This window comes from Semicossyphus pulcher, unplaced genomic scaffold, assembly GCF_022749685.1.
Source record: "Semicossyphus pulcher isolate SPU_LCO1_2020_fin unplaced genomic scaffold, fSemPul1.0.p SCAF_18, whole genome shotgun sequence".
NCBI lineage: Eukaryota > Metazoa > Chordata > Actinopteri > Labriformes > Labridae > Semicossyphus > Semicossyphus pulcher.
Genome location: NW_027211691.1, coordinates 21,207,256 through 21,489,570, shown reverse-complemented (window position 1 = coordinate 21,489,570; position 282,315 = coordinate 21,207,256). Strand labels below are relative to the sequence as shown.

At 42.3% G+C, this 282,315-nt stretch overlaps 8 protein-coding genes across 14 annotated transcripts; 3 read left to right on the top strand and 5 right to left on the bottom strand.

The window, feature by feature from the left end:
- Window positions 1-8,257: 8,257 nt before the first annotated feature.
- On the top strand, window positions 8,258-25,101 carry tfr1b (transferrin receptor 1b). The gene is made up of 19 exons (XM_069667565.1): window positions 8,258-8,277; window positions 10,703-10,763; window positions 10,934-11,138; window positions 13,306-13,525; window positions 15,327-15,464; window positions 15,584-15,668; window positions 16,200-16,322; window positions 16,430-16,525; window positions 16,644-16,783; window positions 17,262-17,431; window positions 17,535-17,654; window positions 18,904-18,989; window positions 19,064-19,127; window positions 19,207-19,274; window positions 19,354-19,421; window positions 19,818-19,908; window positions 20,277-20,504; window positions 20,611-20,760; window positions 21,803-25,101. Exons 2-19 carry the CDS (start codon window positions 10,719-10,721, stop codon window positions 22,013-22,015), a joined length of 2,310 nt encoding a protein of 769 aa, XP_069523666.1. The 5' UTR covers window positions 8,258-8,277; window positions 10,703-10,718; the 3' UTR covers window positions 22,016-25,101.
- A 631-nt stretch (window positions 25,102-25,732) lies between these two features.
- Window positions 25,733-45,997, top strand: tnk2a (tyrosine kinase, non-receptor, 2a). Of its 4 annotated transcripts, none has more exons than XM_069667433.1 (22): window positions 25,733-25,873; window positions 26,946-27,052; window positions 29,084-29,691; window positions 31,731-31,893; window positions 32,124-32,194; window positions 32,303-32,509; window positions 33,011-33,160; window positions 33,282-33,377; window positions 33,488-33,669; window positions 33,782-33,908; window positions 34,002-34,148; window positions 35,763-35,857; window positions 36,223-36,417; window positions 37,098-37,189; window positions 37,725-37,769; window positions 37,859-38,094; window positions 38,216-38,383; window positions 38,485-39,134; window positions 40,796-40,931; window positions 43,155-43,250; window positions 43,534-43,661; window positions 44,739-45,997. In XM_069667433.1, the coding sequence occupies exons 3-22, from the start codon at window positions 29,575-29,577 to the stop codon at window positions 44,743-44,745; spliced, it is 3,108 nt and encodes a 1,035-aa protein (XP_069523534.1). In that variant the 5' UTR covers window positions 25,733-25,873; window positions 26,946-27,052; window positions 29,084-29,574; the 3' UTR covers window positions 44,746-45,997. The 4 variants fall into 4 exon arrangements, with proteins under 4 accessions (XP_069523534.1, XP_069523532.1, XP_069523535.1 ...); XM_069667431.1 differs by having other exon boundaries at window positions 38,180-38,383; XM_069667434.1 differs by lacking the exon at window positions 29,084-29,691 and having other exon boundaries at window positions 38,180-38,383.
- A 38,583-nt stretch (window positions 45,998-84,580) lies between these two features.
- tmtopsb (teleost multiple tissue opsin b) lies at window positions 84,581-124,666 on the top strand. Its single transcript, XM_069667376.1, has 4 exons — window positions 84,581-84,962; window positions 97,813-98,141; window positions 113,838-114,071; window positions 123,465-124,666. The coding sequence occupies exons 1-4, from the start codon at window positions 84,581-84,583 to the stop codon at window positions 123,762-123,764; spliced, it is 1,245 nt and encodes a 414-aa protein (XP_069523477.1). The 3' UTR covers window positions 123,765-124,666.
- A 28,598-nt stretch (window positions 124,667-153,264) lies between these two features.
- and1 (actinodin1) lies at window positions 153,265-158,798 on the bottom strand. Its single transcript, XM_069667064.1, has 6 exons — window positions 158,726-158,798; window positions 156,873-156,917; window positions 155,461-155,612; window positions 154,778-155,191; window positions 154,377-154,625; window positions 153,265-154,263 (listed from the first exon to the last, which is right to left on the bottom strand). The coding sequence occupies exons 1-6, from the start codon at window positions 158,796-158,798 to the stop codon at window positions 153,265-153,267; spliced, it is 1,932 nt and encodes a 643-aa protein (XP_069523165.1).
- Window positions 158,799-162,254: 3,456 nt separating this feature from the next.
- Window positions 162,255-167,420, bottom strand: cops9 (COP9 signalosome subunit 9). Its single transcript, XM_069667726.1, has 3 exons — window positions 167,268-167,420; window positions 166,479-166,551; window positions 162,255-162,397 (listed from the first exon to the last, which is right to left on the bottom strand). Exons 1-3 carry the CDS (start codon window positions 167,328-167,330, stop codon window positions 162,360-162,362), a joined length of 174 nt encoding a protein of 57 aa, XP_069523827.1. The 5' UTR covers window positions 167,331-167,420; the 3' UTR covers window positions 162,255-162,359.
- A 505-nt stretch (window positions 167,421-167,925) lies between these two features.
- otos (otospiralin) lies at window positions 167,926-169,231 on the bottom strand. Its single transcript, XM_069667826.1, has 4 exons — window positions 169,179-169,231; window positions 168,977-169,043; window positions 168,455-168,478; window positions 167,926-168,360 (listed from the first exon to the last, which is right to left on the bottom strand). The coding sequence occupies exons 2-4, from the start codon at window positions 169,032-169,034 to the stop codon at window positions 168,173-168,175; spliced, it is 270 nt and encodes an 89-aa protein (XP_069523927.1). The 5' UTR covers window positions 169,035-169,043; window positions 169,179-169,231; the 3' UTR covers window positions 167,926-168,172.
- A 1,761-nt stretch (window positions 169,232-170,992) lies between these two features.
- apodb (apolipoprotein Db) lies at window positions 170,993-173,360 on the bottom strand. The gene is made up of 4 exons (XM_069666859.1): window positions 173,250-173,360; window positions 173,044-173,165; window positions 172,412-172,497; window positions 170,993-171,227 (listed from the first exon to the last, which is right to left on the bottom strand). Exons 1-4 carry the CDS (start codon window positions 173,358-173,360, stop codon window positions 170,995-170,997), a joined length of 552 nt encoding a protein of 183 aa, XP_069522960.1. The 3' UTR covers window positions 170,993-170,994.
- A 3,143-nt stretch (window positions 173,361-176,503) lies between these two features.
- On the bottom strand, window positions 176,504-273,800 carry arhgap21a (Rho GTPase activating protein 21a). 4 transcript variants are annotated; one of them, XM_069666855.1, is made up of 25 exons: window positions 228,565-228,751; window positions 223,510-223,698; window positions 218,866-218,887; window positions 205,532-205,624; window positions 203,956-204,034; window positions 203,526-203,580; window positions 200,469-200,492; window positions 197,057-199,046; window positions 191,488-191,634; window positions 191,294-191,396; window positions 191,169-191,205; window positions 190,481-190,600; window positions 189,863-190,162; window positions 188,348-188,412; window positions 188,068-188,219; window positions 186,828-186,970; window positions 186,588-186,746; window positions 186,191-186,269; window positions 185,992-186,065; window positions 185,576-185,665; window positions 185,376-185,501; window positions 185,250-185,291; window positions 184,813-184,918; window positions 181,769-181,800; window positions 176,504-179,151 (listed from the first exon to the last, which is right to left on the bottom strand). In XM_069666855.1, the coding sequence occupies exons 2-25, from the start codon at window positions 223,654-223,656 to the stop codon at window positions 177,484-177,486; spliced, it is 5,853 nt and encodes a 1,950-aa protein (XP_069522956.1). In that variant the 5' UTR covers window positions 223,657-223,698; window positions 228,565-228,751; the 3' UTR covers window positions 176,504-177,483. The 4 variants fall into 4 exon arrangements, with proteins under 4 accessions (XP_069522956.1, XP_069522957.1, XP_069522958.1 ...); XM_069666856.1 differs by lacking the exons at window positions 200,469-200,492; window positions 228,565-228,751 and adding an exon at window positions 273,585-273,800; XM_069666857.1 differs by lacking the exons at window positions 200,469-200,492; window positions 203,526-203,580; window positions 203,956-204,034; ... (2 more) ...; window positions 223,510-223,698; window positions 228,565-228,751 and adding an exon at window positions 200,890-201,067.
- Window positions 273,801-282,315: the final 8,515 nt, after the last annotated feature.

Genomic DNA, 282,315 nt, shown 5'->3' with positions numbered 1-282,315 from the left:
TAGTTCCTCTTAAATAAACAGACTGTTTTCATTTTCAGGGGAAAGGAAAACAGCAAAACTTTTTATGTCTGCCTTTTGGTTTGGTCTCTACTCTACTCTACTAACCCTACTCTTCATTACTCGCACATGTTCTCAATAATGTCCATGATCGCTAACTACAACTTCAAAAGCTGGGTCTATTGTCCCAGTCTAGTAGAAACTTGTATTTAATCTTATAAAAAGATGGACTACATGACAGCTCCCTTAAAGTGAAGCCAAACCCTCTCTATCGCCCCCTGCTGACTGTCTGCAGTAAAGCTCATAAAGCCCGCCTCCTCCATGTTAACAGATGGGACATGAGTCAAAAATCAAAAAACGCGTCAAATACATTTTTCCTCAAACATGGTTTCTTTCATTATAGTTAGTTCTTATCATGCTGATTTACATACAAGTGTTCATTTATCTGACAAGTTTATTTTTAATTAGTTATTTGATGCTGTCAAAATGATGATTGACAGCTCTGTTGACAAATACGGCTCCTGCAGCCGCTCTGTTCTGGATTAGCAGAGTAGAGGAACGAACGGCGAGAGGAGACGTAACTAAAACAATCACTACAGTCAGTGAAGTTTTACATAACTGTGAACGTTAACCTCAGACCAACACAAGAAGCTGTTCTGCTGTTAAACATGCCAGCGTGCGGGATCTTTGCCGTTTTTTTCCCCGGTAATTTAAGTGTGTGTTCAAATAAGAGCCAAGTTTTCATATTCAAGAAGCTGAAACAAAAAGAAAATTATAAATATAAGCTTTGGAAGGTTTTAAAAATTGTTAAACTATTTATCATTATTAACTTCTAGCACATGTTGCTTAGAGAATCTCACATTTCCTACGGCCTTTGAATGCAGCAACTCTAAGCTAAAAGCTTCGCACCTGTGTAACCTAAATCTCGCGATAACTATGTCAATTTATATCTTAACATTGAGCTGCTCTTAGGATGAACTCAAACTGACTACCTGGCGCTTTGACTGTGGAACGAGTGTGTGATCTAGTGGCCTAATTGTTTTATATAAACCTCATTAAAAATACTGTAGTATTACACAGCATTCAGAGGGCTACACACAGCTTACTCTCTCACACACACACACACACAAACGTTGCTAAGCCCTGCAGTGTTGTTGCTCCCTCTGGATCAAACTCCATGCAGGGGAGAATGTGCTGGCAGCAGCAGAAAGAGGGCGATGAAATGATGCAGCGGTAGCACAGAGAAAGAAAGAGATGAGGAATTTAGATTTCATTTCTCACAATCAGCTGTTACTTGGGTGGAGTACAGTGACATATAAGAAGCTGCCTTGCAGACAGTAAAGATGATCTGATGTGATAAAATACAGCACAGTTGAGGAACGACATTCATATGACCGGAGATAGTCAGTCAGTATTTGTCGATGCATCTCAGGTATCCCTGACGCAAGAGGGATGAAACTTGTCAGACCTTGACTTGAATGTGTAAATGATTTTGTGGACAGGACTGCAAGCTGTAGCCTATTTCTACCTATCATACTCTCCTGTTGCCCTCAAATAAAACTGTATTCACTCAAAGCAACAGTTAGCAAAGTTGTGTCCACAGAATGAAGTCACATAACAACAGACTTCACACAGGGCAACGAATTAAACTGACAATCTGGGTTTAATATTTGATACTACGTCATAATAAATGTAAAGCTAAAGCTAGCACTTTGCTTGGATCAAATACTGGACATAGGGCAGTAGGCTAACAGTTAGCCTAGCTAACTCTGTAAAGCTACACTTCTTGTTACACTTCATATTGCATTTGTCTTCCATGGCCAGTGGGATATATGTTTTTTTAAACCTTTGAAAAGAGCCAGGCTAGCTTAAACATCCAGTCTTTATGCTAGGCTAAGCTAACCTTCTCTTGGTTCAAAGCTTCATATTTAACAAACTCTCGGCAATGGAGCAACAACACATATATTACAACAGTTAAACTACATTAAATCACAACCATCTCACACTGTGAATTCTAACAAGTTAAGTTTACTTAAAAAGAATTAGGAAACCGATTACTTTGGGAAAAGTAAGTAAAAGTGTGTTAAATCATGTGGAGTGATTATGTGTTTAAAATGAACACGCGTTATTTGAGTAAGTTGTACTTTTTTAAAGATGTGAGCTCTTAATGTCTCCAAGTACACAGTAAAACCTGATGAGTTAGTTCAACTCAAACAATTTGAGAGTTTTTTTATTTACTGTTAAAGTAACTTAAATAAATTAAGTGAACAGTACTCATTCCATTCAGTGTGTTGAACTTAAAATAAGTAGTTTGAACTTATCAATTAAGTAAGATGAACTGAAACTCTCCTGTGTCGACTCATTTTAATTAAGGAAACCGATTACCTTAAACCTTTTAAGTTGCAGTAACACAAAACAAATACTTTAAAATTCAGTGTATAAGACGCACTTTTAATTCATTTTTTTTTCATCTATTTATAGAAAAAATGTATAGTTTTTTTTCAATAGCTTCCATGTGACCCAGTGTCCTCAAATCAATGTCAGATGTTAATAATCACTTAGACAAATAAGACACACCTCATTACATCGGATTTAGTCGCTGCTAAGATTTTATATTAATATTTTAATGTAATATTTTATGGGTTTTTTTCAATTTTTTCAACGGACATGCAACGTCATGATCGCCATTGCAGCCGCGACCCTTACAAAAATCAACGTCAACATAGGCTGCAAGCTACCGCTAGCTACCGCACTGCTTAGACTAAATAAGTTAATGTAACTAACTGTAATCAATTGCTTCAACTTAAAGTGCTGAAAAAATAGTATCACACAAAATGAGCGTATACATACCACATTAAGCGTTTTTTAGTTACTGCTAATTTATTGGGATGAGTTACGTCGAATTTCTTTGAGGACTGAGTTAACTTACTTCTTATGTTAAGATAGACTTATTTAGTTTTCAATTCAATACAGTCGGGGGGCTTGTCACTTCTCTTTCCTTGTCTGAACAGAGCGGTAGCTTATGTTAGCTAACTCAATGTAACTGCACTTATTTAATTGACTTCATATCTCTTCTCCACTTGCCACTGTGGGAGTACATTTTAGTTAGCTTTAGTTAGCATTTAGCATTATCAAATATATTTTCAGTTGTAGTCACTGGTTAGCAAAAGTTACAGTGTTATGCTACTCTACATCTCACACACGTTTGTCATATTGTGTGACTTATTTAAGCTTCGTGGGCAATTTAGTTGAAATGAATACGTTTCAAGTTCTCTTTTAAGTACAGTTCAGTTACGGGAAACAGATGCACAGTTCCCGTCTAATCACACAAATATTCTCCCACATGGATGCCATCTTTGCTGCTGCATGCACAGTGTGCCTTCAGAGACACAAATTGTTTCCTCTTCCAGAGATGGAGGTTAATTCTCTCCAGAGATGAGAGGTAATTTTAACACACAGCGCTAAGGTGACACCATCTGGGACAGTGTTGCTATTGCATGATGTGCTCAGCCCCAATTAAATTTTGCCACCTGCTGTTCACATGGGAAGACACAACCACACACACACTCACACAGTGAGAAGTCTCAGTAGAGCAGATACACTATTTCTAGCACATCCATCCTCTTCCCACATCTGTTGTTTGACGGCATCTGCAGGGCTGCATTTATGTCCTTTTTAGATGCTGTATGAAAACATTTGTGGATGGGAAGCTGATAGAATCTTATATCTGACTTTTTTTAAATAATATTTTTGCTTCACCCATAAGTGGGACAGACTGGGTTTTGCAGAAATCCATTAAATTAAAGGCTAAGTCTTTATGATATGTTTTAGTTTGCTGTAGTTTCGTTCAAGTGGTGGGAAATGGCGCCCCACCCTGAGAAATCTTTTTAAAATTCCTTCTAAGTAGTGTTTAGGCCTTTAAAATATCAAATTAAATGCAATTTAATCCTTATTTAACGGCCACACTGCTAAGTACTAAAGCAAGATGGAAGACAAAACTATATAAACTGAAATTATTGTATTATTATTGGATTTTTTTCAGCAGTTACTGGCAGTATGCATCAGTAATTCCTGATTCCTTAACTTGACTTGGGCTCAAAAGAGTACCAGAAAAAGGATGGCTGGATTAGCTTTCAGAAAATGTTTGATAAATTTAAAAAAAAATCCAAAAATGACACATATTCAGGGCTGGACATTTTAGGGCCTTTTTTGAAGGGAAAAAACTCATCACTTTCTAAGCGTTTTCATGACCGGAGGATACCCTGCATCAAGGTTAAAGTCTACTGTTTCCCACAGCTGACATATTGGTCCTACAGCTAGCGGCAATAAAGCTCTAAAATAGACCTTTGTGATCATTGTGGCACGCAAAAGACATCCGTTTACAGCGTGGATTCGGTCTTTTTTTCCCCAGTAAATCTTACAATGAAAGGATTAAATAATAGAAATCTGGGGCATGAAGAGATTTAATAACCCTCTCTTTCTTTTCCATAAAACAGACCCCTCCTAATAACTTTCACTCAGTCCCTTAGTTACAGTAGCAGACAAACACGTCTACAGTAAAAGCCCTAATTACCCACAGTTTTAAATGCTACGCGGAAGTCCTGCTCAGCAGTTTGCACAGACGGATGACGGGTAAGAAACCATATGTGATGCCGCTGAGGAATGAGATCATGTTACTGTAAATCTCTTCCCCTGCAGGATGTGGTAACACGTGCATCAGTCCCTATAAGGGGATTATTGTCAGGAAACAGATGCAGTGTCCCCTTCACCGTCTGTTATTATTTTAGAAAATCTTGAGACTGTCCCATTTGAATGGACATGATTCAGAGTACAGGTAAAATGCAATATCACACAGACTGTAACATAGATGTGGATGTAGTCTACAGGTCTGAAATGTGAAGTCAATAGGGAAGTGCCTTAAACCTGCAATATTTCTCATGACCAGCAGGGGGCGACCATGAGGTTGCTAAAAGAAGTTGTATTGTAGAAAAGGTCTAAGAGAAAAAAATCCTACTTCCTAATGACTTTACGACTCTATTGCTTGTTTAAAATCTTCAATACAGCATGCTTAGAGAAAAAGGAGGGTAATAAAGTGCCTACCTCGCCTCCATGGCCTCCTCTTAGTTAGGATAAAGATGTGACAATACATATCAACCTTCTGCTCCAAATATGGTCACTTCAGGGTCCAAAGAAACCAGGATACCAACTGGCAAAATGCAATGCGTTCAGTCTGAAAGAAACTAAAGATAAAATGAAAAATACAACAAAAATAATACTTCAAAAACGTTTCAATCTTAGAAAAACTTAGAGTCTAAGTCTAAGTCTAAGTCTAAGTCCAATCGACAACCTTCAAGCTAGGCTAGGCTAGGCTAGGCTAGGATTGACACAAGCTTCCAGCAATTCTGCACCTGAACTTTTCCTCAACAATAGACTCCGCCTTTTTATTAAAACAGGAAGCTCTTACTACAAACAAACCTAAGTTAATTCATACCCAACTAAGACAATCAAATACCACTTTAATGTTAAAACAGTAAAGGAAACACCATTCTAAGCGTCCTAATGTAGAAAAATTAACAATAGAAGTTTAAAAGGAGACTATTAAAAAGCAATCAATCCCCCTCTGTATCCCCTCTGTAAAATGGTACAGTCCTGGTTCCCTCTGCTATAAAGCCGATTGGAAGCTCTCACTTCCTGTTTGGCAGTTTGAACCAATGACCAGCAAATAATATGAAGGGAAACTTACAAACAAACATATTGGTAAATTGACGCTACATACTGTGTAATTAATCAATGAAGTTAAATGAAATGCTTGGAGAAAGGAATGGATTATTCCATTGGCTTCTGTTAGCAGGTTAGCATGCTACCCACATGCACTACATATGCTACACATCTCAGCCTAGGCTGCACAACAAGGATCTATTTTGCCAGCAGGAAGAAATAAATATTTTAAGTGCATAAGCTAAAATATGCCCCTTCCGTGTGTTACCTACTCTTATAGGTCATGGATTAGCGCTGTGACAGGTATGTAAGCAAAACAGGATTAAACACGGTGTACCAACCATTCAAAGTCAGCCTACCTTGAGGAATTAGGAAGGGCAGAGGCACCCACAGATCAAATTTATTTTCCTCCAACTCCACCAACCTGCCGAGGGAACTGAAGTTTTGAGTTTCTAAGGAGCACAGTAGAACACGGCCTCAGGGTTGCAAAGTTTGTTGGAGCTTTCTGAGGACAATATGTAACATTTGTGAAAGGGTGTAACATGGGTGTAGTTTTTTTTTTATTTCTTGGAGATATAATTGGTATAATTGGAAATCTATTATGGTTCTGGCCGCATTTATATTTTGTATTCATGTTGATATAGAAAGCATAATCATGTGCAATACTTCTGCTTATTTATAAGTACCATGTGCAGTATCAGGAGCAATATAATATTTTCATTGTGTACAATTACATTCTATATCATGCACAATCTGTAAACATAAACTTGTGCAATAGAAGTTCTCACTGAGTAATACCTGTCAATACCACTGACAACTTAACTGCCACCATTACTTCCTGCCTACTTCTGTAAAAAACTATTGTAATATTGTTTTTATATCAGGCACTGTCTCTTGCATGAACCCATACACTTTATATTTTCACTTCTATTTGAGTTGGGGTTTTTTTGGCACTATAATTTCCTTCCCGATTAATAAAGTTCTATCTTATCTTATGATGTAAAGTCAGTCACAAACATGTTTGTCTATTAAAATCAAAGTTTCTGTTTGTTTAGTTTTCATACTTTTAAAATATGCAGTGTTGCTTTTGCTGCTGCGGGTTTAATTTCCTGGTTGTACTTAATCCCTTGTTCAGCCTGTTCAGAGTCAGCAGACAATGTCCTGCAAAGCAAATGTTCTAAAATTAAGATAAGATGTAAAATATACTTTTCAAATTGCAGTAAGGGTATTTTTGTTATACAACATAAATTATCACTATTTCCTTTCTTAATCTAGTGGAGAAACGTATAGTACTAGAGCAGTGGTTCTCAAACTTTTTATGTCAAGCCCCCCCTTGGAGAAAAAAAAATGTCCAGGCCCCCCCTCGAGCCCCCCCTGTCAAACTTTTATTGACAGAAAGTCAAGATCGTGACCGTTCTTTTCACTTTTGTCTGAGTAATTTGCTGTGCAAAAAAACCCAACTATTTCAATTGCTTAATCAGACTTTTTCAAATAGAAATATAATAAATGTGCAATAACTTTTTCAGAACAATAACAATAAAGTTCAATCAGTACTTAAAAAAAACAGTGTTTCCGCTACATACATTTTGCTGTGGCGGCCCTGAAACAGTGACAGGAGTCACAGGACATCAATCACACGTGAAGTCGTGGCAACCAAATAAACAACAGCGGGACCAGTTTACTCCTCACAGTGTTCTAACGGGTAAAAGAGGGTCCGACATCGGACGCTCTGTCCGCACACAATCAGTTCTGTTACGCAATCTTATCTAAACAATCATATTGTGTATCTCCGTACGTCCCTACTGTAAATGCATTGATTGTCGCTGTTTATAAAGCTTATAAAAAGGTGCAGATGTCATTTGGTAACAATCGATCGCTCATTTGATCGCTACGTCATTAATAACGTCCTTCGTGCACACGCGGCTCACGTGCTGTTTTGAATTGCGAGAGCAAATATTTAACTTTTGTAACTTAATTAAACAGACGACTGATGAGGGCAGTCAACAAAGCAGACAGAGAGACAGATAGAGGGGGGCGGGGCAAGCAGCTGTGCAGAGAGCAGAGGTACAGGTGTGTTGGGGGAGTGAAGCAAAGCAAAGTGATCAGATTAAAGTAGATTGTGAATTAAAACTTAATACAGTGAAGAAAAGAGAACAATTAGAGTGTGGAAGTCTACATGTGATGTGCTTCTGACAGAAATCATTGAGATATGCGAGGGCAACGTGTTTGTGTACTGTGCCACCCGAAAATGAGTCCGGGTTGTCCAACGACAAAACAGTTCCGCCTGCTACATTTTCCAAACGTTGGCGCGCCCCCCCTGTCATTCCACCGCGCCCCACAGGGGGGGCGCGCCCCACAGTTTGAGAATCACTGTACTAGAGTAAGTCTCAAAGAACACTGCTGTCACACTGTCCACCTCTGCTGGTGGGCGTTCCCTTTAAGGAATGTGTACGTGCCTGTTAGCAGAATGACGTAGGCGGAAGTGCTATAACCCCTATTAGGACAGGACACCGCCAAACTCGTTTACTACCAGGAGCCACGGGGTATTGGAGCGGCAAAAAGGTGAGATGACTGACATTGTCGAGCCCTGTATTCATTTGTAGCAAATTAATTCTAGTGAAGCTAGTTGTTGAGCTTTATCGCTTTAAGTGCAGTTATTCCCTCAGCAAATGAGACATGGGGAACACTTAACCTGAAGCTAACTAGCTTGCACACATATGATGCTGCAAATGTTACCTGTCCTCTGCTTGTAACATATGCGTCCGCCATTCGTGTCATTGTTAATCCATATTGCCGAAGCCTTTAATGAACGAAATATTTGTTTTTAAAGGGAAATAATATTTTATATCTAGTCTCGTTAAAGAAGTATTCTTTCCTCCAAAAAACAGTAATTTCCCCCTGCAAAGCAGAAAATAACACCTTTTAGACATCTCCAATAATGCTCGTGGAGAAAATGTTCTATCTTTTATAATCAGGAAGTGTTTGCTCTAGAGCCTTGCCATTACATGCAACCTTACAAACTGTAACCACACCTTAACGATTTCTCTCCAGTCTTATTCACCAATGACACTGTTAAAATCATTTATCAATAAAACTAGCATTGATAAGAAAACAAAGGGGTTTGCAGTTGGTACAGCTTTTTACCATCAATTTGTGACAGATGTTTTTCACTCTATTCTGACATTTTATAAATAGCACAGTTGACAGACTTATTGTAAAAATAACTGGCAGACAAATAGGTTCAGAAAACAATGCTGATTTTGAGTTTTATATCATTTTAACCAGTTAACTGGTTGATCATTTTAAGTATCAATATTAAAAGTAGATCTTTATTGCATAGCCTACTTTTAAAGATTAATCTGCAGATTGTGTTCTTGTTTAAATAAGATTTTTTCCACCTCCTAACTTGAGAATTGTGTCATTTTCTCAATATTTATTTTGTAGATTTTTTTGCCTGTTGCTCAGACAAAGTTTGAAGGCTTTTTCACTCTCAGAGATTGTTCTAAATCAGAATCAGGTTTATTGGCCAAGTATATGGGCACACACAAGGAACTTGACTCTGTTTTTTCTTATCTCTCAATGTATAGACACGCAAATTGACATACTACACTTAAAACAAGGGCAGGTTCGACAAGGTAACACAGACACTTGAAAACTAAAAGCTAAAACTACTACAGGCCTATGGATTCAAATGTATATTACATAGTATTAATATCTATATATAAATACATATAAACATTATTTAAAAAATCACAACAACGCAGGAGACAATAGACAATAGTGCAATGACCGGTGCAGAGATAAATATTGTTGAATCATGTTGTTATATTCAAGTGCTTATATATTCTGTGCAGTTTGCATCGTTTTTTGCCATTATAATCACCTTTTTATTTATAATTATATGTAGATTTTTTGCAGCCCAAAAACCAAAAAGCTTATCTTTTGTCCTTTTGAAAGGCGAGACTGAGCTGTTTTAAACTGAACTATACGGTTAAAAGCTATTTTTGTTTTGAAACTGAATGCTGATAACGTGTTATGCGTTGAGATAGAATCAGTAGCTCTTTCTTTCCGTCATGAGGAAGTGGTTTGCACAATTAGTTTAGTTCCTGCTTATGAGGAAGAAGCCCTGAAAGAACAGGAGGGAACTTGATTGTTGTAGACCGGTATAGACACCTCTGTGTGCTCCGTGTCTAACATGTTTTCATCTGACACAAAGCTGAAAACAGAAGGAAGCGCCGTCTGTATGATGTGGAAACAAAACCTGAGGGTTACGTTTTTCTGTGTATAATCCTTCTCGTGTTTTGTGATGTAAAGGTCAAACCGGTTCTTGAATGTCATTTGAGGCGGTAGAAATGTTGCGTTGGGACAGGAATGACAATGAATATAGCATCCAACACAGATTAGCTATGTTTTTACAGTACTTACTTGTTCAATGAAGACAATGCAAGGCAGCTTTGTTTAACTTGCACAGTTCAGACACTTTATAATTGATAATGAAGCCCCTTTCCCACTGGTCAAAAAACCCGCTAACACCCGGCCTTTTTGCTCAGTGGGAAAGGTTACACTTGGCATTCAGACTCTGTAGTAGACCCGGGTAATTATCGCCTCGGCTCCGATCGGCATTGATGGGAACACAAACCCGTGTCGACATGCTAATCTCCTCCCCCTTTCCAGCGCGATTCGATGCGACTCCTTGTCATCATCCCCGTCTCCGTCCGAGCAGCGCTCGAACTTCATTCCAAATTTGTCGGCGGTGAGTTTTTGAACCGACTGAATGAGTAATAGATACAAGAGACCTAACCACGTAACATCTTCACCGTTTACTAACCCTGTCTCCGGCGCGACTCAGTTGGAGACATGAGTCAGCACACGGCCTTCCCCTCCTCCCCCTCCTCCCCCTTCTACCACATTCTGTTTCCTTTGATCTTTCATCTCTGCTCTTGATTTGCTTTCTTAATTTGCATCTTCTCCAACTCTCTTTCTTTAGAATACTAACCACAAAGATGGATCGAATAAGGTCTGCGTTTCACTCTGCGTTTCACAGCGTGGTGAGTGTTTGTTGCTCATATTTGTTTTATACTTTTTTGTATCTTCTGTAACAGGTTAACTGGATGATAATATGATGTGCTTTATTTTGCAGCTGTTGTTAATAATCAGACCTTTGTAACAACAGCTGTAGGATGACATTTTTCACGCTCTCATCTCTCTCTCCCTCCAGATTCAAAGCGAGCGGTACAGCAGGTTCACTCTGCAGCCGGCTGAAGATAGAGAAAGACACGTTGAGGTGAAGCTGTCCGATGACGGCACGGAGGCCGAAGGCGAGCAAGAAGGAGGCTCTCCGAGCTTCAGGCCAGCACCTCCTCATCGAAGCCGGCGTTCCATTTGCTACCTGGTCCTGGGAACCCTGCTGATCTTTATCGCTGGTAGGCTCATTTATTTTCTTTCAGTCATTATGCTCCTAATCTCTATTTACACATTCTACATGGCAAGTGTTCGAATATTGACCAATCAAGTATCAGCAGGCTGCGGCGTATCCATGTGGAGAGCAAAAGCAGGCAGAACGTAATGCACTGTAATGACATCCTGGCTCCCATCAGCGGTCATCTGATGATGATTTACCTTCTTATTAATCTCTCTAAACAGACATCTGCAGCAAGTTCAGTTAACAATCTGTTCTAGATTAAAAATTCAACTTGAGATAAATTCCCATGATGCTGTGTCACGGAAGCCGTTGAGCGTTCAGATTTCCCGACACTCTCGAATGCATCAGAAATGAACGATCCGACCTCCGTTCAACAAAAGAGCAATTTTAAAGTAGTTTTCTTCTCGTTGTTACATGTGGCCAAATAGCAGTACCCTGTGTGTGGGTGTGTGTGTGTGTCTCCGCCCTGCTCTGCCTGAGCTCAGGTGCTGGCAATCACCTGAGCAGGTTAAAAGGAGACAGCAGCGGGGCGTCTCTCTCTCTCTCTCTCTCTCTCTCATTTGCAGGTGTGGTGCCGGAGGGGGAAGGTGGCGCTGGCCGCGCAGTCTTTTGTGGTTTTCCCTAATTTGCATTTGAAGTCAGTTCCCCGGCCTGTTAGAGCGTCCAGGCTTTGTTATTTTCATTTGGGTTTGAGTTCCTGGTAGTCCTGTTTTCGTGTCCTTATTGTTTTCTCTTTATAGATTAGTTTTGGGTTAGGTAGCTTAGTCGGGAGGAACCCCGGATGCGACGGTCGTGGCAGGCTGGTCTGGGGTCTCTTCTCTCCTTTTGTTCATTTTGGCCAGGAACTCCTGCCTCTTTTGTTTTGTTCTGGGTTGCTTAATTATCGGGGTTTGGTTGTGTTTGGCTTCGTTCGTTTTGTTTGCATCAAATAAATACTCCTTTGTTATTGACTGTGCTGAGTCGGCGTCCTTTAATATGTTACTGGCCTTGTTGTGTTCGAGTCTTTGCTTTTGTTTACGTTAGGGCCGTAACACTCGTCTTGAGGACAGACGTGACGAAGCTTCATTTTGACTTTTTACTGATCTGCATCATGATGTTAAAATTTCGGAAGTCTTGACTGAAAGTCGTTAATCGCTAACTGCTCGCTTCACGCCCGACATGTTCACCGTTGTCCCCTGAGGCTATATCGTCGTCAGACTACAGCTGATGGGATCAGAGATTGTTATGCTCCTATACAAAAATATATGAAATTATATTGAAACTAGTTAACAAATATACGTAACAATCAGTCCAAAGACATAAATATTTACTTTATTATTGCAGAAAATTATGAAAAACAGCAAATTCTTTACATTTGAGAAGCTGGTACTTGTTACGTATTTCCTTTTTTAGCTTTAACACGACGAGGTCAAAACCTAGTATGTGGCTGACCGCATCAGGTCAATGTGCGCTTTTGTGGGCAATGTGTTAAGGACTGTCCTTATGAGACTGAGGACAACGTGTTTAAAAGCAGGTGCGAGTTGCGGACATAGGTGACAGCGGACGAGCAGCGGAGGAGCAGCCCCGCCTACTCCCCGAACAAAGTATCCAGAGCCGTATAGACAGAGAGTCGTGTCAGTGGAGGTCCAATATGCTCCATGATCCATCATTGCGATGTCGCAACTCTCTCTCTCTACGGCTCTGAAAGTACCGTCACTCACTCACTCACTCAGTCAGTCAGTCACATACAGACCTGTGCAAGGGCGGTCAGCCAGAAATCATTTATTGACTGTAACTGTAATTTAAGGAAAAAAGTTTCTTTATTAAGCTTCTCATCGCTTCACTTTCAGCAAGGCAAAACACCTTAGAACAACAAGGCAGTTCACTGTGCTTGACAGAAGATATAAAAAGCCATTAAGGCTGTAAAGATATCAAGAATAAAAAAAGTGGTGTATAAAAGCAACAAACAGGATTCAAAAAGGTCAAATTGTTGATGAAAACATCATGATCAGAGACTGTAGATTCTCAGGTTTCAAACACAGCAGCAGTCCAGATGTCTCTGAATCATTCAGCGCTTTATAAACCAACTGTGAATAAATTTGTCAACACGAAGGAAACCAATGTAAAGGTCAGATCAAGAGTGATACGTTTTAAAACCAGTTGTGCTCTCTCTATTGTTTGTCTTCCAGGTTACCTGGTTGGTTTCATCAGTCACCGTAAACCTCAGGCTGCGACGGGGAACTGTGAGACACGACTGGCAACGGAAAATCAGACGGGAAAGACGCCAACCATTGTCGCTCCAGCTCCGGCTTATGTTCCAGCAATTTCAGATGCTCAGATGGACTGGGCGGTCGTCACTAGACTCCTCACGCAGAAACTCACCGGCCAGGCCTTTGACAAAACTCTGAGGTACGCGGATCCTGTGCACACCCTTAACACACTTCACCATCAAACACAAGCGAACTCACTGTGAGTTAATTAATAAGTAAATAATCCCTCTTTCTAAAGTAAACCTTATGTTGGTCGACGAGTTCTTCCAGATAGGCTCATTGTCCTGTAAGAGAGAGCGTCATAATAATCTGAGTTTACTGGATGAGCGGGATCAGAGAGCATTTTATTTTTACACGGCACAGTCAGAGAGTACAGAAGAGGCAGGGGAAGGTTACAGCGAGTGTGATTATGTAAGGGAGATAATACCACACAAGTGTCATGACTGTAATGGATGGCGCTGACCCAAAGAAATACCCAGAGGTCTTTTCAGTTCATTAATGTTCCTAAAAACCAACAGGCCACCAGCTGCTGCTGATGTTTGATATTAAATGTGTCATTATGACTCAGCATTTTAAAGAAAGTGGTTTGATGTAGTCAAAAAAGTTTAATCTCGTTTCTTTTGAGGAAAATTCATGATTTTTGTTTCTTTTTTGAGATTATTTTTTGGGCTTTTTATGCCTTTATTGAGAGAGAGGACGGTGGATAGTGTCGGAAACGTGGGGACGAGAGAGTTGAGGACAGAAGATATTGGAAAAAAGGGTTGTCACGATACCAGAATTTTAAACTGCGATAAAATACACGATACCTGTTACCACGGCAACAAAAAAAAGGAACTCTTAGGTACCAAAAATTGTGTGATCTTCTTGTTGTTAAAGTTTTTCTGCTAATGTTTTTAAAACTAAGAGACCAGGTGACAGCGCCGTCGCTCTCCTCCGCTCTCTGTCCGACGCTTACGTAACTCTTTATTAGACGGCAAAAGGACTTTACAAAACGTCGGTATGTGCCGACCTGTGAGTGTGAGCAAAATAAGAGCTGCGGGTGACGGAGGGCGGAGCAGACAGGTCAGCGGGATGAAGCGTGACTTCAGCTGCAGACGATCAAAGTCCTGTACCTTCCTGGGGGGGTTATACGGAGGTGTGAGCGAATTAGTGTGTTGTTAAAGAGTGTAACCGCTGTGAAACAATCGGAAATTACGTCTTTTTTTTTCATTTCGCTGCTTTGTTGTCAGTAATGGCGCTCTTCCTGTCTACGTCACTCTTCCTCTCGTGCTCGCGGCAGATTTGGGGTGAAACTGACCCTAAATGTGTGTTTGTTCTCTTTCAAAGTTTCGGTAACTTTCGGTACGATCGAATGTAAAAATAACATCGTATCGTGGTAACGAAAACTGTAGCCTCTGTATATGGGTTATGCCTCAGCTAAAGCGGCGCCCCAAGGCCATGACATGATTAATACGACACATTTTCAGATACCTGAATGCCTGAGTTGCCTATACGAGTAACGATCTGACGCCAGTGCAATAGTCTTAACAAATAACACCTCTTTGCTTCTCACCTTGTATGGATGTGATATGATTACCGTCAGCTCTATTTCCTGGTTCAGATTAAACCCTGTAAAAGATGAACAAACATTCAGAGAACGAATGACTTTGCACTTTTATAAGACCACTTTCAGGGCAGACGTGACATAAACATAACAAGAACAATTAGGTTCTTTCCTCATCGTTGAGGGACTTTCATTGCAAAGATTCATTGCGTGTCATTCGAAAGAGTGACCTTTTAATTTGAAAAACAAGGTTGGCATTTCAAAATACAGCCAGACATGAAGACATGAGTCATTTAAGGTCCTTTTTTACTCACAAGTGTTTGAACTGTTCGTTAAGGAGTCATTTCAGAAGAACAAACTGAGACAAAGCTGCAAATGTGATCTTGTTTCTCCACAGTGACTTTGATATGCAGGAGCGTTCAGCAGGAAGTGAGGGAGACATGAGTACGGCAAACCGCTTGTTCACCCAATTCAAGGCACTGGAGATGGATCCCTGGACCGACATCCACTACGTTCAGCTGCAAAAGCCCAACAGGTTAATACTGAAGCTAATTTAACTTTACTTGTTTATTTAAATTACTTTTTAAGATTTTAATTGCTATGAAATTACAGAAGTGAATGATATGTAACCATCTTTTGTCCTCTTATTGGCAGCACTCGTCCAAACCGAGTCCTGTTTGGTTCGGATATCTTCGAGCCTGCGGGGTACCTGGCCTACAGTGAAACTGGGAAAGTGGAGGTGAGTTACGTCCACGTTTGGCTCCGGTTGTAACTCTTAATTTTCCTGGCTGACGGTCGCTTTCCTTTTCAGACTGTTTGCTTCATCTGAGCGTCGAGTTTGTTTCTTTTTCTTTGGATTTTCACTTATTGTTGAAGTTGTATCTGTAGTCATCCATCTTTTCTTTGTTTGTTCAGCCATAGTAGATTACTGTTTACTCGCAACACTTGCAGAGAGCGGAAAAGCAGCCGCTTAGCTCCGCCTACCCTCTCTGGCAGACCAACCACTGCTGGCTGATGGGAAACGCGTCACTAACTCGGCGCTGCTTGTGATTTTTGCCACAAATGTCACCCAGTCTGTAATACTGCAAAGGCTTTCATCAGTGGGCCATAGGCTCAATCAGCATTGTGTTACCTCATTCAGTGATAGATAGTGGCTTAACAGACATTTATTTACATGAAAATCTTCAAGATTATCACTTTAAAGCCCTAAAGCAGTGTAATTTTTAAAATGTATGGCCTGTCTGACCGATGCGTGTGTTTGTGTTTGCAGGGGAAGCTGGTGTACGGCAACTACGGCCGTCAGAAGGACCTGGATGTTCTGCAGGAGAAGAACGTCGAGCTGAAAGGCAGCGTGTTGCTGCTGCGAGCTGGCAACATCGCTTTCGCAGAGCAGGTATCGTTGGCTTATTTCACACCCTTCAAATCCCTCACAGTTATGTTTGAAAAAGTTTCTCAGAAACTTGACTAAAAGCTTATTTTTGTGTTTCTAATTGTCTTCAGGTTGATAATGCTGCCACAAAGGGAGCCTCCGCTGTTCTAATCTACCCCGACATTCAAGATTTAAAATATGTAGCAGACACGGCGCTCTATGGACACGTGAGTTTGCACGTATAACCCCATTCTAAGTTTGTACCATGTTATAAGAGTAGCTGGTAGAGACTCGGTTTAAAACCAGTTGGTACAGCATGTATTGATTTATTGTGTCTTCTTTCAGGTCCATCTGGGTTCAGGAGACCCCTACACCCCTGGATTCCCCTCCTTCAACCACACCCAGTTCCCGCCGACTCAGTCGTCCGGCCTCCCCAAAATCCCAGCCCAGACTATCACCGCCAACATGGCTAAAACTCTCCTAAAGTAAGCCCGCCTACACATCGACTGGAATAAGCACTTTCAGTGTATTCACTGGAAGCGGCCACGTTTGTAAAGCTGTGTTTGTAAACCAAACAGTTTTTAGTTCTAGGCTGTTAATATGTTTATTTTTGGCTGAGCGCCGGGGTCAGCCCTACACACGGGTCTGTATGCCTCAAGTGGCCGCTCCAGGAACTGCAGTTTTATGCTCCTCAAAATCTAGGAATTCAAATTTAAAACATTTCACCAGCTGAAGAGGAATCATTTTCTGTTGATCTTCACATAATTTTAAAGGTTTTCCTTCTTATCTTTCCTTTTAAAGACTCAACTTTTACCCAGGCAATCATTATTTAGTTTTTACACTGGCTTAAAATGACTCTGTTTGGATACGTTTGCTAAACTGGCTGAATAGATGTGGGAAGCTGTCCACAAAGGGTTAACTCACCAGTTCCTCGTCCTGCCTCCCCCCTCCTACCCTCTGTAGGAAAATCGGCGGCCCTGCAGCAGATGCAAGCAGTGGTTTCAGAGGCGGCTTTGATCAGGTGACGTACACGCTGGGAGGCAGCGAGAACATCACCGTGGAGGTGAACAACGTCCTCGTCAACACTGAGATCCACAATGTGTTTGGAGTCATCAAGGGATTCACTGATCCAGGTAAAGCTAGTGTTTCCTCCCCTTTTAACTCCTACAGCAGAGATGATTTGTTTCTACTGTATACATCTGAGTGTTTGCTGTGTTTTGGCGTCTTTATCTGCAGATCGCTACGTTGTGCTGGGAGCTCAGAGAGACGCCTGGGGTCGAGGTTACGCCAGAGCTGCAGTCGGCACCTCCGTGCTGTTAGAGCTTGCCAAGGCTGTGCATGAGATGGTGGAGAAAGGTAACAAATAAAGTAACTTTCATGCTATCAGCAAGAAACAAAGGGTTACGAGTGAGTCAGAGGATTGTATTTATTATCAGGGAATGTTTTTTTTATTTATGCACTGTATTTATATTGAAGTTTTTACAAGCCACTTTTGCACTCTGGGTATTTTTACTACATTTTTAGTTCTTAGTGTCTCATTTGTAAGTTTTCGTCCGGTTTAGAAACTTATGTTAGTGTGCCTACATGTTTTTATGTTCAGTGTGAGATGTGACGTCTTGACTGTTATTGAAGGCAAGTTTATTTATGGAGCATATTTCAGCAACAAGACAATTCAAAGTGCTTTACACAAGACAACAAAATCAAAGACATGCAAATTAAAACAAGACATTAAAAAGCAAAATGAAAACAGAAAAAAAAAACCAAAATATATTAACGTGTAAGTTCAGGTCCGGTCAGAACACTACAACAGTTTATGCTTCGGGTTCCTAGAACGACCTTTTCTCCTGTGAGAGTTCCAAACCCTTGGAGATGTTACAATCACGCAATTTTTGAAAGCAAATAATTGTTTTTATTTAACCTTTTGTGTTCATTTTGGTTTTAACGGTACTTTTAAATTTAAATCTACCTTTTTCTTTCTGAAGCTTCTGTGCGATTTCCTGTAAAGGATTCATAAAGTATCTGTCGAACTATCGAAACAAGACTTTGCATACATCCAGTCAGGAACAAAGAAAAAAAGAATTATCTCTGATTTCAGGTTATAGACTCAGCACACTCGAAGTAGTTGCCTTTAAAGGGAGCTATCATAGTGAAACTAAAACATGTACACACATGAACAGAATTGTGTTACTGTTTCACTCCAGAAGTAGTTTAAGTTTCCACATTTAGATTAGTTTGCGATCAATATGTTTTATCACAGAATCGCAAAATGTGATGAAAAAACATGTCCGATTTTTTTATTTAAGTTTTATATCAATTTTAATACTTTCATCATTATTAGGACCTATTGGCTCCCATAAGCTTTTAGCTGCGTCTGTAACAGGATAGGAAAACAGGCCGAGACATAACATTACAATAAGAAAGATACCAGCGTATGCCGTGGTGGCGTTTGAGAATTTTCTTATATTAAATTCTTGCAGTGTGATTTTTAATTAATTCTTTAAGTCTTCTTGTTATTTCTATTATAAATTAATCAATGTTTTATGGCCGGTATAAGGAGGAACCATCAGACAAACACAGTACATGTGACTGTGACTCTTTCTAACAGATGGATTCAGGCCGAGAAGGAGCATTGTGTTTGCAAGCTGGAGTGCTGGAGAGTACGGAAGTGTTGGCGCCACCGAGTGGTTGGAGGTAAGAAGTGAACAAATACTTTCGTCTGACTGTAAAGAAAAAAAATGTTCTTAAACTGTTTGTTTGTTTTTTAGGGTTATTTGTCCTCTATCGACAAAAAAGTCCTCGCCTACATTAACCTGGACGGAGTGGTCATGGGTCAGTACAACAAACCTTCTCGCTGTTCTCAGCTGTTTTTTCTGTGACTGTAAGTTGACTGAGTTTCTCTCCTCACAAGGTCGCGGGAGCTTTATAGCCTCAGCAAGTCCGCTGCTCTACAGCCTCCTGGAGAGCACCATGAAGGAGGTAAAGACGCCTTCCTTAACGCCAATCCAGTCCCGTTAAAAGCTGCCATGTTTGGATTAACTTTGCCTCGTCCATACAGGTGAAAAGTCCTCTTGGCGCTGGCACGGTGTACGACCTGGTGGGGAAAAGTAACTGGCAGGCCACTGCGTAAGTACAAAACCAGAAGGTAAAGCAGATTTTCTGCTGGAGTTTCAAGCAAACTTTATCAGGACAGTTTTGATGAAGGGCTGGGGATTATGTAGAATGCAGATAAGATGCTTCTGTTCCTAATACTATAACCTTAAAGCTGGCGTGTACGGTGTCCTGGAGGAGGCAAAAATAACCACTAGAATAAAACAGCTCTCTTCCTGCTGCGCTCCCCTCTCTGTACGCCCGTCGTACACCAGGAGAGCACACTGGCGTATGCGCACTTTTCATACAAACATGGTTGAATGTAACGCTTCACCTTGCAATCAACCCAACTTCTGCTGCAGAAAGAAGGAGTTATTGGTCTTTCTGTTGCTAATAGCCACGTTCAATAACATCCCATTCTGATGTGTGCAGGCTGAGGCCGATGTCCATGGACGACCCTTCTTATCCTTTCCTGGCTTCCTCTGGAATTCCCTCCCTCTCCTTCCACTTCATCTCCCCCAACGTGAGTCTTGATGCAAAACAAAACAGACTGTGTTTACTGATAATATTCTCTGTTTACGCTCACCCAACACAAGTAGAAGTCTTAGAAGCCTTTTTCAGAGACAACGACGCAGCAATATACCCAAAGATCAGATAGATAAAGAGAGCAATCTCCAACCTGTTCCCCTTTAAAGACTCTTTTAATTCTCTGTTTGTTAAAAAGATGTAGTTGATGTGTGTGTATAATCCTCCTTAACAAGAAGCTAAATCAAAAGTTATAGAGAGAAATGCACAAATACTTAATAATGAAGCGTTTTCCTGACATACAGGTGATTCTGGTTCTATATTTGTTATTCTAATTCTAATCTCCTCGTGCGTTTGTCTCTGAAGACCGAGACCTACACTTACTACGGCACCAACCTGGACAACCAGGACCACCTCAACTACAAAACCAGCCATCGCACTGGTGAGATCGTGGCGCTGGCTGCGCAGTTCGCCGGCCGCATGGCGCTGCGTCTCGTCCACGACCACCTGGTCAGACTGAACGTGAGCCAGTACAGCAAAATCCTCTTCCAGGCTGTGCTCCGGGTCTACAACCGCGTCAACCAGCTCACAAAGGTTGGTCTCTTGATCCTCCTTGCATTTTTTTATTGCTCTCCTGTTTGACTCCTTCCTTTTTGTTACTATAAATCTGTTGATGTTTATTGGACTTTTCTTCCTGCAGTCCGGTCAGCTGAAGGGAGTGAGCCCCTCCTGGTTAAACCAAGCACGTGGCTCCTTCCAACGAGCCGCTGAAGGCATCAATACCGCCATCATTAACACGGACTTGAGGGACAAGGAGGCCTGTCGCATCCTCAACGACAGGATCATGAGGGTAAGATGCATCCTGGGACACCTCTGCTGGTTTCTCGCATCATGTTTAAAATGTTAATACTTAAAATCGGGGTTAATAGAAGCGCCACTTCCCTTGTGGATTTATTTAATTTAATTCAAAAGATTACTATAATATTGTTTGTCCCAAACCTGGAATTTTGTGCTTTTTATTTTGTTATAAGGGTGTTTAAATTCAGTCCGCGACTCTTTCCTTTTCCTCTCTAACATTTGGAGTTTAAAGGTTTTTGCTAATCTGACATCTTTTCCTCGCTCAGGACTAATTTCGATGTCTTTTTCCTTGTGTGTTAAAAACTTGCAGTGCTTTGAGCTCTCAAGGCCACCGTACAAGTGTACCAGAGGGTGTAGTCCCTTCACAATCTCTGACAATTAGCAGAGTTGTATCATTTAGGGCCTGTGTCCACTAAGGGTGTTTTTTTTTTTGCATTGGCTGCGCCCCGACCTCAATTTCAGAGGGCTTTTCACTGGTGCTTACTGTTGCTAGGTTACGAAAGTTGTCTGCCGGCTTTTCCGCTTCCCCCGGTAGCGACCGTTAAAGGAGCAATTCGCCCAGGGCCCAGGGTTTTCCAGGGCCCATCGGAGAAGTGGATAGCGTCCTCCAAAGGCACAGAGCGAAACTGCATTTTTTTCCTACCATAATGGCATCAGTTCCCCATGATAGCATGATAGGACTGAAGTTAAAAATAAGCAAAATGGCCCTTTAAGTAAGTAGCAGCCCCTCTACACACGTGCCCTCAAAAAAACAAAAGGATTTGCTTCTCCACCATTGTTGTTGTCAAAGTTGATATATGAAGCCCCGCCCCTTCTTGATTTTGATTGGTCGGTGAGGGAAAAACGACATTGACGAGCCTCTTTTTACGCTGAGGACGCTGAGCTGCATTGATTTAAAAAAAAAAGAGGAGCTGCCAGCGCAATAAACGCTTAGTGGACACAGGCCCTAACTAGAATTGTACTATTATATATAACAGTTAAAGATGTCCCTCTCCTCACAGACGTAATAACAGTCTTTTTTTAAACCGTTCCAGGTTGAGCACACCCTCCTCTCTCCCTACGTGACCCCCACTGACACCCCCTATCGCCACATCCTCCTGGGTCGGGGCCCCCACACCCTGGCTTCCATCGCAGAGACCACCGACATGGAGCAGCTCCACACCCAGCTGGCTCTGGCCACCTGGAGCCTGCAGGGATGTGCCGACGCCATGGTGGGAAACATCTGGGACATCGACAATGAAATCTAAAAACGGGGAGACGGGGAGTGTGTGTGGGAGTAGGTGTAAGTAGATGGTGTTTGAGGTGAGATGAAGAGCAGAGAGGAGCTCCAATATTAGCACTTAAGCACAAGCTGTCAATCAGAGGTCTAAGCCCCGCCCTTTAAAAAACGACTCAAAATCAGTTTTTTAGGGTCTTAATCCCAGAAAAGATCCGGAGGAGGCAGAAACTGTGAGAAATACTTGAAGCAATTTAAAGCTACTGACACATCTGCCTCAGCTTCTTACACAGTTAAAGATTTAGCTGTGACCTCTTACCACCAAATCACTGAGAAACCTTATTTATACTTAAGTTATTTTATCAGTGGCAGTGTCCACTATAAAAGTGTTGTTTTGTCTTTTTATACGACGTTATCGGAAGCAGTGCCTTCCATAATTATGACGGTTATACTGTCTCATCCTACGGCAGCATCTGCTACAGAAATGACTCCTCAACTGTTGCTGACAAAATGGAGCCCCTGATGAAGTTGGATATTTATTTGTTACAGCCTTCATTTCTTCCCTTTTTATGCACAGATTGAATCCAGATGAACTTATTTATCGAAAAAAATCACTTTATGAGAAAGAAGTAGGACAGAGAGATTAATTTAATTGTAATTTAATTTCAGATTAAAAGAGCTCTTGTTTTGTCTTGTGTAATATATCGAGCAAATCAAAACTTTTCAGTGTTTCGCTTTGTCCCCTTTATTCACTTCATTTATTCAGGAAGACAGCAGACAGAAACTTAAGCATACCATTGTAAAACAAGGGTTAAGGGGCTTAAGCAATGACTGTATATATAGATGGACAACGTATCTCTAACTGCTCTCATTGGAAGAAATTGAAGCCAAAATACTCCTGTGACGGGCCATCTGCCATCTTGCGATGGTGACGTCATTTGGAGCCAGAGTTGCGCAGTACAGATCAGCGGGTGGAGCCACCGTAGCCACTTCCGCTAACAAAAACACACACTTAACTTAGCTAAAAAACAGCAAGGATCCCGCACGTTGGCGTGTTTAACAGCAAAACAACCTCTTGTGTTGGTCTGAGGTTAACGCTCACAGATGTGGAAACTTCAATGACTGTAGTGATTGTGTTAGTTACGCCTCCTCTCGCCGTTCCTCCTCTACTCTGCTAATCCGGAACAGATCGGCTGCAGGAGCCGGATTTGACAACAGAGCTGTCAATCATGCTTTTTACAGCATCAAATAACTTATTCAAAGTAAACTTGTCAGAAAAACAAACACTTGGACGTAAATCAGCATGATAAGAACTAACTACAATGACAGAAACCATGTTTGAGAAAAAAAACTTTGGCGTGTATTTTGATTTTATAGTTTGACTCATGTCCCATCTGTTAACATGGAGGAGGCGGGCTTTATGAGCTATACTGCAGCCAGTCAGCAGGGGGCGATAGAGAGGGTTTGGCTTCACTTTTAGGGCGCTTTTATGTCGTCCATCTTTTTTGTACAGTCTATGGTCTTGAGTAACTCGGCTAACTGCAAGTCCTGCTTCATAGTCCAGGCCTCTGTTAATGTCACTACAAGCATTTCCTGTTTGCTGTCTACGGCCTGCCTGAATCCAGTGAATGCAACATCACTCTCGGCATGTCTGCTGCTCGATAAGTTCATCTAGAGATTAAGTAGAGTGAAATAATCCTGATCTCAATATTGATCTTTATGATTTTTTTTCTCATAATCAAGCAGCTCTAGAAAGTGTCGGCTGCGAATCGCTCATCAAAACCGTTTTTAACAAGCATTCAAAGGGAGAAATGAAGGTTAGAAAAGTTTCCTGATCCATTGTCAGAAAGAATTCAAATACGTGTGTCAAAAAATATCTATTTATAGACCTCAAGCCCAGAGATAAATTTGAATTTAGTCTGTTCTTTATGGAAGAATTATTTAAAAAAGAAGCTCTAAAATAAAAGCCATTCAGAAACAAATACAACCCTATTTAAACCCTCTTCTTTAGAGCACAACAACAAAGCTAATTTGTCCCATAATTTACAAGAAAGCCATTTATTTTGCACAGTCTACTATGGAGCAGTTACGGGAGTTATCGGGAGCAGCGCCTTCCATAATTTAAAACCCCATTATCGGGAGCAGTGCCTTCCATAATGACAAGCAGTGATGGTAGTTTTTGCCTACCAGTGTGTGCGTGTGTGCGTGTGTGTGTTTTGAGTGCGTGTATTTATCGGGAGCAGTGTCTCTCATATTTCACTTGAAGGGTGGAACAACTTATCGGGGACAGTGTTTCCCAGAGTTTTATACTTGATGTTTATATTTGTTTTCTTTATTTTTTGCATTATGCGTGTGTGTAATCAGTCCTACAGCTCAGATGTCTCTGTGATACGCAGCAGAAATCTGTTAGATATCTGTCAGGTGTGTTTCCTCCAAACCTCTGTCTGTGATTAACTACCTGCATATGACTCGACTCCACCCACCACAATAACTCTCTTTGCATGTTTCACTGACAAGTTTACTCTTCACTTCGTGTTTCTGCGTTGCTTTAGCGAGCGTAGCTCAACAGACTTTGACTAGATTACAAAAGTGCAAAATACAGGTCAACATTTGTTTTGTTTTGTTCTGACAAAAAAAATATTTGTTGGAAAATGATGATTTCTTCCCTTAAAAGTTAGTCGAAGATTCAGCAGAATATTGTAAGGCCTTTCAAGCAGAATTACTTATAAAGTAGAAAATATAACATTGAAGATAATTGTCTCAAAAAGGTAATGAACATGTAAAAAAAACCTCCAACAAAATCAGTCAGTCAAATCTCTTTCTTTTATTTTAACATTAACACAAGAGCAAACCAAATGTCATTTTTCCATACTTCAGATTATGACTTGTTTTCTAGCATCAGTTCTGTCTGTTAAAGCCTGTGTTTACCCAATGTGTTGCAACAGTTTGTGGTGAAACTGTGTGGTTAGGAAATAGCTTTTCCTCTCACTGTGCAACTAAAATACCGTTTATGCTGAAATGCTGTCTTCAAAAACTCTTAAGTATGAGTTCTGTACTTGAAAAGTAAGTTTTGTTTCTGTGATCTCCAACTTCAGCAGAAAAGTCTAATAAACCCTTTTGGCTTTAGCATCAAATAAATCTGTGTTTGATCTTTCTTTTAGTTATGTTTTTAAAAAAAAAACAGTATGCTGGTTGTTTAGACAGTTTCGCTGTGAAGTGGCACTGTTGTTTTTTAATTTATTTTATCTTATAGCAAATGTCCAAACTTAACGCCTTTTTTATTTTAAAATGGTGAGTTTTTAAAATGTATTTTATTTGATATAATGTGAAAAATTACAAAGGAAAATTAGATTATTATTATTATTCCATAATATATTAATGCCATAATATATTCATATTAAGAGATTTTTAAAAAGTGTTTAGCATGCGATATGATCATATGAATGTATGCATTTTGTGACTTGTCATCTCATAGTGATTTTTATTGTAATATTTCTATCAATAATTCGATTTTATTCCCTCCTTTTTTTCTGGCGGAAATGGGCGTCCATGCTTTTATTTTCAATCGCTTTCAGCCTGCGCTTTTATTTTGAAACCAAAACCTCCAAACAGGAAGTGCGATTATTTCGGCCGTTCCGGGCCATTCAAGCTAACTGGAGCGCTCTATCTGCGCGTGGACCTACGCACGGTGACGCTCATACATCACGGCATGCGCTCTGGGTAACGTCCCGGAATAACGGACGAGATAGAGCGAGAGAGGGAACGATAACGGATCCGCTGAATTTAACCGATTCCTGATAAAAACAGCTTCTTCTGGTGCGGTTATAAGAGCGGCAGACGGAGCTCCGTGTGACCGGAGGAAGAGGACTGGAAGCGGCCGTCTTCACAGGTCAGTATGCCGGATATTTTGATTATCCAGGAGCTCCTTCTGTATCTGGAAGATGCGACATGTTGCACCAAAGCAAAATTCAATAAATTAGTAAAAAAATACAAGACAGACAGTAGTGTGTGTGTACAAGAGTGAAGCTGTAATGGTGTCATGTTTACTAACGGACAGTCAGCTGGGAACTTAATGTGACTGAGGCTAATCAGCTTTGTGAGCTGATCAATTAACATCTATCCTGCTCTCTTCATTTAAGGGATGGATAGATATATTCTGCCTCTTCCGCTATATCCGTCTGTTTCTCTCTCTCTCTTTTGTTTTTTTATTACTAATTATATATGCAAGTGCAATTCTGTTTTACCTTGTTTATATTTCCTACCATTCATCGCTTTACATATCTCTGTAGACACAGACTGCACTCCTACAATGCTCATTACTTTGTATTGATTATTATGCATTCAATATATATGTGTAAAGAAAATGTTTGTGTCACTAACAGAAAAAAACAAAACAAATACAATGTAATGTAATATAAAATGCTTTAATTAGGCTACGTTTTTAATTTTCATTTACACAACAAGTGTGGAGCAGTCCTAAGCAATTAAATGATCATTGAATGGTGAACCAGGATAAAAGCATAGGTGAAGTACTATTATGAATCGTGTAAGTATTGTGGTCAAATTATTATCAGAGTCAGAGTCAAGTTTGTTGTTTTATTGCCAAGAAAGTTTGCACAAACAAGGTTTTTGTTTTGGTTTAGCATTTAGATTTTGTTACACAACTTCTACTCACTGAAAATACTAAATCCTAATATTAATATGTCCTAAACGCTTATTTCTCTTCTTCTTTTCTTAGCAGAGAACACAAATTAAAATCTGTGAGGACTTTCGGGGCTCTAAAGAATCCTTGTATTTGTTTGTTGTTCACCCAAAAGTGGTTAAATCTGAAATATGTTGAGTCTACAGTTGTCATCTTCTACCCAAGTTAGGTTCTTCTGACATTTAAACACCGCTATTAATTCTTTATTTTATTCACATGTTTCTGGAAATCAATCTTTCATTCTTTATTGTGTGTGTAGATGAGAGCTGTCCCTCCATCCATGGCCTCCTCCAGGTGACCTCTGGTGACCTCCGTCCCTCCTGAATGCAGCTTTAAACTGCTGAACCACCAGAAGACGTCTGCAGGGTGAGACACAGTTACACACTCAAACTGTATGAGGCTGCGTGTTCTGCCCTTCACTACAGTGCCTTTTGCTATTCACTCTAATGTCTTAATTTACAGAAATAGCAGCCTCCTAATGAGGATATTAATAAATCAGTATAAATCTTAACCGTCCTGATTGAATGTCAGGTGTGTGATGCTGAGATGAGAGCAGACTAAAGCAGCTCCGTTCACGTCATGTCAGTGAACTAAGCTAAATTTAGCTTCCCTATATTTAGAGCATCGCCCTCGATAAAACTCGTGCACACAGGAAGATGAAAGCTGATTTTGTGCTCATTTAGGCCACTCACACACGCACAGAAACACACATGTGACATGTATGGTCATATATTAAATATACTGCTGCGGCTATAGCACAAGTTATTATCTTTTATCCTTATAAAATGTGTCTCTGAATGCTCCACAGAAGCTTAAAATGAAGCCTCACACTTTTAAAACAAGCAACCTTTACATTCGCTCTAACTGAGCTTTGAGCTTATTTTATTAAGACGGAGGCGACCAGGATCAGGCAGGTTGGAGCCATTTAGCTTTTATCTGAATTCATGGTGTAATATTTTTTCTTTACAATCTGTTATTCAATATGTGATTTGGATTGTTTAAACAAGCTGTTTGATTTCAATAAAGAGAAAATGATTCAGTCTTCTGTACTGTAGCAGATATTAGCTAAAAACTAACGGTTTTAGTAGCCTAATACTGAGTGTCCCCAGCTGGAACGCACCAACCATAGACATGTTTAACAAGCTCACAACTAAACCCTTTAAGATTTTGAATGCATATTTAAAAAAAGAAATAAAAATGCTGAATTATATTCAGTCAGTCAGCTTTTTCCATTTTTCCACTTCCATACATTGTGATCAACATGTTTCAACACCATTTTTTACCAGCATGTTATGTATTTCTAAAGGAGAAAATTAAGAACCTTTTGTTTTTAGATTTATAAATTTTTTGACTAAAACAGTCAGGATGTTTTATCCCCAAAAATATCGTATTAGTAATAATAATAATACATTTTATTTATATAGCGCTTTTCATGATACTCAAAGGCACTTTACATTTTAAAACAATGAAAGAAATATAAAGTTTATTATTAATATTAGCTTTATTTATTTATTATGTGTGTAATCCTCTATAAAATCCTCTTCATGTCATTAGTCCCCTAATATCTTAATATTACACTGGCCTCTGTTTCCCCAATGATAGCTACAGCCTTACTGATCTTACAGCCATGCACCTTTCTGAGGCTGTAATGAGGCGCAGCAGTACTTTAAGCTAAATGCTAACAGCAGCATGCTAACAGGCTCACCCTGACAATGCTTACATGCTTATGTTAGGCTGGTATAGTGTTGCAATGTTCAGTGATTCTACAAAGTGTTAATAAAATACAATGCAAAGGATTAAATATGGTGTGAATAATGTAACTTTATATTATTGTTACAGTGCTCTGTAGCGCCCACCAGAGGGGAGAAGTTGTAACAGTTTGTGCTGAAGGAGCAGCACCAGTTTAACATTTCTTCTTGATGAATGTTAAAAAAATTAATCTAAGTTTTGAAATAATAATTAGTTTCACTATCGACTTGTGTGTCAGTTTTTTTTAAACTAGTGTTTAACTGGTTAATCTGTAAATAAAATATATAATGGGAAATGTATCGTGATTTACCATTGGCTGTAATTGTGTCTTAATTCTGCTTGTTTTGTCGAACCAACAGCCCTGAACCCAAACAATACTCTGTTTACAACAATATGAAATGTTTTAAATCTATAAATGACTTCAGTAAACAATATTTATATCACTGAATGCAGCTTTAAAGAGACTTTACCACTTTATATTTCCATCCTTTATGAATGTTCTGCCCGTTTGGGTTGATGTCAAGCTGAGCTGCTGTACCATCTGCATGTCTCTCAGATGCATGCTGGGAACTGTCTCCCTGTTATTTCTCTTTGGCCTGACCGTTCATCCATTTACCCATCCATCTGTCCACCTATTTGTATCTACAGTTTCTCCCCTCCTGCCTCCAAGATCTCCCTCTCCCTCTCATCCCTCCCTCCCCGCTTCCCTCTCGTCCTCTTGTTAGAGCTGCTGAATTATTAAACATCAGACAGTGGGCTCGGCCGCCGAGCCAGAAGATAGATGGAGAGCTAGCGAGATGAAAAAGATGGAGAGAGAAAGAGGGAATCGTGGAGATGTCTGACGCTGCAGGAAGCCGTGAGTCAGCAGGGAGAGAGAGCACCGGTGGGAGGGAAGACGGAGAGAGTTTATAGATAGGTGATACGGCCGGAGAGAGCGGCGTCAAATGCCTCCCGGTGCGTTTGAGTACGTGTGTGTGCATGCGCCTATCGATTGAAGAGAGAAGGTCACAGAGCCGAGAGGAGATTAGCGGACTAGACTCGCGGAGCTAACGCCTCCTCTGAATAGCAGCTAGACAGCAAGAGGAGAGACAAAAGAGGGGGAGAGAGACGAAGAGAAGGACGAGAGGAGCCGCGACAGTATGGGGGAGAGCTACATGTACCAGCGACTCCCCTACGCCAGAGGACAGGAGGAGGGGGAGGAGGACGAGGAAGAGGAGAGAGACAGGAGGATCAGAGAGAGTGTCGGGGGACCAATGGTAAAGTTGTGGGTGGACATGCAGTGATTCTTCTTCTCTCTGTTATAACAGTATGTGTGTGCGTGTGCAGGATGTTTTTGTTTGTAAGGATGCAAATGTGTATGTTGTTTGTGTGTGTGTGTTGTAGGGCTGCAACTACAGAGCATTCAGTGTGATTTTAATTGAAGCAATCCAGTGGTTCCCAACACAGGCCCGCTAAAGTGGCTTAGACAAGTTAGTCTTTCATCAGGATCAAATAATCCTGTTCATTCTTATCAAGCTGATTTGGTTCTTTGAACTCTGTTTGAGGATTGATTTGTTAATCCTGCATCAATTAAATGCCATATGTTCTGCCTCCATGGGGCTTTTTCCGTGCAGACAATGACACCTGGGTTTGAGCACTGATCAGATACTAGAGTTTAAATGATGAGCTGTATCCTCATTGTGTGGAAGAGATTTAGATCATTCTGTCATGTGTAAAACAACATCAGCGTTGACTTAAACATTGCTTCCCTAATTTTTAAGTGTAACAAATAAAACCACAAATATACAGGAGCTATAATTCAAAGGGCCTCGCAGCTAGAAGGCTCCTGGTTCTAACCCCGGTTCAGACGTAGTGGGCCTTTCTGTGTGGAGTTTGCATGTTCTCCCCGTGCATGCATGGGTTCCTTCCCGGTACTCCGGCTTCCTCCCACAGTCCAAAGATATGCTCGTTAGCTTCATTGTTGATTCTAAATTTCCCCGTAAACGTGAGCGTGAAAGGTTGCCTGTCTCTGTGTGTCAGCCCTGTGATTGGCAGACAACCTGTCCAGGGTGTACCCGCCTCTCGCCCAATGAGAGCTGGGATAGGCTCCCTTACACTGAACACAATAAGCGGTATAGATAATGGATGAATGGAGAATTCAATCCTTTGAATTGTAAAAAAAAAAAATGTAAAATTTATATCAAACTTAAAGGAGGAATTCTCCCCTGGAAGAAGCCACTGTCAGTCAAAGCTGGTGTTCTCTGTAATCGAAAGGAGTATTAATATCTGAAATTGGCGCCACAGTTGTGGAGAAAGTTGTACAACCAGCTTGTAGGTTCGCCCCTTCTACATTCCTACAACACCCAGCATGCATTGCGCCCCTCCCTCTGAAAGGAACGGCCCAGCGAGAGACGCTGGAGTGACATACTAACGTATCACTGCAGGCAACGGCTCAGAGCGGTACAGAATCTGAAATACGACGAGAATATACCGGTGGATTGTCTAAAAAAATCTTCAGGTCTGCAGTCTACATTTCAAACCTGACGATTATGAACGAGACGTGACATCGGAGGCGGACGTCCTAGGTTGAGGAAGTTTAGCGAGCTCCCTGGCCAGACTACGTAAAACGCGTCATCTGGCGGTGGTTTTCCGGGGCCCATGGGATAAGCGGATAGTGTCCTCCAAAGGAACAGAGCGAAATTAAATTTTTTTCCTACCATAATGACATTAGCTCCCTATGATAGCATGATAGGACTGAGGTTGAGAATCAGCGAACTGGCCCTTTAAGACACAAACTGCTGCAAACAAACTTGATGAATGAAAAAACTCTAACAGTAAAAACATTCAACATAAAGAGGATTAAAAATTATTTTTAAATGTTCAGTGTTAATATCAATCAATCAAATTGTATTTGTATAGCGCCAAATTATAACCAAGGTGACATCGTACAAGTACGTAAACATTAACATAGAATTGAATTGAATAGATCAACCTGATACAGCCATTTGAGTCATAGAGCACTATGTGTGATTAAATCAACACGTCCAGGTCTATTCAAAGGAGAGCAAGAAAAAGAAACATAAAGAACTGTAAAATATAGAGTGCCGTTTCTAATCTTTTCTTGCATTCTTATCATGTTCATCATGTCAAGGCTAAATGTGGCCTAATTAGCGAGAAAACATGATAAAGTGCCTCCAGTGGGCCATATTAGCGGAGAAAACATGATGCAGTGTATCTTGTAGTATGCATTAGAGTATGTGATGATGACTAATGATGTAATGATTTGCTAACGTATTTGGTAAATGTGTGTGCGCAGATGCAGTCTGAGGAGGGGACAGATTGGCTGCTGGAGCTGCTGACAGATGTGCAGCTGCAGCAGTACTTCCTGCGGATCCGCGATGACCTCAACGTCACGCGAATCTCCCACTTCGACTACGTCAAGAATGAAGACCTGGAGAAGATCGGCATGGGACGCCCAGGTACGTCGCTTTTTTCGTGGGTTACTCCTGATGCTGTTCTCAAAGGAATATCAAGTGCAGATTGCAGTTTTGCACGTATTCAAAACTGTGATAAATGACTCAAGTATTTATCTCATCTCCAATTCAAGTAATAAACTCATTGCACACTTGACAAATTCAATTTAATTTAAGTCCTCAGTGTGAATTTGCTAAAATCTAAGTATAACATGTTTGTGATTGTGTCTGATCAGGTCAGAGGAGGCTTTGGGAGGCCGTCAAGAGGAGGAGAGCCCTTTATAAACGCAAGTCCTGGATGAGCAAGGTCCAGCAACACTCTGTTAACAAAAACATTCAGGATGTCTGCGTATGTATTTTAACTGTGAGGAAAAGGAGAGGAAAACCTATCATCAGCTTCTCCTACTTCCTGCAGGTGTTTCCAGTTAAAAGACCCGACGCTGACCCCCAGCAGCCCCTTCCTCAGGGCGCATCGTCCAGCACTCCCCCAGCTGCTGCTGAGTCTGCAGCCTCGCTCACCTGCCTGATCAGAGAGTCTGAGCTGCAGCTGTTCGAACGGCTCGGGGACGGGACGTTTGGGGTGGTGCGGAGAGGAGAGTGGACCGGACCCAACGGCAGAGTGGTGAGACACAAAGAAACATTAGAAGGTGTAGGAAGGTGTATGAAGTAATAATAATAAATGTATTCATTAAGAACTTTTGAAACAAAGTTGCAAAGTGATTTACAATGCTGCAAGTGTAAGTAACTAATGTAAAAAAGAGGGGACTCAGAATAGAGCCCTGGGGGACACCACAAAAAAAAACAAAGGAGAGTAGGAGGCATCTCCAAGCATACAATAAAAGGACTGATAAGAAATGATCCACGTCACTGGTGCCTGCACAGTTTTAAAGATGGCTAAATAAGACATTGTGGCCAAAAGCTGTTCTTAGGTCAAGACAAAGTATATTAAGGAGGCCTGCTGCAAGCGATGGGTTATAGCAAAAACTTCAGTATGTGTTTAGTTGGAATGAGTTGCCGGAACTTTTCTCTCAAATTAAACTTTAAAACTGTCGCATGTAAAACTCAGAGGGAGAGAGTCTTCTATTTATTCTTAATCTGATGTCATCACTTCATTTCTGTTTAGTTGACTGTGGCAGTTAAGTGTCTGAAGGCGGGCGTGTTGGACTCGGACGGTCTGGACGATTTCATCAGAGAAGTGAACGCCATGCATTCGCTGAGCCACCAGAACCTCATCCGCCTGTACGGCATCGTCCTCACACAGCCCATGAAGATGGTACAACACACACACACACTCATTCTGATACATGTTAATGCAAATATACAAGCAGACCAGAAGAAGTAGAAACAAGTTAAATATGAATACGTAATATTCTATTCTCTGTGTTTGTGTTTAGGTGGCTGAGCTGGCCCCGCTTGGTTCCCTGTTGGACCGTCTGAGAAAGCGTCAGGGTCACATCCTCATTTTCTCTCTGTGTAACTACGCCGTGCAGGTTCGTTAATACCAACCAGATTAAACACACAAGGCTGAGATGTTGTGGAGTAGAAATATAACTTTGCACAAACAGCACAATATATGTGACTCTTAAGTGTGTGTGTTTAGGTGGCTTGCGGGATGGCCTACCTGGAGCAGAGGCGTTTCCTCCATCGGGACCTTGCAGCCCGAAATGTTCTGCTGTCCACCAATGAAACTGTAAAGATCGGAGACTTTGGCCTGATGAGGGCGCTGCCAACACACACCGACCAATACATCATGGAGGAGGGCCACAAAATCCCTTTCCCATGGTGAGAAGAGCGTCCAAGTCGCACAGAAATGGTGTTCTCCTCAGTTTTTCTCAGACATTTTCTCTGTTTCTCTTTTCTATCTGTGTCTGTCCTCGTCATCGCCTCTCTCCAGGTGTGCTCCAGAGTCATTGAAGTCTCGTTCTTTCTCTCATGCCTCTGATACCTGGATGTTTGGGGTCACTTTGTGGGAGATGTTCACTCACGGACAGGAGCCGTGGCTGGGCCTTAATGGAAGCCAGGTAAAATCATACCCACAGGGAGGAAGAAATCCTGGTTAAAAGCCATGTGAAAGACATTCCTCAATGTTCTGCTATTCATGTGTGTGTTCTCAGATCCTCCACAAGGTGGACGTTGAGGCTGAGAGGCTGAGTAAACCGGACGACTGTCCTCAGGATATCTACAACGTCATGCTGCAGTGCTGGAGCCCCAAACCTGAAGACAGGCCCACCTTCATCGCCCTCAGAGACTTCCTGCTGGAGGTAGCACAGGAGTAAACTAAACTGAGTGAAGGCTTGTAGTCATGATGTTAAATCAGATATACATCAGCCCTTTGCAGGAACAGATAATGTAAGAGGCACAGCATTGATGTTGGTGCAGAGATGTCTGAACTCTTTGCTGTGTATGACACCAACAATCATTTCAAACTACAGAGGTGAAGTTAGTTTTCAGTTGGATACTCGACAGAATTCACTCTGGAGCCAGCAACGCTTTCTCACTCGGCTTCCCCCAGAGTTGGTCGAAAGAGGACGGTTAGTTGAACTCCGAGCCCTCACTGACAGACAGGGCCTGACTTAGGGAGTGTCAATAAATTACTGTTAAATGGACACAAAACTGATGTTTTATAATACATCCATGACTTACCCTAATAAGAATTAGAGCAAGGATTTAAGGATTAAAAAATACAACTAAATTGGGTACATGTTGACGACTTATTTTGTGTTTTTCATTTATTTTCTATAAATGCTTTTATAAAGAATAAGGGCTTTTTTTGACAATAGCTGCAAGGTCATGTGACCCAATGGCTCAAAATTGATAAGAGAAAATACTAAATAAGAACACTAGGACACAACTCTCTATGTTGGATTTTTAATTTGTATTTTTTTTTTCTCCTAATATTTTCAATAGCTTCCAGGTCATGTGACCTAGTGTCCTTAAATCAATATCAGATGTTAATACTGACTTGGACAAATGAGACACACATAAAATTTCCCATAAAAATATTACTAGATAATAGAAAAAGCAACACAATCCAATATAATGAGGTGTGTCTCATTTGTCCATGTGAGTATTAACATCAAACATTGATTTCAGGACACTGGCACACATGACATGGAAGCTACTGAAAAATAACATTATCTTTTATTAGAAAATATTAATATAAAATAGAAAAAGCAATAAAATCCAACAGAGAGTTGTGTTCAACTTAGTATTCATTTTTCTTATTAATTTGAGCTCTTAGGTCACATGACCTCGAAGCTATTGGCAAAAACAACCCTTATTCTTTATAAAAAGATTTATAGAAAATAAATAAAAGAAACACTTAAGCACTTTAAAATTGGTGGTCAACATGTTCCCAATTTAGTTGTATTTTTAAATGTTCATTTATATACACGCAAGTCATGGACATATTATAAAAACATCAGTTTTGTGTCCATTTAACAGTAATTTATTGACGCTCCCTAAGTCAGGCCCTGTCTGTTAGGTGCGAGGGCGAGAGTTCAGCTAACCGTCCTAGTGAGCTAGCTCCCGAGTGAATGTCTGTTGAATATCCAACTTACCTCACAGCGGTTTACATAGCGTAGTTGTAGCTAACTAGCTGTAATTGCTAGCTAGTAGGGGGGCGATTTCTGTGTTGAGTTTTGGCTGGACTAAGATAAATGTTTGAACTGTTTTATGAAATTTAAAGGTCATTTGGAAAGCTCATGGAGGGTCTGCTGCTTGCCCGAATGAAGCTGACTTGATTTTACCTACATTTCTGCGACAGATAAAGGGCTAAGCCAGGACACAGTTATAAGAACAGTGTTATGACAGTTATGATTAATCAGACTTATGTAGCACTTTGCTCCAACTGTAAGCGTCTGTGTGTTGTGCAGACCATGCCTACAGATATGAGAGCGCTGCAGGACTTCGAGGAGGAAGACAAGCTGGAGATTAAAATGAACGACGTCATCACGATCATAGAGGGAAGGTCAGTGTGCTACAGGAGCAAATCATTACATTAATGCTCAATAAGCAGGATTTTAACGAAATTACTGATGCTGAAAGTAACTTTTGTGTGTCCTCGTGCAGAAAGAAAGCCAAGAAAACGAATGCATCTTTTGTTGACATTAGATTCTTTGCATTCTGGAAAATTACTGTAATTACTGTCCTGCTACTGGCTAATTGTAGTAATACTGTGGCTTCTGGTGAGGACACAAACAAACATCTGTTTAGCTTTCATTCATATAATTGTATTCATGTGGCAGGGACAGTTAATCGCACTCAGGAAAGTCCCCTTATTTTTGAATCGTAGTAGAATAAGGGAGAATCTTATGTCCGTGTCTGTGTTCTCAGGGCGGAGCACTACTGGTGGCGAGGTCAGAACAGGCGGACGCTGCGTGTCGCTCAGTTTCCTCGGCACGTGGTGACATCGGTCGCCGGTCTGTCCGCCCACGACATCAGCCGACCGCTCAAACACTCGTTCATCCACACCGGGCACGGAGACACAGACCCTCACAGGAGCTGGGGACATGCAGATCGCATAGACAGGTCTATAAGTCCCACTGATTGCCTTAAGTTTCTTTTATGTGATGTGAATTTAATCAGTAAATTTAGGGTTAATTTAATTGCCTTAGAATGATACACATGTATTGATCTTTGGCAGGGAAATTCAGGTGTTGAGACAGCACAAGCAGAGAAATGAAATAAAGATAACAATAGACTAGACACTTACTAATCTCTATCAAGTGAAGTGTATTTCTTTCTACAAATATTTAAGTATATTTTGACGCCAATTCTTAAGATTGTAAATGCAGGACTTACGCTGTTGAAAGAGTATTTCTACACCGTGGTATTGCCACTTTTACATCAGAGCTTCTTCCACAGTTGGCCACTGGAGTGCAGCAGTGCATCACTTCTAGTTCACCAGCAGATGTTGAACATGTTGAGCTTTTTCAGAACACGCTTACAACTGCTGCAAGAAAAGACGAAGCCTGAAAGCCCAGATTCATTAGTTGTATTTAATCTCAAGGGACCTTCTGAAAACATGAAGGTTAAATGATAAATAAATAATGTTTACAAGTAGTAATTCTATCAACAAGGAATCAATAGGATCAGCTGCTAATTAAGCCATTTTGTAACCGATGTATAATCCTGTTCTTCATCTTCATGTTGTTCCATAACAACGTTATCCAATTAAACCCTCTTTACCTTCTTTATGTGCCTCTCAGTCTGTATTTGGGGAACCCCATGGACCCTCCTGATGTCCTTGGGATGGAACCAGGAACCGCGAGGCCGACCAAACTCCCCAACCGTGCCAAGAGTAAACACATCCAAATATTTAAGACATTTGTCATTGCTTTACTTCTCCTCAAGGTCACAACGATTATCATGGAGAAAACTGGGCTCATTCTTTACTTAAAGTAATCAACTTGAAGATTTTCATTTAAATAAATGTCTGTAAAGTCACTATCTCTTGCCTCAGTTGCAGAATTACAGACTGGGTGTCTGTGGCGACATCCACAGAAAAAATCACAAGCGGCGCCCAGTTAGTGACGCATTTTCATCAGCCAGCAGTGGTTCAAAAATAAGTGAAAATCCAAAGAAAAATAAAACAAATTCGACGCCCACAAGAAGGCAAACAGTTTAAGAAGGAAAGCGACCATCAGCGAGGAAAATCAAGAGTTACAACCTTAAGAAAGGGAGCACACAATGGACGTCTGGTTATCTGGGAAGTGTGCTCCCGCAATTACTGTTTATCGCCACAAGGTGCCGCCAAATAGAACGAAACCTTCAAGATTATTACTTTAAAGTCACTTATTAAATGTGACCTAATTGCTTAAACTTTCTCCTATCAGAGCAACCTCCTCCTCGTCCTCCTCAACCTGCCGTTCTGCTTAAGAGTAAGTTTTTCTCTTCTTTCTGTAGTCTACATATCACCTTTAAATATTAACTGTTATATCCTGACTTTGGTGTGCGTGTGTGTATCCAGAGCCGTTCTATGACTTGGTAATGGACGACTACGATGACGATGAAGACGCCAGCGCTTCGTCCGGGCTGAAGAGGCTGGGAGTGTCCCTGGGGTTGAAGCTCCGACCGTGGGAGGGCGCCGGTGTGCGCTCGGCAAAAAGCGAGGTGTCGCTCATCGACTTCACTGACGACAGCTTCAGCTCGACCACGCCCTCGCCGCTCACGGAGACACGGCAGCCGGATGAGGACACACTTAAGGTAGGGTTGAGCAGAAACTGTTCGACTGAAATATATCCATCTTATTGTGAGAACTGTTTTCTCTCTCTTTCACTCTCTTCCTCAGGACACTCCGTCCATCCTGGACTGGCCGCTCCCTCAGCCAGCCTACGATGAGGTTACTACGGACCTCGAGGACCAATCAGAGGACCAGGAGGTGCGGTCCATCAACAAGGGATTGACCGATGAGACCACAGCCTCGGGTAGCAGCACTATTGCGGGCAGGAGCGAGTCGCAGTCGGCTGATCTTTTCCAAGAACTACAGAGAGAGGTTTGAAAATGTTACATGTAGTTTTCATTTATAGATGTATCATAATCACGCCTGTGTGGAAAAAGAAACAACATGACGCTAATGTTTCTCTGTGTTTGTAGGTGATGGTGAAGCTGCAGGTTCCCATGTCAACAGGCCGCTCCCTCCCCTCCTCCCCCCTCCCTTTGCCCCTGGCGCCTGTCGGCCCACATCGTCAAATCTACCTGCCTCCTTCCTCCCCTTCCTCCAACTCCACCATCTCCTTCACCTCCTGCTTTGAGGACCGGCCAGTGCTGCCCCCTCGCAGCCCCGTCCCCCCCATGCGTCCCTCCAAACACAACCTCTCCACCCGCCCCTCCCACCCGCAGTCCCGCTCCAGCACCATCTCCCTGGGCGACCCCGAGGACACGCCTCCTCAGATCCCGCCCAGAGACCACGCCTTCTCTCAGCCGGGCTCCCGCTCCTCTTCTCCCCTCCCTCTGGTTCCGCCGATATCTTCCTCCCCTGTTGCCCTGCCTCCTCCTCCGCTCTCCGTCTCCCCACGCCGGGCGTCCGGACTCCTCGGCCCCCTCCTGTCCAACTCGTCCACCTCGTCCCTGCCTCAAGTTACATCACAGTCCTCTCGGCTCGCACCCCGTGGATCCTCCTACTCGTCCAGCTCCTTACTGGAGCCTCTCACTTATCGTGAGGGGCGGGGCCTGTCCTCTCTGATGGACAGCTCCCAGAGCTCTGTTCCCGCCCCGCTGCCAGATCGACCTGCTTATATGGAAAGGTGAGTGACTGATGTATTTTTACACCTAAACAAACATTTTTTTTATCAAGTTCTGATGATCTTGTTGATTTCTTTTGTACTTTTTTTTATTGTATAACTGTATTTATGTATTTTGAATAGTTTAGTTTTCTTTTCATCTTTTTCCTGTAGTGTCAATTATCCATCCACCCATTGATTAGCTCTTCCGCTATACCTTTGAGGGCGCCACAAACGTGTGTGAAGTTTCATATCTGTAGGTAAAATTATGTTGGAGTAATCCCCAGCTAAAAAATTCTCAGTCTGCAGGCTGCTGTGAACGCTTACTTTCAGACAGAGTTCCTCCACTTGTTGTTTTATAGAAGCTTGACGAAGCGAGCAGCAAACTTGTCAACAAAGAAGTGTCTGACTTTATGACTCCTCCCGACTGCAATCGGCTGCTCTCGCCTGTTGTCGAGGTGAGCCGGCAGTCATCTCGAACGAGCCTTCAGTACCCGATGCATCCCGGCTGTCCGATCCGTTCTGCGCATTCGCATACTTATTTCTGCCCGATTTGTACCTCATGTGTGAACGTTTGACAACTTTGAAGTCTTTTTTTTAATAACTTTATTAACAACACAATATTAGACAAATACACTACACTGCAATACAAATAACAGTACGTGGCTGTTATTAGCCAAAATAAAAGCACAGAAAGGTTGCACAACTGCTTGTTTTATTAACATAAGATTGTTAAAAGAACTCTGTATCATACATACTAATACTAGCTAATTTGCTAAAACTAGCTAATTTGACAGCCAACCCAATGACACAACTCTCTAATCTAATGTTACACGCCAAGTCGACCGCCAGCACACGAACACAACTCTCTCGAGTCGAGCGATGCATGCGTGGAACAGATCGGGCAATGTCGTAAAACAGATCGGGCAGCCGGGACGGATCGGGTACTGACACACTCCACCACTCTGCTCAGCGGCTCTGCTCGTTAAGCTGGCCAATCAGAAGAAAGTGGGCTTGTAGGGGCGGGGTTTCTTAAAGGGACAGAGCTGACTGAGTGTTTCAGGCAGAGGCTATCCGAGGGCCTGCACAGAGCACCAGTGTGAGAAACATGAGGAGTTTTTTAACTGTAAATTGTGCTAAGTTACTCCACAGGTGTCACAGAGTGAAATATGAACTTACTTTCACTTTATGTTAGTCAACCCTTAACTTTCTTTGTTCTACTGTCCACCTGAGAAAAACAATATAAGTCTTGTAAATTAGTTAACTTAACAGATAAAACACTTCTACGAGCATTACTCAGTTGTTGTCCTTCATGTTGTACTAAAAACTTTCCCAGCTCATTCTGATTGTTGCTTTAAGACTAGAAATACTAAAATATCCTGATGTATTGCCAAAGCTTCAAAGCTCACGTAACACCAGGAGAGCTTCATCACTCAATACACAGTGAGCGCCTTTTGGCTGACCTGGATTCGTCTCCTCGGGAGGTGTTGTTCACTCAGGCGAACAACCTTCTCTCTTTACACAGCTTCAACCCTGTTCCATTACTTCTTTTTCTCCACAGTGTGACGGCAGCTGTTCGTTATTACTCATGTATATCATATTGTCTACAAAGCTCTTTATTTAGACGACTACAAAGTACATTCATCCGTACTGACTCTATTGTGCGTCTGTGGTTTTCTAATCAGATACGGAGCAGCCAATATGGCGGCAGTCAAACCTATGATACAACAGCCTGGGGGAGCCAAACCAAACTCCTCCTATAACAACAACAACGGGCGACATGCAGCTCCCAGCATGCACCAGGAGCAGAGCATCACGCAGGTAATGAAAATGAAATGCACAACATTTTCCTCCATTATTTAAACATCCTCACTTTGTTTTTCTTTTCGATAACAATCGAACAATTAAAAGAGCACAAAAAAAAGAGGCAGACAAATTAAAGTCGTCCATTAAACGAACTTTTTAATAACATTTAAAGGTCCCTGATTGGCCTCTTCAATTAAACCAGCATCCCTGTATTAAAATAACTTAAATTGTCTGCATTTTATGATGACAGAGCAGCTTTTTCTAATCATATTGAAGCTTTATCTCTTGTTCCTCCGCTGTCTGGATGGATGATTGTTTTAATTTAGGATTAACATAAATAAAATCCGTAAATGTATTATTAGTTTCCTCACAGTTTTTGGGAGTGTGTATGTGGCTGTGTATTCGACGGGTCGGGGGAAAACTTCAAAGTGCTTTTGGATAATTTAAAAATCTGTTGAATCACACTTTGATTCTTCGCACAAGTGAATGAGCAAATTAAAACTGTACATCTGCTTCTTTTGTGACTCGATGGTCTCTACAGAGAACCGTAAAACTATTCAAACTTATCTGAATTTTTACAAATTATGACTTTAATTATGTCAGGAAAACTCCAAGGCACTCTCCTTCTAAATAATTTAAATGTCTCTATCGTCAAAACTTGATCATGTTAGACTTTAAAACTACTTTGTTTCAAAGAGCGCATCCAACAAATTAAAAAAATGTGAGTCCTGTACAAAACATTGAGAGCAAAACACATAAGCAAACCCCAAAGGATGTTTTGCTCTTCTATCATCAACAAATATCTAGAATTAAGTTGCGTGATTTTAGCATTGCGATTTAAAAGTACCGACCTAACAAATACAAACATATATTTAGAAGTATATTTTCTGCCACTAGACGTACCTCTAGGGGACAAGAGCAGGTTACAATGGATCATTAAAGTTGCCAGTAAGATCACTGGCATAAAATTACCTGATCTGTCCCACACCTTCTCCGAGAGAGCAACATCTAAGGCATCTTTCTGTGTCCTCGACATCCTCTCCACGGTGAATTTGAGCTCTAGGAGATTTAGGGCCCAATCAGACAGAGCGCCTGTTGTTAAGGCAACAACTAAATCATTAGCTGTCAATCTAACCGTTACTGTTCCCATTTATTTTGGCTAGCTGAAATACTTTGTTTAATAGATCAGTTATCTCTCTGTAAAAAAACAGGCAGAGAGCACTTGTTCTGGCTTTGATGGAGGGTGAGAGGCTGTTCCCAAATACATTAAACACAGGGAAACAGAGATACGTGTGCGTTCATGAGACCCTCAGAAAGAGGAAAGTTCACGGCGAGCACACAATGTCATCACCCCCACAGAAGGCCCGCCTCTCCTTTCATCCGATTGGACAATAGGAAAAACGTCAATGGTGTCGGCCGCTTTTCTGCGTTGAGTTGACGTTTTTTCAACACCAGGCGCACAGAGCGAACGTGAGGCGCTCAGCAACGCAAAAGCAGCACGCAAAAAGCTTCCCTCTCACTGAAAACAAGTACAAAAAAGCTGCCAAAGCGTGCTCTGTCTGATCGGGACCTTAGACTGCCAATGGCAAAGTCCAACAGGATGAGAAATTCTTTTACCACTCAGGCCATAAAATTACTAAATTCACTTCCAGTAACTATTTATGTTTTTTTAATTTTTGTTTTAATGGTGTTTTTAATGATGGTTTTGCTCGTTTGTCATTTAATGTATTCTTTATTATCAATGTGTCTGTGTTTTCTAAATGTTTTATGTCTCACTGCAAAACAACTTTCCCCTCGGGGACAATAAAGTTGAAGTTAACTGAGAGTCAATTCAAACCCGCCCCATTAAAGCCACTTTCAGCCACCCTAAACAAGAGGATGAGCGCACTGCGTCACAAAATCACCTGTTGGCGGCTCATTTTGTTTGAATTAGCTTAGACACAGATAGCGCCACAGAATGCCATCATCCTCTTGTCCACAGTGGCTGTTGAATCTTCTTGGTGTGTTTACATTGACTCATAGTGCCACCTGCTTTTGTGGAGTTTGTGTTTGTTTGTGAATTGTGTGGCATTTGTAAAACATGTTCTGTCTAAGTAACGGGAGGAAATGATCTTCATGATTTTGCGTTTGATCTTCTGTCTGTATTCCTGCTCTTATCAGTGCAACCCACAGGTCCAGTCATGTTTCTTTTACCTTCCTTTCCTCTATTCATTATAACTTTCATGGTATGAATAACAGGTCCAAGGAGCAGTACACGGTGTCACGCTGGAGGAGTGTCAGGCAGCTCTGCAGAGTCACAACTGGAGCATCCCTCAGGCTGTAAATCATTTGAAGGTACGCTTGTTAGCCTTGAAAGGCAATCTGTTGTGTCCTTGAGAAGATGTTGTCACCATGTGCCAAAGAAATAACGATTGCTACAAAGTAAGCTGAAGTGTCTCCTGTGATTTTAATATAATCTTTTTATGTAAATAAAGCTGTTAAAACTGTGTTGTTGTGTAAGGTAGATATTTAAATGGTTCTTATATTATTTTTTCCCCGAGTAAATACCAGCATCTCAAGTTCCCATCTTCGAACACACTCCATGCCTACAATGCCTCTTCTCCCGTCTGTATCGTAGGTGGAGCAGTTGTTTCGTCTGGGCCTGCGGTCGAGAGCCGAGTGTGAGGAGCTTCTGCAGCGCTGCGACTGGAACCTGGAGGAGTCCAGCACAGTCATGCTGGACTCATACGGACCACATCGAAACATGTGAGTCAAACTAAACTGGTAAAGCTGAATAAAAAAGAAAAAATCTAATGGCTACTGGAGACACAAGAACAATTGGGACCAGTGGTGTGCCTCAGAAGTGGTCCTAACACTGAACCCTGTTATATTTATGTGTGCCATTTGTGGATCAAACCCACTTCAGGAATGGCATCTATGGTATTCTAATGACACTCCTCCTCAGTTTTTATAACTTGAATTTTCATTGTATTTCTTTTTGCCTACTGGGTTTTGTTTGTTCGTTATTATTTACATTTGGTCGAACTTCAAGTCTAACTAATCTCTTCCAAAAGCTCCTCTCTCCTCGCTTCTCGTCTCCTGAAGGTGCATTTAAGGGATCGGAATTATCAACATCATGGCAGAGGAGAGAGAATGCGAAGAAGTCTAATTTAGAATAATTCATTACTGTATAATTCGGTGTATAAGATGCACTTTGAATACCTTATTTTTTTAATCTAAAAAGTGGGCTGCGTCCTTTATACTGGTGCACCCAATATACCAATATAAAATGCAGAACGACGATGGCGCTATAATCTAGCTAAAGCTCCGTCCTAGACATGCACCGCTATAATCGTCAGTGCAGCCGCCACCCTCACAACAATCAATCAATGCGTTTCAAATTAAAGTAAGTTGAAATAGTGTTGAAATAACATTTTATTAATAACTAGTTATAGAAAACCTTTTTTCCCTCTGCGATACCACCAAAAAACAATTATTTTTTTATTCCGGTGCAATTTATATCCCGGATTTTACGGTAATTGTTTTTTGCTATGAACAGCTGCAACTGGAAACAACTTTGTGAACATAAAACTTTAAATACTAAAAAAGCTCTGTAGAGCTGCAGGAAACTGCCTAGTTGTGGGATAATTTTCTGTTGACGTGTGTCTTACTAAAAAAGTCATTATTGTAGCTTCAAAACTCTTTTTCAGAATCCTAAATTTTGATGGAAAACAAATCTGAAGTTCCTCTTTTCCCGTAATGTGTCAGAAGATTTGGAGTTAAATCACAGTTTTATTTTCTTGCACTTATACTTTCTTCTCCCCGTCTCTGTCCGTCTCACAGGAAGTGACAGCAGGAGGATAAACTGAGCCGTAATCCGCCGCTGACGATCTCCTGATGTCACCTGGATCCATACGCCAACACTGACCTGATTGGATGACTCATGGGTCGGAGGACTCGGGACACGGTGAAGCTTTTTAATGAATGGAGGAACATTAAGCAGTATACTGTATGTGCCTCACATTATGTACTGTGAATACCTGCTATTACCTGTGTCATACACACGCATGCTCATTGTTAGCTAACGGAGCGGCTTGTCGAATGAGTCACACCATTTACTTGAACAGTTGCTATTTATGTTTTTGTTTGTATCATCGCATTAATAAGGAGAGTTTATGTTTTCTGCTGCAGACTTTTAATGGGTGTGAATTGTGCTGTGAATGCGTGCATGTTCAGGCGTGTGCAGATAAAGGCTTACATTTATATTAACTGTAAATACTCATGCCTTCTTGCTGTATATATAAAATCAGGGAAATGTCAGCTTATGTTCAAGTTGTATGTTTGTATGAATATGTTTGGATAGGATGCTGTGTTGTTTATAGCACTTTACTGAGGACAAACTAACTGCTGGTCAGAAGATAATAAACCGGTTATCCAGTTAGGGAACAAATAAAGCTTTGATGCTTCGAATATGTGAATTATGAGAGGAGTCAGTTTGGTCTTATTTAAGGCATTAATGTGAAAACAAATGTGAAGATATCTACCGTCTTATGAATACAGGGTATTAGCCTTTTAGTTTACCCCCCACAAATCAAATATTTAATATATATCGATGTATAATTTTCTTTCTGTAAGAATTACTGCTGCATGATAATCATATACAGATGCTGAAGTGCTTACCTGTCAAAGAGGACTGTTACGTGTGAGAGCGTGCGTTTGTGCTTGTGTAGAAATGCAGAACTATCTGTGCATATGTTGGCGCAAATATTGATCCTAACTGTGATCACTTACTGTATTGTAGCTTAACAGAAATCTAAATAGATAACACATTGTCTATTGTTGCAGCTGCTTTGCATGGTAGGGCCCAGCAGTAACAGGTTGCTCTCTAGAAATGTTGGATTTCTGACATCGTGAAAGAGGGCAGAAATGTTTGTCTTAGTGAGCGTGCGTGTGCGGCAGCTTCTTCTCCTCTTCTGTAGTCACGCTGCTGTACTGTATGTGACGCTGACTGCATTATACTGTAACGTTAGAGCAGCTTATTGATGAAAAGTGCAAACATGGCCTCCGTTGTTTTATAATAAAGTGAAATTTGAGTCGTTCTCTTTTCAAAACTGTTGGTTTTCTGTTTTTATTTCACAAATGTCTCGATCATACACAGACCATAAGCTTCCTCTTAACACCAGAGTATAGTTGAGTAGAGAAGAAACAACTCGACAGGTGGCCAAAGATAAAAAGTGCTTTGTGCTTAAACTTTAAAAGAACAACACTATTTATGTAAATGGAAAAGTAAAGCTGACAATTAAATAAACAAAATAAAAAGACACGTTTGAGGTTTTGCTTGGTGGCCTTTAGTTGGGTTTTTTTTTAGCGGAAAATAAATAAAGTCACGCTGTTATTTACATGCTATATTTAAGGTTTAATTAGTACAGCAGGTCATATTAATAAATACAGTACCACGAACTCAATTTCAGAGGGCTTCTCACCGGACTTCACTGTTGCTAGGTTACGAAAGTTGTCTTGCCGGCACTTCGCTTCCCTCGGTAAGTCTGTGTGCTTAATATTTGCTTTTATTCAACGAAATCTTACACAGAAAACGTTAAAACAACGGAAAGAAATTGTGTCGTGACATTAGCAGCAGCTCGAGAGAAGGAAATTATACCCTCGGGAAAAAAAAGGATTGGCTTCTCCTCCGCCATTGTTGTTGACAAAGATGATAGCTGCCCCTTCTTGATTTTGATTGGTTGGTGAGGTGACATTGATGAGCGCAGCTTTGTTCCAAAAGTTGAACTGTTTTCTACGAGTGGCCATAGAATGGGAAAAAAAATAAAACGAGGCCACGATTTACTACCTCGCGCGCACGAAATGTTATTTCGATAGGACGAGGTAGAATTAACAATTCGTTCCCTCGTTTTGATTAGTTCTCATAGATTATTGTGGCTGCAGCTGCGCTCTCGACCTGACGGAGCTCTATCCTGTCACATACAGGTGACGAGCTGGATTGGGGAGTGGGCACTGCTCACCAGGTTGTTGTCAAGTCAGACAGACATTACTATTATTGTTAATACCAGGGATTAAATCAGTACGGGCAGGTACACTTTCACCACAAGACGGTCTGGACACATGACGCCTGACGCGGATGAGAATGTCTGTTTGACGAGCTGTTCTTGCTAACTCATGCGCTCGAAATAGCATTTCTAGCATTTCGTTTTCATTCTATGACCACTCGGGGCTTCGTAATTTTCAACCGAGAGCGCTTTGAGCACAGGTACAAAATAGAGGTGACGCTGAGGGCGTTTTGTGCTGAGGACTCTGAGCGATGAAAAAACTAAACTGCATTGGTTTTGTATAGAAAATAGGCGCTGCCAGCAGATTTCAGGTCTATGTAGTATTTCTAAAACTTTGTTATTTGAATTTATCCATATCATTAAATGTAAATTCATAATATAGATCTTAATTTTCAGATTATTTGATGCAGTCACTACTTTAGTGTTATCCTCTTATGTTACTACTGTTTGTTATTCTCTTGATAAGTCACTTTTTGAGTCCTTAATAAACTTTTAAGAGCAGAAACATTTACACAACTGCATTTTTTCTTTGTTGACTTGATTACAAATTTATTCTTCATTGTTTCTTCAAATGTCACTCTGAAGGTTTCCACCTGTATTTTATACCTACCACAGGGAATACCAGAGTTCACGTTTAAACATGTCTGACTAAAACTTGCTTTTGGTCACCAAACATCTCCGAGCAGAGCGACAGGGTTCATACGGTGCAGAAGTCCAGTCTCTAATGGAAGGCTTGTTTCTGCTTCCTCGGGGATCAAACCTGTGACACACAAACACACACACACACACGATCTCAGCATTCACAGTACCTCCTAAATTGATTTCAGCTGCAGTGCATTGTGGTCTGACTTCTCAGTGGGATCCCTGGACAGTACGGTTCAGCAGCCTAACACTTGCTCTGCACTTCTCTGCTACAACAGTAAGCACTCTGTGTGTGTGTGTGTGTGTGTGCGGCATCAGTGAATGAGACACACATTTATACACTCCGACACATGCTCCTTTTTGTGTCTCACTAAAGGAAGTCTGTTTTTAGGCTCATGTAGCCACAGGGTGTCACTATGTTCACGTTGAAGAGTAAGAGTGCACGTTGTGTTTTTTGGTTGTGTTTGTTTTGGTTGCAACAGAACTCAAAAAAGTTTGCGAGGATATCACACCAAGTACTTTTCAAGGTTCACTTCACGTTATTATCATATCACAAACTTGATTGAAATTTGTATAAGTAAGCTCACTTAAGTCTAACCGAAAGTAAAGATTTCCTTACATTTCATGACATAAGATAAGATAAAAGATATTGGTAATACATAAATACAAGAAGAGTTTGTTCAAGAGAAGAGCTTCTTTCATCAAAACAGAGCAAGTCTGGAGGATACCACCCTCTTCCAGCTGAGATGGAGAGGTGTTTTCGTGGTTGCCGTGCTGATGCAGAGGTGAAGGCTTGGAAATGGAAATGTAAGCCCTTTCTGCCATCAGTCATCATGGGAGGTGTTGAGTCTCTGTCCAACAAAGAAGTTGAGCTGGAGATGTTGGTGAAGCCTCGGAAAGTGTACCGTGAGTGCAGTTTTCTGTGTTTTGCTGAAACCTGGTTGAATGAAAACATCTCAGACTCCAGCGTGGATCTACCTGGCTTCACTCTCATACCGTCAGACAGAGATGCTAAAGCTAGTGGCAAGAGAGAAGGAGGGGGTCTGGCTTTGTTTGTGAACCAGAGATGGTGTGATCCTGCTCCTGTTGCTGTCAAGGAGAAGATGTGTTGTCCAGATGTTGGGTTGTTGGCGTTTGGTATTCGACCATACCGTGTACCTAGAGAATTCAGTCATATCACAACAATACTGGTGTACATCCCACCCAAGGCAACTGCTGAAGTTCATTGTGAAGTTCTCCATTGAATAGTTGCCAGGATACGGACTAAACATCCTGAGGAACTTTTAATAATATCAGGAGACTTCAATCATGTGAAGAAGGTTTAGGCCATTCTAAACAACACGGATCCTACACTTCATAACACCTCGATGGACCAAAGAAACAACGGTGGTGGACGGAGAGACGTAGAAGATCTTTTGTACCCACAGCCATCAGACTTTTTAATTCTTCAGTAAGTGGTAGATGAGATGCCAGACAAGTTCCCTTTGGGGATCAATAAAGTTATTGTTATTGTTATAAGATGTAATGCGTAGGATTTCCCACCAGAAGTGTACATTGGTGTCTGCAAGTGTGAAAACACAGGAAGTGTGGCATCGGCTGCTTACAAACAAAATCCAGCACCTCCCTGCAGAGCTGTGAGGAGTGGTAAGGGTGTTCAATTGTTCTTTAAGACATGACAGCTGTTGAACAATCGGATCACCATTTGATTTCTCGGATTCGTCTCATTGTTCTCTGGTTTCCCTTTAGTCTTTTTCTGCCTGAATTCTGGACACATGTGCCCACTTACCTGATACCTATTCGCATATCTACCACTACCTTTCCTGTAAGCTTTCAAATACACCACAAAATGCACAAGTCTTCCTGCTACCATCTGTCCTATCTTCCTGCCTGCACTACCAGTCATCACAAATTAACATACAAATAGGAAAAGTAAAGGCAGTTCTCCTACTGTCAAGAAACCTAAACAGAATAGAGAATACAAATGAAAGAATACTGTATCAAATTTTGAAGCAAAACCCACGACTGTGCTGCGTTCAACAGCATAACAACCTTCTATTGGTCGGAAAATACAAGAAGCAGTAAACGTTCTGTGATCCTCTGCAATTTTAATCCGCTCGATTCTTTTTTCAATACTGATGGGAGGATTTCTGTTAGAGATGTTGTGTGCTTCAGCAATCAATGAGGAAAAACTAACACATGAAAACCGGAATGGTGACAACCTCTTGTTTTGGTTTGGTCACCGAAGGAGCATCTGTAAAAACATTAAGCTCAAAACCGCCTCGCCTCGCCCGGACCTTCCGTAATGAGATTTCCATTCGACAAAAGCAAAATGAAACTATAATTTATCCCACTTATCTCCCTTTTAAAAGAAGGTTTATTCAAATATTTGTATTGACGGTTGCTGTGAAATGATTTCCCTTGAAGCCTTTAAGACATTCATTTCTGCTCCAGACTCAGCTGGAGGCCGGGCCTTTGATTTATGGAGATTGACCAACCGGGACCTACCTGCCCCTGTTCCACCAGGCACAGCGATCTAAAGCATTGCGCTTCGATACATCAGTCAATATTATGGATTGACTAATTGGACAATTGACCCATTGATAACTCTCGCTGTCCCCTTTACAGCCCAGCTGGGCGGCTGTAGCTCCGCGCAAACGCTTCTGACAAAAGAATCAATTCAAGGGACCAGTCCTTTCACCGCTGCTCACCGCTGCCTGAGCGCTCCGCTTCATGAATGGTGTTCCTCGACTCTCTTTTGTGCGCTTCAGTGCTTCACATGTGACCTTGAACGATTCAAAATAACCTCATACTGATTCAAAAAATTATTGGCAAGTCTGTCGATAACATTTCATCACACACGGACGAGCGCCTTGGGAACATTACATCCAAGCTTTTTTTGGTTATATTCAATCATTTTTAGAGACAATTTCTGGACAAATTTTCCTCCTCTGATTAATATTATCTGACTGTGTGTTTGAAATGGAGAGAATTGGCAAAAAAGGAGGATAAAATATCACTTTTATTAATGACAACTCATGTTTCCTTCTGTCGCACCTAAATGACAGCTCTGCCTTATATGTATCAGCCCCTGTGATTGCTTATTGACAGCTATGTATTAACTCAAGACAGATTTCTATTCTGAGACACTGTTGGGTTAAATTACAGAACAAGGGTAATGGATTTCCAATGGGCCCCATCTGAAACTAATGGAACATGAATCAGTATGTACTTAAAAATCCTCCAGGCATGCGTGTGTGACTGTGTCAGTGCGGCCATTAAGCTAAGCTGGTTATATGGAAGTCAAAGGGTGTTGAGATTTCTTGGACTCGATTTGTTGTAAAGTTTTTGACTTGGTTGTTTCAACGGCATTCAAGCTCTTTGAGCTAAAAGTCACCTAATCAATACGTACTACAAAAAAAGAGCTTCTCCCGGTTCGGAGAATATGGTTTCTATGAAATATGGTCCTTTCTAAGCAGTGTTATCGACATGTTTGCCTTCTTTTCTTAGGGAAATTTTGTTTTGGAGTTGGGTTGTTGCTTTGACTACAGTCCAAAAGACTCTGATCTTCCCAGTGTTATTGCTGTCTGTAGCTCTTTAGAAGAGTTCGTGCCACCTGGTAAAATGAAGGCTGGCTTCATTGCCCATTATAAAAGCGCTGCCAATGTCCATAGATTAGAGGTCTGCAGATGCCAGGGATGTCGAGGAAATTGGCGACTTTTATGTTCTCCAATTAATTAATTAACGAGATTGATGATGATGATGCTTGGACTTGGAGAGGTCACACTTCTTGCGGTCAACGTTTTGGGGAAGCTTACGTGGGGATCCGCCGTAGCACACAGGCACGACGAATCCTCTCTACGGACCGGAGGACAGGAAGAAACAGAGAAACAGAGGAGGAATGGGTTAGGTTTGTTTTCATGGGAATGCCAGAAGAGGCGTGGTTGAAGTGTGGTTCAGTCTGTCTTTAGCAAGCACTTCTGAGTTCCAAGGAATTCATGCTACCTGCTATGCTGGGATGGATGGTTTATTGCCGCCACAAGCCTTGAAGATGATGCCGATGAGAACCCTTTAAAAAGAGTGAATTTAAACCTAGTGTGTTGCATTGATGAGATTTGCAAAGAGCACCGGACATGAACCCAAAATAAACACATTTTGTATAAAGTTTGGTCACTGATTCATCTGGACCCTTTTGGAACAAACTTCCTGTCACTGCTTCCCTGAGTGTCCCCAGGCACCATGACAAATGGACCTCCTCCACCCAAGTTGGCAAAACCTACAGCCAGCCTCATGTCATCCAAGTTCCCAGCAGAAATGATGTCTTTGGGTTTCGGTCAACAAATTCTTGGGCGTCCAGTTCTTCCCCTGGTCCAGTGACGCTTGGTCGAGCCTTTTACATCGATTCTGTTCCAACAGTCTGACGCACAAACTCTCTTGTGTCCCAGAACTCTGGCTTCTCTTTATCCGGACTCGCTCAGTCATGTCTTTTTGAGGCACTCTACTCCTGTTCCAACTAACTCTGTTCTGTCCCAATGGTCAACCTCTATTGTAGCTTGAATTCGCCTCAGTAGTCAAGGCCTCTTACGTTCTTGCGAGTCCATTTCCTGTGGTTCCAAGCCCAGTCACGCTGTCCAGTCTTGGTTGCCTCCCCATCAATCTCTCCGGTTCTTTGGCATCTAGTTTGTCTGTGATGACCCCACCCCCCAACATCCCCTCTATTAGATCTTGTTGTGTGTCCCTGATTGTCCCGCAGATCTCTATCGTATTTCAGCCGAATTATGTTTTGCGAGTTGATTCACTAATCATCGCGTTATTATCCACTGTATTTGGTAGAGTTTGCCGTCTATTTTCTTGCTCCTTGGCTTAGGGAACCATTCATTTCTCTTGACATAAGAACAAAGATAACTGTTACACATCCATTTTTGTTGTCAGACTTCTTGGCGATGTTCTTAAACTACTATAAGACAGAGGATGTTACGTAGATGAAGGTCCCATTTGTAGGCAACTTTAGTTCCCAATATCACTTTGCTCGATTGTCTCGTTTGTTTCTGTGAATTGTGCGTTTCTGACTGGTTCATCATCAGTTGTAGAAAGACAAAAGTATCCTGATTTATCTGCAGCACGTAGGTTTGAATTAATTTAATGGCTGGATAAAGTTATTGTGTTGGTTTCCTCGGGGTATCACAAATGGAAATGTTGCCATTGCCCTTGGCCTCAGACCCATCTGAACCATTTTCAAGCAAATTCAAGTTCTGATTCAGAGGACGAATATTCTCAGTCTGAAGCCATTTGATTGTGTACTTTAGCTTTAGTTCTTCAGAGCCTCTATAGTCCTGTTCTGACATCCTTCTCCCTCTGTCTGCCGTCTCTTATCTGCTCCTGGGTCCAGTCCAGTTAATCAGACTTTAAGAGAGAAACAAACCCAGGCCAGAACTCATTATACTGAAATCATCAGCTTCAATGACGCAGAATTTGGCCTGAATACATGTCATCCTCTCATTGTTTTTGGGCTGTTTGTTGTTGTTTTTGAACCGTGACTTCGAGGGCAGACAACTTGGAGATAAACAGAGCTGCGAGTCTGTTTGTGCTCCTGCCCGAGCTGACCAAACACAGTCTGGCAACCATGCCTGAGCGGGACTCTAATGAATGTTCTTGAAAGGGTCAACATCCAAGAGACAATATACCAGACACAAACCACACACAGGCCATAAAAAGGTCAATTATTATTATGTAATAGCAAAATATGTCAGTCATCTGCACAAAGAGATAGACTGAACCAGAGAACAATAAGAACTCCCACAGGAATCACAAATTTAGGTTCAGGATGAGATGTCCTCTGTTGGCCTGATCGTCCATTTGGATTCATGTTTAAAAGTAACAATCATCAATTTCCAAACTTTTTAAATTACTTTGTGTTAATACTAAATATGTTCCAGTCAGTCATTTAAGCTCTGCAAAGACACGGTGTTATTGATCACTTTCCTCCCAAATCAAACAAACTGATTAGTTCATCCAACATTCTGGCAGGAGAGGAAGGTTTCAAATGAATAAGTTTAAAGGTATAATAAGTAGGATTTTCCTGGAAAAATAAAATACAGACTTTTACAAATATAATATATTATAAATCATCACTTATGGGCCTCTATACATGTGGTTGGTGAGTGTGTGCAGACCCTTGTGAGACCCTTCCCTCTGCATCTATTCTGTTGTTTTGATTTGCACGGGACGTTTTCAGGAGGGGCGCTGTTGTGGTTCCCTGAGCCAATCACAGCGTACAGGTGAGTGTGGGAGTGGTTCAAATTAGCAACTGGGCCCCATTCAGACCGGCGAACATGGCCAAAGAGCGAGAGGAGAGTTTCTTTCTGTTGGACAGGTAGGTGCCTCAAACCGGGTAGGACAAGCTAGCCGGCGGTTGGCATGATAGCGCAAAGGTAACCGTGATGCTGTTGGTGTTAGCTCGGCGGGGTGGGCGTGTTCTCACACGAGAGAGCGAGAGTGAGCTTCTGGTGGATGTGTTGTTGACAAAATGCAAGGAAAAATCCTACTTATTATACCTTTAAGGAAAAAAAGAGTCAACATTATGCCCAAACAAATATCATAGAAGGTAAGGCGAACTTTTCTAATGACATCCCTGCATGTTTGCTTTCATCAAGTCTACAAGCCTGGAAAGAAACGTTCCAGCCTTATACGTAAGTCCTCTTGCACAACCCTGTCAAGTACATAAACAGGCGTGTGAGCTGTCCACTTCAGACCAACCACAAAAACCAGCAAATCTCTTCAGCTAAAAGGGAGTTACATGTCGACCATCACAATGTAAGAACACAATGGAGTGTCGACACACGGCCGCACTGACGCACTGACGCATCATGCTTGTGCCACGAATCAATCGATATGTTTTTGTGTGCACTTTCAAATTGCACATAATTGCATTTCATGCTTGGCTGAGGTACAAAATTATCAATAACAGCAAGAAGGCAACATAGTGGGGCAAAGTGGAGCCAAACTTAGAGAGTGAATTATGAGCTGTGTCCCAATTCAGGGGCTGCATCCTTTAAAGGACGTATTTGAAGGCCGATTACGTCACAGCAGCGCGTCGAAGGCTGTCACAGTTCAAAGGCTCCATCAGATGCGGCCAACAAATGCATCCTCATTTACCCAGGCCATGAAAGATCCATGGGGTGCATCCGTCGTGGCCCAACGTATCCCGAGATTCTTCACGCACCAATTCCAACGAGAGGGCGGACTGTCAAAGAGCCGAGGAATACACTTTTAAATGTAGAAATTTCAACTCAATTGAATAGCAAGAGATACACGAAAGGGGCCTTAAAACCTAAAACTATCTTTGAATTAATAATTACTTGACATATGTTATGCTAGCTAGTTAGCCTACTAGCTACCTGTTGCTAGGCGCGGAAGCAGCTCTGCGTGACACAAGGGTAAGGGCGGGAACATCTGGTGATGCAAACAGGAATTCCTCTGTCGACCAGATCATCTGATTTCAGTTCTGCATTAGCGGTTTATGCAGGCCATGAATAACACATCCTTCATAACTAGGGTGAGCATATTTTCAAACCTCCAAATAGGGACACTTTGATTTTACCGCAAACCCACATGTATGAGCTCATGGCACAATTGGATTTTTCATCAGTGCACCTTCAACACCATGGAAAGTGCCTCAGAACATGAGAGATCCTGTCTCCCAAAATCAACCGAAACTTTAGGCCTATTTGAAAAATGTGATTATATAACACCAGTAAACACAAAACACAAGGATTGCATTGGTGTTGTAGAACATATTCATTTATTTATTACCAGATTGGTGATGTCTGTTTACTATTGGCAGGGACGTGGATTTTAGAGACAGCAAGTAGAGTGCTTGTAGTCCGAGTACTACTGACCAATCAGGTATCAGCAGGCTGCAGCGTATGTGGAGAGCAAAAGCAGGCGAATCCCATCAGCAGTCACCTGACAACGATTTACTTTCTCATTAATCTCTATAAACAGACATCTGCAGCAAGTTCAGCTAACAATCTGCTCTAGATCTAAAATTTAACTTGAGATACATTTTGACGCTGTGCCTCGAAAGACGTTCAGTACTCACATTTCCCGACTTCCACAAATGCATCAGAAATGATGGATCCGACCTCCGTTCAACAAACGAACATTTTAAAAGGAGTTTTCTTCTACTGTTGAAGACAGACCTGACAAAGCTTTTTACTAATCTGCATCATGATGTTGAAATTTCAGCAAAGGTAAGACCCGTTTATTAAAGTAAACAATGCAGCACACGGAAAAGGAAATCTTGTCTGGAAGTCGTTTTAACAAAAACAAGGTAGGCCTGGAAATATCTTGAGGCCGAACAAATCAGTATTGAACTTTGACCAGCGGTGCATTAGTGGTGTTTTTCTATTGGTTAAAACGGCAACAGCCTTGGCAACAACATCAGTGTTGCAAGCATGGTGCATTGTTTTATTATTTCAATTGGTCAAAACCGGGACATATTAGTCTTTTATAGATATTTGTCGGGACTCGGGACAGCTTGACCCTCCCTATTCATAACCTGCATCCTACGAAGGATGCAGCCCCTGAAGCATGTGACTTAAACCTTCACAGCAGCTTCTGCTTCATAGATGAGAACAACTTCAGATCCGCTTCATAAAAAACAAACATAAATGCCGTATTTCCAACCTCTTCGTCTGCAGTGGTATAATTACACCGCCTCCTATTACCTCAGCGAACCAACTTCTAATTTTCACACAACAGCACTGGATGGAAACATGCAGGCATTAGCTTTTTCTTCTGGGGATTTTCCTCAAATTTGCATCACATTTGGATGGAAAACTGCCTCTGTGCAGGAGCTGCAGGGTTGACATTGCGAAAGCATCTCTACAAGGACAGGAACTTTGTGTCCTGGACGAGGGGTATTTCCTCTTTATCTCTAAAGTCTGAGGATAGAGGATGCTGTGTGCACGGATTGTAAAACCCTGTTGGAAAAAAAAAATAGGACTTTGTGCAGCATAAATACATTCACAAACAGAAGGTTTCAGAGCTGATTTCACTGTGAGATAAAAGCAGGGAAGAAGAGCTTTTATAAGCCAGGAAATAGAGGTACACAGTGGGTGCATATCCTGGTGGACCAGACTCTCTCCTCCTTTCTGCCACCTGTTCCTCTTCAGTCAATCTAATTAGCAACATAATGTTAACAGCTTCGATCCTGTCATTTTAATTTGCCTCATGTGCATGTCTCCTTTTCTTTAGCACCAGCCCTGACTGTGTAGGACACAGGCTTTGTGCGCTTGATTTAATTTGATCTGATTGGATTGATTAAAGGAAGGAAGTAATTGGATATTTATATAAATATTTACACACACACACACACACACACACACACACACACACACAGAGGGAAAGAGAGAGAGAAAGCGAGAGATGGGCGAGGCAGACAGGGTGAAAATGACTCATCCTTGAACTGGGTTGAAATTGATTGTGTCAAACCGAGAGGAAAATGTGTTCTCCCTCAGGAGAGGAGAAGGACGAGAGGAGGCAGGAGGGTCAAGAAGAATAAAGTGGAAAGGTTCTCCCATGAACAAAACAAAAAGCACACAAATGTGCTCAACAGTTCAAACACACAGAAACACACTCACACCAACATGTGTGTGTGTATGCGTGTGAGCACAGAGGTCACACCCTTAACCTCCCGGGGTAAAATGCTGAGACATGACTTCATGTTTGGCTTTCAGAGAGCAACAACTCTTCCTCGCCTCCTTTCGCTTCAGATGCTTGTTATCTTTAGCTGTCTTATTTTAGTTCTTTCTCGACTCTTTCCTCAGATCATCTCGAAGATATCTGACTGAAAGAAACAAGCGTCTCATTCAGAGGTTTGCTCAATGTCCTCACAACGCCTTTAACGTGCAATCTCCATCAAACTGTGACGGCTCAAGACTGAACCGCTGTGAAATCAGCAGCTGCTCGAGCGCTTTCACAGATTTATTTTAGCCCGTTCGCACACTTTCGGTTAGATTGCAATTAGGCGAACTTTGCTTGAGGGAATCTGTGGAGCTCTGAGGTTGAAATCAGGAATGTTTAAACAGCTGGAAAGAACAATATGAGCAGGAGTTTCTGCACATCGAGTACAAAATAAGTTCCTACATTATTGCAAACCTGTGAGCGGCCTCTTAATGCTCACACCACACAAGATCTGCAACAGGTGCACACCTCTAATGTTCTCATGACAGCCAATGATCGATTACTTTTTTCAGCAGTTAGCTGTAAATACTAATAAATGATAAAATTGAGTCATGTGTTTCAACATGTTGCATGTGTGCATAACCAACCCGTTCTTACGCCCATGTTTTAAAGAAGGGCAGCTTGGTCAGTGACCCAACTCGTCAAAATATGTCACTGCAGCATCCTCTCTCGACATTATTTACATTAGACGAATTTAAAACCAGACCGTGATCTTTTTCCTCAAAGTAACCGAGTAAATTTGGTGCATAAACAGCGACCGATTCACAACATTAACCAGGATTGTAGCTCGTCCAAAAGTCTTTTAATGTCAGTGAGATTATTATGCTTTATTTTGAAAATCTAATCAGATATTCCTTATTAATTAATGCCAACTTAAAGAGGGGGTGTTATGCTGTTTCACATTTTAAGACGTATATACATTGTTGGATGTCCAGACTAAACGTGGGTGAAGTTTCAAATCTGTAGGTGAAAGTATGTTGGAGTAATCCCCTGCTAAAAAAGTCTCAGTCCGCAGGCTGCTGTGAACGCTTGCTTTCAGACAGAGTTCCTCCACTTTGTGACATCACCACTATTTGGGCATCTGCCCGAGACACAGCAGAGCTTCCCGCCTCTGGCACAGTTCAAGGACACGTCCACCCAGCAGCTCAGTCTTCCTCAGAAATGTTTATAGGCTTGTTCGAGATGAGCGAGGCCTGCACAGAATCGATAGCTGCCTTGCCAAGCATATTGCATGATGGTTAGATTGTTGTCCCACGTGCTCTGAAAACCGCTGTGAACGCCAGGTTTCACACAGCTTTTTCTACAGCAGGCTTCAGAGAGCTGGCCAATCAGAAGAAAGTGGGCTTGTAGGGGGCGGGGTTTCTTAAAGGGACAGAGCTGACTGAGTCGTTTCAGGCAGAGGCTGTATGAGGGCCTGCACAGAGCACCAGTGTGAGAAACATGAGTTTTTTTAACTGTAAGTTATGCTAAGCTACTCCACATATATGTACTCCACAATATGAAGCTTGACATTAGCATAATAGCCCCCCTTTTAACTTCTTTAATTTGAAATTCTAACCTCATGTTGAATATTAATATTGCTTACTTAACACAGAGCTCTGCGAGCAATCACACCGTCCCAGAGCCTTCAGACGTCTTGTTTTGTACGACCAACAGTCCCAAATCCCAAATATTCCCTTTAAAAGAAGAAGAAATGTGGCCTTATCAGTCATATAATAATAAGGAAAGCAATCAGAATAGGTGTAGCTTAATTCCAGGACGATCAGCTCTCAGACGGAGGCAACACCACCCTCACATGGCTCCGATTTTCCGCTCTGTCACATATTTCCCGTCCGTCCTGATGATGCCTGCTTTCAAACATCCGCCTGCCTTCTCCCTCTAACTTAGTTTCCCTTATCTTTCTGCACATCCCCTGTCTTGTGTCCATATAAAAAGTGCATTACCACGCTTTACTGCTTCCTGCTGGGCTGGTTTTGAACTGTTGTCATTTTCTTCTCTCTTTTTTTCTCTCCTGCAGATTGCTCCTGCCGTGATGCATATGTGTAGGTTAACTCTGCTACAAGGACTTTAACAGCCCTCATTAACTCAAGGTGAGACCTACAGCCTGGAACACAACTATTTATGGAAACACTTTAGGTGTTACAGAGGTCGAACCTTGACCTTTCACATATGGAGCGCTGTCTCTGGACGCTGCCTCCTGATGCAGTAAACTCAGAGTGCGGCAGTGGCATGTAAAAGGGAATAACTCTGGGCTCGGGGTTATTGATTAGCAGAGCGAGAATCTGACTCCTGCTGTTTGTCAGGTTCTGCTCGTTCCTTCAGGAGGAGAGCGTCGATGACTTCATTTGTCCCCTCAAAATCCCTAATATGACGCTCCTCTTTGTTTGCTTATCCTATTCTTTAATGAGGAGCAGGAGTGTCGATAAAATACGCCCACAGTTAAGACACATTGACAGGACAGAGGAGGCGCAGGCCTTATGCAGTAATGATCCTCCTTTAACTCATACAGAAGTCAGGTAAAGAGAAATCTCAGTTAACGCTCAGTTCCTCTCACTGTCCCCCCGGGTGTTAATGTGGTTAATAATGTGGGCTCATGTCTGCTGTCACTCTGATCCAAGACGGTCATATTCAGAGGGGAGAGTTTGGCTCTTCGACGGTAGGAAAATATGAAGTCATCTAATCTCAAGCTTATTGTTTTAATGTGGCCTGAACTCTGAGGGCTGATTCACACCAGCCTCGTTTACTCCGATTGCACCGAACCCTGGTGCGTTTGTCCCCTTGGTTGCGGTTCAGGGTCCCATGGTCCGCTAGAAAAACCGGGTCTCGGTCCGTTTCCAAACGAACCACAGTCCAGTTTGATTCAGGTGTAAACATAAAGTAGGACCAAATACGGAAAGCAAACCAAAACGCTGTGCACTGTGGGTTGTTAACGGCTGCTGACACTCGCAGAGACAGGGCCCGATCAGACAGAGCGCGGTTTGCAGGCTGTAAAATCAATCAGAAAATCTGAAAAAGCTCCAATGACTTTTTGAGTTGAAGTTTTTTCAACTCGAGGTGCTCAGAGCGTTTCCTCAAAAACGTGAGGCACACATAGTGGAAAAATGCAAGGCACTCTGGAACGCAAAAGCATGTTGAAAGCATTGATAACAATGACAAAAAAGCCGCCCCCAGCTGCTCAAACGTGTCCTGTCTGATCGGGCCCACAGGCAGCGAGATGAGAGGACAGACGTGGGGGAGCGACAAGGAAATAGAAATATGGGCTGACCGAACAATTTCACAAATAGTTGTTGAAACGCACAAAAACACGAAGGTGTTCAAAGTGTCTAAAGGAGAATGGAACTGATCGATCTGTGGAACAATGTCGGTTAAAAGTGGGAAAAAAAAGGTGGAAATTCTGACCAATCAATGTTTGTTTCCTTGCGCATAAAAACTTTTGGTCCTCTGGTTAAAGCTGCCGTGTGAACACAAACCAAACCCGAGGCAAAATGCAACTTTGTAACAATTTGGTGTTTGATTTGGACCAAACAAGCGGACTTTAGGTGTGAATGCGCCCTAAGTGGTATAAATGAAGTAGCATCGGGCTGGCGGTTGAGGGCGATAGATAGTTCAAACAAACACAGGACTGAACTTCTATTCCAGTCAGACAACTCACATCTGTAATAGTTTGAAATGTTTATTGCAGCAGCAAAACATAGTTTGTGTTTGGCGTCACGGCTCAGACCTCATCACTCCGCGCCTTCCGATTGAGAGACGACCGACTCCACCACTGAGCCACAGCCTCATGTCTCGAGTTGCCCGCCTGAACTAGCTTGCAGGCGTCGCTCCATAATCAGGGTTTGATTATTGAAATGTTTACTCCTTTTTTGGCTTCTTTGTACAGTAAGTTGAACAAATGTTATAAAACATACATTAGCACTTATTTTAACCCAAACAAAAATCTTTTTCTAAACTTAAATAAGAAGTTTTTGTGCCTAGAAATAACCAAACTGCAACAATTTCACAACCTTAACCACGTGTTAATGATGGATCAGTCTTTGTTTATTTTTAAAGTCTAACTTGACACTTCATATTTATTATTGCTAACGTAATCGAGGAGACCTGCACGTGCCAAAGTGATGCTAGAGTGGCACCTACATCGTCATGTTCTGAAGCTTAAGACCACAAACCAGGCTAAACGTTGGTTAACTAAATGATGCGTCAACCTTTGTTTCAAATTCAACAACTAGAATCTCAAAAGTAAGAAATAAACAACATGAATCCCAAATTAATAATGGATGTGAATGAATCAATTGAAGTAATATAAAACAATAAAGTTTGTACCTGAGCTCAAGCTCAGGGATGTGAAAGGGAAGACAACGTTACAGGCAGAATGGAAAAGTGCATCCAGTTACCTGCAGGTATCTCCCACCAAAATAAAACAAAACAGCTCTAAATCCAAGTGGCACTTTTAGATCAGACCCTCCCGTGATCTGCCAACCTCTTGATTTCGCACGGCAGACGTTTCATCAGGCTAGACCAGACAGTGGGGCTGCGTGCAAATCCTTCTGACAGCAGCCAGACTGAGCCAAGTCACCAATGTTCCCCGGACAGCAACGAGGGGAGACAAGTTTGACCAACTTGAAAAAAATACTCAAACTGGCAACACACAAATGATTTTCCAAACTGTGTTGATCTGCTTTGTTAATTTGGATTGAAAAAACGAATTGGTGCAAATTAAAGTTCTTGTTTTTTTAAAGTTGATTAGCAATTCTCTTTTTCCAGGGCATCACAACAGCATAAAAAGTGTTGAGGGGATGAGGGCAAACGTAATAACAGAAAGGGCTCATTCGGATGTTACTTCCTAAAACGGGTGGAAAAGTACGGAAGCCTTAAGCGGACATGCATCCAAACATTTTATTTACTGTTTTCTGGACATAACGCGTTAATTTCAGTTGTTTTATTGAGATCTCAACTTATTTTTCCTCGTGATAACGAACAGAACAACAGGCTGTCACTCAGATATTACAGACCAGGACGTGCCATGCTGCCATTGCCCGCACTAATGAGGTAAGTTAAGCCTGTTTGTTTTGTGCTTTTGCAGCTCTGGGGATACGAGTTATGATGATCTGGTGCAGCGTTGTTATCTCAAGAAAAGATAAATAAGTCTAGGGAAAACAGAGTAAATAAAATGTATGGATGTCCGCTTCGGGCTTCCGTAGAAAAGGCCTTCCGTATTGCTTTCATCCTTACATCCAAGGTGCTTGGGAGGTAGTGCTTCTGTCCCACCTGCCATTAGTAAGCAACCAAAACCTTCTCACAGCAATGACAAAAGTTTTTAGGACAAGAAATACAACAATTTTTCCAAATCCCAAATGGTTGCGGCCATTTCATGCAGAAAAGTTGCAGGAACTGTTTACTGGAAGCTCTTCACAGGGTGTGCAACACCTGGTCCCCTGAACGTGTCTGATCAGCTGCTATTATATCCTTATTTCGGCTGACCTTTCAACCCAGTGTTTAATTGTTCTTGGACGAAAAGGTGTTAAGCAAGTCTTAGAGGGAGAGGTTATTGTTAAGGTGCCACTAATTACCCCCACACACCAGTAAACACTTCCCCACTGATCGGCAGATCCACATTCTCACCTTATCTACACAAAATCAATCCCCCTTTACATACTGTAACTTAATGAGTGCTATTGTCAGAAATGTAATGATAAATAAACGTTATTAACAGGAAAAGAGTGAAATAATTAATACATTGATTGGCCAATCCCAAAATAAATTACAGTATTAACTAAAATTCCCGAACCTCCCACCTATAAACCACTTTGCTCAGTAGGTGTACACGTGTGTGGGGGTGTGCGTGTGTGTGTGTAAGTGTTAGACAGACAGGGCTCCCTTCACAATGTGCCTCCTACTTCTGAATCCCCAGACGCCACAAACACTTTAGTTTCTGCTTCAACTGATTCATACACCAGATTAAAAAGTAACAAGACTGGGTCAAAAACCTAGCATGTGGCTGACCGCATCAGGTCAGCGTGCGCTTTTGTGTTAGCAATGTCCTTATGAGGCCGATGGCAACGTGTTTGAAGGCAGGTGTGCGCTGCGGACGTAGGTGAGGACAGTGGACGAGCTGCGGAGGACAGACAGAGAGTCGCGTCAGTGGAGGTCCAACATGCTCCATGATCCGCCATTGTGTCACGACCGTCACTCACTCACTCGCTCAGCCACATACAGACCTGTGTGTAGGGCTCTTGAATTTATTTCTGCCACTAGCAGCAGGGAGTTATGCTGCAATAATACTGAGGTAATAAATAAGGCTTATGATGCTAATCTTTACCCTGACATTGTGTGTTTTTAGGATTTTGTTGATTAGGGATACGTTTGTTGATATTTTTAATACTTGCTCTTATTTCTAATGCCAAAAAGACAGCTCTAATTGGAAATAAAGTATTTTCAGCACTCCTCTTGTAAAGATTTTAAAGTCGAGGTGAAATGAAAAATGTCATTTTAATCCTTTTAGATCACATCCCCGGTAATATTGTGCATCTATTTGACAATATAGGCCCAAAAAAATACCGAAAATCTATTTCTTCGTATTCTTATTTCAAAATCCGATCATTTTTTCTTCCGGTAAAACTAAATTTCACGCGTGCTTGTGTAAGTTAGCACCAAACAATTTCAACCAATCAATCTGCAACATTTAGCCGCAGAGCACCAAGAACGCTCGGTCAGTTAGCTAGCTACGGAGCTGAGGAGAACGTCTGTCTACGCCCACTTCTCCACGATCAAATCAAATCCCTCTAATGATATGTCCCGCCTGCACGTCCTGTTTCACTCGGAAATATGTCACGATACACAAGCTAGATACTCTCGAAATGCCGTTTCAGCTCGACTTAAATGTCCTGTGTTTTAATATCGAGGCATTGTGTGATGGTCCTGAATCGGGCCTAGCTACTGAAATGAAAAGCAGCTGTACATCCATCAGCAAAATGTCCTGTTTTTATGTAAATGTGTGGATCACATGACACATTTAGACGCCCTAAGTGTTGTTGAGTGTTCCGCAGTGCAGTAAGACCAGGCTCCAAATGGGTTTGAAGAACAAGGGTGGACAATAGTGAGCATGAGAGAGAGCACTTATTGGGTGGGTGTCGACATTGTTTGATATGAAGCTGCTGGTTATGAATGAATCCGACCTATTTCACAAGGTCACATGGAGACAGAGTGTGTACATGGTGACCAAACAATACTAGACAATGTGAGAGTGTTTCACTGAGCCTGATTTGCATGTCTTTGGAAGATACATGCGACCTCATACAACCTCCAAAGGAAGTATCATGATAAAATGTCTAACATGCAAATTTACCGACCTTACACAAATGTTCTAACTCTCTCACTCTGTCGGGGCGTGTTTCTCCACAGAGCTCTAATTTCTCCATTTCCCTCGCCAAAAATGTTGGAAAGACTTCCCCAAGTCTCCCCTCCGACGGCCCACTGGGGAGCGGACGTCACAGTCATGTCTGGGTTTAGAAAAAGAAACTTGAAGGGAAGAAAAGTGTTTTCATGCCTCGTTATTAACTTCAGCATCTGGGGGCAAAAAATGCCCCGAGCCCTTATTAATCTCTGACCCCAGATTTTAACCCCTCCTAAAATTTAATTGACTGGGAGGTGAAGTGCCTGCAGACTCTACTCCAAGAAGTTAAAGTGGTTTCAAATTGATAACCATTTATAGAATAAGACACAAATAATGTCTCGCTGCATCTAAACTTCTTAACGTATCACGTATGAAGGCGTCAGTCACAGCGTGGTGCTAGCGTGAGGTTTAACCTCCGTCGACAAATTGATCGATAGTGATTACAAATAATGAAAAGTTGAGATACCATAAAGAAGGGTTGGACCAAAATAATAAGGTAAGTTAAATAGTGCACTATCAAAGAAACGTGATTCATGACAGTCTAGAGCAGCTGTAGGAAAGAGATGAACTAGAAAGTTCGCTAAAGTCGGTGTCTAGTCTTCTATCATTGGAAAATCTGCGAGTACAACCGCCTTATATGTCTGGATGTATATCAGAAACTTTAGGAATTAAAGAGTCTTCAACATTACTGATGTTTGTGAGTCTGGTCTGCTATTAGTTGCTGGTTCTGTCACGAATCAAGGCTGAACCCAGATGCAGACTGACAACAGGAAAGGTTTCACAATGGAGGTTTATTTGGAAGTCTGAGGCAGAGGATGGTGAAGGAGTTGCTAGTAGGGGTCCTTGGCTGGGGGAGTGGAGGAGTGATCCAGAGAGAGGTTGGCTGGCAAAAGGAGGTCCTGGAGATAGGGAGAACAGATGTCAAAAAGGGTGGCAGGCAGGCAAGCAAGATCTCAAAGAAGCAAGATATGGCAGACAGGCTAAAGGCTATAGTTGAGCTAGATTTGTGGCCCATAAACAAACCGCATGGCACAACGATCCGGCAGGGACTGACTGTCAGTGCAGGGTTCTTATAGGAGGTGGTGATTGCTTGACGGCTGGCAGGAGTGCTGATTGGAGATCTAGAGCAGGTGTGTGGAGAGTGAAAGAGACAGAGAGCCAGGGGGAGGGGAGAACAAAAACACACCAAGCACTCCTCACTCACACTATAAACTCTGAAAGTAATCACAAAACACACACTTACAGGCACACAGATGTCATGGAGGAGGGACTGTGACAGGTTCGTAAGTTTGAGGTTTCACGAAAATTGGGCCATGGGTTTTCACGAAATCCTGCAGACAAAGATGCAAACAAAAAGGCATCAAAAACAAACTGCTTGGCGGAGATAATTAAAAACTACGGAAGCATGAAGCAGACATTTTATTTACTCTGTGCTCCTGTGTCGTTTTCTCTAGATCTTGACTTATTTTTCTTGTTATATATAAGTATGTTTACTCGTGATAACGGGATAATTTTCTGTTTTTACGACAGGCTGTTAATTTTGTTAACGAAAATTATGATGATGACAAAGACGAGACGTTGACGAGCTAAAAATAGATCGCTGATAATAAAAACTCGACGAGACTGATATTTTGTTTTCGTTAACGACGCGAGACGGGACTAAAATGTTAGTGGTGGCTGTTGGACATTTAAAATTTCAAAGCCTCAAGCACCAGTTGGAGATAACGGGTATCACAAAGGTTTCTTCAAGGGTGCTTCAGGCTCTGTACGCACTCACAGAAAAAGGGATGTTTTACGCGTCATTTGGCGCTTCTACCATCACTGGCTGTCTGCTTCATGCATTCATTCATCTTCATTTCTCAAGAGAGGAAACGTGAATGTTTTGAGTTTTCGTTGACTAAAAAAATGACTAAAATGTGACTAAAGCTGATGAACAATTTCGTCTTAAGACTAAATCTAAAATAGCTGCCAAAATGAACACTGGGCTGGTCACTGTGATATAACAGACGACGAAGTGCCACGCTGCCATAAGTTATGATCATCTAACGTCACGGTGGTGCAGCGTTGTTATCTTGAGATAACGAGATAAAAAAGTTGAGATCTCAAGAAAACAACAGGCGTAAATAAAGTGTTTAGGGCTTACATAAAATACCTATCATTAGTTGAAAATAATTTAAAAAAACCTCCAGTGAAGATCAAGTGTTTAACCTTGTAAACATCTCCATGTGGTGTTCTTCATGTGCTACAAAACACATCAGGGACAACATCAGCAGTCATCTCCAAGGCTGGGCCTGTCTGCTTTTAAACTGCAGTGTACCAAGGACAGGCTGAACAACACGTTTTCAGATTGGCAGGTTTGAGACGTCACAAACCTAAGGAGCCAATCCCGTTAATGAACGGGGTGACGCTATGCATATCATTATGTGTAACCTACGGCAACCACTTCGGCGATGCGTGAGCCAGCTGTAACCGCCATCGTAATTTTTGCAAACTCACTACTGACTTACGTTACTACTACTAATTACTACATTTCAAGCTAGCTAAGTTTCAACAAGTTGCCGCTAACTTGGGGGCTGCTGGAATTGTGCGTAGTGGGTGGGGACTATGCGGATTCGGGAATTTTAACTGAGGGAGAAGGAGGAGATGCCTTGGGAGGATTTTTACAAAACATATCAGACACAATTTATTATTTAAAGGAGAGCATTTTAAATAATTCAAAATCATTTTAATACATGACTGGAGCCGCTCTTTCACATTAGGATAAGGTGACTTCATTCAACAAAATTTGAATTTGAAGGACACTGGGAGCAAATCACGACATACATAAAGCATGTCATTTTAAAATAGCATCAAACAAACATTTGATATATATGTGGAGAGATGACGAGACCAATATTCCTTTAGGAATACATGAAACAAAACCAAAAAATCCATATTTCTATCACATACTTGCAGCTGTACCTTGGGAACAGGTTGGTTGTTTCTACATTTTAAATATTTGTGTAGATAATTTATAGATTATGGTGTAAAAAATGCCTTCAGGTGCAGCCTAATTGACAGATTTTATTGATTTGTCGCATTGCTATTTTGTCTTTCACTGCAACATAATATAATACATTGGAAAATTGGAATAGAGACATATTTAAGAGAGAAAAGTTGACATGTTTTGGGCGTATTATAACCATTGAAAAGACAAGCTGAAGTATGAAACACTCTTTGTCTTTGCTAAAAGTCACGGTACTGTATTTAACCCAACAACATCGGTCTGCAGCTCTCTCTCCCTCCTCTCTGCTCTCCTGTAATCACATGCCAGCACTTGCCAGAGGTCAAAGTGTCATCTTGTGCACTGGAGATTGGAGATTGAACTCTGTGCATGTGAGTCTGGGTGCTGGTGATGGCGGCTGATGTGGAGGTAATGGTGTGGATAAATTGATACTGATGCTTTTCCCAACTCGGCCACACACTCGCGGCCGAACAAGTCCCCTGGCAGAGCGGAGGAGCAAACCTGGGAAGGACGGAGAGAAAGAGAAAAGTAAAGAAAGCATGAATTAACACAACTGCCTTTCATCTCACTCTGTCGATTTATCTCGTCTTCTTCAGTGAGAATTAATGAAGAAAATCCTTTTGATTGAAGGATATTTAGTTCACCCTTGCCTGCTTTTGCTCTTTTCCCTCGCTACCCTTCTTTTGCTTTCCTGTTCAATCGTCAATTTATCGGACTGACAGCACAAAAGTCACCCAAATGGAAACGCAATAGTATTTGACTTTGATGTCTTTGATGAGAAATGTCTTTGGTCATTCTCAGTTTGATGCTGCGTCGGTTTGATAAGGTTGGCGGTTGGATCCATACCCTGAGGAACAGCCTTTTATACATTTTGATTGTGGAATTTTCCATTAGTGAGCTAAATGTCATGTTTCCTTTCATGTGGAAATAAACATGACATCTTTTTCAACGCTCAACGGACGGGCATTGCTCCCCGACTGGAGGTTTGGTTGGTCCAGAATGTATAAAAATGGTTTGTCATGTCTTTTAATTGGGAAAGGCCTCACAGGCGGTTACATATGAACACCTCCTCTTGTGGTATTTATGCCCTTGGAAGTTTCCCGAAAGCTCTGAGTTGCGACGTGTTTTTATGCATTTCTTTAGAAAGGACATGATTTAATTATTCAGTGATGGTAAAAGTTTAAAATTTAGTCATATAGAGGCTGTCCTCTTTATTTAATAACCTGTATGAGGCCTATATTTCTGTCATCACCTGCTTTATGTTATCGCTTGCTAGCTTGCCGTTAACGTTGGCCTAGGCAGGCTTCTAGACACTGACAGTAACGTTAATGTGGTGTCCATTTTGCCGTTGCCAAGCAGCTGTGTTCTAACAACTTGACTGCAAGAACATTTTGTACAGAAATTCAAATGTTGTAACCACCAGCCAAAGTTTTAATTTGAAGACAGCATTTTTTTTGAACATGTTCTAATTAGCGCTGCATACTATCTCACTTTTGGCTGTTCTTAAGTCGCACAGCTAGTGTTTAAATAAAAGAGGGATGGCCGGAGTGATTGGGAAACTCCGGAACAGATGCGAGGAAGTTACAGCGTAAGGAAATGTTTGTAAGTGCCTGAAGAGAGGACAGACCGTTAAAGCTTCCCACTTTGGTACAGTGTTTTGTGATCCTGGATTATTTGAGAGAAAATAGTGCCAAAAAAAAATGGCATCCTATCATATAACATCCTCGGATGATGATTTTGTGTTGAAAATGGATCACCATCGCCTGCATGTTGTTTTTGAAGGGTAAAACTTTTTGGTTTCATGACCCTGGCATCTCACCGGAGCTACTTATTCTACGTTCAGAACCAGCCAGAACTCCACAGGGCTCGGTGAGTAAGCTAATAGCTTTGCATCCAGTATACTACTAGCAAGTATTTCATACAACTTAGTGTCCAAAAATCTGAACTATCCCTTTAAGTTAATGTCCATGTGTTTATGTTATAAATTAGCTGTCCCAGGGTTGCCGTGACAATAAAGAATACAGCTAAGACGGAGGCTTTTTTTTCATAATTTTAACGCCACTATGCCTTTGCATTGCCTGCTTTATGTTACCTGCTTGCTAGCTTGCTAAATTAGCATAGTAGGCTTCCAGAGGCTGAAAGGATTGTAATTTTGTCAATTAGCTTAGCAGCAGCGTCCTCATAACTTAACTACTTTAACTTCAAGCATATTGTTAACAAAACTTCAAATGTTGTAACCACAAGTTCCATTTGTAGGTAGCACAAGTTGCTAGCTTGCTAATTTGATAGCCTCTGCGGCTTCTAAACGCTGGCAGTAATATTAATTTGGCGACCACGTTTTGGCTGCGTGTGTACAAGATTTCAAATGATGCGACTTTTAGCTAGCTTATAAGTTATATTTAAAGGCAGCATTTGTTAGCATGCTAACATTTGCTAGTTAGCTTTGAACACAGAGTAGGCCTACAGCTTAGGCCGAGGCTAGTGTGGCTAGCCTACTGTCAGTTAAATGTTTATGAGTTAAAATCAGTCATAGATGATTGGAAACCTTACTGGTGCTAACAGCTATCTTTTACAGCATATTGATTTCTCTGGTTTAATCACAACTCCTGTGAGTTTTTGGTTGTAGCTCTATATGAGCTACAAAAGCAAACAAGATTTTTCTTAGTAGTTATTTTATTTTTTTGGCCTTGGCTTTATTTATAGGACAGCTGAAGAAACACAGGAAGTGTTGGGAGTAGAGAGTGGGGGCTGATATGCACCAAATGATCAGCAGACCGGGAGTCGAGCCTGCGATCAGTGCGACGAGGACTGTATCCTCTGTGCATGGGGCGCCTGCTCTACCGACTGAGCTAAACAGCACCTCTTTGTAGTTATTTTTAATACTTGCCACCAGTATCAAATTAGTCTGCGATTTACAGCACGCAGACCACAAGTGCCTCATTTTAGATTTTCCACGGCAAAGATTCACGGTTATGAGACAGCAGGATGACTTTCTAATACACTGAAACACTATTTTTGTCACAGTCTGCTCCACTCTGCCAGTCTGCCACACCTCCTCATCAGACCAACTCCCTACACCTGTCTCTGCTCCACTCTACCTGTCAGCCACGCCTCCTCATCAGGCCAACTCTCCACACCTGTGAGAGCCCTGGCTGCATTTAAGCCTGCTCCTGTCTCTGCTTCAGTGCCAGATTGTTCTTGTATTATGCCTGACTTTCCAGCGTTTTTCCCCGGACTGATCACCTGTTGCCGACCTCGTCTGTCCCCGACCTGCCTGCCTCGTCTCTGCCCTGGATATTACCTCAGCCTTCTGTCTTCGACCACGAGTTTCGCCTATTCCCTCCTGGTTACACACCTACTCGGCTCTGTGGCTACACAGCTCACCACTGGACCTGTCTGCCAGCTAGGTAATCCACCTGTTGTTGGCTTTGCCTTCAGTCAGCGACACCAGGCTCACTCCTTCTCAGATCTCGCAGAAGATCACTGTGAGCCAAGACTTTTCACCCTGCCATTGTATAAACTGTTAAAGACTGTAGTGAATAATAAAGGTCATTACCGACTGATATCCCGTCTGCCTGTGCTGCTTTTGGGTCCTCACCATACCCGTTACAATTTTTGCGAGCACAGGACAAGATCAGCAAAGAGATAAGTGTTACCGCTTTGTCCACAGGGGTTGCAAAGATCGACAAAAGTTTCTCACAGCAGCATTAAAAAATGACTTAATTCGAGACACTTACGATAACTTTTTACGACAGGCGATCAAGATGCAATTCTGTGTAATGTTACGCAGTGAACTGGAGCCAGATAAAAACACCCCTTGAGCTGAATAATTCTGTTGTGGCAGGAGATAAAAAACAGAGATATTGGACATCGTCTGTTATCTCCATCCTTGTCCTCTAATTGATCAAAGCGACCTTTTTCGCCTCAAGGCAGGAGGTATTGTTAATCCCGCCCTTCTGCCTCAACACTTGTCAGTCATCTTGATGAGCTTAAGATGACATCCCGCCCGAGGCTGAGATGATCAGCATCCACGGCACAGCACGGCAGAAGCTGGAGCAGGAGGAGCAGATGGAATAAAATACAACATCTGCAGCCCAATATTGAGTTTTAATTGGGCCTCGTCTGTTGCATTTAGATTGATTCTTCTTGCTGTCTGTGTTGCATGTGTTCACATTAAACAGTCTTCATTCTGTACATTTTTAGCGGCAGTAACATCAAAGAAACATTCAATCTGGACTTATTTGTCCTCATATTAAAGCCGACTGATATATTATTCATGTGGAAAAGTTGCATATAAGCGCTTTGATCCGAAAGAATTAATGCTACATATGAATCTGTTTTCACACATTGCATCATTGTGCATCTCCTCCACACATGATCTTTTATACTAAACCTAATGAAAACAAACATGGCTCCCACATTCCTCTCTGTCTTTTCTATATGGAAATAGCAGCAGCTCACCTTACATCTTGTGTGCTTATTTGTTGCTTGGCCACTTCCTCTTTCAAGCAAATTCCTTCTCAGCATCGAATGAATGCCGCAGCAGCAGCCCTCTCATTGTGACACATGAGCGTCCTCACCTTTCAGCTCAGCTGGCACATGTACAGACACGGAAAGCTCAGATTACATGTGTTTACAGTGGACTCTATTAATGGGGTGTGTGTGTTTGAATGCCGCCAAGGCCGGCCTCGTACATTGCCTCGTTCACCTCTATTCACTCTCCATCCGCAAACATTTTTCCGTTGTTCTTGTGCTTATTGCCCTCCTGCCTCTTTTCAGCTGGAGTCAATGCGCCTTAATGGCACGGCTCTTACAGTTTATGAACATTATTGGCATTAATATTATAGAGTCAACAATCATGGTATAATCAGCTAAGGTTGATTTTAAGGACATGTATTGTCTACTCCTCTCCAGGGTCGTGTGCATGATTTACTGTTGCTCCTTCTGTCTTAGAGAGATAGTCGGTGGCCTTGTCTGGGCTGAGAGCTCCAGGGCAAGGGGTAAACTCTAGATAGTCAGGCGCCTCAGCTAAAGTCATATATCAATAACACCTTGCTTTGTCTCTGTGAGAGGGAGTTCTTTCTGTAATGTATAACACACACTGTGAACCTTGATTCAGTGTCAGTCAGCTAGACAGCAGCGTTCTGTGTAGTACTGGTCTGACCCAGCTCGAGTTCTTAACTGCTTTTACTCATCTTTTAATATTCTTCAATTAAAGGACATCAAAAGTTGTTTCCCTAAGAACTTTATTGGTCTCGTCAACAGAAGTTGCCACCACAAACTTTGCGACGAGGATGGGATTCGACGCCTGATCGGACTCTGTCGGCACTGGCAGAAAAGCGCAGCTGACCGCCCGGCGGAGCCCGGCCAGCGCTCGCATCCTATCAAAAGGGAAAAAGAACCAATTCAAAAGCGTGCAAAGATACAATACAACGGTGAGAGAAAATTTTGAAATTTTCCGATGATGTCTAGTTGTTGAGTATTGATTTTTGAGTAGGTTAAAGGTTTACCGGTAAAAGAAGTAGGCCTAGGGAAAAGCTTAAAATCCCACGGACCGTGTCGCCAAGGAGAGAGTCCGGCAGACTCGTGAATAACTGATTCCAAGGTTGTTTATTAAAGTAGAGAGAAGGGTTTCACGGGGTCGTTGACAGACGTGTCATAGCAACTTAACAGAGTTGACGGCAGACTCATAAATAACTCATTCCAAGTTTGTTTATTCAAAGAGAGAGTAAGTTAAGGCTAGGGATAGGATGGGAAGGGCTCAGAGCAAGCAGTCTCGCGAACCGGACCCAGGTCCAAAACCTAAATTCCAATCAGACATGATTAAAGTGATGGAGTCAAAGCACCCGGGAAGTTGTGATCAAGTATCAAAATGGGTAGAATTGGGTTTCCCTCAACAGGGCAGTTTCAGTCTCAGTGAAGTATTAGAGAGAATACGTTCATGCAAAGAACAGAAGGACAGAAAGGAAGTAGAAAAATGTCTAAATCTAAAATAAAGAAGTTTGTGCCATTTCAGGCTGACTGAAAGGCAGTTAATGATTGGAGGACAGAAGCATGTATGAGGGAGGAAGTGAGACTGAGGAATGAAGCGGAGAATGTAAATAAAGCTGAAAAGAAAGGAACAAGACAAATCAGAAAAACACACACTAACCAAAACCTTATATCCTGTGTTACAGGAGCCCTCTGGGAGAGGAATGGATCACCACCTGGACTCCGCTCCACCACCACCCTACAACCCAGCACCTCCGGGCCAGGCACCCCCTCCCCACCAAGACCAGCCCTGATAAATCCAACCTAAAGAGACTTTTCTTTGCCCAGACGCACCCACATCTGTCTGAAGCTGTGAAACGTTCCTGCATCACATGGGACACAACCTCTCTGTCAAATATCCTGCTACATGCAGAGCATGCAGAAGAGCAGGACAGACGGCAAAAAGAAAAAGAAGAAAAGAAACAACGGGACATGAGAACTCAAGGACAAGGTGGCTGTGGGCGAGGCAGAGACAGAGGACGTGGACGCGGCTTTGGGCGTCGAGGACATGGCTATAATCTGGATGTGTGTTTCAACTTTAGAGAAAGTGGACATTAGGCTGCAGACTGCCTGTATCCAAAGGACAAGAAGGGAGGGGCAAAAACATGGAGCGTGCCTTCTTCAGATTGACTGCCGGGTGGTGGGCGGACCCCAGAGAGTGAAGTCCAACCTCCCACGAGCCCTGACAGTAAGAAGACCACACCCACTCACACACAGACGCCACACAACGACTCACCCAAACCTGCTAAACATAAGCCCTTAGCAGTCTAAGATGTGAAAGATTTCACTTTGTATCAAACACCAGATGCTTGCAGAAAATTTTAGTTTAGATAGCAGGCTAACCCATACCTTTTTCTTTGAGATTCAGACGCCAAAGCATCTGTCATTACAGCAGACGCTGAGTCCACCCCTCCTAAATTCAGCGGTAGGTCATGCCTAACTGTAGGAGCTAGTGGTCCCAGTACAGGAAAAGTTTACTGTCCCTGTAGCATGCTCCCTAGAACGCACCAAGTTCAAACATTGTTTTGTCTGTTAGAAAAAGATCTTATGTGTCTTCTCTGCATTGTACTGATTTCCACACCGTCTTACCCCACCCGCATGGTGCAGTACGGCCCGCACTCACTGCTGTATGCCTGTGTGTGGCAACTCATTCCGCACACACTCAGCAGATGCTGAACTGATTGCATTTGCACACACACAAGGTTTTTCTGTTGTTGCTAAACATTTCTGCAAAATCTGTGTTATCTGTGCAGCTCACAATGCAGCGGGCGCTCCAAAAGTCCCACAGCGCGGTCATCCGCCCCTACAGGCCCCGGACAACATTCAGTCTGTAAAGGTAAAAAGTGCTGTTTGGACATGGTGGACATGTTCAGTAAATGGGTTGAAGTTTTCCTCTCCAGCAAACAGGATTCAACAGCAGTGACAAAAGTGCTGCTCATGGAAGTGATTCCCAGTGGGGGATCCCTGGTAAGATAAGCTGTGGTAATGGTCTTGCTGTTATTCATCAAGCCATCTGCGTCCATCTCCATCCACAATGTATATATTTTTTTTACATTTATTAAATATCTTTTAATGTGTCAGTTGTGATTTTTAGTTTTGTTTAGAAACTGATTTTGTATTTTTATGTGCCTGATTGTTTTAGTGTTATATGTGGTGTCTTGTCTTTGATTGAAGCTGCTGTAGCAGTGAAATTTCCTGTAAAGGATTAATAAAGTATCTAACTAACTAATTTACTAACCAACTAACTAACATCAAAGAAATTTGAGGGTTTTGGGGGTTTGATTTAAAACACCACTGCTCCTATCAGCCACAGAGTGCAGGTGCAGTAGAGCGTGAAAATGGTTCCTTTAATGCTAAAGCTAAGGATGCTGCACTTATATGAGTAAAGATGTATCTGCGTTAAGCTCAGGCTGAGCCCTTTTCAGATATTACTGGGTACACTTAACCGCTTCCCTTTCAGCCCTTCAGCTCCGAGTGAAGGCTGCACTGCCTAAACAGGCCACTGGTCCTCAACACAACACCCAGCCTGGTGACTGGGTGCTCATTAAAGATTTCAGGAGAAAACACTGGCAGCAAAGGCGTTTCACTGGCCCTTTCCAGGTCCAAGGGAGGGCCACTTGGGTCCACACCAGCCACTGCAAACTGGCTCCTTCTCCAACAGGGGAGCCTCTGAGGAAATGATTTACAACCTTTGGAATATACAAGTTTTGTTCTCCCATCGGGGGGAACCTTTGGAAATATCATTGCCTCTTTCTCCCTTTGGGGAGAACCTGAAAGAAATAAAAAGGCTGAAAAGCCAAAATTTGAGACGCTGTGGAAGACAACTGGGATGTGAGGCAAGCACCACCCTCCCCTACAGCTCAGAGGCAGGGGCCGTGGTGACCATTCCGGCAGCCTGGATATGTTGTTTAACTTTGCAACATTGATCGTCATTTTTCCTTTGTTATGGTTTGAAATGCAACAACTGCCAACCAGAGTTGACAACCTGACTACTTGTGTGACGCACACACATGACCTGACCATTGAAACACACCAGACTAACGCGTGAGTTTGACTAAACAGCTGACATTTAAAGCACTGATTCAAACTGACACTGACCTCCCTGATGACCCCCGCTCACCTGACCTTTGCCCTTTCCCCAACTATGACACAGACATGATATCACACATGGGTAAGTATTGACAATTCTCACAGGACGGCAGATATCACAATGATTGTTACCATGATTCTTTTACTCCCCTTCTGTGTGACGAGTGTAATTAAACCGTAAAGCAGGGTTTACATTATGATGTTGCTGAAGGCTTAAATACTCACATACTCGTTTACATTTCTTTAATATTATAGAGTCAATAATCATGGTATAATCAGCTATATTTTAAGGATATGTATTGTCTACTCCTCTCCAGGGTCGTGTGCATGATTTACTGTTGCTCCTTCTGTCTTAGAGAGATAGTCGGTGGCCTTGTCTGGGCTGAGAGCTCCAGGGCAAGGGGTAAACTCTAGATAGTCAGGCGCCTCAGCTAAAGTCATATATCAATAACACCTTGCTTTGTCTCTGTGAGAGGGAGTTCTTTCTGTAATGTATAACACACACTGTGAACCTTGATTCTGTGTCAAACTGCCACCACAACAGACACAATAAAGAAATAGCTGAATAGAAGCTCCCACATGTGTCTGCAATCACATGTAATCTACCGTAATCGAAGGAGGAATCAGTGAAGTAAAGAAATTCATTTCACAACCTTCAACTTTCAGAACTGCTCTGATGGGTTACGCTGCACGTTTCGGTATAAGTGATTCAGGAGATCAAACTTAATGAAATCACGTCCCGACTTGACCTAGAGACGCCAGTGAGGAGCCTCCTGTGGCTGCGGGCACTTTTTCCCCCTCAACCTCATCCATAAAATCAGTCAATTTCTGGCCTTAGTCAAGCTCTCACGATGTAAGATCAAATGGTTTCTTCTGTTTTTGTTTGAGGCCTAAAGCCGGAGGTGTGCTTGCTTTTTAACCTCGCGTTCACGTACACAACCGGCTGTGTCGTGAGCGTGATTGTTCACATACTTGCACTACACGTGTTACTGGAGGATACCGCAAGGGGGCACACCAGAGAGCTCAGGCCGAATGCAACTACTGAATTTGTGGGATGTAAACAGCAGACATGGCGACCCTCGAGGAGGTTACTGCTATGTTAATTCTGAGATAACGTTTCGGTGGACAGAACACGCTGTCAGCACCGCACCCACTCCGTAACGGTCCCGGGCTTGTTCCCATTTAGTTTTGCAGGTTCTCATGTCGACGTCTAAAGTGGGACTTATCTGTCACCACCTATTTTGACAGGCCTGATTGTTACTGTGCAGTGGCGATGACACAACCTATCCTATCAGGATAATTGCAGACTTGGTTTTTCAGCTTGTCTTCAAAACGTTCTGCCATTGTTGTCCCTGTTGCTGTGTCGACCCTGTCACATCCCCTCTGCCTCTACACCAATGACTGTATATAAAGATGGATGACGCGTCTCCATCTGCTCTCACTGTGCGGAACTGATGCCAAAATAGCCCCTGTGATAGGCGCTACCATCTTGCGATGGTGACGTCATTTAGAGACAGAGCTGTGCAGTAGAGATCGACGGGTGGCGCTGCTGTAGCCACTTCCGCTAACCAAAACACACACGGAACTTACCGAAAAAAATAGCAAGGATCCCGCTCGCCGGCGTGTTTAACAGCAGAACAGCTTCTTGTGTTGGTCTGAGGTTAACGTTCACAGATATGGAAACTTCAATGACTGTAGTGATTGTTAAGTTACGTTTCCTCCTCCACTCAGCTAATCCGGAACAGAGCGGCTGCAGGAGCCAGATTGGTCAACAGAGCTGTCAATCATCATTTTTACAGCATCATATAATTAATTAAAAATAAACTTGTCAGAAAAATGAACACTTGGACGTAAATCAGCACGATAAGAACTAACTATAATGACAGAAACCAGGTTTGAGAAAAATGTATTTGGCGTGTATTTAGATTTTATAATTTGACTCATGTCCCATCTGTTAACATGGAGGAGGCGGGCTTTATGAGCTATACTGCAGCCAGTCAGCAGGGGGCGATAGAGAGGGTTTGGCTTCACTAATAGGGAGCTGTCATGTCGTCCATCTTTTTATACAGCCTATGCTCTACACTGCCCCTACTGGTCATGTGCATACTGCATCTTGTGTACGCTCGGTGTTAACTTTGAGACGACGCGCCACACAGACGCAGGGAACGAGCGGCAGCCATCATGCGTACACAAACGCGCAGTTAAAAAGGAAGTATATCTCCAGCTTAAGGCAACAAAAAAAATAAACTACACATTCAATCCTCTTCCAGGACTCTTTAGTTGTTTTTATGACTTTTTATGAGTTTTTATTAAATGGCAAATAAGGTGGTGAAGTTTCAAAATAACATAAGATGGTTTTACAAACATGCAACAACATGCAACTTCCCTTTAACCAACCAGTAACAGGTGCATCCAGTAAAATTAGACTAGTACAGCTTCACTGATGCTTTACTTTACTACTGTACTGCTTTTCAAGTCTCTTTCTAAAAGAAAAACCATTTAAAAATATGTTTTCTTCTTGAGTCATCTTATAAAGACCTTTTCTTAGATATGCTTTGGAGAAAAGATGTCCCAGATTTGAGTCCTGATTTTGACTGGGATTCTGTTTGGCCTCTCGTAACCTTGGCCATCAGCAAATCCACCTGAACTCTGCTCACAGGACCTACCCTACTCCCATAAGGCTGCACTCAATGGGTCTTCTGTCTGACTCCCGTTGTTCCTGGTGTTCCCTGGGGGCTCTTGGTACATGTCAATATGTTCTGGGAATGCCTGCCTGTTGCTTGTTTTTGGAATATCCTTACCCCTCGATTCCACAGGATCCGTCTCCGGTGTGTTCCAATGATTTCACAGCATGCGCCGCGGTCCGTCTCTGGCGCATCCCAGAAGCGTCTGGGTCTATTTTTGACGGAGGCCGCTTCAAACACGCGTCAAGCTCAACAGAGCAGATCGTTCCAAACAGGAAGTCACACACGAAAGCAGCATACAGCATCCGGTCATTTCAAAATAAAACACCATGTTCAGACCGGTACAGATTTTAAGATCAACACACTGAAATCTCGAAAAAAGAACACTTTTAATTAAGTAGTGTACTCCTCCATGGTAGAAGCACAATAATTACGGAATGATTTCCAAATGAGCAGATAATCAACCTCGGATGTGCAAACTGAACTGTAGTTTGTGTGTTGTTCTGCCAACATTGATGTTATCGCGTGATTTCTCAATTCTTGCGGGATAATGTAGTTCTCCCGCGATCTTGTGATCTCGCGAATCCAGCTGCTTGGGCCATCGCTCTGCTGCGCTGCGGACCAGACACACTTCCTGTGGGCGAGGGCGAGCGCCGTTGACGGACCAGAAACGTGGTGCAGACGGAACGCTCTTTGACGAGGCCAAGTTCTATAACTACTTTTGCTTCTGAATGATATGTTTCAGCTGCCGGCTCCTTGGTACCAGAAAAGACCTATTATTGCTGGCCTTACTGTGGCCAAGAAACAGGTTGCTATGAGGTGGAAACACCCTGAAAAGCTTGCGCTGAGCAACTGGATTCTCACACTTCTAGATTTACTTGGAGCTGTCCACTGCTGGTGTGATTAGAGATTAGGTTTCTGGGAGTCGGTAGCTGAAAAATCGACATATCGAGCCATCTTGGTTCGCGTTTGTTTATCCTGGGGATCCCTTGGGTGAGGGGAGGGAGCCACGTTTTATTTTAATTACCATCTTTTTTTAATTTGTAATTATTATTTATTTATTTTTACTTGCCCTTGGTTTTTTTCCTACTGTACTTTTGCTTTTATTATTATTTTTATACGTTTCACAAAACCCAACATTTCAGATACCATCACCTTTCACAACATGTTACACAACACGACGTTGCTACTTCACAAAACATGACCTTATTAAGAAAAACACATTTTACAAAACAAAAACACATTTTGTGAAATGTGTGTGTTTTGTAAAATATCCTGTTGTGATGAGGGCCATCATAATTTCATTGAAAATCACTTGGAAGCAGACAGGCTTATTTTGTTCTCCTGTGATAAACAAACGTCATATTTAGCTCTTTATCCCTGAAGCCTGAACAGCCGACCTTGTTGTTGCAATACTGGAAAATACTGACATTATATGAGAGTCTCTAAAGGAGGATAAATGGTAACAGTGTGAAATATCCATGTGAAACCCGGACTCTTAATTTTCCCTCTTTTGTAAGAATAAATTGGCTCAAAATGGTGACAAAAGCCGGCGTAGAGTTCGTGATATTGTGCAGAGTTGTATGTATAATGCAGACATTAAAATGACAAGTACTTAATGTCGGGGATATTATTCCTTTCAGGGACAAAAGTGTCAGATACTTAAGTTTTTATGAACGCAGCTACATTATTTATGAAGCAAATTTCATCACATTAACTCATTTTGTTTAATTCATAATTCATGTCTGACTGGAGGTGAAAGAGTGCATCTGTGGGAAGGTTACGTTTGGAATCAAAGATAAAGAAAGGCGTTACATGCTTCTCTCACCTGAGGAATGATGCAAAAAGAATGTCAGCTGTTGTCTTTCCTGCATATCCATGCTTTTGTGTCCTGCAAATACCTAAACACGGCTGTGATGATAATCAGCACAACATCACGACCTCGACTGTGATATTGATTTTATACAACAGCTATACAAGCAGCAAATAGTAGTAAACAGGAACAACAATCAACAACAGATTATTTTTTGCTCCACCTCCACTCAACTAGAGCTGTGTCCCAATCCAGCGGCCGCAGCCGCCGAAGGCCGTATTTGAAGGCCGATTGCGTCACGGAAGCGGGTCGAAGGCTGTCCCAATTCGAAGGCTCCTTCAGATGCGTCCTCCGTTTCCCTGGCCGCGAAGGTTCAATCGGGTGCGTCCTTCTCGACCCAACGTATCCCAAGATGCATTGCGCGGCAATTCAAACGAAATGGCGGACTTTTAAATGGCCGAGGAAAACACTTTAAAATGAAAAAGTTTTTGGTTTCAACTCAATCAAACAGCAAGTGCTACACATGTTTAAGGAAACGAAAGGGCCCTTGAAACAAATTATCTTTAAAATAAGAGGTTAAGTTACGTGTTATGCTAGCTAGTTAGTTAGTTAGTTGCTAGGCGACAGGAGCGGCATTTGGTGGCGCAAGGGTCGACCAGACCGTCTCATTTCAGTTCGGCTTTAACGGCCTATGCAGGCTATGAATGGAGCATCCTCTGTAGACTGCAGCCTGTTGATTGGGACACAGCTCAGTTCCACAACTTAACTGAAACTGGACTGTTGTTGCCGAGCAACCCAAACATTCCCCTGCACTCTGTGTCTACAGGTTACCACAGATCAGTCTGCTGTGTGATTCAGATGTACCAGCTTGAAATTTCTGAATCAATTCAGCAAATAGACAAAGCAGTGATTCGACTGAAAAAATGCAGGTCCACTCTGGGTTTTCTTTAGTGTTTGCTTTGTGATGCATCTGTGCATGCCTTTCTTCAACTCTCCAATTATCTTTCCTTAAAGCATTTTTTAACCTAAAGCTTATAAAGTTCAATATTATTTAACTTTAAAGTGCACGTTTTTCTTTCTTACCCGCAAAAAACTATATAATGCTCTTATTTTTTCTGCTCTCTCCAGAAACACGACATCATTAGTTGTTTGTTGATATTCCTCAGACATGTCAGTGCTTCCCGAATGCAGCCCAGTAGCCGTACATACACAGGTGTCACAGCTAATGCAGGAGACCAGAATTTGACTCCTTTAAAAGGCAGTGACCATCTTTCCCAAACATTAACCACACTGTTGTTGACTTACAGAGAAATTTAGTAAGTAGTTTCAGGGTTTTGCCAAAATATTGATGTACTTTTCTGGCAACTGGGTTATATTGACTAAAAGTCAACTGCAGAGGAAATGATCAGTCTATTTGTCTGAGAAAACAGAAATTAAAATAAAATCTGAAAACTTAAATTTCTTGTTGGTCTTTTTAAGCCTTTACTGAGAGAGAGGACAGTGGATAGTGTTGGAAACAGTGGAAGAGAGGTGGGATGAGCCGAGGGTGGGAGTTGAACCCGGGGCCCTGCATCGGGGTAATCCCGAAGATCTCAGTTTCGCTCTCTTTGGCAGCACCTTATGGCGAGAAACGGTAATTGCGGGAGCACACTTCCCAGATATCCAGACAGTGCTGCATGTGTGACGTCCACGGTTGGCTCCGGTTGTAACTCTTGATTTTCCTGGCTGACGGTCGCTTTCCTTTTTAGACTGTTTGCTTCATCTGAGCGTCGAGTTTGTTTCTTTTTCTTTGGATTTTCACTTATTGTTGAAGTTGTATCTGTAGTCATCCATCTTTTCTTTGTTTGTTCAGCCATAGTAGATTACTGTTTACTCGCAACACTTACAGAGAGCGGAAAAGCAGCCGCTTAGCTCCGCCTACCCTCTCTGGCAGACCAATCACTGCTGGGTGATGGAAAACGCGTCACTAACTGGGCGCCGCTTGTGATTTTTGAAAGTCGCCACAGACACTCAGTCTGTGATACTGCAAATATAAAGGCTTTCATCAATGGGCCACAGGCTCAGTCACCATTGTGTTACCGCATTCAGTGATAGATAGAGACTTAACAGACATTTAAAAATCTTTAAGATGATCACTTTCACCTTCTTGCTTCGTCATATTAATGAAGTGAAAATCTTTTTGGATTGTTGGTTGAAGACATCATCTTGAAAGGAAGAAAATGGTGACATCATTAATCACTATTTTGTAATTTATTACGTATTCATTATGTATTTTGTTTGCTTCAATTCATCAACTAAAATAATCAAGACATTAATCAGTCATGGTGAATAATAGTGTTGGTTACATCCCTACAGTCAACATCGGGTTATTTGATTCACACACGGACAATTTGCCAAATTTGAGACATTTATAAAGCTGCCAAGACTTCATACACTGGGGACGTTACTGGCATAAACCAAGCTAACAAGCCAACCTCAGCAAAAACAGTTACATTAGTCACATTTGTAATGCTCAAGCAAAACAAGCTGATTCATCTGCAGTTCTGTATTTGTGCAAAAACGAGATTAAATATAACAAAAGCACAGGTGGGAAAAAAACAAACCTAGAACCAAGTGTACAAGCAGATATTAAGACGAGGACTTGCTCTAACCTCAAAGGAAGCATCTGATCCATATGCAACCATCCATTTTTTCTGCAGATTCAAGCCTCTGAAACAACCGCCGACTCCCTCCTACAGTCGCCCAGTGTGCCTGTTTCTGAGTGTACCTGTCACAGACGCAGAGAGGAAGACAGGAGGGCAACAAGTGCTGCAGAAGAAGAAGAAACGGCAGCAGGAGCAGAAGGAGCAAAGACGAGCGAGGATCGAGCCGGCGCCATTGATTCACATTCTTTTGTCAGTTAATTACATTTCCTGACCCCTGACCCCAAGCTGTGACCCAATCAACCCGCAAATCACAATCTCTGGATAATGCACATCTACTTATCTATCTGTTGTCTCCATTTACTTGATTTAAAGTAAAGATTGGCCCACATAGAGTTTTAATTGGAGCTCAGAAGAAATCAGTGCTCGTCCCTCAGGTCAGATCAGACTGATCGCAGGTCGGGCACATAATGGATTCTCTCCTCTGCTGTACAGGTGCAGTGTTTCTATCAAGGTTTCCTTCATGTTAATGTAACAGAAGTCTTGCTCTGTTCAACTGTCACAGCTTTTAATTCCCTCCATGTTTCACAGTTTGTTCAATTCTCTAAAACATTGTTATGTAATTCTTTCTCTGATGGTCTCATTGTGGTTTGAGACTATACACACACACACACACACACACACACACACAGCGCAGCCTCACGATGAGGGTTTGTGTCCCCCAGCGCGGTAAAAGCGCTGTGGGTGATAAAAGCTCACGCGCACTTATCTCTGCTCCGGCGGCGGTGAAAGCAAAAGGAGCGCACCTCTCCGGACCGGGAGCGCACGGCGGAGGGGCGGATCCAACATGACAAATACATTTGCTCTGTAAATCGTCACTCATTCGTCAGGAGGCTCCTTTGGACTGTGAAGCGGAGCGGTTACACATTTCGTCTCTAATTGAAAGCTGCCACATGCGCGCGCGGTGCGACACAGGGCTCCCTCGTGCGCCTTCGCTTCTCCAGATGGGTTGACCGCAAGAAGAGCACCGAGACCGGCTGGTCGGTGCAAACTTCTGGGGCTGGTCCAAACTTCAGCCCGGGATGATCGTTTGCAACGTGAGCCTGAGCTGTGCGCACTGTACCGGGGGAGGAGCTGGCGGCGCGGAGGCGGCGGACGCGTACGAGCAGGTGCCCGGGTCTCTCCCTCCTCCGACCCTGAGCCCGAGGGGGCACCTGGTGGTGGCGGTGTGCCTCGGCTTCATCGGCACCTTCGGCTTCCTCAGTAACTTTCTCGTGCTCGCGCTGTTCTGCCGGTACCGGGCTCTGCGCACGCCCATGAACCTCCTGCTGGTGAGCATCTCCGCGAGCGACCTGCTGGTCAGCGTGTTGGGCACCCCGTTCAGCTTCGCGGCCAGCACCCAGGGGCGGTGGCTGATCGGACGCGCTGGGTGCGTTTGGTACGGGTTCGTTAACGCATGTTTGGGTAAGAAGCAGTTTTATTATCTTTGGCACGTGTCACGCAAGATCCAATGACCTAAAGAACATATTCCAGGTGATTAACTAAAGAAAGAAACCTTAAAATATGTATTTTATCTTCTTTTTTCTCCATATTTTCACTTCTAATTTTTGGAAAACTGATGAAATGTTGAGTTTGCAACTTACTTCTGCTGTTAATCAAACAGCATCCATGTTTAATTATGGATCTTGATCTCTTTTCTTAATATATGAACTCTAAATGTTTCTGAAAGTGTGAAAATCTCGTCTCCAAATTGTCCTTTTTCCAAATGTAACCACTGCTCGTCATTCACGTTTTATCCTAAACGATCTTAAACGATTTCCTGTAAGCGCCAAAAGTCGCAGCGTTGTACCTTGATCTGTTCTGCTGCAGCAGCTCACAGGAACATCATATTCTGTCATTGCCTTCAGCAAAGGACAACACGAAACTCCCTCTAAACATTAACATGATTAAAAACCCTTTAAACGCGTTTCATGTAATGAATATCCTATAGGTTGTGACGGCAGCGTGCTGTTCACTGCTGATAATGTCCCTCTGTGCTGTATGCTTGACTTTCCTTCAGGGTCGTAAATGATATGATACAGTAATGTGTCATAAGTCACATTTGTCCCTGAGGAAAAATCATCAAACACAGAATAAATCTGCCCTTGTTTGGCTCGTGCATAGATCCTGAAGAGGCTGTGTAACTTTGTGCACGCTGCGCTGTTGACAGAGGTCTTTACCGGGATCAAACCTGCGACCTTTCCGTTTCAGGACAATCGCTTAGGGCAACCCTGGTGTGTTCGTCAGCATTTAGCGACCTCTCTTTTTACCTTAGGGACTCTGTGATTGAGCGGAATTGTAAGTGAATAATCAATCTGTTAATAAAGTTAACAGACCTTTACTGACCTGTTACGTTTACTGCTCTCTGGGGCGTCGCGCCTAAATCTATAGTTTCCTCTTTGAAGACAGGACTTTAAGTATTGTTTAGCTGCAGGAACCTGTTGTTGCTCCTAAATCTGTTGTTTTTTCTATGGAGTCTGGGCTTGCAGCACCCCAAGGTGCACTTAAATGTCGTTGTTGTTGCTCTTAAATCAATTGTTTTCTCTTTGGAGTCTGGACTTGCAGGGCTTGCAGTAAGGTGTTCTTGCTCTTAAATCAGTTGTTTCCTCTTTTGGGCTCGGAGGGTAAGGTGTTGGTGTTGCTTTTAAATCTGTTGTTTTCTCTGTGGAGTTTGGTCCTGCAGGAAGGAGCTGCTGCACTTTCAATCTGTGCTTTTCTCTTTAGAGTCCGAGGTTCAAGTCAGGTGTTGTTGATGCTCTTAAATCTGTTGTTTTCTCACTCGAGTCTGGGCTCAGTTCAGTTCAGATCAGAGTTGCTCTGGATTCTCGACTTGCAGAAAAGTGTTGTAACTCTTAAATCAGTTATTTTGTCTGGATTCTGAACTGGTTGGAAAGTATAGTTGCTCTTAAATCTTGTTTTCTTTATGGAGTCTAGACTTGCACTAAGGTGTCGATGCTCTTAAATCAGTTGTTTTCTCTCTGGAGTCTTGAACGGCAGTCAAATGCAAGTTATTAATCCTCTCTTCTCTATGGATTCTGGACTGGCAGTAAGTTGTTAAAGCTCTTATATCTGTTTTTCTGCTCTCAAGAGTCTGGAGCAGCAGTAAGTTGCCGTGAGTTGTTCATCCTAAATCAATTGTTTTCTCTATGGAGTCTTGAATGGCAGTAAACAACTCTTACTCTTAAATCATGTGTTTTCTCTATGGAGTCTTGAACGGCACTAAACATTTTTTACTCTTGAATCAGGTGTTTTCTCTATGGAGTCTTGAATGGCAGTAATCAACTCTTACTCTTAAATCAGTTATTTTCTCTATGGAGTCTTGAATGGAAGTATAATGCAATTTATTGATGCTCTTTTCTCTCTGGATTCTGGACTTGCCGTACAGTTGCTCTTTAATCAGGTGTTTTCCTTATGGAGTCTGGACTGGCACTAAGGCGTTGATGTTCTTTAATCAGTTGTTTTCTCCCGAGAGTCTGGACTAGCAGTAAGTTGCCGTAAGGTGCTGTTCCTCTTTAATCAAGTTATTGATGCTCTGTTCTCTCTGCATTCGGGACTGGCAGGAAAGTATAGTTGCTCTTAAATCGGGTGTTTTCCCTATGGAGTCTTGACTGGCAGTAAGGTGCTGATGCTCTTAAATCAGTTCTCTTTGGACTCTGGCAGTAAGGACTGTTGTGTTTCTCAATGCATTGCTGTTCTTAAATCAGTGCTTTTCTCTTTGGACTCTGGGGTTAAAATAAGGTGATGATGTTGCACTTTAAGTTGTTTTCTGTGCATAGTCTTGACTTGCAGGAAGGGACGGCAAGGCGTTATTTGTAAACCAGCTGGTTTCTCTCTAGAGTCCAGATTGGTTTAATTCAATGACTTCAGTGGCATGAATGTTTCAAAAACTATTTTGGCAAAGCATAAATAGTTTTTCTACTTTGATAAGTTGTTCTCTCTCAGGAGTTTTGTGCTGCTGTTAAAGCAGATGTTTTCTTTCTGGGGTCTGGAATGGCAGCGAGGTGCAGGAAGATGTTATTGATGCTTTTAGTCAGTTGTCTTCCTCTGGAGCCCGAGCTGTTAGTAAGGTGTTGTTGCTCTTATATCAGTTGTTTGCTCTCTGGGGTCTGGGGTGGCTGTAAGGTGTTGCTGCTCTTTTCACTGTGGAGTCCTGACTGGTATTGTTGCTCTCTGAAGAGTCTGGACTCACAGTAAGGTGTTGTTGCTCTTAAAAGGTTGTTTTCTTTATGGAGTCTGGACTTGCAGAATATGTTGCTTTTAAATTCATTATTTCTAGAGGCAGCTTTCTCTGTTTTTTGTCTTTCTCACTCCGGCATGCAGCTGCAGACAGGGTCAACAGCTTTCCAATACAACCCCCGAATGCCAGGAGCACATCTTCAAAAAACAACCTTCACTCTGTAACGAGACATGCACAATTTATACCTAATTTGCAGTTTATCCATGACCTGAAAACTTTCACGATTAAATTTGCACAATGTTGTTCAGAGGCGTCTGCAGAATAAACAAGTTACAATCAATACCATCAAAAGTGTATGTGAGAAGATTTTTATGCTGTCGGGTAAAAGAAAGCTAAATGAGAAGCTTTGGAGATTGGATTCAGAGACGGGGCTGGTCATTGGCTCTCTAAAACTACCGGAGAGCAGAGATGGGAACCAGAGCATCAAAGATTTATCTGAGTAGTGAATGATTGATGACAGTTTTTTATCAGGATTGATCAGATAGTGGAAAGACAGAAAGAAGCAGGCCAGTTTGAAGATGTACAGAAATAACCTTGAGGGTCAAGTTATTTCAGCTCGTGTTCTGACTGATGGAAAGCTTCAAACCAAAGGAAAAATTGCGATGGGCCTTTCTTGCCATTTGTTCTATAAATAGAAACTATAACCCACATATTACAATAAAAACAATTTATATGAAAATAATCGTTAGTTGCAGCTCCAGCACTTTGACTGCTTGAGTGAATGTATTAAGGATCATCTTAAATGGAAGTGTTGAATGCGATCCTTGTGCATTCAGTAGTTTGAACTCTGCAGAGTTCAACCTGGAAAAAGTTGCTGCCTCAGGAGGTGATTTAGCTTGAGTTGCATTGCCTCTTTTAAGTGCATATTTAGAAACAGTATCTCTGTTTTAAGTACATTAAATTTATGCAATAACTGGGCAAACGTTTTGCATGTAAGAAGATTTATAAAGTCATGTATGTGTCAGAAATACAGAAAAGAGTACCAAGTAAATTTCCCTTCAAATCCTGGATTAGAAGTGATTTTGAAGAGCACTACATCAATCAAGACTTAGTTGAAAACTTAAACGACCTGTTCATGTTTTTTTGCAGAGTTCAGCAAGTTGAATTTAAGACTTTTCATTACCACATAGAATTCATTTTAAAAACCTCTTTCACAATCGGTCTGTAAAAACTTTGATGGAGAACCAGCAGGCATCATGTCGCCTGGAGATAGTTGTAATTTCACACTTTTTCCTTTTTCCAAACTTCAAAGAAGTGTATAACGATCATTTCTAAAGATACATTTGATTTAACCTGATCAGCTCAAGACGCCTAATTCAGATGTTATCAGACCATTAAATAGCCCATTATCAATAGTTATCACTGCAGTAAGATTGTCGCAGATGGGGCCAACTGCATCTAACAATAGGCCAGAAGGTGCATACTCACTGATCATTATTAATAATACCCTTGACAGCTGGAATTTTAGGGGACCTTTGTTTGTTTGTTTGTTCCGAAAAAGATTGCCGTAAATAACTGCATCATTTTTAGTCGTCCCTTTCCTCATAGCGATCCACAGCAATCCAGGAGCCTAGACAACCTAAACGCCTTACTAAGTTAAAATGAAAATTGAAATGAAAAGTTGTATATCATCCGCATACAGATTATTTGCTATATTATCTGTCCAAGGAGCAGCAACTATAGAAAGAGAAGGGCCCCAGGACAGAGCCCTGGGGGACACCACAAGTCAGTTACAGAGACAGTGAAACATCTGTCAGCAGAACGTGATGAAGCTATGATATAAGTCATGTTGCTTACATGACATAACCTAATCCACTCCAGACAGTCCTGTGTTTGTTCAGTCATCCGTCCACCCAAACCACCTCCTGAGGTAGACTTTCTCACTCTTTATACTCTGTCACCTGACTTCCTCCTATGCCAAGCTCCCTATTACTGCAGCCACTAGGTGTCACTGACTTAATTTAAGTAAGGATGGATAAGAAACATGAACCCAATTAAATCAAGTCATTCATTTAAATTCATTATTGGCAATTGGTTGCCAATTATAAACTCCCTACACTGCCTGAGGAGTAAGTTTGCAACAGGTCCGATAGTGCTGATTGAAGCTCCACAAAAAGAGGATTAGACAGCCTTTTGAAACACAAAACACTGTCAGAGTAATCCCACTGAACCCAACTCAGATAGAGAACATTTCATAACTAAGATGAAATATTTAAGACTTTTCTAAAATCCTGAATTCAAAGTTTAAGACTGATAGACATGCAGATATCCTCTCAAAAGAGTACTCAAGTACAGCAAAAGAAGTTAACATATTAATTATTTCCCACACTTACTTATCAATATCCTAACAGGCTACACATCGTCTTTGGTCTGAGCAGAGAAACTGGGTCACTTACAATCCTCACTAAACAGAAATGGATCTTAAAAGGTCATCAGGACTGAAGTGAAAAGCTGAAACCTCTTGTTTCACTGTCTGCCAACGAGATGGAATCCAGTTCATTTGTTAATTCACTAATGAGACATTGTTCGTTCGGCTGCAATTACCCAGACAACATCGGAGCCACTGCATCGCACGGACTGTTAGGAAGCTCGTAATCAAACGCTCGTTACCCTTCCTCTCTCTTTTACTCCTGCTCTCACTTTGCTGTTTTATCGTCGTTCTTGGCTTTGGTTACAAGATTATGCAAGAAACTGAAGATGTGTTTACATATTTTACACTACGTCCCAGGTGCACAGTTTTTCACTTAAAGCACAAGTACAAGTTTTTACTGTCGAAACGGTTGTATTCAGGTTTAAAGAGGATATTTTGGAGCCGGGTTGCACGGTGGTGCAGTGGTTTGTGTTGTCGTCTCACAGCTGGAAGGTCCCTAGTTCGAATCCCAGTTCGGACCAGGCCTTTCTGTGTGGTGTTTGCATGTTCTCCCCGTGCATGCGTGGGTCCAAAGACATGCTTGTTAGGTTAATTGGTGACTCTAAATTGAATTGAATGTGAGCGTGAAAGGTCGTCTGTCTCTATGTGTCAGCGCTGTGGTTGACTGGCTATTATTCCACGGTGTACCCCGCCTCTTATCCAATGACAGCAGGGTTTGGCTCCAGCCCCCCCCCCCTGTGACCCTGAACAGGCTAAGCGGTAATGGTTGGACTTTGGAGCTGTTACAGTCACTTTCAATTAAGTTATTTAGAGGATGCATTGCTCCATGTAGAGCTGAAAATGCATTAATTAACTGCAACTGTTTTGATCAATAGTTTATTGTATGAGTCAATTTTCCAGCTACTTTGAAGCTTTTGCTTTTGCATCATTTAAAACTACATTTTGGGGAGTTCAAGAGTGTTTGTCGGGGAAATCAAGAGACAAGTAAAGGTGGACCTACAAATGTGAAATCAGTTAGGAAATACCAAAGGGATACATTTCTTTTTAAGATGCCAGATTGGTACTTCCTTATTCTGAAAGTTCACATCCTGTTCCCTCTTACCTGCATGTTTATATCAGTACAAACTGTGCTGGTACACCAAACATGACACTGTTATTTGGAGGGATTATGGTGTACAATTTGGAGCCATAATCTAAAGTGTTACCGAGATTTCGATGGCATTTTTCACAACGTTTTTTCAAGTAAATGTACAGCAGATTATTCAAGAAAATAATCTGCACTTAAATAGATCATGAAAATAGTTGTTGTGCTGCCCCATAAAAGTCAATGATTCCAGTCAATAGTTGAGAAGACCCCCGAGGTGATTTGCCGTCTGTCTCTGTGCTTTAGTTTTTCAGCTGCGTCACTGTACGCAGACCCAGACAGGAGCAACAGCATCTGAAAATGTCCCTTCATTGTTTACCGTTCACAAGGTTCTTTACTGGATGATCAGCAGAAGGTCTGCGAGCCAAGTATCCCCTGACTCAGCTTGTTCCTAAGTGTTTTAAGGCCATGATTCCTTCAGTTGGTCAGGGGTCTGTGGGGAGCCAAACTGTCTGGAAAGGTCTCCTCCTCTCCAAAACAAACAGCCCTGGTGATTAAAACCAATGACTGTATATAAAGATGGACAACACATCTCCATTTACTCTCAATGCACAAAATTGATGCCAAAACACCCCTGTGACGGGCGCTGCCATCTTTCGCTGGTGACGTCATTTGGAGCCAGAGCTGCGCAGTAGAGACCGTCTGCTCTGCTAATCCGGAACAGATTGGCTGCAGGAGCCGGATTTGTCAACAGAGCTGTCAATCAAATCAAATAACTACTGAAAAGTAAACTTGTCAGAAAAATGAACACTTGGACGTAAATCAGCATGATAAGAACTAACTATAATGACAGAAACCATGTTTGAGAAACATTTATTTGTTGTGTATTTCGATTTTACAGTTTGACTCACGTCCCATCTGTTAACATGGAGGAGGCGGGCTTTATGAGCTATACTGCAGCCAGTCAGCAGGGGGCAATAGAGAGGGTTTGGCTTCACTTTTATAGAGATGCCATGTCGTCCATCTTTTTACACAGTCTATGATTAAAACTGGTAAAAAAAAATAATGACTCTAGCTCCCCTTGTTTTTATGATCACTTAAGATCCGGACATCTGATGGCTGAAATACGTCAAATGGTTAAATGAAAGTGAGAAGAAGACGTGAAATGTGATCGAAAATAATCGATAGTGGTCTAGAAAATGTGTTAATGTCTGGCCAAGAGTCAGTGCTTGTTGAACTGAATGATAAACTTGCATCTGGCAGTTAAAAAATGAAACTAATTTAAGCGGATATTGGAGTTCAATGCTGGGCTGTGCAACGAATAGTCAAATCTTCGTATTGAGCAGCAACAAATCCTCTTTGTCTGTAACGTTTCTGTGCCGGGTACAGCTCTAATAAGGTGCAGATATGTGAAATTATATTCTCTTTCATCCCATCATACTGTTATCACAGACAACTTTCCTCTTGTCTGAAGTTATGACGTGTAAAAAATCAATTTGAAACCTGAAAGTTCATCTTACCTCAGGACAAATCTGCTGGGAATATTATGTCCCCTTTCTCGCATCATATACGTAATGTTTAATATATCACATTACTGCAAAAAAGACACAATTAACAGGTTTTATTGCTTTCTAATTATGGCATGTGAGACGCGCTCTCTTTGTGCTGAAAGTTTTGCTGAGTGTGCAGCATCTTGGCAACACTCTGAGACATGGTTTGTTTGGCACAACTGTTTCTGCTTTGCCATCAGCTGGATGTGAGACAAGAAGGAAGAAAAGAAGGACACAAAGAGGAAGACAAGAGGGCAATCCAAATTATAAAAGGACAGAGAGAAAGGGAAAGATGAGAGGGAGGGAGAGGGAAAGCAAAAGAAAGAGGCAATGAAAGATGATTAGCTCCTGTGCTGACTCAGGCTCAGGACGCCGGGTCGTTCGTTTTACCACAAATGTATTCTGCTCCTCTCAGGAGCTGGGTGAGGAGGAATCCGGCCTCAGGTGAAAAACCGATTAAAATGCATGGTGGAGAATCAAAGAGGGCCATGTTTGAATCAAAGCCAGCGTTAGGGACGGATACGTTCCCCCTGAATCCCCAGCAGGCTCCGAGTACAGACTGTGCAATCATGACAGGAAATGAACGGGAAAATGGTCCCTGTAAAGGGGAGTTGTCGTTTTGCTGAGGCAGCAGACCGTTCATATCCAAATCCACTGAACCAGGCAGGAGAGGCCATTTAAAGATTTATTGATACATTTGATCATTTTTGTTCTTTGTATTTAGTAAAACTGTATCTGACACTTTCATGCTTAAGCTTTACAGTCATTTTGTCTTGTTATTATTGTAATGATCTTACTGGCTGTTAATACTGTGCATTCCAGTTGTTGAATGTAACAAAGTAAATGTACTCAGGTGCTGTACTTGAAGTACAATAATTACATACTTTAGTGATTTGTGCTTTTTACAATATTACATTTTAGATGGGTATTTTGTGGGTTTACTCCAACACTTGTAAAAAACGTTATGTAAATTAAAGCCTGCTCCTTGAACTGTACCTTAAAGGGATAGTTTGGATTTGTTTATGTGGGTTTGTATGAGGTACTTATTAATAGTAAGTGTACTACGTACAGTAGATAACAGTCAGCACGGCCCCTGTTAGGAGAAGCCGGCAGGAGTTCCTAATGGAGATTGAGCCTATGGCCCACTGATGAAAGCCTTTGCTGTATTACAGACTGGGTGTCTGTGGCGACATTCACAGAAAAAATCACAAGCGGCGCCAAGTTAGTGACGCGTTTTCCATCAGCCAGCTGTGGTTGGTCTGCCAGAGAGGGTAGGCGGAGCTAAGCGGCTGCTTTTCTGCAAGTGTTTCGAGTAAACAGTAATCTACTATGGCTGAACAAACAAAGAAAAGGTCGATGACTACAGATACAACTTCAACAAGAAGTGAAAATCCAAAGAAAAAGAAACTAATTGGACGCTCAGATGAAGCAAACAGTCTGAAAAGGAAAGCGACCGCCAGCAAGGAAAATCAAGAGTTACAACTGGAACAAAGGGAGCCAACCATAGACGTCTGGCTATCTGGGACGCATGCATCCATCAGGTACCGCCACATAGAACTATACTGAGAACTTTGAGTTGATCACTTTAACTGCTACAGACAGGGCCACGAGTACCATGTACTTTAGCCACTTAAAAGAGTCCTACATACAAACCAACATTTAGTTTAAGTGTACACTTTTTACATTTCACAATGACGTCGGACAGCTCTTTCCTTCCGCACTGTGATACTCTGTGTGCCTACGCATGCAGTGCACAGTATCACAACAGCTGTTTAGGTCAGCGGTTTGTAGAAGAGACAACAAATAGATGAAAATGCATTATTATGGAAACGATGAAGTGTGGGTCACGTTGGGGACTAGAGGACATTGTTTTCCTACCCATGCATCGAAGTGTATTATGCCGTATGTCAGCTGTTTGGGTCAGAAAGTGCCACGGCTGGCACAGACCGAAATCGAACTTGAAGATATCACAGTAGTCTCTTATTGTTCCTCAAAATGTCTTAATGACTCAGTTTGAACTTATGTTGCATATAACTTTAATGTTTAATGTTTTATTATCTCAAAGGGGACATATTTTAGATATGCAATCAATTTTCTATTATTCTAATGTGTTCTTGAATCACGTTGGTGAAAATTGTAAACGTGTTTTAATTTAATTACTTGTCAGAGCCTCTCCTTCCTCCTGAAACGAACAAGCCGTTCTGTAATTCAAAGGTTAGACCATAGACATGATTGGCTGGCTAGCCCCTGCCCTATGTGTGCGATCCCACGTGGGGAACGGCCGCAATGCACTGTCACTCCAAAGTTGTAGAAAACATGGCTGCTCTAGGATCGGTTATTCGGCCTTATATGTACGAGCTAGAATCACCAGGAGGTGTCTTGACAACGACTTGACTACTAGCTCGTGCAAGAAGGCAGCCTGAGGTGAAAGACGATTGGTTGATTTCAGCGAAAGCAAGGTTCTACGTAGAAACCTGCAGCTGTTCTGAACGGCCCATTTCAGAGGCGACCTTATTAAAAATGTAATTCTGGAAAAACATGGAATTATGCAGTTTTCACTTTTTCACTGTGAACAATAAACACCCAAACATGTGAAACCCATGAAAACATGAGAATATCCATTTAAAAGATATAAAGGCCCCTTTAACACAGTATTTAAATGAGGTCCTTCCTGATCAAAGGGACAGAGTGTAGAGTCCACCTGCTTTATCAAACCAGGTGGCTCCACTAATGAATAAAGAGAGCTCTTACTCCCTCTTCATCTATCTGCAAACACACACGCACACTTAATTTACACTTATAATCTCGAACACTAAATTATTTCCATTATTCTCAAGACTCTTCTGTTGCTCTCGACACATTGCGCACCCACGACCCCAGCACCCTGTCCGAACTGAACACGCCCCGGTGTGGGCCAATCAGACAACTTCATTACCCACTGAGGTGCTGTGATTGTCTGTAATCAAAGGCTCTGAACCTGGGAGGCGCAGAGTAATGGAGGTGAAGTGCCCCTGGACCAGCACTTCCGCTGCTGTGTGCGCTGATTAGCTCTGATTTAGTCACTTCAGAAAAAATGTACAACTATAGAACAGGTTCATCATTTAAACATAGGAAGCACTGTGCTGCCTCCTGCTGCTGCTCTCAAGGTTATTAGTGCTTCTGTGCAACAGATGACGATGTAATGATGATTAGCTTATTGTGAAATCACAACACATATAGCTTTTAGGTCAGCCCACATTTGATTGAAAATAAACATTTGAGCTACAATGGAAAATTAACGGGCATCTATATTGATAATAGATTTATGGTTTAAGTCAAATTCAAGGGAAAAATTCCAAAATAGTCCAATATCTGAGGTTCCAGGCTCTAAGAAATGATCATTTGCTGCTTTTCCATAAAAGTAAACATATTCTCTTTACATGTCCAACATCAGACATTTTACTACATTGTTTTGCACAATTTAATTAAGTTTTCTGGTGTTTTTCAGGACCAAATAGTTAGCCAATCAATCAAGATAACAACTGGTGAATAAACCTATAATCAATATATTTATGAGTAGTAGTTTTTATGTTTTTTTTCCTTTACGTTAAGCTGCAAAATGCGAATAGTCACACTAAAATCCGCTAGCTAGCAGGAGGCTACTGGTCTGGCTAAAGCTAACTCAACCAGCCTTAAGAAACTAGCCGTTTCGAAAACTGTGTTAGCGAGTAAGCAGTTTCGGGCCAGGCTAAAGTTACCTTAATGAGTCTAAGGAACTTAGTGGTCTCCTCACTACGTAAGCAGATAGGCTAAAGCTAACTGAATCCGGCTAAAGACACCTGCAGTCTCCTAACTCTGTTAGCTAGTAAGCAGCTAAGAGTCAGGCTAAAGCTAACTGAATCTGGCTAAAGACACCTGCCGTCTCCTAACTCTGTTAGCTAGTAAGCAGCTAAGAGTCAGGCTAAAGCTAACTGAATCAGGCTAAAGACACCTGCTGTCTCCCAACTCTGTTAGCTAGCAAGCAGGTAAGAGTCAGGCTAAAGCTAACTGAATCCGGCTAAAGACACCTGCCGTCTCCTAACTCTGTTAGCTAGTAAGCAGCTAAGAGTCAGGCTAAAGCTAACTGAATAAGGCTAAAGACACCTGCCGTTACCCAACTCTGTTAGCTAGCAAGCAGGTAAGAGTCAGGCTAAAGCTAACTGACTGAGCCTTAAAAACACTAGCGATCTCCTAGCTGCATTAGCTTGTTGGTATTAAGAGCCAGCGTAAAGCTAACTGACTATAATCAATATATTTATGAATAGTAGTCTTTCTGTATTTTATATTAGCTTGAGCTGCAAAATGCAAACAGTAAGACAATAAATCCACTAAATCACAAAACCAAACTGTAGAATAAAAAAAAGGCCTGCAAAAGATCAAGAAGAAATTCACTTTAATTGGCCACATTAAACCGCCACTACTTTTAGCTTGCATGTTTTCCTCAGGACAGAGTAGTTGCCCCATAAGTGCAATTAAAGGAAGGAAATTAAGCAAAGATCAACAAGATCCAGATTTGTTTGATGAGCTGCAAATTAAGGCAAACAAACCCCAAACATGACTTCTAAAACGCTACAACTGCAGGGAAAACTTGTTCTTAACCTGATTTACCGTTCCATAAATGTACACAAGAGAGCAGAAAGAAAAGAGTCTGGAGGCAAAGAGGAGAAGAATCTGTGAAGTTTGGGAATTAGCTAGACTAGCTATTTGTCTAGCAAATGTAAGTCATTGAACACCTCTGTATTCCATTGCAGGTTTTTGCACAAAAGACCAAAAGTTTAAGTCCTCCACCCTGATCAAAACAAGCATAAAATCTACTTCATTCTATCTAAATGCAGTTTGAAAGTGAAAAAGAACAAATGCTCTAATTGAAAGAAAAGTTGCTCTGTGGTTCCTCGCTTAGAAATCCCAGATATTGATAAGACTTCTTTCATGTTCTGGCCTATTTTTCAGCTTCATTGGCCAAATTTATACCACAATATTTTGTTACAACCAGCTGACCACTTCTTCTTCTTTAGGCATCGTCTCCCTGATCTCCCTCGCCGTTCTGTCCTACGAGCGTTACTGCACCATGATGGCCACCAATGTAGCCGACGGCCGAGACTTCCGCCCCGCAGTAGGTGGGATCTGCTTCTCCTGGCTCTACTCGGTGGCCTGGACTGTACCTCCGCTGCTGGGCTGGAGCAGGTACGGCCCAGAGGGTCCGGGCACGACCTGCTCAGTGGACTGGAGGACCCAGACGGCGAACAACATCTCCTACATCGTTTGCCTGTTCACCTTTTGCCTGGTCCTGCCGTTCTGTGTCATCCTGTACTCCTATGGAAAGCTGCTGCAGGCCATCAGACAGGTGTGGTTCTGCAAACGTGAATGTTTGTTTGAAAGTGAAATTGATCATATTGCTTATTGCATATTTTTTGTCTATGCATCTGTTAGACCTATCTGTAGTGCTACCGACCAAGACTCCCCATATTAGGATGTAAGTAAGTTGGCTAATTTGCAGCAACAAGCCAGTCCAAAGCTTACTGAATTAGCTTAAAGAAACCAGCTGTCTGCCAAGTACATAAGCTACTAGGAGGCTACCAGTCTGGCTAAAGCTGACTCAATCATCCTTAAGAAATTAGCGGTTTCTAAACTCTGTTAGCTATTAAGCAGCTTTGGGCTAGGCTAAAGTTACCTGAATCGGGCCAAAGAATTTAGTGATCTCCTAACTACGTAAGCAGATTAGCAGCTACAAGCCAGGCTAAACCTGGCTTGTAGCTGCTAAACCCAGCAACCTGCCGTCTCTCTAGTCTGTTAGCTAGTAAGCGGCTAAGAGTCAGGCTAAAGCTATCTGACTGAGTCTTAAAAAATACTAACGGTCTCCCATCTGCGTTAGCTTGTTTGTAGTTATGAGCCAGGCTAAAGCTAACTCAATAAACCTATAGAAAACAACACTATCCCAATTACAGTAGCTAGTTAGCAGCTACGAGCCAGGCTAAAGAAACCAGCAGTCTCCTAATTATGTTAGCTAGTTAGCAGCTACGAGTCAGGCTAAAGCTAATGACTTAAAGAAAGAAGCGATCATCAAGCTAAGGTTTGGTGAACCAAAGCTTGAGATGGATGATGTCAAACTGTGTTGAACTAAATATTTAGTCACTCTGCTGTTTTTCAGACACATTACCGCCTCTGCTGTTAGCATAGCTGTTAACACAGGGCTCCCTTTGTTTGTGTGCTTGTAAAAATCTCCTTTTAAAGGGCATATCATTATGATTTTCTATTTGTATCTGTAATGTAGCACAGTGTTAACATTGCTGTTTATAACATTGTTTTTCAGCACTGAAAATCCACATTTACATGATTAAATTAAAATCATTAAGCGTGATGACGAGTCAACAAAAGGCTTAAACCAACATCTACTAGTTGACTTGGAAAATCTTCAGTTGGGAGCAGCAGACAAGGACATTTACACTGTCTGTTCTTTAAATGTACATCAACATCTGTGAATTCAGGTTTTCAATAAGGGTCTGCCTTGTTGTCAAGTGGAAAGACTATGAGTTCACACATGTCCAAAACTTGAGTCTGAATGCTGAGATATGAAGCCATGCGTCGGCTGATCTCAGAAATCTCAAATCAGGTTTGACATCTGATCAAGGAGGTCTATTAAAGCTGCCAACACCAATTTATCTTTGGTCTTCTGCTTCACACTGCCGGAGAAGCTGGCACAGTGATTTCTCAGACGTGTCTGAAGCCTTGCCAAACTTGCCGAACGTAACTTAAACCTATATGCAAGAACAGTTTCCCCACGAGAGGTTAGGACATCATCCATCTATCCTGATAATGTTGCTTATAGTATAGTATTGTGTATACCTAAAAGAAAAGTTTTGTTCTTTTTTAAAAGCTATAATGGTCACACAAGAGATGCAAGTTTTGGAGATGTTTGATGATTCAGCGTCTTTGCTTGTGTAGAAATAATGCATGTTTTAGTCTCAATTTTACTCATTAAATGACTAGATCAAACTCTAGATTTTGTTTGAAAAAAGTTAAGAAAAAAAACAAGGGACAGAGCTTAAAAGAGAGATTAGATGAAAGTTAGAAAAATAAACTGAAACATGAGACAAGGCCTGATTGGGCTTCAATTCGGATTCATTGCAGCAAGTACAACAAACTTCAGGATGCTCTTTAAATTCATTATTAGTGTCTGTGATTGTCTTCATGAAATAGGCAAAAGAATATGTGAATTATTTTAATGTTGCTTGATTTTATTTGTGCTTTAGGGCCTGTGTCCACTAACAGTGTTTTCTGCGCTGGCAGCGCCCACAACCTCAATTTCAGAGCGCTTCTCACAGACTCTTACTGTTGCTAGGTTACAAAAGTTGTCTGGCAGCACTTCCGCTTCCCTTCGTAGTGAACGCTAAGTCTGTTTTAAGTTGCTCTGTATGCTTAATATTTGCTTTTATTTAACAAAGATTTTACAAAGAAAACATAAAAACAAAGCAAAGGAATCATGTCCTGCACGTAGCAGCAGCTCTAAACCTGGAAATTGTACCCTCGAAAAAACGATAGCTTCTCTTCCGCCATCGTTGTTGACAATGTTGATTCTGGAATACCCGCCCCTTCTTACATTTTGATTGGTCACAGTAAGGGACAAGTGACATTGACGAGCAGGAGTGTTCCAAAAACTATTTTCAACAGAGAGCACTGTGAGCGCAGCAGCAAAAAACAGCTGACGTGGAGGGCGTTTTTGCGCTGAGGATGCTGAGCACTGAAAATGCTACACTGCACTGGCTTTGTATTAAAAAAAACGCTGTTAGTGGACACAGGCCCTTAAAACATTTTTATTGGGAGAGATTATAATATGAGCATGCCTCTCCTCTGCAGATCTCTTTATTCCACAATTATATAAATTTTTGTTGAGTTTTCAAGTTCATGTACGTTTTGTTGCTGGATGCAGGATGCAGCTGATTTCATATACAGTTGTTCGTGCTTTACAAGGCTTAAATCACGCGATATTTTGGGATTGCAGTGAAACAAAGTTGAAAATGGATGGGGGAACTCCTGGTCAAAGTTTGGAGTCGCACCTTCAGATGGGAAAAGAGAGCAGAACATAATAGTGAAGGAACATAAGTAGAGAGCAGCACAGAGGTTTTGTCTACCATCGGGGTTAATGACACGATTAAAGAAAATTGTCTTCATCACACTCTGCTGAGACGCTTGATTAAACCTAAGGGCTACAGACCTTCCCACCTAATCACAAGGGACAAAAACTCCTCATTTAGCTGTGTGTGTCTGGACATGTGTGTGTCTGTGTGGTGTACAATCACATCGGGAACAACATGTGGGTGCTTTAATGGTCTACAATTACACACAAATTATACACTGTGGGATCTGAAAGTCGATTATTATATTTTAAGTCTAATTTTACCTGTTAATGGGCAAAAAAAAGTGATATGATAAAGGATGTGGTAAAGTATTATGAAGGTAAAATCCCAGCTGTATATCTGTGTGTACGTGCACTCAGACTGCAGGTGGAAGGTGTCTGACGTGACCTTGTTTGCCTTTTTCCAAGAAGACAAATCATCTCTTTTATGTTAATCTATTTGACAGCTACGTGCACGCATTAAGGTTTTTCCTCGCGTTTGGCTGTGCGTCACATATCCTCTCCTAACTTTGTGTGGGATGGTTAAATGTGTTTGTTCGCGGTCATGAACCCCACTTCTCTGTGAGCTCTGGGTGTTGACGTGTTGATGCTGTTTGCACAAGAATTTAATTTGCCACACCATTTGCTGGGTCATGTACCATGCCTCTGTGGGTTTCTGCAAGGCCTTGTGTGTTGCTCTTTGGCGATGGGCCTTTATTAAGGTGTTACTTTTATGGAATTATGAGAACGTAATTAAATAGAAGGTTTAAGATAGGTTAAATTTTTTCTTATTATTGCATAATCAGGCTCATTAGAAGGAAGTGAGAGAAGAATGGTTACAGTTTGACCTATTTCCTTGATGCAACTATTATGGCTGCACTTCTTGTTTTGGAAAAATAAAAGCATGAACCCACAGCAGCCTTCTTCTAACTGTAAATCATTTGTAGACATGGTTGAGGCTCCATTGATTGCACTGTCAGCTTGTAGGTCCAACTTAAAGGCTGGTACAGGTATCTACTATGTCTATCTTTCTGACGTTTTTACAAGAGCCAAATTCAGGTCATGATTATGATTAAGGTAAAACTTTGGTTTATAGCCAAATCTGCACAACTAAAGCAGTACCATCAGTCTCTGCTGTACTTGTCTTTTGTGGTACTTAGCATATGTTAGCATGCTAAACAAAGATGTGCTGGATCCGTGGTTCTCCACTCGTGGGTCGGGACCACTGACTGTATATATAGATGGTCGAGGCATCTCCATCTGCTCTCATTGTACGGAATTAAAGCCAAAATAGCCCCCGTGATGGGCGTCATTTGGAGCCAGAGTCTGCACAGTAGAGATAGGCAGGTGGCGCCGCCCGTAGCCACTTCCGCTAACCAAAACACACTTACTGAAATGTTGGTCTAATGTGAAAGTTAAAAGATATGCAAACTTTAGTGACTGTAGTGATTGTTTTAGTTACGTCTCCTCTCGCCGTTCCTTCTCTACTCTGCTAATCCGGAACAGATTGCCTGCAGAAGCTGGATTTGTCAACAGAGCTGTCAATCATCCCTTTTACAGCATCAAATAGCTAATTAAAAGTAAACTTGTCAGAAAAATTAACACTTGGACATAAATCAGCATGATAAGAACTAAATATAACGACAGAAACCATGTTTGAGAAACATTTATTTGGCGTGTATTTAGATTTTATAGTTTGACTCATGTCCCATCTGTTAACATAGAGGAGGCGGGCTTTATGACCTATACTACAGCCAGTCAGCAGGGGGCGATAGAGAGGGTTTGGCTTCACTTATAGGGAGCTGTCATGTCGTCCATGTTTTTGTACAGTCAGGTCCAAACTGCAATTTTTCATTAAATAAATTTGAGTGGTTGAAAGTTGTCTGAAATTGGGGTTGCGATTTGTCGTTAAGGAGGTGGTGGTGGGTCCTGAGGCGAGACCAGTTGAGAACCACTGTGCCAGATGATTTAACTACCTTCAGAGAGCTGCTTACGTGGTTGCAGACTCTTAAGCTTTTTCAGTTATGAACTTCCTGTGGGTGCTCCAGACAATAACCTGCTCGCTTCGCACATCAGCACAACTAGATATTACACAGATGACTGATTCACCAAATAAGTTGTGTTCCTCCTGAAAATGCCAGAGACATTTAATCCAAGGAGCTATGTTTATTGGAGCTGAAAGGTTCCTTCAGCCCGTCGTTGTCTGCATTTCCATGGTGTTCTCACGACCTGAAGGATTAGTCAAATTAGATTGCTGATGTATAAAAAAAGGGGGCGCTCTTTTTTAATCATTTTTGTATAACAGTTAGCTATAAAGCGTCATCCTTATAGATACACTTGATTGAAGCAGAATGAGCAAAAACAAACGTACTGGTTGAAAGCAGCAGAACTTTTGAAATCAAATTCTGCTCATCCAATCAGAAATATTCAGCGCTGCGAGCCCAAGTCCCCAAGTTTCTGTACCTTTGGAAAATGTTATCCCCCAAGCAAGGACTAAAATAACATCCAATATACTTCATTTAGACTCTGGTCCCTCCAAAGGTTTCGAGTTTCTGCAGTGGAAATGCAGCTGAAGACTTTTCTTGCTCTACTTTAATGTACATCATGTGTGACAGATGGAACACAGTCCAAGATGTGAGTCATGTTCAAATCACCTCAAGGGAAACATCTGGTGGAAGAGCAAAACACAGAGCGCCAAAGCTCTTAGTTTATGTTTCCCAACAAGGATTAGGAAAACCTTAAAGCAGCAGGTGGTAATTTCTACAGGAACAGAACCGCTGCTTCTTGCAGTGTAGGTGAACATTAAAGTTCAGTAAAAGCCCAAAATGATCTCCCCTCAGTGACCATGCCAGACACCTGAAATTAATTTGGGCAATGTTCCCTCACTGGAGATGAGATGTCTTCTCCATCACGCTCTGACTTTGACCTTTAGACTACTAAGATGGGTGCATTTTCAGAGTAGCAGATGATTTCACATCTGCTAAACGTCGTCATTAAACACTTTAATACTGAGGGAATAGGAACAGAAAGAGAGAGTCTCCTCGGGCTCAGTCATTTAGCTGCTGATGCCTTTTGAATTAATTACACTGAGGGACCAAGGAAAACAGAGCCAGATGTAGCGAGAAGTCTCTTTGCGTCGGGCCCACTGTCACTGTCAGATTAGGACGGGTGGCAGGTATGTTGATGGATCCTCGTAGGCGTAGAGAACAGGAGATATAGAAACAGTGAGAAAGGACAGTAGTGACAAAGAGGCCCGCGGAAGAGTTATGAATTTTTGTTTTTTCATGCTGGCAGATCTCACAAGCCTCTCTAACCTGTAACATAACTACTAAATAGAAAAGATCTGTAATTGGTTTGAGTTTGATATCTCTGAAACATTATAAGTATAAGTAAAGGATGTTAACAGTAATAAAGCCTTACAACTTTTAAACCCTAACAAAAGAGTGGCGGTATACTATTTGTGTGGCCATGTGTTTTCACTTATGGAGTACCTCAGGGATCAGTGCTGGGTCCTTTAGTATTCCCGATTACATGGCATTGAATGTTTAGGTAACGAACAATCAATCTACATTACAGCTTATTGGTATTGACTGTTTTAAATTGCTACTTCTTCCCTTTTGTAGATTATTCTGTATTCTCAACTTTTACATTTACAATGGCTCAAAGGACTGTGTGTAAAGGCTGTTGGTCGTAGCAACAAACCAGTAACTAACTCCGCACTTCCCCTCAGCTCTATGCATTTAACTATCTTATACTGAATTTGTATGTTGCTTTTTGGCCCCTCAATTTGAGGTGTTTTTAGCAAGAAAGCTACCTTCCCAGCACCAGATGGCAGACAGACAAAATTAGCAGGTAGCTGCTGAAAATAGTGAAGCATTTAGCTTCTAAAGATTCAGATACTCCTCAGGAAATGTCAAAGACGAGAACAAGCCTGAAAGGAGATTATTGGGTTTACATCCACCGGTTGGACACAATTCCAAGTGAATGCTTTAGGGTGTAAAATCTAACTTTTATCTGTGAGCTAAACATGCAGGTGACCTACCACCTGCTGAGCAAGCTAGTTCAGTAACATCTCTGTCATTTCTTTTGATTACATGAAAGCAACTGCTGAGCAAAACCGACAGATTAAAGTAGTAGGCAGCTTTGATGACACATACTAATGACATTGAGGGAAGGTTGAGAAAGCTGTTTGTGAGTTGTAAGTGTGCCTGAGGGCTGACAGATAACTGTTTTTTGTCTCACATATTAGTTTTGCCTTTGCTGGCGTGTCAGCTTGCCCGGAGCTTTATGCACCACAGTTTACAACACACAAAACTGATAAAAATCTTAAATTCAGTGCTAGTGGCGATGCACCGCTGGTTATTACACTATCGACCAAACTGATCAGTGATTCGGCTCATTAAAACAAACATGTTGCCAGAATATGAAAACAAGAATTGTGCAGATAACCGTTTCAGTTAATAAGCTGATATAAATCCTAATTATTTTCACAGCTTTGTTGTGATGTGATAATTTTATACGCTAATGTTCACAACACACAAAGATCACAACTGTTAATTAACCGCAACAAAATTACGTCTTTCTGCAGAGAAAAATGCCCAAGGTGATAGAGATTGGCATCCGTCGGGTGGTGTGTTTAATTTTGCTCTGCTGTCTGAGAGTGTGTGTGAGTGCTTGGGTTTTGACTGTGTGTACCGTTGTCTCTCAGCACCGTAGGTGTAAGGTTACCTGGGGAGGAGATAATCCCCTGCTTACACAGCATACATTTTTTTCTCACTTGCAGGGCACACACATAAAGTCATTCCCAGAGTTTTGCAGAATGCGATTAAATCGTGTGTGTGTGTGTGTGTGTTTACTGTACGTTGAAACCTGAGACTTTTTGCAAGAGAAAGCAACTGAGGGGAGAGTTGAGTTTCTTCTTTTCCTCTCATTGTGAGTTTTATGTGTTCTTATATGATACCTTTACTCATTTTTATTGTTATTAAATCCCTAACAGCACTTTGTTTGTAATATTTGTAACATTTATGGCCATTATAATGCAGTTGTGCATCCATCTGCATATTTTAGATGATATGATTTGTTCCCTTTTCTCATATCACGGCTATTAGGCTAATAGCTTGCATTTGTCGTAGCGATTACATCTGCATCAGTGCTTGTAATACAGCCGCAACACTGTAATAGGTTTTTTTTATAGTGTCTAATAAAAAGAGTAAATGATCCAAAGTACAGAATATTTGTAGCTCATGTTTGATGAATGCAGCCCCACTTGAACATGTGGAGAAATATATGTGTTTATGTTTTCTAGAGCTGCTTTCCCACTGGGCAAAAAACCAACTAACACCTGCTAACACCTGGCGTTTTTGCTTTGTGGGAAAGGCTATGATCGGCATTCAGACCCGGGTCAAATGACTGCAGTAGACCCGGGTAACTATCGCCTCTGCTCCGATCAGCATTGATGGGAACACAAAACCTGTGTCAACACGCTAATCTCCGCCATCTTTCCGGTGCGATGCTGTGCTCCATCTGTAACTTCTGCGACTCCTTGTCATCTCAGCTACAAATTCAACCCGTCTCCGTCTCCATCATTCCAAATTAGTCGCCACCAAGTTTGATAAACAGACTGAATGAGTCATAGATACAATAAAAACCTAACCACCGTAACATCTTCACTGTTTACTAACCCTGTTTCAGGCGCGTTTGTGACGTCAGACGGTGACGCTGCAGAAAAGAGACCAACAGGAGTATACTTCACTGGCAATGGGAACAGAGACAATCGGTATAATTAAGTGGGTCTTCCCAGGTCTGAAAAACCTGTGTCAACACGCTTAATTTAGATGGGAAAGGGGTAAAAGGTGGTTGGAACCTTGCTATTAGAAGGAGGAGTTAAGGAACAATCAGATAAACAAAGCTTTGCGCGGTCATGTCAGGACCCATTCCCTTCAAACTTCCAAGTAACAGTGAAGTTTTACTTGTATGAAAATCTCACTGCCTCTGCTGCTGACACCTCGCCTCATCCTGGGACCCCCCACTGCTATCAGTGTCTGTCCCTCTGGTCCACACCAATTTTGGATATAGCTGACTGCAGCAACAGCAATCACTTTTTACCTGCATAGTTATTTCTCAGGTGGGTAGAATAGGCTCAGTTAGGTGTCTTTGTGAAGACAAAAATATGCTGCTTCATCTCTCTGACCATCCTGGTACATTAAGGTATGTTTTTAGTGCCTGAAAGAAAATAAAGGACAAGAAAGTTAGAATTTTGGGGGACTTAAAACCAGCTTAAGAACAGCAGCTCTGACACAATAGATATCTATAATCACTGCTATGTTTCAGGGCAGAGATGATCTCATTCTCGTCCCTCTACTTTGTAAGTAAGACTTAAGATTCAGGATGGACTTTGAGCTCTTGCTTTTGCACATAAAATACAAGAACTTGGTCTCATTTGTCCTTTCTGTCAAGATGATGGACAATCAGGCTGCAGACTTTTCCACCGATGCAGGTCTCTCTCCCGAAGCGTGGACTGCTTTTCTAATTTGTTTTGGTTGGAGACAGATTTTGAAATTAACCTTCTACCACTGGACAACCAAATAAAAGCTTTTAATTTAAAAAAAATGATCAAAATATATTCCAAGGAACTGAAAATCTTAGTTATAATAATGTTTTGGTAGGCCTAAATATGGCTGTTGACAATTCAAAGTGAGTGGGGCCATGTGTTTTCAATCATGGAGTACCTCAGGGATCAATGCTTAGTCCTCAAGCATTCCAAACTACTTATTCATTGTGCCAGCTCCCAAGAATCCAATCCCCCCTCCTCCCAATAATACTTCTCTCGATTATATCTAACACTTAACAAGAAAGCAAATCAGTATTCTGAAAAATGCTGAACAATTTATTCAACAGACTCTCCTATTTCTATTTTTTTCCACTATTTTTTGCACTTTTTAGAGCCATGTGTGCACGACAAACAGCACCACCTGCATGGATTGTTGCTTTTTCTAACACCTTTCCTTTTTCTTAACCCTTCGTCGCTGATGTTTGGCAAACAAGCGGGATGATGGAGCATGTCCTTGATCATGTGACAGAGTCTGGTCCATTATTAACCTTACACTGTCACATGTCGTGACATAATACAGTTTTTTTGCCACATCATCTGTACTCTGCCAACAAGAATGAGTCCAGGCAGTCGGAGAAGCCAGGGACATGAAATATTCTTTTTCTCCATCCTTGACATCCAGTCGAGCTGACACAGCACCTCTCACCAGGACTGAGGGTTCAGGGTTCAGTTTGTTCACAGGGATTTGGAAGGAGTTCAGCAAATAATTGTTTAAAGGTTGGAAGCTCAAAGATTGAAACCTTGTGGAGAAACTGGCTGTTTAAACACATCTATGCTGTATTTCTTGGCACATTTAAGCTCTTCAGTGCTTTGGAAGGACAGTCAGGACATGTTTTTCCCCCAAAGTGAATTAATTCAAGTTTTACTTTTGACTCCACAAACAAAAGTAAAGAGTTTAGCAACAGCTGGCCGATCGACTCTATTTTCTCTCTTTTTTCTTTCTTGAATTGGTTTGTACTTGAGGATTCAAAATCAATTTATGCTGCTCAGCGGAAGACATGCATCATCTCCATCAACATCTCCACATGCACAGCAGGGCACAGATTCGACAGATTACTTCTATAACATTTTAGATACACCTCGGAAAGGCCCATTTGATGCAGACCAAAGCCTCATGACTCTATATCCAACTGGAAGTAGGAAGAGAAGCTGCTAGTTTAGGTAGCTATAGCTCCAACACCCAATTCATACGGCTTTAGTTCAACAAATAACACAGACGTTTATCATAACATGATCAACACATTATGTAGGCCAAAGTCCACTTGTTAAATACTTAAGTTGCAGCCATATTGGTTGTTTGGGGAATGCCTCACAGGCCCTTAAAACTAGTAATAAATACCTGGTTTTGATTGGCCCGACCTAAATCAGGTCGGAGGAAAATCTGTCTTGACGGGAGGAGGACCGGACACAACAGCCAGAACAACTAAAACAGATTCATCTGCTTCCCCGACTAGCCTTTTTTTAAAAACCTGTTTGAAAGTAATGTAGAGAACAAAAAAAAACATTCTGACCTTTAAAAGAAACTGATTGCACAGATGTAGGAGTAAGTTAGAAGGGCCCGATCAGACAGAGCGCGTTTTGCAGGTTGTAAAACGTGAGGCACACCGTACTGCCTTTTTTGTTGAAGCCTACGGTTAAAAAAACTGGTGTTAAGGCAACCACCGAATCATTAGCGGTCTTTAACTTAACCGTTATATTGTAAACTGACAGAAGGCCCGCCTCTCCTTTCATGCGATTGGACAGTGAGAAAAAAACGCCCATGACGTCGGGCAAGTTGAAGTTTTTTCGAGGCGCTCGGAGCGTTTCCTCAAAAACGCTAGGCGCTCTGCAACGCAAAAGCAGCGCGCAAAAAGCCTCTCATTGAAAACAATGTCAAAAAAAGCCCCCAGCTGCTAAAACGGGTTCTGCCTGATCGGGCCCGAAAGAAAGTTAAATAAAAATGTGATAACCAATAGTCAGTGTGGTAGATGCAGTGTCTCGATTTGAATTCATAGCCATGTTGTGTATCTCTGAGGACTGCACATACAGACAAACAACATCATGTTACAAAAATGAAAAACATGTTTGAGCATAATCCAACATAACGTGGTGACAGTTTGAGCAGCCAGTAGACACCTCCCTCTGAAGAGAGCTGGCATCAGTGCCGCTGGGTTTGTCATTTGTTGTAACGTGGAGTTTGACACTAATGCATGATTCACATTATTAAACTAAACTGCATTTACCAAAAACACAGGCTGAATCTTCTAATTCTCCCTGTTTTCTGTGTGATTTAGTTTTTAAATTGAGTCGTCCCATTTATGAATATCTGAGTGTCTTAATGCAAAATGGATGTAAACTGAGGAGGATGTGATTGGTTTGGGTTTAAATGCCACTTGAGCTTTTGCAGCTCCCGGGAATGAAACATTCAATATAGTTCTGTCAATATTTTGATTGAGGGATTGTCTATCTGTCTGCTCTCATTAGGGTTATAATCAGCATCTGTTTCCAGCAGATGCAGACAGTCGAATCTGATTTTTCCAAATCAGTTTTCCTGCGGTGAAAGAGCCAGAACTCAGCGCTATAACTCAGACTGTTTCATAATCCTGGTATGAAGGCTGGACTAACTGGAGTAAAAACAGGATAACAAGAAGAAACAGCAGGGATTGAGGCAGGGGGGGGGCAGAGTTGATTGAGGGGAAGTCAGTGTCAAATTTACTGCATCACCTCCAGTTTGTTCCTTTCTAGCAAACACGGTTGAACACCAAGTCGGGGGAGGGTGAAAATCATGCTCCTCTGAACGCCACAGCAGGGAGACCTCTGTCGTTGATTTTACTGATACGTCTTCACACCCACTTTATGAAATTAATTTTTAATCACACAAGAGTTGTAAACAGGATACTTTAAGCCTTTTAAGCCACCATACCCCAGGCAAATTCGATGTTAGCATTGCAACACTGTAAGTGATACCTGCTGTGACAACAAAATGAATAAAAGACGTGGCTGTGGCTCAGTTGGAGTCGTTCTTTAATCAATATATTGAAGTTAACTGGCCTCTGCCATTAGAGTGTAAATGTATGTGTGAAAGGCTGAATGCAACATGTAGCGTAAAAAGCGCTTTGAGTGGTAGGGAGACAAGAAAAGTGCTTCATGAGTGCACTGAAATTAACTTAATTTGTGGTTAGCGAGGAATATGGTGGAGTTTATAACAAGGGGAAATGTATGACAGTTGGGCAGCAGCAAGGGCTTTGTGAGTCGTTCTCATTAGAGATGGGAGGTTGTATGAGTCACTCACTAAAAAGAGTCGGGTTTCAGTCACTCGAGTCAGTTACCCAGAGCTCGAATCCACCGGCCCAAGCGCCCATAATGCATGCCCACTAGAGACTTCCCTCGCCTGATCGGGCTAACTTCTGGTTTAGCGCTCTGCTAACATTAATAGAGATTACATTTAATTGTGCAGCTCTTCCAGACCTTGTGATTGTTTTTGGACCTAATTTATCAAGCGAGTCATTTCACGGGGGTTTGTGACGTCGTTTTCCCATGATTGTGTGCGGAACAAGTGCTTTTTGCGCCCCGCCGGGTTGTGATTCAGTGAGTGATTTGTGTAACTCGCGTCAGACCTTCATCTCAGGGCAGGGAGCGAGCTCCGGGCGCTTGACTGTGGGAGCGAGTACCGAGTTGAAACAAGCGCCAAAGTGGTTGTTCTTCTCACAGGGCGAGGCTTACGCGATGGTCTTGCCTCAAATTTCGCAGTTTGCAGTAGCTGGTGGGAGGGGTGGGTCAGTGAACAAGTTAGTGGAGATGAGGACTCGTGACTCCCGAGTCAGTAAAACGAGTCGTTTGATGATTGACTCATGACTCGCAAATCACCACTTTCCATTTTTCTGAGGTGCAATATTATAAATATATATACACATTTTTTGATAATGAAAAAAGTTGTTGCAGTCCTAGTCCAAGGAGCCTGACCAATAAGTCAGAGGTGCCTTAGCGTAGCATCACAGGCTAGCTCTGCTCTGTGTTTAGATTATATGCTGCTGGTAGTTTTTGTTTTCCTCCACTTCTCCCAGTAAATGCTGGAGTGCAGGCAGCTGACTGATTACACTGTCAACCTTGTTGTTTGGGGAACATAATTTACCCAGAAATCATAGCGTAATTTAAAAGTATTGCTATTGGTTTGATTCAGACAATGAATCTTTGTAAAACCGTCACATCTTTCCCCGTAATTATCATGTTCGATGTTTCCTTCAGCTTCAACAGTCACTGTTGTCCTTGCATCCATGGCTACAGTGTGTTTAATAACTAGTATTTATGACTTAATGATCAGTCATTAGGAAATGTAGGAAGTAACTGGGCGTGAGGAGCCTCTATAAGGAACAAAAGTGCACTGGCATCTCTGAGAGTTTCTGGTTTTCTGCAGAGATGGAGGAACGTGACAAACTCTGCAGCACCACATTAAACATGGCTGAGGAGAATAATCCCTGTGTTCGAGTGGTTGCACTTGCAGATCTGCATACCCATGATGACTGGACTGTTGGCCTTGGTGTAGGTCTGCGCTCTCCAAGCGCCCTTCTAATTGCTTTATGGACCTATAACTTCAGTGCAGACTCACTGTCGCGTGAATTTATCCACCTTGGCGAACGTCTTCTTTAACTAACGGCACTGAATGAGCAGATTAAAGTGAAAGGAAGGAGACTTGTGAAAAGTTTGGAGTGTTTCTGTTGGCTCCCGTACAGTAGAATTATTTGGCTTCTTTAGATGCTGGACGAGCTGCGTCTTCAGGCAGCTTCACTTTGGCATTTAGCTTTGGCAGGCAGGCAAAGAGATGTAAATGAGATGTGAAATGTACTGATGAGCAGTGGAGATGGAGATTAAAACATCTTTATCTCAGGACAGAGACTAAAGACACTGTTACGTTTGAGACGTAGTTATGAAGAATAGTCAAAATTCCTAATTACTGGAACGAGTCTGTCTAATGAGAGCCTCCTCGCTGGTTGTAGAAGGGCAACAAGAGCGCGTCAAGATGAAATGAGGTGTACGAATGATTGAGCCTGACACCATGGCAGCTTTGGATTCTGCCATTCTTTGTTGTTGTCGTTGTCCTCACAACTGCAGTGCATTATGGGGAAGCTATGCTGTGCTTGCATACTTTCATACATACATGATGAAAGATGGATTGAACGGGAAACCTGTTCAAAGGAGTGAAGTGTAGCAGCTGAGATATTAGGAGGTATATCGCCAAAAGCCTTATACTTACCTTCCTAACAAATCTGTGACTAAAGCATCAACCCCGATATACAGTAAAACCAAAGTTAGACCTACTCAGAGGGTGAGGGGGTCAATCGCGTTGCAGATGAGGCTTGTGGAGAGCGTCAGGCCGGAGTGGTCGGAAGCTTCTGATGACTGGGCTTGTACCCGGGTTCCCTCGGAGCGGCGCCGCACGGCCGATTCGGTCTCTCTGGGTGACGACGTGCCGGTCACTTGGCGTTGCGGCCTGGGCCGGATGGAGGCTGAATGCGTCTTCTGGGCTCGGGGTTGAGATTTATCCGAGCACCGGGAGAACTGGAGTCTGTATTTTGAGCAGTTCGGATCTAATGCTGGAACAATTGTCTACTCGCGAGGTCTTCAGCACGGCAAAGTGCACGCAGGCTCTGGGCCTCCTCGCGGGCAAAATTTTAAAAGTAGAAGGGAAGAAGTTCCGGAGGAAAAAGGGGACGGTGGCGCTCGTCAGCGGCCGGGACGAAGGGTGGAAAACAAAAAGGGAAGAAGCAAGAGAATAAGAGAAGGTGTCACTTCTTATTTAAAGGGTCTCTCCTTCCTGAATGTCCAGATCAACACACAGCAACCTTCCACACTCTTTATGCATTTCTATGCGAGTGTGGTACCTGGATCTATATATATATTTGAAGGGCATATTTATATTCATAGACAAACAACCTTGCTAAATTGCATTAAACAGATGTCCTGACTGAATCAACATTAACCTTTTGTCCCAGTCTTCCCCCCTCCCCTGCCTGTCTGCAGGTCCGACAGAGAGAGGGGTGTCGGGGGGGGTTACTTTTCCCCCACAGCTAATCTCGTGAAACAAACTAGCCGTAATCCCGTGGTTTATCAGATGATGTCCTTCATTTGGTGTCTGTGGAACGTTGGTCCCGCAAAAGAAGAAACTTTCCCCCTCCTTTGATACCATTTGTGTTCCATTTGGCCCAGAGCAGAGCTAACGGCCTAGCTCTCTTCCTGCTGGGGTCAAATGACCAGGTCAGGCCTATGTCAGGCACCTCTTGGTCACACGCTACACCGTCTTAGTTTTGAGTCTTGCCAAATATTGTTTTTTGTCCTCCCAGGTGCGCAGTGTGAGCTCGGTGGTGACCCGGCGCAGAGAGCAGCGTGTGCTGGTGATGGTCGTCACGATGGTCGTGTGCTACCTGATCTGCTGGCTTCCCTACGGAGTGGCGGCCCTGCTCGCGACCTTCGGCCCCCATGACCTTCTGACCCCGGAGGCAACCATCACACCTTCGCTACTGGCCAAGTTCTCCACCGTCATCAACCCCTTCATCTACATATTCATGAACAAACAGGTGGGTGTGTCCTCCGAGTTATCTCTCTGCGCCTTTGTTCGTTTCCCTCTGCCGCTGCTTTTTCTCCGCGTGACTGTTGATGTTTGATTTTTGCCGGTGGAAGTGGGACTGTTGACATCACATATGTGTGTGGGAGGATTAAAAACGAGAAACACTGGCCAAACATGATGACTAAACGCTCAATGAAAGGTCTACTGTACTGAGTGAGAGGATTTTAAAATCACGTTTCAGCCGCTGCTCGTCAAGTTTGCCTCACAAGTTCACTCACATCAAACTGGTTTTTAAGGGCTTTTTTTTTTTACAGGTGTATACGAGTTTGACCCTAATAAAGTCTACTGCATTGACTTTCTTTGATATAATCCTTCCTGACTGCCACGACTGAAAAAGACTTTCAACTGTTGGTGGAAATAGTCGAGCTAAGTGGGACGTAGGGTTCGGTTCCAGGGTCGAGTTAGCAGAATACCTGGATTTGTTTGGTTTCTAGCCTCGAGAATCTTTTATCGAACCATGTTTGTTTTGTTGTTGTTTTATTTCTTGGTGAAAAGCCGGCAGCAGCAGCAGCGTCCCGTTTTTAGCTGCTGGTGACCTTTGTGTTTTTTTCTGGTTGAAAGGAAAGTTACAAGCGGCAGAACCAGAATCAATACCAGGGTTTCTGCCAAGTAGGTTTTCATGTACAAGGAAACAGCTTTGGTGTTTGTTGCATAACAGCCACAACAAACATAGTAAGATAAAGGAATAAAAAAGTGCTGCAGACGTCAAGAACAATATACAGTATAAAAACTATGAAATTCTTTTAGAATAAAAGTGGTCTACAGGGTTTAAAATGAAGGATGTGCGAAACATTGTTGTAATAGTCATAAATCAGCTGCAGCTAATTGATGCCCAAAGGCCAAAATGAAAGTTAAGTGTTGTTTAATTAATGTGCTCCTGCAGGCCAGTGTCTGTATGTGATCTGTTGTTAAAGAACCAACTCTATGACTGCGAGTGGTTACAGGTTGTTGGAGTTCAACAAGAACAACTCTAGCAAACACAAATTGGTTTCGTAGACGTCAAAGCTCTGGTTGTCATAATTTGCCGTTCACATCTCTTTTTTCATCAAGGTATTTTAGTGCCATATTTGTTATTAACTCCACTATTTAGCATTAAAGTAATAATCTGGAAGATTTTCATTTAAATAAATGTCTGTTAAGTCACTATCTATCGCCAATGAGGTAGCACAATGGTGATGGAGCCTATGGCCCACTGATGAAAGCCTTTGCATTTGCAGTTTTACAGACTGGATATCTCAAGCAGCGCCAAGCTAGTGACGCGTTTTCCATCACCCAGCAGTGGTTGGTCTGCCAGAGAGGGTAGGCGGAGCTAAGCGGCTGCTTTTCCGCTCTCTGCAAGTGTTGTGAGTAAACAGTAATCTACTATGGCTGAACGAACAAAGAAAAGATGGATGACTACAGATACAACTTCTAAAAGAAGTGAAAATCCAAAGAAAAAGAAACAAACTCGACGCTCAGATGAAGCAAACAGTCTAAAAAGGAAAGCGACCGCCAGCCAGGAAAATCAAGAGTTACAACCGGAGCCAACTGTGGACGTCACACATGCAACACTGTCTGGATATCTGGGAAGTGTGCTCCTGCAATTACCGTTTCTCGCCATAGGTGGCACCAAAGAGAACGAAACTGAGATCTTTAAGATTATAACTTTAACATTTTGTTTAACTTTAACATAAACCTTTAAATTTTAAATGTTTTTAGCAGAAATTTGTCTTTATTAGTGTCATTCTTTATCACTTTCACTTCGCCCATTGGTGGAGTTTAACACATAATGATAACAATATAGTCAAACATAGTCCTTATATTTTCTTAGGACTATATTATATTGTATTATTAGCATTTTATTAAAGGTCAAATGGTGCTTACAGCTCACTAAAGTAAAGACGCAGAACAGCTGCAGATTAGCTGCTCTTAATCTAACAGCAGGTTTAATTAAGCATGTCATTATCTCTGTCCCTTATTTAAAGAAGGAACCAGATACCCAGGCTGCTCAGTTATATCAGATTCACACCCAGAGGGGGCTAATGTACGTGCAAGAAGACCCCCACTCTCCATCTGCTGGCTCCTCATTTACACCTGCAGACAGAAGACAAGCACTCCAACATCCGGCTTAAAACACACTTTAACTTACACACACACAAATGCACAGATATGAGAATGAGGTGCCACATTATTATCATGGAGTCAGGGCCAGAACAGCACACATAACACCCCCTCATCCGCCCGCCTGTCTCTGTTCACATTCAAGGACACAGGAAGGAAGAAACAGTAATAAAATAGAAACAGGAAGTCATCTGTTTGATGCCACTTTGAGGTGCATTTAACTGTCAATAAATCATTACCACACTCATTAGGAGATTTGTCTAATAAGTGCAAACAGTTCTGAGTGTCACAGAGAAGACAGCTCATGTGTGACCACACATGGTTTGGGATTTTGACAGGTTTTACTTTTATCTCCCTGCAGGAAGAACACACTTTTATAGTTGTACTTCTTATCTGTCAATCCGGCTGCTATCAGCTTGTTCAGACTTAGATATATGATTTAATTAACAAAAGGCAAAAACAAAATCCAGAATCAAACAAAAGACAAAACGGAAAACCAAATGGCAGAACAAAAAGTCTCATAGTCAAGGTAAAAGAATAATCCAAAGGAAAAACTGGAAACACACACAACAACGGAGAGCCACGAGGAAACAGGGAAAATCCACAAGGATGACAGAAGTCCACAGGACTTTAATGACAAAGACAATGAACCAGCACAGAGACTAAATAAACTTAGGAGGTGAGGCTAATCAGACACAGGTGAGACAATCAAGGGGCAGGTGAAAACAATCAGGGCAGGGCACACAATCAAACAAGCGGGAAACACAAAGGCAGGAAGTGGATCAACACGAGAGACAAGGTGACAAAGTAAAACAGGAAACTATCTAACCAAAGAGACACAAGTGAAATACTAACTAAACAAGACAAACTACTGACAAGAACACAGAATAAACTAAATACAAAACTAAAGATGAGAACTCATGACAATAGACAAAGTGACAAGGTTAAACAATAATAACTGAACACCGAAATACAAGACAAAACCAGAACTAAACTACAAACTCATGACAATATGCCTTTATATTTAGAACCCTTTTAAACGGAGCATCCAGGCTAAAGACCTTCACATGATTGTACAGGAATAACCGGAGTGGCAATAAATATCTTGAGTCTTGAAATCATAAATGGAGGGCAAATAATATATTTTTTTAAAGTGTTAAAAAAGATCTGCTTTGGTTTAAAAGTTAAAGTTTGTGTAACTTAAAAACACAAAGTTGGAAGTTAACAGCAACTCAATAGCTAAATCAATAAGCTTGAAATTCTTACGTGTGCTGCTGACAGAAGTTTGAAGGGAAAGTTTACTCAGATCTCACATCTGCTTCTGGATTCAAGGACGTTTTAGACGAACTTCAACTGCCAGGTTTTCTTCTCTCTCTCTAAATCTCTTAAAAGTTCATTGCTGCAACAAACACTTTAAACAGTGCAGTGAATCATGGGAACTGTACATAATATGTTAAATTTTTATCAAGATGTAATTAAAGGAAGGAATGAAGGAACAATAAAATAGAAGAACAGCAAGATAGAAAGAAGACTGAAAGAGAAAAAGACAATTAAAGTGACGCCCAGTTAGTGACGCGTTTTCCATCAGCCAGCAGTGGTTGGTCTCCCAGAGAGGGTAGGCGGAGCTAAGCAGCGGCGTTTCCGCTCTCTGCAAGTGTTGCGAGTAAACAGTAATCTACTATGGCTGAACAAACAAAGAAAAGATGGATGACTACAGATACAACTTCAACAAGAAGTGAAAATCCAAAGAAAAAGAAACAAATTTGTCGCTCAGATGAAGCAAACAGTCTGAAAAGGGAAGCGAGGAAAATCAAGAGTCACAACCGGAGCCAACCGTGGACGTCACACATGCAACACTGTCTGGATATCTGGGTAGTGTGCTCCTGCAATTACCTTTTATCGCCACAGGTGCCGCCAAAGACAACGAAACTGAGATCTTCAAGATTATAACTTTAAGAAACAGTAAAGAAAGACAGTAAGGAAGAAACAAAGAAAAGAAGGAAGTAGCAAAGAACAAATGAAAATTATAAACACAAAAAGAAAGAAAGAAAAGGCGGAAGGAAGGACGAAATGAAGAAACTAAGAAAGAAGGAAAAAGGAGGAAAATTAAGGGAGGAAGAAATAAGCAGAAAAGAAGGAGTGACCAATTAAGAAAGGAGGAATAAAGAAGAGAAAAAAGTAAGAAAAATGTGAATAAATACATTTCCGACTCAAGGACATTAGGAGCAGCTGAAAGGCGGAAATGAAAGAGAAAAGGTGATGGGCGAAAAATCCTTTTAATCTGGGAAATGTAACTTTGATTCTGATTAGCATGTGATGTTGCTATCAGGGAGCTACAGCTCGACGGCGACCTTTCCTTCTTCTGTCACACTCTTTTTATCTCCCCGGTTTTATCTCCGCTCCCTCAGTTCTGACTTTCAGGTGTTTTTCTGTTAGACTGCCTGTCTCTTTGTGCTCGGGAGACATTTAACGTTCTTTGATGACAGACTCTGGAAGTGCCAGGGTGAAGTTTTTCCCTGCATGTATGAAGCTGCTAACAGAACTTTTCAGGGACAAACCTGCAGGAGGCCGCACTGTGTGGCGCTTTCAGTCTTCAGTTCCTCCCAGCCCATACCTGTGGCAGCACTGTGTTGAGGCGAGTTGAAGACTTAAAGCGCTGCACAGATTCATGCTGCAGACCTGAGCTGCCATCATGAGAATCACACCTCTGCAGTTTCACACTGTTTATGTTAACTACCTCACATCAGCCCTCTCTGTTCTTTTTTAAATGTCACACAGAGTTTGAACAGATTTCTAAAATATCCGTATAAAATGTGAATCGCTGACTGGTTTAATGGTGTACAGGATCTGTATGCTTCCGGGACCCTGAGGCAAACAGGAAAGATTGTGGTCAACCACCTCCCACTCTGGACACAAGCTCTTTGTAACTCTCTCCTCTGAGGGGAGGAGGCTGCGGTCAATCAGGACGAAAACCTCAAACCAAAGAACAGTTTCTCCCAGACTGCAGCTGGGCTTGTAAACACGAAGCCTCCCACTGACTTTTTTACATAAACATAAAGTGCACATCTGACTCAGTGCATGACATTAAACATGGGTTATGCCATTCTGGAGAAAACACTCGATACTTCATACAAATTCATCCCTCACTCAGTGCTCCTTCAGAATCTTCAAATTTGGGCAATATGGCGGAATACAGAGCACCTACCTGAGGGTAAGTCAGCATCAATAAGTGGAAGAATATTATGGCATAGCACAGCAAGGGGAAGCAATATAGCAACACTAAAGTTACCCAACTGCAAGTAGCTACTCTTACTCTTTAGGCCTTCCAACTCCCACAGATATCCCCACCGTTTAAAATCTTTACCAATGTTTATAAGAGCGCCTTTTAGTCCCGAATGCTTTGGTCCGGACTTTCAGACTTTACTCCCAAAGTCTGGTTTGTTTGGACAGGTGAGAACAAGCATTCGAACTCTGGTGCGGACCAAACCACCAGAACATGGTCCGTTAGAAAAGATGGGACTTGGTCCAATGAACCACGGTCCAGTTTGATTAAGGTGAGAACGTAATCGGACTTAAAGGACCTGATATAGGAAGCAAACCAAAAAACAGTGCACTGTGGGTTGTTACCGGGCGCTGACACTGGCAGAGACAGCCATGCAGCCAGGCAACAAGATGAGTAGAGGCCAAACGCCGGGGAGCGACAAGGCTCTAATAGATATATGGGCTGACCAAACAAATTCACAAATGCTCAAAACACACAAGAACACGGAGGTGTTCAAAGTGTTCAGTGGAACAATGTCGGTTAATAGTAAAAAAAACCCCACCAAAGACAACAAAACGCTAAAGTCCAGAAATTCTGACCAATCAGAGAGCAGTTTGCTTGCACATCAGAACTTTTTCTCCACTGGTAAAAGCTGCCGCGTGAACACAAACCAAACTCGAGGCAAAAGGCAACATTATAACAATTTGGTCTTTGATTCGGACCAAACAAAAGGACTTGCCTGTGCCTGAAATAACCCTCCTTTTTCAGTTGTTGCTTACCTGATAGAATCACATTCCCCACCTTTAAAACACCTGTTCTGGATTATGCTCATACTGTGACCTCTTGCGCAGTCATTGGCCAATATTTTGCACATTAAATCCTCTACGTTTCAAACATGGTGTGGCTATTTGATTGTAAAAGCAATATATTTGTTCTCCAGTCTGCGAGGGTGTAATTCTGCTGAGGGAAAGTAACTTTTTCTTCGCCTGAAAAAGCTAACATTGACTTTATCATCGAGCAAACTCAAAAAAAATATTCCTTTATATTCCCTCATCTGTATGTGTAACTAACTCATGTAAATGTAACTGTAGCTACAGCCCTGTACAAAATGTTTTTTCGGGGAAAACATTGTGGTGTTTTTATCAGACATAGAGTGTTGACATGTTCTTCTGCTGACAGTAATGGGGAACATTGTGGTCATGTACACCCCTGATACCTCTGCTCCTTTTATTCTTTTGTTGGGGCTTTCTGGAGAGAGGGAACATGTAGCACTGAGCAGCAGCATGACAGGAGAGCTTTGTTGACAGAAGAAGCGGCAGCAGCAGCAGCAGCAATGTGTCAGCCATGTTTACATCCTGTTCTTTCCTTGTATCTTAAAATACCCTTATAGATTAGATTGGCTTTAACTTCATTGCCGTTGCACAGAAACAGGAAAATGCATGTTAGCTTCTAACAAGAAGCGCAGCTTTACATTATTTACTGTATAAACAGCTGGAGACGGCAAAACCTTATAGACGAGATAAATGCAGTATAAACAGTCGTAAAAATATGTACGGGTATGTTACAGAACATAGAACACGGGCAGTGTATGCACATGAGATCAAAGGAAGTTCAGAAGAACTTTGAACTTTCGTTTTTTTGGTTGTCTATTGCACGCAATCAATTCCATCAAGAGTCCGTTTCCCTTAAAGACACACACACACATGCACACAGATTTGGAGTGGCAGTAGAGGATTTGGTCACTTCTCAGCCTCGAGATCCCAATCTGTGTCTGATTTGAGCTGTAATCCATCATGACGTCAGTTTGTCCTCCTGCTCCTCCGCCTCAGACGTCTCTCTCTCCTTCACACTTTCCGCTTCACACATCTGCCCTCTTTGTCCCCTGAGGTTTTGTTTTTTAACCCCCACCCCCACCGCAACTGCATCTCTCCTGTTTGATAATAATACAAGAGGATTTTAAACACTAGAAGATTTAAAAATGTGGAGCTAATTTTGAAAGCTGCATCATTTCCTCGGGGGGGAACAGAACATTAATTGGGTCATATATGATAAATTGTCAGCCAACTGCTTAAGCGTCTGACTGAAAAAAAAGCACCCGAAACTGTTTCATGCAGCGCGCCTGTTTGATATGCGGCACCCTGGGGAAATGTAGTAGACTTAAAGTATACGTGTGGAACCAGAGAGTATACTAAGTACACTACGTTTATCCAGGGGGGCACGCTGCCTGCTGGACCGGACTCAGACATGGAGGAGAGGAAAAGGACGACTGAGCTGCTGCTTAATTATGTCGGTCTACTCATACATAACATCATAATTTAGTCATAAATAACATGTACGATTACTATTAATATCAGTGATAATACTACAGTACAGTACGTCTACAATTACAACTACAACTGTGAGCCTAGACAAGGTCTTCTACATCAGAGGGAGATGCTCTTTTCCGCTACTTACTACTGCTCCTCTACTTCAGGACCATCTACTTTAACTTTTACAACTGCCTAGCCGCCTTTTACCTGTAAGAAGTTTTCCACAAGTGCTACTGGCTTGACATTAAAACATTTCCAGCCCACAACTTACCTTTTCATCATGTCACAATCTCTTTGTTTTACTAAAAGTGTGTTAATTTAGCAAATAAAGGATTTTGGTCATCCGACATCTGTGTCTGAAGTTATCAGAGATGAGTAAAAGTAGCAGCAGCTCTGTTTACAGCCCCCGACGCACACCAAAAGCCCACCATAGAGTGTGGGAGAGATGGATTTTTAAACTGCTTTAGTGCCTGTGTCCACTAATGCCGTTTTTTTGTTTGCACTGGCAGCGCCCACGACCTCAGAGAGCTTCTCAATGGAGCTTAGTGTTGCTAGGTTACGAGAGTTGTCTGGCAAACACTTCCACTTCCCTCAGTGGTGACCGTTGAGTCTGTTTAAAATTGCTCTGTGTGCTTAATATTTGCTTTTATTCAATGAAATTTAACGAACAAAAAACATAAAAACAATGGAAAGGAATCGTGTTCTACACCTGGAAATTGTACTCTTGAAAAAACGAAAGGCTTAGCTTCTCCTCCGCCATTGTTGTTCCCAAAGTTGAACAAGTCTAAAGTTCCAGCATTCTTGATTTTGATTGGTCGTGGGTTGAACTATTTCAACTGAGAGCGCAGCAACAAAAACAGCTGACGATGAGGGCGTGTTTTCACTGAGGAGCAGTTAGTGGACACAGGCCCTTAGTCAGTGTTTTCACAGATTATAATCTACAGGTGTTTTTGTTTTTGAGAGGAGGACCTCTGGGGATAATTTGGCTTCCTGTAAACACTCTTTGAACGACAAACAATAAAGGGTCATTTTGATGGTAGTTTTGTAAAGTTTATAGCCTCTCGTGCTGTTCCTGATCTCCTGCATTGCTCTGTGCACAGTGATGCAGCACAAACACAAAGCAGAAATTGAACTGACAAAATGTGGGTCAACTCAGGCTCTACTGAGTAGGCAGCCTATCCAAAAGTACCAACATGATTTTCACTAATACGACTACTTTTTTTAAACTTCTTGTGCTGTTGATCTACGACTACCACAACTACTTTTTCAGTTACAATTACTGTACCCGCACTGCTACGATACATTTCCTCTACAACTACTATCTAATACTTTAAATACTGGGTTAAGAAGAACCACTGGGATGTTCTGACCCAGCGTTGAGGTTATTTTTACACCAGTATTGGGTTACTGGATCAAAGCGACCCATCTGGTTTTTCTAACCAGCAGGACGGGTTTTTTTATTTTATTCTAATGATATTTTAATGGATTTATGATGTTATTTATAGCTCATTATTTCCGAATGTTTCTCTACTTCCTTTACATTCCTAAATAAAGCACTCTTAATTTCCTGTTTTTATGACTATTCTAACCACCTGTAGTAATGTGAACAGCTCCTATCATCACTACTGTCTGAATAATAACAGTAATCATGTATCTATGTGTGTGTTTGTAGTTCTACAGGTGTTTCAGGGCGTTCCTCAGATGCTCCACCCCCGAGCGAGGCTCCACCTTTAAGACATTTTCACGGGTGACCAAGACGCTCCGCACCTTCCGCCAGGAGAAGGAGCACCGCGTGTCCGCTCCGGCGCCCTCCTCCGCCCGGCCCACGCCCAACTCCATCCCCGACTCCTCACAGAAAGCCAGTGTGGGGGCTCCATCACCGTTAAATCACATCTCTGCTGCTTCCCACATGCCTGCTGCTGCTAACAGCCCCAAACCCAAACTTGCTCTGGTGGCTTACTACAGGGAATAAAAACAGAGAAACAACAACAACAACAACCACGGGTGGTGAACGTTTACAGAAAAGAGAAGGAGCAACGAGCCGGGGCGCAGCTCTCCAATTAAGAAACAAATCCTCTTAATAGTAGAAAAGAGCGAGTGCAAAGTGAGCTCAGTGGGAGTCTTAAATACAAGCTGGGACGTTCTAATCCCAGAGCAGGTTATCATTGCTCTGTGAAGTCGGCAAACAGGGATTCACACAAAATGCCAGTCTTATCCTGCTTACCACAGGCTCTGTATACAAAGCAGGAGATGGGGCTAAGCAAAGTGCTCCACGTTAAGACGACAGACTTCTTTACAGACAATAACACAAAAATAGGTCGAGGTATCTTTGTTAGGTCACTAAATGATGTTCTTTGTTAATCTGAGGAATTATTCAGGAACATTTTGGAAAAGCACAGCGCTCCTTGGCGGAGATTTCATAAACTGTTTGGTGGGTTTGTTTGGTAAACGGGGCAATGAGGTATTTTGTCGGCTCAAGTGTGTAGCTACAGTTGGCAGGATTATTCTTTTTGAGACGATAATTCGGTTGAAGGAGCGGGTAAGCAATTTCTCCTGACCCCATTTCCATGCCTGATATTTGAGGATTTGATACAGAGTATTAAAGATTTGTTTAACAATTTTATGCAATTTAGAACTGAGTAGATTGCTATTTTATGCCTTTATGTACACTTTGCTGCATATAGGCCCTCTGTCTTCAATGCTGGGATCCTTATGAAGGCCTTTAAAGGGACAGTTCACCATGCTATGAGGGACACGTAGAGATCTCACTGTTTTGAGTTGTCTTGATGTTTCTGCTGTTTCTCTCTGCTAAGTAGAAACGTGGTTTTGTGTTGCCTCTTGTTGTTTCTCCTTTGCTTATGTAACATAAATGAAATCATGTCACCAACAGATTTGAATGTCTTACTTTTTTCTATTTAAGTCACCCAAAGCTTGTGTGTTTGTGTCTGTGTGTGGAACTGGAGCTCTTTCCTCTCACACTTATTCACATGTTTCGATTAATCCATGAAACATGAACACAGGCGTTCTTTACAGGGAGGGAAGCAGATTAACGCTCCAAATTACAGCCTTCCTCTCAGTGAGAAACAGCAGTTGACGTGTTAGGACAAGAATATAACAACTGACAGCCGTGAATGTGTAATAAGATGAGTTCTGCAATCAAATGTGCACAAACACAAAAAGTAAACGTGCTTGACATCTTGGCGGAAGCTAAATATAAACTTTTATTCTACAGACAACGAGATAAGTATTCATCTTTTGGGTATACAAGTCCTTTTAGTTGCTCATTGTTTGCAAAGACTTGAAACCACGATGGTGGATTCCACGTAAGACTAAAGTCAAAGAACTCATTATAAACCAAACACAGCTCACATACATTATTTCACAAACATTACTAGATTACTTCTTCAAGTAGTCTGAAAAATTAAGCCAATGTGAAAGTGCCAAAACTGCAGTTCCTCGAGTGGCCACATGAGGCTGTCTCCACAAGTGAGTCAACTCCCATTAGGCCCAATTTAAAAATAAACGTATCTTTGAATTTAACATTTTGAGAGCCTGGTACAAAACAGGTTTTGGTTTCTATAGCTCATTTACACAAAGAGAACAGGGTTTTTTTTATCTAAACCACCAGTTTTATTTATTTTAAGGAATAAAGTTTTGCATAATTCGGGGCATTACCAAGTGTCTGCAAGCAAATTCATTGCCATTCACTGATTTATATGTGGCATCCTGTGCATGAGAACGAGGGTTGTTGTTGGCTTTCCCTGCAGAGAGGATGGCTGGCTGTGCAGATGAGACGACCGGTTCTTTTAAGTTACCTGTTTCATCTTGTAGAGGGGAAGAACTATCGGCCTTTGTGGTCGTCTGGGTTGTATTACATCTTGTGAGACTTTGTGAAGAAGCATTTTCCAGCTAATCTAAGTGGGGTTAAAATAGTTCATGTGGCTTAAGAAGTTGAAGAAACTTTCTCAGCCCTTATAAAAAATATTCAAAAATCATCAAATTTGTTGTTACATAGTTTTCACTGAAAATTGTAATCGGAGATGTGACTGGCTTAAAAAGCACATTTGACTCAAAGATGCAGAGCAGTAGAATTACCAGGCTGCAAAAAAGATAGAAATTCTCAAGTACACTTACGAACAGTTCCTGAGTAAATTCAATAGTTCTGTTCCACCACTGACAGCAACAATTATTTCACCTTACAATCTTGGAGAAAAGGTAGAACATCCTGTTTTTCAATTGATCTGTATTCGACTGTGCCTGAACAATGATGCATCAAAATGTTTGTCTCTTTGCAGCTTTCTCTTCAGTATCAACACGCTCTCTGTACTGTACTAGAAATGCGGGACAAAATCATTGAAATGAGTGAATAGGCTAATTCATACAGTGTTAAACTTGGGCAACAATTACCCTTAAGTGTTGCACACAGCCTCTGAGAATCAAACATCCTTTAAGATTGTTAACACAGTCTTTGTAGAAGCAATGAAAAGATTTAACAGCATAAAGTCCACTGTGTGTAATTTGGGTGAACGGACCTTTTTCACTCATTTTAAACACATTGGCTCTGGTCTTTTTCACCATGAATATAACCTTTCAGAACAGGTCTGTATGTGCTGGTGTTTGCATGAGTCTGTCTGTCTAGGATGCAATTCTAAACACTGAGGAGTGAACCAGTCTCGGTCTTGTCACTTGCAGAGACGCAGATTACATAACCAAACAGATTAAATATGGACTGATTATCAGCTCCAGACATCCAAACTAACAGCAGCACCCTTTATGTAATGTATAATAAATTGTTGCTCAGTTCTGATGGAATGTCAGGACACCGAGTCCAAACTTTAATCAAATTAAATTGAGAAGTTGGAGCCAATAAATGTCACAAATTTGAATATGAAGGCCTTTCTCTGCTCAGCTCCAACTGGTTATGTAATGTTTTGTCATTTAAGTGGGGATCGGCCAGTTTAACTAATTAACACTGATTTTTTTTTTGGGCTCTGGACTTTTGGAAGCCACTGAAGACACTCATTTAAAACATATTCCAAAAACATGTCACACAGCACAACACCAAATAAATTCCTGTAATTATATTTTGTAGTGTTACTGCTATTCCAAAAAGACAGCTGCCTGTGTGTGCCTGAGAGATCCACATAATCAAGTAACACAGGCTCTGATGGCTTGGGAGCTGGATAATTATCACCATGTGAGTTATTGTAATACTAAAGAGAAACTCCACGGCTGAATGCTTTGAGACGGTTCAGTATTATGACGTTAAATGCATGCCAGTTTAAAAGTCATCTGTACAAGTCATGTAATTATTATGACAAATATTTACAATAACTAAAACAACTATTAGCTGTGGTGATTATGACAGGAGCAAAGGAGGAAGCCAGATTCAGTCAGGTACAATGTTATCATTTCTATTTTTTTTTTTGCAGATTCTTTTGTCCAAAGCCACATACATCTGAAAGTTAATGATCTATACATTACGTACAGTGAGGTACGTATCGTTCAGTCACTTATGTAACAGTAGGTTAAGCAAAAAACATCCAGTTATGTACGTTATGATCAGTCTTGTGCATAATATTATACTCGTAGGAAAGTTTAAGTCATGTACGTAATATTTAGTCACATACCTAACTTCACTTAAGTCACGTATGTATCGTTTATTCACATAACATCCGATCACATACAGAGGGTAAACTCACGTAATAATGTAAAGTCAAGTAAATAACGTAAACTCACGTAAAGTAACAAAAAGTCACTTAAGTAACGTAAAGTCACGTAAAGTAACAAAAAGTCACGTGAAGTAACGTAAAGTCACATAAGTAACGTAAAGTCACACAAGTATCGCAAAGTCACATAAGTAACGTAAAGTCACGTAAAGTAACAAAAAGTCACGTGAAGTAACGTAAAGTCACGTGAAGTAACGTAAAGTCATGTAAGTAACATAAAGTCACGCAAGTATCGTAAAGTCACGTAACAAACGTAAAGTCACGTAAGGAAGGTAAAGTCACGTAAGTAACTTACAGTCACGTAATGTCAAGTCATGTAAGTAACGCAAAGTCAAACAAGTAGCGTAGAGTTCTGCAAGTAACGTAACGTCACTTAAGTATGATGTCCTGACGTGACATCGAGTAAGGTACGTAATGTTAAGTCAGTAAAATAATCAGTAAAAATATGCATCATTCAGTCACGGACCCTAACATTTACATAATATTGCATAAAAAAGCAAGTACCTAATGTATAATCACATACAAATAGTCTTTCCTAATCCTTACCAAGTAATTGCTTGTCCAAACTGCAGTCGTTTCTCACCGTTGACCACGTTCCACATGTTTGTCTGGTACACCTGTCGCCGGTTCTCTTCAATGTTCATTCAATGAATCTGCCTATTTTGTAGTTTACATATAAGGACATGTAGCTCCTGCAGTCAACCACATTTTAGATTTGCAAATGGAGGCAGCAATGGTATAAGAAGAACGGGTAACACAAATAATGAAGCTGCCAGGCATTGTCTCCTGTCTGTAGGTAATGTTACCTTGGTTGGACTCTCTGTTTAAACCCTGTTGATAGAGATCCATTAAGAGGGGTCCAACACCACATTTCTTCCCCAGGGCCCTAAATCAGATTAACCTTTCCACCTTTATTTCTGCCTCTGAAAAGAAGAAGGAAAAATTGTACGACAACAATTACATAGCCCCTTTTTAATTATATTAATTTCTATTTAGTAGTGGCATTCTCTTGAGAAATCAAAATGAGGCATGGATTTGATGTCAGTGTTAATAACAAATGATTTTAAAAGAGACGGTCTTGCACTCAGAAGCCCTCCCTTGACTTACAGTGATTACATCAAATGTAGATAAACATTGATTTACACACTGAAGATGAGTCAGGAAAGATAAATGAGCTTACTGTCAGTGTCCTTTTGTTGCCAGAAAACACTTAGCAACGCAGAAACAACAGGAAAACACCTCCATTATTAACAATTTATTACATGACATGTCCTAAGTGCGCCCCTTCTCTGACTTAGTTGTTATTGGCTTGAGCAGAATTGTCTTTTCATCGCATCGCTGTGTCATTTGTAAGTGGACCAAATCCTACTGGGAGTCATATCGGAAAAGTGAACGTGCCTCTCTCCACTGAATCTCTACATGCATCCTCATTAGCAGCGTGATAAAGAGAGGGAGGTTAAATTTGGGTTTATTTTAATGGCTGCATTTTCAGGATGAATGTCCACGTCAGTTTGAATGAGCAAAACAGTTAATAGGGAAAGAAATGGCAAAAAGGCCAAGTGGTTTCATTTACTTTAAACTGTAACTAGATTAGATTGGATCATCGACAATAAATATTTCCCTGAATCCAAGTCTGATGGCTTTCATCTTGAAATTCTACTTTAATTTCACATTTCTAGATTCATTTTCAACTCATAAAATCTGCTCTGAAGATCAAGTGCACATCCATCGAAAAAAATCTGTGAAAAACGTTTACATATGGGCAAGCTGGGAAATTGTTGACAGGTAAGCAGCCAGTCAGTCAGTCACATTCTCTCCAAACAACAGAGGCTAACTGACAGTGAACAAGCTAGTTAGCTTGTTGGCTAACATTACAATCTGTACACAATTGTTAATTTAAGTTTTAATGTTGGAGAATCTGCATGGTCTGCATAAAACGGGATAACTTAAAATTGGGCTATTTAGGCATGTTAACACTGCAGCTGTAGTTTCAGCTTCAGAATAAGGTATGAAGGGAAACACTTGGTTGTCCCCTGATCTAAGAACTGTTTTAAGTCAGCCTCGGGACCACCCACCGTCAGCAGATCGCAGTGTTTGCTCGGCTCCGCCCTCTTCTGTGCCATCGGTCTGGCGACCAATCACCTGCTGCCGCAGCTTCCAGCCCAGCCTTAAGAGCCGCTTCGCGCGGTCGTGGAGGCTCCTATTGTCTTTTGGATGGCCTAGAGTGCTGTGTCTCTTGGTTTGGCTGTTAACTCGTATTGAATAGTTATTGTAACGATAACTTAGTCTGATTGTTCAATCTAGATGTTAACTAGAAATGAGGCACTAGTTTTGTGTTACTTTGGGGAACTGGGCTTTAGGTTTAGTTGTTTGTTTGTCACATTCACTTCACACTTAGGTTGGGCTCTGGGCTCTGTTGGTTCAGGAGCATAACCTTGTGATTAAGCACAAAAAGGGTTCTGAAAATGTAGTTGCCGACGCCTTATCAAGAGTCTAGCTATTGTATTGTAACAAACCTTACAGGTTTGTATTTATGTGGGGGATGTCTTATAGAAATGATACTTTCGCTGTTTAATTTGGAGACATTTTTACTACTTTAAAAATCTTTAACAGCTCTTATCTAACAAGTCAAACTGTACTTTTAAGCAACATAAATCATTTGGTGAACAACTGAGATGAGAGGATTGTTTAGATAACATGAACAGATGTGAAGTCTGGACAGTTTTCTAGGCATAGACTTCATTTCTCAAACCATTAGTCCACAGTTCAACCTCTCACCCAAGTATAAAGACCTTCTACTAACAGATGGCTCTCATTCAGCACAGCGCTCCTTTATCAGCTAATCGATATAGATAGGCTCTTGTGAAAACGCCACCTGAGACAAGACAACCAAAACACCAAAGGAAACACTGATGACACACTTCTCCAATCGCTGCTGATTGGGAAAAACCGCTGCAAAGCCACTGCTCACTTTTAAGAACAGCAATTAAAATGTATGGTTCATGTAGTCACGGTGGCAAATGGATTACCCAACCCTTAACGCATTAGCTCTTGATAGGAAAGTCGGATTATGGATGCCTTAAATCTGTAATAGTAAGTGATACGTTGGACTATTTATGGTAAAATAATAATTTTAAAAACAGCTTATTAAATTAATCAAGCTGGGTGTATATGTCGGGGGGGGGGAGGGCGAACAAATGAGACGTTGAAAGGGGGAGAGAGAGGGAGGCAAAACAGTTATTAAAGCCTTAATTATTCATGGAGATTTTTCTTTTTCTCTATTGCTCAAAACATCAAATTGCATTACAACTAAAGTGTGATGGCAGCATTGAATCATGAATGGATTGGTTTTGTGGAAATTGAAATATTAGGCAGTTTTTAAGCAGAACTTCTGTTTTATGTCAGCATAAAAGAGGAGAAAGCAGTACTGAGTCGCTAAATATTCATGGGAATTGAACTAACAGAGGGCCTGATGTCGATCCCTGTGGGACACCTTTATTATTACTTTGGGGACTTAACTTTTTTTTCAAGAAGTTTTCAGTTCAACCAGGAGTGCAACCTGAGTTCCGTCGGGCATTGGCTATCTAATAAAGGTTTCTATGATGCTGTATGAATTACAGAACTTTTTAACAGGAATTTTTTCCTATACCTCAAAAGAAAAAACATCATTTGTTAGCTAAAGAAATGGTTGCCGTTTTTCTCTTGCTATTTTAATCATATCATGCACAACAGCACAGAGCACTCATGTGAAACAGCTTATTACTTTTACAAGATGTCTAGTACTTTGTCCATTTACAGATATAATCTCAATGTACAGGGCGTATGTAAACTGTTGAGAGTAAGCTGGTTGAATGAACAAACAATGAATACAATCTGTGCTGTGTTCTTGTGGGAGCTGGCTTAATTAGTCAATGTATTACTAACATTGATTCTCTGGTGAGCCAACAACTCAGTGTGATCCTTTTCTTTACCACCTCCTTTCTGAAACATTCATTCACACAAACAAACACGAGAGGCACCTGTCAATCTCCTTACATGACAAGCATTTTCTAACCTTTTACACACACATTGAAATCATTATTCTTCCGCATGAGCTGTAATTTCATACATTTCTATGATAAGCAAATGATCTTCTAGTGTCTCACTGTCTTTTTTTATCATTCGACCACAGCTGTGTCCCTCAATGCTGGACAGCTAGCTACTGCACAAGCTCCCAGCGTGCACCAGGAGAAAGGCCAGCAGTTCTCTCGAGCCCGCTGTTTATTTTTTTCTCACCTCATATAACCCCTCTTCTCAGCTCTTGAGCCCACTGTTTATTTCTCACCTCCCCCTGTGATCATTAGCACACAGCACGCTCCACTGCTTCTCACACCCTTACCCGCTCCGTGTCTCTTCCTGATAAATACCCCTGCTTCCTCTCATCGCCTGTCTTTTGTGTTCTCATTCTATCCTACTGCTTATTACAGAGCTGGCTGAGTCTGATACTACCATTAATGTGAAAACAACTTTTATTTTCTGGTTGCATGACGGCCTCTGTACACTGTAAAACACCCAAACAATAAGAGAATAAGCATGGCCGTGGTGTACTTGAACGTGTCATCCAACCACTTTTAAAAGCAACAGGTGGGGTAAAACCCCTGCTCTAATTTCCAGGGGCAAGATGTGATCATTATTCAAATAATGAATACTAAGAAGTTTTCTGACGACTGCAAAAAAAGCTTGAGGATGATGATCCTTCCTCACCTCAGCTAACCTTGTTGGCAAAAACTGTTAGAGTGCCCCCAGTTGGGTCTGGTGTTTAAAATTAAGTACCTGAAGGATTGTCAAACATCTTATCAAACACTGAATTTAATTTTACTCCAACTAATCCCCCTAACCACGGCACATCCTGTGTGGAGTCGCAGCTGGTTAAATCTCTTCTACACATCTCCCTTCATCACTATTATGGGTTTTTTTTGTATCCCAACACATGCTTTAGTTATTCTTACTCATTATTTTTCCATTTGCGCTAAATTGGTTCAACTCTTATCCACATAATAAGGCCTCCTGTGTGTGTGCCTATTGGAAATTACGAATCTGAGCAAACAAGAATCACATGCAGCGTTGCTTAAGGCTCTGTTTTTGGGCTTCTGTTAAACATGTACATCTCCTCTCCTCCATTCTTAGGTGACAAAGAACTCTACAGGACAGTGACTACATGACTACAGCCCCTTACATTTTCTGAAGTGCAATAAACAGTAAATATGCTTGAATTTTTAACAAGTGAAAACTGTAATCATATTGTTTATTTGGCCCAAAAGAACAAAACCCATTGCTCAACTTGTACCTTTTTAATCAAGCTCCTAAATTGGAGCCAAAAAGATTAAAACAAATCTGCTTGAAGGCCCTTGTCATGAGTCATTCTAGTTTAGTTATGTTTTTGTCTTGTATTTCGGTGTTCAGTTATTATTTCTCGTTTTACCTTGTCACTTTGTCTCCCTGTCATGAGTTCTCATTGTTTAGTTTTGTGTTTAGTGTATTCCATGTTCGGGTCACAATTAAGTCTTGTTAAGTATTTCACTTGTGTCTTTTTGATTAGATCATTTCCTGTTTTACTTTGTCACCTTGTCTCTCGTGTTGGTCCACTTCCTGCCTTTGTGTTTCCCGCTTGTTTGATTGTGTGCCCTGCCCTGATTGTTTTCACCCGCCCTTTGATTGTCTCACCTGTGTCTGATTAGCCTCACCTCCTAAGTTTATTCAGTCTTTGTGCCCCCCTATCTCGTGGCCAGTTCATTGTCGTCCATCGTGTGTGAGTCTATGTCCCTGTCCTTACTCTGGATTATCTTCGTGCCTCCCCTGATTTCCTCTTTGCTCCTCATATTCCCTTTGATTACCTTTTTCCCAGTTTTGTTTGTAAGTTTTTTGCTCTCTCTTTTGATTTTCCTTTTTTGTCTTTTGTTGGAGTTTAGATTTTGTTTGTGCTTTTTTGCCTTTTTGTTTAATTAAATCTGTATAAGTCTGCTTCTGGGTCCTCACCTTTTTGTTAAATTTGAAATCGTGACAGAGAGACAAAGTGACAAGGTAAAACAAGACATAATAACTGAACACCGAAATACAAGACGAAAACATAACTAAACTAGAATGACTCATGACAGCCCTAAAGCTTGAAAACAGCAAGAATACAAGGATGTCTCTCGTAAATAGAGATAGAAAGCCTTGTTCATGTATTTGTTTTTAGCAGGCTATACCACTGTAATTGTGACGACCAGACAACTGCAACTCGTGAAGAGCGCTGCTGCCACGATCCTAACCAGCACCAAGAGTACACAGGACCTTAAATCACAACTATGTGTGTCACAGGTCAGATTTTAATTTCCTATTATCCAAAAGCGCTAAATTGTCTTGGGCCCAAATACATATCAGATTTACTAAGAAGAATGCACCCCCCTCAGGTCAGCTGGGACATTATTAATCAGTGTTTCAAACGCTCAAAACCGAGCCTTGGTGCGTATGCTGCCCACCTGTGGAACGAGCTTCCTGAATACCTGAGGGCAATTAAATTAGAGCTCAAAACATTGCGTTTTAATGATTTTTTTTTTCAGTTTTATTATCTGTTGAATGCAATTTAAATGTTAATTTACTTTGCTAATTAACTTATTTGTTAATATCGTTCCATGTGCCTGTAAAGCGCTTTGAATCGCCTTATCATTTCTTCGCAGTAGCCATGTGCTGCTTCTCCGTCTGATCGCAGCTGTGAGCTAATATGGCTCTGCTGTAAACAACACTTTCAACACACACAAACATGCACATACATATTCATGCACATTCATCCCCTCATCCTCTGTTTGTCTCTTTCTTAGGAGCTCTGCAAAAGCTCCCACAGGAAATGTCAAAGGGCATGTTTAGTAATGAGAATATTCATCACAGCAAATTACTCTCCAACTGTTGCGCACACACTCAATCTGATCTACACCTGGGCACGTGCCACATAAGCATGGAGCCATGTGACACTTGTTTATTGTCCTGCTATTCACTTCCATCCATCATCTCTCACCTGTGCCCTTCTCTCCATCCTGCAGCTTATCAGAGCAGTGAAAACAAAAGCTGCTGTTCATCGTCACCTCGTAAAAACATCCTCACCAACATCCTTGAACTCTGGTCCTGCCTGAATGTGCTCGTTGCCTCTTTCTTCTTGCTCATTTTCTTATTTACCTGAACCCACTCTGCAGCTTACAATGTAGTATCAATGAGCCAAAAGATACTGCACTGCTGAAGAGGCAATATACAGTTAAAAAAGGCAGGAAAGGCTCCAGCTGTGTCTTGTTTTGTTCAGTTGATGTGTTTTTCTTTTACATTTTTACATTCTTAGAGCCACTGCATACATTTCTCATTATTATAGAACACAATGGAGGACGCCTTTACTGCTTGTTAGATGCTTACCAGCTGTGAACATCTTGGCAAACGAAAAACAAAGACCAAGACAAGGCAAGCCAAGCTCAGCTGGACTGTGATGGATCCTGTGGTGAAAATTGTCAAAGACTAATGTGCAGCTTCTTTCGCAGGTTGCAGAAGATTCCTCCTCTCCTCCTCTCATAGTCTGTAGAGATTCTGGGGGGTTATCAGCTCTGTCCTCAGCTCTAAAACAGCTGCACTTTTTCGCTTGCACAGAATATGGATTTGAGTTGTCTCCCTGTGGATGTCTCTGTGCAGTCTTGACAAGCCTTTTTTCTAGGTCGGAGAACGTGTGAACGAATTCAGCACACCTACTGCCAGCTGTCCAAAAATATGAACCACAAAGATAGTTCGACACGTATTGCAACAACAAAATGATAGCTCGGCCGGATTCAGAACATGTTTTGTGCTCGGCGATTTAAGTGAAACTGGCTGAAAATCTCATAAAAAGAAGCTACCGTCAACATTTATGGAATCAGGCGCACATACCGACAACCCTCTGACCAAATCATTCAGAGTCCACATTCTGCAAACCACAACAATATGGACTTTAAGCAGCGAAGGTTGAAGGGACAGCTACGGGCATTCAAAAAAAATACAGTTCCATGTTGCGCACTTCCTGTCGTTGTAGCCCAGCTGTTGCACCGATATTTGGCATTTTGACGCATATCGGCATCGGCCTTTTTATTTATTTATTTTTAATCCGACACCCGATAAGAGATCAATTTAAAACTGAGTTAATTTGGCTCTGATGCAGCCGCGCCTCTCTGTCTGCAGTCACTACTCTGTCTCCAGCATTGTCCCACCCACAGCACTGATTGGTTACATGCAGAGCCATGGCACGGGTAACAGCCAGTTAGCAGTGAAAGCTGTGCATGCAGAGTGCTCACACACACGGCGGAGAGGAGAAAAAGTTCATTTCTTTGCAAATTTTATTTAACTTTGTTTTATTTACTTAATAAAACTTCAGGAAGTTATTTATTTATTTATTTAAATTTTCAGTTAACTTTATAAGAGATGCTGCTGACCCTGGGAACTCCCTGCGCTTTTTGTTTGTTTGTTTAATAAACATATGCTTAAAGGCATTTAAACAAAGTTAAGTGTTGGAGTTTGTATTATTCAAAATTTTGACGCCAATATTTTCACTTTTACTGCAAATGAATATCGGCTTCAAATACATATCGGTCTATCTCTTGTAATTATACGTTCTTTACAGTATTTGACACTGTCATTTCGTTTATATTCCAATCTACCTTTAGCTGTTGCATGGATTATTAGTATATTTGTTAAAGATATCTGCTAATTTAACTGTTTTTCCTGTTTGTTATACACATGTCATCTGTTGTCATCCAAATCGTTGCTTAGTGACATCCGTCCCTCAGCCGTCGCTGCTTAAAGTCCCTAATGTCAAGCTGAGGCAACGAGGGAAATGACCCGAATGCAGGACGGAAGCACTAGTGTTGTATCGGGAGAAGTGGTGACACAGCACATCAACTTCTTATAAAACAGTTATGTTTGCCTGTCCGAGCAGGAGGTCGACTGAAATGGGGAAGATAAAAGTCACAGTTAGACAGGCTACCATTCACAGAGAGGATGAGGTTTAGGGCCCATATAGGATGGGATCAAAAGGGGTTAGGATGAATATGTAAAATGGGATACAGTATTTGGAGTTCGCAAAGAGATCAGGGATAATATAGGGTGTGAATGGAGGTGGTATTGGGGTTAATAGTAATCTGGTAGGCTCTGGCTCGGGGTCTTTTCAAAGTCAAACACTACAATGGAGAAAAGATGTAAGGGGGAGTTTACAAACTAAATCAAATGAACAAGACAAATAGAAAAAATCTGAGCCATAAAATAGATAAAGAGTCAATCTAAAGAAGAGATAGACCGATATGGTTTTTTTCAGGGCCGATACCGATACCGATTATTAGTAGTCAAGGAGGCCGATAACCGATATTTGGAGCCGATATTCATTTGCAGTAAAAGTGAAAATATTGGCGTCAAAATTTTGGATAATACAAACTGCAACACTTAACTTTGTTTAAATGCCTTTAAGCATATGTTTATTAAACAAACAAAAAGAGCAGGGAGTTCCCAGGGTCAGCAGCATCTCTTATAAAGTTAACTGAAAATTTAAATAAATAAATAAATAACTTCCTGAAGTTTTATTAAGTAAATAAAACAAAGTTCAATAAAATTTGCAAAGAAATGAACTTTTTCTCCTCTCTGCCGTGTGTGTGAGCACTCTGCATGCACAGCTTTCACTGCTGATTGGCTGTTACCCGTGCCACGGCTCTGCGTGTAGCCAATCAGTGCTGTGGGTGGGACAATGCTGGAGGCAGAGTAGTGACTGCAGACAGAGAGGCACGGCTGCATCAGAGCCAAAATAACACAGTTTTAAATTTATCTTATCTTACTTACTTATCTTACTTATCGGCCGTTGAAAAAAAAAAAAAAAAAGGCCGATCATCGGTCTATCCCTAATCTAAAGTAGAGCATTTTGGAAGGGTTGTTGGTGTTGGTTAGCCATTGTTGATATAGTTGAGCAGATAACTAGATAAAAACAAAAACAAGTCAAAAACAGGCAAAAATCCTTTGAAAACTCCTTCGAATTTATCGGACAGTGCACCCATGGTTGGATTGTAGTTTCATGTTATAATACATAATAAGCAAAACTAGCCAAATGGTAAACATCCAAATATTTAAGCGTTTAAACGAATTATTCTGATTTCCTCTGCAGTGATGGAACAACCCCCGCTGTGCCACGTCAGCTGATCTGAAGTTTTCCACCAAACATCTCGTTGACAATGATTGAAGACTTTTATTTAATGCTCCAAAACAAATCTTTTCAAACTGAATAGTGTCGACAGCATCTGACACAAACCAGGTCGCGCTCATTTTCTGGCTGATACCGTCTCTAGAGGGATGCAGCATCTTGCTTCTCTGCAGCCGTGACTGGGAAGAAAACTTGCCTCTGCACTTGCACTTCAGGTCACAGCCAAAGTGTGAAAGCCCGGCATGAAGCCTCATTGAAAATAATAGCAGAGACCTAAAAATAAAAGGTCACAGATGTGCCTCATTCAGTGTGAACAGAGGCTCAGAATATCCGCATGGAGAAACTGCCAAAAACCCTCACATGCAAAGCTGATAGAAGCGGACGATGTCGATGATGATCTTACAAAGAGCAGAAGAGAGGCTGTGAATGCTCATGTACTGAGAGAATTGAGCTATTGATACATTTGCAAATTAATGTTTTTTTCATTGTCAGTATGACGCACTGAATGTGGAGCCATTGAAAAATGACTAACAATGAACAAAGGAGGGAAATAAAAGAACTGAAGAGCTAAATACACAATTCAACAAGGCCACTGCTTCATTTCAAAAGAGAAGCATCAGCCCGAATATGTCAGGACAGTTTCTCACCAATACTTGAAACTGAGGATTATATTGAATTGAATTTGATTCAATGAATTTCAAATCAAATAAGCTAATAAAGTTAAAAGGCACAACTTTTTAAATGTGGGGAAACTTGAGATTAAAGAATAACGTTTGAATTAACAAAGATGGAAGTCTTAAACGTCCCTGTAGAAACATCAGCTCATACAGATGTCTTTTCCTCTTTGAGATGTGATCTGTAACTTTTTAACACGAACCAAAGTATACCTGGTAGAAATGTGTAACCAAAGTGAAAGAGGATATTTTTGACGACATCAACCAAATATTACAGGTGATTATAAGAAGCTCTGAAAAATTGTACACAACAATGCCTATCACCAAACAGCAAATAGTGTCAGTTAACAACTAGCTAGTCAACATTTGTGAACGTTTAGGAACAAAGAAGCCTCGAAAGGTGGTTGAGACCAAAACAGAGCTAAAACACAATGGATGTTGGACTAGGGGATCAGCGAACTGTGTTGCTCTGTAACTGCCTATTTTGTACGTAAGCAACAACTTTCTAACACAATAAAAGAGGGATGATAAACCTGTGTTTTTATAAATTGTTTTCAATGCTTATGAGGGGCATAAAACAACAGTTATTGCAGATTTAAGTTTGTACAAACTTTGAAGGACTTTGGTTTGAGACTCTGTTAAGATATTCTATACTGTTTATGTCAAGATCTCGGCTATTAAACCCTTCACAATTGTAGTCCTTGCAAAAACCGTAGCTGCACTACATTGGACAGCATCACAGCAGGTAATGTAAGTTGGGTAACAAGGCTGTTGGTTTGCAGACTTTTGCAACAGTTGCTGCTGTTAAGCTAACATGCAGAGAGGACAAGGTAGCTCCCCAGAGCTAGCACACCATCTTCAGACAACTCCCCTGTTATTATAAATATATCTTGGTATTTGTAGAAGAAAGCAACTACCACATTGCTTCTTACTCAGCAGCGTGGACTTGTATAAAAAGGTGTTTGCTGCTTATAATTAATATACCAGTCCACAATGTTACCATTTTAAATACGAATTTGAGGCCTGGAGGCATTTTTTAATTAAAAAGGTCGTAATAATGATGCTGTTTTTTCAATATTTACATAAGACAATAAGAGCATCCCTCTTTTGCTTTGATGATCTCTTAATTTCTTTCCATCAAGGGTTAAATGTGCTTGTCCTTAGGGGAGAGAAGGAGGAGCCATCTGTTGTCAATTCAAACAGCTGCTTCTCCAATGTACACACACACTCATAAACACACCAGAGGCATCGCTGCTCCAGATGGCACGGCTTCATCGCCAAACATGGAGAGTTTGGAGAACGTACACAGGAAGTGACACACTTGCACATCTCAGAGACACACACGCTGACAATGTCAGACAAATGTTATTAGAGTGGACTTTGTCACGGCGGGCACATGGCTGCTCCACTTTCACGGACCCTCACGTTTAATTCTCAGAGCGTTCCATTAGTTTGCTTTAATTAAATGTGGAAGGAGGCACACAGAGAGGAGGCAGAGCAAATCCTTCATCTGCTCGCTGCTTGAAGGAGGCAAGTTTGGAAACCAGTCGTTACCAGCCGGACACGCAGGAGAAGAAACAAACACGTTTATGGATACACACACCTGGCAGTGTTTTAAAAAGTGATTAATATTTAATCAGACGCACGGTGCGCCGAGGATGTGCCCCCATTGAGCGGCGGAGTGATGAATGAGCACTCACGGCGAAGGATAGGAAGATAAACACCAGAGCATCGGCAAGACGACAGCGGGAGGCGGGGACATCTATCACGCCAAGGTTGCCACAAGAACCTGTCGGCGGTTGACGCCAGGCGACTGCTCAGTGCCTGCTTGACTCAAAGAGCCATGGCCCTCAAGCACCACGCGGCAAAGGATCTATCTAATTACCAAGTCATACAACGAACGGCAAGAGGAGGAAAAGGCAGGGGGAACTTTTAAATAGGGACAAAAAAGAAGCACACACACTGAGGAAAGTGGGCGTGTTTGTGTGTGTGACACCTGACCCCAAAACTTTTCTTCTCTTGTTTTTCAAAGAACCAGATGAACCGTCGCCTCACATGGGGAGCAGAAATAAAATTACATTTCCATATTAATGTCTGCATGTGGGTCATATAATTGTTTCCAATGTACCTCATATATCTGAGTAATTAATAGTAATTTTCATGTAAATTTGGTATGAAATTAGTTCATGGTTTCTTAGTCTCTGAGCGACCCTGTTTCACAATGATAAGACAACAGCACCCCACCGCTCCTCCCACAGCCTTCTCTTCCTCGTCCTTGTTAGCACAGTTTCTCTGTTTCCTCAGGGATCAAGCAGAACCTTACAGACCGACTATAAAGAGAAAAGATCTTATGTCTTCGGTATAAAAGCCCGATGTGCAAAAAATCAGAAGTTAATATTATGTAATGTAGAAAAATGCAACATGAAATTAATTTAGCTGTTGATCTTCACTAATTGCAATTAGTGCATTTGACAGACATAATAGTGCTAGCCTTTACTGCTCAGTGGTTGGATGAGGTGGGTTTTCAGCCTGCACGCGAGCAGTGACTTTGCTCCTTGCTTTAATCCACTACTGTATGACCAAACACGAGCTATGAATGAGATGAGGGACCACATGCTGCATTGGTCTCACAGGGCGGTAAACTCAGAGTAACCGACAAATTCCACAGGATCGGTCTCCGGCGCGTTTTATGTGCGCCGCGACCTCCGGAGTCGATCGCGCCCATTCAAGTCGATGCTTGTGATTCCACAGCACGCGCCGTGGTCCGTCTCCGCCGGGTCTATTCTTGACGGAGGCCGCTTCAAGCACGCGTCAGAGCTGAACAGAGCAGATCGTTCCAAACAGGAAGTCACACACGAAAACAGCATCCGGTCATTTCAAAATAAAACACCATGTACAGACCGGTACAGACTCCCGTTTTTCCGTTTTCAAAAAAGAATACTTTTAATTAAGTCGTGTACTCAGCCATGGTAGAAGCACAAAAATCATGAATGATCTCCAAATGAGCAGATAATCAACCTCGGAGGTGCAAACTGAACTGTTGTTGCTCTGTTTAACATCGATGTTACCCCGTGATTTTGCAATTTCACAGGCCCAAGCAGCTGGATCTGCGTATCAGACACGCTTCCTGTGGGCGAGGGCTCGCGCCGTCTGACAGACCAGAATTGCGTCAGACGGTACGCGCCGGCACGGATCCTGTGGGATCGAGTCGTAAGAGAGGAGCAACAGTCACCCAGGAATGTGTGTGTGTGTATCATGGGAACATTTGATCTATCAGGGGGAGCTGGATACATGTACTATGCATTCATACCTTGTAGCACCAGCTAGCAGTCAGCTTCTCTCAAAAGAATCTGTGTCAATTTGGTCGAAACTACAAGATTTACTTTTTTAAAAATGTATAAAAATCTTTGTAAATAACTTCAGGAGGGACAACTTGGTAGAAGCACTGGCACTGTGTTAAACATGATAACCGGCAGGTGCTTACAGACATAGGAAGTGTATGTTATAGCTAATATGGGCATTTTAATAATTATCGCAAGTCATATTGGCATGGCTATATTGAAAAATGTTGATGTGATGTCACACATCGCAGATTTTCCTCATGTGTGCAGGTCTAATATTCACCCATTTACACCAGATTCATTCACTGATGGCCCAGGCTTAAAGCTAGGTGTCAACCTGCCCACCAAGAGCTATACCTTCACGAGCAATTTTGGGGTTTAACATAGAATTGAAAAGTAAAATCTGCATCGGGTGTTTATCGTGGCCTGCGTATACCACTGATTCATTGTTCTGCTGGATGCCCATGAGGTGGACGACATGGAGCTGAATTGCCTCCTGTGAAGAAACACTGCTGCCCACCTGTTCTTGCATCCCAGCAGTTGCAAGCATGGTGTGCACTTTTTCAAACTTGAAACATCCTGGCCGACATTGTGCAGGTCCTTTACAGATGGGCTTGTTTATCAGCAGGATCCTCAAGCAACTCACTTCCTGTCTGCCTCGTGAAAAACAAGCAGAGAAGGAACATCCCATGATCCACATAAACAGTATTTTAATAAAGAGATATAACATGCTGCTTTTCTTGCTTTCATCAACTTCATGAGAGGCCATCCAGTGTGTTTACTGTCACTTTCTCCAGTGTCAAAGGTGACTCCATCTGGATTTTACACATTAATTAATGCAGACAGTGTGCACAGAGCCACAGAGGATTTGGCACGCTGGTTGGCACAGACAAAGCTGAGCCATTAAGGTTTCAACTATGGCCTGTGCTGCAGTTAAACACCAGAGTTATAAATGGGATTCAAGCCAGTATAAAAAGCAGGGGACGGACTGGTGTAGGAAAACTTTGGGGAGGTTGAAAACCAGTTGTGGGCTGCAGAGGTCCATTCAGTAGCTGTTCTGGACCTTCTGTCATCATCACACTATCTTCCCCAGCAGATGGAAGAATTGCTGTGTTCAAATGTCAATTTATTTTGTATTGAGTTTGTGTCTGTGTTCATTATGAAATTGAGAATGAAAATTAAGTTTTAATCTTGGTAATAACCAATGGGGGAAAAAATCTAATCAATTAACAACAATTTCCAAGTAAGTGTCAAGAATAACATTTCAATCTTTCTATTAATTTCTGCAAAGAACAGCTTGAGGGAAAACACCAGGGTTCTTGCTTGGCATCAACACAATATTAAAAATGCTGACGCACAGGCAGCCTTTGCCCTGAGGTGTCTCAGTCTTGCCCAAGTTGAGTTTATTTGAGTTTGCATCCCTCAAAGATATACGTCAGGCAGGCTATGACACATGCAACACATGGAAGATATGTGATACTTTTATAAAAAATCAAATAACCACAAAAAACTAACTGACTTTAGTTGTACTTTGATGAACTTACTCTGCATTGTGTCGTGTAAAAGGCAGAGACACAATCCAAGTCTTTAATACAAATGTATGATTAGATTTTTTACTGATTTCTATGATTATAATAAAAAAATATATGAATGGATTAATCAACATACCTGTAGTAGTGGGGAAACAATTAACTGACAGGGTTACCCTCACATGCACTCCGCACCTGTGCAACATCAAGAGTAAAGTAACTGAATGCCACTTGCTAGCAAACAGTCAACAGTACACTGTAGCATAGCTAGCTAACAGCAGCTCATGACTAAGATACTTCCACAAACTTCAACCGAAATTAGTAGATTTAACTACAAAAATAAATGAAAGGCAACTTTAAAACGTGATAGCGACAATACACTTACTTAATTTCACATTTTTAACTGAAAAACAACTTTCCAGAAAGCTTACCTTCTCATGGAAGAGCCCCAAGATAAACAGGAAGTTGAGCTAACGGACGCGCTGTAATTGCGGTTTGTAAAATAAAAGTTCGCCATACTTCCTGTAATAATTCAAACACATTACTATAAGGGGGGGTGACTAACCATAACATTTTACAGGATAAACTTAGTGGCAACATTTTTAAAATAATATTCAGATCATGTGAAGAAAAATTTAAAACCATACAAGACATTCTCGTGAAGTTTCCTCCTTCAAAATAAAAGTCTGTGCTCTGATCGTTAAGATAAGATCAAATAAGATAAGATACGCTTTATTGATCCCCCACAGGGGGAAATTTACTTGTTACAGCAGCTCACAAAAGAGGTCATTAAAATAGACAAAAAGTACAGGAGACATTAAAAAGTTTAGGCTAACTAAACTATTCACTAATGATAACTATTCACACTGTTTATACATTTTTCCTTGTCGAAAGATACGCAGGAGGTCATTTTTTTGCACAGAAAAGTGTACAGTCATTTTTAAAAACCAAGCATAAAATAAGCAACTCTTTCCCCAATGTACAATGCTTTGTTTAAGGAACTGTGTAACAATAATCACATTCCCACATGAGCAATGAAACTACAGAGAAATAAAATTAATCAGAATTTTGAAGTTAACTTCAGACAAAATCTTTAGTTTTTTAATGTCAACGAGCTCCAGAACGAGGAGACATTTAATAGTCTTCTCTAGTTTACAAATTGAATAAATGTATTTTAAAGAGATTATTTATAAGCCCAAAGTGCGTTAGAGGGTACAAGCTTACATAACACTCAGCTTGAAAATAGTGCATGAGCCAAATGATCCGTACTCTTGCAGACTGCAGGTATCTGATGCCCTTGACCAAGAGCAGAAGCAAAGTCATGCTGCTAGAAAGTTTGCAAACGCGGGGGGGAAATAAATGAATAAGAATTCTGAATAATATGGGAGGCAAAAGTTTCCCTTAAATCCCCTCATATTAACATTGTGGACTGTTCTTCAGTCTAATCCTGCAGACACAGAGCCGCTTTAAATCGGCCTGTGAAAATCTGCTGACTGCGTGTTCCTCTGACCTCTCTCTCTGTTCTGGAGATTCACCTGCGCTCACAATCAGAGGTGATGCATGGGGCTCTCTCACTCTGAAGTAAGACACCATTATTACAATGTCATTATATAGGGTTATCTTACTGTAGAAATTGGATATTTTCAGCTTTCAGGTCTAAGAAACCTGAAACAAGAAACTTCTCAAATGAAAAAGTGAATTTTGAAGTGTATTAAAAGACATTTATTATTATTAATTATTTGTTCAAGTACTGTAACTGCAGACATAAGATCCTTTAAAGATGCTACAAAAAACAAATTCCTTCAACACATATTTAATACATCTTAACTAAACCTTCATCGTTTTCAGCGCATGAGCAGCAGGAGCGATAATACTGTGTTAAGTTTTTGTAGTTGGAAGATCAACAACACCAACTCTTAGACTGCCCCCCCAAAAGTTAGCAACAGGGTCATTTGTGCGAGCAACTTATCATGACACATATTTCCATTTATGGAGGCAGTGACCTCTAGTGGCCGTTAATATGAGGAGAGGTACGGAGGAAGTCCGGTGAGTATGTGGGGCCGATGGCGTCTACGAGGACCCCCACCTTATTTAACATAACTAATGCTACATAACTCACTTACACAACCTTTTTCACGTGCGTAATATAAACTTGCTAACTGATGTATATACTTATTTTATCCCACACCTTCTTTTGCTGAACCAAGTTAAAATGAGACTATGACATACAGGCAGGAGGCCAATCACAAGACTTTTCCCCCAGAGAACGATGTTCTTGTCCTTTTGGAAAGTTGACTTAAAAGTTGACTTATTTACACATCATATGCTACTTAAAGTGATAATCTCAAAGATTTTCATTCAAATAAATGTCTGTTAAGTCTCTATCTATCACCGAATGAGGCAACACAATGGTGACTGAGCCTATGGCCCACTGATGAAAGCCTTTGCATTTGCAGTATTACAGACTGGGTGTCTGTGGCGACATTTGCAGAAAAAAATCACAAGCGGCGCCCAGTTAGTGACACGTTTTCCATCAGTCAGCAGTGATTGGTCTGCCAGAGAGGGTTGGCGGAGCTAAGCGGCTGCTTTTCCGCTCTCTGCAAGTACTGCGAGTAACCAGTAATCTACTATGGCTGAACAAACAAAGAAAAGATGGATGACTACAGATACAACTTCAACAATAAGTGAAAATCCAAAGAAAAAGAAACAAACTCGACGCTCAGATGAAGCAAACAGTCTGAAAAGGAAAGCGACCGTCAGCGAGGAAAATCAAGAGTTACAACCGGAGCCAACCGTGGACGTCACACATGCGACACTGTCTGGATATCTGGGAAGTGTGCTCCCGCAATTACCGTTTATCACCATAGGTGCCGCCTAAAGAGAACGAAACTGAGCTCTTGAAGATAACGTTACCGTGTTTATTTTACACCTAAAGCTAACCAAGTATTCTTCAGTGGTCAACGGTGTCAAATCTGTAAAAGCGAATAATTATGCTACCAGCGTTAGGAGGAGCTAAGCATGTCTCTTTTTTGTGGTTGCTGAGATTTAAAAATGTACGCTGTGTCAAAACGCTGTCACTCTTTGCCTCGCCTATTAGACACATTCTTGATGTACAGCTGCTATCAACAACGGAGGAGAAATAAATACAGCCTGTCCCCAAGCATCCCACATACCCATGGGTCAGCCCTCTTTCTCTAAGTGCCTCGGCCTCTCTTTTTCAGAGCAATGATTGTACTTGTATTTCAACAGATATTTCATATCCCAGCAAACAGACACAGCCACAAAGTCTTAGCTGAAATAATACAACACACCCGAAAGAGCTTATAAGTGCTCTTCAGATTGGCAATTTACAGAAAAGCGGCTGCCATTTTCAGCGGGGACAAAAGCGCTTTAGTGTACACAAGCTAAATCGATCCAAACTGTGACCGCTTCATTGTCAGCTACGTCTGTTTCTGTCACTGTCCACCTGTTACCAACGATTGACACTCGACCTACTCTGTCACACAGGTATGAGGACATGTTGTTATGACACACTAATGAGGACTTTTCTATGTTTCTCAGGATATTAAAGGGCATTAAGTCAACTGTGACCTTAACCGTCTCCACTGCTGACCAGAAGGAGCAGCGGGAACATCGCTTATTATCTGAACCGACTCACCTCCAACAGTCACAGATGATTTAGTGCCGTACAGGTCTGTATGACAAATCTAGCTCTGACGTAGAGGGAGAAGAGGAAGAAGAGGGAGCGATAATTTAATACTGAGCCGTTTATCCTTCCCGTTGTGACATCTTTAAATCATGACGTGCGCGGGAATATTTCTGTACATGGAGACACTCGGCCTTTTAGGAAGACGCCTGATGTCTCTGTGTCTTTAACCCTTCTCCTCATCATTAACTCTTCTCCTTTCTTTTTATCTTCCGTCTCCTCTGGTGGACCCCCTCCACAGCCCCGAGGCTTCATTAGGAGAGTTTTTTCAGCTCTGAACACAAGATGACACCTCTTTCTTTTTTGTGACACATCGCTCTGACATACCATCTCAGCTTGTGAGTCATTTCTAGCTGTCCGTTAGAAAAGCCTAAAGCTTTCTCAGGTTTTGAGGTGATGTAATTTCAGTAGAGTGGAGCAAAAGCATCTCCATTATTATTAAGGGGAGAAAAGTTATAGATTTGCACTGTCTTTTTAAAATGATTTATACTTATGAGTGATCCTTCTGTCCCCACAACCAGGAGATGTATTTAGGTATTTAAGCAACTGACAAAACCTTTGATTCTAATCAGCTGAACCTGTTGCTGTTAAATATTTTGCTGCCTGCAACCCATTTTAAAGTTATAATATCAAAGATCTATGGCCCCTATGGCGATAAACGATAATTGCAGGAGCACACTTCCCAGATATCCAGACAGTGCTGCATGTGTGACGTCCACGGTTGGCTCCGGTTGTAACTCTTGATTTTCCTCGCTGACGGTCGCTTTCCTTTTTAGACTGTTTGCTTCATCTGAGCGTCGAGTTTGTTTCTTTTTCTTTGGATTTTCACTTCTTGTTGAAGTTGTATCTGTAGTCATCCATCTTTTCTTTGTTCAGCCATAGTAGATTACTGTTTACTCACAACGCTTGCAGAGAGCAGAGAAGCAGCCGCTTAGCTCCGCCTACCCTCTCTGGCAGACCAACCACTGCTGGGTGATGGAGAACGCGTCACTAACTGGGCGCCGCTTGGGATTTTTTCCTCGAAAGTTGCTCCAGACAGCCGGTCCGTAATACTGCAAATGCAAAGGCGTTTAGTGAATAGGCATTGCTTTTAGTCTTTTAGTCATAATGTTTTTATAATGATATTAATAAGATATTTAACAGATATAAAGACAATATTACCAGTCTATCTTTTAGTAAATTAGGCCTCTCTGATTCAGTGTGCCTTGTCTTTGTTTAAAGTGTTGCATTTATCATCATGTCCAGTGTGCTGTCAGGAAAGGGGGGGGTGGGACGCAGGTGCAGACCCAGGGGTGTCTCAAAGTTATCCCAGAGGGATAACCACAAAATCACAGTAGCGATAGATTGGAAAGGGGAGGAAAAAGACAACGAAACTGTATAGAGCCGCTACATGCTTCCTTCATGAAATAAAGCACTAAAGTGATTAACTAAATCACCGCTGTCAAACAGCTGACTCAAAACCAAATTGTCCAGGAGACTCAGAAAACTCGAAGCTAAAGGCAAAGGCTGCTTGGGAGGCCTTTGATAACCCAAAAGGCTGGAGTCACACAAACTCTCCAGCACCCCAAATTATCCCCTGGGAAACAATTGACCACAAATACACACAAAGTTCTGAGTTGGTGTTTGCAGATACACTGACAACTAGAGAAGCCACACGGAGAACCTCTCACTACCTCTGAAGGTGAGATAATGAGTCAGCACAGGGCACTGGAGACTCAGGGTATATGAAGACTCCCCACACCTGGGCTTAATCAAAGCCAATCAGTGCCACACACACCTGATTGCAGTGAGTTGATTCTTTCACCACTCTCACAGGGCCGAAAGGTTGAGTGCCCTCACATGTGCTGGACAGTTGAAAAGTTGAAGACTAAACTCTTTCAAGACTTTCAAGGACTCAAATACATTTGGCCAACTTTAGACAAAATGCCGAGGCTTTTATTCTTGTTTGAAGAAGCGTTACAGATCAAAACTTGTTGATATTTTTAGAGCACTTCAAATGGTTTTGTTCTCCATGTTGCTGCATTCTGATCAGGCTGAAAATCAATAAAGTCCAAAACAAACCAAGTTTGAGAGAAACACTGAAATCTCACATTTCTGCACCAGGAGAAGAGCTTCATCCTGTTAACCCGGATACTGGCTTTAAAGTCGAGGTGAAATGAAAAATGTCATTTTAATCCTTTAAGATCACATCCCCGGTAATATTGTGCATCTATTTGACAATAAAGGCCAAAAAAAATACAGAAAATCCATTTCTTCTTATTCTTATATCAAAATCTGATCATTTTTTCTTCCGGTAAAACTAAATTTCACGCGTGCTTACGTAAGTTAGCACCAAACAATTTCAACCAATCAATCTGCAACATTTAGCCGCAGAGCACCAAGAATCCTCGGTCAGTTAGCTAGCTACTGCGCTGTGGAGAACGTCTGTCTACGCCCACTTCTCAACTATCAAATCAAATCCCTCTAATGATATGTCCCGCCTGCACGTCCTGTTTCACTCGGAAATACGTCACGATACGGAAGCTAGATACTCTCGAAATGCCGTTTCAGCTCGACTTTAAGTCTGATATGTAACAAGGAAACTGTCTCCAACACAGCATAGAATGTTCTACCTGTTCCTTTGATCATGTAACTCCGTTAACAATGGCAGACAGTTTCTAGTTAACACTTTAAAATCTGAAGTAAAACCTGGCAAGTCAGGTCAATTTTATTTATACAGTCCAATAATTGCAAATCACAGATATGCCTTTGGGGGCTTTACAATCTGCACATCATGTGACCCCGTCTGTGTTTAAACCCTTTATTTTAGATCAGGGGAAACTACCTCCAAAACACCCTTAAATGGGGAAAATAATGCTGGAGAAATATATCCTAAATTTATAATAAAAATATTGCAGAAATTGTCATAAAAAGCAAACTGCATCAAGAGCAAGTTAAAAAACTATTATGATAATATGTTCTTGCAGAAAGGCCTCATAGTCGGTAACTTAAGGTCTCCATTTGTAAATGTAAGGTGGTATTAAACGTCTTGAGTGTGAATAATGCATTGACGTAACAAGTAATGGCAGGTCAGAGGTGGTAAAGATGTAAAAGAAGGACTGTAATTAGTTTGACAGTCTGGTCTATTGTTAGTCTTTGACTAATAATCAGGCTTGACTGTTGTTGACAGCAGTGACGTACATGCAGCTCGTCTTCTGTTACAACAGCAGCCACAAGGGGGAGTCCTGACTTACTGTGTGTGTGTGTGTGTGTGTGTGTGTGTGTGTGTGTGTGTGTGTGTGTGTTTGAGGCCTTGCAGGGGGTATGACTTTGCCAGCAGCTGGAGGCGGAATCACTCAGATATATTTAGGAGTGTCGTTTGCTTCATGCACTTGCTTGAGTTTGTCTCATGCTGTCTTCCGTTTGATAACTTCCTCTTCATCGTCTTTCGCCCTGCAGGAGTCCAAAAGCAGACGTACAGGCGGAGGCCTTTTTCTCTTTGCGGCGTTCTGATGTCTACCTTGTGCTCTCTCTCTCTCTTTACAGTATTTTATCTGCTTTTTTAAAGGAAACACATGCTCCACTAACCTGTCACAGACCTCTGCTTAATGTAGTGACTCGCATTAGCGTCAAGGAAGTTATGTTTATATAGTTATTTGTGTCTCCAAAGGGAGTCACAGAAGCCTGGTCTAATTACAATCACTTTACCTCCCTGAGACTCTACGCTGCCCCTCTGTGTCTAACAACAAAATGCAAACCGACATGCTGTCAAATCGTTATCTGCCCAGCTTTTACTTTAATTTGTGTTTTTTTACTGGTTCTTTTTAATAGTTCATTAAAAGTTTGTTTAATTTGGTTTCGTATTGTTTGTTATTTGGCTGCAGCCCACCCTGAGGCTCTGAATAAAACAGTTTTATTTGTGACATTTCTTGTTTGCTGTTTTTGCTGCATGAAACCTGAGAGTGAGGTTCCTTTCTGAAAGTAGTAATCTCGAAGATCTCGGCCTACCCCTCTCTGGCAGACCAACCACTGCTGGCTGATGGGAAACGCGTCACTAACTGGGCGCCGCTTGTGATTGTTTTCCACGAAAGTCGCCACAGACACCCAGTCTGTAATACTGCAAATGCAAAGGCTTTCATCAGGGGGCCATAGGCTCCGTCACCATTGTGTTGCCTCATTCGGTTAACAGACATTTATTTACATAGAGATTATCAGAAGGCCTTTTCTGTAACCTCAAAGTAAAGTTATGTATTGCTTTAGCTCACGACCTCTGACAGCCTCAGGAATCTCCAGACACTGTTCAAATAAACTCTTCAAAAGAAGCTTTTTATGAAACACTGAAGAAAAGTTGGTCCCCAGAATCGTAAATAACTTTCATCTTTGGTTGTTTAGAAGGTCATTTGCTGTCAGATTTGGCATTTGTGAAAGTCTGTATCTCATCCGCCTTTATAAGATTGGATTGGCATTTACACAACTTCACAGCGTCTAACTCAGATGATGGAACTGAAGACTTCTAAAAACCTGTTGTACTTCCGCTTACTTATCTTGATGTGTGTTTTATCAGTCAATACTCAAGCTAATTGATAATAATAAATTTTTTATTGATTGTATCCTTTGACAGGATTAACAGTAAATACATACTATAATGAACAGGCAGATTTGGGGTTAACATCTCTCTTTCTCGAAGGGTCCACAGTGACGATGATAACTGTGGTGAATCCTTTTAAAAAGTAGTTTTTCTTCAACTGTCTAACCACAACAAGAGCTTCTCTACGGACCTGGACTTAAATGGCTGCTGCGGTTAACGTGTCTGAGAGCTCTCGGATCAATAAAGTCGAGCCTCTGCTCTTTGTGGCCCCGGCACCTCACGCTGTGTGTACGTGGAGATGGAGAGATTCAGCAAAGCAAAAGAAATCCCTTTTAAAAAAACAGGCTTTAATGCTCATCTGTGAAAGTTCCAAGTTTTGTTTGAGTTTGCTGACAAACAAACCTGAAAATCAACTTGTTTATGACATTTCAATGAAGAAGCAGCACCAGGGAATTCTGATTGGGGGAGCTATTTACTTTTGACCAAACAAAAAATACCAAATAATATTACAACAGAAAAAAGATTCAGTTGTCTCTGGTATTCTGAACAATTATATACATAAGACAAAGCATTTTTATTGAAAGGAGTTGAAACCAAAACTTACATTTAAAAGAGAATTCCACTGCCATTTTAGAGTCCGCCATCTCGCTTAAATTGGCGAGCAATGAATCTTGAGATACATTGAGCTGCAAAGGACGCACCCAATGGATCCTTCGTGGCCAGGGAAATGGAGGACGCATTTGTCGGCCGCATTTGAAGGAGCCTTTGAAATGGGACAGTGCAACTGTGACGCAATCGGCCTTCAAATATGTCCGCCGAAGGATGCAGAGCCTGAATTGGGACACAGCTTATGTCACTTTGGTGTGCCGATCTAATCATCTAGCGCCATCATCAGGTCATATCTTAAATTTGTTCAATACTCATGAGTAAATACTACTTAAGTTTACTGCTGAATAGCAAATGTTAGCATGCTAACAAGCTAACCTACATCCAAATTTTAGCAAAGTCATTGTTAACTTAGCTTGTAGCTCAAAGCTCTACTGTAGTACATCCTCATAGAGCTACTAGCAAAGCTACTGACTGTTACCTGTCCCCAAACTTTATGAAGTATAGTACTATTTCAATAGAGTACCCTTTAATTAATGTCCTAAATTCATGTACCTACATTCAGAAATTCTTAACAACACATGTTTTTGCTTTGTAAATTCCTCGCCACATGTTTTGTCATTGGGCCTGTCCGTGACATGATTCAGTGAATGAAATGCAAAACGCAGCTTTCTAGAGCTTTTTATTAGAACATTCAAATGAAAAAAAACTTTACATAAACCATCACAAACAAAAAGCAACAAACAAATACAAAAATGTGAGATGCATAGATACAGAAGCAAAGCTGAGCTATGAGGAGTCTTAACACATTCGAGTGGTTTGAAGAGGTGGACGCGGAAACTGGAAAGCAGTAGGTCAAAGCAACAGGTCTAAAGCAGCTAAAGAGACGAAAACTTTGCAGGAACACGCTCTGCTTTTTGAGCGTGCTCCGACGGCTGGAAGCTATGTGTAGATGTACGCGCGTGTACTCGCTCATTGGGTCCATAGGCTTCTCTCGTGTCCCATATCTGGTCCAGGTAGGACTAACTGCGTGAGGCGATCAAGGGCTAAGCTACAAGAACGCACGGGACTGTGTCTTCATGTCCATCTACATGCATGGGAATGTTAGCATGTTTATTTCTTGCGGTAGTCATCTGCATAGGCTCTGTGATCATCCTGCTCTGGGTACTGGTCTCCGTAGCGCCTCAGTATGTCCTGGAGGCTGGGCATGCCCTGTGAGATTGGCTGGTAGGGCATGTGGGGCTCCTCCTGGCCGCTCTGGTAGGGTTCGGCCTCGTATGGATCCTGTTCCTGCTGCTCGCTCGCTGCTGCCACCTGGTGTTGGTCCTCCTCAGTGTGATGCTCGGGCTGGGCCTTGGGCTCTGGCTCGTAGCGACGAAGGCGGCAGTCAGGGTCGTGCTCTGGGTCGCAGTGTGGGTTGGAGGGCTCCAGGACTCCATTTCGGGTTCCATCAGCGTTCAGGTGGGGCTCATAAGCTTCAGCTGAATACGGGATTTGGCGATGAACTCCAGAGCGAGGATTGTTGGGCTTCACAGGGAAGCATTCACGATCGTAGCCGATGAAGCAGTCAAAGCCCTCCTTAGTTTTACCTGGGGGACCAAGAGGGTGGCGCTCCTGCTTGGGTGGCTCTTCATAATTGGGACTGGAAAAAGGGAACTGCTGCCTGGGGGTGGGAGGACCGCGGCGATGCATGGCAGCTGCAGCCTCACGGATTGCTGAGAAAGGATCGTTGGGGTCGGACTCTGGAGCAGCCTCCATGCGTGGAGCATATGGGTCACTTGCTTGAGCTTGGGCCATGAATTGGCGCAGAAGTGCATATGGATCATTCGCTGTAGGAGCAGCTGGGGCGCTAGCCTGGCGATACATAGCATAGGGATCATTAACTCTGTTAGCATTAGCATAAGCATCCCTAAACATGGCATAGGGATCGTGGCTCTGCTCAGCTGCAGGAGGGGCAGCATGAATGGCAGCAGCCTCTTCTCTTTCCTCAGTTTTGTAGGACTCAGGTGGAGTGGCAAATCTGGTGGCGGTAAGAGGATTGCAGCCGTCTTCAAAAAGAGGGTTGCAGGATCCGGGGCCAGCAGGGGCAGGAGGGTTAGGGGCGCGGGGAGCCTGAAAGGAAGACCGTAAGTCATGATTATCCAGGCAAAGATGCAAATGAGAATATAAAATTACAGAAAGGAGATGTTTAAATCTGTATCACAGTAATAGATAAGGCATACCACAAGGGAGGCAGCATAAGCACAGACGGGGTCACGGGGATCACAGTTGGGGTACTGCAGGTAGAGACCAGAGGGGGCTTTCTGTACCAGTTTAGCTTTGCATTTAGGGTCTTTGCTGGGGTCACAGCCAAGGTGAGCGTAGGAAGGCGGAGGTCCAGCAGAGGGTGCATAACCGTGGGCTGCTCTCAGGTGGTACTGCAGACACTCTATATCTTCAGCGCCGCAGACACGCAGCAGCTTAGCCTTCTGCTCCTGAAACATGACAAACAGGCGGAAATGGTATCTGGGTCTCATTAGGGTTAAAGAAACTACTGTATCTTGCAGTTTAAAGACACAGTGTAGATTTAAGGTAAAAGAAGCATCTTTCAACTTATTTTGATATATGACACTGTCAGAAAGCATACCTTGGAAAGGAAGGGAGCTGCAGATGGAGAATAGTAGTAATACCCGGACTGTGGGTCCTGGGCTGGAGCTGCAGACTTGACGTAGAGAGGGGCGGGGGCCTTCACTGGTGCCGGTGCTGGAGTGGCAACTGGGATCACCAGGGGCAGGTATGGGCTCTTGCCCTGGAGCAAAGCAGCATACAGGCAGTAGGCATCCTTGGTGGGGTCACACGTTTTCACGGGTGCAGGCTTTGGGGGCTCTGGTTTTGGTTTTGGCCTGCTGGTGTAGGAGGCCACGCAGTTGGGGTCTTCGGAGTCAGAGCAGGACTTGTAGATTTCACCTAGATGGCGCAGGTAGGCCTTGTAGGAGCGACGTCCCTCAGCACGGTTCTTGTTCTGGAGGTAGGCCAGGTAGATGCGGTCCATCTCCTGAACCTGAGAAGGAGGGGGAGTTTTTTTCAGATGATGCCCGGACATTATAGCAAAGAGTGATTTTATACCTCACTGATCCCATTCCCAAATTCTGTCCCTTTTCAAAGTTCTGTTGTCCTCTTAAAGGCCAGCATTGAGCAAAGCAGCTGTGGTCAGTTTTAGCTAGCATGAATTGAAATTCTTGCTGCACAAAAGAAACCAGCTTTCAATATCACATAGTTTTGTCAGCCTTTCCTGTGCTTGCCTTTGTGTGGGTTTGTGTGTTTACTTACTGCATCCTGGTTTCCGTTGTCTGTGAAGAACTTGTACCAGCCCCAGAAGTCGGAGTTCTGTTTATACCAGCTGATGTTCCTGCGGTTGCGGATCAGTCTCCTGTGTAACTCTGCAGCAGCCGCCCTCTCCTGGATACTTTCTCCCGCTGAGGCTAGAAAAGAAAAGAGACGGCACTGCTGATCCCATGGCTTCAGCACTCACTCGAGCATCAAACTCAAGGACTTTCTTCTGACTTATAAAGTTTCTAAAAGACATTGAAGGCCTCAAACTTGTTTATTGGGGGGTTTGACATCATTAAGCCACAATTATTTGTACTTGTCAAGTAAAGTACTGCCATATCTTTTTATCCGTCACAGGGTTAAGTGTTGATGCTACATTGAAGCAAGGTGATGTGCGGTGATGAATTTGGGTGTTGGTCTTTAATCTTAAAGTACTTACATGGACTCATTTTTCAAGAACTCTGACAGTATTTCATCGCTGTGAAATTGCCACCTTATACTTTTTATAAAAAAGTATAAAGCCCATTCAGGGTGGGAAGCTCAAAAGCTGCTTTAATGTACTGCTGTATTCCAGGTTTGCAAATTATAGAGCGATTTTTTTTTATCATTTCACTGCTTTGAAATCTGCTTGATCAGCAAACTGAAAAGACAATGAAGAGTGAAAATCTTATTAAATTAACGTTCCTGTTAGTTAGCTAACATTTCTCTTATTTAGTCAACATTCCTGTTAGTTAGCTAACATTTCTCATTTAGCATTGTTGTTAGTTAGTTAGCTAACATTTCACCTATTTAGTCAACATTCTTGTTAGTCAGCTAACATTTCTCTTATTTAGTTAACATTCCTGTAAGTTGGCTAACATTTCTCATTTAGTTAATATTGTTGTTAACATTGTTGTTAGCTTTTGAAAATAAGCTAACATTTTTGTTATTAAGGTGAATACTCCTGCTAGTTAGCTAACATTTCTCTTATTTTGTAAGTATTTTTGTAAGTAAGCTAACACTTTTCTTATTAAGGTAAAAACTCCTGCTATTAGCTAACATTTCTCTTATTATTCTTACTTATCCGTAAGTTATCAGACATTTCCATTAGCTAGCTAACATTTCCAGTAAATATGAAACATTCATTTTAGCTCACAAGTGGTTGCATGGTAACTTTAGGCATTTTCTTAAATTAGCAACTGAGTCATCAAATATGCCAATGGACCAATGTTTCTGATTTTAACTTTCAATTGTCTTTTTTAGTCGCTGACACTCTGGGGCTCGTGAAATTATAGCAATTTGTCGGATTGTCAGCTATAAAAACCATTTAACTCTGAAACTGAGGTCCCCGCCATGGTGTGACATCAGATAAAATTGGCGGTTGTGTGAACATGGTAAAAGTGTATGCAGTGAGATAAAATTCACATATTTACCATCTCCTTTCTGCTTCTGCACAACGGGTCCAGCAGACAAGAATGCTACAAACAGAGAAAAGCAAAAACAGATGTAAATTTCAATATTTACTAAAGTTGTCTTTAAGTTTTGGTCATTTCTAACTCTTTCTATTCTTACTTTTAAAGGTTTCTGTAATACATTAGTAATATTATGACATTAAACCTCAAATACTTAAAAGGCAGATATTATTCATTAAACAGGACAGGGGTAATTGGCTCTGCCTGAAGCGCCGGCAACTGCAGCTCTTTGTAGATTTTATAGGTGAGCCTGTAACATCAAACCCCATGCTGCGTTTTCAAAGAGCTGTGTTTGCACTTGTGTGTGTGTCTGTGTGTGTACGTATGTGCACTGTTTGACCCCATGCAGCTGAGGGAAAGGCAGATTCGGCTCTGCTCGGGGTTTCTTTCATCTCCACAGGGAAAAGGTGTTAATGCCTTACAGAAGGAGAGGAAGAAGAGAAGGGGAGAACAGGTTTAAAGAGAGATCCAGAGGGGATAATTCAGGGTTATGCGACGCGTGTCGGAAGAGGGAAAATGGCAATCTCCTGATTAAAAAAAAGAGTTTTGAGAAGCTTTGATGGAGTAATCAGGAAGATGTGATGTGCACTGAAGCGAGGAAGGTCACAGACGGCTGGTAACAAGCATGAATTTGAGGAAAGAATCAAAGAAAGTTGAAGGTGACCCGAGGTGATGGAGCGATGTGTTGGAGGGAGAGGAGGGGGGGCTAAATGATGCTGTCTCAGTGTATCCGCTGTACTGTTTCCTTCTTTACGAGCCTGTAAAATACTAGCTGGCACATCTGGAAACAGCAGAGCTTTAAGAGGGCAGAGGAGGAGGCGATGCTGACAGGTACTAATTTTTTACAGGACGAGGAACGATCAAAGAAACTCCTCCTACTTCTCTCTTTTTTTCCCTTTTAAACATCACGCCGTGCGATTTTAAAAACCATCTTTAAAGGAAAAATAAGCTCTGCCCCTTTGTAAATGTGCCAATCATGTGGAAACAGGTGGCGGAGGAGCAGTCTGTCTTTATGTCGAAGCTTTATAGGTGATATATGAACACCACAGGCTGCGTTAGAGGGCAACATTATGATATAAAGACGCACAGATGAGTCACAATCCCTCTTAGCCAGCGTGGCGGTGACATGATCCATGACCATGACCTGGTGAAGGGCAGAGACCCTGAGCAGTCCAACTAAGCCTCAGCCTGAAACCTTGAAGTGTAGATGGTGAAGCTATAACTCAAGTAGAATGTATTTATTAAGAAATAAGCAGGGTTACACTGAGGCTGGGGAGCAAACACAGGAGCAAAATACAGACTGTATGTTATTTTATACTTTTATTCTACTGCTTTATGATCTGCTTAAAAAATAATGATGCACTGTTATAGATTAAGTCATTAAACTTTGCTTTATTTAAACCAGCAACAACATTAACTGCTATAAAATAAGGAATGCATCCGTAATGATAGAATACAATCTCTCCAACAGTGGTGATTTTGCCGTCTAATAAGTACTTTTTATACTTTATTTTGCTGCAGATTATATAGCGTAAACTCATAATTCAAAATTACCCTGTCGTTTTATTTAATCCAGACATAAAAGCTCTAAATTAGGACATTATTTGCAGCCCCCAACAGTACAGAAAACACTTAAAGATACCTCCAGTTCAATGACATTCAAGTGCTTTCTGTAGTGAGTCCTGTGTGGGAAATATCTCAGTGTGGTACTTTTACTTATGTAAATAATCTAAATACTTCCCCCAAAGCTGATGTTTGCATATGTTTCAGTTTAATCCATGTTACAGGTGGTTACAGATTGTCTGTGTACTCACCGGGCAGCAGAATGAGAGCCAGCAGTGTGGTGACAAACACGCCAGTGAAACTGGTTTTCCTCCTTCCAGCCATGACTTCACCTCCTCCTCTCTCCTGCCAAACATGAAAAAAACATTTGAAATGATGCTTTCCTACCAAAACATCACAATCACATTGGAGCCTTAAAATCTTCACAACAAATGAAACATTACCCTGACTTTCTTGGATAAAGTTGACAAGATCTTTTAACTCTGCTGCATATTTAGGAGCAGATCTCAAACCAAGCGCCCTAAAAGATGTTCGGTTACCTGCAGGAGTGCTCGAGAAACTTATTAAAGGTTTTACATTTCTACTCCAATCACGACCTGAGCTAGCTCACACCTGGAGAGCTGCTGAAGTGACCCCTGCAGCTTGTGAGTGAACTAAACAAACATGTTGACACAAGGCTCCTGGAGGCTGCAGCTTTACTTGTTTGTTGTCGTAAAAAAAGACAAACCAGGTGTTGTTTAGGGCTCAAACTTGACTCCAACCTGAACTTGAATCCCTGGAAAGTCCCTGAAGTAAGCAGCAGAATCACAGGAGTTTTCTTACCTGTGGTTAGCTTATCGGCGTGTCTGTCTGCGGATCCAGATGTGGACTCAAATGAAGCCTGATGACTCGGTCCAACTGGGCTCAAACACTAAGTGTGTGTGTTTATGTGTGTGTGATGGCGGCTCCTGCTGCACCCTGTCCCTGCGGCCCTTCTGACAGACTGCCCTGACGGAGGGATCGGGCGAGGGTTTTAAACCGAACACACACACACACACATGCAACAAGCACTCATTAACATGCACAGAGAAGAATCACACGCAGGGAACCACCTGAGGGGGTCAAGGGCCACCGCAAGGAGACGCCCGATTGGTTGGAAAACTTTCAGAAAGTTTCAGCCAATTGGAGGAACCGTAATTAAAGACAGGAGAAGAGAGAAGGTGGGAGGGCTTGAAGTGAAGATGGAGACGTGGAAAGGTACGAGAAGTTGTTTTTGGAAGTAAACACACTTTAGGATTAATTATTGTTACAGAAAATCAAGTTTCAGGTCAGAAATTAGACTCTGGATGTTGTTTTTTTGGATGCAATATTCCCTCGAGCGCAGAAAAAACAAGACAAAAGGGTGAGAGAAGAAAGAATAAACATCAGGAAATAATGAGGGGGGAGCTGAGGTGCCACATAAGCACTTTGAGAGACCCTCAATGAGGGCCAAACCACAGCCTCTGTCTAAACCTGAACACACACACACATGCAGGGGACAGCTGGTCTACACATGAGGAATTTGTTAATCTACAGTTTCCTCCTCACTTTAACTGTGTTCAGGCATGCCAGCCGTGTAAGACACATGCACACTGATTTTAGTGGCTCTCTACAAACGCCCGTGTATAGCTGCAGCCGTGCGGCGCGTGATGCAATATCAGCACATCTGACTGGATCGGCTCGTAATTCCTTTATGACTCTGGAGTCTGATGAGGTTTGAGTCCAGGCCGGGGTCTGAGGAGGTTTTATTAGATTATGCAAGAAAATATGACTTATTTCTTTACACCAAAAGTGATTAAATCCAAAATAAATCATGTTTATTGAGGACAAAATGAGTTTTTAATCTGAGGAGAGCTCAGAGAGAGGACGCACTTTGTATTATCTTTGGAAGATGGCCACAATGTGAACACCAGCTCTGTTGCATGTGTGAACTTCATCATATCGACAATACACTGTTGACTATACTGAACACTGTATATTATATTTGTTGTTGTTTTTTCGTAATATTCAGCCGTTTTTTAAAGTTTGAAATTGCTCCATTAATTGCAATTTAGGGATCAATCTTAAAGTAATAATCTCGAAGATTTTCATGTAAATAAATGTCTGTTAAGTCACTATCTATCACTGAATGAGGCAACACAATGGTGATTGAGCCTATGGCCCACTGATGGAAGCCTTTGCATTTGCAGTATTACCGACTGTCAGTGCAACTCGTGAATAAGATCCCAAGAAGCGCCCAGTTAGTGACGCGTTTTCCATCAGCCAGCAGTGGTTGGTCTGTCAGAGAGGGTAGGCGGAGCTAAGCGGCTGCTTTTCCAGTCTCTGCAAGTGTTGCGAGTAAACAGTAATCTACTATGGCTGAACAAACAAAGAAAAGATGGATGACTACAGATACAACTTCAACAATAAGTGAAAATCCAAAGAAAAGAAACAAACTCGACGCTCAGATGAAGCAAACAGTCTAAAAAGGAAAGCGACCGTCAGCCAGGAAAATCAAGAGTTACAACCGGAGCCAACCGTGGACGTCACACATGCAACACCATCTGGATATCTGGGAAGTGTGCTCCCGCAATTACCGTTTATCACCACAGGTGCCGCCAAAGAGAAGAAACTGAGATCTTAAAGATTACCACTTTAACTGTCAGTCGCCTGGAAACATGAGCAAACAAAGCATCAACTGTAGTTACATTTAAATTCAAACATTACTTAATTCTGATTGGTGCATGGAGTCATGTGACATCATCACATTCCTAATGAGCCCAGTCTACTTCAAACCATTTAAATACAGTAAAAAAAATGTTCCTATTTTATCATACATTTCTACAGGATCTTGTTGCTTGCAGTCGGACGCTGGTTGAGAAAACACACCTGACTGTTTAACAGCGCTCCAGCAGACAGAGCTCATTCAGACGAGGTGGTGGCAGCAGTTAGAGGACGTGTCCTCCTCATTTAACACGTCAACGTGGGGAGGAAAAACTGTTACATGGAGATTCTCAAGTACAAGTATCACCAAACTGTCCTCCAGAAGGTGTTGGTTAGGGTTGAGGTTCGTTGCTCTGTGCCGGTCAAGTTCTTTCACACACACCCAGTGAATGTAACAAAGTGTGTTTACCATGTATCATCTATCATTTGTGTTTAGTTACTGTTCTTGTGGCTAAAGGGGAGATAATTCCTGCAGGAAGGTTTCTTTAGTGTGTGGAAGACATTCCTCGATGATGGAGGTTGTTGTGTATACCAATTTAAAGTACATGTGTAGTAAAAATGATCACATTTGAACTTAATATGAACCCCTAAGTTCATAAGGTCAATACAATCTGTCTAAGTCTGAAAAAGAAGGGATTCTGATCTGAGTTAAGTCAAATTTAAGCTTTTTTTAATCCCTCTCATGAATGATACCCGACTGCTTCTCTACAGTTTGGTTCAGACTGATTTTACTGCACCTGAACACGACCGCTTTATTCGCTCTGCGTTTTTTAACATTTCCACATTTTTTGCAGCCCCCTTTTCCTGTCCCGTCCCGTCCCGTCCGAGCATTTAGCGGTCACGTTAACACTGTATCTCGTATGTAATTAACGTTCACCAACAGGTGTTTCGCAGAGCCCGCAAACCTGCAATCCAGCCAGGAGCAGATTGAAACACGACGCCGCCAAAACCATACTCATAATTTTCTCTGAAGCAGGAATGTGAGGGATCCTCAGAATTCACAGACACCTGGTTCAGCAAGAAGACACTTTTTTTTTTTCTAAAAACAAAAAGGCTTTATTTAAGTTTGGTGGTGATGGACATGTCAGGGATATAAATAAGACAGAAGTTGTTTTCATTTTCTTATTTACACGTTCACAGTAAAGCACAGGTGTTCAGACGTCGTCACTGCAGGTCGTCGTCGTCGAACAGATCCTCAAAGTCTGCAGGTGGAAAAGAGAGACGGCAGAGAGGTTAAAGTTATTCCAGCTGTTTCAAAGAACGCCGACATTCTTAGCTATACATTAGGCCGTATATTAGGCACTTTTACTTTACACTTAAAATGTCACATCATCGGAACTGCACACATGTATCCACAGACAAGTTACAGATGGTGACTGTGTTCTCATGGCAGCTGGTCTCTGTGGTCAGTCTCTGTTGTCTAAATGTTTTGTTTCTAGTTATACATTAGATGCACACAGAGTGTTTCTTTATGCAGCACTAACTGAGGACTCTTCGCTTCATCACAACAAAATAATCACAAAACTGATTAAAAGGCAGAAAACAAATAAAAGATAAACATAACAAACGTTTTGTTTCACTTCTCGTTGGTTTAATGTGGAGAAAAACTTTGCACATCTGTTTCACAGGACAGGTGCGTAGGAGAGGAAGAAATCTCTCAACACTGCAAACTTGATTTGCTTGAAATGTTGCGAGAAAATAAATGTATTTTCTGCAAGTTGGACAGTGCGCGGGAGTTTACTTGCACTTCTCATTGATTAAAGAGTTATTATTTCATGCAAATCTTGTTCAGAAACTTGTTTAAATCCGTGTCAGAGAGCACTACATCCACCTGACAGTTGTGGCGTATCATTTACCTGATTAAAGGGCATGTTTTGTTTTGACGCCATTATCTGTTTACATTCTTGTTTGCGGACGTTTGTCCCTAACACCTCCTTGACATGACATCACACAGGTTGTAAAGGACAGCAAGCTATGATTGTTCGGGGACCAAGGCGTAATCTGTCGCGTGTCTTTGCCAAGTCACTCGATAAAACCCAATCTAACACAGTGACAACTGGAGCAGACAAAACAGCATGTAGCCTAAACCTGACACGATCAAAAAGCCCCAGGCGACGGATGTGTTATTATAGTGTAACTGGAGATTCCTTTGACAAACACAGTCAGGGCTTTTGCGCTTTCATTTGCTGAAAGTAAAGCCAAATAATTTGTGTTTTTGGATGACCATTAAGCGATTTGTGCTCGATCCAAACTCTCCTTCAAGCCGCACATACACGCTTCTCTGGCCACTGACATCCTTGGCTCAAAAGCAAAAAGAAGTTTCTGGCTGATGCAAATTCTTCTCTGACCTTTGACCTGTCTGTGCAAGTCTTGTGAGCTTCTGTTACAGGAAGTGTCCACCATGCAACTGAAAATTCAAGTTCTTTTTTAGAGCCATCAAAAAGCTAAAAGTGGTTTTCATCCACAGTTAAAGGCTGTGTGGGAGTTATTTATGCAGACTTTAATGATTCATGTTTTTGACAGAAACAAACATGTACTACGAGTATTAAAAACAATGAAACTACAACTACCTCTACTACGACTCTAAATCTGCTGAAATGTCCATAGGCTGAACCCGTCGAACACACCAGGCTTTGGGAACTCTTTCTTTCATGTCTGTGTGGTTTCCAGGAACAGGACATTCCTGTGTTCAGCCTAATAAGGGACAGGCAGCGAGTCAAACAGCGTGCCCCTCGGCTACCCATAACCCCTTGCAACTTTTAACACAGTAAACAAGCCAAACCGACACCAAAACCTTATTTTCACAACCTGGTGCAAAAAAATTGATTTCACACTGTCGAGTTGACCTTTTTAAAAAGGCTTTAACATTATGTTGTCATGTCCACGTCAGGGCGGAGGGACAGCACGGCCTCAGCTGACTGAGCCTCGTTAAAGGGCAAAGAGCTGTGATCAGACCTCATGAACCTCCAAAAACACAGACTGTACAGTGTTATGTCCTCATGCTAATTAGCAGAAATGTTCGTTTTTAACATTTCAAAGTGTCTAAAGTTAAATTTTTACCCAAAGTACCCAGAACTTTTAGACCCTGGAATTACTTGTAAGGATCTCAAAGGTTCCTTTGTTCTCTGCGTTTAAACCTCAAACGACCGAGACAGATTGGGCAAATTTGTCAGCCGAAGTTTTAAAAAGTTCAGGCTGTTTTTGAGGTATAGTATTTGCTTGCAGCTTGACGCCATAATAAGCGTGAACCTTATCATCGGCCCAGCTGCCTTTGCTTTCTTCTGTAACTTAATGTGCTTTTTGACCAACAGTAACGTTTACTTACTTTAAGTACGTAACTGCACTACAGCGCCAGTCCAGTAGGTGGCGGTAAGAAGAAGATGACGCCATAAAAAGCAACGGTATCATCATTTGTGCAACACTACAGTTAGCCTGTTAGCATGGAGGACATTCGACTGCTGTTTTTGATCGTGCTTTATTGCATTGCAAATGGATTCATTAAAACAACACTGGAAAGTGATAAACGACACTGAAGCACGGTGATAACAGTGAGGTTGCAGCTAAAGTCTTTTAAACCTGGCAGGTGAAATAAAACGCTGCGAGTACTAGACCAATCAGAAACGATCAGCACTGCAGGCCCCGCCCTGAAAGTTCCTGGACCTCTGGAAAGTACTACCCCCCCCCGAGCAGGGACTTTTCAGGGGGTAAATCAATTACTCCGGAAGTAAATTTAGACCCCAGTTCCTCAAAAGGTTCCTGAGGAAAGTTCCTGCGGTCGAAAAGCACAGTGGCAGATTTTTTAAATATGGTGCCTGACGTTAAAATGCTTCAAGTACTCAACCAATCAGAAGACGTCAGCGCAGCAAACCCTACTCCAAAAGTTTTAAACTTCTGCAAAGTATTACTGCCATGCAGGGACTTTTCGGGGATAATATGGACCCCTGTGGTGGAAGAACACTCCTCCAAACATTCTCTCATGGTCCCTGGGGTTACTGCAGAGGAAATGGGGCTAAAGGCTGCACAGTCCCATCGGTGCCACTGAACAAAACCTCACATTTCCTTACAAACCCTTAAGTTGCATCATTTTGGACACAAACTGTATGTTAGTCTAATGTGTACTAGCTGTAGCTGATTGTTCCTGTAACACAGCGTTAAAAGCGCTTCATCATTAGCATTAAAAGCCTTGTTGGGACTCCGTGCTTGTGCCACAAGCTACAACCTTACATGAGATTTCACCAAGTGGCACTTTAAACAGTGTTTACGACCAAGGTGATCTAAAGGAGCCTGCACGTATGGTTGTGTGTGTGTGTTTTTAAAGCAGCTGACTGGCGAGGTTTCCCGCTGAGCTTCAGTCTGACTGCAGCCATAAACTCACTTTACCATCCTCCTCTTTTCCTCTTTCGTTCCCTTCTTTTTAACAATCAGCTCTTTTCTTTTCTAGGTCATGAGCTGCTGAGCCAAAAATTGTTTTGCCTGCAGCCGACGCTGCAAGACGGAAAACCGATTAGCTTTGTGCTTTTTGTGTGTGAACTCTGTGTGTTTATGTGTGTAAGGAACACATAAAGTTGTGTTTACGGGGGAACAACTGGATTTTTGAGGGTTAAAATGAAGAAGACAATGTGGTCAGGGCAAGAAACTGGATGATGTGATTAAACCTAAACTCCAGTTTTAAAGCAGTTTGTCAATAATCTAGTGTCTCCCCCTTAAACGTTTCATATCACTGAACAAATGTTGAAATATTTTGAGTGCATTAAGTTAATATCTCTACATTAAAAGCTGTCCTTGTGATGCAAGGCTGCCACTAAAGATGTTTTTACTGTATACATCTGTTAGAACAGTTCAGTCACGTTTCAGTTTACCGATTTGTCCACTTTAACAGACGCTTTAGACGACCAATGATCAAGTTTCTCTGCGATGAAAACTATGGATGCTCACCAGGTGTTTGTCCTTGATCATTAAAGATAGTACATCTTAGATGCATTTAAACAGAGATTTCTAGTGATAAATGTGGGTAAAAGGCAAGGAGACAGATGGACCAAAGTCATAATGGTTCATCTGATGGTTTCCCACAATTGTAACAAGGCATTCACAGGGTTTTATTCCCTCACCACACACTCGGGTAGAATCTTTTAGGGGGCAGAAAAGTATTTCATTCTGCAAGCCTTGATGTATGCTGTGCTGCCGACATACTCAGCAAGGCCACCAAAGTAGTAACCTTTTCCTGACAATGCGTGTAAATAGATTTTCTTTTTTAAAAGAAAATGAGAGAAAACTGTTGTTTACCATTAAAGAAATCCGAGTGCACTGCTTTTTCATTGGCTGCCAGGTCCATTAGCAGGCCGCTGCTGCCTCCTGCCTGTTAACACAAGACAGTGCAACCATTAGCAAATCACACACACACACACACACACACACACATATTACACATAGTGCGTGTGTAATAAACAACAGGGATAGCGATGGTACTCTGGGACAATATGAAAATAAGTATTATTTGTCATTTAAGGTATCCTAAAATGAACAATGTAACTGGAGGGCAGAACAAAAACATTGTACTGCATTAGTTTGATAAATGTAGCTACCATGCTTTTACTTGTAAAAAGGAGCCTGACATACCATTTTATATGGAGAAAAGCCCAGTAGTATCATGTTTTAACTATTTAAATTAACAAGAAAAATACACCTAAGATATTACTGATGTCAATTAATTATCTAATTATCAAAGCTTTACAATAAAGCTGACATAACGCTACGAATTATAACGTACAATATTAAACCTGAAACGAAAAACAAATAATACCTTATCATGCCTATCTGAAAAGGAAAACGACATCGACCAACACATAATGTTTTTAAAGTTAAGAAAAAAAGATCAACTGGAAAAATGTTAATATTATTAAACCGCTATTTTAAAACATCACCAAAAGACTAAAATTATAGAATCTGTAAACATTGTTTTCAGAACGTAAGCTAGCTGACATAACAACTTCGGAGCTACGCTAACTTTAGCTAGCATTAGCCTGTGTTTTGGACGATTAATAAGGTATTTTCTCTCTTTAACAGTAAACGTACCTCGTCCAGATCCACGTACGGGCCAGCTCCTTCGGGGAACATCTCGTCCACAGCGGGTTTCATTATGTTTTCAGGTCAGCACCACTTAGTTTAAAAGATTTGTTGCGTACAGGGCTTGCTTCTCGACACAACAAAACAACAGTGTGCAACACTGAAGTGGGTCCGGCTAACTTCACTAGCTCTTGGCATGTGGTCCGCTCTTCACTAAAAGGTTTGTTCCACCCAGATACGACTGTGTTTTTTTCCAAGTACTTCTCGTGTTAAACCTAATTACACCCTAATACTACTATACGTCTAACTACTTATATTTTTAAGGTCAATTCCACCCAAATACTACTATATCTGTTTAACTATTTTTAGTTTTTAAAGGGGATTCTGATATTTAGAATTAAGGCCTCATAATAACATTTATTGGGTCTAGTTGAGAATGAATTAGATAAAATTACGTCCACTAAAAGTGCTTGTTTTCGAAATGATTGCTACATAGATAGACATTTTTTTCAAAGCAAGATTCCTTATTTCACACAAGACCTAAGAGAAACAAAAAAGAGTCCAACTGTTATTTTTCTATTTACAAAGATTGTTAAAGACAAATGGGGGAAAAACATTTTAAGGAGATTGAGGAGAATGTAAAAAAAGAAATATCTTATTTGGCAAATGTTTTATTTATTTGTCACATATGACATGATGATAGCATACAATCATTCAAACTGGCTACATACTCTACATAAGTACTCTCTATGTGTGACTATGCTACAAACAGTGATATATTTGTTATGCTAAGTCTTTGCTTCAATCGTTTACTTTGTATGATAATCTCCTCATAAATGTTCCTTTCTGTCAAAGTAAGAAAAAAGTCTCAACAGCCCTCTTCCTGCCCCTCCTGCCTCCTTCCTGCTCCCCTTTCAGTGCTCATGACCAGCATTGCTCTCGTATCCCAGGGTGTCCCCGAGGTGCTGGTGGGCGTAGAAGGCCCGGGCCATCTCGTTGATTTGGTTGTAGGCGCCGATGGATCTGAAGTATTCAACGTAGTTCCAGAAGTCAGAGGTGGAGTAGGGCCAGTAGGGAACAGCTGGTGGTTCATCATATGGGACTAAAGATGGACAGGAGATTACTTTATGTATACGAGGATATTGTCTAAAAATATGAATTCATCTAAAAAGAGAGGAGTTATTTATACACAGTACCTCCTTCTGGGATGACTCTGGCCTCTGTGAGGAGGAAGGAAGAGAAAAAATTAACACTCCCAAACATTCCAACGTTTCCCAAGCACAAAGACGGGATTCAAGTTCGGAAAACTGAGCTTTCTCCCAGAGGACTGCAGGATACCTGCTCCCTCCTCAAATATTATTGCTGACCATTTCACTCACTCACACACACACACATACACACACACACACACACACACACACACACACACACACACACACAGTCTGAACCAGAACAAATTTATCTTCAGACAGAGACCTCTTTGTGCACATGCAGTCACCAAGAACAAATGCTGTCCCATATTTGCAGCACCTTCACATCTAGGAGAATCATGCACGACTCTTACACAGCTAAAATTATGTGTGCATAAATATATCACACTGAGTTTTATTACTTTACTTCTGCAGGTTTTTACTCACCAAAAAAACTAAACATGCCTTCCAAATAACGTCAAATCTGAAGTATTATTTACATATTTTAAAAGACAAAGATAAACTCACCACTGAGCTGACAGGCAAAAAGGCAGAGGAGAACACTGAGCCACACAAACAGCTTCATCTTTCCGTCCTGCACGACCAAAAATGACCATCATGCTTCAGGTTTTATTGAAGTACAGTCTTCAAGTTAATCCAATATAATGATACATAATTCCTTTCTTGCAGTTTACAAATCATTTTCTTGCAAATCATTCAAGAGTTTTACCTGTAAATGGTTTGTGAAGCCCTGCAGAGAGATGCTGCTGTTCTTCTGCTGGTTCACTGTGGTCTGTGGGGCTTGGCAGAGGAAGAGCAAGAGGACCTCCAAACACACACACATCAACACACACACACACATTCAAAACACACACACACACAGGGTAACTGTGTAGATTTTGCTGTGTTTACACAGAAATCCATCCTTAATATTTCAAGGTGGTATAAAATCTGTCCATGGCATCTTTTTGCAGATGCAGATATCAGCGTTCCCCTCTTCATTGAAAAATGTGTCCGCGTATATTCGTCGGTTCCCCGTTACAAAGCTAGACAAAACTATTTAAACGTATAGGACTAGAACTAATGATTATTTTCATTAGGAATTATATAAATTTAGTTTGTAAAAAATCATAAAATATGTCCTAATAAGAGTAAAATATCAGAATTATCCAGAGCACAAAGTGATACCTTCACAATACTTGCTCAATCAACTAATTACTAAATTGACCTACTGTATTAGCTTTATTTGCATACACTGTTAGGTACTTAAATCAATACCAAAGGATCATATTTTACAAGTTGTTGCTTGTTTTTGAGCAAAAATCCTAATTTGTAAAGGAACTAAAGCTGTGAAATAAAAGCAGTGAAGTAAGAAGTACAAAATTAGTTGCTGAAGCGCAGCGGAGTTGGAGTAGAACGTTAAATACAGCCAGCACGTAAGTTAAGTAGAAGTAACTTAAATTTGTATTTGGGTACAGAAATCAAAGCAGAAAGCAAAGGCAGCTGGGCCGATGATAAGGTGACGCTTATTATGGCGTCAAGCTGCAAGCAAATATTATACCTCAAAAACCGCCTGAACTTTTAAAAACTTCAGCTGACAAATTTGTCCAATCTTTCTCGGTCTTTGACTGAGGTTTAAACACAGAGAACAAAGGAACCTTTGAGATCCTTACAAGTAATTCCTGGGTCTAAAATTTCTGGGTACTTTTGGTAAAAAGGTAACTTTAGACATTTTGATGTCTGGTGATGAAGTCTGTTCCCTTTTTCACTGTGAACCACCTAAGCTCTTACTTTACTTCTTGAATTCAATTCAACTGTAACTTCAATCGTCCCTTCAGTGACCACAACTGTCTGACACCTTCTGACTGCAGACAGTAAAAAATCTTTATTCCTGTACCCTCTCTTTGACTTGAGCAGAACAATAGTCACCAGTTAAATGAAAAATAAAGAATGACCATAAAAGACATAATGAATACGACTTTAATACATATAAAACTCAGTCTCAGTTTCTTCCCCACCACCACAAACATGCTTGTTTTATTGCAACATAATCAAACACCACTTACTATAATATGCTAACACACAGTTCTCACATTGAGTCACTTCACTGAGCATTGTTGATGCACCCATTTCCTTCATTTGTAACCCACTAAGAGGTAACTAGTACTAAAACTAGTATTAAAATATATTCTTAAACTGTTTTAATTTTGTCCGATCAGGCAGACTGAGATAGGGAGGAATAAGGTATTGCTTGAATTACATAATGAGTTCTATTCAAAGTTTATAGGTAACTTTTTGATAAAATAATTAAGTATTATTTTAGTGTAGGTTGTATTAAGCCGATAGCAGAAAAACAGAAACTGATAGCAGATATTTAAAGTCTAAACTGCATCCTCTTGTAACCTGGAGTTATCAGTGAGTCAAAATATAATGATGATAAACTGAAAGTTCCTTTTTATCGTTTACTCTGCCCTGATATATCATCATACTCATCCCTGATTACTGCGACTGGTTACAGTGCAATGACCTGAAGTCTCCATTTATCCCTAGTTGTCCTTGCAGCCCGTCTGATCTGTGGGCCTCATCCTGCAAATATCGATTCCTTCTTTTATCAGCAGCTCTTTGGCGTACTCCACGGTGCCCAGAGGTATGAAGCGTGACCTGCCGAGGATCCAGGCGAAGTCGATGTGGAAAATACGCAGGATGTCTGTGCAAGAATACACAACGGACACGCTGGTGTAGTCGGTGGTTAGAATCCAGTAGGGGCTGTAGGGAGTAACTGGGAGCAGAAGACAGAGACAAAAGAGCAAGATGAATAAATGATACAAACTGCTGTTTCATTTACAGTTTGAGTAGCGTCACAATGTCTGTTTCCAGGTGTCATGTCTTTAATCTATGAGTTTTAAGGGCCAAAAAAACCCCAGAAAATCAATTTCTTCGTATTCTTATATCAAAATCCGATCATTTTTTCTTCCAGTAAAACTAAATTTCACGCGTGCTTACGTAAGTTAGCACCAAACAATTTCAACCAATCAATCTGCGACATTTAGCCGCAGAGCACCAAGAAGGCTCGGTCAGTTAGCTAGCTACTGCGCTGTGGAGAACGTCTGTCTACGCCCACTTCTCAGCGATCAAATCAAATCCCTCTAATGATATGTCCCGCCTGCACGTCCTGTTTCACTCGGAAATACGTCACGATACGGAAGCTAGATACTCTCAAAATGCCGTTTCAGCTCGACTTTAAAACATCTGCTTTCAGATCTACGCTCATATAAATGCAAGTATCATCAGCATACTGATGAACAGTATATAAGTACATTAAAAAAAGCTAGTTTCATGCTTATGTTAGCATCTGAAATGCTAACCTGCTGATGCTAGTGTAGTATGCTAGCCTGTTAACATTTGCCAGTTAGCACGACACACAAAGTGCAGCTCAGGCTTACGAACGTTTAATTAGATTTGCAGGTGTGACTAGTAAACAAAGCACTGAGTCTGGTTGGCCAATCCACAATTGTTTAAATATTTTGGCATATTTATTTGTCTGGCTACCACAAGAATTCCTGCCTGACTGGTCAGACTTGAACCCTGTCACCCCAACAGCTATGTCAGTGATGTGATGCTCAAGTTGGCTGAAAAGGGACATAAACATCTACTGATGTCTCGGATGACCGGAATAGACGAATCCCAGTCAGACAGACGGGCTTATTGTCACTGACATTACAGATGCACTGAGGCTGCTGCATCATATGTCAGGAGATATATCATCATTCACAAGGCATGTCTGCTCAAATGAGCTCAGTAATAAGTGGTAAGTCTGCAATACAGGAAGTTTATTTTCAGGTCCATTTTGAGTTTTTTTCCCCCACGGTTTTATTACAAGCTATAGAGCGATTTTTGAATTATATATACATATAGTGGTCAACAACAAATATGAAGAGGATAAGGATGAAGATGAGTACGTACAATATGAAAAGCTGACTCCAAGTTGGGCAGGTTCTCTTGGATCTAGAATCACTGCGGTGCCTTCTGCTACCCTGGTCTTTTGTTTACTGAGACACACAAAGAGAGAGAACATTTCATTTTGTGATGAATTACAACTTTTTCATTGTCATTTTATGAGAAATCTATCGAAAAAGTGTCACTGTCAAGGTGATACTTTGGACTCTTGGTATTTGGGACATAGTGTTACTTTACGTTCTTACTTGTAACAGAGGGTTTACCGGGTTGCATTACTAGTTTTTTTGTATCTGAGTGCTATTGTTCTTTAGGAGGTCTCATATTTGACACCTGCACATTCAAAAAAAATATTCAACACATCCCTTTTTGAAACTTTATATTGTGGCTGAAATGGTTAGTGAGCTTCAAAAGGCGTTGGTAGGTGGTATTTGTCAACATTAGATAGAGCCATGCTAGCTGTTCCACCTGTATCTAGTCATTATGCTAAGCTAAGCTAACTGGCTGCTAACTTGACAGGAGATGTATAGATCTTCCTGTGAACTTTTGTAAAGCAAACAGAGCTCGGACAGAGTGGGTTTGTTTACAAAATCTCAGACCCTGAACATCAGGAAGAACAACAGAAACCCGTCAATACTCACTAGAACTGCGTGTTGCGCACCTGGATGGTGCCATCTTTTCTCACAGCGTAATTTGCCTCGATGCACTTTCCTCTCTCGAAGGAAGCAGGCAGCTTCTCGATCTCATACCACCGACCCAGGTACTGTTAACAGAGAGGTTCTATTAGTTGTGTGTAGTTCCAGGCAAATTGTGTATGAATGATTTAATGTTTAAATCAGTGTTTTACCTGCTGGAGGTTGAAGTTGGGCTGCACCTTAGGGACAGGACATGGACCCCAGTGATAGGTCTGCGCTGACACCAGAGGGATCAGCAGGAGGAGAAGGTAGACAGCTGACATGGTTCCTTCAGGAGAGAAGGGATCAATAAAGTTCATGTACGATAAGAAAAAATACTTTATTGATCTGAATACTGGTATGCAAAGTAACTAAAGATATCACATCAATGTGGTGCAGTAAAAAGTACAATATGTCCCTTTGAGATGTAGTCTATTGTTATCGAAGGATATAAAATGGACACACTCAAAATTGCACTTTAGTACAGAATTAGAGTAAATGTACTTAGTTCTTTTGTACCTAAAAATAATTGTAATGATACAAGAGAAAAATGCTAGTTAAACAGCTAGTTTTACATAGCCTACTTTTTATCTACCTTATGTAGCAAAGGTAAAAAATTACTTAGCAAATAAATGTGGTTAATTGTACAAAAAAGTATAATATTTTCATCTGAATTCTAATGGAGTAGAAGTATTACTTAAGTAAAGTACTAGTACCACAAAACCGTACCTGTTAATCTCTGACTGAGGCTAGTAACTCGGGGCTACATTAGCCGCTACTAGCATAACAAATCCCGAAGCTAATTGTTGGTGGTTGAACTGCATTCTGGGTAATATCATGGCGGTTTTGACGTGTTGAATGAAAATGAGGATATCTCTAGTTTAAGTCTTTTTTTATACTTTTTTTTCTTACTGTGAAAATCTTAAGCGATAACCATATTTGGTTTGTGCTAATAAGGATGTTTTTTTATAGTCCAAATTCCAATAATTTGCGTTTTTATTCTGAAATAATGGTAAATACAGAAGGCAAAACCCAAAACATGATTAATTTGATTCTTAATGTGGTGTTGGCTTTTTTTAAGTAAAGCTAGTTTAATAGTGTTTGTGTAAATAGGCCTGAATAAAGAGTTTCCGTGGAGTATGTTGGCATGCCATTTTTTACATACCTGAAAGTATTTACATTTTAGCGTGTTTAATGGTTGACTGAAAGTTCATGGTTCAGTGTAATAAGATAGGAGTAAACAACAGAGCAGAAAATAATTTATCTCTATAGGGGGCAGCTGAGGTATTTGTCTCTTTATGCTGTCTTTTGTCTCCTTTAACATAATGTCGCCACACCTGTTCTCCTGGTTTCATGTAACACCTGTACCAGCACACACGCTACTTCATTTCAGTAGGAGGTACACTATGTAACAAGAAAAAGGAAAACACACACATTATATTTAACAATTAATCTAATGTTAAATGAGCTGTAGTGCTAAAATGTTATAGTATAATACAAGTTGAGGACCACAGAGGATCAAACAAAGTGGAAAATTCGCTCTACAGAAAATAATCAGTGTTTATAAATTAGTTCATTACATTTTTAAAAATCAAAATAAACCTGTAAATGCAAAGTTTGTATATTACATTAAATGAAACGTTCTTACCTGAGGTGTAAAGGTGTGAGGAGGAGGTCTGAGGTTGCAGCCAACTCTGTCCCTGCTGCTGCTGTTTCTGCTGATGATGATATAAACTGTCTCGAGCTCTCCGGACAAAACACAGCCAAGGTGTGTTCACATTCACGTAACGTCACTCTGGCAGCACGAGGCAGCTCGTTAGCTAACTGTCATCACGCGCACATTCCCACATTGTGACAATGCAAGACCCTGTGAAGAACGTTTCTGTTCTATTATTTTATCAAGCACACTTTTTTTGTCATCAGAACAACGGGTTTATACATTTTAAATACATGTATCTTTAAATTACTTTGGGTAAGATTTTTTTTAATGTGTTTTAAGCTAATTTTAAATTATTTACTGATGTACAAATGTATGTCAGTTTGTAGATAAACTTTTGGAATACGGAAAGCTAATATTTATAGAAAAAGCAAACTATTATATTTTTATAAGTTATTTTCATTGTATTTTTTTTGTTTAATTATTTTTCTTTATTGTACTTTTACTTAGTGATGCATCATCATCATCATCATCATTATTATTATTATTAGTAGTAGTAGTAATAGTAGTACTGTTGTTGTTGTTGTTGTTGTTGCTGTTGTTGTTTAGCAATGTTTGTTGATGCCATTAAAATGCAACTGAAGTCTTTCGATTGTTTTTTTTTATCAGGTTCTTTAACCAGAGGTGTGTCTAACTTGTTTCAATCTATTTAGTCTCTTATGCCCGTTTATGCCTTTGTGCCGATATTTGTGTACACATATGTCTGCATTTGTGCAGCCAGCACCTACACAGTAAACCTGTTTTCTTACATTACTGGGTAAAACCAGAGACTGTATACGAAGTCATTGGGTAAAGCCAATGACTTTGTATACAGTCTATGGGTAACCGCCTGATTCTTGAAGCGACCACTAGATGGCGTCAAAAGTAAGAAACCTACCAAATACAGTAGCTAGTAACTTTAACCAGTTTGTATCTTGCTTGACGTTGATCTCACTTTTACCATCTTTAGCTGATTTTTACACAGTCTTTACGCTGATTAGCGTGTGCTTCCACCTCTAAAAAATATACATATAAATAAATGATGCCAAACTACAAATGTGGGGGGTGGCTGCACTTTGCATGTATTTAAAGAAAACCCCAAATATTTCTAAATCTTTAACTTTAGACATATGTGCGTATATATGGTTCATTTTTCCTATTATACTACAACGTTTATTGTTTCAAACAAAGAAGATTAAATATCTTAATATTAGAGCTCATATGCTATAATAGGAACTCTACAGTGATATATTATCATTTCCATCTGCAAAATGTCATTCTTTGTGATGCTGTTATTAAATTGTAGTCAAGTGGATTATTTGCAACTTTGTGAGCTACGTAAATACATGAGCCAAATATGTAATCCATTTATTATTATGTGCAAGTTTACTTTTCTATTACTGCAGGAAGCAGGCTGTTTTCGATAAATCAATGTGACATTTTTCTGTAAAAATACTAATCCTAAATACTTGAGGATTTTAACAAAGATAAAGAGCAAGGCGTCTTTAATTCTTTCCAAATGTTTCTGGTTTATAAAACAATGACACCAAAGAGACACAAAGATCTAATAAAGATTATTTATTTCCAGTGTTTGTTGAGGGAGGGCGTCGCGCCCACGTTTCTGCTGTACACAGGCGAGATGTTCAACTGTTCAGAAAACATTGTCTCATGCAGTTTCAAAGATTTTAAAGTTTGTTGTTTTGTCTCCCAGGTTTTTCAGCGCCCATGCACTTGGAAACACACACACATGGGGAAAGTAAAACTATGATAAAACATGGACGAACATTCGAACGCTCTGATGTTTGTGTGAGTTTAACTAAAAACAGGAAACAAAGAAAATCTCTGGAATGCCTGTGAGGTTTTTTTTTTTTGCCTAAACTTGTTATTAAAATTTCTTCTCGTCTTAACAACTGTCGGTAGAAACAGTTTAAAAAAAGAAAAAAAAGAGGCACTTTTGAGATAAAAACAATTCACACACATGTAAAAACTTATTTTTGGACTCTAACTGGACAACGTTTGGAAATAAAAACTACTGTACCAAGCATTACATACTATAGTATCAGCATTTCATTACTTTTTTCAGTCTTTATTTGATAAAACTATAATAATCCTCCAGTCCTTCAAGCTAATATCTGGCTGTTGTGAGTGTGCTGTGAAAAAACAAACCTTCCCACAGCACGCAGCTCAGAAAGCAGCCCTCAGTTACATCCACAAACTTCAAGTACAGGCAAAGAAAAACATACATGTCGGTTTGACAAAAATATTGTCACGAGCATCTAGTGTTAGTCCAAAGAGAGTAATACATTCTTCATACCGCTTATAATAGGAAGAACTGAGCCATGATTCCTTAAAAAAAGGCTTCCTCCTGCATTCTTCAGTAATGTCATTAGTGCTGGGTAACAATCAGACTCCATGTAAAGTGTCCTTTTAACACCACAAGAGTCACATTCTTGCATTTATGAGGGTTCGATCCTGCAGGAGGAAGTCCAGGTTTTTCCACGTCTGTTCCAGTATGGCCGACAAGTCAGAGGAATTACACATAAACATCTCTTCAGCATTATTCCAGTAACAATAAGCCTATACACAGTATGTACAGTAGATACATAAAGTATACTTTGTAGAAAAAATATTGTGCAGTAACCTCAGCTAAAATACACACATTCGTACATTTTGACGCATTCATTCACCAGGAGGAAACCGCTGAGTGGGTTTCAGAGATACTGGTAGAAACGTGAGCGGACCACTTGAGTTCCAGACAGTTTGTGCGGGTGAGCGTCCGTCGCCAGGCTGGATTTGTTTTTGCCTTGCAGCCCACCGCCGTTGACGTGCTCCCCTGCGAGCGGCTGCGCACCAGGGGACGCAGAAGGAGAAGGTCGTTCCGGAGCGCCGTCCTGAGCGTCTTGATGATCGTCCTCAGGGACGGCTTTGGGTGCGACCTCGCCACTCGAGTCGGAGCCTCTGCTGCGCTCCCTAGAGATCCAGTCCCGGATGGAAAAGTCCTGAGAGGAACATCTGGGTTTGAGGCGGTCGATAGCGGACAGTTCGGCCGCCTGGTCCACGCCACCCTGCTCCCTCCAGTCATTAATGACCGCTAGTTCTGCAAAGTCTCTCTGCCCGCCCATCGTGTGCCTCCGCCGGATGTTCTTCTTCTTCCCGCGAGGGTCCGGAGTCCGGTTCTTCTGCGTGAACATGTCGTCAGCAGATGTGCGGATCCTGAACTTGAGCCGCTCGGTGATCTTAAGGTGCCAGGCCGGTTCGGTGCGCTCCGACTCGCTGCGTGAGGATGAGCTGAGGCTGCTCGTGGACCGACCTTTCTTCATTACTTCCAGGACTCGAGAGAGCCGCGTGGAGGACTCTGCTCTTCCCTCGTTGCGCTCCATACTCCCAGCAACCCCCTCCACGGATGATTCACTGTCCGTTTTCTGCCTCAGGGACCACCGTCTGGAGAGCGTGTCGCACTCGATCATCCTGTGTGACGGGAAAAGGCGTCGTGATTCCAGTTTTGGTGTCGTGCCCCCCTCAGCCGCTCCTCTTGGTTCGGTTTTCTCTAGGCTCTGCTCCGGGCAGGGTGTCGACTGGCTGCTTCCACCACCCGGCGCAAAAACCGGGAAGTCGCTCTCACTGTCCGTCTCCATGGGCCGTCCCTCGCTTATGAGCTCGCTGCGTTCATCATCTGCCTCCTCCCCTCCCTGCAGCTCCGGACTGAGCGCGCTGGACTCCGCTCCGGTCAGGAAAGTGATGGAGGAAGTGGTGGAGTAGTCCGAGGTGATGGAGCTCACTTCTGCACCCGCGGACGCTCCCGGACCTGGTCCCAGTCCGACAATCCCTCCTGCAGGGAGGTCAAGAGACGCTCCTGCAGTCCACTTTTTGGGTCTTGACCTCGGAACGGACGCCCCTGAGCTCATGGTGCCGAGGTCGGAGGTGTTTTCATCCAGCAGGGATGGAGGATCCGACAAGGAGGACTTCCCCTGAGGAGCTGCTTGGTAGCTGGAGATGATCGGGGACGGGGAGGGCGGAGGGTGTCTGGGTGGAGTTTTATCCTTCAGGAATAAGGAGTTCCTATGCTCTTTCTTGAGTTTAGGCGTGAGCTCCACAGTTCTCCCGTTCTCCTTCCTCTCCTCCGCTCGAGCTGGCTGCTTGGTGTTGGGTTTTGCGTTGGGGCCTGGGCGAGTCTCGCTCTGCACCTCAGTCTGGAGGCCGTGGTGGTTCGGCTTCTGGCCGGTGATTTCCTTCTTAGGGAACACGGCGTCCAGATCGTCGTCTGAGCTGCTAGGCTGCGGCTTCTCCTTTGACTTCTTTCTTTTGCGGCTGGCTGCAGCAAAGATGGAGGAGACTAGGAGCTCTCTGCTGCACTGGTCCTTCCCTGAGCCCCAGGAACCCTGCGGAGAGGGGAGAGACGAGGGAGACAGAGAAAGGAGGATAGCAAAATTAGATATCTGAGGGTGAGAAACACGAAGACAGAGCGATGAAAGAACACAAAGAGAACACAAAACCTTCACCCCTGTCTGGATATTAAACCTGTACTCCACCTGCTCCTGTGAAGCACCACAAACCAGAGAAGTGGACAGAGAGAGGAACATTAACGGACGACATAGACAGGGAGCACAACAGTGTTTTCATGCCGGCCTTGAAGCAGAAGCAGGAGAAGCAGCGCGCAGCATGAACTGAAGTGTCCCTGAAAGACTTGAAGCTGAAGGAGAGCAGCCACAGGACAGCAGTGCAAATGACAAGAACCTGCTTATGCTGATGACACAATCAACGTTTTGTCTTTCTCAGAACGAGCAACTGCATCATTCTGATCTTCTAAGCAACAAGTACACGAAATGTGTCATGAAGCAGAAAAGCAGTTTGATCAGTGCTGACAGATTCCTCATTACATAAACTCAAAAGGTTGGTTCACCCAAACTACAAAAACTTATTTCCTCCTTAGTGTATCAAGTGGTTTCTACCCACGCGGATATTTTAGCTTTTATTTGCCTGTTTTGAAATTTCCTTTCTGATACTTTGAAATGTTCTTCATCATCCTGGTTACTCGCGATTATCTACCGCTTAGGCTGTGTTATGAATGTGTGGTGAATTTTTGTGCTATGATTCAGACCATAGACTGTATAAAAAAAGATGGACGACATGACAGCTCCCTTAAAGTGAAGCCAAACCCTCTCTATCGCCCCCTGCTGACTGGCTGCAGTATAGGTCATAAAGCCCGCCTCCTCCATGTTAACAGATGGGACATGAGTCGAACTATAAAATCAAAATACACGTCAAATACATTTTTCTCAAACATGGTTTCTGTCATTATAGTTAGTTCTTATCATGCCGATTTACGTCCAAGTGTTTTAATTACCGTATAATCCTGAATCTAAGTTGCAACGGACTATAAGCCGCAGTCTACTTTTGGAGTTTTCTATAGCTATTTATTAATAAAAATTTGTATACAAATTATTTCAACACTATTTCAATTTATTTTCATTTAAAACACATTTAAAACACACACAAATTACAGCCTACCATCTATTTTCACCATGTCGAGTTTGCAATCCTGCTAGCTACCGGTGCTGTAGCCAGCGGTAGGGCTAGGACACAGCCCATTTTTTAGATGAAAAAAATTATATTAAAAGTGTGCCTTATACACTACATTTTACGGTAGATTCTGTCCAAAGGATGATTGACAGCTCTGTTGACAAATACAGCTCCTGCAGCAGATCTGTTCTGGATTAGCAGAGTGGAGGAGGAACGACGAGAGGAGACGTAACTAAAACAATCACTACAGTCATTGAAGTTTCCGTATCTGTGAACGTCTGCTTCAGACCAACACAAGAAGCTGTTCTGCTGTTAAACACGCCGACGTGCGGGATCCTTGTAAGTTAAGTGTGTGTTTTGGTTAGTGGAAGTGGCTACGGCGGCTCCACCTGCCGATATCTACTGCGCAGCTCTGGTTCCAAATGACATCACCAGTGCAAGATGGCAGCGCCTATCACAGGGGCTACTTTGGCTTCAGTTTTGTTCAATGAGATTACATGGAGATGCGTCCAGTCACTGGCCTATAAAATTCATATTGAAGATTTTTACTTTAAAGCAAGTCAGCAGGAAAGATTTATAAAGTAAGCCAGAGACGGTGTTTTCATGGAGCTAAAGCTAAAGCTAGCTTTATTAGCTTGTTCTGTCAGCCAGTAATAAGTAGCCTGCTTTTGTCTTTCTCTGTCTGAAATCGAGCACCATATTTAAGTAGTAAATCAGCCGCCATTATCTCTGTGAACTGTGCTGTGTAAACAGACAGCTCAGCAACAGTCAATTGTTTTTGGATATTTGCCTAAAAAAAGCTTTTATGACTTGAGTCTCAATGTTAAACAACTGCGATGTGGGTGGGTGTACAGGATGTCAAAACAAATAAATGAGAGCAGATGGAGACGTGTCGTCCATCTTTATATACAGTCATTGATTCAGACACAGCGTAGCGGAAACAAACACAATGCTTACAAATTAAACTTTAAATGCCCTGTAGGTCAGTGCATTTTGAGTCATACTAAATAACTATACAGTAGCCGTTTCTTACGACACTGTCTCTTTACAAAGAAGGACACCATTCAGCTAATTTATCTGTAAATTTGGGAAATCCTCGAAGGAAGCTGAGAAAACATATCGCTCATTAGGGCTTAAAAACAGATGCTGCAGATGATTTAATTGTTTAAATATCGTATGCAAGGCAAATTAAAGTCTATCCCATTGTATTTGGGTTCATGCATTAAATTTAAATATCCATATAAGCTGTGAAAATGTAACCAGAACCATCTGCATGGCCAAACACCCCTGGAGGTACGAACGTGTTTATTAACATGTGCTAGTTTAGGTGAAACAACCCTTTAAGGCTCATACACTGCGGTAAGTTTACTTGCTCTTGACTGGAGGCGGAGGCGATCCCTCCCGCTCGTCACCTACCTCCTGTCATCCTACACTACCACTGGCCTGAGAGGGTTAACACTGGACACTCGCACTCACCTTTGATTTAGCTGAGTCACTAGTCGGTGAATCTGCGGGTAGAAGAGAGAGAAGAGGACAGGTTAGATGATTTCACAACGCAGGTGAACACATCCACGAGGTGCAACACGTGACGATGAATCGGGGAGAAAATAAGGAGAAGGGAACGATGTTGATGAGGAGGATCGTGTGGAGTGAAAACACACAACAGACTGGTGATGAGAGAGCGCAGACATGAGCAGACGACAGGCCATGCTTCACACAGCGACAAGATGAGCTCTGCGTTACACTCAGGTCCACCTCTACCTGCCACGTGACCGTCTCTCTCAAGTCGAGCGCTAATCTTTCCCAAAGTGACTCTGAGTGCAACTTCAGCAACGAACACAACAAGAACATGAAACAGCAGCAGTGAGGCGGATAATGTGCCATGCAACACAATGATGGTGATTTCAGTATGCAGACGTGAACACTAGTTTGTTTTAATAAAGACATCTGAGATACTGAGAACATTTTTCAAAGCTTAAATGAAGGTGTCTCTATAGTGAAAGAAGTAAAGAAGCAACAGTTGTAAAAAGTTAAACGTGGTAGTGGTTCTGGTTCCCGACATTTTGGGCCTTAAAGAAACATCTACTCTCAGTCGGTCTTTATCGTTGTCCAGTGATGAATTCATCCATCTCACAAAAAGAAACATAAACTCTTTTTTAGGACCACAAAGAAAAAGGTCTATTTTCATTCTAGCTCAAAACATCCCTTAATCGGCCAGCTTGTTATTGGTCTATAAAAAAGATTTTTTTGTTAGCGATGTGTCATGATTTCCGTATCCTCGAACAGTTCTTAAAATCGACAAGTTTATGGGATTATTATCTCATCTTAAAAATATATTTTTTCCATTGTTTCTACCGGCGTGTGGTTTTCATACGGCACTACCGCCAGACAATCAGAAAGCTGTTTGCTAACCGCCATTACATAACAAGAAGAAGAAAGCGTTAGGGCCAGGTGCCGGTAAAACTTCAGAACCGGAGAAACATGCCGAGACTTTGCCTGATAAAACTAGCTCATCATAAGTCTACAACAACATTTGAGAGCGAAATAAAACCAACCGAAAGTCTCTCTCTTTCCGTATGTCTGCGTGTGTTTGAGCGCTCGGGGTCTTTGAATGACCGTTAAATAGTTCCCAGGGAATATCGAATAGTTTAATCTAATACTTTACATATACATTACTACATTACATAAAATATGCTTATATAAGGAGTCAGTATTTTTAATAACACTTACAGGGTATATCAGTACTAGGGGTGGGAATCGCTGGGTAAGTCACGATACGATACGTGGCCCACGTTAACGATAAGATCACGATGCGTCGATTCTGTGATCATTGATATCTTGTAAGACAATCATATAACGATACATCACTTCTTCTTTGACCAACATGCCACCACGAGGGGTCATGAAGTAGTGACGCAGCGAGTCAAAATCACAGGGAAATCTTTTTAGAGCGGCGGATATTTGTAAGTTAAAGTATCGATATTTGGCGACAGTAAATCAGTAATTGTTTTGCAAAAATCAGGCCAAATCGATATTTTGTCCCACCCCTTATCAATAGTGTGGATAAGCAAATGTACATGGAAGAATAACCATCAATTTTCACACTACTGAACACTAAACCCTTAAGTTTTAATAAACAAATCTGAGCCCCCTAACTTTTTTATGGTTCTTATATTTCATTACCACTTCTACTCATCTTACAGATATGTGGTCAGGAACCTTCTGATTAAAGATTACAAGAACTTCGCCGAAATAAGTTTGTCTAAAATGTACTAAATGATGCTTCTTATCTTAACTGACAAAGTGATGAGAGGTGACGTGAGCTGCCATGACAACAGAGACACAGTGATGACTATGGAAGAAACCAAAATGACAACAGAGAAGTGACAGGGGGGTCACAGAGGGGCTAGCTATATGAGAAGAGGGGACACTACATGAGAGAGAGAGTGTCAGCGAGGGACACCTATAATCAGTCCTCACCTGCTCTGTAATCACTCCTGTCTCCTTCAGCTAAAATTTGTTTGTTTGTGTGACATAGCCGAGCCCCCCTATAAACACCCCTTCTCAACCACATGATGGCACGATATGCAGGTGCACACTGACTGGTGACGTAGAAACCATACCATGCTATCTCTCCTGTTGGCAAGCTTGCAGGACAGTGAGGAGAGACAGCGGAGAGCCTTTCAGACAGTAGCACCGGCCTGTGTTAGGTAAACTCTGATACAACACCGGACAGCGTACAGTACCGTGTAGCCGCTTCGCTTCCCCTTTCCTCCATCACGGTTTCTTTCTTTCTTTTTCTCTCTTTGGTTTGTCTTGCTCTTAAAAGAACTGCGGGTTCCTGCAGACTAGGCAGCTACACTGCGGGCAACAATCCTCCTTCTTCCTACAGTTCCAGCTGTCCATCACGGACATTATAGAGTCCATCAGTGTCATCATGGTGTGATAGACTCCGCCCACTTGGCCTGTGTCAAGATCAGTATGTGTGAATGCTGGGAAAGCCTTTAGGACACCCGACAGAGCCTCACTAGAGACAGAGGAATCAGAGGTCGCCTTTCACTGTAAAAAAATCTATTTGTGACGTGGGAAACAACATGCCGTATTAGTGCAACAGGAGGCGGGATAAAGGGGGAGCGGACGAGGCAAAACGAGGTATTAAAGGGCTGAGGGGTAATTTAAAAAAAAGAAGTAAGGAGATCTAAATCCATTACACGAACGAGGGAGGATAAATCTCTCAAAGCAAATGAAAAAGCGCAACAATTTATCGCATTAAGATGCAGATAAATTGCCCACTGAAACCCGCACAGGCATTTGGACTCATGGTCGGCCATAGACATTTCCATCTAGTGGCACCAGCCAAAGAAGCAAAAGGGGAAGCTTGGCCTAAGGGAAGAAGCAGCGTAATCATCAACATCTGTTACTAGTTTACACACACAGGTCCCCGTACGAGCGCAGCAGAGAAAGGGTAGAGAAAGGTTAGAACCCACCAAAGAGTCGGTCTGCCAAAGGCAGCACGTTACCTGATACTTCACCCTGCGACGTGCCCGTACGGCCAATGTTGGTGAGCAGGTGGTCGATGTTTGGGACGGGCTGAGACTCGACGGCGCTCTCCTCCTGGGACACGGTCTGAGGGGAGAAATGTGACAGTGAGGAGCAGATTCACAAGATAAATGTGCACTCAAAAAGCTTTAACACGTTACAGACAGAGAAACAAAAACAGTGTACAGGGGAAAGTATAAAAGTCGAACAGAAAGAGAAGAGCTGGGGTTTGTAAGCTTAATAATTTATCTCCTTAACCTTATTTATGGCAATACTTGAAGGCGGCTTCCTGATAGAGAATGATCTGGTAACATATGGATTAGAGATAACATTTCTTACAAGTAGGGAACAACTAAAGACTTTTTAATTCAGTAGGAAGACAGAGCAAGAAGAGCCACACTCATGGCCGTGTACCCACCACTGGATCTCCGTTTCCATCCTCAGTGAAAAACCAGTCGTACTGAAAGAAAGACAAAAAACATTCAAATTGTTTTAAATGTGAAATCATAATATCCATAATAGCAGTGAAAGATCTGATGCTTACATTTTGAATGAGTGTCTCCACGATCCTGTACTGGTCCGGCATGTGCGTCACCATGTGGGTCATGTTGTCCTCGGTGGTCCGCACCAGAGTGGGTCCGAACACGATGGCCAGGTTCCTCGGCTCCATCTAACGAACAAGAAATTCCATGTTTGTAACCCTTAAAATGAAAAGTAAGGTCTGAATAAAAACAAGATACACACCTTATTCTTCTCTGAGTTGTCAGCCACGGTTTTGAGATGACAGGAGAGGAACTTGAGGGTCTCGTAATGATGATCCGGCAGCTCGTGAAGCTGGAAGGAAATAGTGAAAAGACAGGCACGGAGAAAAATGAATTTTCTGTCGCAATCATTCTTTCTGACTGGGTTAGACAAGGTCCATACATGCAATGGCAACTCTTTAATAAGCCCTTTATATCCAGGCCTTCTGTTTCAATAGATGTTGTTGCATTTCATCCCTATTTAATGAGGTTACAGCACATCAGTGGGTGAGGGGAACAGTTTGTACATTTCAAAACAAAAAGAAAAACCCAAACTCTACAGGAAGTCATTAAAAAAGAAGGTACGTAGGATAACATACAAAAAAAAAAGGCATGAAATAAACCGTCCAATCAACTCACCAGCCTCTTGAGCACTTTGAGTCTCTCCACTGGGTCCTCTGTTCTGTTCGCCTCAATAAAATCTGCGTACTTATCTGCAGGTAGCAAAGGAAAAACAGGGAAAGGGTGCAGGTTGAACAAAGTTTCCATTTTTACAGGGTTGTAGTTCTCATTTTTGGCCACTAGATGGCATGCACACCCTTTGAAAAAAGGAGCCTACCATTGGTGAACAGCGGCTCTGGAAGTTTACGGAAGAACGACTTGAGTAAACTGCTGATCACGTTGAGGTCCCTCCATTTCTGTAACACATTAATTAGCATGCATGATGAATCCAGGCCCACAGAAACTTTAAACATGCACTCAGGATGCTCCAACTCTTACTAATGCAATAGTTAGATGTTCTAAAAATGTTAGTTTCTGCTTTTGGTTCCAGTAAAGTTGTTCTGTAACTAAAAAAAACAACCTAAATATAAAAAAAATGCATGATTATAATCTTAAACAGAGGTTTGTCTTGCACACACTGATGTTTGTTCCCAACACATCCAAGGACAGCAGCCCTGCAGAGGCTCCACTGAGAGTTTAATTAAAGCAACATGGATCGATTCAGTGACACTCACATCGTCCTGGATATCGATATCGTTCATGCCCTTGTTATTGAGCTCCTCCTGCATGTTGGAGATTGCAGCGTTGTTTCCGGGGACTCGGTAGATGCCTGTGTACTCCAGCCCCCTCTCCTCCACCAGCTTACAGCACACGTCCACAATCAGAGGCACAAACTAGAAGACAGAAATTAGGATTTTCAACATGTCTTTCTTTCGTCTTTTTGGTGTTTTGTGACAGGTGAAATAAGTACTGACCTTGTTGGTCTGTGCAGGAGGACAGTCGTCCAGCCTCACTCCAAACGTGACTCCGGGCGACGGCTTCTTCTCGAAAGGCTTCCTCATCAGCCCCGGGATGCCCTTCCTCCATGTCCCTTTATCCTTGGGAGGGCTGGTGTCATCTGCAAGAACAGTGCAAGACACAGTACAATCAGAATGTTTGTTTTTTAACCTTCTGCATCAACAGTTTGGCAACGATACTTAGACACTGAAAAACACTGTTAGACGAACTGTTACAACAGCCAGCAAACTGAAAGGGACGAGGTTACTCAGAGAGAGCGATAAGAAGGCAAACACCTCGTGACCACCTGGTCTCCTTATTTTAAATATCAGGTGACATTATTGCTGTATCAAAAATATTTTTTAAATAATTTTTTATGTATTTTCTTGTTTTTTTGTTCGTTAAGCCCGTTATAGCTTGTTTTTAAAAAAGTCTTTAATTACGTCAGAGTCTAAGGGCCACATTACAGGGGGAAAAAAACAGAAATTATGAGTGTAAAGTCGTAATTTTATGAGAATAAAGTTGGAATATTATGAGAATAAAGTCGTAATTCTCAGCCCGTATTTAGGCCTGTTATTTTGAAGGGAATATCAGAAGAGCAGCCAGCTGCCTGCACTAAAGTATTGTCACATAAAGCTGTGCAATGTGCTTGTGCATTACTACAAAGGAGATCCTGCTTGTTCTCGCGAGGTACATGTACGTGTGTTCAATAAATGTAGCTCTGGCTAAAGTTGTATTAAGTTCTTGTGCAATCACTGACAAGCATAACTTCACAAGATGCTCAATGCGAAGGTGTACTTCACACGTTGCTCATTGTAGCGCAGGCGGCTGGCTGCTCTTCTGATATTCACTTTCATAATAACATACACGCTAACAACAGTCTAATATTACGACTTTATTCTTGTAATCTTCATTTTTTTCCCTTTAATGTGGCCCTTATACTCTCTCTCTATCTGTCAACCCAACCCCTCACACCCCCTGAAGCCTGTAAGCGAATAATAAAATTAGAGACAAAATTGCTGTATTGAGGTAGTGCAGATTCAAACATGTCTAGTGGTGAACTTTGTGAGGCTCTGGAGAAATGCCTCATCCTTTTGCTGCAAACCAACTTCCCCACCAGGAGAATATAAATAACTAGCTCAGGAAAACACCGTCCTTATTTTAAAAAAATGCTAAGAATCTAACTTTTTTTGACATTGGATCTGTCTCTCCTCCTACCTTTGTGCATGTTCTTCCTCTCCTGCTCGGGCGGTTTGGGTGAGTGTGGACTTGTCGCTTTGGGCTCTCCTTTCCCTCCCAGCAGCGTCTGTCTGATGCTCAGCGACTGGCGTGAAGGTTTGGGCGACGGCTCCGTCTTGCTGCCGGTCGGGCTGCGTGAGACGAGGACGTGAAAACACAAAATGAGCTCTCCAATCAGAGCAAACTACCCAGCAGCACTGATCATGTCAAGCTCCCACCCTCCTATCCCCATGTAGGCCACTCCCTTTCTCCCATTTACCTCATCAAGGTGTTGTACTCCTTGATCTTCCTGCTGATGAGGTCATGGCTGGTGAAGACCGCGTTCTAAAAAAAGAAGAAAGAGGAAGGAAGGTAAGGGGAGCAGAGGAGGGGAGGACAGAGGACACAATAGGTGATGGTCAAGGCGTCAGGTACGACTGAACGGATCTTTATGTAACCTGCTGCTATCAGGTGACACAGGTAACACCTTTGGAATGCCATAGTATGGAGAGCGTGGTCGTAAAAGGGGGGAAAGAGGGTGTTACATTTCTAATGAGGGGAGACACGCCTATTATAAGACACAGTGAAGTGAGCATGCAGCGAGATTAGCTAATATTGCTCACTAATTTTAAGTTTATTGTAAATGCTTAACGCTTGAATTAGAGACCAAGATGGAGGACTCAAATGTCTGGTTTTGTCCACAGACAAAATATATTCAGTCTACTATCATAAAACAGTAAAGGAACCAGAAAAATATCAATATTAAAGAAAATTTTTGGAGATGTTTTATTTTTTTAACATCTTTCTTTAAGTAAAATTACTCAAACCAATGTATTGATTATTAGAATAGTTGGCAAATAAGCGGATAATTGTTGCAGCTTGCTTAAACAAAGTCGGCCAAGACGATACTGGGAGGAGCTCAAAGGAACAAAACACTTTCGGGGGTGGAGTAACAGATGATGTTCACCTGGACAGCAGCCTGCATTAAGATCTGCTGCAACAATTAGTTGATTAATCAATGAATCCGTCAAATAAATTGAAAATCGAACAATTTTGATTATCGATTAATCATGTCTGACAAAAAAAAGTAAGATGTTTGCTGTTTTTCTTTGTCTTTCTGATGGTAAATGAATATTTTTTTTAGGGCGCGACCGATTATCGGCATTTTGACGCATATCGGCATCTGCCTTTTTTTTTATCCGACAGCCGATAAGAGTGCAGAGTGCTCACACACACGGCAGAGAGGAGAAAAAGTTCATTTCTTTGCAAATTTTATTTAACTTTGTTTTATTTACTTTATAAAACTTCAGGAAGTTATTTATTTATTTATTTAAATTTTCAGTTAACTTTATAAGAGATGCTGCTGACCCTGGGAACTCCCTGCGCTTTTTGTTTGTTTAATAAACATATGCTTAAAGGCATTTAAACAAAGTTAAGTGTTGGAGTTTGTATTATTCAAAATTTTGACGCCAATATTTTCACTTTTACTGCAAATGAATATCGGCTCCAAATATCGGTTATCGGCCTCCTTGACTACTAATAATCGGTATCGGTATCGGCCCTGAAAAAACAATATCGGTCTATCTCAATTTTTTTTTTTTTTGGACTGTTGGACAAAAGAAGCAGTTTGAAGATGTCACTTTGAGCTCTGGTAAAGCCGTGATGAGCATTTTTTATTAAGCCATTAAGTCATTTAAATAATCCCTTGTATAAATTGCGCTACCAAAAATGTTTGTACATGTAGTTCTAACATTAAGGCCAATTCTGCATAATAGCTGAGTGTATGGTTTCTCACCTCTTCATCCAGGTTGCTGTTCTCCTGTATGACTCTGATCCAGGCCAGCATGTCCTCCCGGTCCTCTGCCTGGAACAGGTACTCGCAGTCCGACGTGGTCAGCCGCAGCACGTTCTTCCGCTTCGTGTCGCTGTACGAGATGTCAATCAGACAGGCCTTGATGCTGATGGGCAGAGGCTCGTCCACCGCTTGGCAGTTGGCGTGAGCCTGTCCCTCCTTTTTGTCTTTATACAGGCAGAGGTAGTGTCCTCTCAGCACGGCGTACATCTGCTTCCACGGCCTCATCCCCCCTCCGACACGCTGCGGAAAGAGGTCATGAGTAAGAGGCCAGTTTAAGGCAAAATGGAGGGAATTGAACTGTAAGCTTTTGGTAAACTCTCCTATTGTTGGCATCTTAACAGATAATCACTGCCTTCAGGGCAAAATGGGAGACAATGTGTGACCTCTTAGAAGGAGGTCAAATGCAGGTGTGAGTTCAAACTGGTCAAACAGGTGACACACATACAGTAAAGAAGGTCAGACTTTGGAAACAAGGGCAGCTCTGCCACGGTTTAAAGTTATACAGCAGGTAACTTAATACAAACTGTGACAGTGTGTGAGCTGTATGACGGTCAGCACCTTGCTCTTCTCTGTGTTCAGCTGCTTGAAATGCAGCAAACCCTCCTTTGTGGCGTCGCAGAAGACGTCTGATGAAGAATCCCTCCTGGACCCCGAGTCTTCAGACGACCTGTCCACAGCCTGTGACGGACAAGAAAATAACACTTGAACTCCAGTCATAAGGAAGAAGACTATCATCCTGACAGTGTCAAATGTTTCTTTAATGTTTTTATGATACCTGTATTGGATGGGAGGCAACTGTCTACAAACAAGTTATTTGTGTCAAAGTTTTTCATGTAGTACAACGGACCATAGCACTGAAAAATGTACCCATAAGGGACAATAAAGTTACTCTTTAATCAAACAGAAATAGGAAGGAAGGACTGACCAAAATGTATGATAGTTCAGGGGTCGGTAAAAGACAAGCGTTGTACTTCCTATCAGTCAAATTTAAAGCATTTATAAAGGTGGACGAACATTTAGAGAACTACATTCCTACGCAGCTTCCATCAATTATTCACCAGCGAAGCCTGACGCAGCTTTTACAGCCTTCCTCATTTTCCATAATGTATTCTCATTTCACTGGAATGCGTTTTATCTTCTGGGTGTGATATAATAAACTGATAAACCTTCAAGCAGGAAATGCAAGATAAACAGCTGAGCAGGTGAGCACAGCTGGCACTGAACAAACAATGTGGATTAGACTCACCTTATGGAGACTTTTAAGACCAGGTATCAAGGACCTCCTACATGGAAGGGAAATAAATATTTGATAATGATAGAATTGGACATATTGTGAGATAAGTGAGAGCAACGTGTGTGGGTATAACTTACCCTCTGCTTTCTTCCCGGTAGTTATCCAGACCTTCATCATACGACTTGGACCGCTCAGATTTAGTACCAGAATCTGACTCAATAATTGTAAGACGAAGAGAATCTATTAAGAGAGGGTTAAACAATTATCATTAACTGTTATAAACCTGTTCTGTCAAATTCAGTATCTGCCAAATTTGCTGCTTTCAACATACCTTGGTCATGTGACAGCTGGCGTCGGATGAGAGGGGACGGAGAGGTGGGGCTGGGTGGGATTGTGGTGATGATGGGAGCTCCAGATATCAATGAACAGGCAGGAACGTGTGAGCTGTCCAGGTCAATACTTGGACTTGATGGTTCATCTGAGGACAGAAACAAGAGGAATTTAGTAACAGATATAAGAAAACACTGAGGATTTTAGGTTAGAACTGACCACTACTCGGAAAAGCAAACTTTCTCTACACGTTGAAGCAGGGTAAAGCAAGTGCTGAGCTAGTAAAAGCAATAACAATACTCAACATTTAAAAGGTTTGAAGGGTAGTGTCATACAGTCAGCCTTTTGAAAACTAAAACCAGAAGGGATTAAGTGCAGGGAATGGATTAAAGTGCATGTTTTACTGCTTTAATATAAAATGCACTTGTAATCTATAGCTTCCTGTCTACAGTAGTAAGAACAAGTTAGCTAAGTTTAGCTAGCTAACTACATATTAAAAGTAGTTGGATAGTTGTTAGTTGTTACTTCACAAGCACCATTTCCCTTGAATAATATTTCCCCACTGTGCACTGTGTGGGAGCTAGGGCTGTCGACGAATATTCCAAATTCTAAAATATAACTGAAACGATAGCAAACGGATATTCGCGGCTGTCTCGCGAGCTCTTACGTGTTCTCGTGTCTCCTCGCGTGCACTCTCTTGGTAACAGAACATATTTGAATACACACAGCGTCACTTTATACGTTAATAATTAACTTAAGTCTCCCTAAAACGAGCTAATACAACAACCGTGTGGTGTGTGCTAATTACAGCGGAGAATTCAAATCCCAGCAAGGCCGGAGAGAGAGAGATTCTCACGCCCAGCATTAACAGACAAGTATTGGTAGGCTATGTTGATTTTTTTTTAAAGACAGCTCGCGTTGTAGCAGCGCTGAATGTCCGTTCTACCGTAACCGAATCATTTTATTTTATTTTGCAAGGTATAGGAAGCCTATGTTGATCTTTTAAAAGGCGTGTTTATAGTTAAATAACTATATCTTTGCAACTAAGTGTGTCTCGTTGTACTGGTATGCCCTCTTGTCGACGTATTGCGCAAAAATATATATTTGAATAGTTCAAAACTGTTCATTATTTATATATTATATATTACCTTATTTAAGAGGCAATATTTGAAGCATTTTTGGCCAATGCTGGCATAGTGGGAGCCTGCTCTTTATATTTTCCAGGAAGTTACCACTCCAGTAACCCAAGCTAGCACTTGGAAACCGGAAACAAGTGGAAACTGTTGGCTAATACATACGAGTATGTAATTTCCCTTATCATGATCACAATACATTTCTATTGTACGAATATTTGCTGTGTCTTTGTTATACAACAGGCTGGTGATTGCTCTGATAAATATTCATGATTGCCTGATTTTCCGAATATTCAATAATTTTTTCCTAAAAAACTTGCAGCTATAGATACCCTCTCTCATTTAAATTACTATCATAATTTTACTATCAAACGCATATGGTATTTACTAAGACCCCTTTGACAAGATTGTCTTTTTAAAATGAGTCAGCAGGATACATTTGAAGCTCAGCCAGAGCCTAGCTTAATAAGCTAACCAGCTAACTGTTTGACCTGATTAAACCTGACAGTAACTGTCATTTTAGCCAGTAAAATGTACAGTCACTGTCTAGAAATGATAAGCCAGCTTTTGTCTGCCCCTGTCTTTAATAAAAGACCAATTGTTTCAAAATGACTAAGAATTTCAAGTAGTAAATGTGCCACCATTGTCTGCAACTAATGAGGTGTTTCAAACAGAAATCTTGACAGGTGTAGCCACGGAAACTAAGATTGTCAGAGAGGACACACATTCAATCTTTGGAATGAATTCAACTGTAGCCTGCAAGAGGAAATGTCATAATGTAAATTAAATGATCCAAAAACAATGTCTAATTCATCTCTGTTATCTACAGTTGAATAAACATTTCAGCCGAGAGCCATAAAACAATGTGATAAGGGTGTGTGCGTGAAGTGATGCAGACAGAGACGCAGTCAGTAGAAAGGTTCTGATAAGCTGGCACACACCTTCTCTTTTAAGTACACACATGCAGGGAAGTCGGCTAGCATTATATCACCACAGACAAGGCTGCGTCATAACATCTGATATATGCAAAGTTAGCAGGATGGCAAGCCCTAAAAGCAAATTAATAGATGTGAAGGATGAACAAACACCTTTGGAAAATAATCTTATCTACAACTGTGGTGATGCAGGAAGCAGCAACATTAAGTCTTTTAACAGTCCCTTAAGAATAAATAAGGCCAAAAGCAAAACTGTTACATGTTCCTCATACTTGTTGTTGTGTAATGTGATACCTATTTCAAATAATAGTTCTAAATTTATCTCATGAAATGCAACTCTTTCTGTTATTTAACTGGTGCTGTATGAAAACCCAACAGTGCCTTCAAACTGCTGTCAAACAAACTAGAGCAAAAAAAGGTCTAAGTGATTAAAATTCCTCAAAGTTCAAATGCTCCGATGCACATCTCCAACATGCAATGGCACAACTTAATACAAACCATCTGATGTGCTTGTGAGTTGTGTACAGAGCACTTAAACCTCAAAGACTTCTCCCATGACACTGCAAACCTCATTTCTGCCAAGTCAGACAAGATGCCCATTTCCCTTAATCACTTCCAATCCTGTTTCTGGGAAGACGGCGGCAGGCAGTGATGTCTGACACGTACAATTACAATTTATTCTTCAGGGGAAGTCTTAAAGATGCAGATCCATAAATATTCAAACAAGCAGTAACACATTAAGGGGAATCGTACTTGCTTTACTGCAAGGAAGTAGATGTAAAGATCAATACACTTCTTCCGTTCATTTAAAAATGAATTTACAGTCAGGGGATGGTTGGCTAAGCTTCATAAAGACTAGAAACACAATGAAGTACCTTTCCATGGAAATATTTCTCATGCAGTTATTTGAAGTGGCCCAGTAACTTCCCAATAGCACTGCTACTCACAACTATTTTCTTTTACCTGTGATCATCTGGGAGATTTAATGATGACTTGTTTGATCTATAAAGTGTTGACGATTGTCCATCAAGCTTTTCAAAGTCAAGGTTTTACATGTTTTGTCAGTCGTAAACACAAAGCTGTTCAGTTTAATATTCAGGAAGTTTTGAAATTTAGGAATTCTTCATATTTAAGAAGAGCCAAATCACATTTTCTGCCAGTTTTGCACGAGTTGTAATTTAACAATTAACCAAATTGACGAATATTTGCAGCTCTACTCCCTGTATCTTTTAATTGCTGTGAGCCGAGACTCCGAGAAGTCAATGTCCCAAAAAACACCTGGCGTATAAACCCTGTAAAAGCACAGTTTTTTGCAGTTTTGGAGGTGCTGGTAGGTGGATTTTCATACCTTTGGACAGAGCAGGGAAAAACCATTTCCCCCTGCTCCTAGTCTCAATGCTAGGCAAAGCTAGCTAACTGGCATCTGGCTGTAGCATGATGTTTACCATATTTATTTAAGAGAGATATTAAACTTCACTCTCTGCAAATGTCCCCAATAGTTCAAACTATTATTTTAAGGTCTGTCCAATCATAAAGCATCCCTGGTGTTAAACACAGAACACTGTGAGGTCTTTATCTGAACATAATTTGAACCGAGAGAAAGAAAAAAACAGGAGCTGAAGGGTGAAATGCTGCTGGAAGGTGATATGAATAACCCCCCTGCAGGTTCTGGGGCACAACAAGCAAAAGAGCTGCTCCCATTGGTTGGTGATGAGTCACCAATGTCAATGCAACTGAGGTTACAAGGTCAAGTTCAAGCTTGTTAGGTTATGTCAGCAGATACGTTGGCAGAGATGTGTCAGACCCAGAAGAAAAAGTACTAAGGAACTTCATACTGAAGACAAATACAAGTTAATACAGAGCTTAAACTGGAATGAGATTGTTTTGAAAGAGGGGACGTGACATTTTGCATGTACTTCAGCAGAACCAAATGTGGTCTATTCCCAGTACTAAATGTTTGGCAGACACTTAACGTTCAGCAGTTGTTCTGCTCATTGTTTAGAAATGTACTATGAAATCTAACTGAAGCAGATTGCTGCAGGAATGCTCTTATTCCTCGGTTATGTCACAGTTCATTAGGACAATGTTCATGGGTTTCTTTTGCTGCACAACACTGGGGGAAATATGAGACATTTCAGGGAGTGGGTGGAGGGTGTACTGAGTTGTGTGCGTGTACCAAGTGACTGTATGTTTGTGTGCTGCCCTACTCAGACACCAAAGGGGGGTTTGAATACGTCATGCTTGCCTGCAGTACAGTGTCACGATGTCACATAATCACACCTGGCTCAATGACATCCTTAGTTCAAAATGCCATAAGGACAAAATGTCCTTAATAATTTATTAACTGTAACATTTTCTGCTGTGACTAAAAGGTTTGTACAGTACACCTTAAATGACACTGTCTTCCTGACCCGCATTTCATTTTCCCGGCAACCAACATATTCCTGGGGTATTTCCTGTTACTAATAATAGCACCACAACTTCTGATGAACTGCAGCGATGACATTTCGACACAATGAATGTCCTTGTAGTAAAATAAGAAGGGCAACAGTTGACAGCATTACTCTCGATGCATGCATATTTTGTGATTAAATGCCGCAACTTCCAAAGCAAAAAGAAGCTCCAGGGTGGGTATTTTTTGGAATTTGGTTGCCATAGTGTAAAGTATGTACAAAACAAGGATACATCGAAAAGTGCAACCAGATTGCAAATGTTGAACACCAAATAGGACACCGCTAAAGCAAAGTACCTTCTACACTCTGGGGTCAACATAAAAATCCCACTAGTTCCACCTCGCAGGCAAAGAATAGCATAGATAGAAAGCTACCTTAACTGCCCCCAGCATGCTATATATACACACTATACACAGACACACACCCTCACCTCTGCAGCTGCGTTATTTTCTCCTGTGAATGCTAGAGGTATTAGAGCATGTAAAACCCCTGATAGAATCTCACAATGGAATTACTTTGGTCCATAAAAATAACACCCGCTATATACAGCTGGGTATCAATTTAGTTTCTCTAATCTGGTGCCAATACAATACACACATTTGAAATGTAGTCTCAGCCAACACACCTGTACAAGAACTTCCTCTAAGGAAAATAAAGTCTAAAATTTCCTTATCAGAATCTGCAGCATTTCCTTATTTACATAGGGAAATTTAGGATCAATATGTAAATAAGATTAAGATTAGGCCAAGCATTTGATGCAAACACTCAGCACTTGATGCTAGGCAGGTTCTAAATAATGATCAAGGTTGTAAGCCCATTCCAAACTGTATGTCAGAACATTCATGTATTATACTGCCAACCAAATCTCCATTGAAAGAATGTTGTGAATTTGGCTCAAGAGTCTGCCAAGCTTACATCCATAAACATACTTTATCACTTACGCAAACACATGCTGTGTCATTTTTACAGTGCTACCCTGTCCCCACTGTTGCTATAGTAACAGGAGTGTAAAAAGGAAGGTGGTAGTATAGAGATGAGTGCAGGCTTACCTATGAAGGGGATTGAATCGAGGGAGTCGTCCAGGTTGTTGGAGCCAGACTTTTGTCTTGTGTCTCCAAACCTTCTTTGATGCATCTCCCTGCCGCTGTCATTAGACCTCCAGCACATAGCTCCATCTGCAGAGCCTGCTTTCACCAATGGTGGAGACTTATGAGTCACTCCTCTCTGGTTGTCATTAACAGCTAATACGTAGGATGGAGGGCGAATGTGAGGAAGTCCAGAGATTTTGTCCCTTCTTAGGACAACAACGGTTGCATCCAGTCCTTCTACGCCCTCTGAAAGACCGCCATTAGTCCTAACAGGGGCGTTGGCTTTGGGCTTTTGGGTCACAGCTCCATTGGTATTGGAGGAACCAGAAGAAGGAGCAGCTATACTTTGTAGTTGTCTCTGAATGGGTAGTTTAGAGGAGGGACCAGAGCAAGATGAGGACCTGGCTGCCAACCCAGCCTCGGACCTGCTCTCCAATTTCAGACTGTCTGCCCTGTTTCTGAGCTGCAGGTGAAGGGGGGAGGGGTAGCCGAGGTGGTTGCCCATGATGTTAGCTCTTTGGTCTTTAGGAGGGTCCTTGGTTTTGAAGGAGGATAAGGCAGGTGAGAGGTCCGAGATGGAGTTTTTGACAGGCAGACGTGAAGGCCTCAAAATGAGACTGTCTGCCCTTGATGGTAGAATAGAATCTGTCGTACCTTTAGTAAACACAGGAGCAGCTAAAGGTGAGTTACATAATCCACCTCCTCGCTTATCTTCCTCTGGTCCAGTGAGACTCCTGTTCAGATGAGGTAAAGCTCTCAAGCCTGGTCCCAGCTTGCTAGCTCTGGGTTCCTCGCCCCGGCATAGCAGCAGCCTGTCCTCCAACCCTGCCCTATCTCCAAAGATAGGCCCACCTGATTCTCCAGGCTGCTGCCCCAGGTAGTCACAAGACCTGGCCCGAGGCTTGACAACTCGTGTAGGGCTTGAGAAAGGAAGAGCATCCTCTGACACACTCCGAGGCCAATTCCTGATTGGTATCGTCCTATCTGATCCACCTCCAAGCCTCTCTTGGGAGACGCTACGTAATGGAGTCACTGCAGTACCAAGGCTACTTGCATCCACCCCACGGTCGTTAGAAGTGCTTCTCCGTCTTCCCAGGAAGCCCAGTGACCCTCTTTGACTTGTGCTTGAAGGAGGCGGTTGACGTTGCTGGGTGTACACAGAGGTGGAATTGGCAGCTGCACGCAAGCTGTCTAATCGCTCCTGGATGGTGCGGGAGCCATACGTGTGCAGCCTCTTGGCGTCAATATAGTCCTTATAGGTGGTGTAGTTCTTCCAGTCAATGTTCTGGTGCGGAGAGGTGGAGGGGGCTGTGGGAGATGGTGAGTAGTGGTTGGAGCTGGGTGAGATGGCAGTGGAGAAAGTGTCTGGCGAGGCAGGGGTAAGAGGGGCCCGTACAGGTGGAGATAGTTTGTCCGGATAGATCGAGCCAGGTCTAGAACTTGAGGAAGGTGAGTAGACCGAGGTTTCTGTGGGACGGGAAGAGGGGTACTGTAACTGTGCCCCCCCTGGTAGTGAGGGAATAAGGGGTCTGGGTCTAGCTGAGCCGGAATCTGCTGTAGGACTGTACCGGTTTTCCTCTGTCCTGTGGCTGGGTCCAGCCCGAGCCACCCGAGACCCCCTGTCAACTGGATCAGGAGGCATGGCCACTGTCCTCACATTCTCATTACAGACACACACGACTGTCTGAGACTTTGACGTCTGCTGGGGCGGAGGAGATGGAGGAACAGGGATTTCCACCCTGTAGCTCTTTTCTGCGGCCCCTCCTCTTCTTCCTGGTCCCTGAGCCGGCCCTCGGGGGGTCTCACTCACTGTGGCAGGCTCGGACGCCTGAGCCATGCCTGCAGCCTTCACTTCTATTCGAGGGTAGCATATGGGAGGGGGCTCTGGGATGTTCTGGGCATTTCCGCTGTATGCCTCATTTCCTTTGAGGTATGCATCTTGGGAATACGCCTGCAAGAGATTATAGGACATTATGTCACTTATGGTTGGTGAGAGGTTGGAGTGCTTAAATAGATCACATTAAACCCCAAGAGATCATCACACCCAACCATGGACAGGATACATTAGACTCCTCTAAAACACATGTACAGAACAGGGATTGCTGTAGACCTGTTTTAGGCAACCTCTCCCATCATTAGATGACAAGTTTACTGCCATATCTCACCTATGACTTCACCTCACCCTGGTTTTAAAGCTACAGTATCAATCTCATGTTTTAAAAATACCTCAACTGCACCACTGCGATGTGGTTTCTCAGATCTTAAAAGTAGAGAAAGAGTGGTAATAGCAGTCATTTATTGACAAGAGTCTTTGTGTGAGCTGATGAGATTATCTGCAAGACAAACACTGTTACGGCATTCCCTCAGAGAACTGTAAGTGACAACTAGATTCAGTTTGTATATAAAAATAAAACAGCTGCAAGCTAAAAGTAGACACAGCGCTCTGGCACTATTCTTCCAAATCAAACATCACTCTGGTAACAGTTTTTCTATCTCTCCAAGGAGAATGCAAACAAATGCTACAACATGCTACAAATTAGCTGCCCTGAGAAACAATAGATGAGGCAGCACCAGATAGGCAAATAACTAGAGAGGGAAAGCTGGAAAGTCCAGAATAACTCCATTGAGCCAGGAGTGAGGATTACGCTGGCAGAGGCTTACCCACCTTTGGTACTGGAGAGTGTGCCCTAAGGCATGAGGAGAGGGTAAACGGGGGACGCCTATTCCTGCGTTTGGCAGCTAAGGCTACTTCTGTCAGCATGGCTCCACAACTCTACTGTCGCTGAAGCAACGATGGTACTTTCCTTGATTAAAACTTAAAACCCCTCAAATTAAGCTAGGTATAAGCCCTCCAGACTCTCCAGGAAATGATCGCCACAGACAGCTTCAGAGAAAAAAAATCCTGGTGGCATTTTGAACGCGCTATAATTCCTTCATCCCTTCAGCACACAAGCTCTTGAGAAAATGAAAGGGAGGGAGTCGTGGTGTTGGACTTTAATCGATAGCACTCTACCTGAGGTGTCAGATTACAATTGCACTTACAGCAACAGCAGTAAGTGTGGTGCTGGATGGCTCCCTCTAGATTTGCATAAGTCATACAGTTAAATAGAAACCAATTTCCTGAACAGGGAAAGTACAGGGCAATTTGTTTGAGGTCTGCTGACATGATCTTAGAGCATTTGTTTTTCTAGTGCACACTTCTTTCTCTCAACCTGTCAATCCGGAAAATACATACCCTGCAAACCACTTACAAGTCCTGCAAAGGAGGGGAAGTATATTTGGGTATTTTAGGGACTTGCCAGCACCTACATTTGAAAATAAAATCCCAAAAGGTGGTGCAACATGTCATTAGTAGTATAGTTTCCCTTCTTACCAGAGCAGTGATATCCCTGGAAAACTGCAGTCCATGGGTTAGAGAAGGGTAAGCAAGTAGGAAAAAAAGGAATAGAGAGAAGTAAGAAGGTGAGCACAGAGAAATAAGAGGTACAACGCCCTTGACGGAGGTATGAAAGACGATTTCCAAGACTTCAATACAGGATAAAAATACATTCTGATGTGGAAACGCTGAGCAGAAACATCACATATTCGGAAGTGGAGGAAGAAGAAAGAAGAAGAAAAGAGGTCAACTTCGTCCCTCCCAGACCTGAATATCCTCTGAGTTGCTCTTCATCCCCATAATTTTCCTCCTCTTACCACAACACAGCTGCTGTCACAATACAATAGACTGGCTTCAGCTGGCTTTCTCTTTCTCTGAACATACTCAGCATTTCTTTCCTTTGCTCTGTCACTCTCACCTGCTCGCTGTGGTACCTCCCCTCCCCCTCTCCGGTGTCTCGAGCATTTCACTGGCACTCACATCGCACACACTTTCTACCAGCCTCTGTCCTCCTCTCTGACAGCCTCCCGCTCATCCGTTAGCCGTTTTCGCTCTATCATATGTTCGCTTTTGGGTGAGCATAACAGCACGCTTGCCTGATCTGCGCTGGCTTCCTCCCTCACTCACTCACTCACTCACTCACTGTAAACAGTGAGCTGAGAGGGAGTCAGCTGACTGCAGCTGCACTCCCTCTGGTAGTGAGTGGGCTAAATGACTCCCAAAACACAAAAACAGACAAACAAGAGCACATTTAAAAACAGACGGATAAATCTACAGACATTTGCCGCCGCCTATTTTACATAGAAGACCCCTGGTGGATTCTCAGTATTTATTTTTTTGCCTTTATTCTTGTATAAAAAGGTCACAAGGAGCAGCTTTCAGGTGTTGACAATTAAGTATGTATTGTATTTTTTACATCAAGCCAAAATACTGAGAAAAACGGGAACCAAATCATTCATAATGAGAAACATTTGTAAGTGAAATCACATCTTATTTTCTACTATCTCTGTTTTTACTACATAACAGAGATTTATAGTAATTGGTTCAACAAAACAATCTTTAAAATATGAGCCAGATTTAAAAACTGTAAGTAAAAAGCAACCTCAAAATGACACATCAGACACTGAATGTAATTAGGATTGAAGTTTTCCTCAATAGCAAGCAAACAGCTAATTGCTTCATTCAAATCCCTCAGCCTTGTGAGCGCTCCGTCTCGTTCCAAAACGCCGAGAGCAAGTTTCTGTGGCTTTTGGTGAGCTGCGGCCAAGCTAACAAGCTATGTGTGGAATTTAGCAACACAGTGGGATCTGACTCAGTGCTCAGCTCCGAGAGAATTTCCCAAAGAGAGGTGAATAACGTGTGACGGCTGGTTTCGTGGTGGCCAGGCGCTGTTTTTTATCGTCTGTGGGGCTCTGGACCCTGACTGACGGCGTGGGCGAGCTGTTTGCGTCGCTGAGCTCATCGGTGTGAAGGCTACAGGGTGGTGTCGAGCTGCGGTACAAAGTTGAGCATTGCTCCTTCTGTTATCAGGTTTTTCTCACTGAACACACAAGTTCACCTTTTTAAGAAACTAGCCCTCCCATACATTCATAAGTAGGTCCTGATTATTAACATTTAGCAGATTGCCCCACATCACCCACATTCCAGGCTGTAGATTAGATTACAACAGGCCACATTGCAACCATATTTCAAATCTTTAATGGGTGTATATTTTTACGTTGTTTGTTAGCCCTGAACCGAAGACAGATTTCTATTACCACAGTCCTAATGATCGTCTGTGTCCAACAAAATGCTTCTTGGTACAATCCTGATTGTACCAAGAAGCTTATCAGCTGAGGTAATCACAAGTTTTCAACACTTTCTCTCCATCTTTGGTTTGGCAGTCAGACTGTTGGTATCCCCTCACAGAAAGTTATCTGGGGTACTCTTGAGGGAAAAGTTTCACATTTAGGGAAATATGTGTATTTGTTTTTTTTTTATAAGAGTGAAAGGATGACATCGATCTCATTTGTGTGCCTTGAGTTTGGAGCTGGATATATGACTTGTTTAGGTTAGCTAAGCTTAGCTTAAAGGAGCAATTCACCCCTGGAAAAAGCCACTGTCAGTCAAAGCTGGTGTAGCAAGCTTAAATATTTGAAATTGGCGGCATAGCTGTGGAGATAGTTGTACAAAAAGATCGTGGTTTCACCCATTCTACATTCCTACAACACCCAGCGTGCATTGCGCCCCTCCCTCTGGAGTGAAATACTACTGTTTCACTGCAGGTAAGGATTCACAGCGGTACAGAATCTTGAATACGACGAGAATATACCGGTGGATCGTCTAAAAAATCTTCTGGTCTGCAGTCTACATTTCAAACCTGACGATTTTGAACGAGACATGACATCGTAGGCGTCCTAGATTGAGGAAGTGTAGTTTAGCGAGCTCCCTGGCCTCCGCCAGATGACCTGTTTTATGTAGTCTGGCGGAGGTTTTCCAGGGCCCATTGGAGAAGCGGATAGCGTCCTCCAAAGGCACAGAGCCAAATTTCATTTCTTTCCTACCATAATGGCGTGAGCTCTCCATGATAGGACTAAGGTTGTACTGGCCCGTACAATCCTGGAAATATGGAGAAAAAAGCTAACATGCTTCTGACCGAGATTCAAAAACACAACCAACATAAATGCTGTCCCATTAGCATGTTTTTGTTAGCTTAACCTGTGAGCAGAAATGTAAAAGTCTGTGGTTAAGGGCAGTGAAGCTATATCTTGATGAACAACAGCTCAGCAGGTCACAGTACAGACCTCACCTGACACCTGCTTTTCTTTGGAAATAAGCAGCACAGCTTTCCCTCCCTAAAACTACAACTGATAATCCAATTATTTATGTTCATGTAGAGGTTAAACAAACATACTAAGCCCTTCATGGTGAAGCTGAAAAACACATCCTAATTCTAATTAGACTAACCTTGATAAATAACCCTTGTGTTCCTTTTTGCACAGTTTGTGGCTGTATAAACAAACAAAGAGCATCTTCAAGCACACTTGCAATATTTACTGATGAATGAATGCTTACCAGCTGCAAAATGTCCTCATCCTTTGGCATCACACAGAGTTCCAGTGAGGCATCGCTGAGGGAAGCCAGGGCCGAGAGAGAAAGAGAGTGGAAGAAGGAGAGACTGTTAAAAAACACGGGGCTAAAAGCTTTGGCGCGTCTCAAGAGAAAAAGTTTTAACTTGTAAACTTGAACCTTTAATAGCTGCAGTTTAATGAAGTGTGAATGAATGCTAGACGTGTGCTTGTTTTCAGTGATAAGGAAATGGTTCGCCCTGGAAACTGAAAAAAGTTTCACAACATCTAATTTCCTTGGTTGCTAGTCCACAAACAGGCAGTGGAGCGTTGGCAGTGAAGGCATCTGATAGAGATTAAGGCATCAGGGTTTGATTCAGGCAGGCTCTTTCACTCCATGCCTTTTTAAATGAGCCGTAGAGTAACAGTGTTCTCACCTGTTCTGGATCAAGGCTATGACTTGCGAGTAGGTCTTCCCAATGATGCTCTCTCCATTCACCTTCACTATCCGGTCCCCTGGATGGAATTAAGACAATAAATGAAAAGTGTGCTGCTGACAGAATCATTACAAATAAATGAGGGATGTTTTTTCTGCAAAATACCGAATAAATTATCTTGTAAAAATCCTTCCAAGGTGTCTTCTCCGTCTCCCTCATTAAAAATGCCTTAATCTGCATAGGCCCCGCCCACTATGCAAATTTCAAACCGCCCCCCTCCGTCGCGAAAACAAAACACATTTCTGCCATCATTTAGCGGCAACTTAGCTAGCTTGAAATGTAGTAATTAGCAGTAGTAATGTTAACGTTAGTCAGTAGTGAGTTTGCCAAAATTACGATAACGATTACAGCTGACTCGCGCATCGCTGAAGTGGTTGCCATAGGTTACACATAATGATATGCATAGCGTCACCCCAGCCATTAACGGGATTGGCTCCTTGGGTTTGTGACGTCTCAAACCTGCCAATCTGAAAACGTGTTGTTCAGCCTGTCCTTGGTACACTGCAGTTTAAAAGCAGACAGGCCCAGCCGTGGAGACGACTGCTACATGGAGATGTTTACAAGGTTGAACACATTCTCACTGGAGGGGATCTTTAATAAAGTATATCTTCTTCTTTTTCCGATATGGTTTTAAGGTTTAAGTGAAGCCTAACACTTGAAAAAATGATCCCAATGTCTTTCACACACTGAGGGACACTCGTTAATAATTTAACACTGGTATCAGATCGATATTCGGAGCATCCCTAAAATAAACTCTGCTCTTCTGTGATCTGAAAAATGAGCTGTTATCCAGTCAATATGTTTATTGACCCAAGAAACCACTCTGGAGTCGCTCCTTCCAGCACAAACACACATCAAAAGCAGAATACCAATACTTGTTTATTCAAAAGGACCCCATGTGAGGATCCAGCTCCATTCAAGTTTTCTGAAGATGGCCATCTTACAGGAAGAGAGGCGAGGTGAGTGTAGGGGAGAAGGGAGATAATTGTGGGAAAACACTGCGTTCGCTTGTCCCAGGAGGGGAGAGCGAGCAGATAAAAGCAGACAGTTTAGAGGGCTTGTCCAGGCCACTTAACATTTCCTGTAACACACAGTGCTAACCTGGCAATAAAGCGGACAGCACAGAGCGCGGAGATTCAGCTGTCATCTTCATTTCAGGGAAAATTAGAAGGAGCTGACCTTTGCTTCCTTTAATCTGAGATGATTCACGTATTAATAAGGAAAGAACGAAGGTGGGAGACGGAGAGAAACTGAGTCAAGGGAAGGTTGGAATAACAATGTGCTTATTACACTTTGTTCAACCTCCCACAAAGGAGCCATCTGTTATTTTGTAACTCGTATCTGTTTTGCCTGGCAGGTTACGAGGAAGCGGAATTACCTACAGTACAGACATGAAGAAATCTTGGCATCAGACAGCGCTTCGAGGTCGAACACGAGACAGGCAGAGTTAATCATAAGATCTGCCGGTTATCAGGAAGAGTGGAACCGTCTCCTTAGAGACTCTCTGTGTGTGTACCTGTGCAGAGTCCAGCTCCGTGGGCGGGGCCTCCCTCCTTCACTTGCTTGACGAAAATGGTGTCCATTGGCTCCAGACGGTTCCTCTGTCTCCCTGGCAACGAGAGAGAGAGCACATGCACAGAGGCGATTGGTCACACGGAGAGGAAGAGCAGCAGAATCAGAACTAGGACACGCTGAAAGTGGAACTGGAAACTACACTGTGGCATCAGTGCACATATTATCGACTCTTTTTTCCACCTGCGTGTGACTGTATGAAACAAACACTGGCAGCAAAATATCCGCAAGAATCCATTATCAGTGTAATAAAACTGCAGAAATTCAAATGAACAGGTGAGGGTCAAACACCAGGCAGAAAAGAGATGATACATAACACATGATAGGATCCAGCCAAGAATCGACCGCCCTGAAAAGGCCTCCCCTGGAGAAGGAGAACTGACCGCACTAATCAGAAGGAACTGGTGTAATAAGAAGGTGTTCAACCAATATTGGATTTCTGAGACCAAGACCATTACCGAGTCACATTTTAGAGGGCGCTCTACAGGAAATTATACAGTCACAGCAGCTACACTCACAGTCAAGGCACTACATCTAACACTGACCATACAAACATTTAGGCACCTTGCAGCTGCAGTCTTTTAAACATCAGGTGAAATAATACGCTGCGGGTACCTTTGGGCCTTTGGAAAGTACTACCCCCTAAGCCGGGACTTTTCAGGGGGTAAATCAATTACCCCGGAACTAAATTTATACCCTGGTTCCTGCTATCATGACTTCCTCAAAAGGTTCCTACTTCCTGGGGGAAGTTCCTGCTGTCAAAAAGCACCTTATGTGTCAGCCCTGTGATTCACTGGCGATCAGTCCAGGGTGTAACCCCGCCTCTCGGCCAATGACAGCTGGGACAGGCTCCAGACCCCCCGTGAGCAGGATATGCGGTATAGATAATAGATGGATGGCTTAAATTGGAGCTACAGTATGTTCTCATGCCACTTTCTAGGGATGCACGATATTAGATTTTTTGCCGATATTTTACAACTCATTTAGCCGATTACCGATACCAATATTTTTTTTCCCCGCACACCTAATTGCAGAGATCATCAACTCTCTTCTGTATTGGAATTAGCGTACATTTAGACAATACCGGCCGATACTGATAACGTGCCGATAATATTGTGCATCCCTAGCACTTTCCCTTCTTAAATAATTCAAACATAAACATTAATAACCCTGAGCATTGTTTACGGCTTATATGTCATGAAAAAAAGTGTTTATATCGGTGCATACAGAAAAAAATATAGACCAGTACGTTATATCTTTGATTGGCAGATATCGGCCGAAAATGATATTGGCCAACCAATATATCGGTCAGGCTCCAAAACAAGCTTAATATATTTAACTGAATGCCCAAGACAGGAGACATACTGCACTGTTTCATCGGATTATCTGTAAAAAGGAATGCATTGTTGCCTCATTTCTAAGTCAAAATACAGCTGTTCTTCTGTACTAGCTTTAGTAGTTTGAACCGATAAGATCAAGGGAAATAAATTCTTCTCTTCTGATCTATTTCTTGACATCCATCAGCCTTTCCCTCGTACAAACACATCCTCTCTCCCTTGACGCCTCCCTCCATTGACTCCACTCTGCTGTTTAGATGTGTCCCGAGCAGTACAGTGAGCAGAGGTCACAGTATGCTGACACGGCTGCGTGCAAACAAGCCTCAGGGGGAGTTTGCTCTCACGTGATAGAGGAAGAGGTGGCACACAATGTCGTGTGATGGAGAGCTAGTGGGGAAACACAGATAATTAAGAAGACAGTGTACACTAACGACTTCTTTAAAATGCATGCGTTTATGTGCATATGCATACATCAAAATCATCTTTCCTATCATAAGGCTTGATCTCATTTGGCCTCAGCTGCCTCTCAGCGCCCACAGGCAACATCAGAGCATCAGAGTACCTCCCTCAGGGAAGCCAAGTACGCATGCTCTTTTCATGAACACCCTGCTTCACATGTACACACAGCAACAGCAGCAGCAGATAGATACATTTATGACCCTCTGTGGAGCCCTGAGCAGCTGGACTGCAGCAGATGTGGGTTCAAAGTGTTGCTGAGGAGCGACTTCAAAGGTGAGTTTTTTAATCATCAGTTACTCAAGTAGAATTTAAATTTATATCATGAGAGACTCAAACCGTTTTCCTTAAAATTCCAACTATTGCATTTAATGTCGTTAGACATGCCTACGTTTCCAGCATGAACCTATAAAGAATGCATGTCACCTTAGATGTCCTTTTCCCTCCTGTGATGATGCCATTAAATCCAGTGGTGAGAACGCTCCCTCCTGTGGCTGAAAATTTGACTACAAATAATTTAAACCTGGGCTGCACGGTGGTGCAGTGCTGTCGCCTCACAGATAGAAGGTTCCTAGTTTGAATCCCAGTTCAGACGTAGGGGACCTTTCTGTGTGGAGTTTGCATGTGCATGGGTTCTCTCCGGGTTCTCCAGCTTCCTCCCACAGTCCAAAGACATGCTCGTTAGGTTCATTGGTGACTATAAATCGCCTATAGGTGTGAATGTGAAAGGTGTGTGTGTGTCAGCCCTGTGATTGTGTATCCCGCCTCTCGCCCAATGACAGCTGGGATAGGCTCCAGCCCCCCTGCGACCCTGAACAGGTTAGGAAGGGGTATAGGTAATGGATTACAGGATGATTTACACATTTAAATTCAGCCACCAAAGTGAGCTTAAGATGACTGATTTGAATCTCACACTCTGGTTCATTTAAAGGTGAAATCAAAGACCAAAATCTTTGCTAGGAACACATTTTGTTTTGTTGTTAACAAAATAAAAGATCACATTTTTAAAGTGTAACTTTAATGCAAATCTGCTTTTTCACTGTTAATTCAATATCAAACACACTACAGAGAACGGCTGTGATGTTGCAGGCTTGTGTTTGATCCAGTAGAAGGCAGTGCAGCACATCAAATCTCTCTCTCGGTGAGAAACAAACTGTGTTTCCAGTCATGTCTATAATGATACGAGACGACCTGGTGGTTTATTAACTGACAAAAGACCTGACTTGTGATTGAATCTGGTGTTGTCATGTGGCTTTATTGCAGCACTTTATAGTACATGGTGAAAAAAACAGCACTGATGTATTGATGTGTTACATCACTGGCACAATGTCGGACATGACTGACCCGAGCTGCAGGTACAGATGTCAACAAATGCTCCCCCCTCCTCCCCTCCCTCCTCTCTCTCTCTCTCCATCTCTCTCTCTCTCTCTTCCCAATCCCGAGCCAATCTCATCGAGCTCCAACTCTGCAGCACAAATTGGATTCTGGAAGTTTCCGCGTCCCTGCAGCTGGATGAACGGGATTAAACGTGGAAATCTAAAGCTTTGGATATTTTTAATGCCGCCAACTGTCTTACAGAAGCATAAACTACTGCGTGGATTAATGAAATACATCATCAGCCCGCTGCAAAATGACTTTGAGCCGTTCCAAAACACAGAATGATGGTCAGACATCCTCAGCTGCCCTTGGGGGGGCAAATGTTTTCCAGGGAGGACAGGCAGCTCAATACTCCATGTACGCTGGATCTGATGCAGTAATCGCAGCAGGTGCATGCGACAAGCTAAAGGTATTAAAATAACGGCAGGTTTTGTTTGAGCTGGATGTACTGTAGATGGAACACTGCTGAATTTAACACACTAACATTATTCAGTACAGCATTATGTAAACTGCCTAAGGGCCTGTGTCCACTAATGGCATTTTTAGGCTGGCAGCACCTATTTTATATACAAAACCAGTGCAGTTCAGTGTTTTTCTGCGCTCTCAGTTGAATATATTTCAACTTTTGGAACACCGTAGAGTTAATGTCACTTCTCCCTCACCGACCAATCAAAATCAAGAAGGGGCGGGACTTCAGATATCAACTTTGTCAACAACAACGTCGGAGGTGAGGCTAGTCCTTTTCCGTTTTTTCGAGGGTACAATTTCCAGGTGTAGAGCTGCTGCTGATGCCAGGACATGTCTCCTTTCCACTGTTTCCTTTGTAAACTTTCCTTGAATATTAAGCATACAGAGCAATTCAGAACAGACCGAACAGTCACTACCAAGGGAAGCGGAAGTGCCATGATACAACTTTCGTAACCTAGCAACAGTAAGCGCCGGTGAGAAGCGCTCTGAAATTGAGGTAGTGGGCGCTGCTAGGGCAAAAAAATGCTGTTAGTGGACACAGGCCCTAATTTCAAACAGGCATAAGTGTTAAGTAAGTTATAAGTTATAACTGACCTTTACTGAAATTGTTAATTAGAAATTAAACTTTAAAATATGCTGTTACAAGGCGCCCTGCAGCTAATGCTTATACTATTTATCGATTCTATATTATGTTTGTATTATTTTTATCAATAAATCTATTGATTCTTTTGTCCAGAAAATGTTATATCTAACAATTTAGATTCCAAAGACTTAGAATCATATATGACAAACAAAACAAACTTTACATTTACTAGGCTTAAACAAGCAGTTATCTTTTGCATTTTTGCTTGACAATTAGTCAAATATCACAAATGTTTGCAGTTTTTTTCCGTCCATTGAATACTTGAAAAATTGGCGTATTTTTTGGAGCAATCGACACTATTTCAGAATGTCTATGTGGATCTGCAGTTTCCAAAATACAATAATAAAATAACTTTATCCAATTTAACAATGTGAAATTTGAGACAGCTTCTATTTGGACACTCTTTCGTCTAAAAGCCTCAGTTTCACCGGGCCTGTTGGCTTCTCAAACATTCCAGCACAGGGAAGCTGAATAACATCACATTTCAAACCAAAACTCAATTCTATATTCAGCAAGAATTTCTTTTCTGTCCTGTGAGTTTCATCCGACCCTAGCAGGTCTAATCCAGCAGTGCACAGACTCTGGACGTCCCCTGGCTATGTGTCAGCGCTGCACTCTGGCCTCAACAAGCTCTGGTTTGGCTTCGGTCCCTGGCTGCACAGCTGGGCCCGCTTGTGTCGGCCAGCTCCCCTCTCCCCTGTTGTTTTGGGTTAGATAATGTTATTCTTCAGAGGGCTGGGCCCGCTGCCCGCTCACTGCATTAACCCTGTCGTAATACCTCTCCGTCCAACTCGCCGTTCTTTACCATTCCAGTCACTCACACATTAACAAACACTAAGGCCACATGCAAATGTTTGAGTGCACAAAAACTTTGCTTCGCTCCGACGCTGACAGGAAGTGTTTCTTTCCCATCACATCAAACACTGAGCAGGCGGAGGACTGTGTGTGTTAAGATGGTTATCTCTGTCAGGTCTCTTCCAGCAGGGAAATATGAAAATGGGAGGCATACATGTGTAATCCTGGCAGAGTGTATTCCCCCATACTGTGGGAAGGTCGAAGCACAAGAGCACTTCACATAAATACTCAAACTCCGACTTCCTTCCAAAGCGCAGCGTGCTTTGTTGTCAAACTTCTGCTCAAAGACGGCCGACCGGGCCCCGGTGAAAACAAATACTGTAATTCTGTCTGCGTTTCTCCGGTTCCCATGAAGAAACAGTCACTCAAACTGGTCCAAACACAACTCTGCTGGGAAATTCTAAACACCTGCCTACCCGAGCCTGACCTCTGAGAAACGCTTAGCAAACCCACATCCGTTCAGGCCGTGTCAGGAGAAGGAAAAAGGATTTGAAGGTGCCGCTTTAGGGTCGACAGGTCTCATTTCAGTAATCGCTGCAGTTCGTAAACAGCCGCAGCGTTATGTCAGTCATCTCTGCACACACCGGAGGAGGTTATGTCAATAAACTATAAAGCGCCTGTCATCGCCGAGGAGGGCAAGTGAGGAGATGGTCCTTCTATGGCAGTAAATAAAGGTTAATATAAAGCACGTTTTAAACAGAAGAGTGGACTATATCACAATAATACTGTTTTTTTGAGTATCAATATAACATAAACAAGCATGTTTTTACATTCTGTTTTTTACGTCCATGAAAATGTCTATCGACATACCACGAAGGGACGACAACAACTTTGATTGTTCAGTTTAATTTCCCCTCTTCAATAACACCGTCTAGCAAAGATATTTCCAGTTATATTCTGCTCAGCCTTTATGGCCCACTAGAACAATAATAAAGAATATAAAACGGCTGCACAGAAGGTCTAATATTCGGTAATAAAACAAGCACCTACTTCCTGTCTCCTAAATAGGCATGGTCTCTTTTTCCCCTCATAAAAAAACACTAAATATTAATCACAATACTCGTATTATTAGGCAAAGAAACACAAGTTATATGTAGTAAATGAATCTTGAGGTAAGAAATGTTTGTCAAACTGGTTTCTTGAATTACCTCAAAGAAAACTTTGGCATTGGTTTAAAGCCATAGTTTTCAACTGGTGGGTCGGGACCCAAAAGTGGGTCGCAGAGCTGTTTTCAGTGGGTCGCAGATTTGTGCTTCGAAAAACAAAAGTTGTTCTGCGCTTTTGTTTGGAAGGACATGGGTTTCCTATGACATGTATACAGTAGCAGTGTAGTTACGTCACCGTGGGTAATCCTACAGAAGTAGGGAAGGGAATATTTTCCTCTTATGCACTGCTACCTGCGGGTCATTCTGGTTGACCATTACTCTGTTGTGTGTTGTGATGTTGACATAGTGTGATGCTTCGTTCCGTCTCAGGTCCATTCAATTTGGGTTGTGATTTGTCATTAAGGAGGTGGTGGTGGTGGGTCCTGAGGCCTGACCAGTTGAGAACCACTAGGTTAAAGCAAATGTCTTGTTACTACCCAGCTAACAGGGAACGTTCCCATAACATTGGCTAACATTACCTACGAGTTCTAATTACGTTTGAAAGAAAACGTTTAACTGCAACATTGTGACGATATTTTCAGGATGTTATCGAGGCCTGAGATGTCAGAACGCCTTTTATAAAACTGTTGCTCAATGTTACATAAAAACAAAGGTAGAACATGCTCACTGTAGCATGCTGAGGATCTTTCCAGGATGTTAGTACGGCCTGAACGTCAGAACGTGATTTATAAAACGTTCCTGAAATGTGATTCGAACATTCTCACTGCAACTTTCTGAAGATGTTTTCAGAGAACGTTCTAGTACTATTGAAAGGAACAATCTGGGAACCAAATAAAAACAACACCAGAACATCACACGTAACATTCTCAAAATGTTCTTAGAACAACACATTTCCAGCCAGCGTATAGACCTACATCATAACGAGCATACTTGTCATCGACACCAGGGTGAAAAAACCACAATATGATGTAACATGTAACACCAGGTCGGGTTAATTCATGGAAAGCTGTGATACTTTCAGTATAGGTCACTCCATCACTGTAACAGTACTAACATGGGGGAGAAACATGCAGGAGTAAAAACAGTATTGCTTCATCCGTCCACAGATTGACACACAAACACACACCTGCTGTTTTTTCCACCACACACAGGAAGGTGGTCGAGCACTTTCCATCTCTTTATTTCCTAGAAATTCCAAATACCAAAGTCCACCCAGGGGAAAGAGGATATGTACTGACATTACTCCGACCACGCAGCAGAGAAAAAAAAAGATTCAGTGTTTTGTTTTCTTTCTGTAAAACAAGCCCAACTATGTGCTGAGGGAGTTCAAGTTCAACGGAGGGACCAAGTGACAAACATCTGGAAACAGATGGGCTGATTTTAACATATTGTCGATTGCTTCAAGAATGGATTAAATGAGCCAACTGGCCGTTAAAGAATGTGGAGGGCGGTGTCTTGTGAGCTCTTCCAAAAGCAGAAACTCAGGAGCAAAAGAAAAGGAGAGGAATAAACCGTGTGAAGTAAGCTGCAATTATTAGCATGTTTGGCTAACTGGCATACTACCAAGATTAGCAACAGAGCAGGTCATTAGCTTACTACATTAGTTTGTGGGATTTAAGAAGCTGTTCGCACTTTCACATCCATCGCACTAATGCGAATGAGTCAGTCCTGGAGGAGACTTTCTCAGAGTTTAGGCGAAGGTTAGCAGATTTGGTTTCCCTCCAGCATCTCCAGCCAACATTACCACAGATAGCGCTGTGCTTGCCAAACACATCTGTTAGTCCTCAACCTAAAGGTCTCTCCTCTGATTACCTTCAAAATGAAATCACACTGTTGGAAAATACAAACAAGTATGAAAGCCAAGCAGAAAAACAGGCTGGAAGGACGACAAAACAGTCAGAACTCGCACTCTCCTTGTCATACAAGCTCGCTGCTAGCTAGCTCTATGCTGCAATTAGCACTGCAACTAACTATTATTTTTATATTTGATTAATCTGTGTAATTTCCTTGATTAATCGTTCTTCGATAAAACACAGAAAACAGGTGAAACTATTGGGAACTGTTTCCCAAAGCCCAGGATGACTTCAGTTAACTGTCATGGAGGAGTAAACCAGGAACCACAAACTTTTAGGAAGCCGAAATATAAAAATGACTTCACTGATGAATCCATTACCAAAGTAATTGGCTATTAATAAAGTTTTAAGCAAATAATTACAGCTTTAATCTGCAATATTAGAGCAATGCTTTTTTCTGCATGGATTATCAACTGGTGAGGATGCTAACTTTTAGCTTCATACCATGCTAAAAGCCTGAGGCTAAGGTGCGTGTTTCAAGTATTTACCATAGACTGTATAAAAAGATGGACGACATGACAGCTCCCTAAAAGTGAAGCCAAACCCTCTCTATCGCCCCCTGCTGACTGGCTGCAGTAAAGCTCATAAAGCCCGCCTCCTCCATGTTAACAGATGGGACGTGAGTCAAACTATAAAATCAAAATACACGGCAAAATGTTTTTTCTCCAACATGGTTTCTGTCATTATAGTTAGTTCTTATCATGCTGATTTACGTCTGACAAGTTTATTTTTAATTAGTTATTTAACACTGTAAAAAGGATGATTGACAGCTCTGGTGACGAATCCGGCTCCTGCAGCCGATCTGTTCTGGACTAGCAGAATGGAGGACGAACTGAGAGAGGAGACGTAACTAAAACAATCACTACAGTCATTGAAGTTTACATATCTGTGAACCTCAACACCAACACAAAGAAGCTGTTCTGCTGTTAAACACGCCGGCGTGCGGGATCTTTGCCAGTTTTTGGGTACGTTAAGTGTGTGTTTCGGTTAGCGGAAGTGGCTATAGCGGCTCCAACTGCCGATCTCTACTGCGCTGGTGACATCATTTGGAGCCAGTCACAGGGGGTAGTTTCTATTTTTACAGCCATTGGTATTTACCTATAAGATTCTTGCTTTAAAACAAGTCAGCAGGAAACATTTATAAAGTAAGCCAGAGACAGTGTTTTCAACAAACTCATGGCGCTAAAGCTAGCTTAATTAGCTTGTTCTGTCAGCCAGTAATAAGTAGCCTGCTTTTGTCTATCTCCGCCTGAAATCGAGCACCATATTTAAGTAGTAAATCAGCCGCCATTATCTCTGTGAACTGTGTTGTGCAAGAACAGACAGCTCAGCAACAGTCAATTGTTTTTGGATATTTGCCTAAAAAAAGCTTTTATGACTTGAGTCTCAATGTTAAACAACTGCGATGTGGGTGGGTGTACAGGATGTCAAAACAAATAAACAAGATGTCAGATTTACAATAACTCACTCGAGATAAAAGGATTATGGGAAATGTGCTTGTAAGGGGAATAAAATACGAGAAAAACACTTTTAAATCAATCGAGATTTAGAGAGTTCATTGAAGGGTCACATAGTAGGCTGTTATAAGCAGTCACAGAGAGAGAGAGAGCGAGAGAAAGGGAAGAACTAGGGGGAGGAAAGAGGTGAAAGACAAAACTTTGGACTCAGCTTTGTTAAAGAAGGTGGGGCATTAAAAAGCTCACTGGAGGATTCTGGGGAATTCTGTTTGCTTGTGCTGCGTTACTCTCCCTCTGCAGACTTTATGGGAACGAAAACCCAACCATGAAAAAGGGAAATAAAGAGAAAAGCGTTTCTCGTTGAATGAAAAACAAATATTTGAACAGATGGAGAAACTTTTTATGTTGCTCCTCTCGCTGCGCTGCGGCACCGCGGCTCCACAGAACGCCTCATTCGGGTTCTTACCCGTCGAACACTTGCTTAAACACACAGCTGAAGAGAAAGAGATACAGGAGGGGGGACAGACACAGACAGAGGAGGGAGGGAGGAAGAGAGGAAGCGAGATAAAGAGGAAGATTTGGGATAACAGCCGCTTGGTATGTAGACAACCGCTGTGAAAGGAAACAAACAGATCCATACGGCGCGCAACTACGCAGATACAAACTGTACATCAGTGTTTACGTTTGTTTATCCGTGTCTACGTCACTGTGTGCGAGTCTATCTGTGAGTCTGTGTGTGTTTTCTGGAGGTTTGAAGTGTTTCCAGCGGCAACACCCAGCTAGTCAACATGCGGTCGGCAGGCGCCCCCCTCTCTCCAAACACCAACAGCCTCATCACACGCTGGCCCGGAGTCAAGCAAATAAACTCCAGCGAGCAGGGAGGCTGCAGGGAACATCACAGACACAACTCAGCCGCAGAAAACTGGAGGAATATGCAGAAGATGCAACTTTTTAAATAAATGTAAAATAACTAAACACATGGGACGTGTTCTCTTTGAGTCTGTGTGAAACCCTGTGCGTTAACATGGGTTTGAAATGAAGCTCTTAAGTGTGCTGGTTACTAACGTAGCAGTAACAACAACAATTTGTAGCCATACGTAAGATATGACAAATCTCTTAAAGGGCCAACCTCAGGCCTATCATGCTATTATGGGGAGCTAACGCCATTATGGTAGGAAAAAAAATGCAATTTCGCTCTGTGTCTTTGGAGGACGCTATCCGCTTCTCCAATGGGCCCTGGAAAACCTCCACCAGACTACGAGGCGAGGGAGCTCGCTGAACTACACTTCCTCACTCTAGGACGCCCCCCTCCGATGTCATGTCTCGTTCAAAATCATCAGGTTTGAAATGTAGACTGCAGACCTGAAGAGGTCTCTCGCTGGGCCGTTCCTTTCAGAGGGAGGGGCGCAATGCACGCTGGGTGTTGTAGGAGATTGGGTGAAACCACGAGCTGTTTGTACAACTTTCTCCACAGCTATGGCGCCAATTTCAAATATGATTGAGAACACCAGCTTTGACTGACAGTGGCTTTTTCCAGGGGCGAACTGCTCCTTTAAGAATGAACACAACTCAACGTGTGTCTTTTTTGTTGCACTGGTTGTCAATCCTCTAAGTCACTGGGTCCATGATCAACCGGATTAAAGCCCTGATCCTATAGACGTAAGGCGTCGGGTCAGGAACCAGACGTAAACAATCGTCTGCTCCTGTGTGTGTCAGAGTGGATGACAGGAGACGTTCACCGAACCCATCGGATGTGGTCTGACGGTAATATAGCCTCTGGTAGCAGTGGCCAACTCTCAGGGCTTCTGGTTAGCGGAAAAGGACTTCATGCCAAGACTTCCTTTTCTGTGCGCTGCTTTGTTTACAGTCCGGCGAACAACTTACGAAGCGGGAATGGAGTTGGAGCACTATTCCCCCAAATCAAACAAATGTAGGTATGCTGCTGGCTTATTAAAGTGACGGGATTTAGCCCCGAAGCTAGCTACGGCTTCGCCCCTGGAGCAGAACAACAATAAGTCTCCCCTGTGCTTTCCGACTACGGTCGGGACGCTGAAGCAGGAAAGGTAAACAACGGCTTGGCTCGTTAGTGTCCTCCATTGGTTTGTAGCAGGCAGCTTGTTATGGCCATCTGTTGGAATACAAGGACTTTAGACGTGAGAGCATTCTGGGACACCTGCTGACAGATTCTGCGTTCATATAAATCTGTTAATAGAGATGACTGCATCTGGGACAGCTCCTGACGATCATGTATGAATGTATTTGCTTTCTAAAACACTTATCTTTAATTTGACCAATTGGAGCAAAAGCCTTCTGACACAGTAGACACTGGGAAGCAAAAGAAGAATTTTTCAGAACAGATATTACTCTCTGCTACCAGTCACCATCATCCCCATGGCTGGGTCAGAAACCCGAAGAGAGGCAGAGGGGGTTTTATGAGACGCTGGAAGCAAGCCAAGAGACTTCCTGTATCACAGCGGGGACTCTCCAGGGCCAAGGATCATTATTCACCTTCTATTGAGCTTTGCAATGAATGGTTCTCATGCACTTACAACATACTACTTAATGACACACATGAGTTTTACATGACTTCATCTTTCCTTCGTCCTTCGTCACAAAAAAGGAATTTAAAGCCGCACAGATATCCTGCAGGGCTTTCTCTTTCACAGCAGGAGTGCGTGTGGGAGTTCTTTAGCCTCGTCTTGAATGAGTCGGGCGGACGTGAAGGGGTTAAAATGGGCGAGCGCGAGGAATGTGACACCAAGGGCCAAGAGGGATGATGAGGGACACTTGCAGGAATCTCTCAATTTCCCGTCGAGAGGAGTTTAAGAGTCAGATTTATCACAAAGCGCTCAGCCTCCTCTAACCCGGGATTCTTTGCTTTCAGTGTCCACTCACGGCATAACAATCCGCTGAATCACACCTGGAGTTTGGGTTCATTAGAGGCCAAACAAACAGCTAACTGATTATATTCTGTATAATACTGCAGCTCCTGCCAGAAAGGGATCTGATCTACCAAACGTTCATGTTACACACATAAACTGAGCAACAGGAAACATCCTTTCTAACATTTATTTCAATAAAAGTGCACTGGATTATTTCTTCAAGCCCACACTCTTGCTGTTCCGTCGCAGACTATGTTTATTGAAGCCCGTGTGCACGTGATTTGTGTTCCTTTAAGCCACACAGACGTGACACGCAGAGCTCTTTAAGGAGGCTCGTGATGAATCGCAGCAGAGAATTCCTCCTGCATTCACGCTGGGCCGCAGACGTGAGCGGAATACTGAGCAAAGCCGTGTGCTGGATGCTCCGAGGAATGCCGAGGCCTTGCCAAGCTAGCAGGCTAACAGCACAGCTCCGCCTGCCACTCTGAAGAGCAGAGACTAAAAGCTTTGAATGGCAAAGTGTAGCATGACACCACCTGTTTTCACTAGGGCCAAATGTGTTTTATAAAAGGTATTCATGGGAATAGATTGCCGTCGCTAATGAAATGTTCAGACCAAGGCTCAAAGAATCACAATGCATCTATTCCAAATCCATGTGAGAATACATTAAACTAATGGACCGTCAATCCTCATTTGAGCCCCATTCTGTGGACTTCCAGAACAATAGCTGGGAGTAAATGGTTTCTGGGCCTTTTGTATCGCAACACCTGATCCCAGATCGCACAGCACATCGCTGAAGCGTGCAGTAATTGAAATGAAATAAGGTGGTTTTTTGGACTCTTACCTCGGCTGCCGTTGTCTTCATCCTGGAAGAAAAAAGAGAAAGAAATGTCAGAAGATTTGTGATTTAATTTCTCTTTCCTGGAATGACTCCAAACGATAGATGCACGTTTTGTTGAAGGTAATAGTAAACTATGTTACATGTTATTTACAATAATATGTGTAATAACTGGTATTATACAGTCTGTGTTGACAGGAAGTGCTTTATTTTGAAGTCCCAGGAAATAGTCGAGATGACAGTGCCGTGTTGTTTAACTTTTTTCTTATTTGAGCTGTAAATATGAGCAGCTTCGGTTTGAACGACACCAGTGTTGGCCATTATTGAAGCTTCCACTACAGCAATGTTAAAATATGTTCAAAACGTTTATAGGGTATTTAAAATTATATATACACTAGGGATAGACTCGGCCGGGCCGATTATCGGCGCCGCTATTCGGCATTTTGACGCATATATCGGCAACGGCCTTTTCCTTTTTTGTTTTTTTTTAATCCGAAGGCCGATAAGAGATCAATTTAAAACTGGGTTATTTTGGCTCTGATGCATATGCTTAAAGGCATTTAAACAAAGTTAAGTGTTGGAGTTTGTATTATTCAAAATTTTGACGCCAATATTTTCACTTTTACTGCAAATGAATATCGGCTTCAAATATCTGTTATCGGCCTCCTTGACTACTAATAATCGGTATCGGTATCGGCCCTGAAAAAAACCATATCGGTCTATCTCTAATATACACACACCATTCATAAATTCTCCTCCATCCAAAAATCCAACTTATTGATCAGCTGAAAATGAACTAACTTGCAGAACTGTGAGTTTCAGGATGTGCCTTTCAAATGCTTCCCTTATAGTTACACCTTCTTTGTTGTTCCTTTTTGTCTCTGTATTTATTATTTATGTATGTCTTGTATGATTTTTTGAACACTGTACAATCTCTCTATAAAAACAAAAAACATTTGATCATAAAAAAAGAATGAATGCCAAATATAGGCTTCTTCATGCTTCTTAAAATAAAATTTGCATCTTAGGTGACTGTAGTTTAACATATTTGTCTTTTAACTGCTGTTCAGACCAAACAAGCAAGCTGAAGACGTCACCGCGGAAACCACGGAAGAGATTAAGATATTTCACTTTTTTTAACACATTAGTCTTTCATGAACAAAAAAAGTAAATGCACTCCTAACAAAGCAAATTCAGGCAGGTGTATACACCCAACCCTCTAAAGAATAATGGCAACAGCAATGTGGTAAACATGACAACAGGTGCCGGTTTAGCTTAGCGGTCTTGACTCCCACCCTCGACCCCTTGATCCGTGTCGTCCCCCATCCTTTCCAACAGTATCTACGGTCCTCTCACTTAGTGAAGGCATAAAAGGCAAAAACATCCTTTAAAGTAACACCAACTTCATTATTATGAGTGGATAAAGAGCCAGATGTTTCCCTCAGGAGATGGTGGAGACCAAAAAGGGAGCGTAAAAAGGGTAAACATGGGGGTTTACATTGACCATATAGGCTGAAACATAACATCCAATACATGATAAAACTGCTCAGGATGTGCAAAGAAAGTGTGAACATGTATGTTAGTTTAAAGGTCATTATACAGTGTGTCAGTGTTGTGTGCACAATTTGTTTCTGCTGCCCCCAAGAGGCCAAGAACAGTACATGTTTAAGTACTTTCTAACATTTTATAGACTTAAGAATCAACCGGTTAATCAAAACAATAATTAACTGATTAATAAAACAGTCAGTTACAACCCTAGAGGGATTCTTTTCTGGTGTGTTCATAATGATTTAACACAACCATATAAATAAACATTTGTGGTAACAGACAGAAAAGCCCAACGCAGCCATGTTTGTTTTTTCCCCCTAACACATAAACCCTTAATTTCCCTCTGAGCCGGTCGGTTAAACTCCACACACTCCTGCTTTAATCCAGCTCCCCTCAGTGACACATATGTTCTCCATGTATCCTTTAAGACCCCCGCTCTCCCAAAGCTTTCCTTAAGACGCTCTTCAAGATAACCCCCCAATATCCTCTAACTGTGATTAATCAAGACGTCCGATCCAAGACCCCAAAAGTAATTACAGTGAAATGTGATGAAGAGGATGAAGGTTTTTTCTTTTAACCCACACAGTGTTGGTTTGGGTTACGTAATGGGAGAACTGGTCAGAGTTTACAGTGAGTGTGACCTGACGGATTTAATGTGAAGGTTTCAGTTCCAGAATCAGGTCTTATGATAAGAGGGTTACAGGAGGTTTGAGACAGTCAGCTAAAGGACAAAATTCTGCTCGGTAACAATTTGTTTCAATTACGTAATTCTGTATTATATCAATGCTACACAATTAATTAAATGATTGAGATAAATGCCCTCTTTACGCAGGAGACTTAAGGCTAAATACGACTTTGTGAGATGAATTTACTACCTTTATTTTGCATGGTTTGCATCTTAGACCGCTGGGCTCAATATGTCCACATTTTTTATCTATTTATTTTACCTTTTATGCCTTTATTGAGAGAGAGAGAGAGAGAGAGGACAGTGGACAGTGTCAGAAACATGGGAAGAGAGAGAGGGGGGATGACACGCAGCAAAGGGCAGAGGCTAGGAGTCGAGGCCAAGGCTGCCGCATCGAGGATGCGCTATTCAACCGAAATCATTGAGCGAAAACAGCGACACAATATATCAAATTTTAAGTCAACTTTTAGGACAATTCTAGTTCACACGCTTTCATAGCCTTTTTTTTAGTTGTAGTAAGATCAAACACACATAAAGTGGCTCAGACGTAGGACTGAAGGTCCCATATTTGTCACTTTTCCGGTGTTTATTTGAAGGTTTGATATCCATTAAAGGAAGACATGCTCGATAGGTTCATTGGTGACTCTAAATTGCACATAGGTGTGAGTGTGAGCGTGAAAGGTTGTCTGTCTCTGTGTGTCAGCCCTGTGACTGACAGGTGATCAGTCCAGGGTGTACCCTATGACAGCTGGGATAAGCTCCAGCCCCCCACGACCCTGAACAGGATAAGCGTTATAGAGCGGACAAAATCTCTGATTACAGATTTTGCGAACGCTACTTAGACAAACTACAACATGACACACTCTCTAACTTACCCTAAGCATTGTTTTCTGCATCATGTGTTCTGTAAATATCGGCAGAAACGGTATAATGTCTTTGCTGATATCAGTGTGGCTTTATCGGCCTGTATCGGCCAATAATCCGTCAATATCATCCTCTCTTAAACTTTTCTGGAGCTAGAGCGTTGGTTTAGCTCAGTGGGTAGAGCAGGTACTCCATATACAGAGGCTGCAGACTAGGGATAGACCCGATTATCGGCCGGGCCGATATTCGGCATTTTGACACATATCGGCATCGGCCTTTTTTTTTTTTTACACTTTTTTTTATTTATTTATTTATTTTAATCCGATGGCCGATAAGAGATCAATTTAAAACTGGGTTATTTTGGCTCTGATGCATATGCTTAAAGGCATTTAAACAAAGTTAAGTGTTGGAGTTTGTATTATTCAAAATTTTGACGCCAATATTTTCACTTTTACTGCAAATGAATATCGGCTTCAAATATCGGTTATCGGCCCCCTTGACTACTAATAATCGGTATCGGTATCGGCCCTGAAAAAACCATATCGGTCTATCTCTACTACAGACCTCACGTTAGACTCCCGCCTTCGGTCATTTACTGCATGCCAGCCCCATGTCATTTCCTGTCTCTCTTCAGCTGTCATATAAATAAAGGCAAAAATGCCCAAAAAGAAATGAGCTTGAAACTTCTCTGGAGCTCTTAAAGACCAGGCCGTTTTGACTTGAGTTGCAGCTTTGAAAAATGTTTGCCTGATTGGAGGAATCAGTCATCATCTGGACTAAAGTGCCCTGACACTTTACCGTCTCAGTTATCCTTGGGCAAACTGTTCGAACCCAATGATTATACAGCAACATGTTTCTGTGTTGTGGCTAGCTCAGCGACAGAATGACAGCTTGGTGTTGTGTTCTCGATTAAGTTAAAACAAACTTAACCTGCTCTGTAACACAACAAGACACGAATTCTCTCTTAATAAAGGACTTTTAGAATTGGAAGAGAAATATTGTGATACCTAAGAAAGCCTCTGGGAGAGTCCGTCCATCTTCTTGGTTACACAAATGTCCGAACATCCTAACAATCGTGCCGCAGCTTCTCTTTGAACGTGCAGAACCAAAGCCAAAAGCTATAAACAGACGGCTAACAGACTGCGCTAACGTTGTCGGAAATCCTTCTGCAAGAGCTGCAGAGGTTGTGAAAATACACTTCAGAGGAACATAAACCCAACTTATCCTGAATTATCAGTTAGACAAACTAATAGTCAGGAGGCCTCGATAAGCTGACTCCAAACACCAGAACTTTTTAACATTAAAGAAGCCCTGTAGTGTTTACCCAGAAGCCCTTTAGTGTGTCAGTCTGTGGCCTTTAGGAACAGGAAGTGATGTTAGGACAGGACTGATGCCAAATGGCAGATTGGTGCTGATGTTGTCCAGAGGACGGCTGGCACACTTCCCCGGTGGGATGATACAAGTCGGAGAGGCTACAGCTGCATAAGCATATCAATGTAACTGTTCAACAAAACATAGTACAGAGGGAGAAGATGACGTCGATGTTCCCTCACCTTCAGAGAGTTGTGGACGGCGGACTCGGGCGGGTAGACGATGAAGTGCCGCAGCGTGAAGCCGAAGCCCTGCGAGGTTCGGCGCAGGTGAAGCGTTTTGGGCCCCGGCCAGGAAAAGGGCTCCTCCTCCGCCCCGGGAGAAGCCATAGCCGACGCCTCGCTCTGATCGCGCCCATCCTTCTGCTTGGCCTAAAAGGAGGATGAACAAAAAGAAGTGTTAATCTTGAGATCATAAAGATGTTAGTAGACTTTAGGCTGTTCTTGAGCTTCAATCTTTCTGCTGTCTGTCAACACAAACGCTGTGGAAAAATCGATACTCAAAAAATGTTAACCACACATTATTTAGTCCTCTACTACGTGGATTAACTTTGGTATTTTCTGGACTTGATCCGTACTTCAAGTGTCCCAAAGCTCATAATATTGCCTGACTTTAAATGCCATTAACAGTTAAAGAAACGTCATGAAAAAGATCTCATACTACAGTCAAATACTTCAGTTTCTAACTTGTGGTTTGTATCAGCGATCATATCTGTCAGCATAAGCAGGACTGTTATTAAAGCCACACTTGTTCTGCCCAGATCTCCACACAAACATACATGTGGCTTCAGTTATTGCACGTTTGGGGCTTCGCGGGGCTGTCTGGCGTGTTTGCATGATGACAGACCTATCTTCTACATTCCTACTGTGACTAACACGCAGCATAAAAAAACAACCCTTTAAATGCTGGCAGCTCTCGGCTTGCGTAACATTACATTTATGCCTACATAACACAACACATGCTGCGCATCAACTGCACAGCTCTGATTTTAAATGTTCTGTAACAAAAAAGCTGTTTATGAGAAGAGACGTGTTTACGCTGACTCGCTCTCAAACGGCAACTGTAGCTAAGATGGAAACACAGTGAGTCACTGCAGGCTACGTTCAAGAGCATTTTTACTGGAGATGACACCTAAAACAACACAAAGAATACACAGAGGGAGAGCAGGTGGTCACGTATACGATCTGATCTTAGAGACCGCTTTGTGATGATGAGGAAATATTTGGTTTTTCGACCAAGTAATCTGATTGGACAAGAGGCATTCCACGTATCACTCCGCCTCAGCCAGGTGTTCTGGTGTACACTGATCAAGCTGGTACCTCTGAGTCACACAGCGGACTCTTATTTCACTGGTTGATGATAAATTAAAACAAACACATAAATGTATAAAAGCAGCTGATCTGTGGTAACCCGTACACACAGAGTGCAGGAGAATGTTTGGGTTGCTCGGCAACAACAGTCCAGTTTCAGTTAAGTTGTGGAACTAGTTCGGTTGGTGGAGCAAATCTGTTAATCACTGTTTACTGTTTGCTGCTTGTGGCCTGCGTCCTCGTGCCTACGACCGAATCGTAGCAGTGCTGATATTGAGTACAACAGCACTCCCTCTACTGTGATATTGCTTAAATATTCCAGATGTATAGATATATATAGTGATCTTAGAACGCTTTTAATTGTCTGTCTAAGGGCCTGTGTCCACTAACGCTGCTTTTTGCCCTAGCAGCGGCCACTACCTCAACTTCAGAAAGCTTCTCACCAGCGCTTACTGTTGCTAGGTAACAAAAGTTGTCTGGCGGCACTTCCGCTTCCCTTGGTAGTGATCGTTAAGTCTGTTTTAAATCGCTCTGTATTCTTAATATTTGCTTAAATTCGATGAAATCTTACAAAGAACACATAAAAAAGATGTAAAGGAATCGTGTCCTGCATTAGCAGCAGCTCTACACCTGGAAACTGTACCCTCGTAAAAAAGGATCGGCTTCAGCTCCGCCATTGTTGTTTACAAAGTTCATATCTGAAGTCCCGCCCCTTCTTGATTTTGATTGGTCGGTGAGGGAGAAGTGACACTGACGAGTGTGGCAGTGTTCCAAAAGTTGAACTGTTTTCAGCTGAGAGCGCAGCAACAAAAAGCAGCTGATGCTGAGGGCGCTGAAAACACTGTTAGTGGACACAGGCCCAGCTGATTATCATGGAGCTCAAAGACAACTATTACGTATAATATTGCCACTTTATCTTAAAAGAATATGTTAAGAATAATAAAAATAGTTGATGATTAATATTCTGTCGATCATCTAATAGAGCCACTCTAGTATCATATGATATCTGTCACCCAGTCTTAAACATCTTGAAGACTTATGTAAACAGATACAACTCATTTGAAGGACAAGCCAAAGCTGACTAGTAACCGAATGATTGATGAATTCATTGAGCGATCAATCATCGATACTTGCAGCAGTATTTCTTAGGACATATTGGAAAATATTTTATTACTGTTTCTCAAAGCCCGAGATGACCTCCTCAAATGTCTTGTTTTGTCTGCGAGCCAAAGATATCCCGTTTACTGTCATAAAGGAGCAAAGAAACCAGAAACAAAAATCCAATTTCTTCAAAAATTACTCAAAACAATAAATCAACTCTTGGGCAATAGTTGACAACTAATCAGCTATGTTTGCAGCTTTAATTCTCTGTAGGTTATTAGGTAATGAGTTATTGTCCCAATAGCCAAAACACACAAGACACCAATTTTGATCTCACAACACAACAACTGAAATTCATCATCACCGCAATCAAACAAGAGCAGCTATTCCAAAGCTCTTAATCACAATGACTCCATCTCTGAGAAACACTCTGACCTCTCCGAGCTGTCTGAGCAGCAGTCACATCCATCATTACAGTAACGTCAGAGCTGAGCCGCTGCACCACAGGGCGCGCGTTAGCGGTTATTGCTAACACGTCCAATCGCGACTCCGGGCTACGAGAGCCTGCCAAGAGTTTCAGGCTCTCCTCCTCCCAAAATACATGTGAGGTGGGGATCCAAAACAAAGACGTTCTCCCCAGTCGCCCCTCTGGCTTCTCCATCCACACACCTCTCCACCTCGCCTCCTCCTCCTCCTCCTCCTCGGGCTGTCTGGGAGCAGCAGATGTAGGGGCCTCCGGAGAGCGGGATGGGTGTGGGCCTAATGGTTTGACTGGTGAAATCATGAGTAATGCCCAGCGGTGTAGAGCTGGAACAGAGCCACAGTCCACAGAGGAGCTGGGAGAGGAGAGCTGATGGTTCAACTCGGCTGTTTGTTGTTCTTCCGTGTTTAAAATTTGATGTCCTATTATGCAAGTGGAGCCATTTAGCGCTAATGCACCATAACCGAGGTAGACACACACACACAAGATTTTCCATCTCTCTGTATGGGGGGGAAATGGATCTGGTTAAGCCTATATTATTATTTATATTTTAATATTTATGTATTTTTTTTGTTTATTTGTTTTGATAAACAGGCACTTTGTTACCGTGTGTTTTTAAAAGTGCTGTATGAATACAGCTTTACTTGACTACTAACTTAAAGAATCGCGATATTTTGAATGAAGTTATTTGTGTATATTGGAACGCCCAATGCAGGTCTGTTATTATACCTCATTATTCTATTTCAATTTAACAGAAACTTTAACTTATTAGTAGGGATGCACGATATTATCGCCGATATAATTAACCGATACAATAATGGGCTGCTGCATACTTGATTAAATGCCCGACCTCGGCGCAATGTCCCCGGCGCGAAGAAGACCTGCGCGGCGCAGCGTGATGACATCACGTGTGTCTACCTGCAGCGTGAGAGAGTTAGAAGCCAAAATGTCTGTGGTGTGGAAGTTTTTCAAAGTGTCCGAAATAGAGAGCAAAACTGCTGTTTGCAATGACTGCTCAGCTTCGGTGATGCGAGGAGGAGCCAAGGCAAAGTCTTTCAACACTACAAACTTGATTAACCATCTCAAGACCCGTCACCCCGACCGTTGTAACAAATGGGATCAGAGTATCACCATTATACTGTACGCTAATTACAATACAGAAGAGAGTTGATGATCTCTGCAATTAGGTGTGCGGGAAAAAAATAGCCGTATCGGTAATCGGCTAAATGAGTTGTAAAATATCGGCATATCGGATATCGTCAAAAAATCCAATATCGTGCATCCCTACTTATTAGATAAAAAGATGTTTGTCAAAGTTTTCCTCACGATTTTCTTACGATAAAATTGCAATAAACCGCAATAATATCATCGCGATATTATCGTATCATTGGGCCTCTGGTGATTCCCCCCTCTACTATTTAACAAGCAGAATCACACAGCAACAAAAGCCTTGGCACGCTGCTGCTACAGATTCCCACAATGCCTCAGACACATTCAAAGACACAATACTGTAAATCTGCTCCTAACAAGCTCGCACAATCACTGATACTCAATTATGCATACAGTCTGTTCATCAAAACAGTCCGCACCATTATGTGCACGCTGAGGGTTTGATCTGCGTGCTGCCATATGGCGCTGTGGCCTGCAGGATGGTGCATTTGCATGCCCGTCCCTGCTTTCTTTATGTACATGAGACGAGGGTTTGAATGGGCTCGCGTGTGGGAGCTCATTACTACCTTCTATTTTTTCAACCGTGTGAGTCACTTTTAGGACGTCTGACCTCATGGATCTACCTCTGTCACTCCCTTTCTTGTTTTCCTTTCCAAACTTCTCTCCCTCTCTGACCACAGACTTTTACATTAGTCACAATTATTCACTACAGCGTTGGAAAGTACGCATTTAACTCCCTGATTTAGTCCATCACTGAATGATGACTTCATGCCATTCAGCGTCAGGCCTGCAGAAGAAGAAGTGTCTGTAGATGTACGCACAGCTGGAAAATAAACAGCATCTTCCTCTGACACACAAGTGTCCATGTGAACCTAACAACAATAAAGAAACCTAACACCCAAGCAGACACGTTACACAAGATATCGGTCAGTGAAACAGGACTACCCTGCCGCTGGAGAGCAGAATGACGCACACTGAATTCCTCAGCCGGCACAACAAAGTGCAGCCGCCCCTCACCTCTCCTCCCGTCTCAGAGGCTTCCTATGTAAACCTATACACCTCTGACAGACGCTGATAATGCTGAACGCATATTTCAGCTGCTCGGGGTTTTCCTAAATGCCACTACGACTTCACAAGGACGCTCTCCATCTCTCCTGGTATGTTACATTCCTTACCCGCGATCGGACACAGTTCCTCCTGGAGGCTTCCCTGAGCCGAGCCCAGGACACGCTGCGGTTTGGACTTGTGAGACCGAGTTCCACCTCTCCCCAGTACGCTCGGGCTAACAGCTGGAACCAGAGGCAGTACGGCTCCGACAGGCAGCCGTCCACTCCGGCCAGACGAGCCCAGGGGCAACCTCCGGATGACGGGGAGGGAGAGAGGGAGCAGCATCCTTCTGCGGTCACGTCCACATCCAGCAGGTCAGGGTGGTCCTTCAGAGGAACCGGCTTACAGCCCGGAGGGAGCCCGTTCCTCTGGGCCAGCATGGCATAGCCAGGTCTGAGGTTGTGTTTTCACAGGCAGAATATATCCTCAGAAATGATCTGGTTTCTTTGTGTTTTCCTCAAGATAGTCTACTCCAAATCCAAGTCCATTGTCATCTCTTTCCCCCGAAGTCCGTCCTCAAATCTGGTCTCAGAGTGGAGAAGCAGGGCTGTTCCTCTGGGCCAGCATGGAGTTGCAAGATTCAAGGTGGTGAGATCCAATGACACAAAAGATCGTCAAGTTTCTGCGTCTTTTAGTTCCTCTATTTTACTCCAAACCAGAGTCCATTCTCAGCTTCTTTCTCCCTCCGTCCGCCTTGAAATCTGGTCTCGGTGTGGAGAAACAGGGCTGTTCCTCTGGGCGTCCCACAGACACATGATGTTTCCACTCAAGAGGAGAGAGCACAGCAGGCTGAGTGCACTGCAGAGAGCCCGGGCCGACCGACTGAATGACGCACCCACCCACTCAGCACACAAAACTCTCCCTCTGAAGTATGCACGCACACACACCAGGCAGCCTCTTTCCTGTCTCCTCCATCTCACTCTCTCTAACTCACCTCCTCCGCTGCCAAACGTTAAAAGTTTTAGCTCGCATTCGCTAACAGACTCACATGTCGGGCTGATCAATAAATCATGAGAACAAATGAAAGGAGAGGACCAGGCGCCTAACGAGTCGGAGGTAAGTAAAAAAAGGGGAATACTCGGAAAGTTGCAGAGAGTTGCTATCAGCGAAAACAGACAGGAATAACTTGGATTGTTTTCACAGGCAGTAGAGGAAGTCAAGTGGGGCTAATGCAGATAAGGAAGCATATGTGCTCTGTGGAATCTATAAGGCGCATAAATGTAGAGCCGAGCCGCCCACCTCTGCACGCCTGCAGCTCATCTGGAGACTACAAAGACCTGAGGCCTGTGTGGCAGACGTGGTGGTCACAGAGTACCAGGTGTTGCGTGAACATGTGATGCACAGTAACCCAGTTAAGAGGTTTCTATATCGAGGAATCTATCCCTTTAATATTAAAAGGAAACATTTAATGTTGAACTCCGTATTGAAATCCCACTCAAGCCCCTCATGGACACTTAAAATGTTCCTCCGGTTCACTTGCTGCAAAAACATCCCTCCTCCCAGGTGTGGTCCTTGCTCGTAAGATCGAAGTTTCAGGAGTAGGACCACACCTCAACCGCGCCTCTCTCGTCCTCATTCGCTCCCACATTCTGCACCCCTCCCTCCCACCCTTTACTCTTTGTCTGTTTCTTTCTGTCCTCCAATCCGCAGGGTCCAAAGGGGGTTTGTCGTGCCCGGGTGCTACAGCAGATCCCCAGCAAAGCTTCCCCAAAACGCTGACCGCAAGAAGTTTGACCTCTCCGATCCCAAGCATCATTATCATCAATCTCAATCATCAATTAATTGGTATATCGCATCCTGTTGAAGGTGTGGTCCGTGCTAGTGAATCCAGGATACTGGATTTATAAGATTTGTCATCAACGTAATGAAGAACCTTGTTATTTTCCGGGTAATTCATGCACTAGATTGGCAAAAGAACAGATATTTTCCATTAGATTGTTTTGTAATTTGTACTTCATTACAAAATATATTGCATTAACAGGATAAAATACCATCTATCATAATATAAAATGTCATCTTTGTTGCTCACACACACTCGTAAGGATGGAAGACCGATCAGACAGGGGGTCTTCTCTGCTTTGATTGGCAGCTTCCACATTGGTTTAGTTGCTGTCGTTAATATGGTCATTGATAGTTCATTGATTTTTGTTGGCATCACGCATTTCCCATCAGAGCTCACTCAAAATTTAACCTGACTTGATGTCTTATTAGTAACTGATAACTCCTATGTGGGTGTGCAGGATCTTTAAAGTTGCAATCTCGAAGATCTCGGCGATAAACGGTAATTTCGGGAGCACACTTCCCAGATATCCAGAGAGTGTCACATGTGTGACGTCCACGGTTGGCTCCGGTTGTAACTCTTGATTTTCCTGGCTGACGGTCGCTTTCCTTTTCAGACTGTTTGCTTCATCTGAGCGTCGAGTTTGTTTCTTTTTCTTTGGATTTTCACTTCTTGTTGAAGTTGTATCTGTAGTCATCCATCTTTTCTTTGTTTTCTCAGCCATAGTAGATTACTGTTTACTCGCAACACTTGCAGAGAACGGAAAAGCAGCCGCTTAGCTCCGCCTACCCTCTCTGGCAGACCAACCACTGCTGGGTGATGGAAAACGCGTCACTAACTGGGCGCTGCTTGAGACACCCAGTCTGTAATACTGCAAATGCAAAGGCTTTCATCAGTGGGCCATAGGCTCAGTCACCATTGTGTTACCTCATCCGGCGACAGATAGTGACTTAACAGACATTTAAACAAAGCAAAATAACAACATTTAGACCAAATTCATCCTTTCCATGTTCAAACGATTATCTCGCTTCAAGTTTGTGAATGTTATTTTACACCAAAGCTCTGCAGTGCAACAAACGAGCTCCAGTATCTCCAAATATGCTGAGTGTGTGCAGATGCCATCAGGAACAATGGGACGGAATCTAGACAATGATTTGTTCAGACCTCCAAAAGTGTCTGTTTATGTCTAGATCGCCTTGACCATGACAGTGTTCCTCTCCCTCCTCACTCAGGACAGAATTAGAGCCTTAGCATACATGTAAATCGAAACACCACCACCTCCACTTAAAGCTTCCTTGTATTAAGTAAAAGGGAGGCCATGATGCCACAGGGGAATACCTCCTGAATCCTCAGACGTAAATAAAACTCCACAGAGGCTTAGCAACTCTATGGCGGAGCAGTGAGAGCATTAGGAGCAGGATGGACTCTGCTCTCATACCTTTTAGTCCATCTCTCCAGTGAGAGACAGCAGGGCCAAAACATCTATTCAATATTTAATCACATTTTCATCTCAGGGCTCTCTGGAGCTTTCAGCTGCTCCGACAGCAACATTAGGACTCTGCTGTGCTTAACAAACGTTGAATAAGTCTGTGGAACGTTGCTTAAAGACAACAGCATCAAAGGTGAGTCACTAGTAAGAAGGATTGTCCCATTAGCTTAAGTCTAGAGGTTGGCTTCCACTTTTAAAACAGCGATGTGACTTTGTCTATTTTGATTCTGAGGAACATTTGCCATCCGAGACGGCATCAAGCGTCCGTGAAAACAACATCAGGAACCCAGTCGAGGAATGTTCCCTCTCAGCGTTTTGTTATGAGCATCTTGTTACCACATTCGCCGGGCTCGATATAGCGTGTGGTATTCTGTACGGAAAAGACGGCAGGAATAGAAGTCGCCAAACAGCCAGCTGAGACGCTCGACTTGTGGAAGCCAAAACAAGGATTTAGTCTGACGGCTATTTCCAAGAGGCGTACGATCTGCTGCATGTTTATAAGTTATTATAAGTTATAGGCATTACAAGCCCACATTCCCATTAGAGGTACAATTTCCTGCCTAAAATACCTCCTCTAATACATTTCAGGCTGTTATAAAGTTTCATATACGTCTCTACATTCCTCTAAATCTAAAACACATGATAAGAAAATAGATCCCTGAATGGAATTCCTGTTGGCAGGAAGTGGATCTGGTGCCATGGTGCGGACACAAAAACTAGTCATGCCGCTCAGGAATATCACGCAGTTGCTGTGGCAAAAAAAAACAGACGACAACAACGTCGACCGCTGGAGCGCGGCGTTCCCCGTGGGCGCTTGTGGGATGTCAAGGTTTTGTGTTTATGTATACATGTGTGTGTCATAAAGGTCAGGCTCGAAGGATGGTTGAGGATGTTTTTTTATTCAGTTTGCTGCACAAACACGAAGCAAAAGTGAAAGGAAGGATTTACGTGTGTGTGTCTGCTGGATTTAGCCGTGCTCTCTGTGTCTGGGCAGATCCGAGGCAGCTTTAAGGATGAGTCGGGTCATCTCAGGTGAAGTAGATGTTGTAAGTAACGTAAGCAGGAGAGTCATGTTTTCACAAATCCATTAATTACCGTTCTTAACAAAGAAAACAAAACTCCTCTCCTACTTTTCCCACACATGGTTCAGCGACTCTGACAAAGTAGGCCCACAGTTCCTTTCTTTCACAATGATCAAATGTTTCACATTTTGAAACAGAAACTCACGCCGCCTGCTTCCTGTTGGCACACAGCCTCATGCTGTGAGAGTACACACTCCGTTAATGGTCCGTTTGAGCGGGCACGGCGATAACCAGCACCGGGTCAAGGTGCCGCTGATAACGGGAATACTCTCATTTATAACCCACCTTGCGTAACGGAGCGTCTGCCTCGACCATGCCTCTATTAATCTGCGACATCAGCAGTGCTGCATGCTTGTTTACAGTTCACAGACAGGCAACACAAAGATGCACAAAGGTCAGTTAACTGTGTGCTCTGGTAAAGACGTTCGAACAGACGTTTCCTGTAGATGAATGATGAAAATGAGAAACTGGCGAGCAACAATAAAGTAGCAGCTCGGCGTGTCTCACTTGCGCACATCGCAATTATTCAACGATATATCGTGCAGCCCTAATGGCAGTGCATTAGACACTCAGGAAGAAGCCTGATAAACTGCATGTGGATTTATTTTGAATATGAGACACTTAAAATAACCCGTGAAAATTTGAACGTCCGAGAGCCCACAGTGAGAGTCTGTCCAACAACATGAAGCCCGAGTGTCTGCAGTTTACTTTGATATAAATACAGAAGAAAGCAGGTTAATGGGATGAAGTTTAAACACACAATAAAGTGACCACAGCTCTTAAACACCAGTTGGAAAGTTCTTTGAGGAAATTTACGAGTTCACACCGAGGTGTAAATTGTAAGCAACGCTGACCAGCCCAGAAAAGCAGCAACAACAAATGAAACCGGTGCGGGGCCAGTTGATAAAATCCGCTTGAGGAGAGCAGTGTGAAATTCTACCGGCGGTTGTGGAGGGCGGTGCTACGAAACAGCGACCAACAGGAGGACTGACTTTGTGTCGTAACTGCTGCTGGACCCGACACAGTGCAATTCGGTCTTGGAGTCCCCCTGCTGATAATTTTGCAAATGTCCTTGTGGCTTCACACAACATCACATTCAGAGCCAAGAACTACATCCAGGCTGCTGCTGCGGTGAAATAAAGACAAGGATGGAGAAATGGACAACATGTTCAGAGAGCGGTGTCGGGTTTTTTGAGACCACTTACGAGCCTTCGAGCTGGAACGACAGAACGCAAACACAAGTCAGGACTGTGGACGGAGAAAGAAGTAAAAAATGGTGCGAGGAAAAGTTTTTATATTTACATTAAAAACACAACTCTGCAACCGCAGGAAAGAATCCTTAAAATCCAGCCAGAGATGTGTTTTTCCCGAGACGTGAAACTCGTTTCAGATGTTTACGTTTCTGGAGAACACAACACAATGAAAACCAGGTTGTTTCATGACGCCGTTTCATTTTAATCCACTCAAATGTTGGAGTCTCGGATTTATTAGATGATTATCTGCGGCTCTGATTTGTGTAACAAAGGCAAAAGAGGCCCGTGGTCTGTAAGCAGCTGACAGGATCTCTGGACGCGGATTAAAGACACAAGGCACCGACAGGGCTCCAGAAACTACAATAAGTAACCGCTGAAGTCTCCGATCGGCGCTTGTGTGTGACCAACTTTATGTGTGTGTGTGGCACAGAGAGCAAGAAGAAAAGGGAAAGTCTTGCAGGAGGATTAGGCTCCGTTCGGGGTGGCTTTTCAGGACTCCTGGCGGGTGTAAGATCTAATCTGGACACGCTGCATCTGGGCTCCGCGAGGTATGGCTTACTGTAACAAAGGACCGGCTAATGAGGGCCGGGGAACAGACTGCGCGCCCACACCACTGCACACCCACAATGCCTTGCTTCATTCAACCCTCAGGAGGGGAACCGAGGGGAAAGAACCCTCACAATCGACGACCCTGGGGAGGTAGCAGGCTGATCGGGCAGATACAGGGGCGGATTGATCTTGTTTCAGGCTCAGATAAGTGCCTCAGTGTGAGCGTAGGAGGCAATAATGGAGTCAGGTAGTGAATGTGAGGGCCTGTAATATAATTTAACCGCACTATCATCTGCCAATACACGAGGACGAGGGGAGGGCGAGCGCATACAGAGCCAGGCTTTCTTTCCTGGAGGGAAGGAAAGAAGCTGTAACGAAAGAGGAAGTGAGTGAGAGAAGCTGTTTGCACCTGGGAATATTATAAACAGTCGGATTAAAGCAATGAAAGAAATAATCATTCTGAAAAAAGCTGCATGGCGAAGTTTCCTTTTGGTCAGTTAAAGGAGGAAATAAAACTTAGCAGCGACACAAAACAGATTCTGGTGGGCTTTTACATGTGCTTCTGACAAAACATGAAGGAAGATAAATTGTAATAATGTTTCAGGTGACAGTTGAAAACAATGTCCTAGTGATGAACCCAGGGAGTATTGTTGCCCAAACCTGCAGCTCTCCTCAGCTTTAAGGAGCTTAACAGTGACTTTGAGCTCATTGTTTAGCCGTTTAACTTTACTTTTCACACTTATCGCTCTTATAGCGTCGTTTTAGGCCTCGTCAGGCGGCTGCTTACAGAGACAAAGCTTTAAAAACCCGCTGAACACTACCTACGCTGAGCACTGGACAGCAGACGGATACAATTATAGAGCAGCTTGTGAATGAACTGGAGCATTCAGCTGCTAAAAAGTTTTTGAAGAGGGCTGAGTCTTGTAGTCATGTATGATTTTGTGCTTCCTGTTTTACATTAAGTTTTATTGTAGGATATTTTGTATCCTGTATTGTTATATCTGCTTTGTGGCTGAGTCTGTTTTGTACTGTCTCTCGTTTGTCATTGATTTTATGTATTTTAAAGGCACATCTACGGACAGGCAGTGCAAATTAGCCAAGGCTATAAATGCTGTAGTGTGTGGCATCGGTTTACGTGTGTCCCTATACAAATTAAGATTAAATAAAATAGAATAAAAGAGTGAGATAGGAGGTGGTGGAGACCAAAAGCAGAGCCACAAGAGAGTGATACTGGATTTAGAGGTGGACATAAACACCGCTACAATACCGTTACAATATTAGTGCACCTCTAACATGGTGCATTATCAATAAAAAGAGATAAAAAGAGTCCGTCGGCGATCACTGATGTCTCCGTAGTAGCTGCAGTAAACAAGTACGGGCATGTCTCCCTAACTGCCGTGTTTCAGGGGGATGCGCTGAGTCGTGCTGGGTTCAGGAGCGCTCAGAAATGTGAGTGATCAGACACATTGTGTTGAATGCACTGGAGGACTATTAAAGAAAAAGTATAATGAGACAGTGTTCACTGTCTTTGATTTATGCTGCTTCTAACAAGCTGTGGAACTGTCAAATCTGCAATACAAGTTCATTAAATGTGGCAAATATAGGTACTAGAATGACTCAACATTTAATGTGAAGGGAGAGCCAATGTTTCCCTTCTCGAACAAAACAAACGATTATCAAAAAGTCCTCGTATAAAAGTCCACTAACAAAACAAAGGCTGCCTTTTCATGCATGCTTTGCAGCGAGGAGGAAGTTGGCACCAGCGTTCTTTTCATTTTAAGATGTATCCAACTCAAACATAAGCCATGACGCAACAACTCCAACCAGTTTGACTGCCTGTGAGTAATGCCCAAGCACATTTATGAGCCCAAGCATCTCCTCTCTTCCACTGGCAAAAACAAGCATCGAAATCACAGTTTGCTATGGAGACCATCTGTGCAGAGCGGAGAAGAAACACACGACAGCAGCGAGCTTCCAGGAGGAGGAGAAACGAAGGGGATTTCCTTCAGAGCGGAGGAGCTGAGGGAGCAGAGAGGAGAGGGTTCGGGGTTGGATATTCACCCAAAATCTAACCAGGAAGACAAAAGCCGGAGCCCACAGGGGGTTTGCATGAGCTCAGCGTATTAGCGAGGCTCCCCGGTGAAGGAGCCCTGCTTGATCTGGACAATTGTCTCCAGAGGTCCCTTGACACTCCCAGACAAACGCCTGTGCCAATCAAGCATTCAGTAGCCGGCTCATTCACTCCTCAGCAGCTGCTCTCGGACGGTGAAAAAAAGGAGCAAATACGTTTCTGATGACAGCCGCACCCGGACCCCGACTCCAACACCTCCTGAATTAAAAAAAAAAAAACCTCTCTCTGTCGATGGTTAATGATTGCGTCTCTCCTCGGCGCTCACGCAGCTTCCCTCAGGGAGAGAAACGCGGTTCAGAGGAGGTGAGACGAGAAAAGGCCTCAGATCAGATCGGGAGGCGCTAATGAAGACACAGTTATACACCTGTCAGACGGACACAGGGATGTGAGATAAGCCCTGTGTGTGAGGTCAGAATCAGTGGGTCAACATGCATTAACTGACCTGCTTTCAAAAACCCTAATTAGGGGTGCACAACACATAAATACATCCAATATAGGCCAAGCGCAAATCCACATTGCGATGTGATAAAAGAGCATCCTGCCTGTGTTAAATACTTGATTCTGATTGGTTTATTATGGCCCTCCTAAGGTAGGTGCTTTCTCAATAACAGACAGTTGTTATGAAGAACAGACCGTTGCTAGGGATGCGGCTCTAATCACAATCCCGATGACGAACTGTACTCTTATCAATCTGTCAAAAGCAGTCCAGTAAAGCACCTCACTAGACATTATCTCTTTATTGTACAACCCCATTTCTTATGAATGTAAATAAAGAGGATTGTTTATATCGTCTCTCTCTGTATGATGATGTGTTGTACTGGCTGTGCAAAACAAATCTTCCTCCATGAACAAACAAAAATGTTAACCTAAATCTTTCCATCAGTACTGAAACGATTTGTCAATGAAGTAACCAGCTAACATTTACCATAGCCAATTAAACGCTTACGTTATTTCCAGCTTTTAATGTCCAAATAAGCCTATTCAACCCTTTATTTATATCCGAGTAGATTCATGTTTGGGTTCTGAACTGCTGGTCAGAAAAAGGAATGCGTCTTTGTAACTGTGACAGTCATCAGGATGGAGCACAAGCGATGCATCAGAGCCAGAAATTTTGTCGATTGAATTTCACATATTTCTCTTGTTAAAATCTGGTGCCTTCATTACCCACAATGCAACCCAACTACTGACACACTTTGGGATTCTGGTGTGTTATACTAGAGGGGCTAATTGAGCCTTGAGCAGAGATGAGGAGCAGAAGTAGGTCTGCTAAGGTCTAACTCCGAACCCCCTATCAAACTTTTGGTGCCTACATTACCCACAATGCAACCTAACTAATGACAGCTCACTTTGTGATTCTGGTGTGTTATGCTAGAAGGGGCTAATGTAGCCTCTTGTAGCTAGCTGTCAGTAGAGATGAGGAGCAGAAATAGGTCTAGTAAGATACATTTGTATCTTGTTGTGTTCAGCCGACGCTGACTCAAGTGACATCATGTGAGGACATCACACTTTGCACACCTCACTCTAAAGACCGAAGGCTCTCTCTTGAATTAATAAGGAGAATAAACAATCAATTAAGAATAAAATTAGTTAGTTGCAACTCTTTAATCTACTCTTGTAAGCTTTTCTGAACGTAACTTAGGCTGCATGCTGTCGTGTATTTCTTTTAACATAGATAATAATAACTCGTATCTCGTCCACAATGTGTTATTTCCAACATTAGCACAGCAGCAACCTCTCTTCATAAACTGTTTATAGTAGATACACTATATTTATGTCAGGCCCGGTTTAGCAGCGGCCTCAGCTGCAGCAGCAGTAACAGGTGTTGCGTGAGTGAGGGATTAACCTGTGAGAGCGGCCTTTATGAATGGGTCAGATTTAACACGTCAGACACAGGGCTTATGTGTTAACGTGACTCTAGAGGCTGAAAAAAAACCCTGAGTGAAGCAGGATTCACCCTAAAAAAGACACCAGTATTCCACACAGAAGCCACCAAACACCGTTAGCCGCCCACGTCTGGAAACTCCACATAAACTTCATCAATCAGACGCTGAAACAAACACCTGATTCAAGACGCCGGGCTGCTAAGATGCCAGAATAGGACGTATAGACGAACCTGTCCACCCTGAATGTAAACTAAGTCACTCAGACTTTCCAGACGTCTGAAAGGCTCCTTTAAGAAAGTGTGACACCGTCGTTAGCCGGCGTGCGCTTCATAAAGAGCCCATATAGCCGCGGTGTAAGCCGATCCAGGAATTCCCTCGGCTGAGGTTTGAGGTTGGACTGCTGCAGACTCAGAGGGAGGCAGAGGGGTGGAGGGTCCACGCAGTCCACACACACGCCTGATAGGTGCATAATTACGGATTAATGGGTGTCAGCAAACATGGAGGGAGAACAGATAGAATCTGCGTAATAACACCTCATTCATTAAGAGGTTTATTCATTAAAAAAGGGGATAAAACAGTCCAGAGTGGCTCCATTGTAATGAATGCAAACAGGGCTGTTTGATGAAAAGTAAACCAGGCTGGTTAAATGAATGTCTTTCATCAGCACATGAGTGCTAGGTTAATATTTGAGTACTGTGATTATATCCTTTAGAATTGGGTTAATGCTGAGATGAGATGAGATTTTGTGGGACTGTTTGACATGTGAGATTACACGTGCAGCACCAAATTATATATTACAGTTCAAATAAAAAAGAGAAAAACAAAATGATTCCTAAATTTAACAGACTACAGACCGGTTCATTTCCCCTTCCTGACGAGAGTCTGCTGAAGTTTTGTGAATAGCTACAGAGTGTGTTGGTTATGGTTGGGTACCTTTCACATTAGAAACAGTACTGGTACCTGGAGTTCGGTATTGTTTCTAAATGGCACCCTTTTATTAATACCTCACTCTCTAAAGCCCTTTTTACGTACATCTGCCCCAGTGCCGTAACGAAGCTCCGCCGTCCTGCCGCCTTTGCCATTTTACATTAGACCAAGCGACACCGGCATGCCAGAAACAAAACGTGCGCGAGGTGTAAACAAACAGTACGTGCTTCAAATACATACTGTACACATGCTGTTCGAAGTTTCGCCTCTGCTACGCCTCTGTTACTACCTCCGATGCCGGCACAGAGGCGGAACGACTTCACCCCACCGTTCTGCCTCTGTGCAGTGTAACAGAGGCGTAATAATCCCGCCTTGATCTGACAGTGTAAAAGGGGCTTCAGTCCCTCTTAGAGACTCAACTGTCATCAGTTAAGGTTCTTAATCGATTGGTTGAAGACCAGCTCCAGTCATGTTTTAAGACATAAAATGCTGAAGCATCTCCTCCTTCACCCTAATTAAAAATTCCTAAATCTGCACAGGCCCCACCCACTATGCAACGCCCATAACGCCCCATCCGTCTGAAAACTCTGCCATCGTTTAGTGGCAACTTGTTGAAACTTAGCTAGCTTGAAATGTAGTAATTAGCAGTAGTAACGTTAACCTTAGCAGTCAGTAGTGAGTTTGCAAAAATTACTATGACGGTTATAGCTGGTTGCGCATCGCCGAGTGGTTGCCATAGGTTACACATAATGATATGCGTAGCGTCACCCCGTCCATTAACGGGATTGGCTCCTTAGGTTTGTGACGTCTCAAACCTGCCAATCTTAAACCTGTTATTCAGCCTGTCCTTGGTACACTGCAGTTTAAAAGCAGACAGGCCCAGCCATGGAGATGACTGCTGATGTTGTCCCTGATGTGTTTTGTAGCACATGAAGAACACCACATGGAGATGTTTACAAGGTTAAACACTTGATATTCACTGGAGGGGGGCTTTAAGTCATATATCATGCACCAAGAATTTACAAAGACTTAAATGCAATATTTCTTTCTATCTAATGGTAAAGACAACTGAATATTATTTGCCTGTGTTTGAAAGATAACGACAGCATGAAGAAATGGCTCACAGAAGGAGAGAGGTCTACGGCTGAGATCAAACCAGAAACAGGGCAGTTACATGGTGTGTTTCTTAAGCCCCAATGTCTTGGTTCAACATAATAAACTGAGTAACTTAATTGGTTCACAATTTACCTGAACAATTATTCCATTGATTGAAAAGAAAGTCACATCAGTGAATCATAAAATCAAACGTGCATAAGCCAGTACAGAGATGCTTCCATCCACGAGACACACACCACGTCCTCTCCTGCGTCCCGCCCGGCTATTCTGGTCGACTGGTGAAATATTCACAACAGGCCATTTAAAATTCATAAGCGGCTGCAGAGACGCTCCCCGAACTCTAAAAATACTCCGACAGCGTAATGGAATATGAAATATTTATTTTGATATGAACTCTTTTTACATGTCTGACTGGGAGTGTCATGTTTACCTCTCCCACGCGCGGCAGCGACTGCATGCGTTACTGCAGCCGGAGCAGCAGCTGCAATTCTTTTGATTGTAATTATGAGTGTAGAAGGTCGACCCACATGAGAGAGGGCAGAGACACGGCTCTGCAGAGGAGGGACGGGCCTGCGTGGAAGATTTAGGCTTTTAAAGTGACTTTTTCATGTCGTCTTAAATGCTTGGACGATGATTTGTAAAGAAAATAATCAAAACCTACTTTAATACTCGACTTTGGAGCAACATTTAGGCAAAAAATAAAAGGATTTGCTTCTTCCTGCTTCTCAAGTGTGATGATCTGCTGCATTTTTTCCACTTTATATCATCATATTTTTGAGTTTTTAACAGTTGGTCGGACACCACAGGGTTTTCAGTGCTCTCGCTTTTATGGGTGTGCTGCTTTTATTTTGAAAACATGCATGCATTTAAACTACAAGACATTTTAATCAGTAATACTCATGCCGTTGCGTTTTTGTAACGGCATGCAGTGGACTGTAACAGATTTGGTATGGGACAGATCTGGTATTGGTTATGAAGAGAGGCGCTCTGCACTGCAGCCAACGCTGATGAGGGCTGAGGGACACGCCCTTTAACACACACACACACACACACACACACACACACACACACACACGCGCTAACACAGAGCCCCGGGCTGACCAAAAGCTGTAAATTGCACTGCTGTTATGATCCAGGAAGAGAGGGAGTGTGAGGCAGAGAAAATGAGAGAAACAGACAGAAAGAAAGAAGGAGGAAGAGTTCATGAAAAAGTGAGTCATTGTGGATGCCCGTCGTGTCTCTCACAGGAATGATGGTCCTTGGAAGACGCTGTGGTGCTTTCCTCTGAGTGCACACGCGCACATACAGCCTTCACTCTCCTGCCAATGTGGGTGTGTCTGCCGGACTCCCCTCCTTCATCAGAGTTCAGCTGCAGTGGTTTCATTAATTAAGAGCCTTTACATGCACGCCTAGAAACTGGCTTAGTGACATCATGTTGCAAATCATCTAATGGACCACGCTGGTGTTCGGATGTAAAGACTCTGCAAAGCCACAGTCGTCACGGTGTAGAGATCCAGCTCAGCGATAAGCCAAAGTGTCACCAAGGAAAAGAAGAAAGAGCTGCAACAGTTCATCAATTATTCACCAAATATTTTGGATAATTTGATTCTTGAGTAATATCTTCTTATTCCAGCTTCTTCAATGTGAATATTTTCTGGTTTCTTTACTCATACGATAATAAATGGAACCTCTTTTGGTTGTGGACATAACAACACATTTGAGGACGTCGTCTAAGGCTCTGGCAAACACTGATTTTCACTATGTTTTGACATGATGCAGACCAAACATCTAATCGATTAGTCAAAAAAATCATTGCCAGATTACAAATACACCAATAAAAAAAAAGAAAAATCGCTATCATGCAACTATTTCCATAAAAGAGGAATTGTTTTTGTCATTTTCAAGCCAAAAAAGTGAAAAATGATAATCAAAGGATAATATTTTTACTATTTTCTGACATTTCATTGGCTCAATAACGAACAGATTGTTATTTGCAGCTCTACCTTTTACTTAAAGGAGCAGTTCGCCCCTGGAAGAAGCCAGTCAAAGCTGGTGTTCTCTGTAATCGATAGAAGCAATAATATTTTAAATTGGCGCCATAGCTGTGGAGAAAGTTGTACAAACAGCTCGTGGTTTCGCCCACTCTACATTCCTACAACACCCAGAGTGCATTGCGTCCCTCCCTCCCTCTGAAAGGAACGACCCAGCGAGAGACGCTGGTGTGAAATACTACCGTTTCACTGCAGGCAACGGCTCAGAGCGGGACAGAATCTGAAATACGATGAGAATATACCGGTGGATCGTCTAAAACATCTTCAGGTCTGCAGTCTACATTTCAAACCCGACGATTTTGAGCGAGACATGACATCAGAGGCGGCGTCCTAGATTGAGGAAGTGTAGTTTAGCGAGCTCCCTGGCCTCCAGCAGATGACACGTTTTACGTAGTCTGGCGGAGGTTTTCCAGATAGCATCCTCCAAAGGAACAGAGCGAAACTGCATTTTTTTCCTACCATAATGTCATTAGCTCCCCATGATAGGACTGAGGTTGAAAATCGGCGAACTGGCCCTTTAAGACGTTGCATGTATAAGAACTAAAAAGTCATGGCCTGAGAAAAGCCAACCAGATACGATCACACAGCTTAACTCGGGCTTTATTGAATAGAAAGTATTGACATGTCAGTCAGCTGCTTTCGTGTTGCTGCAGGGAGAGGCGCTCCTCCTGAGCTCATTTGGCAGCATCTCAGAGAGGATGCTGCTCTGATTTATAGCTGGAGTAATTCTGTGGATCAGCATGACTGTAATCAGAGAGCTTTTTTAATGTTTTTTCTTGTCTGATGTCAGCTGGTTCTTCTCGCTGAAGGGATCTGGGGCTGGATCTTGCAGGACGGGGTTCATGAGCGGGGACAAAGATGAAGATAAAACCTGACGCATAAAAATGTAGAGAAAAGGAATCTCAAGGTGTCCCCAGAAGAAACAGGGCGAGGAGGAGTAATGAGCGAGATAAAGCCGTGTGATAAAAGGAAATGTAGATAATCTGAGCGCCCAAAGAGATGACGGACTACATTCTGAAATGCTCTGGACGCTGCGTAGCTGTTGCTAACGTCAGCCAGCGCTGCTGTTCAGGGCGGGGTTCGAGAGAGTTCATGTGACCTGGAGAGACAGACAGACATGGGATTTATTCAGGGCGGGGCAGGTGTGACCGAACAGTAACGTCCTGTATTAGCTGAGCAGAGAAGAATGTTGTCTTTCAGCTGAGCGCTAACGTCACTCGGAGGAGAAAATATCTGAGGTTTCATGCTGTTTGATGTCTGTTAACATGCAGCCAGACGGATGTGATGTACTGTCAGACGTGTTACATCCTCCTGGGTGAAGTTTCCGTCATCAGAAAGAGCTCATTATGCTGATATGAAATAGCATCAAAGCATTCTTTCAGTGCTGTTTACTCATGCAGTATCTACTTTAACAGCCACAACAGTCGCTGCTTTACTTAAGCCCGCTGTCTGTCTCCGCGTGTCTGTCCTACAAAACCCAGTTATGTAATGAGGACTTGGGCCAGATGAGCTGAAGAAAAGACTATTTAGCTCTCCACCTCTCTCCCTGCAGCGCGGAGCAGCTCGGCCATTATTCACTGGAATGTTTTCCTCCCGTGTTTGTCCAGGGGGGCCGAGACCCCGAAGCCGCAGAGCTGACGAGTCGCGGCTCCTTGTGCGTTTCTGTCCGTCTGTATTTTCTTAATCCGAGGGTAAATGATGAGTCACCTTTTATAGGAAACACTTAACAATAAGTGGTTTAATTTTCCCGTCACACACGCCCGTCACTTTAACCGCTCCGGGGTCGAAGAAGCATGGTGGCTCCATCAAAGGTGCATCTGAAGACAATCAGGGCTGTAAATCTCCTTGCACATGTAAAACTGTCACCATTATACACGCTGCAAAAAAAAGGAAGGAACAAAGAAAACAGACCTCAAGTTTAATCCCTGCAATCGTAAAAGTATCAATAAATTATCACCTGTCCTTAATCGTGACCTTTAACCCTTTCTCAACAAGTCACTGGATTAGCTCAACAGCTAAATTCCAACAGTGCAGGGCTGCATCTAGCAATACATCTGTCATGAATAAACAAACAGTTTGGTCATGAAAATATCAGAAAACGCCTAAGCCTTAAATCCAAGATGGCGTCCTCATGTCTTGTTTTGTCGACATGCCAAAGATGTTAAGTTAACTGTCTTTGAGGAGGAAATAAACCTGTACATTTTAACATTTAAGGTGCTGGAAAAAAGAGAATTTCAACTTTTTTCCACTGCAAAAACGTCTCAAAGCGACGAATCAATTCTAAAAACAATCGGTGATATGTTTTATCGTCGTTGCAGCTCTACAGCGTTGAGGATTTTCAAAATGACCATCCTGTAAAGATGCAGCTTAACACCAAAGGATGTCACAAACATTGCGGTCTGTATCACAGGCGCAGAGTGTATATTTACGTGTATATAAATATATTCAAACTTGCACCGGCTCTAACAGCCCAGACGCTTCCTCAGCTGGATGCAATTACATCAGGTAGGTGTCTGACATCAAGGGCAGCCAAAAGCTACACAGCAGTGGGACGGCTGGAGTTTGTTTTGAAGACTGTGCTGGTTTAAAGCATACAGCAACGTGAATATCAATATGAGTGAAATGGCTAATTTAAAAAGTTTGTTACAGACAGAAAGCAGAAGGATCAGAATTACACTTATATTTTACAGTAGAAGGAAAGACGCCTTTAATTTAGCCACTGCTGCTTATTCAGACTTCCTTCTGTTGCAAAGTTTCTGACGTCACTTCACAGATGCTTCTTTCTTCCCTTATCTCCCAGAGCTTTTTTAATGTGTACTTCTTGCTTTGAGTTGTGTTGTCATGGTGGTGTTTAAGCATGTTTTATGTGAAGACTGAAATAGCTTTGGGGAAATGTGCAGAAAAGTGTTCAAAAACAACATAATCAGGAACACTAAGCTGCCATTTAGAGGACACTGGAGGACAAGATTGATATTTCCTACTGAAGTCATGATAACCACCTACGATATTTTCGCCTATAATTCATGTGTGTTTAAGTGTGTAAATTTTAAAAGACTGTGAAAGGTATTAATAAAAAAGTTGCTTTATTGTACGAAGGAACTGTCTCTGAACATTCAGTCTAAATTTGGTGTCGTTCTGATGTTTATTAGCAGAGACACATGTGATAAGTCAGATGGTGTCCCTTTTCAAGAGGCCTTCATTTTCACTATTTTCGGTTTTTGGTAAGATCCAAAAAATGTTTTTGCAGTAAAATAGTTTTATACAATTGTCCATTTCATAAACTAGACATTAAAGTTATGAAATAACATGGCTGTGCTTTGTTCTACTTCGAAAACTAAGTCCTTTTTCAGGGGTTTGTTCCTCTACTATAAGGATAAAGACGAGACAGATAAAGATGTCCAAACAAAAACGTCCACTCACTGATCATTTTGTTTTCTTTACCAGTAAGTGACGTATTTAAAGGCCCCTGTGGCTTTAAATGTACAATCAGAGAAGTCGCAGGGCGCTGTTCAACATGCACAAGACAGTCCTCATGACTCTGACGCATCTTTAAGACCACCAGCTGAAGCGCATTACATGCACGGCTGCACCGCCGGAACCAAAGAGAGAGACAGACACAGAATCATTGTGAGAGTTTTCATCTCAGAAGTGCTGAAAACAGCGTTTCTTATACCAACATAGTCAATATTTAAAATAACTGCAGGCGGTAGAGCGAAATACTTGAATCCTTTATGGTTATAATTTATGTTTCCTTAACTTCCCTCGAAGGGAAACTCACCTGGCAGAATCATTAAATATTAAAGACCACGTGCAGGAGACACACATAAAACACACAAACACAATATGTGCACTAAATAAACAGCAACTATCAAACGCAAACAAACTGATGCCAAAGAGGTGGACGGCAAAAACAGCCACAAAAAAGTTACCTTACGAAAAAGTTTTTGACGGCAGTGTGCAAGTAACTGGATATGCATTATGTAAATATATTTGTTATAAAATCCAATCCTTAAAATATATGTTACATTCTGACTGTGTGCTGTATGCTATCGTTGTTCCCCCTCTTTCATAAAGAAGAACTTAAAAAACTTTAAAAATGTTCAGTAGCAACATTTCCTTGCATCTCAGCACCCTATTTTACACACTGTGTTCATAGAAATGCTGACACGCAAAAGTAAAGCAAATATTTTCATAAAGCGTGACTCAGCAGAGATTGTTTGTGTACGAGCTTACAGTAAGAGGCAGAGAGAAAGGGCTGCTGGTGAGACCACAAGTCCAGATTGAGGAGCAGATGGCTTTACCAGCAGATTCAACTGACTGCCACTTGCTGGTGTGGGTGGGAGGAGGGGCAGGAGTGTGTGTTTGTGTGCGTGTTTGTGTGTCATGTTGCAGAAGAAGTCAGTGATGGTGGCCAGGCTGAGCTAGAGTAACTGATTAAGCATTAAATCTGTAATCTGTCGGCGGGAGAGAAGATGTTTTTTATTTGGAGACAGAGACGACATCTGCACGGCAGCTACACATGTTAAAGCTAAAGACACACTCAGCTTTCACTGGCAAGTAAAATGGAATTAGGTTTCAAGGTTAAGGCTAAAGGTGAAGGGTCACGTGTGAGTAACACCAGACAAGACACTTTGCCTTAATGGAGACTTGGACAGATGAAGCTGCTGCCTCTTTATGTAAGGGCTGCTGCACTGACTCAGACCAGGTGGGTGTGTGTGAGTGAGTCTGCAGGCTCAGCAAACATCCCTTGTATATCAAAACCTGCAGGATTCGGGCAGCTGGGCAAAAAACAGAAAGGTCATAAATCTCTGACTCAAACTAGAAATATGTGTTTTTGTTTTATTCCTGGCTTTCACTGACTTTGAACATCAAACAGACGGAACTTTTTCTTCCCATCTATAAAAGTAACCTCCCGTAAAAAGTGTATTACATCACAGTAAAGAGCTTCCTGTCTTTAACCTGTTGGACTGCCCAGCCAAGCAAAAAACATGTAACACACAATGAGACAAGATGCCCACTTCAAAGGCCTGAACCAGTGCATGTTTGATATTTCTGGTTGATAAATGACCTAAACCATTAGCAGAGAAGACAAGTAGTTGGAGCAATTCAACAGGTTCTTTATATCCTATCAGCGGTACGTGGATCGTCTTTGAAGTGGCCATCAAACTGGAAAGTGGCAGCAGTAAAAGTGATGACAGGCCAACAAGTCGTGATTAACTGGCTACCTGGGGGAAAGTGTAAGGAGGCAAAGAGAGATAATAGCAAGGTTAGCTAAATCCAGAGCTCATTAGTTCAGCACTCTGCCAGTCTAATTTGGCGCGGACAAATCGAGTGCCGACGAGAGTGCTTGTGAATGAATGACAGCTTGGCAGCCGCACAGTCAGAGACAGCAGCGGCCATCAATGGACGCCCGGTGTCTACCTTGTAGGTAAAACCACTCTAATCCTTTTAGCAGAGCTGAGATCAGCTGCTAAACTGAGCAAACCTCGCTCAGTCAATCCCATTGGCAGGAACGTTCCACCATCGAGTCAGGAATAGTGGCAGCAGTCACTCCGTATCCCTGCTCTGCTGCAGGAGGCCTTCACTGCATGGAATCCACTGATCAAAAAGTTTTCAACCAAAAGGCACAAAAGGGGGAAAGTCTTTCAAATTAGACATCAAAATGTTGCTGGTCCAAGTTGGTCCTTGGTTGAGAGAAAGATCATAGCTCGGGCTAAATTTCGGGCCTAACCGATATATCATTATTGGCGTGTAAGCTTTAGGTTGTTGTTGGCCTTCTGAGTACCTTTACAACGTCATATTGGGGCAAAATTGGTGCAGAGCAAGTTGGAAATGGTCTATATGCATTACAGCTCAAAAAATTCACTATATCAGCCACAAAATCAATAATCTATGAATTTTTTCACTCTAAAATTGGTATTGGTCTCAAAAAATGTTATGGAAACATTGTGGTTTGGGTTAAATTACTTCTTCTTTAACGTGAGAGGACGTGTCTTTGAAGATTCTCAGTCATCCAGGTCATGGTAATTCGGAGCTTAATCCCAAAGGCAACTGGACTTGGTTGAAGTCCTTGAAGACGTTTCACCTCTCAACCGAAAGGCTTCTTCAGTTGGTTGAAGTCTTCAAGAACTTCAATCAAGTCTAGTTGCCTTTTGGATCGAGCTTCAAAAAACATTAGAGGAACTTGATCTGCATAACAAACAAAACCCAATCAGAGGAGGATTTAAATGTGAGGGAACAGTTCGGCAAGAAAAATGTTGGCTAAAACGAGTAATGAACGGCAATCTCCAACGTTGAAGTCTGATTTTTTACTCGTCGATCCACCCTGACCTCCCAACATGGTCGATACAGTTGCTTCTACGCTCTAATAACATTAACTTCATCGTCTTGAGGGCTTTGTTGCTTGGAGGTCCTTTGGGGCACCTGCTGAAACAACTGTCATTTCTTCCCAAAAATCGGTACGCTGATCCTGCTTCTCGATTTGCCCTTGCCACATTTGACTTGCAAAGTGGCTAACTAATGAGCTCTGGATTTAGCTAACACTCTACTATTATCTCTGTCTCCTTGCACTTTCCCCTCACTAACCATTATAACATGACTTGACAGGTTAACTGTCAAGAATTCACGGATCTCTTACTGCTGCTGCCTGGCAGGTTGATTATGACTTCAAAGCGACCATAGAACTGGCAGGTTCTTCTCTCAGTTTTGTATTTAATCAAGCATCATTGGAAAGCTAATGATGCCACATTTTGGCACTGAATATATTCTCATTCCAGGGACAGGAACTGAGTTTTAAGGAACTCAGCGCTATCTTAAATCACATCCCGCTCAAAAAATGTAAAAACTATCCCAGACGTTTCCTGTAGTACGGATGTGTTGTGACCTTCACCCAGGGTGTGCGCCCTGCGAGTATCAACCCAACCGGCCTGTGCTGAGAATGAGGCGATGTCAGCCCCTGTAACGTGAGACCCTAAGCAGAGCGAGAGAGGTGACGAGGGGAGAGAGGAAAGGGGAGATTAGTACTACAGTATCCAGGTAACGGTCGTAAACATTGTCAAAGCAAGACTGAACACGGAGCGAATCAAAGCACGAGACTGTGTAATGACAGGCTGACAAAGACCAGCTATGATGGTAGTTAAACAAGTGAAGGGATTAAATTACTCTTACTGTTTATGAGCGTGCTCTGTGTTGGTTTGGCTTCAATGCAAGTAGAAAGTGAATATCACACCTGCCAACAGAACTCTTTCCATCGTGGTGCAGCTTTGGCTGCTTATCTTTGGACTGGTTGGACTTTCATATTTAGGACTCTTTTACAATGTCTCCTTCTTCCTCTTTCCCAACATTTACAATATTTACTTTATGTTTGGGATGCAGAGATGTTCCAATACCATTTTTGCAGTGGTTAGCGCTGTTGCCTCACAGCTAAAAGGTCACTGGTTCAAACCCCGGTTTGGGCAAGGTGGGCCTTTCTGTGTGGAGTTTGCATGTTCTCCTCGTGCATGCGTGGGTTCCCTCCGGGGTCGCCGGCTTCCTCCCACAGTCCAAAGACATGCTTGTAAGATTAATTGGTGACTTGTGCGAAGGGTTGTCTGTCTCTATGTGTCAGCCCTGTGATTGACTGGCGACCAGTCCAGGGTGTACCCCGCCCTTCGCCCAATGACAACTGGGATTGGCTCCAGACCCCCGCGACCCTGAACAGGATAAGCAGTATAGATAATGGATGGAAGAACTTTAAACAGTTGTAGGCCCATACTCTAAACCCTGTATAGGAACATTTGTACTACCCCTTGAAGAAGAAGCCTTGCTTACTGGTCCGATTGCCTTTCAACCGGTGTAAAGTATTGCTATATTGCTGACATTTTGCTAGTTTTGATGGACATTGCATTCTTTGCTAACAATAAACTCATGTTGTATGGATTTTTCATGCCATACATCAAGCTCTTCTGAGCTTCTTTAAGCAGTTGTTCCCAGTAGCAGCCATAAAAAATCCAAGGTGGAAGTGGAAGCTACTGTTTGGAGCAGAAAAAAAGAATAGATTTCTGTTGAAAGAAGTTAAATTTTCTTGCATATCTGCTAATAAATGTTGGTATCCGATAGGGCTGCCAGAGGATATTCTAAATTCGAATATATAATCGAATTGTAATAAAAAACGGATATTCTGATATTAAAATTAATATTCATTGCGACAAAAAAATCTGCACTACCGCAGCTGTTTGCGAGCTCGCAAGTTCTCGTATGTCCTCACGCGCACTCTTGGTTACGGAGCATCCTTGAATGCATCACAACGTCTTTGCAAGTAAGTTTGTCTCTTGTTGTGTTGTTGTGTCCTCTTGTGGACATATTGTGCAAAAATAGATATTCGAATAGTTCGAACATTTGTGTTTTTTGGCCAATTTTGACGGCACTAGTGTCTGATTGGTGAATGGGCTAGCTAGTGGCATTTCCAATACCGGCATTGGATTTGATATCTGTTTTAGAACGACTCTATTGAGATGCTGATCAAAAAGGATGCTTGTACATCAATGAGGTCTCATTCCTACTCTGATAAGGTTGGCACGTATACAGCTAAGAGATTCCTTGCGAGTTCTGCACATAATGGTCCAAATATCCAAGATCCAGACTCTGTACTCAGTGAACTCAATTTCACACATCTGAGGGGGAAAAGAAACACTAAATTGCAATGTGCACCTACATCTTTCCTCAGACTATAAAAGCACATCCTGCAATGACGCTGTCCAAAAGCACACAGTGCTCTTTTCAAAACATTTGGAGCATGCAGTCTGATGATGGAAAATGTTAGCTAGTAAAACGCTGGAAAAGTGAGAGGAGCCTCAGAAAAAGCATGCGCCGAACACTGCAGGGCCAATGTAGCTCGAGCTGTCCAGCGCGGGTCTCTGAGGAGGGTGACGCAATACAGGACGGGAGGGGATGTTGAGGGATGGAGGAGAGGGGGGCACAAATATGTTGACTATTACGAGCTCCAGCTTCCCCCCCCCCCCCCCCCCCCTCCTCCGCCTACTCCACCGGCACGTCCGCGGCAGACCCACCCAACGTTGAGGCCCATCTGGAGTGCCTCGTGACCCGGCTGATTAAAAGCAGTTGGGGCCGTCGGTGAGATACGGCCAGAGGAATGCCGAGACTGTGGAAAGGCCCGGAATAAGTGTGCCTAAGAGGTGTGTGGATTTCTGCAATTGTGATACTGGTGCATGCTGGTGTGTGCATGCATCCATTTGTGGGGGGGATTGTATCCCGTGTGTGTTTGCGGCCACATGTCCATTAGTGCGAGTCATTAGCAATCAATCAAATCAGAGAAGAAAAAGCCCTGGAGCTGGGTTGATTGATGCCCCCACTGGGACTGATGGGATTGCTGGATTGGAGCATCTCTGCACCTGAATCACAGCTCTTTACCCAACTATTTATTGACCCCATTAGCCTCTACGTACACACAAAGCTAATACAATAGTAGTGCTCAGGATTAAAGTAGTCAACCTCTATGGTAACCACAAGTACTAGAAGCTAAATGCCTCTTCCACTTAGGCTAAAATGTCTTTCCTCGACTCTTGTACCCCTCTGCGCTTCATCCACCCCAAACCTGGCAACCTCTCTCCTGTCTCTTCCCCCAAACCAGAAGGTATTTACTAGTCGCACCCATCGTGCAGCATCACCCTCGTCCACCGGAGGTCCAAATGGAAACCAGGCCGAGAGTCTCATCGCTGCTGATGGAGCGTGATACGAGAGCACACGGTTGATCTTTACAGCTCTCCTCCCAACAGGGGATCCCTCCGTGCGGTTAACGTTGAGCTTAACATGTGTTTTACTGCTTAATTGAATAATGAAGCGATGAGAGAGGAGCGAAAACCACACGGCCGAGGCTTGCACCGAAAGTCTGCCAGAGGAGGTTTGTGCGGTGAAGGCCGAATACTTTGGTTTTAAAGCGGCCTTTTTTTATGAGCGCTGCGGCTACATGTCTGTCAGAGACGCTTACATCTCTTCTATACATGCCAAAACTAAATCCTGACCACCCCTCCTCCCTTTGTCAGAGTCTATCCATCAGTGAGATCCAACAGAAACTCTTTTAAGTGTAGCATCACGTTATGTAATTAAATCCACATTTTATAATTTAGTTTGGCTAATAGAAGCCGATTCAAGCCATGTTAACTGGCATTTACGCTAATGGAGCCTGTTCACAGTCCATCTGGCGGCCTGTTTTCTTCCCGTAACTGTTTGGCGGTGCTGGACATCTTGCTTTTTCCATCCCGTTTGCACACTTTGAATTATACTGGGAATGTGGCGCAACCCAATACCAGTAAGCCTCCATTAAACTATAAAGTATTGATTCATTTGCAGGTGTTTGTTGTTTTTCAGGAAACTGAATCCAACAAAAAGAGGATTTATTTTCCAGTTACATAACTCAAAGTGCTTTGGTAGCAATTGTCTTCCGGTCATAGAAAGAGACTAAACTGATGACAATGTGGATAGATGCCAGGCTAGACAGGAAGTGCTGACAAAGCTACATCCCTGTCACTACCTCAGCCGACCCTCAGCGGAGAATACAACGTGTCAAAACCTGACTGTAGTCACAGCAAACAATAAAAAAAATGAGCAGTGACGAATTAGATTTACAGCCCGGAGGCACTTATTCCACTTGCTGGGTTTCCTTGTACTTCCACAGATCATCCTGCAATGGAAAACCGCACCAGTGTGATTCCCGTTGCAGCTGATTTGTGTCCTCCAGTTTGCAGAGAAACCACCTAAATGTAAATATGCCAACATGAGATCATAATATCACACAACAACTAAATTATCATCAAGTTGAAGACGTGCGGGACCATATGCAGACACAAAACAACACGGAGAGAAGCCATTTGGCAGACGGGTCGGAGGCTGTGAAGGAGGACTCGGAGCAGAATTGAACACAGCAGGTCTCCAGGCCATGATGACCACACCCAGGCCCAGCTGGAAACAATAAGAGACCTCATCTCTTCCTCTTTCCCTCCATCTCCTGTCATTGTTGCTTCTTCTTCTTGCATCTCACAGCACCTTAAATCTCACGTTGTATTCACCTTCCCTTGGCTTTTTCTTTTGTTTGGCTTTATCCGACTGTCTTCTAATCGTCCCTGGGTCCCGTACAACAGAGAGGGAGTGTCCACCGCATTCTCCATCTCCACAGTAAACACTCCGTCAACTAGTGAGCCATGCTCTCTGGCATGCACACACTGGCCCCTTTAAAAAGTAAAAGCCAAAGAAAACAGCGAGGGAGAAACAGATGGATGTCATTTGTGTTATAAAGACAGACAATGGCAACGAAATAGGTTTCTGAAAGCGGGCGGGGAGGCTTACAGTTTTGCAAAAATAGCAAATTTGGCACCACTTTCCTCCGGTGACCTCTCGTGTGACACTGTCAGATTGGTTTTTCTTGCAATTCATCACTGTTGATTAGTAAATCAGGGCTCAGCCTATCTCTGAGAGGCTGTCAGAGGAGCATAGGAGGTGGAGGTGCTCTGAATGCTAATGTGGTGGAGTCTCATCAGCATCGGAACAAAGCAGCGCGAGCACAATGACTGATACAGGACAGAGGGCATCATTATCATTGTATAGCTTAATGCTTCATTTTAACCAGTTAACACATTAGAGAAAGCAGTTTTATGTAAAAAATCCATAATCTTTAGAAGCTCGTTAGTGGAACCAGAACTTCCGGAGGGCTGCTGCTTACATTAGCACAGCTTGTTTTTAGGTGAGGAATCCTTCAGTGTTGTGTTTTATTTTGAAGGAATAATCAAACGTCATTTTTGGCCAATTTTGACCGAACTAACTTCTGGTAATTAAAAACTATAATAAACATTGGCAAAAGCAGTTTCAGGTTAAACATGCGTAGCTTTCCTGTTTCCAGTAGATGTCCCGTTTGCGTCACCAGCTGTTCCCGTCCTTGCCCTTGTGTCACCAAACACCGCTCTAGCAAAAGGTAGCTAGCAGGCTAACTAGCTATCACAGCTAGCGTCACATAACTCAGGCCGTTTAAGAAACTGCAATCTCGTTTGAATTGGCGCGCAATGGGATAGGTTGAGCCGCAAAGGATGCACCCGATGGACACAGCTTGTGTCTCTCCAGCGCTCTTGCTCTTTAGCGGACACATGGTATCCAGGAAGGGGGCTGCTAGCAGAGCTGCCACTAGCGTACATTCAAGTGACGTCATTTTACAATTTTTGGTCAACAATTTCAACATCTTAACCAGAGTCCACTTTCACTGTCGCTGTCGCTTTTGTGCCTTTTGGTTCCACTAATTCTGTTATCATTTCACAGAAGAGATCCACGTTCTTTGCTGGCAGCTCAAACAATGCTTTGCAGTGGGAAAGCGGGCGTGTACTCCTGCCTGAACATCCCATTCAAGCAAAAACTGCCATCTAGGTTTTTGTCTGTTATATCTATATCTATAACATTTCCTAAGTTTATACACTTTATTGATGTAAAATTTTTCTCAATCCTTTTCGATCCAATCCACTCGTGTGCTCTGGCACTGAACAGGCAGCTACCTGCACGTTTGCTGGGATGCCTCCGGGCTGTGTGAGGACAACAGGAAAATATGCAGAGTTTGCTGTTTTATGGAGGAGCTGGAAGATGGTGATTTTAGAATTATTAAAACTATTCTCCTTTAGTTATTGATCCATCCATCTTAGCTGATTGAGACTGTGTTTTCTGGTAGCCCTGGTAACAGTAGTAGAAGAGGGTTAGTGTATGGAGAGGGTGACCGACACACACCAGTGATCTATAGATTCTCTGTCAGGGCTCTGCAGAGGGATTATTCCTCCCTCCCGCTCCACCCTCTGACTCTCTCTCATGACGTAACTCCTCTCAGCAGGTTGATTGACTTTAGATGTACCGTCTACCACAGTGACGACTCTGGCATTCAAATGAGGTGAAAACAAACACATGCAAAAAAAAAAATCTACAACGGCAACCACTTCTCCTCCAGCGTGCCGGTGATATTTACAACCTGACCTCGAGAGAGCTGTGAGGGAGGAGGAGGGGGGGGGGGCTGTGCAGTGCACAAGAGCCAACGTGTAAACACTTATAGATGAAAACAAAACAACACCTTCTAATTTACACGCTCACACACGCTCCTCACATGCAGATGCAGCTCCACCCACCGGCGAGGCTCCTCCCAGCCCTGCCTGCATTGCACCAAAGAGAGCTGCATCCTCTCCGAGCCGGTTTTTCATCACCCGAGCCAAGAGGACTCAGCAGCATCCAGCTTCTTCTTCTTATTCACATCCTCCGCTGTCTCCCACCCCGTTCTCCCCCCTCTCTTTTTCTTCTCTCTGGCTCACACTTGAAATATTAAGAGAAGAAAAGCGTCTTTATGTGTCATCCATCTCCGCGTTGCCAAGGTTAGACTCCAAGGACAAGGTGTTTTCACGGCTCTGCTGAGCCAAGCCTTTGGAGACACTTTCTTTGCAGCTTGATAACTGTTATTCTGGCATATGCAGACAAACCTTTACAGGCTTCATCACTGTGTTTGTTTATGTGATGAATGAAATCCGTGTAAAATAAAAGACGCAAACAAGTCAGCGAGAATGCACATTGTTCCTAGGCTGTAAATAATAAAAGAAACACGTTAAAATGAACAAAATACATATGTTTACTGCAGCACTGTGCACACATGTCATGGGGATTATGTCTGCGTGCATGTGTGGGGAGGGGGAGAGAGGGTTAGTGTGGCAGCATGAGGTGAATCAGCATTCTGTTCACGTTGCTTTCACTACAAACGCAGCCAAACTGCTGAGGACGACAGTGCAGCTCGGATTTACGACCACAGGCGGAGACGCCCCGAGACTACGGCGAAGGAAACCCCGTAGTATGCAGCTGTATGCGGCGACAATGACACAGCAATAGTAGCCAGGGGAGGGTTGTCTTGCAGTTCTTGGTGCTGGAGGATCAAATGTGACCTACTTCTGAAGAGTAGAAACTGATTCATTGAAAAATGTGAAAGACAATTTCTGTATTTTTTTAACTCTCTAGATTTAATATCCTCTGAGGTGCAGGTCAGAGGTTCAGGTACTCTGTGTGTAAACATTAACCTGTCTCAGCGGGAGGTATTGTTTCATGGTTTAATGCCTCAGTACGTCCCAACTCGCTGACACAACGCCGGCTTTACAGTTTATCAACCAGGCAATTGCATCTTCAAGCTTTTGCATGCAGATAAAGCTAGCTTAAATGCTAAAGGAATAAAACTGAGTCTCAGAAAACCACAGTTTCCATTTGACTATTTATTAGAGATAGACCGATATGGTTTTTTCAGGGCCGATACCGATACCGATTATCAGTAGTCAAGGAGGCCGATAACCGATATTTGGAGTCGATATTCAATTGCAGTAAAAGTGAAAATATTGGCGTCAAAATTTTGAATAATACAAACTCCAACACTTAACTTTGTTTAAATGCCTTTAAGCATATGTTTATTAAACAAACAAACATAAGCGCAGGGAGTTCCCAGGGTCAGCAGCATCTCTTATAAAGTTCACTGAAAATTTAAATAAATAAATAAATAAATAACTTCCTGAAGTTTTATTAAGTAAATAAAACAAAGTTAAATAACATTTGCAAAGAAATGAACTTTTTCTCCTCTCTGCCGTGTGTGTGAGCACTCTGCATGCACAGCTTTCTCTGCTGATTGGCTGTTACCCGTCCCATGGCTCTGCGTGTAACCAATCAGTGCTGTGGGTGGGACAATGCTGGAGACAGAGTAGTGACTGCAGACAGAGACGCACGGCTGCATCAGAGCCAAAATAACCCTGTTTTAAATTGATCTCTTATCGGCCGTCGGATTAAAAAAATAATAATAATAATTGTCAAAATACCGAATATCGGCGCCGATAATCAGCCTGGCCGATATTTATCTTCATGTCAGATAATTTTGAGAGCCTAAAATATAAGCGCTCACGATAAAAAATGAAGGATGCATACTTCTAAATTATGTGCTCTTCTTTAAAGAACGACAACACTGATCATGATCAATAAAAAGGCAGAACAGAGGTGTAAACTGCTCAGACGCAGTGTGATAAACTAGTCCAATGTCTTTCCCAATTTTGAAATAAAAAGAAAACACTTGGATGGACAACGTCATCGGGGCCACAATAAGATCTCAAGCTAGCGAAGCAAATCCTTCAGATCGATTGATTTTACGGTTGACAGAAGCGTACAAGGAGCGAGCAGTGTGCCCATCAAAGTCTGGACATCTTGGGCTGACGAGATAAGCTTGTCAGATATCATTGATTTGCTCAAACTGCCAGGCGGAACAATAACCATGAATGAAACCAGAGTGATAAAAAGAGCAGATCTGTTTCTCATTCTTCGGAGCGTTCGGGACGTCCCTGAGGGAAATATTTGCCACACAGGCACATGTGCAACCACGAGGCTGATTAAAGTTCCGACGTCTGCTTGGGACTGATTTGGAAGTTTTATGACTCTCCGTCCCTCCCTTTTTCCCGCCTCGCTCGCTGCCCCTCGGCCGCTTTCATATGCTAATGGAAGGGGCAATTGTGCGGGCCAACAGCCTGGAATTCCTCCTCACAAAGGAGAGATGGAGATGGAAGGAGAGAGGAGAGAAAGGGACAGACAGACAGAGAGAGAGAGCAGACAAAAGTGGGCCGATGCACATCAGAGGCCCAAATTACCTCCAAAAGAAGAGTTTGCTACAAGAGTACAAAGAGCCTAAGGGTGGCTTTCCACTAGAGCGTACTTGTTGGGTGCTTCGCAAGTTTAGTGTTTGCTTAAGGCTGCAACAAGCAATCATTTTAATCGGTGATACGTTTGGAAAAATCTCACCCAAATGTTGGGCGGTGGGCTTCAGTGTTGGTCACAATTTTTCGGGCATTTCATAGACTAAACAATGAATCCTCCAAATAACCATTATACTTATGAGTGGTTTATCAATAGGTGATGTCTAAAAATATCTTGTTTTGTGCGACAAGAGGTCCAACACCAAACGATATTTAGATTAAGACGATACATGACGAACAAAACTGACGATTCTTACGACCAACAAAAGCATTTATTGACTGTTCAGGCGTAGAAACAGGTAAACAAGCATGTCAGACACTTTTTCCTAATTAATTAACAATAAAAATAATCACTCCATGTAGCTGTACTTTTATATCAGTGATATCTTTTTTCTTGCTTCCCTTGGAGATTTAAAATGAAGCACTGACGGGCATTGAAAAGCCCCTCCCTCCTGTGCTGGGTGTGGTCCGTCACTGCAGGGATGTCAGCTGAAGTGGCTACCAACACACCACAAAGCGAGCCATCCCCCCACACGAAGAGCTCAAACAAAGAGAGGACATACCCACCGCCCTCGCATCCAGCCACCTCAGCCGACCCCTCAGAGACAGAGAGCAGGTGGGCCAATTAGAGTCCCCGGGGTCCCCCCCCCCCACCCAGATGCGAGCAAAGCCCTGTATAATTGGTTTCCTCATCTATGAATTATTAATCCTGGTCGCTCTTTGAGGTTTTTGACAGAGCAGGGTCGTGACAGTGAGCCCTCTGACACATAGACTCTGCTGTTTAACCCCCTTGTGCCATGTTAAAGCCACTCCTCAGAACAAAGTGGGGACACTCAGACATATCCAAGAACGCACACAACGACAACAAGGGGTGGGATGATGCTCTGTATAATTGTTTTAGATGTACAGAATGTCCTACATAAGGGACACTTTGAAATGATGGAACTTGATACCTCCTAAATTGAATTATACTTTTCTACTTAAATGCATGTTGGGCAGAAAAAAAGCAGGTATTATCACTGGATGTGTAAGAAATTAGCAGTACACTTCAAGTTTTGTTCTCTATGGCGATAAACAGTAATTGCCAGAGCCACATATCCAGACAGTGCTGCATGTGTGACGTCCACGGTTGGCTCCGGTTGTAACTCTTGATTTTCCTGGCTGACGGTCGCTTTCCTTTTCAGACTGTTTGCTTCATCTGAGCGTCGAGTTTGTTTCTTCTTCTCTGGATTTTCACTTATTGTTGAAGTTGTATCTGTAGTCATCCATCTTTTCTTTGTTTGTTCAGCCATAGTAGATAACTGTTTACTCGCAACACTTGCAGAGAGCGGAAAAGCAGCCGCTTAGCTCCGCCTACCCTCTCTGGCAGACCAACCACTGCTGGCTGATGAAAACGCGTCACTAACTGGGCGCCGCTTGGGATTGTTCATCGCACAGCTAATGGACTGTTCCACTCCGGCCTAGCAGTAAGCATATATCGCTTGCATAAAACCAATATACCGCCTTGCTTATTATAAACCAATATATCACAATATATTGAATCGTATCCCCTGTATCTTGATACGTATCGCATTGCCAAATTCTTGGTAATACACAGCTAAAAATCTGAAATGTAAAAACAAAAAGCTAAATTAATGACCGTCACAGCTTTAAACAAGTCAAGATGTTGTCCTCAATTGTCTTACTTGTTTGATAGTTTGGTTGGAAGCCTTAAAATATTCATTTCACAATGAAGTATGGCAAAGAAAGAAGGGCAGATCCTCTAATATGAGAAGTTAGAGCCAAGGAATGTTTGGTATTCCCTCTAGTTTTGATTTAAAAACGATTAACTGGTTATCAAAACATCCATAAATCCATTCATTCTTTTAGCTGTAAATAGTTTTGTGACTGATTCTTTGTTTCGTTGACTTGCCTTTGAATGCCAAAAATCAAACAATGCCACGCCAAATGTTTTTGTCAGGACAACACATTAATAGAGCTGTGGCCTGGCTGTTATTGGTCACAGTGTTGTTGCTTCCCCCGGCTCCTCTCTCTCTCTCTCTCCGGCTCACACCAGGTGTTACCCTGTAAATATTTCATGAGGCCTCCGTGCTGAGCCACTGGCGCACAAAGGCCGTTTTCAGCGCCCTGGACAGCAGAGGCTCTCTGGAAACAGAGGCCTATCAGTTCGGCTTGGGACGCAAGCAATTTTCAGCACTGCTAAAATTAAATTAGGGGAAGGGGCATACCAGAGAGCTGCGACGCTCGACACGGCGAGACTTCTTTGCTCCTCACATCAGGCATTCCATGGTGAAATGAAAAAAGGGGAGAGGGGAAAATTCACGAAAAACAATGAGCTTTCTGTGTGAGTTTCCAGTAAGCTGAAAAGGCATGTCGGAGATATGAAGTGTTAGTACGGGTGCCAAGTTGACTTCTGTGCATAGGGAGACAAATGGATACATACAAATAGCACCACAAAGAGCACTGTATGGTAGAGAGAACGTCCACATTCATGTGTTCAGATTCACAGGCAAATACGGCACTCTCTGAACATAGAAAGGTTTCGACCTTTGAAGCTTTGAACTTAACATCCCATCTCATTAAAAATGAACATCCTCCACTGGACTTTACCAGCCGGCCTTTGATCTAAGGCTGCATCCAAAATATTAGGTCGTCCAAACTTCACGTAGCTTTGTAATTTCAAGGGTGTGAAATGTCTTAACGAGGCCATTCACAACAAAAAAATAAGAAGAAGAAACCACCTGATTTGAATTGGAGTCAAGAGAAAGAGAGATTCAACATCACCTGTTAAATAACTAGATTCCTGAGAATCAGTTTTATCAGGTTTAGCCTCAAACCACCTGAGGCTGCATGAGGCACTCAGTCTGAAAGAACAGGGACAATCAGAGGTCAGCATGCCAAGCACTCCAGAGACTCCAGTTCCACACCGCACTACTGAATGAATGCCGGCTATTAATACGCGAGATGTCAGGGATGCCTTTCCTGAAGAACTCCAGAGAGCAACGGTGGACAGAGACGGAGGAACGCTCATAAAGAGGGGTGAGGAAGGGTGACCTAAATGTACATGCTGTACATCCAGCTGCAAGAATAACAACTCTGGTATGAGTGCTTTGCAATGTTATGACTTCAGAACTATTTCTGTCAGGGGATTACATAAGCTCGTACATTGCAAATAAGTAGTAGGTGTAGCCACCATCCCATCACCAATTGGTTTCGGACTTGTTTTAAGGTCTTTTTGCAGTCGCCATCTTGGGTTTTTGGAGCCAGAAGTGACCATATTTGGACGAGAGGCTGGGTATCATTGCTATGCGTCCAGACAGGTTGCCATAGGAGGGGCTCCCAATCGCACGAAACCACACCCTAAAGTATACCCTGTTTTAACCGTGTTGGGGAAGACTTAAAACTAGCCATACGAAAGTGTTTACTGAAGTCATAAATCAATTGATAGACTTATGCGCCGTTTCTGGTCGGTACAAAGATTTATGGCGCTTCCAAATTGGCTACATTTTTTAAACCATGAGGATGCGTCCACTTGTTCCACAAAGCCATTTGGGTAGCCTGTCCTGGCTCTTCCGTAGCCAGGAGGTTACTACTCTGACGCTGCGGTAGCTCCCAGTTTGACATATGATAAGAAACTAATGGGGCTCTGTGGTGGCGTGGTGGTCAGGATATATACCAGTTCAATTTTAGCCCAGGACCTTTGGGACAAGCTCACCTGTCACTATCAATAAAACGCTAAAGATGCCAAAAAATCTTTAATAAGACAGACGGTATCCCCCTCCATCCTTTACGTCAAATGCTTAAGAATTACAGGCACAACTGACCTGATTGTTCCAGGCGCAGTACAGGTCACAGATCAGGCTCCAGTTGTTGTTAATCATGCAGTCGAGAACTTTCAGATGAGCCATTTCACATTGCACTGAAGAAATCCAAGCTGCCCAGACACCTGCCCCTCAGCTGCGTGTCCCTAAGCCTGCTGTGCCCCGCCGCACCCCGCTGTGCCTCGATGCCACCTTGACATGAATAATCAGCAGCAGAAGGCGAAGGGTGCATCTCTGTTCCCATTTGCGAGCCCAGCAGGCATCATACTGTATCCGCTGTGGCCATCGCCCCAGACGTGCTTCATTAGCAATATGTTAACGACTCGTGTTGCGCAAAAACTCTGGGGATTATCTCATAAGGAAATAAAGAAAAACAGCCTTCCAGAGAGAGAGAGGGAATCGGCAGAAAAGACTTGTCAGCAGTCCGGAGGGAAAAGGTCCACCTGGGTATCGACGTGCAGGAGAGGCATCACCATCTTTACGCAGCAGAATGCAGACTCACCGGTGGAAAAGAAGCCGAAAAGACGATGGAGGACACTGCACTTCCTTGTCCCTTGTCGCTCTCTTTTTGATCATTTCTGTCTCACTCCCTGTGACTGTGTGTCTTCCCAGCCGGCTGTGCCTCCCCGTGCTCGTCTCTGCAGCGGTACCAGGCTGAGGCAGCCCGAGAAGCAGAGCAGCAAAGGCTCACTCTAAATCATCAGGCCGCATTGCAGGACATCTAGAAGGACAGACTGATTTCTTTCTTCTTGCTCGGACTCCTCTGGACACAGCCAAGGAAAGGCAAAGATCTCTGCCACTTATTTACCTCCCTCTGATGTCTAACATGATGAATGCACCTGAGGCTTGTGACTGCATGCTCTCTCTCTGGCTCTAGCTCCAAACCTGACTGATTCTGCACTTTGCCGGCAATGCAGGACTGCATCCCGCCTGAGTTATTTATTTCATTACTCTGCAAAAAATCTTCACCCTACTTTGCAGGGGGAAGACTCCCCGACACAAGGCAAGACGAGTGCCGCAGCCCCCACCGCTGCAGAGCAAAAAAGTCGGCTCTCTAGAGTAAATCAACATCAACTTAAAGACTTCCTCTCACAGCGGGATGTCACATCACTTTTGAGAAAGAGAAATATGCCGGATATGCACGAAGAGAGAATCCAGAAACTACTGGATGCCAGTAAATAGTTGTCTGGGGTTGTTTATGTTCCTTCAGCCTTTGATGCTGTTTGACGTCCAGATGGTTGTGATTGTGACATGAGCTTTGAGGCGGCTTCATCAGAGCTCACATCAAATGAGGAACGCCACAACCACTTAGGAGCAAAGAGTAGCCCGAGGTGGGGTTTAAGACATTCATACATTTTTAAATACCCTCTTAATACTATGTGTCACTCCTCTTTTCTCAATAACAGGGATCCCCCGGATGTCAACTTACCACGAAAGCTCATTATCCACCGCAGATAACAGCATCAGAAACCTACACGCCACTGTGACAACCCTGGTCCTATCACGGTTGCAGAAACATGTATCACAGTCTTTTAGTGCACCAAATCTTGTACAAAAACTGGATAAAACTAAAAATAGAGTAGAGACAACTTGAGCGATAACACAGACACAGGAGTCTGTGTTAGGTCAGGAGGCTACACTCACAGTCTGGTCAGAAAGGTCAGCCAAGTCCCACAGGCCGCACTCAGGCCGTGACCAGACATGGCAACCCCCCGGCCCCACAGCACACTATCAACAGAGTGGTTGGGGAGGTGATCACTCGCTGCTCTTCTCTGCTTGCCCTCCATAACTCTTACATCGTGCTAGTGCTCTGTATTATCAACACAACACCTCTGTGGTTCCTTTGACTGTGGAGTCAGTTGGACTGGTTTACTGTAAAAGACACTTATTTAGATATTGAAGATAAAAAAATAAGCATATCAGGGCTTGTCTAAAAGCCTTAAGGATTTCATAGTAACAATGGCAATAAAGCCTGTGGCCACAAAGTTTAATCGCAATGCTGTGAGCCTTTACTAACGCACAGTTATAGACATTATTGGGATGCCACATACATCCCAATATCTATGCTCTGGGGTGAGAAAAACCCAGTGGTCCAGCTCTTGAACCGATGCACGCCAGAAGAGCTTGAGCAGGTGTAGCAGCACGTATAATTTTACATTGTTGGATGTCCAGACTAAACGTGGGTGAAGTTTCAAATCTGTAGGTTAAAGTATGTTGCAGTAATCCCCAGGCTTCTCGGTTCAGTCTGCAGGCTGCTGTGAATGCCAGGTTTTTCACAGTTTTTTTCTAGCAGCCTCAGCAGGCTTCGGATGAACTGGCCAATCAGAAGAAAGCGGGCTTATTGGGGCGGGGTTTCTTAAAGGAACAGAGCCGTTTCAGGCAGAGGCTGAATGAGGACCTGCAGTGAGAACCAGTGTGAAAAAAATCTGTTATTTTAACTGTAAATTATGCTAAGCTTAGCTACTCCACAGGTATAACAGAGGGAAATATGAAGCTTGAAATTAGCATAATACCCCCCTTTAAGGAATCATGTTAACTTGTATTAAATTTCACTTTTCAAATAGTTTTTAAATAAGATTACGTTTGGGCCACCAACAATGAACTTTGGCCTTACAGTCAAAGGGTTTGGCGCAAGTGTTTAAATAGATTATGGTCTATCCCCATTCTTGTTGTTGCATTCATCACATAAGGGCTAAACATGTAGGCCTAAGACATGACCAGGACAATCTCTCAGTAAACAAAGACTCTTAAATTGTGATGTAAGCTGCCTTGAAATTGAAACACATCAAAGTCCTTGTTTTTCTTACACTTGAAACAAAACATTACAAATGCTTAAGAAGTCAAAGGGATTAGAACTAGCAAATCTCCTCCCGAGATCTGCAACGGTGACGCAATGTTTACAAAATATCTAGGCCAAGCAACTCTTAAAAAGGACCTTAATGTAGGACAATGCTCCAACATAATAAACTACCTTAAACTAAGCTGGAAAAGCTCCCTGAGATGTTAAAAATCTATAAAATACTCGCAGGCATCGCTTGTTATTTCTTTATAAAAATGTCAAAGTTTTAGACATCAATTTAGTTTGAATTATAGAATAAAAGAAAACATGAAGAAAATGGATGGGTGGATAAAATGAGGTGTGTCTTATTAACGTGGTGGAAGGGTTTGCATTTCCCATGAACCTGGGAGCTGTGTTGTCGTAGGCACTAGCGATACAACTGTCTGTGAAAAACATCTACACAATAAACCGCCATGACATCATGCAGCAACATGTGTACAAGCTGCAGCTCCTCCATCACCAGCCGGCAACAGGCCAGGAAAGAGTAAAAGCATGAGCCCTCCTCCCCCCACGCTGAAGCCAATATAATCCAATCAATCCTGAGTTATGGATCCTGTGGTGCTCTCTGGACACACAAACCCCTCCTACAGTATGCAAAACAACAGGGACAGCATGCATGTTCAAATATGTAGAGGTTACATGATCTCACTGAAAGAAAATAGATGAGGACGTCAGGCTGACAAATTTTCCTGCATGACAGTACCATACCCAAAGACCACAGCTGGGCGTTTAGTGTACAAGAGTATGGGTTCGAGCTAGAGATTCGTACTAGCTTTACTAATGATTATCATCAATATTTAGTTTTCAAAGTTCCCAAAACCCAACATCACTTCCTCAAACTGCCTGTTTTCCAAGATCAGCAATCAAAAAATTCCTCGTTTCCATTTCTAGAACCCAAATCTGTGTAAAATAATGTCTTAGTACCACAACAACGTAAAAATGACCCGTTCCAATAAATGACAGTGTGTTTGCTCTTTTCTTTGGTGACGTAAAACCCAGTGGTTTTTGTAGCAACAACAGCTTGCCTCCACTTAGGCCGCTGAGGTCAATTCAGGGGAAATGATATTTACTCACATAGACGACTGGTCATAAATTCAATCTTGAACTCAGGACAGCCAACCAGAGAGGACTGTAGCTCCAAAAAAAAAAAATAGAGCAACTCTGCCATCCATTCATGAAATCACTCCTTCATCAGGGTGCCCTTGTTCATTTCCACTGCTGACGCTAACAGGAAATAATGTGGTTTCCTGCCACGACCTCAAAGCCCACACTGCTAATACCACGGGTTGAGATATGTCCTGATAAGAACTCGTTACATAAGGTTGATAAAAAACAAATGATTCTCATAGACACGTGGTTACAGTTTAAAAGACAACAACAGTAAAAGGAAGAAGGTAAAACTCTGTCTACTTGCACCGCCATCTGCAATGAATATACCATATATCTGACAGATATATTGGTAGGTCTACATTATATGGCCGATATGGCCCTATCACATATCGGTAGGCCTATTTTATAAGGCAGATATGGTCCTATCACAGATATATCGGTAGGCCTACATTAAAAGGCCAATATTGTCCTATCACAGATATTTCGGTAGACCTACATTATAAGGCCAATATTGTCCTATCACAGATATATCGGTAGACCTACATTAAAAGGCCAATATTGTCCTATCACAGATATATCGGTAGGCCTACATTATAAGGCTGATATAGTCCTACCACAGATGTATTGGTAGGCCTACATTATGAGGCCGATATGGCCATATCACAGATATATTGGTAGGCCTACATTATACGGCCAATATTGTCCTATCACAGATATATCGGTAGGTCTACATTATAAGTCAGATATGGTCTTATCACAGATATAACGGTAGGCCTACATTATAAGGCCGATATAGTCCTACCACAGATGTATTGGTAGGCCTACATTATGAGGCCGATATGGTCCTATCACAGATATATTGGTAGGCCTACATTATACGGCTGATATGGTCCTATCACAGATGTATTGGTAGGCCTGCATTATAAGGCTGATATGGTCCGACCACAGATATATCAGTAGGCCTACATTAAAAGACCGATATGGTCCGACCACAGATATATTGGTAGGCCTACATTGTCAGGCCGATATTGGTCCGATCACAGATGTATCGGTAGACCTACATTAAAAGACCGATATGGTCCGACCACAGATATATTGGTAGGCCTACATTGTCAGGCCGATATTGGTCCGATCATAGATATATCGGTAGGCCTACATTATAAGGCAGATATGGTCCTATCACAGCTATATCGGTATCAACACGTTCTCCACAGTGAGCTCCTATGCCACGGTTTCCACAAAGGCATCCAGTTTAAAACATCACTATATTGGCATATCAGTAATCAATATATTTGTCGCGATAAAATCAGGATGTCAAGTCAGGTCAAGTCAAATGTATTTGTATAGCACATTTAAAACAGTATGTCCTGAACAAAGTAAAAAGACACAAATGATGTTGATCAACGACCTGGTACGGTATCGGTCATAAGAAAACCCGAATCGATCTTGGTCTAGTATCATATGGAGCCTTTCAGATGCGAAAATGCTTCAGAGCTGCAGTCTGTGTTTTATCTACAAGCAACTACACTCTACATTACATAATCGGCGTACATTATGACAGGATGGAGAGTGGTGAATACCGCCTTTAGAAATGAGCAGATAAACGGAGCGCTTCATGCTCTTCACACCCCTGACTCGTGTATGTCATGTCTCCAAACCAAAGACAGAGTCAGACAGAGGTCGAGTCTGTTGACGGAGATGCCTTGGGCATGTGTAATGGATAGCGTCTCAGCCTCACTGAGCATTAGACTGGTTCTGTTCTGCCTGTCTGGCTGCATCTACAACCCCCCTTCTAACCCAACCCCCAAACTGCTATCTCTCACCATCTTCTTCCTGCCCTGACTCTATCCTAGGGAGATATGGGGGGCGTTCAGGCAGAAGAAGCTGTGACATTGAGCCAATTGGCAAAAAAAAAGAGAAGGAAAAGAAAGAGGGTGGCATTTTTTCCAGCTCATATCTGCCTCGACACCCCTGCCCTCTTCCCATTCCCTCCCTTCCTCCCTTAACGCGTCCATCCATCAATCATCCAGCTTTCCCTTCGTCCAGCGGAATAATGGCGTCTAGTGTGACAGTAGCCAGCCTGTGCGTTTAGCAGCCTGAAGGATGACACGCAGAGGAGCCGTGCCGAGCGTGAACGTCACCTCTCCACAAGAGGAAAAAGATTAGGTGGCCACCTCACACACGTACACACATATTTCTGGTGACCTTGGGTTTGATGCTGCACGCGTACCAGATTTCCTCTTTTGGTCTTTTCCAGGAAAAAATTGCGACAATAGCTGGGAAGTTTAATTCCGATAAGTGATGCCTGAAAACGTGCTTTGGTTTCACTTTGATGAGAACTGAGAGCATGCTGCCGCTTAATCCCAGGACACTTTCCCTCTGTGAGTGTATGTGCTAAAAGAGAAGCCAGGTCATGTCCCGGTCAGTGTCTTGTTTGCTGAAAAGAGAAGAACCCTGTTGTGATGCTCCACACATTTGCTTTTCAAATGTATGCAAATCTAAAGTGTTTTGTCGCCGCTCAGACTGATGAGCCGCCGTGTCACCAAACGCTGATAAATGTCATTTCGTTTTGGATACACTACAATCTTCTTCTAGATTTTTCCTGCCTTGCAGGGACTAAAATAAACCCACAGACTTTAAAAAGTGACATCATGGTTAGCTTAATTATTAGGGCTGGGTTCTAACACTGGAAATGTGAGTTGTTTTTTGACACAAAGTGTGTGCGGCTGTGGATAAATGTGGAAAAGACTGCAATTCTGGAAAAAAACGGGCCCTGACATGGCCCAAACTGACCACTGTCGCCTTCCCCCGACCTTTAAATGATACTGCCCTGACCGACAGTCGCATATTCTCTGCTCGTAGAGACGAACGAGCGGCACTTCCAGCACAGTGATTCCATTTTTCCCTCTCCGACGCACACAGCATCCATGTTTCCACGGGTTAAATATAGCAGCACGAAAAACACGCAGGAATAGAGGACGGGTGAAAGACAAGCATGTGGACGAGGCGAGAGGGGGGAAAAAAAGAGCAGGGGTTTATGGAGTAGGGAGGGGCTATATTTAGAGCACAGCATCAGCAGCACTCGCAGCACCGCCATTGGTCTCATCTGTTCCAACATGAATGAAGATGTGATCAATATGTGTTAGAGAGAGGGTTCAACCACTGTTTGTTTTCCATTAGCGCTCTCCCTTACCTTGATCCACTATTTGTCTCTCTATACGCCATGGCAACAAATATTTACATCACAAGTTTTCTGATTAAAATTGAAAAGGTAAAAGTGAAATTGATGGAGGATACGAGAGAGAGAGAAAAACAACCAGCCAAAGGTGAAACTCACTCCCTTTTAAAGCAGCAAATTAAGATTATTTCCTAATCGGTTTGATTCTTTCTATAAATTCTTTTGTTTGATTAATATATTACTTGACTTAATGATCAAATGTCTTGGTTTGTTTAACCAAAAGTGAAAAATACACAGGGAATAGGAACAGTCAACACAACAGCAGCAAAGAAATTAATCTCTATTTACACATTCTACATAGAAATGTAGAATCTGTCAGCAGGGACGTGGATTTTTAGGGACGGCAAGTGTTCTGGTGTTCATTTGTAGTACGCTTCTGGTCTGAGTAATATTGACCAATCAGGTATCAGCAGGCTGCGGCGTATGCAGGAAAAACAGTCCATGTGGAGAGCAAAAGCAGAGGGAAGGTAATCAGCCGTAATGACATCCCGGCTCCCATCTGCAGCAAGTTCAGCTAACAATCTGCTCTACATCTAAAATTCAGCTTGAGATAAATTCCCTGACGCGGTGTCACGAAAGCCGTTCAGATTTCCCGACTTCCTTGAATGCATCAGAAATGATCGATCCGACCTCCGTTCAACAAACGAGCATTTTAAAGTAGTTTTCTTCTCCTCTTGAGGACAGACCTGACAAAGCTTCATTTTTACTTTTTACTAATCTGCATCATGATGATGAAATTTGGGCAAAGGTAAGACCTGTTAATAAAAGTAAATCACAAGAAAAACTGTTTCTTTTTCTGTAAACCGCAGCACGCGGAAAAGGAAGTCTTGACTGGAAGTCGTTAATCGCTAACTGCCGGCTACACGGCCAGCATGTTCACACAAGATAAACCAAGGAGCTGATGTTTTTATGAAATTCAAATGAAAACTTTCAACAACCATGGTAGCCGTAAAGGCGAGCACTTTGCTAAAGCTACGCTAACTACAACAATTAGTAAAGTAACTGCATAATTAAGTCAAAAAAGATGAATCTGTTTTTGAATTTTTAGTAAAAACAAGTAATTTGTCTTTTAAAATGCCCAAAACAAATTTAGCAAACAGATTCCCCACTCAAAAATGTTAATAAGGACCAACTTTAGGCTTTGGACTGTAACATGATGGACTCTGTAAAATAATTGGGAGATCAATCAACAATGAAAATAATCCTTTGTCCGAAGAAAACACTTTGATTATCAATATTTCTTTATGTCGCCTTCAAACATAGATCTTAGGGGCCTCAGCTGCTTCACAACTCCCCTGCCAGTGTCAGTGTGACAGCAGGTCGAGCGAGGCAGGGAATGTGAATGAGGCCAAGAGAGAGAGAGAGAGAGGGAGGCAGACGTTAGACACGTGGGGTGTTTTTCTCTTAATGACGGGGGCAGCTGTGCTTGAATTACCCCAGCGTTGCTACCATCGCTTTGGCGGCAGCAGGGTGGGGCAGGGTGGCTGTCTGTGTGTCTCATTAACGAGCTGAAATGATGCAGCGGAGAGGGCGAAAGAGAGGGGGGAGTCCCGCCTGGGGTCTCTATACTCTCATTACACCCCGGGGGGCATGGCGGTTCAGAAGCAGAGGAGCTTACGGACGGGCGATATGGCCAAAATATATGATCCCGAAGTACCCTGATACTGACAGAGGCCTGAGAGACGAGTTAAACTCAATAATATAGTTTATTTTCATGCGCTAAAGTTGTCTATCGGACATTTTAGTGTCTCTGATATATTCTTTGGAAGACACAGAACATTAGGAGGGGCTGTGAGCCGAGCGGCTTTGCGTCGCGTCGCGTCTGTGTTTCTCCAAGCTATTTGGTATACAGGATGTCAGGAGGGGCTGTGAGCTGAGCTGCCGCTGCTAAGGCTCAGTTTTATAGGTCAGAATATCTTCAGTGTTCAATGTTTAAAAGGTTTTTCTTCTCTAAAACAAACAAATCCAGTGATAAAAGACGATAAAAACATTACATGCAGCAGTTTCAAGTTAGAAATCTGTGTTTCTCCAATGTACTTTTGCAGGGGGCTTCGTGGGCTCAAGCAGAGCTGCTGCTAACATTAGCTTAGCTTGTTTCTCTTCTAACTTATGATCTGTCTTATGATGACTAAAATCCTTCAGCAAGCTAAAAGAAAATCTAAAAAAAGAGCCAGATCTACAAATTTGATGGTGACCCTACTTAGGGCAGAGAAAGAAAGAAGTCAGCTCGATTTAGCTCAGCAGTTAAATCGGTTCAACTCCCTCCCTCGGCCCTCTGCCCAAGTCCTCCCCCATTCTCTCTTAACCGGTTTCCAACACTCTCAACTGTCCTCTCCATAAATAAAAGCATAAAAGGCACAAAAAATAATCTAAAAAGGAAGAAAGAAGTCAACTGGAAATACTTTCATGTCTGGCGTGCAAGCTTGAAACTGGTGACTGACTGTTCGCCTCTCTCTTAGCCCTGGTAAAGCCTCTAAGTTTGTGTTTGTGTGCATGCTGTAGGAGGTATCAGGTAGCAAAAAAAAACCTGACTCACCTTCATGTCGAGCCCCGGGCTGCAAACAATCAGGCTTAACACCGGCATTGACTCACAGGTGACTCACACCTTCTGCGGCGTTACGAGACGTGTGGCGCAAGTGTTTTGGCCTTCAGGTCATTAAAAACTGATGGAGTCAAATCTCAATGATTATGGAGGCATCCGGCTGATGTAGCGGGCGACAATACACCTGCCAGGACCTGTTTTTGTATGCAGCACCTCCTGATCTGTCTTTGGCATATTTTCAACCATCTTATAAATCTTAAAATATCAGGCTTCCTGTGGGTTTAGTTGATTCAAAGCTGATCCAAAGCTCGAGAGCATCCAAGTCTAAGAAGTTAGCAAAGTAGCAAGTAATTGATGTATTTTTGATGCTTCTGCTCAACAGCTGGGAGTGCAGGCTTTGGTGTTCGTGAGGGAGAGTTAAGCGATGTTACGGGAAACATTTATTAGACTGCAGAGTAGGATGTGAGGAAAACCGCAACACAGAGACAACTGAGGCAGCCAGTGGAGAAGAAAGACAACTCAGTCCGGCCTTTTTATCTCAAAGCTCTCGATGTGACGGCACGAAACACAACCAAACACACACTTCAGATGTTGTATATGCTGCTTATTTACTACAACATCCCTTTTAGGCACTTTTAAACAAATGTTTGCGCCCTGTGCTCGTCCTTTACTCCATCAGCTGTTACCCAATTCCCAAAGATTTATGTCGTCCATCCTCAGCTAGTTCTCGTAAGAGGATTATAGCTCCGCACACACACTCGCACAGAGCACTGTTGCCATTTTCTGATGACGGATTAATCCAAAACATGCCACCGCTGCACTGCTGTTATGACATGCATCAAGCCTAGCAGGACTCTGATGATGATTATGATGATGTAACCGTTGAAACCACCGTAACAGGAAAAGGATGAGCTTGACAATGTGCCATTTATGAGAGATTGGCATGCAGACGCATAAAGAGCGAGTAAGACGAGCGCTGCAAGTATAAAACTCTCTTTGTGCACTTAAACAGCGGTCAGAGTGGGGAAAAAAATGAACTTCGTCACCCCGAACTCTGGCAGATGTGGTGTGATGTGCTGCCCGCAATAACACTTCGCCAACACGTTCGCTCTGAGGGACACTTTGCAACTTCTGCGGCATGTCACCACATTTCTGAAAGTGAGAATACCTTTGAAAGAGCGCTAATGAAGTTACAGCTGCTTCACATGTATTCAGGTGACGGTTTATAACTAATGAATACACATGTAAGTGTTTTCCAGTCCTGTCAAGTCGCACAGAGCTAGCATTGTGTCAAAAATAGATGTTCCATAAGGAATTTAGCGAAAAATACACACCATTTTTAGATGTAAATTATGCTCTGCCACGCTGCCAAAGGTCACACACAAGCTGCTAACTCAGAAGCCACCCTGCCAGGGCTGTGAAAGTGCGCACACATTTAAAAAAGACAGACTGTACGGTGAACCAAAACAGTCTGGTATACAGACACCATCCAAAGTCTTACCTCGCAAGACGGGGTCACGGCTCTGTGTATACTCTCTTCATTGTCCTGGGGGGAATCACTCCAACGTGCTGCCATCATTTCATTTCGAAGCGCACAGGAGGAAGAAGTCCTTTAGAGACGACATTGAGGTTGAAGAGGATGAAAACCAAAAACAAAAAAAAATGAAAAGCAAAGAAAGAAAAAGGGAAAAAAAGATCCTAATCCACACCGTCCTCCTTCTTCATGTCCGTCAGTGGCTGAAATCTAAACACAGAGGATGCAGGTTAGTGAGGTAAAGGCTGTGCACACTGTCCCATGCAGGACACGGTGCAAAATGCAACCCACAATATGAGCCTGGGTTAAAAAGATATAGCCAACAGTGTAAAACTAGAGCCACTATAAGACACCCTGAAATGCATTAATGAAAATTACTACAGCCATTAAATGTCACATAGAAATCCCTACATGAATGATGAGCATGGTCAAACAAGGACAACCAATGTTTAGCTTCAAATTCAGACCGTTACGCACACATTAGAGCAAAATTTAAGCTATCATAAGCTCTATTCATTATCTTAAATTATTTATATTTATAAATATGAATGTGATACTAAATAAACTTTTACAACAAACACATTGAACTAAAAAAAGAGGCTTATTACAGTTATTTTTCTGATGGTATAACATGAATTAAGGGTTTCTAAAATCCAATATATGATACATTTTAACCAATGTTGAGTGTATGAAGCTTAAAGTGGGTAAGAGCAGGTGCAAAGAGGAGGTGTTTTGTTACAGCTGGTTAAAAAATATCTTACATTTGACGGCTCTTTAATATTTTAGCATAAAGCAAGCATGCATATGAGCATGCATGTGAAATAAAAGCGGAATTAATGTCTCTCTTAAGGAGGGGGAAAGTGCAGAACAAGACACAGAGGGTTGCGGTGTAAAAAAGCACACCAGCCATCATGAATTAATCTATACAGCCAAGATACCCTGCATGGCACACATACGATAAAATGACCAATTGACTTTACTTTTCCAGTCGTTTTAAGCAACAAAATCCCCTTGTCGCCGTTACTACGGGCTACTGTTGATAAATACAAGCAAACCGGGGCGGACGACAGGTTGTTGCTGCAGCTTTAATTGTGAATAATACCAAAACCTACCTGTTACAAATTCATAAAACTACTCCGAAATGACCAAACAAACACATAGTCCATGTTTCTGTGAAGAGTACGGTGTCCGCTACAAGCCTCCGTCGAGCCAGAGATGGGTTAAAAGGGCTGTCAAGAGATTACAAAGCGGGATATTCAGTCTCCTTTTAGAGCTGCATTCACTGACCGCTGAGGCTCACTACCTGTTAGGAAAAACACACTGGAAAAAACACGGTAAACGCCCTTCACTGTGCATTTCTTCGTCAGGGACACCCGACAAAAAATAATCCCCTGGTGTTCATTCATTTCCCATCATTTCCGAGCTTCAATTCGACGCGAAAACAGTCAAAATACAAACAAAAAAGTAAGATGTACTCCTCCTACGTGGTCCCGGTTGGCGGCGCGACAATCTCTATGTGGAGAGATGAATCTCCCGACTCTGCCAAAGCCCCGCCCATCCGCTTGCCCTCGAACAGGGCGTCGTCCAATCACATGGTCAGTTTAAATTTGGAATTTTAAAGCGGGCCAATTGCAGCCGTTGTTACATAACAATTCTAATAAAGAGTCGAAGCTGGTCAATTCTGGTCACTGGCTCAACATCAATATAGTTACTACATTATGGTCTTGTGCAGTGGTGGAAAGTACACTGGCTTAGGTACTATTGCCAGTGTCATTTTGAAGGTACCTGTAGTTTTACTTGAGATTTTTCAATGTATGTCCTGCTACTTATACTTCTACTCCACCAAATTCTAGGAGAAAACATTGAATCTTTTTACTCTGCTACATGTATTTAACGAATATAGTTTCTTCACATATTCAGATTATAAATAGAATGTATAAACAACAAACAGATTAAGCTAATATGCAGTATATAAAGCACTTAAAAATAGCGCCATCTCTATCAACTGCAACGTTAAAGTGTATGGTACGATAATATATCGATTAAATTATCGTACCATACAAATCAAAAGAACTTTAGCAATTTAAAATACATAATCTCAGTGCTATTTAGGCTCCTTCTTAATGTTATATACAGTCAAAGCAGTTGTGGGAATTAATAATATAGGCATGTAAACTCAAGTGATTTACTTAATCTTCAAGGCTCTTGTTCATTGTACTTGAATTTTTCCGTTTTACGCAATTCTCCTACATTTCAGGTAGAAATATTGTACTTTAACACCACTCCATCTATCTGTACAGCTATTGATACTAGTTATTTTACTGTCATTTTATATTTAGCGTCACTTTATCCTGTAACTGAGTAGTTTTACATGTTGGTATCACTTTTACGATACATTTTTTAATACTTTTTCTAATTCTTCTAATGGAAAATGATTAGTATCCATGAAAGTACCAGAGATACGTTTTTCACTTTCAAGAAAACATCCCTCCAGAATGTGACAAACCCTTTTTTCCCAGACTCCTTTGCACTGAGCAAATCACAGGGACGTCATTGTGAGAGGCGGGAAAAGCCCTCAGGCCCACGCATATGCTGAACTCTCCAATTTCCTCAACGTTCAACTGGTGAAACATATTTGCCTTTCCATTATCAACTGTAAAAGCAGTGTCCTTAACTTTATTATGGTGACATGTAGGGCATGGCAGCCACATGGGACTCCTCAGAGCAGGGGGGAAAAAGGGGGCTGCACAGCTGATCCGGACAAAGACAAAGGCTGACAGTGTTCTGTTTGCAGGCTACTCCAGCAGCACAATAGAAGATGGGACAATAGGACTCTTTTGACCCATACTGTGGCGAGGTTTCCCTGGTTTCAGAGAGGAGCTATTGTCTAAAGGGCTGGTGCACCATCATGCAGACAATGGGGATCTTAAACTGATGTAAGTGGGACTCTGCATTATGTGATGGCAAACATGAGGTCCATGTTCACTTAATGCAATTTGTTTTTTATTGCACTATTAATGCAGCGGGGACATCTAATTGATTTGACATAAAGTGTGATTGTGCATCAGAAACTAAACTCGTTCACCTTCCAGCTACACAGCTGCTATTTGAACATGTGTAGGATGCCATTTCCAGTTCTTCTGGATTGCATGCCAATCAATCCATCAACTTTTATTATAAAGACAACAAAGAGTATAGGCCTAGACTGTTCTCTTTGTAAGAGACCCAACAATGAGCAAGCACTTGGCAACACAGACAAGGTAAAACTTTCTAGATTGATAGGTAGATAATTGATTGATTCCAAGGAGGCATCCAGTAGCTTACATAAAACAAGGCATGGCACATCTTTAACATCTAACAACACCCACTAAGAAGCTACATATAGAAGTAGTGCAATTTAAATGTTGTGAGCAGAGTTAGTGCAAAAAGTAAGGTGCAAATCTACATATGTAATACCCAAACAAAGTTAATGCTGGTGTCCGAGAGGAAGAGTTGTAAATCACTCATCAGTTTGTTTGGTTCCCCCCTGCCATGACAGGAGTCTTTAACAGGCAGAAACCTCGAGCAGAACCAGACTCATTGGTGGACAGCCATCCGCAACGATCAGGTGGGCCGAGAGAGTGGGAATGAAAGAGAGAAATGGATAGCGAGAGACAAACAGACAGGCAAAAATGCTTTCCAAAAGCCTTTTTATCGGTGGTACTTTCACTGAAAACATTACGCCTACAACAGTTGGCTCTCCTTTGTGCAGCACACTGCTACAGATGAGACAGTGAGCAGTGCAGTGTAGTTTTTATGAATGGCGAAGTGCAGACAGAGGATTTCAGATCAATGAACAGTTAACAAAGCTCATTGAGGAGCTAACGTAGGCCTGGAGTCAGTGTGTAACTTTAGGTGCCATTGGGTCAACTTTCTGTACCTTTGTGCTCTCGTTATTTCATTTTACGATATTCATTCAAGATTTTTTCAGCCGTTAGGTTCTGTTGAAGCATTTCTACGAACATTTAGCGTGAAGTTGCAGAGTCAGAGTGACTCAAGCATTCAGCAGCAGAGAGATTACGAGCTCTCTCGTGGCAGCAAAATGTTTGGCTGGATTAGGACATCACATGAAGTCCAAGTTCAAAGCGCAGCAGCGTGAGGATTAGGACAGGTGGAAGTGACTGCAGCACAGCATGCTCAGTATGTGATCCAGGCTTTCAACACTAGCTCGTGCAAAACACCCACCACAGGTAAGACAATATATAGTAAATTAATCTATTTAAAGCCGAAGTTGAGTTGAGAGTTTAAGAGGATGGTTATAACTCCCAGCTCCTGGTTTTATAAGTGCATCTGGCACGGAGTTGGATGACTGGATGAATCCCAGCAGCAGTCAATCTATCGAGCCCTCTGGCCAGCCAGTCCCTAATTGGAACACAATGAACGCTGGAGAGGATGTTCTTTCTATTTGTGTCCCAAGAATCGTCAGTGAAGCGCTATTTATTAAGTTCCAAACTGGGAATAGAGAGTTTATTTTTTGAATGCCTGCTAGCTAAAGTAAATAAATGTTCTGAATTTGAATTAAGGCTGAAGCTAAAATAAATTGAGTAGCTTTGACACAGATCAGGACTAATCTTGAGTCAGGTCAGCCGCTTCCCACTGTTTACAGTCTTTGTGCTTAGATAAGCTAACATCATGCTGCGTCAAGATCAGCTATCCATATACTAACCATAGAAACAGAAGTGATATCAATCTTCTTATGTAATGACAATTCTCAACAAAAAAAGCAAATAAGTATAATTACAAGAAGGAGGATCTATTCCTTGATATAAAGCTACAAGTAGAGTTTAGCTTAGCCTAGCATGAAGTTTGAAATTGGGCCGAAAAAAAAACTAGCCTCACTTTGTTCCGTCAAATGGTAACAAAAATATAACTTACATTTAAAGGGGGGGTTATTATGCTAATTCCAAGCTTCATATTTCACTCTGTGATACCTGTGGAGTAGCTTAGCATAATTTACAGTTTAAAAAACACTCACACTGGTGCTCTGTGCAGGCCCTCACACAGCCTCTACCTGAAACACCTCAGTCAGCTCTGTCCCTTTAAGAAACCCCGCCCCTACAAGCCCGCTTTCTTCTGATTGGCCAGCTCTCTGAAGCCTGCCAAGGGGCAGAACTCAGTGTTTGAGGCACGTTAGAGAGTTGTCGACAAAGACTACCCTTCTTCGATTTGAAATGAATGTCTGCTGCTCTCGTCCTTTGTAAAGTAAACACTGATGTCTTTCCTTCAGAGCCAAAGAAACACTTTCTCCAAGACGTTGTTATCCAACTTGATGAGCAGAGCCGTTGAGCAGAGTGGTAACAGACTGAGCTATTGGGTCTGGCGTGTCCTTGAACTGTACCAGGGGCAGGAAGTTCTGCTTTGTCTCGGGCAGATGCCCAAATATAGAGTTCCTCAACTTTGTGACATCACAAAGTGAAGCATCTGGATAAGTCTGTCTGAAACCTGACGTTCACAGCAGCCTGCAGACTGAGACTTTTTTAGTAGGGGATTACTCCAACATACTTTTACCTACAGATTTGAAACTTCACCTACATTTAGAGTGGACATCCAACATTATAACATTATATTATAGATCTTAAATATGAAACTGTCTAATACCTCCCTTTAAGATGGCCGAATTTTTTTCTTTTTTCTCCATCCTGGTCTCTGTTTGTTTTGTTTTGTTTGTTTGTCTGCTTCAGAGTAGCTGTTCCCCTGCAGCTAAGATAACCACAGCTAGCTGTGCTGTAGCTTCATATTTCACATATATATAACTCTAGGCAGCAAAACATATTAGCATTTCCTAAAAATATCAAACTATTCCTTTAAAGGTAGAAAAGTTTTCTGCCGTAAACACGGTCAAACTGTTTGTGCTGGCGATGTGAAATTAAATCCCACAGCTCTGTCTCTAACCACCGGCTTCATATGTCAAACGCATCAATGTGTGGCCATTCAAATGTACAATTCCCGTTTTGTTCCTTTTGTGCTGAGCGCAGTTTACCTGTAGCCTACTTTCCGCGGTCGGCCCCATCCTGTGTTCCCCTGACGGAGCACTACAAAGACGCAGCTTGTGAAACCTGCACGGTTTTGTGTCCCGTCTCACTCCCACCAAAACCTGCATCAAGGTGAAGGACAATGGCCTCCGGGTTCCCAGGGCAGTGCGGGAGGCATTAGCACGGGGATACCTTAACCACCACCGCTGAGTGCTGATGTTTTATGATAAGGACACACAGGGCTGCAGCTGGAGGTACAATGCCTGTCTTTGTGGGTGAAGCTGCACAGATAGCACCCAACCAAAGAGCAGTGTAATTTGTTGAGTTTCTTCACTCTTATCTTGCTTCTCTGCACCACAGGGGTCATGGACAAACCTGACTGAACTTAGGCCCTTTCTTAAGAGATTAATCAAGGTGTTGTTTACCGCTAAAATTGTGAAACGTGAGGTTATTTTGAAAGCAAAACATGGAATCTGAGAGCACCAAAACCTCCCACATTTCTCTTTTGTTTGCACTCACTCGTATTATGGAAATAGCACCGCATTTATCAGAGCGTTTAACCTGGAAAGACCTTGTAGCTGGAGCTGGATCATTACCTTTGGCTTCGAAACAGGTCTGGAAAAAATCAGGGGAAACACACTGTGAGAATAATTTGATATTTCTACTTCCCAGAAAGAAACAAACTGATGCTAATTATTGCACCATCCTTCTGTTTGGATGTTGCTTCCCGTTATAATGACACATCCAACGTTTGATGTGTGTGAGCATGCATTCCTGTTCTGTGTCGGCTGTTTGGAGTTTCAGGTGATTTAGACTCAAGAGCCCATATCCAGATGATAACACTCCGAGTGAAGTGAGGCATGTTCTGGTCTGTCTGCTGACATGCACAAGTGACTTTCTTAGTCACCCCCAACAATGGCAACAAAACAGTCAAAATACCCTGTGTGTGTGTGTGTGTGTGTGTGTGTGTGTGTGTGTGTGTGTGTGTGTTGTAGTATGTTTGCAGTTCAGAGCACTGAGGCTGCAGGTAGCATTCTCCCTTAAAAATCAAGGGCCCAGTTAGATTGCGACCCTGTTAACTTTATAAAAACACAACAGTATAATTTAAATACAATGAGATGTAGAAGTTATCTAATTGGATTGTAGCTTTGATGAAAGAAACAATGGTTTTTGAATAAATTTGACATTCAAAATGTCGCTGGAGCCTTTGTGACTTGTGGTCGGTCAGTCAGAGTCATTTTCTACACAAAATATACAATTTAAAGTCGCCCTGTTTAAAGGGATAGTTTTAGAATTAGATTTATGAATTGGGTGTATGATACCTACTACACAGCAGTTAGTTCCGACAAAGGAATCTGATTGGACAAGAGGAATTCCATGAGTGGGACTCTTCACTCTGTGTATCACTCCGCCTCAGCCAGGTGTTCTGAATACAATTCATTAAAGGGGCCTTTATATCTTTTAAATCAATATTCTCATATTTTACATGTGTTTCACATTTTGGGTGTTTATTGTTCACAGTGAATTCCGTGTTTTTTCAGAATTACATTTTTAAAAAGGTCGCCTCTGAAATGGGCCGTTCAGAACAGCTGCAGGTTTCTACGTAGAACCTTGCTTTCGCTGAAATCGACCAATCGTCATCCACCGTTATTCACCTCAGGCTGCCTTCTAGCACAAGCTTGTAGTCAAGTCGTTGTCAAGATTTCAACTTACCATTCCGATACCTCCTGGTGATTCTGGCTCGTACATATAAGGCCGAATAACCGATCCTAGAGCAGCCATGTTTTCTACAACTTTGGAGTGCGGCCGCGCCCAAGCGTGGGATCGCACACGCGGGGGAGGGGCAAAAGGGCTTGTTCGTTTCAGGAGGAAGGAGAGGCTCCGAAAAATAATCAAATTAAAACATGTTTAAAATTTTTAAAATGAAACAAACTTTACCAACGTGATTCCAAAACACATTAGAATAATAGAAAACTGATTGCATCCCCTTTAACATCACAGCAGACTGTGTATGTCCACACTGATCAAGCTACTACCTCTGAATCACACAGCAGACTGTTATTTCACTGGTTGATGATAAATTAAAACAAACAGACAAATGTACATGATACAAAGTAGCTGGTGTGTGGTAACCTGTGGACACAGAGTGCAGGAGAATGTTTGGGTTGCTCGGCAACAACAGTCCAGTTTCAGTTAAGTTGTGGAACTAGTTGAGTTGATGGAGCAAAAAGTGATCTGTTGTTGATTGTTACTTTTTATTACTATTTGACACTCATGTGATATTGCTTAAGTACAGCACAGACCCTGTTTAAAGAAGCCAGACAGAGTACCAACACCAAAACTAAGCCCACTGTCATTCTCTAAGTGTGTACTATACAGGTTTAAGTAAAAAATGTTTTTATCATTTCCCCAGATTCTAAATCAAAATTTTCTTGCATGTGGTTCTTATTGGAGGCCTTATTAAAGTTGATACGGTGTGTTGAGGGGACGCTGCTCTGCCCGCCCGCCCGCTGCACCCACTGTGTGTTTTCCATGAGTCACGAGTCAGAGTGGGCGTTATCCGGGCACGGGGATGCCAACGTCCATAAGCTCTCTCCATCTGTCACCAACGTCCACTACTGGTGGACAAAACAGCAATCCTTTCTTATATCTATCTCTTTTTTTGTCCGTATGTGCATCACAACAAA

Coding starts and splice junctions, on each gene's coding strand:
- tfr1b (XM_069667565.1), top strand. CDS start 10,719: ATGGATCGAATAAGGTCTGCGTTTCACTCTGCGTTTCACAGCGTG. Junction 13,526..15,326: donor GCCTTTGACAAAACTCTGAG/GTACGCGGATCC, acceptor GTTTCTCCACAG/TGACTTTGATATGCAGGAGC. Junction 16,526..16,643: donor ACACGGCGCTCTATGGACAC/GTGAGTTTGCAC, acceptor GTCTTCTTTCAG/GTCCATCTGGGTTCAGGAGA.
- tnk2a (XM_069667431.1), top strand. CDS start 29,575: ATGGGGGAGAGCTACATGTACCAGCGACTCCCCTACGCCAGAGGACAG. Junction 33,378..33,487: donor TGTGTAACTACGCCGTGCAG/GTTCGTTAATAC, acceptor GTGTGTGTTTAG/GTGGCTTGCGGGATGGCCTA. Junction 37,190..37,724: donor ACTCCCCAACCGTGCCAAGA/GTAAACACATCC, acceptor TTCTCCTATCAG/AGCAACCTCCTCCTCGTCCT.
- tmtopsb (XM_069667376.1), top strand. CDS start 84,581: ATGATCGTTTGCAACGTGAGCCTGAGCTGTGCGCACTGTACCGGGGGA. Junction 84,963..97,812: donor GTTCGTTAACGCATGTTTGG/GTAAGAAGCAGT, acceptor CTTCTTCTTTAG/GCATCGTCTCCCTGATCTCC. Junction 98,142..113,837: donor TGCTGCAGGCCATCAGACAG/GTGTGGTTCTGC, acceptor TTGTCCTCCCAG/GTGCGCAGTGTGAGCTCGGT.
- and1 (XM_069667064.1), bottom strand. CDS start 158,798: ATGGCTGGAAGGAGGAAAACCAGTTTCACTGGCGTGTTTGTCACCACA. Junction 154,626..154,777: donor CAGCTCCCTTCCTTTCCAAG/GTATGCTTTCTG, acceptor GTCATGTTTCAG/GAGCAGAAGGCTAAGCTGCT. Junction 154,264..154,376: donor GTGCTTATGCTGCCTCCCTT/GTGGTATGCCTT, acceptor TCTTCCTTTCAG/GCTCCCCGCGCCCCTAACCC.
- cops9 (XM_069667726.1), bottom strand. CDS start 167,330: ATGAAACCCGCTGTGGACGAGATGTTCCCCGAAGGAGCTGGCCCGTAC. Junction 166,552..167,267: donor CGTACGTGGATCTGGACGAG/GTACGTTTACTG, acceptor TTGTGTTAACAG/GCAGGAGGCAGCAGCGGCCT. Junction 162,398..166,478: donor GCACTCGGATTTCTTTAATG/GTAAACAACAGT, acceptor TTCCACCTGCAG/ACTTTGAGGATCTGTTCGAC.
- otos (XM_069667826.1), bottom strand. CDS start 169,034: ATGAAGCTGTTTGTGTGGCTCAGTGTTCTCCTCTGCCTTTTTGCCTGT. Junction 168,479..168,976: donor TTTTGCCTGTCAGCTCAGTG/GTGAGTTTATCT, acceptor TCCTCCTCACAG/AGGCCAGAGTCATCCCAGAA. Junction 168,361..168,454: donor CAGAGTCATCCCAGAAGGAG/GTACTGTGTATA, acceptor GTCCATCTTTAG/TCCCATATGATGAACCACCA.
- apodb (XM_069666859.1), bottom strand. CDS start 173,360: ATGTCAGCTGTCTACCTTCTCCTCCTGCTGATCCCTCTGGTGTCAGCG. Junction 173,166..173,249: donor CCAACTTCAACCTCCAGCAG/GTAAAACACTGA, acceptor CTCTGTTAACAG/TACCTGGGTCGGTGGTATGA. Junction 172,498..173,043: donor GTGCGCAACACGCAGTTCTA/GTGAGTATTGAC, acceptor TGTGTGTCTCAG/TAAACAAAAGACCAGGGTAG.
- arhgap21a (XM_069666856.1), bottom strand. CDS start 273,662: ATGATGGCAGCACGTTGGAGTGATTCCCCCCAGGACAATGAAGAGAGT. Junction 186,747..186,827: donor CTCCTGCACAGACCAACAAG/GTCAGTACTTAT, acceptor TCTGTCTTCTAG/TTTGTGCCTCTGATTGTGGA. Junction 179,152..181,768: donor GTGACTCAGCTAAATCAAAG/GTGAGTGCGAGT, acceptor CCCTCTCCGCAG/GGTTCCTGGGGCTCAGGGAA.